The 288,358-nt window shown below is 44.7% G+C and overlaps 3 protein-coding genes across 4 annotated transcripts; 1 reads left to right on the top strand and 2 right to left on the bottom strand.

Annotated features, from left to right (window-relative positions):
* Positions 1-120,895: 120,895 nt before the first annotated feature.
* Positions 120,896-243,763, top strand: CASTOR2 (cytosolic arginine sensor for mTORC1 subunit 2). Its single transcript, XM_086475288.1, has 9 exons — positions 120,896-121,008; positions 186,703-186,773; positions 233,368-233,561; positions 234,346-234,478; positions 235,785-235,908; positions 236,505-236,615; positions 238,002-238,084; positions 239,538-239,632; positions 243,698-243,763. The coding sequence occupies exons 1-9, from the start codon at positions 120,896-120,898 to the stop codon at positions 243,761-243,763; spliced, it is 990 nt and encodes a 329-aa protein (XP_086331414.1).
* An 18,139-nt stretch (positions 243,764-261,902) lies between these two features.
* RCC1L (RCC1 like) lies at positions 261,903-278,016 on the bottom strand. The gene is made up of 11 exons (XM_086475284.1): positions 277,720-278,016; positions 276,766-276,895; positions 274,226-274,354; positions 273,281-273,347; positions 272,095-272,146; positions 270,080-270,164; positions 268,915-269,096; positions 267,408-267,492; positions 266,172-266,345; positions 264,785-264,870; positions 261,903-263,208 (listed from the first exon to the last, which is right to left on the bottom strand). The coding sequence occupies exons 1-11, from the start codon at positions 278,014-278,016 to the stop codon at positions 263,131-263,133; spliced, it is 1,365 nt and encodes a 454-aa protein (XP_086331410.1). The 3' UTR covers positions 261,903-263,130.
* Positions 278,017-279,448: 1,432 nt separating this feature from the next.
* Positions 279,449-288,079, bottom strand: NCF1 (neutrophil cytosolic factor 1). 2 transcript variants are annotated; one of them, XM_009955134.2, is made up of 11 exons: positions 287,961-288,079; positions 287,412-287,492; positions 286,985-287,060; positions 285,293-285,458; positions 285,099-285,154; positions 284,689-284,811; positions 284,046-284,153; positions 283,120-283,237; positions 282,153-282,260; positions 280,778-280,920; positions 279,449-279,918 (listed from the first exon to the last, which is right to left on the bottom strand). In XM_009955134.2, exons 1-11 carry the CDS (start codon positions 288,030-288,032, stop codon positions 279,800-279,802), a joined length of 1,170 nt encoding a protein of 389 aa, XP_009953436.2. In that variant the 5' UTR covers positions 288,033-288,079; the 3' UTR covers positions 279,449-279,799. The 2 variants fall into 2 exon arrangements, with proteins under 2 accessions (XP_009953436.2, XP_086331392.1); XM_086475266.1 differs by having other exon boundaries at positions 279,804-279,854.
* Positions 288,080-288,358: the final 279 nt, after the last annotated feature.

The raw sequence follows: 288,358 nt of genomic DNA, 5'->3' as shown, positions 1-288,358 counted from the left end.
TGCAATCCCACTATTTGCCTTGTTTCTTTCCCTCATGATCCTGAACTCCAACCACCTCAAGCTTGCCAAGGACGCCCCTCAAATTCACATGTCTAACCAGTTCTTCCTTGTTTGTAATGAGAAGTTCCAGCAGAGCACCTCCCCTTGTCAGCTCCTTGATCATCTTTGTCAGGAATTTTTCAGCAATAAACTTCAGAAACCACCACCATGGATGGCTCATGTCTTGCTGGGTTGCCCTTCCAGCAGATATTGGGGTGGCTGAAGTTCCCCACCAGGACCAGGGCCTGTAAATATGAGGCTTCCTCCAGTTGTCTGAAAAAGGCCTGACCTATTTCTTCTTCCCAATCGGGCAGTCCAGGGCAGACACCCAGCACAGTACTGCCTGTGTTGTCCACCTGCTAATCTTGATCCGCAAACTCTCCACTGGCTCATCGACTGCCTCAAGGCAGAGCTCCATGCATTCCTGCTGCTGCTCTGTCACATAAAGGGCAACTCTTGCCACCCCCCAGCTTGACCTTCCTAACAGGCTTGTATCACCCATTGCAGCAGTCCAGTTGTGTACACATTTCAGTACATCTCCATCATCCCAATGAGGCTACAGATGTGTTCCCAGAAGTGAGAGCACCTCTCCCATCATGCTGTCCTCTCAGCAATTCTTTATTTGTCTGTTAAAGTCATTTTTACAGTAATTAAATAAGACCTCTGGGGTATATCTCCCTCAATCACTTTGATCATAGGCTAAAAATGCCTCACACGCACTGCTTAATACAGCTTGTACCTGACAGGTACAAACAGAGCCATTATACTGTCACATTCAATCCTCTGAAGCCATTAATGCAGCACAACACGAGTGACTGTGTCAGAGGCTTAGCGAGGTACAAGGGACGAAACACAGGAAGGTTAAGGTGAAAAAACAAACATTTTGGGGACAGATGAGCTGAATCACTGTTTGCACAGGTCCAGACAGCAATTTTCAGAAATGCAGGTCAAGCAATCACTCCGGTTAGAGACCTAACTGGGATTTATTTCAGCGAACCTGACTCTTTCGCAGACAAAGTATTTTTACCACACCATAATTAAAAGACACCTGAGCAATCCCAGGAAAGTTTCTAGCATCATAGTTGATTCCCTCTCCTGCTGACAAAACAAGCACAAACCGTATTATCTCAGCTTTGCTATGAGAACAGGAGTTATCAAGCTAACCTGAAGGTGTACATCCCTTGGTGTTTATCCAGAGGGAATGGAACCATATGAAAGCTAAGAAATAACCTACTTAGTAATTACAATTAATAGCATTTACCTCTTACTGAGAGCCTTACATTTCTTAAATGTTTTCCAAACACTAATTAATTACTAAGGCGGGGGGAATGTCATTGCATTATGTAGAAAAAACAAGTATGCTGTGATATACTAATTAGTGTGTATGTACCACCGTCTTACGCTGTTACCTGGGCCCTTCCATACACATAGCCAGGGTGGTACATGTGGTTTGGGATTGTTCTCAGCTGTAAGGGCTGAGAGTATTTTTGGATTATTTTTTTTGTAGCCCATTTCCTTCCAACCTAAGTTGCCAAATATTCTACAATAGGAACAGTGAGCTAAAAGCCAAGCTTGTTTTTAAGATAGACTTTGACAAATACAGAGCCCCAGGAAGCTTAATTCTAAATTTACCAGAGTGTAACATACCATAATAGCCAAAAATTTTCACAAAGTTTTCAAAACAATGAGACAATACGTATCGCTTTCCACCTCAAAAGGCTATATCACAAATCAAGGACAAAATCTGCCCTGGATAATCACTACTTCCAAAAGCAGAATCCCATAGTTAAGAGTTTTCGGGGTTTTTTTTTTAAATTATTCAAACAAATGCCTTGAAATGAAGAAAGGCTGAGAATCCTAGAAATCATCAGAAATACCGAAACTAACTCTACTACTGTTCGTCAAACTATCACTGTTCTCTGACAGTGTAACAGAAAAAGAAAATTTAGTTATCAGCTCACAGGACTTCCAAGTGAAAATTTCATGGAAAGCTGCTTATTTCAGCCAAAAAACCCCTGACCCATTCTCAATGAAACAGCCTGAAGAGGACAACTTTTATCATTCCCCATCATTATTACACATATTTTTATACTTTATCACTCCTACCTCCTCCAAACACATCTCACCATTTTTCAAAGCTTTCTTTTTCATCTTTGCATTGATTAGCTCAATCTGCCTCTTGTAAAGAGTCCTATTTCCTTGTGAAGCTACTATCAGATCTTCTCAGAATCGTCTTCCTAAGAAAAGTCTGTTATGACTGTTACAACCCCAGTAACGCACCTAACACAATTTACACAAAAAATTTGAAGCCTGTTGGGGAACTTAGCCTTCCAGGTTCCCAAAGAGCTTCATGTAAATTCAGGTAGCACTTCAAAAGTTTCCATAAAAGAATTAAACTGTGATGCTTAAATAGCAAAAGGAGTTTCCACCCAGAGCTCCTCACCGCAGTCTTCTCAACAAGGTGGAAGCTCTGAAACCAAAATGCAGTCAGTGTTTTGCTTGTTATCAGTGTCTGATCTCCATTGTGATAGGTACTTCATAAATACAGTTTCCTAGTGCATCAGAACAGAACCAGGGACACACACTATCCCCCTTCCACGTAAAGTCTTCATCTTTGCCCTCGAGAATCCTTTGAAAAAAATTGTTTCCAAGCTTAATATCAGGGTACAGTTGACTGTCATAACTGTACTATAGATGATGAATTTGAAAATCCAATTAAAAATCCAATACTTCCAGCTTGGTCTCATTAGTTTTCGTCCTGCCTGACAATCTGAGGAAAATGAAACCCTTAAACTCTCATTTGAAGACAGAAAGAGAATTGGTTTAATTTAAGGAAGTCACTTTAGACAAGGACAGTTGTTTCTGAGTCATATTTTTAAGGCCTTTATGTGCTAAGCATTTCAATGCCCTATTTTGTATAGGGCTGTCCAAGCCCAAATTCTAATTTTAACCTTTAGCCCATTTTGCAAGAAAAAGTTGTGGCAAAACTGACAAGCAATGGCTACTTCTGCTCCATCTAACCTGAGGAGACAAGGGCAGACTCAACATGCCACTCCGACAATTAATCACCTGACTCACAGGCTTCTTAGGGAAGTTAAAGAAATTGCATGAATCAGTTCTCAAAGATACTTAAGGCTTAACTGAAATAGAAAGGCTTTAGCATTGCAAGATAAAGATGCAAAAAGAAATATGGAAAGAGGTTTTGCAACTTCTGAAGAATTCTCTACATCTTCTGGGGATTATCTACCTTTACAAGTCTTGCTCTGCATTCTCTGTTTGCCAACAACTTGAGGATGGGAGCATCTCCCATTCCAGATGCACTTGGGAGGATGAAGAGCAAAGCAATGAGGTATTAGAGTGATGAGGAACGTGAGTGCCCAATATATGATAAAAGCGTACTTGCTCAGCAGAGCACCCAAAACAAAATGGGCTGCTTCATACGAACAGGCACAGACTGCCCCAAAATATCTTTCTTGATCTCCAAATAGATGCATTGTTACTACAACACTGTTGCCTTTCCCGAGCCCTCTGGCAGCACACACGCAGCACAGCAGCAGTCAGCCCCATTCAGATTAAATAGCGCATAGCTTGCTGCCATCAAGGCCCGCACTTCAGCCACAGCTGGGAAGCTGGGAGACCTCTCCAGCTGAAGTCCACTCCTGTCTTTTTATAACTGAATGTCAGAGAAGCCCAAATCACTCACTGCCCCTCAGTCCTCTCCTCAGCTGTCACAGGGGCCTTGCACTCAAGTTAACAGTGACACAGTTGAACGAGGGCATGCTTGAAGCAGTTTGCATTAGCAACAGGACACTGAACTCCCATCCAAATCTACCTACAGGTCAGCAGTGTCAAAAGATGATGAGATCACTAAAAAGCAGAGTGCTATAGCTTCCAGTAGTGAGAGAGCAAATCAAATAATCATTTAGCAACAGAAATTCTTGAATGAGGGCAGCAAGAGCATCTATTTCTGTATAGCGTTATTCACCCAACCCAGCAAGGCTTCAGATCACTGACTGCTGAATCTGCCAGGGCATATCCAGGAAAGGACCACTCTCATCTCCCTCATTTCTTATACTTTTTCCCTAAGCATTTGCTACTTACCACTCCTATAAAGATTCTGGGACTTCTGTCTAACTTAACACAGATACTTGCATGTTCTAAACCAGATCAAAGACGAGAGCACTGCTCAGTTTTTCCATAGTCTCTCAAGCGCAAAGATTAAGGGCAAATTAGACAAACTGAGCCCAATACTTTTATCCTGCCTCATACGAAATCTCTTTACGCATGATCCAACAACAGAAAATGGCACTTTAAGCTGTATCACAAAGGAAACTCTCGTAAAATCTCTCTTTCAGTATCTTGTCAAAATCAGCATGCTCTGTGACTAGATGACTGTCAGGGTGATCTATAGCCCCTAGCTAGCACTATAATATAAGCTAAATTGCCTGAGTCACAAGCAATGATAGAGTCATTCTACAGGAAATTGGAAATCAATTCTTGTCATCACTGTACATAACTCCTTTATAAGAGTTCCAGTTCACCAGTGTAATGCAAGGGAAAGAAGCTGGGAACTGACAATCGTGACAAGTCAGTCACACACACACACTTAAGTGTAGAAGCTGTTTCTTTGCATATGGTATGTGACAGGTGTGAGCAGCCTGACTGGGTAAAATATCAAAGGTTAAAGGTGGCCACACACCAGTGAGCAGAAAAACCTGTAGGTGTGTTGCATCATGTTACATCAGGAGGATGTACCTAGGTAGGGTTTGAGCCTGAAAACTGAAGCCACAGCCAGCAGAGCATTCTTTGTGCAATGAGTCCTGACAGAAAAGAAGGGACAACCTTCTGCTAAATCCCACGCTGGAAGTCTTTCAGACTGGTACTGGGAGATTCCTTCATAACCATGATCACGGTGTTTCAGAAACCAGGGCAGCAATATCAGCGTTGGCAAGGTTATTCACAAGTTTTGTTATCTGGAAGGCTTTTGGTCAGGACTCAGTTGTTGGAATCAAGCGGTTAAGTCAGCTTTTGTTACCAAGAAGGAGATTTTGAAACCAACAGCTTGATTCTAAAAGCTAAGAGGAAAAAAAAATCCAACATAATATTATTCTTAGAGCATGCAATCACCCTTCTGGCAATGATGTTATTCTGCATAGATGCTCTACTATGCCTCACTTTACACAGACTCGCCATCTAAACTCCTTAAAATGAAGTACAAAGTTTGCTTCAAAGCATATGCAATTTAAGAAAATTCTCTGTGGAACAAGAGAAAACAAAACATTTATTTCACAGAATCACAGAACGTTAGGGGTTGGAAAGGCCCTTGAAAGATCATCTAGTCCAACCCCCCTGCCAGAGCAGGACCACCCAGAGCAGGTCACACATGAACGTGTCCAGGGGGGTTTTGAATGTCTCCAGGGAAGGAGACCCCACAACCTCTCTGGGCAGCCTGTGCCAGTGCTCTGCCACCCTCAGAGTGAAAAAGTTTTTCCTTCCTTCCTGCACAAAAGCAAATTCGTCGAGCTTCCAAATATATACAACAAAATGATAAAGTTTGCACAAACTCACTTTCAACTACTTCACACTAAAAATCCAGGATGCAGGAATACGATCAGCACATGGAGAGTCCAGCACAGAATGTTTTTCATGGTAATGCAGAAGTCCTAACCCAAAACAAGGACTCTTTCCAAAATACAAATTCAAATAAAGTCTAATACAAAGTGTCCTGCATAAGCATCAGAAAGTTTTCTTTCCTGCTCTCTGTCCTGTTTCGGAGAAAGTGGTTTCTTCACGTAACAAACGTTTGTTATTAGACTAACTTTAAGGATTTCTCATCACGAGAACTAAAAAGCAGAGCACAGACCGTGAAGCAAACAACCCAACCACACCAGCAAATGACCCACCCATTCACTGCAATAACCCATGGAGCCTGGAATACACTACAAAGAGTGGCTGTTCACGGTCTGAAAGCTCTGGTTCAGCACTGGCTGCAACAATGTCTGGCATTAATCAGGCAAGTGGAGAGCCAATGGGCTATCAAAAGACAACTGAAAAAATAAATGCCATCATCTTGTGTTAATTAGCTGAATTTAGTTTACATAAGCCACTGATCTTTTTATCCTTACAGCCCTACAATTCTAAGTATGATGCCGTTTATATCCTTGTAATTATGCCTGGGCAAAAAGTCGTTTATAATCAACTTTTGAAGTGTACGAATAGTTTTCAGCTCTTCTGCGCCACTATTCAGAAATATGATTCTTCTGTATTAATTTTTTTTTTTTTTCATGTAAGGAGTAGTTTGGAAATGAATGCATGTTCTGTGGTGGAATAGTTGCAAAATTTAAATAATTTGTGAAGAAAAATATACCTTTGTTTCTTTTTCTTTAAAAGCAAGTTGAAATCCACAACATCCCAGACAGACACTCACTTCCACTGACAAAGTCTTACTTGGGTTTAAATACACTATCCACTCTTCATGACATGCCATTATTTACTAAACTATTGCAGAATTAATCTGGTAGATAGAAATTTAGTCAGATGTATGTTTATTTAACATCATTACACAGTTTTGAACCCATGAACCAAAGGAAAGGGGCTTTTAATTAAGGCCTGCTGAATAAGAAGGGCATGAAAGCGTAACATTTAATTTGCAGAATACAGTTACACAATGTGTATTCCTTGGTGGCAAAGCCAGCCTGAGAAATTCCTGCTCCATTCCACTTTTCCCTTCTTGTCCCCACTAAAATGCTGCAGTTTCCTGCTCTTCCCTTCAGTTGAGCGGTTAGAACTGAATGTTGTGATATAATTTCATCACTGCAATAATCTAGGATATCATTTGCTATCCCTGCAACAGTATTTGAATTCTTTTAACTGCTTCCAGTACAGCCCCATAAACATCCACTGTGAAGGCAGAAAATGCTGACCTGAAAACAGAAGGGTCTTGATATGCATAAAACATAACTCAGTGGTCAGTGTCCATAATGTACCATTGCACTAATGTTGTTCCGGTTCATTATGGTCTGGAACATGGTCCTAACAGATTAATCCAATGTGATGCAGCTTGTTCCTAACCAGCACTGCACTAGTCACTACCTTCCTACAGTTCTCATGTGAATACACTGGCTTTGAAAGGGCCAAAACAAAAGTTCACCCTAGTCTATTACCAGGGTGACGCTCCCAGATCAGGAAATGTGGGCTGTCATCTCCTCTGATGGTTCATACCTTTTCTTTTGACAGTCTCTGAGTCAGTCTGGAGGCCCCAACAAAGATTTCAACCATCACAGAAAGATGAGCAACATTCATGCCACTGAGGAAGAGCAGCCAGCTCAAACTAGACATTTTGCACCAGCAGACACTTCATTTTTGACCTGCACTCGTACACACACAGAAAGAACAACCTTAGCTACCAAAAAGCACCAAGGTTAAAGAATCAATAAGTGGTAGCAACCACAAATGGATTCTGGAAAACCTGCAGAGGCTGCAGAGAATGAAAAATGAGATGCCAACAGCACAAGTAGATAGAACCGCGATGTTGTAAGCCCCATTACTTAGAGTGAATACTGTATTTGCAGAGTCCTTCAAAGCCCCTGTCATCCTGCAGTAAGAAGTCACTTGTGTGAATTCTAATAGGAAGCCATCAGCCTATGAACCAGTGGTACTGACTCAACTGAGAACCCAGCAAGATCAGCCTCTACCCACTGAGCAAATGTACCAGTTCTGCCAGCCAGCAGCTGCAAGCTTATAACCATCTTGCAACGAGACAAAGGCAGAATAGTCTTGATTGCTAGTGTGCATTATACATACAGACTGAAGGTATGAAGTGATCCAAAAAGCCTAACGGTGTTAGAAACAGCTCAAGCAATAGGGAGGTAGCGCTTATGAAGAACTAACTGAAGCAGCGGCCAGTGGTGTTAGCTACATTCATCACTGGATCCAGCCCTGTCCCCTCCTTTCCCTCTCCAAACTGAGGCTTACTTTACAGTATCAGTTAAAGAACCCAGGAGTGAACTATGGCCAACAGAAGTTTTGCAAGTCATGAATCTTTCTCTATAACTGCTATCATAACCATGGGAAAATATTTTATAGCTGCCATAATCCCCTTTAAAGGAGATTACCAAAGTTAACAGCCATGATTGAACAGTAACTGGTCCCAGCTTTGTTTCAGTCCTTAATTTAGACACTTTGTTAACTGCTAGTTATTGCTGAAGCACAGTGAATTTTGCTTGGTAAATCATTTTAAAGAGTGTTTCTCCATATATTAAACGGCCTGAAAGAGAGGTTAAGAAAATCAATAAACTTAAAAGTATGGAAAGCCACAGACACAGAGAGATCTTTTACCAATGCACAGCATTGTAGTGAGATACATCCTGACATGAAAAAGTAATTTGCATGTTTACTGATGCATTGTGGATATTTGTTCAAAGCCTTTAACACAAGCTGTTAGTTACGCAGCACTGATTCATTTAAGTTCTGATGATTTCTCAAAGTTTTAATTAGTTCTGAGAAACTGTTTTATGCAGAAGTCACAAGTCACCATGAAGCAGACCTTCCCCTCCCTTCTTCCTGTGATTCAAAACCTCACAGGAAAGTCCTGCATGTTAGACTTCAGCAGAGAACGATAACACTCCTTAGACAGAAAGCTGCAGCACTGCCCTGGCTGCCACACAGCACCCTGCATGTTTTAGCACCCGAAGGACTGTACAAAGACAGCACGCTTATCCACATTTTACAGATAAACCCAAGCTGCAGAGAAAGTAATTTCTTATGGACCAATAGCTATGGTAACATGAAGAAAAACAAAAAAATTAGCAGCAAAAGTTTTCTGAATGTCAGGGCAGGATGGCTGTGGCAGTGTGGAGCCCAGCGAGACGAGCAGGTGGGCTTGCAAGGCCCTTCTTCAAACCTGCGCCCCGCATTCCCATCAGCACGGGAACCCTGTCAGGCAGAAGCCAAGCAGTTCCCATTGATCCACACATGTTGGTACTAACACCTCCAGCACAGCTGGTGTGCTGCCAGCCTCCAGCTCTCTGCAGCTCCTGCTTGGAAAACAGCGTACTAAGTCTGCGTTCAGTCCTGAGGGATGAGTAAGAAAACCCCAGTCTAGTGGAAGTGGACAACTTGCTCTGAAATTCTACAGCACAGAATCATGGCTCTCTAGCTTCCTCTGGTTTTGCTGCCTTTGTTCCAGTGAAGTTCTGGGGATGATGATGAAAGCTGGCTTTGGCATGTGTGACTTGCTGAGAAGATGGACTTTATGCAAGCTTCAGTGTGTTAGTTGTTTTCTTATTCTTTTGTTTTACAAAAAAGTAATTGGAGTGCATTCTTGTGGCAATTCAAAAGATGACTTTTCTGAATATTGCACCTACTAGATGAAGTAAGTAGAGCAAACCACTCTCAAGTGTTTAAAAGCCTAATAAGGGCAATTTGTACATATGCTTTTATATAGTCTTTTTTTATATAGTCTTTTTAGTCTTCCACGAGATCTCTGACATTTGAGTAACACCTAATTCTTGTTTCTCCATTTGCTTTTTGTATTTTGAGTTTCCAATTCCAGATTGTGTTTAGGACTACAGCAGTAAAAGGGAGAAAAACAGCTCATGTCTTGCCGTCTATTGCCTGGAGAGAGGGAAGTACAGGATCATCTGGCAAGAAATTGCAATTCTGCAAAAATTCAATTTCTGTATCAAAACAACTAAAACACTGTAAATCTGTATAAGCAAGCCCCCACATTTTCAGATGCTTGTCCAAGCTGAACTAAACTTCTGTGTTCTGCCATTGCTGTTGAAAATTACTATTCCAGTAATTTGTACATTTTCACAGCTTGGATACTTAATGATGCTAGCAAGCTCTGGACAGAGGGAGAGTATATCCCATGACAGACAGAAAAAGTGAGTTAAAGGTTTCTTTAATAAGCATCTTTAATAAATAATTTTTTGCCTGAAAATGTGCATCTTATGCCAGCCACAGTAGCAACTTTTTACAAAGAAATTGCACACTAGCTGCATCACTAAATGTATTAGCGACCTCAGTACACACGACCAAGACTGAACTCCTCTTTCACCCTCTCTTTCCCACCCCAATGCAAAGTTTCTTCAGTTTTTCTTGGATCTGTCCTGACATGTCTTTCGCCTGTTACTATGAGATACTTATTACCAATACAGTTCTGGTTTTATTTAAACCACCTGCCCTGCAGTTTAATAGGTGATTCTCGGATACTGCATTTCCAATCAAATACAGATTAGAACAGGCATTTCTCTGGTCCTGTTTATTGTTATTCACATATAATATACAATTTTATTTATTTACCAATTCTTATACACCACAACAGTGGCTTATTTCTTTTATACAGTGATTTCAAGTATGCCTTTTAAATGTTCTAAGTTTTTTTTCCCCAGTGAGTGACCAACTTAATTCAAGTTGCAACACATAGAAAAATTACAGTGTGATCACAAGGTTTAGTCCATCCTACAACAATCACATCAGTTCAGTCTTTGTTTGTCACAGTACGATTTAGGAACTTGGCATCCCTCTGTCTGTCTAGAACCAGACACTGAAGTGCTCATAGCCTGTTACATTCAAGAGAAATCAGACATCTCTCAGCAAGCACCAGCTATTATTTCAAAAGTCTTCTGTGGCTTTTTACCTTAAACCAAAGCCTCTTCTCACATTTCCATAAGCAGGAAATAATTGCTATGACTTCAGTATGGTATCACATAAAATATCTATACATTGGCAATATTATTAAAAGTACTATTATTACATTCCCTAAAGATGATGTTAAGCATTACTGGTTTATCCTTTAGGCCTATTCATAAGATTGCAGACAGACTAGTTATTGTACCTGTTGTTCCTAGGGCTCCAGCAATCACAATGGACTCCAACTTCGAGGGACCTTTCAGCTTACGTTTCTGAAACTCTCCCGATTTCCACAAACATTCCACAGTCAATGCATGAACATGGCAGAACCAGCCCCCTACATGCTGATGCAGTAACATTTGTAAAATCATGCTCAGCAAATACTGTTTGACTTGCAGAGCACTTGCAGTAGAACATATCTTTTTAATGTTAAATGAAGATCACGATTATAATCCGGACTCAACAATTCTTTACAGTCCTGCTACCTTTTGGCTGAATCTATGCAAAGAGCTTGCCCCTGTGGTTGTATTTGCTAATATGTGTGCGCCATCCTATTTACCTGTTTTCAATAAGCCAAGCAACCAAAGTAGTGAAACTTCTTCAATCAAAGTGAAAGAAAGCAAAGGGATGTGATAGACCTCACCAGTTTGAAGGAAAACCAGAGAAAACTTCATGTGATGCTTCTTTATTACCATAAAACATCCAAAATTTCACACGCCTACACTGTAACTGAGGAAAACGCACCTGAAGGAAGAATCTTCTCACCAAGCCCTGAACTCATTAAGACTAGTAACAAACCACTCTTAACAGCAAGGTTGTTTGATGAACTGATAAACCAAAAAGCTAAGCGTTCAACAGCCATCCGCTCAGCAGCCTTTCCCCCAGCCATCAGAGAAAACCCAATTGGACAACACCATTTGATGGCATCACTTAACTGACTGTTACAGTGCTACTGTGCCTCAAGAGAATAAACTTCATTCCACAACAGTTAAACTATAACCTTCATAACAATGCCCTGGGTACTACTTGTTTCTTTACAGTCAACCTTGGTTGAGGTATTTTAAAAAAGCACTGATTGCTCACAGATAAACCCTAAAGACAGTTAAAGGAATTCAGTAGGGATGCAAAAGGCTTACCTGGGAAATTTTTAAGTTACCACTGAGATACTGAAGTACAGTATATAGGGAGACTGCAATATCCTTAATTATCTACATTCCTCTGTCATTGCTCTGTGCTCTGTACTTAAGAATCACCAAAAAAAAAAAGGTGAAAAGCCACACTGAGCCTCACCTGCCTGTATCTATCAAGTAAAAACAGTTACTTAGGACCTTACTCTGCTTACGTAGCTTTTCATATTGCTCTGCTAAAAGCAATATGATGGCAATTACTGAATGCCATCACGGGGCTCACAAACCACTAAAGAAAAAACTGTCTGCTACAATATAATGATACACAATGGTAGTTAAACCATTCACATTTACCAACTAGGAGTGCACAGATGGTCAATTGTTGAAGTTTGGATGATGACTTGCTTGCTAAGCCACCGTAACAGTCACCCAGGATCCTAGGAATAAATGCTAAGAGATCCCACTGAAAAAAATCCAAGAGGAGTGTGTTCCCAATTGCTTTGGATGCTTTTGATTATCAAGCCTCAGCAGGAACTGCGTTGCTCTGCGATGCTTCAAAAGAAAAGGTACCATGTCTTTTCCTAATGCTTCTACACATGCTCTTTGACACCATGTGTTGCATCCCATTGCCGTGCCATGGCCGTCTTCTGGTGGTTATTTGCTTCTGTGGTATTCAACATGGTTCTGTGGCTTGGACACAACATGCTGAGGTTTGCAGGGGCTAAAGGAAGAGTACCAAACTGGTTTATAGGACACTTTCCCTTTCCATAGACTGGGGCTGATTGTATGCTTACACCACAGCAGTACAGAGCACTCAAAAGGTTAAGATTATCCCAGGCTTCCCCTAAGAACTGATGCTGCAGCGCCAGCCATTCTTCACCGTGGTTCTTGCTCTGCGGAGCAGGAAGCAGTTTTCTTTCCACATCACTGTAAGTCATGGCCAGGAGTCCCAAGTGACACAGCACTGCAGGGCTAACATTGCTGATGTATCTCACTAGAACGAAAGCTCAATAATAGCCACGTCAAAAAATTTTATGTACTACAGCGGGGAGAATTTTTATGAAACCACAGCACCACCATCTGGTGAAATGCCTGCACTGCTTTTTGCCCTGATCAGATTATTTTGAGCACAAACATTTCAATACCTATGTCAGCATCTCACGGGGTTTTACACTATAAAATATATTTAATGTAATTATGTTTAGAATGAGAGAAGTAATATGCTCAGTATTCCTTTTACCATTTTACTACTGTTTTCCCCATTTTTCTAGTGCCAGTTCCAGTAATTCTTCCTTTTCCCTAAGTCTCACAGGAGGGGATTTTCAAAAGCAATAGATCTTCAGGTGAGTTCTGGAAAAATCCCTCATCCAGAAAAATACAAATAAATCCCTAACCAGCTCTGCTAGTACAGTGAGAGATAAGCATAAATCCAGCTATGGCTTAAATTCAGTCTTTTTACAATCTGAAAAGTCTATTGGAAACGAAGACTGATGGTTGCTTTACTGCATGTTACCTGTACTATTATTTTAAAATATTTCGTAACTGTTAAATTAGAGAAGACATTCCTGCCCAGTGAAGGTTTAATTCTGCCTCCCTTGCAAGTAGAATGCGATGACTCCATCTACTACCTCATTCTCTGAGGCGACCTATAAACCGACTGTGGGAGAACAACTGAACAGAACTCTTGCCAAAGAGAGAGCTGAAAGCAGATGTTACCTGGAAGCTGGATATCAGACAATAAAACCCCTCAGTTCCCACTGCCCTGAGCACCCTGAGGGACAGCAAACAGCACTCAGCTTCTACTGCTTGATCTGCCACCCCGGTGCCTCCACCTGCCCTCCCTCCCCTCTTTCCCATTCAAACACAGACTGTTCGCATCCATATCATGGGACAGAGAAGCAACCAGGGAATTTTCTCATCCTGCACTAATAGAACTCAGAAAAACTACTACAACCCACCCTCCTGTCCTCAGCTTCAGCATACCCCACATGCACACCGTGTTCATTGTACTCTTATGCTGGCATTGAAGAGCTAACCTAGACCAGCAGCCCATTGCAGCTGGCACAGTGCACACAGTTACTGGCAATCAGTCACTCCCCTTTGCAGTTTAGAACCCAAATAGAGAAAACAGGGAAAGAGATACACCTGGACAGCCAGCATGTCCCAGGTCTTCCACATGCAAAAGCTGCCTCCTGCTTCCATTCATGACATCTACCAGGCTGCTGAACTTTGGTCCTCTGACCCAGCCTCTCCCAGCAGAGATGAATTTAGTAGTCCAGGTCACCACCGGCTTAACCACCTCCTTACGCTCCTGTATTCCATATACACTTACTCTGCAGCACCCTCACGATTCATGTATAGCACTAGGGCCCAAAACAGGCCCATGTGAAACGGGACCACCAACAGCACTAAGTCCCCTCCACTGCTATCGATGACAATCGTGTAACACAAGCCCTTGAAACTATGCAAACCAAGAGAAACAGGAGTTTTAAAGTCATCCAAAAGATTTAGACATAAGTATCATATAAGCTAAGCTTACTAGCTACTAAATAGGTATTACTTTTAACAAGGCAAAATACAATTCCAGTGGTGAATAGCAGCAGGATTCAGACTTTAGAATGAAAAAAAAAAAAAAAAACTTTACGTTTTCAAGAGTTTGGCAGTAGCCTTTGTTTTAAGCTGCTAATCCACCTGGATGCCTCCATTCTCTATATAAGGCACATAAACTAAACTATGTGTCTTCTGTACTCACGACTTCTGTTGCCCACCCACGACCACTTGCCCTAAAAAAAAAAAAAGTCAGGTTAGCCAATACTTGAGCTTTGCATGCTACTGCTTGAAAGAGGGGGATACGCAGAGCCAGCACTGTACAGAGACAACGTGAGGGGAAGTAATTTTTATACACGTAAGACGGGCAGAAGTAGTCTGGCCTTTCAGTGGTCCAGGAAAAAGCTGCTTGCAACACACGAAATCTGAACCATGCAGTGGGCTCGTTATCTATCCGGGACAGGTTTTAAATATCAGATCATCCTCGGTCATGTCTGCTTCTAAAAGTCCTGACGAGGACTTCAAGCTGTTCAAACTTCCTTTCCTTTCCTTACTTGACATGCTACCAGAACTCCTGCAAAGTAGAGGACACAGCACAGTGCAGTATACCTCGCAGTACTGAACCACTGGAGAGCTCAGCCCAGGCATCAGAGTTTGATGAATCTTAATCACAGAGCCCTTGGACTGATGAGCAACGGACTGCACAGCTTTGAGTGACTAATGAAGTTGCAGCGGGGCATTTACAGAGTGATTTTTAAAGTAAACATCATTGATTTCCTTGCTGGAAAACGTAGCACAAATGACGAATTCAGAAGCGGCTCAGCTACCAGATCCCTGGGGAGCAGGGAGGTGCCAAGGACAGTAACCTTGTCAGTCACCGCGAGCACTGCAGTCTCTTGTCCATCCAGCTGTTGCCTCCAGCTGGATTTAAAGATCATGTCAATGAAGCAAAGCAAGGACTTGAGGATGTCCATCTTCCATACTGGGTGAGCACTCTGACAGTCAGGCTTTTGAACTGCTACAGGGGTACATCTCTCGTGTTCAGAGGACTCATACAAGGAACCCTCCTTAAAAGTTTTAACAAAGCCAATATGCTTCAAGAAACTGTTTTTCTCATTTTGAGAAGCCAGCATTTTCTAATGTAAAAAAAAAAAAAGTCACTGAAAAGTTCACAACCAGCTCCAATTATTATCCTAAATTATTATCTGATTCCTCTGGGCACCTTGAGGAAAAGTAATTTCATTGTTTTTCACAAACATGTTCAAACAAACTTGCTCTACCCTTTCCTTGGCTGCTCTGCTTTTGTGCAGTCTCCTGTGTCGGCAACAGCTCAGTTCTTCCTCAGCAAAGGAACAAGAGAACTGTCTGTATTTGCTGACTGTGGGAGGTAACACACGCTCCTCTGCCTTGGGAGACTGGGCTGCTCTCGGCAGCTGAAGACACTTTGCAGTTCCCCAGCCAGAGTAAGTCTTTGCAGCCATTTACAATCTCACTCCCTTTTCCTAAAGGAAATGAGCTACAGAACTGGTTTTCCCCACAACCCCTACATGGTTCACAGTCTCTTTTGAACTCTCATGCAAGTGGGCCAAAAGGCCAGTCTATGCAGCAGTTTTTCAGCATGGATTTCTGTTATTTATTTCTGGTCTCACCTGAAATTATGTCAAACTGGTCTCAACTGAATTATGTCAAACAGTCACAAATGGGCCTGGTGGAAACAAACAATAGCCACATGGAAATCACACCCAAACCAGACCCAGATCACAGGCTAAGGTTACAAAAGACAAATTGCTGCAGACCATTAGCTTAAAAACTAGAAGTTGCAAAATAACAAAGCCAGTTGAGCCCCTTGAGAGTAAACCCACCGATGGAGAAACCATAAAAATACAGTGCCAGAACAGAACAGCTGCATGCACTGGCATTTCCATAGATGAACACTCTACAGTATCTCAAAGATTTGTTACTGCTAGTCAGCAACCGAACCACATTTAGCAACTGAACCCAGCTAGTAACGCAGTTAGGAGCATGCACACAAGAAAACTATGCTGGCGCTGCACAGCTCATTGTTTCAGGTCACAATCGACAAGACCCCACTGGTGCAGATTAAATGCAGCTGCAGGACTCAAATGGACAAGATGGACAAAGTGCTGGGGAAAAGAAACAGAAGAATGTGAAATTCAGCAGTCATATGTTATTCATGAAAGGCTATTTAGTGAACATTTCAACATGCATCTTTGGTTATTACAGGAAAAACAGAACGTACATCTAAGATTTGAATAAAACCTCATGAAAAATAAGGAAAGTTATTTTATATATTATATAAGAATGTAAAAGAGCTACTTATCTGCACCAATGGCTACTAAGAGATTGTCTATATCAAGCACTTGTATTAACTGATAGCCAGTCATGGTACTTCAACAATAAACGAAGGATCACTGAAAACTTCTAGCGTTGCAGTGCTTCTCCTAGACAGATTTTGGAGTCTGCAGGCATTTATCTCAACTCGCTAAGGCAAGTACAACTGTCTTTTGCTATATCAAAAACTGAAAAGCTGCCAGCAATACTTATGCATACTAGAGAAAACATTCTGCATGACTTCCATCTGGTATTCATCAATCTAACTGGATGTAAGGATGGCATATGTTAGTGTTCTCCCACAACCTAGAGAAAGTAATCTTGCCCTCCTTGCTCCAAACATCACATTTTTTTCTTTAAACAGATATTTCTATTTAGTAGTTTTTAACATAGTACGAACACTTCTATCTAGGAGAAGGCCTTCTGGGCATTCCCACTGCAAGTACCAGACCACTGGATGGTGTTATGCCTAGTTTTTCCAAAGCAGAACTCTATCTACCAGTGAATGAAAGAATCAGGATACAGAGAAAGCACCAGGTGGTTTGCACCACTGAAAGACAGGTAGAGCTGTCACTTTACCCACAGAGTAGAAGTCACCCTCTATCTGAATGAAAACCAAAATTCAAACACACATTGTTTTCCATCAGTAGTATTGTTAAATTTGCTGCAAGTCTTAAAACCACACGGACAAGCTAAAGTTTTCCAAGGTTAAGGCAATAAAATCCCAAGCAGATTTTCATTTCTTTTTGTTAACTGGTATTTTCTACCATTACTGATAGTGTAGACCTTCCAGCCAGCATTGGTACAGAAGGAAAATAGCTGTGTCTATGTGAAGTTAACTGCAGAGATGTGTGTATTTGCTAAAATATGGACTGAAGTTTTAAAGAATTAACACGGTTGCATTTCTAAATGCAAAGCAAATGGATGAGCTAGCTGAACTCAAAAAAAAAATTAATCCCACAAGGGTTCAAATTTCTGACTGATAAACCACTGCTACAGAGACAGTGTGAAGTAAAGCCCAGTGAACTCATGGCAAGTCTCTCTTCCACATAAATGGACACGAGATCAGGTTCCAGGCTCAGAGCATGAACACAGAGCTTGCTCAAGTTTCCGCTAGCAGATGTGCACAGAGCTCTCCCTGCCAAGGACACACAAGCTTGGGGTTTAAGGCTTGTTTTTTCTCATTTCTTATTGATTTTGAAACTATTGCTATTAAATAAATTAAACAACGAGAAGCCCCAGACAATGCTGGGGGAATACACAAAGGAATTCATCAACTATTAAAAACCAAAACGAACAAAAAACTTCTCAGTATTTTAGATTCTATTGAAAACAGTCTCCACCCCCCCCTCCCGCCAACTGTTTTCTTTGAATCTAATGTCCCAATCCCACTCTCTGCATTCCATGGTACTGAACTCCTTGAAAAACGAATGAGAAACACACAAACCCACAAGCTGGCAGCAAAACTGTACCAACTACAGGGGAATATAATAAAGCTTTCAACATCACCAGCCAAGAACAATCCGGTAAGGATTATTTCTAGTGCTTTGCATTTCACAAGGAGGAAAAATAATTTTTTGCCAGCATGGCCAGAAAGTGTGGTGTGGAGGCAGCACCAGCGCAGAAAACCTCATCCAGATCATCTTTTCTGGCCTTTCCTGCTTTCCCAGTTAGCGGTGTGTTTGTCACTGTAGGATGTACTTCAGACATTCATTTTTGAGAAATATGGACTCCGCTGAGAGATTGGACTAGCAAGATAGAAGCCAATTTATCTAAGAGTATGCTTGCAGAGCACAAGGAAGAGCCATACAGCAGACACCTGAGCTAGCTCGTTCTGTCTCTTGTTACAAGCTATTCATTCTCCATATCACTCCTGTAGCCCTTTTCCCCACAGTCCCAGTGTGAATCCATCTTTCTTGAGTGGCAGCTCATAATTTTCCAACTACATTTTAGTGAAGGTCCTACTAAAACAATGGACAATAGTGTTATTACGACTGATCTTTGTCCAAGTTCTAAATAACACAGGGGGAAGTGTCAGATATCAGTCTTCTCAATGGGCAATGCAATTGTTTCACAGAAAGTTCTCATAACAAAAGAGGAAAGTTGCAGTCACCTCACTGCCTCATTTGGACAGAACGAGCCTGCTATTGGCTGATGAAGATGCAACACCTCCCAGGAAGGGGAAGCAGAGAAAATTACCTTCAGGCTCCCACTCTCCAATCTGCTCCCTGCTGAAAGCTTTACTGTTTTTTTTTTTTCCTGTTACAGTAGAGTGAAATTTTAAGGACATAAGAGAACATAAAGTCTTATCACACATAGCTTCACCAGTGTACTCCTGCAACAGGAGCATAACTTCTGGTTAGCGTGACTATTTCTTTTAGTGATAAAGTTACTGAAACTCCTCAGTGAAGGATGCCCCTTGTCTAGAGGGCTGTCATTCTAAGGCTTAACTACTTCCAGTGACAGAATTTTATACCAAATTCGTAGTTTCAACACAGCAAGTTTCCAATTCCATGTCCCTGAAAAACACAGGCCAAATATAACCAGATAACAGTGAAAGCTATTTTAGGAGCAGATCCATGGCCATATTAATTACCAGCACCCGTACTTCCCTAGAGGGTTTTTTTGTGGTTTGTGTTTTGTGGTGGTGTTTGCTGTTTTTTAAAAACAGCAAAATCTTCAACCATGACAAGTATTTTCAAAAGCAGTTATCAAACTGCTGGTTCAGCTCAAAGCAATGCCTCTGAGTGAAGAACACAACCATCTGCAGAGGTGGGGTTGCACTGCTCAAGTACCCCCACTCACCAGAACCCAGGTGATGCAGATCTTAGCTCACCATCCCTCTCAGGTCCCCAAGAAGTCTTCCTACACATTCTCCTTTTCTGCAATTTTAAAGGCTTACGTGTATACAGACTTGAGAGAAGGGGTCAAAAAGTAATTTTAATACAAAGGTGGGAGCCTTTCATACACAGACATCTTCTATAACCAACTTCTCTCATTATTCTGAGAGGAAATCTATACTGCCTGTGTTTAGTCTTACCATATTAATGCTTTGGAACAGAAGAAACAGTAGCTATTGATTTCAGTTATAACTGCAAGTTATTCTGTTTTCAGCAGGACACAGTTCAGTAAAATGAACAGAAACAGGAGCAATGTTTTATAGCAGTATCATATTAATGATTCTGAGACTAATCATGTCTTATCGAGCTGTGAGTATCAGCAAGCCAAAAACATAGAAATGGAAGATATGTCCTCAAGCTGCATAGTCAATCTATTTAACATGTACTTCATTTTTACATCATAGCACTGTACATGTTCAGTTGTGTACTCTCTAGAAGTAATTAAGTCTTAATAACTTGACACCTTGCCATGACTCTCTCCTGTTTTGCCATTTACATTCTACATCAAGCAACTAATATAAGAGAGAATAAAAATCTGTGAAGGTCCTTTTAACCTTGACAGTCTGTCATATTGTGAAAATCAGAGTAGATCAAGAATTGCTCTTATTTTTCCAGTCTTGCCTCTCATCCAAACACATAGATTTAAACATTTACATGCCTATTCATAATTTATTGGAGCATTTGCTGCTCATATCATAAATACAGGTCTAGCCTGCAGGAAAAACAGTGACTAATAGTTGAAAGAAAGCATTCCAATTAGTCATCATGAAGTACACCCATTCACGCTGCTTGGTCCTCAGGTGCCAATGAAGTCCAATAGGGAAGTCTGACATCAGATATGTCATCCAGAAAAATATATCACTTCCAAATAGCAATAGCAGTTAGATCAGAGACTGATTTTCTCTCCTGGTACATACCAGCAGGAAGCCTTCTCTTTAAAGAAGTTCCCAAAGATTTGAACCCCTTAAGGAGGCTGACAGGGAAAAGCTGTGCTCCGAGCCGTGTTCCCACCACTGGGACATGCTGCATTCTGCTTCAGAGGGCCTGTGCCAGCCTATATTTCCTCTTTCTAATTTCAGTGTTATGCATGGAGACAAACACCGGAGCCAGGAGATGCTGCCTCCCAGAGGAAAGTTATTGCTTACCTACCACATCTTGATCCCACTCTGGCCACGTTTGCAACTCAACAGGACATTGCAGTGAGAACACCCTGTTTCTCTCCGCTATTTATCCTGTCACAACATGACAGCCTTGCCAAATGCCATCCAAAATTTGCTTGGGTGCCATCTTTGGCATCCCTGCCACAGACTGTTGATTCTTAGATCAATGGGCTAGAAAACACAAGCATGTCCTCACTCAATCAGGAAGCATTTGCACGTCTCCAAATCATTGCCCTCCTCCCAAGACACTGTGCACCTCCAGCCTAAATCCAGACTTAGCAGATAAATAAAAGACTACAGTTTGCTTACGCTCTGTAGACTTAATGGCAACATAAAGCATTTTGCGAATAAAAAATATTCAAAGGCAAACCAAAGTGGATGTAGATTTAGTGGAGGGCTAAATGAGCCATGATGTCTTCTCTTTCCACTTCCACCACATGATTATTAATAGCTGGTTTAGCATGTGCTACATCCCATGCCCCAGCCATGGTCAGAGGCTGCGCGATCATGCTCTTCGGATGAGGACTGTGCCTGCTTCAGTTTCCAGTTGCATATGGTCACAATTTACAGCTTGCTTTGGAAAGGCACAGAGATCCTGGAAACAGTGTGTTTGAAAGGGGTTCCTCATATTAAACCATCTTTCTATTGCTTTGAATGAGTTTCATGTTAAGAGTTTTCAGTGTACTCTAGTAGTCCAGATGACATTTTTCTAGGATTTTAATACACTTTTTTTTTTTTCCCCCCTCTTCTAGAGGATCAGGAACGTATGGACTTTGAGATACAGCCTGGTCAGGTTTTATGCCAAGTCCCTTCTCTCTGGACAACTGTCTAGGAACCAGGTAAGAGCAGAGAGGTGTGATGAATACCAACAACCACCTCCATTCAAATAAAAACCATGTTGTCTTCCTGAACGCTAAATCTGCATGTAAATGAGAAATGTATAAATAGATTTGGGCATTAACTGACATTAGTTGGGTTTTTTTGATTTTTTTTTTTATGGGGAGGAGGCGGGGGATGTTGTTATTAAAGGAGTTAAATTCTAACATCTGTTTTTAATTCTACCAGCTTATTTGTCTGTTTATACCTACAGGCTTTCAAGACATCACTCAACATTGTTAATTAAAGCTGACAAGTTTTGTTCACTGCAATGCTTTGTTGTATCCCTGCAAGCCGCTTACTCATGTCAGTGCTGTCATTGCAGGTGACACTGCTTCTTGATGGAGAGATGACAAGGGGCCAGAGTGCCCCCACAAGGGATGAGAAGAGGTTCACCTTGTCCCCTGTCAGACAGAGGAAGGAAGAAGTGATGGATGGCAGTGACCATTGCTCTGTCTGCCAGTCTTTGTCTCATCTCCAGGCTGAGTCAGAATCCTCCAATTTTCTACCATGGCTGCCTTAAAACACAAATCCATGGCAATATTCTCTAGCATATTTCTAAAATGCCACAGAAATGAGACTCCAGTTTAATACTATGATACCAATTATATTTGCAGAAGACACACCATGTTATGGACGCACACAAACACACATTCTGCTTTTTCTTAGCAGTAAGAACCCCATCTGCAGTCATGCCCTAAGGAAACTTGCTATTTGTGCTTCAGTAGAAACTGCACAACGCTGATTCGAGAGAGTAGCAGTGCACATGCAAGTAGTCCGTGCCTGCGAAAGCATTTGCAAAGTGGCTGATTTGCCTCAGATAAAATGATGCACCTTATGGAAGGAGCCACAAGGACAAATGCCACCCAGACAATACTGGTGGAAAGTCAATCAAGCAAGCCAGGGACAGCCCATCATAACCCATTATAAAATCCCAGCCTCTGAACTCTTTGCATCATATATACTTTTCATTGCCCTAAGCATGCTATCACTAACGCCACAGGCATATGGGTGATTGCTGTGATCCACATCGGGCTGAACAGACTGCGCGATGTGCAAGAAGCACAAAACCTGCAGAGGTGATGACTCAATCAAGTAGCTGTGCATATTGTGACTCATTCACTTTTTGCTCCCACAGAAGAGTTTCACAGTCAGAATAGATTTCGCTCCCCCCTTTTTGGAACAACCAACATGCTTTCAAGTGTATTTTAAAAGCTGTTTCAGTCTGAAAGAGGCCTTTTGTTACATAGACATAGAGTGCTTCGTACCTGGGGGCCTGACTCCCTGGGTGAGGTGTCTAGACATCTCTGCAGTGGAAATAATAACTGCACAGCCTAGCACTGCATTAAATCCACTACTTTTAGCATTAGGAGTAATTTCATGCCCCAGGTTGCCATAATCAAACACATCTGTTGCATGAAAATTATCCACTGCCAACATGGAAAGCACAATATGCCCAAATTATCTGTGTTCTCAAGATCAACTTTACCTCCTAAAAGACATTAAATACCACACATCGTAACACCAACACCACTTCAATCACTCCAAAACTCACATGAAATTCAAACAGATCTAAAAATCTACTCTGAGGAGAGATGGACTTCAATCAGGAATGGTAGCTTAGACAAGTAATATTCCAACAACTACTGCAGCGCATGCTAGGAATACAAAAATTATGTATTCCAAATACTTCCACAAAACCAGATTAAAGCACTCTTCTCAAACCTCTAAGATGCAAAAACAGTCACAAAGAAAACAACTGTTAATTTAAGCCAGTTTTTAGCTTCATTTGTCTACAGCTACACTTTCATAGTTCAATACACAAAAACATTATGACAGATATGCAAATCTGATATTTTCAGGCAGGAAAGGTGAAATCCCTATATATGAAAGGTTGAAGTCTGATCTTTAAAAGAAGCCTGCAGCTGGTTTCTGTCATCTTTCTTGCTCTTGTTGATTCAATAAGCAGACCCACAGCTTAAGGAAAATTATTTTGTCCACACGAGGAAAAGAACAACAGACCTCTCCAGACTGAGCCAAGAATTCACCTTTTCTTTGTGCAAAAACACTCTGGTACTTCTCAAAGAAAAAAAAAAAAGGAGAGGGAGTAGAAATAAAAAGCAGACTCTTCAGGTTTTTAGATACACAATTTTGCAAGTAAATAAGAAAAAAAAAAAAGAGCAATCATATACAAGTATTTCTTGCTTTCTTTCCTCATCTAGTCTAGTCTAGTATTGGCACTGCTTTTCCATAGTTACTGAAGTGGAAGATATTTTTGCAACTGCCACTTTTGCTCTGAAGGTTAAAAGTAAATATCCTTTCTCCTTACACTTATAAGATGACTATTGTACGGTTTTTCTCCAGCCTCAGGTCTAAGAAATACCATTTATCTATTAATGCTACATTCCTCAGGGTCAACAGGCTAAAAGCACGATTCTTTAAAAACAAAAATTTTTTTTTGTATTCATAGTTATATTTTACTTTGCTGCTTTAGGATGCTGAGAGCCTCTGAATTACTCTTTCAAAGATAAAACTTTTGATGTTACAGGGTGTCACACCCTTCATTTGTAGGGTTGTTAATCATCAGCACATTTCTGTCACTGTCGCTCTGCTCTGTCACATCCCTTTCTCCCAGCCAGAGCAGCTTGAGGGTTCCAACAAAATCACCTCCTCAAGCAACACCAACCAGCAGAGCACCAACAGCCAGCAGAAGCGCGGACAAGTGCACCCACTAGCTAAAATTAAGCTCTCTAGCCACCTTGGAAACTCAAGTTATGAGGCCTGCACCACAACAAACAAAAATGAACAGGACCCAGAGAACAAAGTCTGTAACAAAAAACCTCAGGAGCATTGAGAGCTCACACCTCTGAAGGCACACAGCACATCACATACAAACCTCAGAGCAGGCTGCTACGAGTACATCCATTAAAAAGAGGCAACAGTTGCAGAAAAAATTCCTTAACATTTAAAATACAAAATTAACAGTAACCACAATCCTATCAGAAAATCCTCACAAACAAAACGTTCGGTTTAGAGGAGGCAACAGAAAACCAGCAAAGCACTTCTTCACTTTAGCAACGCTTTGAGGATGTGAATGCTCTGCGTTTTCTTTTAAATGTTGAGTTGCCTAATTGAAATGCAGCTCATATAGCACCCAGGCTTACTTCTGGATCACTAAGAAATTGGTCCGATTTGAAAATGTCAGGATCTGGTTAGCAATTCAAATGACCACAGTGGTAATTACGGCTTTTCATGTTCCAGCATGTTGCACTGCATCAAAACTGACACAAATGCCTGGTTTTATAATATCACAGCATGGAAATAAATGTCCAAAATGATATGAAAATGTACCAGTAAGAGATTAATAACTGTTCTTCTAGGAAGAAAGATGGCTCTTTTCAACCAGTATATTTTAAAAAAACCCTTCTCTGATAGCATCTCTCCTTGAGGGAAACAGAATTATATTATCACTCATAAGCTATAATCATTTCTGTCAGCACCAGTCAGAATATTTGAAGGAAAAGAGGAGGAGAAACAGGGAAGGGGTTGGGGGAAAAGTAGTGCAATCTTATAAATAAGTCCAGAGAGATACTACTTAAAGGTTCCCCTCCAGCATTTTGTTCTCTCTCCCACCAGCAGACTAGAACATATTTCAAGTGTTTTATTTTGATCATAAAGTGGAGGAACTATGTGGATAGGGAGCCATGCATCATGAGCGATGTGCTCAGCTCTACAATCTTTGGTATCAATGTGTCATTTTGAAATATGGGCCTAAAGCAATATGTGTAAGGGAAACTTTTTTCTTTTTCAGGGAAGGAGGAGGAAGAAAGGTCTTTTGAAGCCTAATGTGCCCCCAGAAGTCTGTTTATGAAATAAAATAAATAAAGCAGCAATGGCTTTAGTAGTTCTCTTGTGCAGCAGCCAAACCACACACTACAGTCACTCAACTGCCTTCTAGCTATAGAATGGTTTAAACAGAGATCAACACTTGGTACTCCTGCCTTTTGCAGAAAGTATACGGGGTGGAGATATCAGTCAGCACATCCTACAAGCAGCTTCAGTCCTGTTTTGTCACCTGATAGATCACACAAGACACTTTTTAATTGCATACATGACTGAGAGCACAATGAATAGACTGGTGCAATGTCCTCACAGGTTGACTTGAGCCTCAGAGGAAGGCCCATGCTTTCTCTGCTCTTGGATTTTCTTTCCACCTGGCTAAGAGGTTGGATGACCCCACATTTATCCACAAAGTTAAGATGGAGAGATGTTGTGGAAAACACCCTCCCCCTTCTCCCACAGAGTGTTGCTGTTTTGTGGGGTTTAGGTTTTTTGTTCTTAGCAATATATAACATTCCCTTTAATTCAGCAAGTAACAAGAGGTGCTGCTAGAGCTGAGGTCCCTCAGCATGTTACCCCATCATAACCTGGTCCTGATGCCAAAATGAACAGGTTTACATCATTCATGCCTCTGGTCTCTCTTTGCCAATCCACACTCAAGACAGATGTTCTTGAAATCACTCTGGGAAGTGGATCAGAGAGCTGACAGAGTTGACCACGCTGATCAGTTGAACCAAGAGAGGAGAGCAGAGAAGACTGCTTTGTTTGATCCACTTCATCCTATGGCTTACAAGGGCATAACATAGCTGGCCCAGGGAAAAGACACTGGTCAGAAGCCTCAACAACATACTTTAAGAGAAAAAAGTGCCAAACCTTCTCTTACAATAGAAGACTAAAGTATTTTCTCTGTTGATCATTTGTGAAGTATGGCTGCCACCAAGACAAACAGCAATAATCAAATTTAGTGAAATTTGCCACTACACAAGAAAATCACAGCTAGAGAACCCCCTGCCATGTCACTTCTACTGGGCAAACACGCCAAGAACTTGAATCCTTAGGTGAGCAGACAGTAGATGTGATTTTAAGACACCGCCAAGTGACCAACACATAGCAATCTACCAGCCTTCCTATGCCAGGCTACCGAGTTAATCCCATAACAGTTCATTTCCCTGCCTCAAGCACAAGTGCAAGTTTTCAAGGAGTTCAAAACTTTATTCTTCCAGAAACACAGCTTTTACTACTAGAGGTCCAATAATCATATAGCCTTTCCTTAATTAAAGTAATGCAGCTTAAGAAAGATTTTTCAGGAACTAGCACTTCATCTAGCTCATCATCTGGTGAAATTTATTGGGCACATCTTCACTTCTAAACATGTGTCCATATTTTATCTGTATTTTCTGTAAAATTTCACATGCACAAGGTGCAAACAATGTGCTGATGCACAACAATGACTTGATGAAAACTTACAAACCATCACTATGTGGTTTGATTGGACTTCAAAGAGCTCTACAGACATTAGTAAACTAAAGGTATTTGCATGCTGGTGGGTAGACTGCAGCACATTGTAAGCAAGCCCAGATGCCAAAGACTTCCCTGAGCTTCAAGTCGCCTGTCACTAGACACTACATAAACTCAGGTGGCATCTTTTTTCCTCAAACATATTCACTGCAAATGCCACATCTTACAGTGTTTTAAATCCAATTTCTATGTCATTGAAAAAATAACCAAATTCAAACCTCTCATTTACATTTAATGAGAGCCATTACAAGAAAAAAGAAACAAGACATTCTGAAAGCATTTAAGATTAAGTGTCATGCAAAGCATGAATCAATTTAGAGTAGCAGGAGAAATCAGCTGCCTGACTTATTTCTCCCCAACCAGAGGTGTAAATACTCACTATCACCCCAAGAATGTTTTACCACATTTTCAGAAGGGAGGTAAGTTTTGCAGAGAAGTGACTGTTAACTTTACAGCTCCTTCCAGACTTGGGAAGAAGAAAACTACAGCCAAGATGGAAAACTAAAGCTCCAGCCTAGCAAGGTACAGCATTATTGCTACGCTCAGCCAATCCTTTCAAACTGCCTCAGCGAGAAAGTAATGTCTTACTATGGTAAGACACAAACTGCCATGAAAACTTAACCTTCTCTATTGCTTAAAAAAATTAATCAAAACCACACTAACCAGTGACTACACAGGGGAATTAATGAACTACTATTTACCACAATCAAAAAAACCACCAAACCTAAGATTTTCACATCTTACACACTGCAAACATATTTCTTAGTCTGCAAAGATGCTGCTTCTGTCCTAAAATCACAGCCTTAGTCTACAGCTAGAATATCATAATATATTGATTGAAGACCAAAGCAAGGAACTCCGGTGAACCAATGGAACTATGCAGGAGGAGGCACGCTCATCTGGCACAAGATTATTTAGAGCATTTCTTGTCTTTAAAGCATCTCTACCAGGTTAACTTTTTTTCAAATTTTCAAGTAATTTTCATTTATTTGTTTCTGTTACAGTTCACTCACTATGAGTGTGCTGCTGCGGCAAAGAAAGCCAACGGGATGCTGGGTTGCATCAACAAGGGCATCACCAGCAGAGATAAAGAAGTCATTATCTCACTCAGCGCTTGCCAGGCCATACCTGGAACACGGTGTTCAGTTTAGGTCCCCACTATGCAAAAAAAAAAAAGATACGGACAGGCTGGAGTAGGTCCAGAGAAGGGCCACAAAGATGATCAAAGGACTGGGAAGCCTGCCATATGAGGAAAGGCTGAGAGAACTGGGTTTGTTCAGCCTTATGAAAAGAAGGCTTAAGGGCGACCTCATCACCATGTTCCAATATTTAAATGGTAGCTACAAAGAAGATGGAGGCTCCCTTTTTACAAGGAGTCACAGGGAAAAGATGAGGGGTAATGGGTACAAGTTACTCCTGGGGAGATTCTGACAGGACACAAAAGGAAAATTTTTCACAATGAGAACAACCAGCCATAGGAATGTTCTCCCCAGGGAAGTGGTGGGTTCCCCAATGCTGGACACTTAAGATTCAGCTGGACAGGGTGCTGGGTCACCCTGTCTAGACTGTACTTTTGCGAAAAAAGGTTGGACCAGATGATCCTTGAAGTCGCTTCCAACCTGGTATTCTATGACTTTATGATTTAAACTGTCACATTCAGAATCATCAAATTATTCCTCCAGACATCAGTTCTTGAAAAGAGTAAGAATAATATATTGTTCAATCACCTGGGAAGGCTGCTCACAGATCAGTGCCTGATGTCTTGGCAGTTTCCAAGGCTTCTGCTTGGGAAAGGAGACTGAACAGGATAGAAGCAGAAAAACCTAAGCAATGGAAACTACCTCTCAAAAGACAATTTTAAAATAGATCTCTCTGTATCAGTATTGTGAGACAAACGCCTCCCAAAGATGTTCAAGCACCAAAGCTCGAAGAGCTTGAGAGCCTCTTCAGAGCACAAATTTATAAAGGGGGGGTGACCTGGTCATGAAGGGTCTTGTTCTGATCCCTCTTCCTCCTATTTTAGGCTCATCTAGGTGCTCAAAACTCACTGAACTGCTAAAGCTTTAAAATAAAGGCCACTACTTCTACCCAAAGTTATCTTCAGTCCTTCCCTATCAAAAAATTTAAAAAAAAAAAAAACACCCCAAAAAACCAAAAAAACCTTGTCCCAGCCTAACAGTGACTTAAAAAGAAGTAACTATGGAGTTAGCAACGGATCCTTTCAGCTGTGCATGAACATACACAGTACTACATAATGTTGTCATTTAGACACACAAATATGATATTACACATTTAGGTACAAAAAAAGAAACACATAGTTTATGTGAGAGATTCTCTTTCTATTGCAAAGTGCCAAAGTCTGAGCTCCTTCATTCAAGTGAGCTGTCACACTCAAGACAGGACCTCAAAGCTGACAGCTGCGCGCAGCACCTAACTCTAGTATTCCCATTCTAATTTGTAAGAATATACTCAGATGGCTATCACCATTATTTTGTCACCAGAACAGAAAAATAAAACCCCAAAAATTGTAATTGGAAATAAAAATATCTCCTTTAAAGAAGTTAGTCTTGTGTACGACAAAACCAAGCAAGAAATTCTGAGGCTTACATTATAAGCTGTTGGAGCAGAGCTTTTTTCTATCAGGTCTCAGCCTAAAAAGAGCCTACTACATGACATAGGCTCCTAGGTGTGAGTTACAAACAGTAATAGTAGTAATTAAAAAAAAAACCAACCAGACAGATTGGATTCCCAGTAGATGAACGTAGTCTAACAATTTATAATGAACACATGTTTGAAGTCAACTTCAAGTAATATGCTAACAAGAATTATGTGCATCTGTTTCATGTTCCCTGAGAATAATGCCATCAAAACTGAATTCAAATGTTTCAAAGCTACAGAGAGCCTGAGCGTGTCTTTGACTAATTAAAATTAACCACGTTACTGAGGTTACAAGCTTACCCCTTTGGACATTAGCAAATTCTGGCTAAGGTCACTTCATCAAGCAAAATAATGAATGTCTGTGTTCAAAAGGCATGAACAATACATTTTTTAATTAACATATTACTGGACTGAGGGAGATTTATGGAGTTATTTGAATTTTGGAAGACCCACAATAGCACTCTTCAGACATAATACCATGGAGACATAACAATATGCAATAAAATTAAAAAAACAGGTCAACACTAGAACCTTAGCTGAATTATTAATAAGGCTAAAATAGCGTTTGATATAAAACTAACCTATTTTAATAAAGAGTATCAATTAGCTTTCATTTTCTTTAAAAGTCAAATAACAGGGGAAAAAAAAAGTAGATTTAACTCTGGCTTGAATGCATATTACTGAGGCTATTGCATCTTCCAAGTTCCTTATGTTAATTACAGATATTCTTTTCCCAGGTCAAATGGAAAGGGAACAGAGAATCAGAACTGGTCGCTAAACAGAAAGTTTGAAGTACTGCAAAAACTTACGAGGTTTTTTCCCAGTCTTCATTTTTCAGTAATATAAAATAAAATGGGAAAATTAAGATCATGATACTGAAAACAAAGATCGGGCTTCTCAGACTGCACTATGCAGAAAACTAGATTAGCATAGTGACAAAGGATTAAAACTCTGAATCTACCAGTAACACTGCTGTAACAGACAGGAAACACTGGGAAAGCTTAGCCAAGGTGTGCAATTATCATCAATCGTCCCCGCACCAGCAGCTCCACTTCTCAGTGCAATCGTTCCCTATTGGGAGGGGCCTCTGAGTATCACTGTAATATAAATAAATGTTTAGGTGAGAAACTGACAGTTTTAAAGACCATTATTTCCTTTGCAAAGCACGGAAATCCATGCTAAAGCAATCCCCATGGGATCCGTTCCTGTCTGAACACAGATTTACTCACTGTGTTCCAACTGTCCCACATGACTATAGGCAATTTTACTATTTTTTTTTTTTAGCATATTGGCACCAACAAACTCTAAAACCTACTAAATGAAAATAATCTTCTTATGTCACAAAACAACCCCCCCCCCATTTTACCAGACCCTGATCTGATTATTGTATGAATAAAGCTAATCAGTGTAATTACACAGTTTAGAAGTGCACGCTGTGAACCCACAGACCATCACAGACAATACTTCTCAAGGTGCAAGCTGTGTTTCAGATTTGCTAAACCAGAGTTTTCCATAAAGTTCTTTTTAAAAACTACATTTGTTTCAAATTATTCTTTCAAATTCAATTATATAAAAAGAATTGGAAGAAGTTTCCTACCATTTGCTTTCCAATCAGAACATTTCGTCGAAAGCTTACAATTTTGAAGATGAAGCACAATAATTTCATACATTGTGGTGCTACATCAAAGGCCTGGATTTAGAAATCCCGAGTCCCACTCAATTGCCCTGAGAAAGCCAACCAGCAGTTTATTAGACTACTACAACATGGACATTATCTCCACCATGTAACCTTTTAGCATTAATAGGCAAGGCTGCCAGAGGATTCTAACCACAGAAATATTGTTCAGGTTTAAAAAAAGCAACAAACAAAATTAATAACAACCCATGAGGTACCCAGCAGCTTATCTAATTAACCAGAAACAGAACAGGACATGCTACTGTCACTTCTATAGAGAGCACTTTAAGAGAGAAAAATGCAAGGGTCAGTGTGATAGCCTTGTCCCTTTTATGCCCTGTGGCAGGCAAAATTTGATTTAAGACTTTCCAGAAATTCATTGTCTATGATCTGGGAATTCCAGCTTTACCTTTACCCAGTTAATCCAGCTCTGAGCTGAAGTATCAATGACATTCTCTTGCACACAGGTTCAGCAGCTCTGGGTTGAAAACCACTTTGACATTTCTGGCTTGATATCCTGCCCTCAACAAATGCATTCGATGCTCACGTATAGCCTCTTGGCTGCCTGCTTCCACAGCCATCTGTCGGGATGGCATACTGCCTGCTTACTAGGTGATGTGCCAGTTTTACTAGGGCAGAGATGCCAGGAATAGGAGCTTTTAAATGCACAGCCAGCACATTAATTCAGTGCCATCTTGTTTTAATGCCCTTCCTCCACCATCTCAATGAAGGAAAGAGTAGCCATACAAGAAGAGGCCAGAAGCCCATCCAGAGTCCTCTCTGATTCCTGACACAGGCCATTAACACATGCCTTAAAAAGAAACAAGAGCATCAAGAGCCGAACAATTACAAAATAACCTGCTCATCAAAAGCCTGGAAACATTTCAGCTGAAAACATGCATATGCGTTTCTCTGTAGAAAGTGTTATAAACCCTGGAGTGAACCCTCTCATTTAAAAATGAAAATGCCTCGGCACTGTTTAACATGTAAATCAAATTAAAGCCACTCCAGCTCTGATGCAGTGCCTGTATAGAGGAGTTTAACACACTTAATTTAATACACAGTTGAAATTAATTTGAATCTACTTTTCTATGTGTTTTCTGTGTTTTCTTATCTCCACAATAGAGACAAGTTTTGAACTGAACAATTTTATTGCCTGAATACAATTAATAGGGATGTAAATACAACTAGTTCTTCTGTAGCTTCACTCCTGTGAAGGTTAAAATCCTGAAGAACACACTCTAGTGCTTAGTTTTCATGCTTGTCCCTGTAAGTGTTTACATGACTCCCTCGTCCTAATACGTAACACTGAACACAGAAACAGTCTACAGGACTTGAAGACTTCACTGTATGTCATGGTAGGGGGGAACCTTTTGACTGGGGAGGTCACACAGCCCATGGATAGGATGGAATACAACTCCCACGACGCCCCCAGCCCATGACAGAAGCCAATTCCACTTGGTAACGAGGTAGGTGACCTTTCACGGGATCGGGAAGGACCATAAACCACTTCCCACTCACGTTTAAGCAACCAATGAGGAAAAGAGCAGTGAAGAAGACACTGCAGACTGTAGGCACTGTACTGAGAGGACTTGCCCTTGCGCCAGGTTTCATACCACTGCTGTAGCTGAAGCAGTGAGCAACCAGGTAGAGCGCGTTATCCACTGCGCGCCTGCCTTGCCTCAAAGCCATCTGACAGACAGGCTCTATGTCGCTGGCACAGGCAGAGCACGTGTTAAAAATCAGCCTCAAGGCTAATGGCAACAACACAGGACAGATCAAATCATACAACATTAAAAAGCAAAGCTGATGCAGTTCCAATACACACACGGGGTTCCTCTGAGGAGGTGAGATCCAGCCAGCACATATAAACACAACTGACCTTTTTTGGCAGAGAATTGATTTTTGTAAATACATTTTATTTCCCCAGTTATATGGCACATAAAGGTGCCAATTTTGAAACACATTTGAACACAGAGTACAAAACAAATGCTTTCTAGCACTGAATTAAGAGTGGTATCCTATCTGGACAAAGTCCATTTGGAAAATAACAAAACACAACAAATAAACAAAGAAACACAAAAAACCCTACCTCATCCTTTTTCTGCTCAGACACTGAAAATTACTTACCTCCTCTCCACTTTTCCTCGTGACTACTTTTCCGTTTCTCTCCAGATCTTTCCTCCACCGTTCCCACTCCAAACTCCTGTCCAGCTTTCAGATAACCTAATGCCAGCTTTCCCAAGTACATCCACCGACATTTCTCAAGTCAGCTGCAGCAAGCTCCCACGCAGACCTCTGTCTGCTGCACCAGAAAGAAATGCTTTGGGCCCACAAAGTCAGAAACACCAGCTAGCATAAGTTCACTGAACTCCATGAAACTCTAAGAGGATTTACCACAAGAACAGAACAATGCTGAGACCATCCTCTTCTGACAAGAGGGGCCGACGCTTCAAATCAGAGGATTTCATGTTAAATAATATCAGGCTACTTAGCATTTGCATGACTAGGTCCATTAGCAAACTATATGCAAATTTCTTGTTTGTTCCACGCAATAGTTGCCATTTTTTATGAATGCATTTCAGCTCCTTGCTACATATAACAGCATTATTAACTAACACCACTCAATGGAAAGGCACTTCCTATTATAATTTAGTTGTGAAAGATACAAGAGCTGTGAAGAATGCCTTCATATTTGTAGTTCTAGTCATAAAAAAACCCCTCAAAACATTTAAATTCTTGACACAATTGCTTATGCTTTTGGGCAGCAGGCCAAGTATACTAACATCAGCCACTTTTAACACCCTCACACTTCCATACCATCACTTAAGACTCTCCCCTTCCCGCAGCAGGCCCTCCACAAGATCCCTTGCAAGTGGCAGAAAGGGGACATGCACGTGCCCCTACTGAGCAACTAAGTTGTTCTTTAACAGAGCAGGGGAAGGAGAAGTCCCCCACAAGGCACAGCACTAGCTCTCTTCACCAGCTCTGACTGGTGCATTACAGCAGACAGGAGAGGAAAGTCTCTGGGACTTTCCCAGATAGTTCAGTAGCTAACCAGGGCCATTAGCAGGTAGCTTAAAACCAGTGAGGCTCATCTAATGTGCAGCCAGTACTAAACTGTGCTCTTGAGCCCTAGGATAAGGAAAGCAAAAGATGGCTTTCTTCCCCCGGCCTTCCTCTCAGGTCTGCTCCCAGTTCTTGATGGAGCCACAGGATCTTCACTCACCTCTTAAAAAGAGGCTGCAAAACTCCAGTGCATTTCTTCCAGTGCTGCCTGCTCAGGAAGAGGTCAGCACACTCTCCAGGACAGGATATGTTTTTCATTCAGTGTATGTGCTGCTCAATTTGTGCATAGTTTCCTGAAATATCTGTATTTATCTCCCATTTGAAAACTCACTGCACATTAAACCAAATTCCTTCCATTCTTGCTATTTTCTACACTATAATTACATTACAGATTTCATAAGCTAAAGCTGTGAAAAGCAACAATCCACTCCATTTGAATGGGAGCAGATTATACTTGCTCAAAATTCTATAGAATTTGTTTATGTTTGCGTGATTTGCAAACCGTTGTGGGGAAAAAGGATTACTCTAACCGCCGTGTTTGTTTGGTTTGTAAAGTGCTTGTTTTTCCATCATGTAGCAGATAACATCTGTAGTCATCATGCTTTAGTACACTGAGCCTCCAAGACAGATAATTATAGCAGAGACAGACAAGATAAGGCTTGTTGGAATATCTCAGCTGATGCCTTGCCCTGCAAGCACAAGTCTCCAGTGCTACTTTTTACGGGTATCCTGCTCAACTTAGTTTCTCCAGTTCCAGAAAGACAGCCTCCCACCATCCTCCCTTGAGAGCATTTAAGTATTCAGAAAACTCCTCTCCCTGCTGCCACCCCCGCCCCCCACTAATTTAATGACACCTTCCTTCTCTTATGCCCTTATGAGAATGAAGCATCCCCATTCTGTCCCAAGTCAGAATTCTACTTTCCTGCCTGCTAAAGACTTCACAGTCTTCCTTCCACCTCCCTTCCACAAGGGAGACGCCTTTCCCAATCACCTGGGGCACACTGATCTTTAAGTGACTCTCTTACTTTTAAACAAAAGCTTCAGAAACCCTGCCTAGCATTCTCCCTTCACGGAGCCATATCCTGCCACAGAACTTGGCAAAGCTGCTGCTTGAAAGCTCCCCCTGAAAAGGAAATTACGTGTGTGTAATTAGGATGGGAAAACGTCTCAATTCAGAGCAGCAAAACCCCTTGCAAAGCACCTGTGATCACATTAGCCAAACTAGAGATTTAAATGAGCATCAACAAAAAAGCCCACAGAGAACAAACTCCAGAATACTGGATCATTTCTAGACACCTGTTTTCTTGTATGAAAATCAGACTCATTCTGTCAAGGCTAGTACCGCACACACAAAAAACAAGCAACTTTGACAAGCAGAGCTACCAGAACAAAGTCATGTTGGTGCTGCAAAGTACGCAGAGCTAAGATACAGAGCTGCCTGTCATAGCCTGATAGGATAGCAACCAAACTTAGAGAGTGCAGAAGATGGCACTATACTATACAAAACCAGACATTAATCCGGGGTAGCTATTAACCACAGAAGGGTGAGGCAAAAAAAGTCACTCAAAAGAATGTACAAAGCCTCTGTTCAACAAGTTTAATAAAGCACTTACTGAACTATGAAGCAGACCCACCGACTATCAAGAAGGCAAGCAAGCCACTTTTAATTGCACACAAGCAATTTTTAAAAGCTCTGCAAAGCAGACGCTGTGCGCAAGCAGCTTATTATTTTATCTAGATAGGCCTCTCAACGTGACACCCAGCTAAACGATGGAACAACGGATTCCTGGCAGAAGTAGAAATGTGTGTTTCACATCTCTCTCAAAAAAAATCAGAGAAAAACTGTAAAAGTGAACAGCTCCATTGCTGTTTAGAGCTGTTTGCAATGCTGTGGCAAACATGACTTGTCAAGGGGCAGCATGACTTAAGGCATTTTGCTGCAGATCCATATTTTAGGACCAAAAAGGACCCCAAACCACTTCACTGTGCTGGTATGCTGTAACATAGAGAGGGCCGTGGTTTCAGCATCACCCCCTGAATGCCTGTGGGTCCACGACTGCAGCAAACTCATGCTAACAATATCTTTTCAGTCAGGTATGGGACTTCTGTCCTCTATGCTTTTAAACACCTTTGTTCTTGTAGTCCTTAGAAATTAGAAACAATTATTTGCACCTTCCTGGATATAACTGACAACATAAAATACAATAAAAATACAGTAAAATCTAAAACTTCCACATAACATTAATAGAAGCAATCCGGGAGAAAGCTCCATTACTTAACACGATTACCTGCTATAGCTCCCACCTTTTATTCTGCTCATGTCTTACTACAATGATTTGGATTTCACAGCCTTTCCTCCAAGGAAATTCTTAATATGAAGGGTGGAAAGCTAGCGAAAATAAAGATTAATGTATGACACATAGAAAACGTTCCTTCTAAGTAATATCTCCAAGGACTAAATTTTCACTTAGACACCTCATTCTTTCCTGTAGAGAACCTGAAAACTTTGACTAAATATATCCAACCCCACTGGATACATTTGGGCTTGGAAATACCATTTCAGTAATCATAAAACCATTAATATATGAGAAGAACTGCTATTACTACAGCAATACTGTACTGCCAGAAGTAATTGCACATTAGTTAGCATACAGCCTCTGTAAGAAATGTCCACATTATTATACAAATTGCCTTTTTAAAAATAAAAATCAAGCTTTTATTCCTTCTTCTTCTAATAGCAACAGTACAGGTCCTTGGTGCATTTAAAACTGTTCAAAATCAACTCAGATTTCCCAGAGTTTTAAATTACTTCAAGCTTGACCCAGCAGCTGAGCAAGAAAGTAGGAATTCAACAGCTACAATTACAGACAACTTTGTTAAAACAAATGCATGTGCCTCGAAAAATCTAGTATCCACTTTAAGAAACATCAGCTCAGAGGAGGCATCAGTTCAGCTATTCCCAACAGCTAGCAATGCTCAAAAAGGCCAGAACAGAGAGCAATTTATTGTCCTAATGCATCTCTTAGAAAGTGTAATCCCAAACTCATTTTGCATATAAAAACATAAAAACCAGCAGCATTGAAAAACAAACAAGTAAAAAACCCCATGAATGCACAGGATGAAAACTAGCTTGTTTTCTAAAGAGAAATTAAAGGCAGTAAATGACCATTAGGATTGAAAGTAAAACTACAACCACCTCTGAATATTACCAAAGGCAGCATATTTTCAATTCATAGCTCATGTTTAAGTTATTTTTGCAAAAGCAAACAATAAAATACATACCTAGAACACATTTACTCCCAGATTCAGGGCTGTGACATCCCAGATAGCTGCTGCTGGACAGAAGTCGGCTATGAATGTTAAGTATGTTAATTTCTATCACATCCATATTCTCAACTCACTTCAAAATCACTTTTACAAACTGCCCAAATGACAATCAGTGCAACAATGAACACGCTCTTCAGTCCAACTCTGACAGCCAGTTCTGCCATAAAAATCAGAACTTTTCCTTCTTTCTGTAGAGTCACTGTTTTCAAAATTAAAATCCTGTAAGAAGGAAATGACATCTCTGGTTAACAGAACAAACTAAGGGGATGTGGGGTGGAAAAGTCATTAATAAAACAGTGCAAGGTGAAATGGGGAGAGAAGGAAAGCTGGCTGGCTGGCAGGTTGTTTTCTTAGTAGAAACAGAATGACAAAAAAAGCCACAACGTTAAGGTGAAAAAATAAATTTCAGGTGCCAGCTTACATTTTAAAACACACCTAATCTAAATCAGGGTGACATTCAAGATAGGAAAAAGTTTCAATTCTCTTATTCTTTCAGCTGAAACAATTTAAGGAAGTTGGCACAATTTGTTCTAGACTTTGGTCTAAAATTATACTATATTGGAAAATAATCTTTGTTCTGCCACTGCTACAGTTTCTTAGCTGCATAAATATCCTCCCTAATACTACCTCCATTTAAAATACATCCTTCTAACTGGCTTTGTTGCCAAAATGACAACCAAAAACTCATTAAGGATTCTGAATTAGTGACAGGGATTAACACCTACATATGAGGAAAATGAATTTGTTTATTCTGTGAGACAGGGCACCAATTTATTGCACACACTGACTTCCTAAATTTAAAGGAAATGTTCTAATTTATATGACAGAAGTAGAAAAACCTATCCAAGCAGAAATTACCAGCTGAGTATCTTAGATAAACAAAATCCCTTACTGTTTCTGCCATGGCTGCTTTCCAATTGCCCACCAGTTTGGTTTCTTGTTTTAACCAGTCCAGTTTCTGATGTTGGGTTTTGGGTTGGGTGTTTTTCCTGCCCTCATATTTACCATAAGTAAACATAATATATGCTACCATTAAACAACAGCAACCACCTCAAATGACAGTCTCATTTATCATTAGAACTCAGAGATCCTTGAATAAATCTAAACAGAATAAATCCTTAGCCTTTCCTACTCTAAAGAAGGTAAACAAAGCTATTCTCAGCTCAGCAAACAGGAGACACCCATGACCATGAGGGATACTGTGGATATTCAGAACATTGGCAGGAATAGCCCCAAAAGTTAGCAGATCTACAGGTTCCCAGGGGTCACATCGCCGGTTGGTTCTGGGGAATCAAAGCCTGTCTCATCACGGCAAGTGCTCAGTGAATCATCAAACACTGGTCCCACATGGCCATAGTCTTTTCTGCACACACAGCTCCATTCTTTATCTTCCTCATTTCTGCATCTCAGATTCTCTGCCTTCAAGGACGTTAAGCTCCTCCAGGTAGAACACAGTTTAGCTCTTCTAAAACAGAGTGAGTATTTCATACCTACGTACCCGAACACATTCCTTAATCATTCCGTACAGATGAAGGGAAGTCAAAATGCAAGAAGATAGTCGGCATTTGAAAGAAAAATTCTCATGCTACATTCAGCCTAACCCATATTGGGGTACAGGCCAGCACATAAATGGTTTTAATGTATTTTAGTTGTAAATCAAAGACTACAGCTATTGCAACAATCTTCTACCAAGTTTTCAGGGCTTCCGTGCTCAGGCTGCAAAAGTTGCAAAGGGGTAGATAAACTAAAATGATAAAGGCTTTAATCCAGCTCAAACACCACCAAACCCCACAAGCCCCATGGACTCTTCATGTCTAGCATTTCACATTAAAAATATAGAAATTTAAATATAGAACAAGAACTTTCAACATTATAAAGGTGAGAAAAGTAATTCCTCGACAAACAAAAAACAGTCCCTAACTGTAAGCTATTACAGAAAGAAAATTATTTTATACCTTTTATTGTAAGGACAGCCACACGCTCTCTTGTGAGCAGGCCCCAAGTTTGCTCTGGCCATGCTCCAAGCTAGCTGGAAAGCATGTAACTGTGTTAGCCTAGCCCAGAGCACAATCTAATAGTCCTTGTCTTTGAGTGAGGATTTATCAGCTCGGTTTCAATGTGAGCTAACTCAGTAAGACAGCTGCAAACTCAAGAGTTCATCCACCTATGGCTGGCCTAATCTCATCTGCCCCTAGTCAGAGCTCTGATCCAGATGAAGGGTAGGAATTCCTGGACAGAATCCGTTGACAGGAGCCAAACTTGCTGCTGACATACATATTGGTGATGGACAAGAACCATCTCACCACCTGCGTGTGCGCTGGGTCTTCTACTTGGTTGCTGCCAGCATCTAGAAATACTGGACAAATGCATTGTAACATAGGATACTCCTGGATGGCAAATCTCTCCTCAGCCTCTCCAGCAAAACCACGCCTGAAACACACAGCCAGAGTAGAAGGCATTAGGAACTGGCGACAGGTCTAATTCTATGGTCACTGCTGTTCTCCTTTAAATCCAAACCCCCTATCTCAACTTACACAAGAGAAATTTGTGAGCTCCAGGAAAGCACAGTTCCAGACTATTGGCTGCAGTGCCAGGAAAGGTCATTCTGCACTTCAGAGAAAAGGCTTGGAGCTTTTTGATAGAGTCTCCCACATCCTGCAGGGTGGGCAGAAATGAAGGCTGCTCCTTTTAACAGTTATTTTTTACTCTATTAGGATACTTTCTTGGCACCCTTTTTTCTTTTCACATACAGTTTTCTTTTCAGGAAGAAACAGGTACCTGAAAGACCCACAAAGGCTGCTAAGTGTAAAATACCATTCTTTTGGATCCACATTGCCACTGAGGCAAGTGGTTTCCTGTACCATAAGCCTCACACCATCAGGAAAGCAGTATCACCATAAATGTCAGCGCAAGGGAAGGCAGCTGGTCTTCAAAGCCTGGACACGATGCAATGCACTACCAGTTCAATAGTGTATCAGAACTATAGTTTAGAAAGCAGGCTCCTACATTTTGATTTAAAATCCTGTATAGTCAACCAACAGATTTCAAAAAAGAACATAGGATGGAACAACCCAAAAGGATGAACTCTTCTTCTTGCCGGAGTAGTGTATGGCCTCCATGCAATGGCTGAGGATGGGGAACTACTGCCTCCACAGACAGCAGCAGCTCAAGTTATGTAACGGGTCTGTGTGGCAAGTTTTTGGTGGCAGGGGGGTTACAGGGGTGGCTTCTGTATGAAGCGGCTAGAAGTATCCCCTATGTCAGACACAGCCAATGCCAGCCGGCTTTAAGACGGACCCACCGCTGGCCAAGGCTGAGCCCATCAGCGACAGCATTTTTCGCCTCTGGGATAAGGTATGTAAGAGTGAAAAAAGTTGTTGCGCAACAGGAATTGCGGCGAGTGAGAGGAGTGAGAATATGGGAGAGAAACATCCTGCAGACACCAAGGTCAGTGAAGGAGGGGAAGGAGATGCTCCAAGCACCAGAGCAGCGATTCCCCTGCAGCCTGTGGTGAAGACCACGGTGAGGCAGGCTGTCCCCCTGCAGCCCATGGGTGGTGAAGCAGATGACTGCCTACACCCCATGGAGGGCTCCACGCTGGAGTAGGTGGATCCCTGAAGGAAGCTGTGACCCCATGGGAAGCCTGCACCTGTGGCCTGTGGAGAGAGAGAAGCCCACGCTGGAGCAGGTTTGCTGCTGGTGACCCCATGAGGGGGCTCACACTGGAGCAGTCAGTTCCTGAAGGACTGCACCCCATGGAGGAGACCCATGTTGGAGCAGTTCATGGAGAACTGAACCCGTGGGAAGACTCACGCTGGAGAAGCCACGGAGGACTTTCTCCCGTGAGGGGGACCCCACATTGGAGCAGGGGAAACGTGTGAGGAGTCCTCCCCCTGAGGAGGAAGAAGCGGCAGAAAACAACAGTGTGATGAACTGACCCCAACCCCCATTCCCTGTTTTCCCCCCCTTGTGCCGCTGGGGGAGAAGGGAAGAAAATCGGGATCAAAGTTAAGCCCGGGAAAAGGAGGGAGGGGTGGGGGGAAGGTGTTTTAAGATTTGGTTTTATTTCTCATTACTCCTCTCTGAGTTAATTGGCAATAAATTACATTTTTCCTTTAATGGAGTCTGTTTTGCCCGTGACGGTAAATGCTGAGTGATCTTCCTGTCCTTATCTCAACCCTACAAGCCTGTTATTTTTTTTTCTCTCCTCTCTCCTGTCCAGTTAAGAAGGGGGAGTGATAGAACGGCTTTGGTGGGCACCTGGCATTTTGGCCAGGGTCAACCCACCACAAGTTATTTACACACTATAGAAAATAAAAAAAAAAATTGTGGGCTGCACATTCAAGACACCAACATGGCAACAGAGACACCACCACCTCAGATTCAAAATATGTCCAAATGCCCTGCAGAAAACCTGGCAGTTCCTAAAAGACCCCAATAGGAAACCTGCTGGGAGGACGTACACTTAACTCCTTCCACAATGCAGATTTTGTAGCCCTAAGAAAGAATAGCAGGGTTTGCAAACTTACTCCATTCAAATAACTGACCGCAGTCATTTTTGGCATAATATCGTTACTCCAACAACTGAAAGCATGAGCTTGCTAGATGTCTTTCTTTCCTGAGCTATGGAAACACCAACCAAAACTTCTTTCTCCTAACTGCAGTGAGCTCAGTTATTATCCGTGCTCAGTTATTTGTTTGCTCCTAGCAATAAAAGCCCTGTCCGTCCCTCAATCCCAGTTTCTAAGTTACACTCACGGAAGGCAATGGTTCCCATCAACTTAACAACAGGATCGACACTGCAATAGTCCCAGTCCACATGCACATATGCAGGCAAACTATAAAGAAGCCACACTCACCACTAGCACATGGTGGAGCACGGAAATAATAAATGACACATCAAAGACAGCTACGCAGCTGTAAAAGATTCTCCTTTTTAATTCATCAGCTCATTCAACTGACACGTTACTGCGTTACAGTTCATATTCAATACAAAGTAATCGCAAGTGTTTTACTGAACTAAATACGGAATAATTTGTAGCAATTTGATCCAGAAGACAATAATAAAGGCCTTAATATCACCTTTTCTGTTATTAGAAAGCACTTTTATAATAAAAACAAAATTTCTTGACTTTCATTTGGTCCTAATGTACTTAAACAGAAAAAATCCTTAGAAGTTTCAAAAAGCCTAAAATAGAGAAACATCTGCTAAAATTTAGGTGCAGCTGTTTAGTGAAGAGGTCCAGTGCTAAAAAAGCCAGTATTTAAACCTCCCTCTGCAATCAATAAAAATTGTATCCAAAATGTCATGGAAGAGGGTGAAGTACTTGCTCAAGTTCAAAGTGATTGTTTTGGTTTGGGTTTTTGTTGGGTTGTTTTTTTTTTTTTTTTTAAAGCACAGACATCGTTTTGGTCATCTAAACTTGGAGGTATTTTTTAATTTAGTGTCACACAGGTGTTTCTGCTGAAGTCCAACCAGGCCACAGCTTGTTGCTTTTCCAAAGCAGTCAGAGTTGTTTCAGTTATAAGAATAAAGATTCCCCAAAGCACTTTGATTTTTGGTACAGGAGGCCTGCTGTATTTCCTTAGTAACTGCACTTCAGCGGTGAACAAAATGACTCTGTTAAGCCTACTACAAGCTTGAGGTTCTCTTTAGAAATTTGTCTGCTAAACCTCTTGCGTGGCATTATCACGTTGTTTTCCTATTGGGGGAAAACCTGAATGACATTTACACAAAAGACACTATGACACTAGCATAATTTTGGACCAGGGAGTGCGAGTGTAGACTATTATAACCCTTAGCCACAGCTGGGGGGGGGGGGGGGGGGGGGGGGGGGTGTCACTAAGTTGTTGATTTAATTTTTTAATTAAAATTGAAGTGAAAGAGACTCAGTTTTTCAGCAGCAGCACCAATCACTAAACCTGTACCAAGCAGGTAACATTCCTGTTGAAAAGGACATGGACTGTTATAAATGAGAAAGTTCTATTTGTTACTGTACCCCAGAGCAATCTGAGCATACCAAAAAAAAAAAAAAAAAAAGATATATGAGACTCAAATATGAAGCTTACATCTGCCTGCCTAATGCTATCTAGTGCCCACGAATGCAATGCATATGATAAACTACCTTATATAAATCAGAAAATAGAGTTAAAGGGTTGATTTAACAAGGAAAAAGAGGACTAAGAGATATTACACCCTTTGCTAGTTACCCAAATCAACGACTGGAGCAAAGTTACAGGCTGTCACGTTTCAGACACTATAACCTCAATATTTCTCCTGCACTTTGTACAGCTCCAAGCACTTCATCAACATAATTTAAATCATGATAATAATGCAGTTGTGTTGGTTTTCAAGAACATGATAAAACTTGGAACAATCCTTTATGTTTCTGCTGGAATAGGAAGGATTAGAAATGAAATTCACAACCATAGTGTTGGTGTACCACAAGCTACTCAAAAGATTTAGGTGGTTCTTGATTCATGATAACTCTTGGGTTCAATATCCCAGATCACTTCCCTGCCCCCCCAGCCCCCACAAAAACACCACACATCCCCCAAAAAACAACCCAAAAACCTGAATATGCTTTCACCCTTCTCAGTTAGGAAACTAGATTTGTGCACAGCAAGACTACAAAGAGTCCTCAGCAGTAAATACAATAATGCCTGACAAAGCAAACTGCAAGGTAGCTGGACAGAAACTGCTTCTGAGCTGGCAGTGATTGCAGGTTTTCTGATCAGTCCCTGTGCCTCCCCAGACACAGCTGTATTCCCTTGTCTTTGGGTATGGGTTAGAAGCACTTGGTAATATTAAGAAATATTTATGTTGCCTTCCTGTATTTTACGAAAACATTGACCTAAAGCATTAAGTGCATTTTGGGAACTAACTTTGTAAAATACTTGTGCTTACTATCAGATCTGCTTGAAGAATAAGTCCCACATTCTGAGTTTTTATAGAACTTACTACTGTCTTTGTCAGATTACAAGCTGTGCCTTTGATCAAAATACAATTCTCTAAAAGATAAAACTTTCATCAAAGATATATAGATAGCAATACCTTTTTGCTTTACATAGTCACGGCTACTGCTGGGTATGGGGAAGAACAGTTTTTTCTTCTCAAGAGCCTCATTTTCCATGTTACAAAACTGAACCCCAGGCAGCTCTTCCCAAAAACATCCATTTTCCTTTTACCACAATAGCTTCATAAGCAGGTAGTTCAGACATGTGAACAGAACAACTTCTTTATGAGGAACAACTTAAGTAGATGAGGACTTCTCTGGTGGGAAAGGAGATAGCCGGGGAGGGAAGGAGATTTGAAATCACATGAAGCATAAAGGGAAGGATCAGCTCCTGTAAATTCCACAGTGTAAGACCTAGGGAGCATCAAGGGAAACTTGAGGGGAGGCACTAAACACAACACAGAAATGGTAATTATCTACACACGTGTAATTCACCTCTGGAACTTCTTGCTGCAAGGCACTGTGGATGCTTGTAGCTTATGTACGTTCAAAAACCAAGCAGATAAATTCTCGTGGCTCAGGAAGGCTCCAAGCCACAGAGAGGTCACAGAGACAATTCTGAAGAATGTCACTACGTGCTTGCCATGTTCCTGTACTCACCCCAGGTATCCATCACTGGCCTGCGCTGGAGACAGAGCACAACCTCAAGGGACCTTTCATCTCTTCTAGCACAGCCTCATGTTGATGGTTCTCCTTCAGGGCAAACCAGGGGAAAACAGAGAGCTGAACGTAAGATATGTATTTCTTTGCTGACTTTTCAGATTAACAGCAATGGACTGAGGCAACAATTTTATTTTTATTTTTTAATTAGTTGGGTCAAAAGAAAATGGCTTGTCACAGCTAACCTGACTGCTGCACAACGCATGTCTGAGAGCGCAAACACTACCCAGAATATCCAAGTGACTTTTAAAAGACTTTTATGGATATTCCACTCTCGAAGGATGCTGGACGAGATCAATGGACGCCAACCGAGATCATTATGTATGACTTACCTTGCCCATTTCCTTCCCTTTCTGCCTTTGAGGCTCTTTTAGTGCACTGAATGTCTTTCTGGGGAATTTCATTTAATATCTTGGCAGCATACTCAATTCCTCCTGTCAGATCCTTGAGGCAGTCCTATAAATAAAGGGCAGAATGCTTTATTACTAGAGTCAGCAAAAGAATTGTGCACAATGATGTCCTTACTCATACCACAATGTTATTAAAATGTGCATACTGTTTCTGTGGTTCAGAAGCAAAGGGAGTCAAGCAATTGTAACTAAATGGCTTCAGTTCTCTCCTCTCCTAGACATATGTGTAACTGTATTTTGAATTCTGCTCCACATGAGGTGCCATCTCTGCCTCCCCTACTTCTGTTCACTCACACACTCCTCTTGCATGAACACACACTTCATTTGTGTTTAATACTGACATGTAATTAGTATCAACTGCAAACTGTGTACTTCAAGTTTTAGCAAATAGCAGCCTGCTAGGACAGACAGGGTTATGTTGAGGTTACAGCTCAGGACTCCTAATTGACCTTTGTATTTCCAGCTGTCCCCAACATGCAAGAGACCTGGAAGAACTCACACAGGGTCCCCATTCACATCCACTGAAACTTCTGCAGCCTGTTGCTGCAGAACAGTGGCCTCAAAACTTTGATTCAAAGTGAAATAGGAAGCAGGTCATTGCTAAACGTACTAATTTAAGACTAGCCTACTTCAAACAAACTTCAAAGTGGTTGCTAGCGTTAGAGAACAATCCATTCAGGGATGACTTACAAACACACATTGCAGCCAGATCTGTGATTTTTATCATGACACTCATCCTATTTGTGTGCACTATACCCATGGGTTTACATGATAAGGAAGAATTTTAGTATTCACTTTTTTAAAAAAATAAGATATTTGTAACATGAGGAAAGCACTACAATAGGACCAAACCCTACCATTTCACCATTCGGGAGTTATAGTCCTACAAAAACTAACATCAAAACCAGTTTTGAAGCGGGAAAAGTTGCTTAACGTATTTCCAGTGTGATTCTCCCCAAGCATTAAAAGTACATTCATTTTCCTATTTTAAGTGACTAAATAGTGGTTAATAAACACTTAAAACTTGATGTTGTCTGGTAACAGATCTGCAAGAAAACAAAGTCCAAAAAGCATCAGCAGCATCTTATTCAAGGCCAGCAGTTTTAAGGCAAACACCCTATGAGCAGCTATTCACCTTTCTTTCTAAGTAGACAGTTTATATTCATCTTCTGGCAGGGAAGCTAGAAACAAGAGTATCCTCAATGCTCTGAGGAGGAGCATTACATTAAGAAATTAATTTTTAAATACTTCTATTTATTTAAGGCTTATAGCACTTTGGCAAAACATTATGTCTTGACAGTGACACCATGGAGGAAATGCCTCACGTCAATCAGCAGTAGCCTCTTCTGGGAGAGAGAGAAGGAAAGGAGACATGCTCCACTCGAATGAGATTTTGTGAAGTTAATCCTTGCTACAGGGGAATGCGCCGATTGTCAAGTTTGGTTCATTTTATGACAGAGCTACATCCGTATCACCCAAAGTGCAGCCTTCTAGAACGGGCAGAAATTCCACTAGGCCACCTCCTTACGGAAAATACCCGCAGAGGAATGAACTATCGTTACACACACGAAGTCAGCCCGCGTGCACCTCTCCCTTTCTCTCCCATTCCCGTTTCTGTTGCAAGCAAGCGGCACAGGCCAAGAAAGTTACTCTCACCCTTTCTCCTGTCCTCTTGACCTTGCCTCCTCACCAAAAGTATTAAACTGATGCCCTACAACAGAATTTTATGGAAGAAAACCAAGATTCAACTGGCAATAAGTCCCACATCACTAACTAAAATAACTGAATTTCTGAATGCAGACCTAGGGAAGACCATTTAATTAACTGCTGAGCTCATTTCTTGTCACGTGTGTGGGGCTGGATATCGATGCCTGCAACTGGGGTTGTGCAGTCACTGCCTGTTCAGCTTCTGCTCACAGTGCCTCTTAACCATGGAGCAGCGGGGAGATGTTGCAAATGTTATTCCTATCATGCATGCTGGCACAGGGGGTGGGGTGGGGATGGTGAAATGGAATAAAAATAAATAAAGGTGTTGCAGAAGATGGAGCTTTCAAAAGTCCCATAAAACATCTTTTTTTAGAGCTCCCTGCATTACAGTAGCAGCACTTCTACTTAAAAGGAAAATGAATGATCTATCCTCCATTTACACCCAGTGTCTTTCTGGATTTTAGCATAGCTGTACCTCCTAGGCTGAGATGACTTAGTTCCACACACCTTGCACACAATGAGGCCAGGAAAGACAGAATATTAGTATGACTTCCACTTTGGTCCACCTCCAGCAATACAGTTACTAGTCATCTCTTTTTGCAAATCTAATAAATAAAGCTAATTTCTCAAATCCAATATTAAAGTAGACTTTCTCTCTTATTAAAATGCTCAAGGAAGAACAAAGGTGTCAAACAGTAAAAATATTGCTGGTCTAGGGTCTTAGCTGATGCAGATCAGTATGACTCCACTAGGCCTCATTCACCGTTTACTCAATAAAACTCATTCTGTTCAGATCAGTCATTGACTTTCTCAATATACACCACACCATTCAATTCTTGAATTTTTAATAGTAGGTTTCCATGAGGACTTCAGTTTTAATAGAACTTCATTAAAGCATAGTGGCACAGTTCAAGTAGAATTCACTTATGCACATGGACAGTTTTTGTCACACAGAGCCGTGGGGAACACTAGCAGTAGTAAGGACTATGACTGGTAATACGATTCCATCCATACTAACTCCAGAATCAAAAGAATTTGTGATTATTTCAGTAATACAAATAGCAGCTGCCATCCATTAGCACAAATCAAAAGGTGGGAAAATAAAAAGCACCATTACACATGGTCTCTAACTATTACAATCCACACACTAAACCTGCATAAAGTGACATCATTATTTGAACTGCATCCAAATTAGTTTCACATCTCTTATGTAGCTCTGAGGCAAAGGAGGAGTGAACTGTATACTTCAGAGCAAAAGGAAAGACCTTTTCACTGGACATCTGTTGATGGCACATGGAAATCTGATTTCCATTTATCTTGACAACAGCTACAGAGAATATCTAAGGTCTCAAGAAACAGAAGCTGGTAAAATGACTTCTTTAGATTTGCCCGAAAAAAACCCCAAAATTAACATAGATGCATCAAAATAAATAATGCATCAGAAACAATAGAAAGATTAATTTAGCAACTGACAAATGCAAATATTAAACATGAAAAAGTAGGATGTTCACACAGTTCTAATACATATCTTTTCTTATAAACACAATTCATAGATATATGTACACACGCACACACATATACGGTTTCGTAGCAAAGAGTTAAACCAGCAGTGTGGGGCGGGCTCCCTTTCAGACACATTGAGTAACAAAGAAAACCCTTTAAAGTTGTAGGCGTGTATTTTTAAAGACAAGCATGCAATAATATTCCTTGCTGCCTTTGGAACAAGTATCAATGTCAAACTCGGGGCTGGAATGTCATCACTGCTGGCAGAGCACTACTGCGAGGACACTCATGTATGCAGTGGTCCCACTGACACCATCAGGTGTTGTTTATGCATGATCCAAGTCTAGATGTCAAGGCAAAACAGAAGGAGCCAGCAGGCAATGCACCACGGAAGAAAGTGGTGAGAAGAGAGGGATCAGCTACATAGATACCAATAAAAACAAAAACATTTTTTCCCTTCTCTTTCAAAGCAGAAGTTAAACACAAAACTGGATTATACTGTAAACAGCAATGATCCTGATAAAGAGCTGACATTTAGTCCTTAAACACACTTAAAAGAAACTTAAAATTATACACACTTTCCTACAATATTAATATTTAAAGTCTAAAAAAAAAAATCTTAACCCCTGTGTTTAAACCAAATTTTGCTATCTTCTGCTGAAACATGTGCCATTTTTGCAAGAGAAAGCCAACAGAAAAATATACATTTAAATATTTCCCATTTTTTAAAATGAGCTTACGTGCAATTACTTTTACTTTCAAAATCTGTATCCACTTTTGAATTGAACCACAGAACAGTTCTAAGGAGAAAAGTAACTCAAATGACTAGATATCTCTGAAACCATTCTCAGAAAGTATTCGAGTACTTTCCCAGAGGCTTATTATTTCACTGCACAAAGCAGACAAACCATGGTGCCGAAACACTCTGCTTTTTTTGCACTAGATGCACCAATGTGCAAAGTAGTTCCACTGCTGGGGAATCAGACTGCACCTCAGGAGATCTGGATTCCAACTTCTTTTTTCCCCTAGACTTGCTCTCCCAAGGGAGCTACAGTAAATTGCTTGATTTCTCCCAGATTTAGCTTCCCATACGTAGATAACTAAGGTATTTCTTTGCTTCCCCTCTGTACCTGCTGAGTCGGATTTCAAGGGGTGCAGATTTTAAAACTGCATTTGTGCAGCACTTTAGGATCCTGATCCTGTTTGACTCCCATTGATATATGCTAATAACAAAGCATATAAAAATACCTACCAGTTAAAAGAAAACTGTTAGACGCACATCTGGGTTTACAGCTGCGACAGTACCAGCACTGTATAGATCCGGATGCAAAACCAGAGAGAACGGGGTGCTGAGAAATAGCATAGGATAGCTACAAGAGATCATACTGCAGACAGCCTTCCTCTCTTCCAAATCCGTAGGATGTGGCACAAAGAAGCAGAGTGCTAGACCTTTATGAAGAGGTTACAAAATTGTTCAATCATAAAAGTTGTTCTACTAGATTACCCCAAACAATAACTACACATTCACTGATTTAGTGGAGTACACCACATCAAATTTCCATGAAGATTCAAGTAGGTAAAACACTGCGATACATTCAAACTTCACTAATTTCCCCTTACCAAGACCACATTAACCTTCCATAATTATGAGATGTACATTGACAAACAGAAGAGATGAAACTAGCCTCAGTGCAGGGCACACGCTCTTTGGAATCAAACTAGTACTCATTGGAATCAAAAAGTACTATCTACTGTTAAATCTGGCCAGAGAACAACTGGTTGAATGATCTGTGCAAAACCAGCGCCGTCTTGGGACACTTTGAGCACCCCCTTTGTTAAAATTCACAAGAGTCCTCATTAAAGAGATGAAGGTGCATTAAATGAAGGCAGAAATTAGAGCTAATTTTAAATATGCACCAGTTTAACAAAACCTTGTAATCTGCTCAGGTGCATTACACTTGTGATTTCCTTAATGTTTCTTTAATGATTTTGGAAGGTAATTCTCTGTTGCATTGCAAACCAGTTTTGTTCAGACACATTCAAGTTTTCCCACAGAGGAGTAAGCAAGTTATCAAGAGAACTAATTAGCTTGACCTTCTGTTTGCCCAGTAATGAGAAAGGCATCAAACAGGTCTCTCTTTTTCATGTCTGAGTCTGTCAATTAAAGCTCAGTCTTTCTATTCATTGCACAGTCCTGAGGAATATTTACCACAAGCACAGCCAATATAAGCAATGCCCTATCCACTCACCTCTTCACACTACCAGGTAATAACTTTGAATTTTCTTCAGTGGAGGAAAACAGCAGCCATACACAAAACTTCCTTTGCAGTAGTCAAATAAAATCCTTCTGAATTCAGAGTTCCTTAGGCAAATTAAAAGCTACCGACTCAGACACTAGTGGACCCTACAAGCAAGAACTGTTCTCAGAAGACTAACCATATCCTGATTTATTAGGTAATTCAGGAATTACTACATTTGAGTAAATTACAGATCCTGATTTCTCTAGCACTCTAATAGCACATTTTTGCACATACAACCTCTTAGCTCATACATCCAACCTCCTTTTACAACCGCCAAAATCAAAGGCAAAGACCTGAGGATGAACAGGAGAGGGACCCTGATGTCAGTTACCCTTCATCTTACTTCGACAAGCTCATAACAGTCAAGGTTACAGAGGAATGACAGGGGAATGAATTGAGGAAGGTTATTTTGGAGAGCAAATACGGTGTTTGCCTTTTTTCTACTATAAGATAACCCTTATATGTGAAATTCCAGCAATTTTGCAAGACCCCTATAGGATCATAGAAAATGCATTTTAAGAACTAATATACGGCCTTTGATTCCACAGCCTCAGATCTATACATTCACGGCATCTTCCAGACATACTTTTACCAAAAAAACGAACAACAGACCTTGACAGTTCCTCTGCATAAAGAAACTTCTAGGTCTGCAGGGTTCAAAACTCTCTACCCATTTCATACTGCGTAGGCAAAACGCTCCAGTTTTGCAGCCCTGTTACACTCTTCATAAGCGTGCAACTGAACTGCAGAGAAGCCAAGGACTAGCTCTCCAAAGAGATTTGTTTCTTGCAGTGAAGAGCACTACAGATACCTAATCCATTTTCACCAGTGCCATCCATAACTGTGAATGAGGCTCTTAAGCTCACCGAGTGCTCCGTGGAGAAAGTCAGCACATCCAAGTGGTGTTCACAGCAACCCTCATGCTGAGCTAAATGACACCTAAATCACTTTTTTCAGAAGGCGGTGTACCTTGCTTCTCCTGCAAGAGTCCATCTTCTTTTAAAGTTGACACACCTGACCACATCTTTGTGAGCTGTCCACTGTAACAAGAAGGTCTTGTTACTGAAAGCCAGTCAGCTATCCTTCTTCCCTCTAAAACGTGGCTGAAGAGGAACGTAGTGACATTCTTCTTTCACCCAATGCCCTAGTAATCAGAGCATGTGGCCAGGAGGTAGGAAGTTCAATTTCAGTTTCCTTCTCTGCTTGAGGGAGGTACAAACTTGCACCTTTCACTGCCTTACGAGCCAGGAAACCTCAGAGCTTGAAAACTCGCAGTCAGTCCCGGACAGAAGATGATGCAGATTTAAGCTGGAGGCAGGCAGGTCGGGAAAATGAATTTTCAGTTTTCTATATGTGAGAGACTGCCCTAAATGCTAAGCCACACAAGAAAATATCATCATCTTTTCAGTCCTCATTTTTCTTCAGTTTTGAACTGACTTTTGACTGATCTTGTAGGATGCATTAACATGTTTAAAAGATACCTTACAAGATGTCCCTTGGAAATAGAAAGGCTGCAAGCAGCTTAGTGAAGAACTCATGAGACAAAAGGCACTGCTGTTCTCAAGGCAGTCCAGAGTACGTGCGCACATGGGGCCTTGTGGAAAACTCCCTGATGACAACAGATGCCTGCAAGCTAACAGAGTGGATTTTAAGGACTGTGCTTCCAGGCTTAGATACTTGAATTCTGTCTACATCCCAGTATCAGCACCTTAAAGGTTTTGGCAACTGTTTCTCAAGCAATTCCTAAGAGATCTAAGGGACCAAACTCCAACGTTCGGAGACACAACCTTGATCCCATTCTGAAAGAGCCAGCCTGCTTCTGTAAATCTGCAGCCACATTACTTCCTGAAAGAAAAATGGTTGATCACAAGTCACTTCCACTTCCAGCAGCTTTTGACAGCAGTCAGTCTTAGCTGATTAGCTATTATTTGCTGTGCAGTAAGAATACACCAGACTTCAGACAATAGCATCAGGCACCAGAATTCAACTGGTGTTCAACCAGCTGGATTAGAAGTGAAGCCCCGTGGGTAGAGCACTGCCTGGGAACTGAGTCCCCTCCCTAATTCTGCCTTAGAACATGCTTTTAAACCTCAGGAAGGCTGTCAGTCCCTTTCTCAGATCATTTCTCTAGGTGATAAATTGAAATAAATATAATCTCTGTTATAGCATGCTTTGAGAACTACATAATAGTAAGATTATGCTAGTACTAAGGGGTACTCAGGACCTCACAGTAGAACGCTCCTTCAAAATATTGGCAAAGAACCACTGCACTTCAGTTTTAAAACAAAACAAAAACAGGTAATTAGCAAAGAAAGTAGCTGCCAGTCAGGCATCTTGTACTCTCAGTCACAGTTTTATATAACCACCATGAATTCTATTGGTCCAAATTCTCTATTCTCTTCATTTTCAAACTGAAAGCAAATTCCATCATTCACTCTCTTGGGCATCACACCATCCAAGAGCTGATGCTGACTGCTCAGGGTCACAACAGAACGTACTACCGAGTCAGAAGCAATTCTGAGCCCTTAAACTTTTTTTTTTCCCCTCATGTCAAAATATGAAAACCAGAAGTCCCTTACCTTACAAAAGAAAAAGGTCACTAGATGGGGAAAACACAACACAGAAGAATGTTCTTGTTTTATAATTATAATGTAGTATCTTACAGAAACATCTTACAAGGGCACCTGTCAACGTGATGCAGCCTTCTCCCTCATGGACGTTATCCACACCACCTAACAAGAACAGACAACCAGGATGGCTAGGTCAGCAGGCTGGTAGCTGACAAATGTTTGATGGGCAACTGCATTCACATGGCATTGGGCAACTTAACATGAGAAAGACCAAAGGGGAGTCTTCCTTTCACAGTACTCACCCACTTGAAACTAGAAACTACTTTGCAGTTTGATGTGGGAAGGAAACAAAATAGAAACTGGAAACAACTTTAAGATTATAGTACCCATAACGTTAGCTGCATAATCGAATGGCAAAACTAACTCATTTATTACATCAGTATTTCTTTCTTAGTGCCATAAATTAAGCATATTTTTTGGCAGTTCCCCCTTGCCAGGAACCATTCTTTTATTCATGAACCAGCTCATTTTAAGGGCTGAGTCTTTAAAGCCCATTAGAAAAACATCATCAACACATTTTGTTTTTTTAATGCAAGGAAAGAAACGTTAAGCAAGCTGCCATTCTCATTTTTCAAAATAAATCTGTTCTTCTCTCCCACAGCTATATACCAGTACATAAAACATTGATTTCAGCAGAGCTACTTCTGATTTACATGGCTATGGAAGCCGAGTCACAAGCCCATAGCATACATAAAGATAGTACTGTAGTATCTCCTTATGTTGCTGAGTCGGCATCCATCTAACCTAGGACAGCAGAGGAATTTAAAGTGCTATTATGCTGCAAAGAGAAAACGTGCCTCGCTTCCTAGGCTAAGGATTATTATTCATATTGCCACAGCGCCCTGAAAGCAAGGGCCTATGTGCTGGTTGCTGTACATATCTCAAGACAGAACATTTTCTGAATATTTACCACCTAAACAGATAACAGCAAAACTAGAGCTAGGCAACAGACAGAAACCTCCACCAGAGCTTCCTCGAGGTCCCCCAGAATGCCTGTGAGAGGCATAAGTGCAGCTCAGGGCCACAGCACCGCATTTCCTCTGCACTTGCACCCCCTCTGAACAGGACGGTGCTTTCTGGTACAAGTTGGTATCGTTCCTCTGAACTACAACACAGATACGCCCTTAACTTTTTAGCATTGGACATCTCATACTTTAATCTTTTCACATATTTGTGGGGAAATGGCCTTAATGGAACAAAAGTAATAATTCTTTACATTTTGAAGAGCATACGTATCAATACTTGCTGGTCTTTTAGCACGTCCTTTTTAATGACAAACATGGAAGAGACACGCATCCTATCACTTGAAGGTCTAGGTCAAAAAAAACCCAGGAGGTGGGTTTCTCCATGGTGATTTCACAATATTGGTGTATGCAGGCAGCTTTCCTCTAGACAGGAAGCATTCCTCTGCAAGTTCTTGGGTCAAACAGATTCAATGAGGCATTGCAATTATTGGGTACATTTAAAACACAATTTTCTAGGTATTCATGGAGCTCCTGCCTAAAAACACACACACTCCAGTTGGTTAGGCACACTATTAAGACATCTAGCTCCAGTACTTCAGTCAGTTACTGACTTTACACCAACCAAAATTTATTATCACTATTTGTTCATGACTTACATGTCTTTACCAAAAAAAAATGCAAATATGAATAATTCAGTTCTCATTTCACACTAACACTACATTAATTTATTCATCAATTAGTCACAGACGAAAAGCAGAAGAAAAATATTCCTTAGCATTCCCAGTGCCAGATTTCAACCTGAAATAAAACAGTTCTCAGACATCTCAGAGGCTACATATTTTAACAGATGCCATCTTGTTCACCAGCAGCCTTAGTATTAAAGGTGGCATTTGCATTCATACTACCCTTCAGTGTACCAGCACAATTCAAATTCCATATTTCTACCTCCAATAATACAGTACAATAAAGGGACATCTTCCCACCTCCTCCTCTTTTCCTCTTTATTGCGCAGGCAGAGTCTGGTTTATCTTGCATAAAGCTATGAGCAAAGAGATTGTGGAAATGCCAGCTGGCTTCGTACCTGCACCAAGAACATGGGTTGTTCTGTCTGTATGTAAAAACAGACATTCCCTTCAAGTCTAGCAGACACGTAGCATCACAGCACTGCCAACCTATCTTCTATTGCATTCTTTTTGTATGACAGATTTTTCATGGCTGTATTAAAGACAAATATTTAAATTAGGAGGTAACACATTCCAGTCCATGAGATGCTGGACTTGGAGGTCTGTGTCCAGCTGGACACCTGACCAGCTACAGGCTCCAGTCTTTTGCTTATCTTGGATGCTGGACTGCAGTTCTTCAGTGTCAGAGAGATTTCTCTGGGTATAATCTGTGCAGTGCCCAGAGCAATGAGCATCCAAGTTCCACAGGAATCTCAAAGTACCAGTGTCACACAGATACAAACTAGAGTTTAAGCTGGGAACTATGTACTAAACCATGAATTTTACGTAGCAGTTTGTAGCTCAGAGACTACCTTTCCTAATACAGTTAGCTGACACATAAAATAATTTAGCTTTGTGTTCCACAACTTTTATTCTTTAAAAAACAAAGCAGCAAACAAACAACAAAAAGAGTCAAACGTGAAGAGTTTGTAGTCGATTCACTCATATCCCCCTCCCCAAAGCAGGTATGCCATATGAACTCAGTGAGACCCAACTGACACAGTTCTCAAGGCTAGATGGCTGCAACCTCTCCTTCCATGCGTGTTAGCAGTGACATAGCTGATATCTGCCATTGTATTTTTCCCTCCAACAGGGGAAGGGTAACCAAAATGTAATTTCTGCTAGAACTGATCCTTATAAGTGCTAGCTGAACAGACACATGAGAGGAGAGTCTAAGTCACACCTCTGTCTACCTCCTGATTCAGGTCAGAGGAGGCAGGTCAGACTTTTTCCACATCTGATGCAAGAAGCTCAACAGACAAATGTGCCATAGCTCCCAAGGAGGAGACACCCAGCAAAGTCGGTGCAAAAGGCCAGCAAAGTCATTGCTGGCTAGTTCTTCTTCCTGTTTTGCTGCCAGACTTGTACAAAGAATATCTTCTCATTATCTCCTGCCTGATTTATGTTTACATATATGTACAACAGAAACCCATGTTACCCTTTTGTAATTAGACACTGTGCAGCCACCTGCCAGACTGTCTGTGCTCCAAAACTCAGCATGTGCTTGCACAGCCGAGGTACAGAAATCACTGGACTGCTGCACAGGGTGACAAACTGCAGTAAATATCTTACAGGGAGGCAGTCTGTTTGCTTACATCTAGGAGATAAAACTCTACATGCTACTCAACAAACAATAGTTCTTCTATTTGCCACTTCTCCTAGTGGCAATGAACAGATGGGCAATGTTGTTCTTCCTTGGGATTTTCTAGACTTGTTTTCTACACTATTTTACCTAGGATATAACTTTTTTTAAAATGTATTCGACATTCTGTGGGCTTTCTGAATGTATCAGCACTTTGTGAGGGAGTTTACATCCATATTTTATAAATAATAAACAGTGAAATCAAATACAAGTTTCTAAAATGATCCTTGATGTGGAAGTGCCCAACTCAAGGAGCATTAAAGAGGTCTTACTTTCAGCACACCTGGGAGGGGAGAAGTCAGGCCCATGTTCAAAAAGCCCCAGAAATCACTAGCTGTCTGTCCTGAAAGTCAGCTTGCATATTATGTCCACCAAGGCGTTACTGAAAAATCAGTGAGACCACTTTTGTGATTAACTAGCATTTTCTGATCTGGAACAAGAGCCAGAACTGGTGAAACCACCTCACTCCCACTGAAATCAATAAAACCTTAAGTAATCCAGAGGATCTGAGAACCTGAACAACATTAAAGCTTTGGCCTCAACTCCACAATTCTGCATAGAGGTAAGGTGGCAGCCTGTGCAAGTGTTTCATAATCAGAGGACCCTTGAAACCTATTTTTTAAAAGTATATTAAGTATTGTTATCATATATGCAAGCGCATATCCACTTTCTGTTTGGGAGCAGCAAGCAGAGAGCAAACAGGAGCTGAACTCACAGATTTCCAGTCCCCAACATGACACTTACATTTTCCCAACATGTTGCGTATTTGTTCCTACTAGCTCCCTAGGCCAAATGCACAGCAATTTCATCAGAAATTGGGTTAGATCCTTAATACCAGAAGTGGCCTCCAGTGAAAGGTACACATCGCTACTGACTGGCAACATCCATTTCTAAACAGCACCATTTACGAAAAACTAGAGAGAGATTCATTCTATAAGAAAGGACATTTGATTTCACTCTGCATCAGAACAAAAGCTAAAAACCAAGAAAAAGCAGAAGAGAAGCCTCTCTCTAAATCCTCCTGGATAGGACACTGACCTGGAACATGGGAAATCCATTTTCACTGGCTGTTTTCACCCACCTGAATCAGGGTCTTGAATCAGCTTTCCTCAGCACTTGACCAAGAACACCGGCCTAGCAGCTATTGCTCTAGGTTGGACATTTTTTTCAATAGGAAAAAAAACTCAAAACCAAACCAACCAAAACTCCACAACATAAGTAACGAAAAAAAACACAAACCAACCCACACCACTGTAAAGGTTAACCCCACCATCACCTATATCTTCCAGCAGACTGGAGATGATTTACCTTTAAAATTACCACCATGTTCAAGTAACAGTTACATCCCACATGCAAACACATACCCACTACACCCCTCCAACTACTGCACTTCCACATGAGGGATCTTATTAGCCCTGTAGCAAAGACTGCATTGTCCTTTGTCACATCCATTCTCATTATGCATCTGTCTATTGATCCAAAGACCGAGTTCCTCCTACAAACGAAAATAGCCTCTTTTCTGGCCAAAGAGTAGGTAGCCTATCTAGGACACTAACAGAAAAACTTCAACTCATCTATTATATGCAAGGGGTTTGTCTTCATAAAACAGTCTCAGTGCAATGGACTGCCCCAACATTCATTTTCTCTGTACTGCTAACTAGTCAAGTCAGTGGCAAGTAACAACAAAAAAAGCCCAAAAAGAAGGGGGCTAAGATAGATTGCATACTTACAGGTAAATAAAGACCAAATGGCTATTTACAATACCTCTGGTACAATAACTGCACCTACAGTGCCTTTGACTAAAAAAGTGAACCTGCAACAACTGCCAGTCACATACATATAACTGCTGTTCCCCAATGCAACTTCAACAGCTTCCAGTACTGGCTGATAAGCTCCCAGCATCTCCTTCCCCAGCTAAGGCAAACTGTAACCCAAACAGCAGTTCAGCTCTTCTGTGAATTTTGTTCACGGAAAAAATCCTTACAGAAGAGACAGGCCTGTATATCACTGACAAGTGCTTGGATCATGTATGATTTGTAAATGATGTGCCATTCCAAGGCAGTCTTTGTAATAAAATACATACATGACAAAAGCAAACGCTCTCTCCTGTGACAAGGTTCGTGAAGGCCCTCACCCACTCCTTGGAACAAAACAGCTCAACAGGTATGGAAGAAGGTCCAGCACACCTGAAGACTCTGTTTCAGCTTGTTTACAGAAACCCTAAAGGACTGCAAGTACTTGCAGAGTCACCACGGGCAACGGTAAGTTCCCAGGGTTTTAAAAGACAATCATGCAGGCAGGCCATCAGTTACAGGATACTGTTAAAACTTGAGTAATAAGCTCTAGGAAAATGACAAGCTCAAAGGTATTAAAATGACAGTTTTAGACACAGCCATTATTCAAATAGCTTTCTGCCACTGAGGGAAATTTATTAGAACTTCCACTGTGATCGTAGCAATATGTAAATTGGACTGCTCAAACGAGGATACATGGTGATGATCTGCGGTATGAGTCACCACCTAAGAACTGGAAGGTAGCGATGAAAAAACAACGCAATTACTGTGGTCAGGTGTTCTGAAGGCCTTGGTTTAACCGATTGAGCAAGATGTACTACATCAAAAAACCCTCTAGAATGTAGTTGCTCAATAATAATAATAAAGTGTCCGTCTTAAGTACTGAACTATGGTGTACCAAAACCAGGTTATTACAGAGACACAAAAAAGACAGAAAAAATAGGCGAGTCTTATGGTCAACAAAACACAGATTTTGCAAGCAGTAATTCAGATTCATGTTCCTAAATGGTCACTGTTTCATTTGTATTACTATTCAGATGTGAAGAGCCATTTAAAAAGAGCAAGTGCTTACACATTTGAGGAAAACAGGCAGGCAATGTTAGCCAGCACTACACTACCAGCCAGATCATTGGGCTCTATTCTTTTAAAACACTTATTTTTCTTTATCTTTAAGTCTTCTGTGAGGAGAAAGAGCAGAGTTCTCACAGAGCAAGTCCATTTTCACATTACTAAGGAGTTAAGATCTACAACATGAGAAAGCATGTTTAATGTCCTTGAAATTTTAATGGGGATGAAGTACATGGAGTCATACCCATCCAGGGACTATCAGATCCTCTCCTATTACTAGTCGGACAGCTTAACAAACCTCTGTTTTCACAAAATGCCAAGTATTCTCGCCTGCAGAACAGCCTTTAAATCACCTCTGATACCTTGTCCCTGTATCAGCACCCAGCCTTACACACAAGATGAGTGCTGACCACCACCGTTGTACCTGTATATGAACAGGACTCTCTCTGAACACAAGCTGCCACAAAGCTACAGGCTGAACTGGACAGACACTTAACTGCATAGGTACTTAAAGACACCCAACAGCCAGGCAACTGTAAGCACGAGGAAAAAGCACTGCAAAAATCCATGGAATCCTGGGGTGCATTAAGAAGAGTGTGACCAGCAGGTCGAGGGAGGTTCTCCTCCCCCTCTACTCTGCCCTGGTGAGGCCACATCTGGAGTGCTGTGTCCAGTTCCTGGGCCCCCCAGTTCAAGAGAGACATGGAACTACTTGAGAGAGTCCAGCGGAGGGCTACGAAAATGATGAGGGGACTGAAGCATCTCTTGTGAGGAAAAACTGAGAGACCTGGGGCTCTTTAGTCTTTAGAAGAGGAGACTGACAGGGGACCGTATCGACACTTACAAATATCTAAAGGGTGGGTGTCAAGAGGATGAGGCCAAACTCTTCAGTGGTGCCCGACAACAGGACAAGGGGCAACGGGCACAAACTGGAGCTCAGGAAGTTCCATCTGAACATGAGGAAAAACTTCTTTACTCTGAGGGTGGCAGAGCACTGGAATAGGCTGCCCAGAGAGGTTGTGGGGTCTCCTTCCCTGGAGAGATTCAAAACCCACCTGGACACGATCCTGTGCAACCTGCTGTAGGTGAACCTGCTTTAGCAGGGGGGCTGGACTAGATGATCTCCAGAGGTCCCTTCCAACCCTCACCATTCTGTGATTCTGAACTGCAAAACAGGTATTGTACACATTACAAAACACTGTTTATATCTTGCATAAACAGTCACTTTACAAGTAAGAACAAATGTTTAAGAGGTGGAAGAGGCATACTGAAGTACTATCAAGTCACCTCAGTCAACAAAAGAACCACCAGATTTTAAGTTACAGTAAGGAAATACAGACACATCTCACCAGCTACTCCATGATTATGGCCATTTCTGCGGGATACCTTCCCCATCACATATGCCATATTTCAGCTGGCCACTTTCGACCCATATATGTGTGTCAACACCACATGGATGAAGCAAAACAAATCAAGTGGAGTTTTACAGCATCCAAATACGCTGCTGTTCAGATCACTTCATAGCCTTGAACAACAGGGATGCCAACAAGGGTTTCTATCCCACCAGTTAACCCTCAAGGCAGATGAGCAATCACACAGAAACTTTCAAGTTTTCAAAGGATGAAAACCAGACACACTTAAGGGCATCTAACCTATCCTTGCCAAGGTCCAACAGACATATCACTTCCCTGTCATTGGCACTGAGATCAAGGCTGCAGGCTGAGAATCAGCATTGACACCTGGTCTGTGTCCACAGCAGACAACGGCATATGCACCACAAACCTCTCTGGCAAGTTTGGCACCCACCTGGATCCACTACAGGAAGGGAGGAGCTTGAATAATCTACCTGCAGTCCTCCTGCAGTGGCTCACTGAACAGCTATTCATGGTAACTGGAAGTGACAATGACAGTTGTGCAGCAAATAACAGGTGTCTTTCCTTAAGATGAGAGGGACTACATAACTTTTGAAGTAAAGCTGGCACTGCACTTTGAAATGCTGCATCTAAACATAGAAAGCTATTGAGACTTTTGAGTGATTGTGCCATAAAAAAAATCCTATGTAACAGGGAAGTATTCATTTCAGTCTAATATTTTAAGCTGAAAAACAGAGGATGCAGTTATAGCATGTGTAATTCTTTGAACTGCAACTAGCAAATACTGAAATCTGGTATCCAGTTATCTGGTAACTAGCTTCATCTTCCAGTAAGAGCAGAGGGTTTATTCTGGGTATGTACCAGCTTGTCTTCAATGGCTTTACACTCACATAAACATGAAGAGCAGAAATAATATGGAAGGGCTCCCTAGAAAGAACAGGCAGGATCTGGTATGGCCCAGAAAGAGAGAAACCACTGCTTTGGGAGGAAAAAAAAAAAAAAAAAAAAAAATTAAAAAAATCAACCACAGTGTCTGTTGGTGTACCTACAAAAACACAGAGACTTCAAGATGTAAATAACTACACTTTCGCAAATAGCTTTCAACCCTGTTTTCCTGCCTTAACAAAAAGGGTCCTTTTAAGGTACCTCACACAAAGCTGTCTAAAGGAAAAGAAACTTTGCAGCATCTACTACGGAAAACTGAAAGTAGACTATATGGCTTGGTGACTGGCATAAGTCAAAATAAATCAATCACAGCAGTGAACTACCTTCCAGGTCTTCTTCAGACAGACATAAGAAAATTTAATCCAGGCTAGGACATTGTGATATCATAGAATCATAGAATGTATTGAGGTGGAAGGGACCTCTAAAGGTCATCTAGTCCAACCTGCCTGCAGTGAGCAGGGATCTCTCTAATAAGGTCAGGTTTCTCAGAGCCCCATCAAGCCTGACCTTGAATGTCTCCAGGGATGGGGCTTCGACTGCCTCTCTGGGCAGCCTGTTCCAGTGATCCACCACCCTCATATTAAAGAATTTTCTTATGTCCAACCTAAATCTACCCTTTTCTAGCTTAAAACCATTACTCCTCGTCCTATCGCTACAAACCCTTGTGAATAGTTCTTCCCCAGCCACGTTATAGGCCCCTTTCAGGTATTGGAAGGTCACTGTAAGGTCCCCCTGGAGCCTTCTCTTCTCCAGGCTGAACAACCCCAACTCTCTCAGCCTGTCCTCGTAGGATAGGTGCTCCAGCCCTCTGATAATCTTTGTGGCCCTCCTCTGGACACACTCCAACAGGTCCATGCCCTTCTTGTGTTGAGGGCTCCAGAGCTGGATGCAGTACTCCAGGTTGAGTCTCACCACAGCAGAGTGGAGGGGCGGAACCACTCCTCTGGAGACAGCCGAGGATGCGATTGGCTTTCTGGGCTGCAACTGCACACTAGTGGCTCATGACGAGCTTTTCATCCACCAGCACCCCCAAGTCTTTTTCCACAGGGCTGCTCTCTAGCATGTCTTCTCCTTGATACCAGCAGTTGCTTCGGCCCAGGTACAGGACCCTGCACTTGGCCTTGTTAAACCTCATGAGGAACACATGGACCCACCTCCCCAGCCTGTCCAGGTCCCTTTGGATGGCATCCCATCCCTCAGGCATGTCAACTACACCACTGAGCTCAGTGTCATCAGCAAACTTGCTGAGGGTGCACTCAGTGCTACTGTCAATATCATCAATGAAGATATTAAACAACACTGGTCCCGGTACGGACCCCTGAGGGACACCACTTGTCACTGTTTTCCATCTGGACATGGAGCCATTGACCACTACTCTCTGGATGCGACCATCCAGCTAATTCCTTATCCACTGAACAGTCCACTCATCGAACCCATATCTCTCCAACTTAGAGAAGGATGTTGTGGGAGACTCTGTCAAAGGCCTTGCAGAAGTCCAGATAGATGACATCCGTAGCTCATTCCTTGTCCCCTGATGCAGTCACTCCATTGTAGAAAGCCACTAGGTTGGTCAGGCAGGACTTGCCCCTAGTAAAGCCACGCTTATAACTTTTAAGAAAGTTTTTCCTGGAATTGGTGTTTTATAGTGACATTTGGCATAACTAACACCAGCATGACACAGGTTGAGAGTAATTTGTTCTATGAACAGGTTCCTCCGAGGGCCATATTCACACAGCCTAAACTACGCCCAAGTCCTTATACTTTGTACTTTCTGAAAGCAGACCGTGGTTTAAGAACATATTTCAGTCCCATGAGTTGTTGGGTTTTTTTGAGTGGTTGCTCCATTGGTGGCTCTGTCACCACTGACAAAACACAAGGAATTTAAGTGATTTTAATCCACCTCTTAATGAAGTTATATGATGGTACTTCTGGGATCATCTTCTAAACGTGATGGGCAATGACTAGTACTGCACTACTGCCCACCTGCCTTTCTACAGTCTTCAACGGATGCCTTTTTTTTTTAATGATTTCTCTGAATCCCTGTCATCAAAAAGAAAGATGCATAAATCCATATTCCCTTTAGAACACAATTAAGCAGAACCTGTACCCTCTCGATGCTGAGATCTCAGCAGTGAATCTCTAGAAATATCACAGCAGAGTCTTATCTGTTGCATCCTAGGGCTGAATGGGGGAAAAATAATAATAATACTAAACAGCACCTTCAGCTTCAATCAGCAGCACATTTCAAGATCGCAAATCGCTACTACGTATGAAGAAGGATCTGAAATGCAAATGATCAAGAGAGCATTAGAGACATTAAAGATTTAGTAGACGTATGTTCATTCTGTTTTATCGGGGGGGGGGGGGGTGTGGAATAGAAGCATCAATTCCAAAGTAGTAGATAATGAAATACAGTTACCATATTCATCCTTTCACAGAATAGTTCTGTGTCTCATTAAAAGCATACTTACTGTCCAATCTTTAACATTTCATGTGGACAACAAATATTAAAAATAAATATTCTCCATTCAGCTCTAACTTTAACGACTGTTATTTACATCAATAATTTTGCTTATAGGATAGAAAGCTACCCCAGAGTTGTCTCACTGCAGACTAACCTTCATATGACTTTCCATTCAGCTTAGACTGGCCATACACTCTCCTCAGAGGGAAAAGCCTCCAAGATTCTTTTGCTGCCTACACTAGCATAGCATCACAACTGGGCAGGTTGATCTTGCAATACAGATTTTGCAATTTGAATTCTTCAAAGCAAAAAGAGGATCTAAACCTGTTCCTTTCCAAAGGGCATTCCTGACATTCACTCAGCAAAGACATAAAAATAATCCTTATTTATAAAGCCATCCAACAAATACTTATGTATATGTGAAAAAACTGGAAGAATTTTCTTGGGATTCCTTTAGTTTCATATGTAGTCAGCTTTATGATCAGTGTCATAAAGGTTAAAACCCCTAATTTTCAACTAAAATTGGACCTAGAAGCTGCTATTTTCAGTCTGCAGGCTCTGGGACTGTATTATTGTCACAGTCACATCATGTTGTTTCCACCAAAACAGCTGGAGGTTTCCAGTGTAGGAAGCAATTATTATGAAAAGTGTCAATGTGTCATTCTCCCCAAGTCAAATGTTTAACTTCACGTTACAGCATTTGACAAGTATCCAGCTCTTAGCCTCCACCAAGAAAAAAGAGGAGAGAGAGCACACATGCAAGTCACAAGAGAAAAGAACAGTTTACCCGCTGCTATGCAAGCGGATTTTGACATTGCTGACTGATGCCACCGTTGTGGTGCACTTCTAGAGTTTAATTGCTTTGGTGGAAGGCAGGCTTAGGTCCATATGCATGAATGAACACACTGTTTGCCTTGACCCAGTAATGCATATACAAAACGCGTCAGTCTGAAACAACATGCTAAATAATTACATGTTCAATAAGTGGTGTGAGCATTTTAGAAGGCAATAGTCAATTCATGGCAGGGACAAGAAAAAATGTCCTGCCTGTCAAATGCACAACAAAGAAACAGAGTTACTCTGCGATACCTTTCAGGCCTAACAGGCTCAATTTAATGACAGTGCTAGGTACAAAGGACCACACACATGCCTGAAGCTTCCTAGCACAGTGTCTTCCCAGGGTATGTCCACACAGAAAAACAAAGCAGTAAGTGTATTAGCATATAGTGTATCTACTAGCTTAACCCATGTAGTCTGAATAGTTGCATTAGAAAACAACAAAGCACAAAACTAGAGAATAGCAAGCCAGCAACCTGGCTACACGTTCCCAAGAGCAAGCAGAAGTGCCCTCCTCTACACCCTCCCTACATTTGCTGGCTAGCAGGCACATTCGGCTCGCTCCAGTACACCAGAGCACACTGCAGTCTGACCCTCCTTCGAAGGCGTAGATGTAATCTTGATGCCTTTTCCTCCAGAGAAAGTGGGCCAGCCAGCTCTATGTGACCAGAGAAGCCTTGGCTCACGCCAAAGTCAGGACATCCGTATGAATGGTTCCCCGGTTCACAGTCTCAAACTGTTGACTCAGACCGCCCGCACAGGTCCTGGCCCAAAACAAAGCTCTGTCAATGGCTTTCCTCTCAGGAACCTGCACATGTGTGACCACATACCAAAAAATGAAGTCCCCAGATAGCAAAAAACACTCCAACAGCTTAGAGTGCCAATATCTCATTCTCCCACTACACTCTGGCACCACAAGGACCATGCTATTAATTTTGAAGCTAACAATTTGTGAAAGTATTTGGAGGAGAAGCAAAAAAAAAAAAAAGAAAAAAAAAAAAGAGGTGGGGGGAACTTTACCAAAAGGCGCTTCAATACTTCTAAGCTGGAGTCAAGACAAGGAAGTGATACAAAACATATGAGATCCTGAATCCCCATTCTGCTTAGAGCGGGAACCTCCTATTAGTACAGTATATTCTCCAGCTATGCATGGTATATTAAATTAATGGAAACTCTGAGCTTTAGCATATGTTTAATAGCTACAATCTGCTTTTTTGAGCAGTGATATGACTTTGTTACTGTATACAAAAATACACATATGGATGCATTTATGTATTTCAAAAACACCCATGCAGGCTTTGATATTACTCAACAACACATACCGTCCATGGTCAAACAGTGCTTCGGGCCATATTAAGCAATGCAGAAGTAAGCTGGTAAAAAGCATCCCAGTTCTTCAGAACCAAGCAACATCTTTTTAAAAAAAAAAAAAAAGAAAAAGAAAAAATAATTAAAAATCAATCATTGGTCAGGAGAAAGATGTTCTTCCACCATCAGCTTGAGTCCAATAAGCCTTTGCTCCTCCCACAGGAGGGCCAAAACATCGTCCCATGACACGGACTTCTCACACACTCAGAGCTGTAAAAGGCCATGGGACACAGCAGGACAAGGGGCAATTTTTCAGTTGTGTTTTAGTCTACAAAGTAAGCATCACTAACTAGGCACGTTTGGCTAACCCCTGGAGACAAGGTCCAAGCCAAGAAACCCACGGTCTAACCCTCAGTATGTGCCACCCAGAAGGATGACGGTGACATCATCTGCTCATTCGGAAGGTGCTACACACGAATTCAATGTGGTTGCCAGCGCACCAAAACAACTGCAGAACTGTAACTGCTTACTCAGACAGTCAATCAGACAGAGCCGGGGATGTCACAGGCGCTTTGGAAGCTGCTGCTGCTGCCGCACGGGCGCGGGGCGGCCGCTGGCGGAACCTCCGCGAAGCGCCCCACGCGTGTCCGCCCGAGAGCCGGCAGCGTCGGGCGGTCACAGGTCACCCCCTCGGCCACCGGAACGCCGCCCCGCTGCCCGCCAGGGCTACCCGCCGCCGGGCCACAACCCGCGCCGGGACCCGCGGCAGCGCCGGCGAGGGGCGGAGGGACGGCGGGGACGCGCGCACAGCGCGGGCCCCGCGGGGCGCTCCCGCGAGCCGCCAGCGACACCTGCCGGGCCCGGCCCGCGACACAGCCACACACGCACACAGCCAGACACGCACGCAGCCACACAGCCACACACGCGCAGCCACAGCCACACACACGCAGCCACCGCCACACGCACCCCCGCACACGCAGCCACCCCCCCACGCACCCCTCCACACGCACCCACCCCCCCACGCACACACAGCCAGACACGCACACACAGCCAGACACGCACACACAGCCAGACACGCACACACAGCCAGACACGCACACACAGCCAGACACGCACACAGCCGCGCAGCCACCCCCCCACACACACAGCCGGACACACACACACCGCGCCGGACACACACACACCGCGCCGGACACACACACACCGCGCCGGACACACACACACCGCGCCGGACACACACACAGCCAGCCGCACACGCCCCGCACACGCGCGCACAGCCACAGCCCCGCACACGCACAGCCACACACACCCCCCCCCCCCAGCCGGACACGCCCACACACCGCCACGCGCGCGCACCCGCACACACCGCCACGCGCGCGCACCGCCAGACACACACACACGCACCGCCAGACACACACACACGCACCGCCAGACACACACACACGCACCGCCAGACACACACACACGCACCGCCAGACACGAACGCTGCAGAGGGATCCCTACACGCTCCGGGGCGCCCAGACAAACCGCTGGCACACCCCAAACCACACAGCTTGCGGCAGAAGGAGGGATAACCGTGTCCGCTTCAGAGTGGGGGCATGAAAGGGCAAGAGCCCCCACTGTAATCCTCTCCAACCCTGTCCCACAGGACTTACAGGGACAGCGATACCACCCTAGAAGTGGAACAGACAACATGGCCACAAGGAAAATTCCCTCAAACCATAATACCTTCAGACATCTTATCAGTACCAAGAAAGATGCCTTATATCTGAGCTTCACACCCAATATGGGATTGCTGCTCAGAAGGAAAACAATTGGCAATGTTCTTGCGCTCAGATGTATGCCACCATCCTGCCCAAATTCACCAAAAGAATATGAAATTGTGCAAAGACTGGCACTTATACCACAGTGTCTAATGGCTGACTGTGAACAACAAGTTCCATCACCCTAGTACTTCCTTCCCCTTCTGCATAGAATATGCAGGTATTTTTAAAGTAAGTCATCCCAGATCTACTCATGAGAGGACTGCAAAAGCTAACTTTCAATGAATGAACGCCTAGTTTCTGTGAAGTTATCATTTGGAACCGATATTTTACAGTATTGACAAGTTCAGGAAGTGAACCACAACGGTGTGGCAGGTGCTCCCACACGGACCTGAAAACAGGCAGGTCTTTCAGGGGACTGGACAAAGACCCGGAGATGGGGGCTTTGGAAACTTTGTTACCTGGTCTTCTCCTGCTGGCCCCAGCTTCATTAAACTGACCACAGGCCAGGCTCGACTTGGGGATACATGAGGCCCTGCTGAGAGCCGATTTGAGTCGGTCCTCCTCGGAGCTGCGGGGCTGCAGATGGGGACTCTCCCCTCAGGCTGCGACGCCACCTGAGGAAACTCCCTGGGGTTGAGCGCCCTCACCCCCCATCTTGGGTGAGTGATTTCTGCTGGATATACATTCTTGAGTGAGCCCTTGCCCTTCTGGGTGAGTGATTATAGCCTCTGTGTCCTATACCCTCGAGTGAGAGACCTTCCCCCTTTTGCGGGTGAACAAGTGCACATTTTGGATTGTTTTTGTAAGAGGCCTGTTTGAATAATTTAGGAATTCTTAAGACAGTTGTGTAATAATAAATTACCAACTGACATCCGAACTTTACTTTTGTCTATTGGAGTGCGATCTAACTTTAGTTGGAATAAATCCCCATTTTTTGGAGTCGTTGCTCTGTCTGTTCTGTGAGCACCTCTGCCTGGCACCCACGCTTGTGGCTGCTCAGGTCTGTAGGGGTGTTCGAGTGACTGTTCTGCTAGTTGTGTGGGTGCCTCCATGAGAAATGGAAATAACGAGTAGTTAGCAGGGAAGGCCAATGCAAGGCATCAGGGCAGGAGAACAACCCCACAAAGACACAGACCTGGCGTTCACACACCAAGACTAAACTTCTGCACACATCAGCTGGAAACAACGGTGTTTATGGCCAGCACAGTGCCACTCCTCAAAGGCTGTTAGAGGTCAATATCCAGAGCTGTTCTGAAGATGATCTCTGGAAAGCTCAGCAGAGAAAAACATCTCTTTGTGCAGTAAGTAACAGACAATTAGATCTATATTGTAGTGTGATTGAGCACTCCTTACACTTAGATCCCTGTCTGTGCTATCTTTAGTGTCACTCCTGTGCAGCTCTATGGGTCCTGTAGGTAGAACAGGTTTTGCAGTGTCAGTAGGGTTGGTGAGTGCATTTTAACTAATCCTAGGAACTCACTCCCAGACATTTTCCAACAACACCAACCTCAAATGGGTTCAGTTCTCCATCTTTTTGAGGTAAGAGGCTCCAGCGTGACACTCAGGTCACAAGCATTTCCCATTCTGTCCCACCTCACCCACCCCCTAACTTTGGGGAAAAATAGAACGAGCAGGGGGCCAAGAGGGAGATGAAGTCATCTCAAAGGAAAGATTAAAAGAAAACAAAAAGAAAAACCAACCTCAGCTTCTCAGCTTTGCATTCTGCAGCTCTAACTTCACGTCTGTTCAACTGCAGGAGGGTGAATGCAAAATAATAGAGCACCACTGCCACCTTGTGCCACGTGAAATCTCTACAATCAAGGAGTTTCTTTTTGCCTCCCTAATTTTTTTAAAGCACAAAACCAGAACCAATAGCTGTATGAGCACAGGGTGGGCCAAGGGCCTGCCACTGCCTTCCAGCCAAGCGCAGCCACCGCGGGGGCCGCCGCTCCTGGGGCTCTGCAGCCAAGCGCCACCGCAGGCACAACATCCCAGGGCACCGGCGCTCCCCACTCCCTTCGGCCAAGAGGCACCAACCATGTCGCACCTTTACTCAAGCGGGTAAATCACCCAGGCCCTTTATTTATTCAGTACTTAAAACGTGGCACCGCTTCCCTCGTCCTGCCCGACGGGGGCGAACAGCCTCTCTTGTCACCTCTCACGGACAGTAATCGGAGGGTTTGACTCTGGCCCAAGCCAAACCAACCGACTGAGCACCAGAGCTCACTTTACAAGGACTGCTGGTCTGGAGAGGATTCTGTTTGTTTCCGTGCTCAAGCACAGTTTGAAGAAATTAATATTCTTACGGAAGGATCTTCGCTGCATTGATTTCCCAGAAAGGTGTTTAGAGGGGGCTGCATGGTACGCTGGATCTGTGGCAGTCACATACAGCTCCTTTACAGAGCAGACCATACAATTTATTACAGATGAAATGGAATAGTTTCTTTATAAGCGACAGACAAAAGCCTATAAAATGACAATAGAAAATGATAGATATTCTACAGCATGTTTGAACAATCCCTGAAAGCTTAATAGAGGAAGATTAGAAAATTCTGAAGGAGAGAACAGGTTTTCACAAGAACACACTCCTGAAGGAAGGATATCTGAACACAACATTAATGTATTTTAACTGAACCATTTGTCTCATTGATATTTGACAGTTGTTTGTTTTTTTTTTTTAAACTTGTGCTCATCTACTTTTATCCCTCATTTCTGAGATCAATTTCAATTAAAACTAACTTGAAATACATAATTGTGATTGCATTCCCACAGCACCTTAGCATTAACACAAGAATTTTACCTTTGTCCAAAAATATTTTCACATTATCTTAAAATCTTAGTTCAAACAAATGCTATCACAGAGATAGAAAAAGGCAATTGGTGATCCAGAAAACAAAGACAACACCCTCAAGAGAGAGACAGGCCTTCATTTCTGAGCCACCCTAGAGGCCTGCCACAGGAGGGTATCCAGATTTTCTTGACTCCAAGAAGGTATTGGAAAGCATCTTCAAAAGCTAGCTTTATGGCTATCCTCGTTGGTTCTTGAATCAGAACATCTTCCTCTATCAGAAACGAAACCCTGAAGGCTCCTCTGCCCATTGCCACAGGAAGCTTCATAGAATTGGCAGTCTCATGTAAAATTCTGTTTGTTTCATCTGACCAAAGGATTGGCTTTAGCCGGATTTGTTCCTTAGCCAAAGCAGATCCTGGGCTGCTCTACTGCTGCTTCTTTCATATTACTATTAAAAAAACCAACCCCAAAAACCACCAAACAAAGCACACCCAACTCTAAACCTAGAAACTGCTACAGAAGGAACTGTTTGATGTTTTCCTTCCCTCCATTCCCCTTCCTTGTCCTGTGCTAGAACTGACATTAAGCAAGACACGGTGTAACAACCAGAGAGATTCTCATTCTAGTCCCCGCTCAGCATCATCTGAAGTGATGCAGGATGAAAAAAAGCTCCACTCAGAATCAGGGAGAACAGAAACAACACACGAAGCATCCCACACCCCAGTCAGTCATGCTGCGGCTACAAACTACAACCAAAGGGACACACACATGCACGCCTCTCCCCAGTGCAAATCCAGTTTCACAAAAATCTTTTCCAAAGCAGCACGAAAAACGTGGAGCTTCATTTGTCTCAAATGACCAAGGTACCCAAAGGCCGTTGAAGTGTTTCCAGTCACAGAAAATCTTTGTTAACAAATGTAATTCTTGGTTTTGTTCCTAACTGGGACTAGCAATAGGATAAGGTTAGAGTTCAGGCAAGCAAGTTGCGCAAGGTAAGTGTTGAGCTATCTGGCCTTTCTTTTGTCTGTACGAAGCCACATCTCTGCAGTAGAGACAGGCAGCCATTTTGCATTCACTTCAATTAAAGGCAGTCACCGGCGCGACTCTTCCACAGCATGCTCACTGACAAAGATCCCGCGGTTGTTTCCAATCCAGAAGAAGTAATTCTGACAGAGCTTACAGACAGCCTTTGTGTATGGAGAAAAACACAGCATTACTGTTCATGTCCATCCTCTACTGAACATGCAAAGCATATGTGTTGTGACAGCCACCCACGACAGGAGCTTGGCTCTTTCGCTGAAGCTGTCAGCGCTCATTGTTTTAGCTCCGGACTCCTCCAGTTCAGTCCTGGAGCGTGAGCCAAAACTGTGGCTGCAACACAGACATTGTGGAAATACCAGCAGACAGTCGATGGTCTGAGAAACTAATGCCTAACTCAGACATATCCAGGGAAGACACACCAGTTGGACCTCTCCAACATATACCACAGTACAACTTTTAAAGGGAGAAATTACAATTTTATCCTTCCTAGCTGCAGATGAGCAACTCTGACAAAGTGGTGACACCTCTGACACAGCTGCTTTCTATTCGACTCATAATTTTGCTGCATTACAACTTCAACTACTCTTTCTCAATATGGACTTCAATTTTACAATGTAACTACATAGGTCCTGCTCAGAAAAGGTCATTCCCAGCTTAAATAAAGCACTTGTCTCCTAAAACAGGATAGGAGTAATGAATATTTTAGTTATGGATTAAGTGTGTTAATAGAATACTTCACCCTAATCCTGTTTTCTGAGCAGCATGGCTACTTACAATCTTAAAATGAACTGTGTAACGAGAGCGATTTCATACAGTGTCAGGCTCCTACAGGTTTTATGCAAAAAATCACAGATGTTGCAGTTAACATCCACAACTGAGGATACGATTAAGCCTGTGCTGAGTAGTACTGGAACATACTATGAATTAATTACTATCAGAAGGGTGAAGGGTTGAAGGTGGTTAGAATCTAAATTTGCCATGTTTATACACATAAATCGGAGGCAAACGAATATATTGAAATACTTTAGAGATGAAAAATCTATTTGTTTCTGTAGAAAATAAATCAAATTCTGGATACAAAGCAGGAAGCTCTAAGATACATGGTGCAGATTTTCATTGCAAGAAAGATAACTTCCAGTTTCAGCTATTGTCAGAAATTCATAAACAACTAGAATACAATCCTTAACTCCCATTCAGTGATATCATGCAATACAGGAGCACACACTGTACCAGTTGGTGTTACTGAGTGCAACCGGGGAGAGGTGCTCAAGTCTGCACAACCTTTGTTTGTTAGAATTGCCCCAAAATGACACAGGTCATACAGTGATCCTTGTAACTATAACATACCACTCCATTTCTGTCACAGAGAAATAGTGAAAAATTGTCCATCCCAAAGCATGCAGAGAGATGAATAAACTGTAACCCCTTAAGAGATACCAGTTGACAGAGAGATTACAGGGTAGTCACATTTGCTTCTGTCAAGCTGGATTGCCTTGAGTTTCAGCCAGCAACATGGAGTTAAAGCCACCCTCCACGCAGTGAAGGGGGGGGGGGGGAGGCAGTTTAGTGTGAGGGTGGGTGTTAGCCCTAGGCACTGGAAATCCTCCGATCAGAAGAGAATCACCAACTCCAGAAGCGCAATGAATTAAGAGGCCACCATGCTTTTCTAACAATTCTACTTCCTCCTCCCACCAAACTTGGAAGTGAAAATAACATGAAGAAACTATGGCTTTCTGGAGCATGGTCTTGCATCTTGTAGTTCGGTGAGAGAATCCACCAAGGTCCCAGTAACTTACACTGGCCAGGCTGCCACTCTCTGCACAGATCAACACACACAAATGAAACTGCTCAGGGCACCTGAGGTGGCTACACTTCTGACAGTATTTCATCAGCTGCTATAAAATTCAATGGTTTTCCACGATGCTCCATCCTCAGCAGAGAAGGAAACTGCTAAACTCTGGGATACAGGAGAACCCCAAAGGTGTATTCAAATATAAACTCTTTCTAAAGCTCTGATTCCCGTCAGTCTGAGACTGCCTTAGCTCAGCTTTGTCACTGAAAAGTGTTGAGGTTAACCTACACTATCCACCACTGCCTGGAAACCCTAGGGCTAGAACAGGTACTTGGCTCAGGGCAGTCCCGCTCACCTGCCAGCTCTGCTAACGCCATTACAGCAGGACACGGCACACACGCTGCCGAGCTCTGCTTCCTGCCCTGGCACCAACGCAGATTCCACCAAGGAACAGCTCTGCACTGGCGACACACAGTGTGGTTGCTGAGAACAATGCAATCGTGCAAGAGCTTTTTAGGTGAAGTTTTTTTAAGGCACCACTCAACCCAGCCTTCCATCACCTGTGCTGTACTCCACTGCAAGTCCCCCGCTACTTAATTCGTGGCAAAGAGAACCAGCTGCAGATAGATAACAAGGAATGATTTACTGTTCCCATTTTATATCTGGCCTAAGCTAACAGCAAATACACAAACACAGCAGGATCATGCACTCAGGTGCCATTCTTCCATGGGCAACCTCTTCATTTCATAACTGGATTAACGTCCCACTGACCTCATCTAAACACGCAGAAACAGCCAGCAGGAGAGCTACGGTTTCAATGCAGTCTCCCAGCCCTACACTGAGGCTATCAAACAATCTGCTAGAAGAGGACAGAACCCGCAGAAAAATAAATTACATTCCAAAAGGAGAAAAACAAATAAAACACACTTTGGAGTGGCTCCTTGCAGCACACCAGCATGTATTTGCTTCAGCCAGAGCTTAAAAGCTTCACCTCAAAAGCTATTTTCATCTTTCAGAAAATACATTTTAAAAACCCAAACACTAATAAAGCCTACATAGCATTGTCCAGCCCTTCATTCCACAACCCCACAACTCCACACACAGGCTTTAAGCCCTGCTCTCAATCCCACACACTGTCCCACAGCCTGTTTTCCTTTAAACCCCACATTCACGGTACTTGCCAGGCAGCTTTCTGTCAGCACTTCCCCTGGGGTGATAATCCTAGCAATGGCCCAGCTCACTAAAGCTGCTCCTGAACATAAGCTGCAAACCACTACCGAAGTATCAGGACATTAAGGGGGTGTCTGCCTATCACCACCCAAATTCCTTCCAGTTTTGACTTCAGCAACAAGCACTGCTGCTGCACGTGAAGACCCCCATCCCTGCCCCAACCTGCATCACTTGCAGTCACACAGGTGGTATCTAGTGGCATCCACAAACAAAAGCTCAAAAACTTCCATTTCTGACCTACCCTAAAGTCAGACATATACAACAACAGAATTTCACTTAAGCTTTTCCTCCAGCTGCAGCTATCTGAGAAGCAAAGTAGAGCATTAATCTAGCAAGTCCAGACCTGCTTTCAAACACATTTTCCTTCACACTTCAGTCCTTACAGCCTTGGCTAATAACACTCCTACACCAGCAATTTTCATCCTGTGGTTCACATTCCTCTTGGGGGCAGGGAGAGGGACCACAAACTATTCAGGAGAGATCCACAAAAGGCATCTAAGAAAATTGGGTTTGTGCACACCAAACACCAACCTGCATATAGACCCATAAAAAAATTTCACACAAGTCCCTTGAAATCTGCAGGGGAGGCTCCAAGAGCTGAGACTGAAAACTACTGTGCACCATGATATTCCAATATCATTTGAGAAATCACTGATTTAAGACTCAAAAGTTCGAAGTTGTTTTACCAGGTCTGTTCCTCCAGCATAGTGATAGACAGGACTTGTCACTGTTTCATGCCTCGGTTTTTCCACCCTGAAGATAAGGGGGAAATTATTGCATCTGTTTTGTAAGATTTAAGACTTACCTGGGAATAAATGTTATTTAAAAGGTATATGTTGCTACTGTTCTGCCTCTTAAGTTCACCTCCACAAACCTCTGCTCAGTATAGGAGATAGTCACCTTGAATTCCGGGGTCTCCTACTATCAAACTCTGGGATTCAGCACTGGATGCCACAGATCTATAAACCATCCTTTTGACTACATATAAATAATGGTTGTTGAGTTGCTTTTGTGTTTACACACACACACGCGCGCGAGGGGGGGGAATACCACAATGTACTGTAAATATTAATGTAGCTGGTGACAGTTACACCGTTCTGAGTCATATGTTTGCAAACAATGGACACACAAATCCCAGCAAATGGGCTCGCATAAAAACAGGGCAGGAACAGAATGCAAAAACCATTGATCAAAGCAGGAGGATAAGCCATGCTACCACTATAACACCACTAACACAAAACTTCCCTAGCAGAACTACCCAGTCACAGGGACAGAAAGAGAAGATTTCATATAACCTGCATGTTAGCGGAAGTATTTCTGTGACTCCCAGCTGTTAAGCAGAGCCTGGTAATGATCTAAACCCTGCACATCTTCAGGGATGCCCTTCAAACCTTTAAGGATGTTGTTTCTTCAGCTGAACTTGCTAAATGTTATTAATCATGCATAAGGTCTTGTATGAGGACCATGAAGCCTTTGTGCGAGCTACTGTTCAAACACAAATTTGTTAATGTTACCCCTGTTCCAGCAAGCGTGCAATAACTAGTTTAATAATTATGTCTGTATTTGAGATCTCATACACAATTCTCCCATGTTACATGGCCTGGCCTTCACATGGCTTTGTTTTAAAAGTTTCTACTGCTTCCTGGAGGAATCCCACAGAAGAGCTTTTGTATATGCTTATCACTTCTAAAAATGCATGACCATCAGAAGCAGTCTCAGGTCTGCTCTGTAGAGCCATGACCCAAAACCAGTTAAAAACTAGCAGCAGCTACCCACTAGGTAGCCTGGGCCTTGAAAAGCCCTGTGCCTCCCTGATGAGTGAGTCATCTAACCTTCATTATGTTATACACTAGTTTGTACAGCAAACGAATCCTCCTGCCTCTCCATCCCTTGTATTATCTTTCTTCAATTTTTACCTTCATGGAAGCTTCTGTTGGTTTGAAAATATAAATGTAAAAATCTGTTTTCACCACATTTACCTTTACTAACATCATAGAAATGAAGGAAACTGAATAGGCTATCATCACCAACCAGGACTACGTCCTTCCTCTACCCATTGCCTCAGCTGCTGCTTCCCACAGTGCAAGCAGTTCATTCCCAGGCTTGCTCAAACACGCAGGGTTTCAACTTAGAAAGCTCTAGCTGAGCCTCTCCAAGGAAACGGGACACAGGTCCCGATTGCCTCAGCTATGAGGAGCCCAGCTAATGGGTATCACTCACTGCAGAGCTGTCGGCCTGACTCTGCTGGGTGTATCTCTACCCAGAGACAAACCCCGCAGGATTCTTTCAGACAGAAACATGCATCCTTAGCAAAACACTGAACAATGGAGGAGAAAGAGGAAGCACACCAGGAAAAAACTTTTAAAACAGTAAGACTACAACTCTCACCCTAAACATTTAGCTTAACCTTGGCATGCTGAGCTGCTGAGCAAGATCTACAGTGGTACAGTGTCCCAGCTTTAGAAATAATACAACAGAGCTGTGCCACACCTCCCACAGATGGGGCTACAAAGGTGCTTATGCTCCTCTAACTAGTCTCTTAAGGTAAACAATTAGGAAAAATTTTACTATTTGAAAAACAGCAGGCCTGCTATACTGTTCCCAGGGAATGTTTGCACTTAAGCCTCACATTTGTTTTGTCCTGCAGCAGAATGAGTACTTAAAGTTCCAAACACTCCATTCAGTACAGAAATTAGAAGCCCTTCTTTCAGATGCATAGTAGTCTGAAGGCCTTCACCTGGCTGCAGCATTGCAAAACCTACCGCATTATTCAAAACCCACTCTAGCTTTAGGCAAAAGGGGTTAGTGCCTGGGCAGCGTGCTGTTACCTCTGAACATCATTTCCCCCACAAGCGATTAGCTAGGTTTTCAGGGTTAGCGTATTTGAAACATAAGGCCTAGGAAAACCCCGTTCTGATCATGGTTTTCCCCCCTCTGCCTGAACCCGGCCCTTGAAAAGCGATGTTGATTAAAGTCAGGAGTTGACCTGCAAGCACATCTCCCTTCTCCTCAGACTACCACCTTCCTATTAATTCTGTACGTATACTTCACCAACAAATACAAACACCAAGCTAAGCTACAGCCAGATAGGTCTTCTTGCCATTAATGAGAATTGCTTTCAACTACAAATGCTTTGAGGATGAAGTCCTTATAGTAACTTGTGAGTGAAGTAACTACTATGGACTGCTTCGAACCATACATAAATCTTCAATCTAAAAAACAAATTACTAAAGTGCACAATGTTATCTTTCTGCCTCCAGACAAAAGAACGCAAGAAAGAGAAAGGCAAAATTGCTCCATACTTGCATTTTACTCATTTTGATCATTTGCACTTCATCGTAAATCAATTTATGCTGCTCCCATGAGGGTTTAGGAGTTCACATTTCCTTTCATCTAGCGACCAAATTCTTATCTAATTGTCCTGTACTGCCATCTCTCTCTGAAGCAGTGTTCCTCAGGGATGGCTTAAGGATTCTCAGGCTGTAACTACTTAGCACAAGAAGTTTGTTTGGGGGTTGATTTTTTTTTTTTTTAAAAATGTCTCTTTGAAGGATTAAAGCTGAATGTTTCATACACAACGTGAATATGAATTCTATCTTTAAAATAACCCCAATGAGTTAAACTTAGGCAGCCAAACATTCTTATTCAGCAAGCTTTCACCATGCATTGGTAGGAAGCCAGAAACAGGGAACGGATGGATATCTGTGTTAGTAGCAAAACGACAACTGAGCTCGCTAAATCAACATGAGTTCTACACAGCAATTAGCAGGATCAGCAACGCCACGCTGCTAGTAACATTTACAGGGCTGCCAGCAGAAAACTTGAGAAGAATTAAAAAAACACAGAAACTGAAAAATGCTTTTAAATATCACATTGTTTTAACTTTGTACCAAAAAATGCAAGAAAGTGATACTGCTTTGGTTTTGAATTACAGCACAAAGGTCAAAACAAATATTACGGCAACCTCAGGCTAAAAAGGTACTACCCATACACAGTGCTCCGGCCACACTGATGATCTTACAAAATATTTCTTAACTCACACATTTGCTGATTTTGCTAGCGGAAAAGGTTTTGGGTTTTTTTTGTTTTTAGAGGTTTCTCTGTTGCTCCCCATTCACTTGCTGTATAGCGTATGCTATTCCATTTATAGACACAAGAACATACTGCATCATTAATGCAGAAAAAATTCTTGATCAGGGAAAAGACCTTTAAAGAAAAAAAATCAATTCCAACCAGGAAAGCTTAATAAAGCCCTGAAAATCTGTCAGATAGGCACAGAAATAACGGGGAGCTAGGCCTTCGAAAGAATGTAGCACACACTACAAAATCCAGCACTGCTAACTCATACTGTGTGGCAAATAGCTGTATTTAGGATTTATTTTCCAAACTTTTTTTAAGTTCCACTCTCCTGCCAAAGGCTTGCTTTTTTTTTTTCCACATGCAATTTAAACATCTACTCTTACTTACATCAAGTTGAAACTTTTCTTACTTTGGCACACCAGGTTGCAGGGAAGTCTCTTAAAACACAGCAAGAAGTCAGGAAAGAGGCTCCCACGGAGACCCTCCATCACCAAACCCTCTGAAGGGGCGGCCGGCGACACCGTGGCGGTCGAGCAAGCCCCAGGCCCCGGCCTGCGCCCCGGCCTGCACACCGACCTTCCCACCGCCCAGGCTGCTGCGGCCCAGCGGCTCCAGCCCTCCTGACACAGCTGGGAGCGTGCTGGGCTGCCCAAAGGGTTTCCTGACTTCAGAAACAGCAACAACTGTAACATGATGGCGCTAAAAGCACTCGGGCCTCAACCACACAGCAGCCTGGAGGCCAGTCTCCCTCATGAGCCATTTTAGCAATAGCATTGAGCGCAGCCCTTACCACAGGAGGGCCTGTAGCTCCTCGTCCCTAGGCCTCCCTGAGGTAATTTAACGAGAAGTGACTGCAAACTCATCTCCCCTGTGTCTCATTAAGCATCTCGGCAGGGCAGGTGGGTGCCACAAGTGATTCCTGCTTAGGGCGCTGCCGAGCCAAGGCGCGCTGGAGCGAAGGAGGGGGGGAGCAGGGTAGGGTGCCTTGGAGTGGCAAGCTGAGGGACACACCTCTTCCGCTCCCCACTAATTAAGGCACCGAGTCCTTAAAAGGAGTGCTTTTATCACTTCCAGAATGTTCCTTGAAGAGGTGGGTTGTGTTGTGTGGTCTTGAGCCCTGCCAGCAGAGGCGGGAGTAGGCGCTGGAATGGCGGGACTGCCCTGCTGCAGTAGGTGAGTCAGCTTTTAGTACCAACAAGGAAACGTGAATCCCTAGCTAGAAAAGCATTGTTAGTCCAAGAGGATGCTAGACAGATAAGTGTGTTGATTTTTTTTTTTTTCTTTTTAAAGCTGTGGGTGGTTTTGTGTTAATAAACTCTTAAGTAATCCTGCCTCAATAACCCCACTAAAACAAAATGGCTGTCAGGGGAGGGAAAGGGTATAAGGCTGCTGTTGTTAGACAGGGGTTTGCAAACATTGAGACATTAAAGCCTCACTGCAGTAAAAAGCCTAAGGCAAACAAATTCCCTTGGCTTTGCCCTGCCGGTGCATAGGCCTGGTTTGTAGCAGTGGGGCTCTGGGAGCTGTAGATAGTGGAGGATGCTGAGCTTGCTGCTTGTGATCAGAGATGTTCTGTCTCTGAATCAAAGGGTCCATGGATAAAGCTAATTTGTGATAGTCTCAGGCCAAATTCTTCTAGCCCAAGGGACTTCTAATTTTCTGTTAGTAATCTTAATCAATTAAATAGCACAGGCATTTTCTAAAATAAACAGCTCAGTTGCTTGATACAGCTTAAGATGCAAGTAAGGAGGAAATGAACTGGGGCTGATACAATTTCTCTTTTTTCCTCTCTAATTTTGTTACTTGAAATCCAATTATTTATAAAATTCTCAGATTGGGGATTTAAAAAAAAAAAAATCCAGTATTACAGGCAGTGTATGAAACCAACCAGTGCTTTTGTTTCTAGTGCAACAATATTTTTTTTGCATGTGACTGCTGCTAGCCCTGATACGATTCATAAGCTGCACAGTGAGCACTAGTCTGAGGCCTAGAGCTTGCAAAGAAATCCTTGAGCACCAATTAGACTGGTTTTCCTGAGGCTAGAAGCTGAAGGTCAGCTATTCCTTTCACAACGGCCAGTAGTGCTTCTGTTGTGCACAGAGGAAGTATTCTAAATAGTGATGGCATTTTCCTGGCGTTTTTCCGTGGTAAGTACTAGGGAGAAGCAAAACTGAGCAGGGCACACTCAGATCTCCGGCGTGATTTATTCACGTGTCTTTTTTTGATCACGTTGTGCTGCTGTCTCCTGTGTTAATCACCTGATGTAATTCTATCGGGAAAACATACCTATCTATTTCTATAATCCTTTTGCCATTTGCACAGCCCTGAAAGGGATTTTTTCATTGCCCCTTAGCTGCTGTCATACCAGTAGGTATTAAACTTATTTTTCTTCTATAAAATGCAAAATTAAAGTTAAAATAAATGGTCAGTTTACACTAGTAGACACCACCAAAAAAAAGTTTGTCTAGTATTTCAGTTATTTTAGGAACACTTACATAATAGGGAAGGAGGTGCTGTGAAAATTACCTGTTTCTCCAGTTGAGAATTCTGCTCCTACATAATCTCTCTAATGTGCTAATTTTTTCCGTGCCTACCATGATTCCTACAGTCTCTAGGCAGAAAAGGCTGAAGTGGGAATGACTTTCCGTCCCTTTAGGGATTCTGGCAAGTCTGAGTAATGATCACTTCCATTCTGAAAACAGCTGCAGCAAGGAATGTATGGGATTGCTAAAAATTTTCATGACTAATAACCCTGCATTTCTTCTATGTGTGGCAGAGTGATGTTTCATTTATGTAGTATGAAATGTTCTAGAACTTGATAGCCCAGCGAAGATGCAAAGCAGGGTAGATTTTTATTGTCTGCATATGAAACACCTGTGTCTAACTTACAGAATTTAAAAAAGATAGTCCTGGGATTTCATATCAGCTATTAAAATAATAACTTTCAGTGGGGAAGCAATGTGAATCAATGCTGCTTGCATTGGTTGGACACTTGCTAATTTCTTCTGAAGCAAGCACTAATATTTCACTGTATTCACTCTGTGAAAATGTCTTTTTAAAGTTGGGAGAAGACACTGTATTAGGAGTAGAGCAATCTCCAGTGTGCTTGTCTCTATAATTACCTGTCTGTAAACCAGTTAAACTGTGCAGCTGTTTTATAAGGATGTTGGGAAAGGCTCGTACATTATTTGATCATCCTAGGAGCAGGGTGTTTAACTCCATTTTCAGGCATGCTTTAGAATGAATTTTTATAATGCTTATTGGTATGACACACACTTCAACACACAGCATGAGAACAATTCTTCTATTAAGAAAAATGGTAAAAATTCTTTAGCTTGGGGTTAAACCTAGGAAAATGTAGTGTAAGGAAATCTAATGTATACAGCTTTTAACAACACTGCTTGCTTCTCTGTAGTTCTTCTCTATCAGTTGAGAAAATTGTTTATCTTTTCCAATAAATTCTGCCAAATAACTGTCAGCATAATTCAGTTACTTGAGAATAATTCACCCTTTCTCCCATGGATGTAGTATGAACTACTGAAGTGACCTTTTATGGGCTAAGACACTATAGACCTCTGATGTTACCTAGGTAATCCTCATGGATCTAAGAGCAGCTATCACTGCGTTTGTCATAGTTTTAAGTTGTTAGACTGAGACTTCCATTCCTAGAGGCAGACAACTGAATACGGTAAATTTTTTTTGCTGGCCCAGTACAATGTTGGTCACTTCAGCATAATACATGTTTTAAAATATATCTAAATGCTTCCTCGCTGTCCTTTCCAGGGAATATTAATTCATTTCACTGATCTGATGCTTGCTTTTTTCTTCATCAATTAGCAAGGCATTCTAGGTCCTTGCCTCCATAGACATAGCAGTGCCACTCAAGAAGCTTTAAACTTGCCTTCCTTTATGAAAAGGGTTTTGCCTTGTATTATTTTGTTTTCAGAGTGCAAGTGATACTTGTATAAAGTTGCCATGAGTCATGTTTTGTCATCCTTAGACAGGTGAGGGTAATACTCTTGTTCAGGAACAGTCCTGGTGGCATCAATAACATAATTGAAATGCTGATTACCTTGATCATCCATAGAGGTATCTGAACTTTCATTTTAGTTTAGTGTTCTACTCTTCATCCATGTTGAGGAGTAAAACTTTAGCCCTCCTTCCCGTGCATTATGTAGCCATTGAAAATTAGAAATATCAGGCCATATACAGGCTAGGAAAGAGCTTGCAGGGTTATCTGATCTGTCATAGTCTTCCAGAGAAGAATCATTGCTATTCTAATCGCAAAGCATGGAACATGATCCAGGCTCTGCAAGTACCTTCTGCAGTCTGAAGATGGGTATCTATCAGAGACAGTTCTGAGATGGTTGTGGTATTTCTAGTTATGAATTTTCTATTTGTTTTACCCCAGTTTACTGTCTATTTACCATAGCAATTGCCTCGTGTATCTTAAGGTAAAAGTATCTCTGCTATTCTGAGGCAAAGCCGTGAACCCTCTGGCAAGCAGTTACCCACTGACTCAGTGAACTGGAAGTAAGGAGACTGCCTACCAGTACGAGTAGAGGGTTTGCGGTCTGGATGTTTCACAAGTTGCACTGTTTGACCTTCAGCTTGGGTGGTCTGACCAATCTGCCTGACTCCTATGTAGTGTGTGGGAGTCGTGCAGGGCAGGATTATGCATATGTTTATCCCTGAAACGGAGGGAGTACATTAGTGAAACTGCATGGACAGCACTGGCTAATAATGCCACTTCTGCTGGTGATGGAGTCAATGACTCGAAAGGGATTATGTTTGTTGACAGAGAGCACATCTGGCTGCCATACAGCCGTGCACTCCAGAGGACTAATTCTGTCCTGATTTACTCCCCATCCGGTTTGTGGCTGTAACTTTTCCAGATGTGCCACATGTTGATAAATACAATTATTTTATCAGTGACTAAATCAGGACAGAACTTGGTCTTCTGTTTGAGCCTGTAGATTTTAATTTAACTTTAGTGATACATTTGGATTTAGGAGGCTGAATGTAAGTGCTTGCTGTATGCCTAGATCCACAATGTCAGTGCTTCTTGATCAGAATATGTAAGTATTGGAATAAGGCTCTCCAAGTCTCTTGCTTTATTTAAAGGAGTGGTTTTCTTTTTTTGTCCCAGAAACAAAACTTTTTAGAAGTTGCACTGTAAAAAAGAAAAAGTGTGTATATATGTGTATGTCTATATAAAGAATGATAATAGTGATAACCTTTTGGCCACCCAAAAACTTCATGCTTTTCCCCAGTGTCGAATGTCAGGATTGCTCAGTGTTGCAGCAAGAACAGAACTGGAGTCTGGAAGTTTTTCTGGTTTGTAAATAAGGCTTTTTGGAAGGTTTTCCTTCTAAACTTGTTCTTGGGAGTGATGCTACCCATTTGAGACTTGTTTATGCATATGATAAAGGGCAGCAGCAGCATAAACTGTACTTTAAAAAAAAAGTCAGAGCAACAGCTCTTCTAAACATGCATAAGATCCCTTTTTCCACCCTCAGATGGCTCAGATGAGTATGGGCAGTTCTAGTACTAAATCTTTAATTAAATATGTAATTAATCTGTGTCATCGTTCATTCTAATTTTTTATGATTACTTAAATTGTTTCTTCTTTTTATGGGTGCTTGTCCAAGATAAAGGAGGAGAGGTATCTAGCATGTATTAAAGGAGCTACAATTAAAGTTGCATATCTACTTTTTATCACACTGTGACTGATTTCTCTGTGCTTTCTTCATCAATTTAGCATATTTATTCTCAAGAAAGTTTTTGTTACATTTTGTTCTTCATGTATGAATTCACAGCTTCCATCCTATCGCTGTTAGGCCAGAAGTCGGGTGAAAATCTGATGGACTTCTTCCAGGACAGTGGGAGTGCTTTCAGCTACGTGCAGAAGATCTAGCGGCTGTTGAATTTAGGAAAATTATTCTACTTGCTTACATGTTTTCTGTGGCAATGCTACTTTTGCACTCTTTTTGGCTGTCTAGTGAGGTAGAGAAGTGTAACTATCCTTTTTACAGATGGGAAGGTATTTTTGACAAACTGGTGAATTTAGTTAATGGAGTTTCAGGCTTCCCTGCTCATTGTTCTTTTAATCTTTCATATTGTATTTTGATAGGTTTCCTATTTGCTCCACTTCGGTAACCACAGGATGCTTTGTGTACTAACTGTACAGAGAGGTAGGTAGCTGGCATGCTCACTGCCCTTCGGGGTGCGTGTCATGAATGTAGAATAAATGTAATGGAACTGATCTAGTACGCATGATCCAAAGGAATGCTAATGAAACTTGGAGTCATACTTCTGAGTTTATATTTAGCTGATGACAATGATTAACTTTCCTACTCCTTTCCTGTCTGTAAAACAGGGGTGGCTATGTTTATACTTTTCTAACAAAAGCTTTGAGTTGCTTAATTACTACATTGAACATGACAGCTGCTAATATGGGTGCTGCATCATTGATTCTCTAACTGCAGCTTTCTTTAGAATTTCATGGGAATCCCAAATTTGATAAATCACTTTTTTATTTGTTGTAGGGAATATTCCAGTACGTCTGCAGTGTTGCTTTCTGCTTCTTTTTTGGGGGGGGGCTGTATTTTTTTAAATGTCAGCAATTTACAAGTGTGTTGTAACTAATTTCTTCTCTGTAATTTCCTTATGCTGAACAGACTCATTCTTCAAATACCAGGCTCAGCAAGCTCATAAAGTAGTTTAAAATACATAGTTTGCTACTTTGAATGAAACACAGTTTCATGGTATCTTAAAAAAAGTAATAAGGACCCATTGGAAGACTTGGAGCTTGTTCTTTTACTCATTCACTTTGTTCCAGTGGCACTTTTCTGCCCTTTGGTTTTCTGCTTTTAACCATCTTATTACAGAATCACAGAATAACTCAAATTGGAAGGGACCCGTCTTGTCATGCACACTTCCTACTTTCTGAAGTCATGTAGGGAGGGAAATGGTAGTGACACATACTAGATCAACTTTGAGCAACCAAGGAGCCTGCAAACCAGGTTCTATTGCACAAGATGCAAGGACATTTGTTGGTGGTACTTTAGATCATCCGCTTTTTGTTCAACCACACACAGGCAAACTGTGTTTAAAGAAAGCCTAGCATAAAGATCTTGGGTCAAATGAGAACCTATGCCTTCAAAGTTTTCTTGTCGATTCAATAAGTTTTAAAGGTAAATAGATGAGTGATCATATGGCTGTTCAAAATTATGAAGACAGTGAGTCTAAATTTCCTCTCCACTACTCAGAGTTCAGTTGTTTTAACTCCCCTGACCTCGCTGTGTGTGAAGTACTGTAATGCAGTAGAGAATCCCATCTACACAAATTCTGCAGAAGTCTTAAATGATGCTTAATTAAATGGTAGCTGTGGGCTTCCCTTGTAAGTGTGTCGGATATAGGGTAATACTACTTATTTTAACTCTGGTAATTAGAAATCTAACCAACCTTGTTCATTTGCAGAGTCGTATTTGTCCATAATGACCAGGAAGTCTTTCCATGCATACTGTGCTGATCTTTCAGCTGCCACCATTTCAACTTCTCCCTTTGGTTCTCCACATACTTAACCAATACCTTGTTCCCGGTCCGATTCTTAGGCATGCACTTTGCTTAAAATATTTTTAACAATCTGTTGTCTCACATAAGCTATGATGCTCTTCACAAGAGTAGATATACTCAGGGTCACCAGAAAGGATGGATCCTCTTTTAGCTTTGAGATTGATATCACCTTAATAGGACTGTTTGCAACAGCTACCTGTTGTGATAGGCTGCAGCTGTATCTCTTCAAGGACAGAAGATACTAAAGGGGTTCCTGTTCTGCTCTGGCCTGCTTGTTTCCTGCTAGGTGTTAATAGTTTCTCAGATTTGAGAACTCCTTTGGAGAATCAGACAAATAGTTTAAATACTTGATTTCTAAAGTCTTGGTTCATCTTAATCAAAACTGCAGCCCAACCCAATATTTACTTGCTAATACAAATTGTATGCTTTTTTGCAAAAGGGCAGTTAAATATACTTATGATTATCTCTGTATTTGTATTACTTATTGTATCCTCCTGAAATAATATAGACAAATATACCTGATAAACATTGGTTTGTAAAGAATTTGGTTGATGGCACTCATACTGTTCAAACAAATGATCATTTGGGCTCCTCTGTTTACAATGAAGATGAGCTAGCTTTCATGGATGCTGTCTTCATCTGATCATTTTAATCTTTGTAGGCAGCAGAGAACTGTGTAACTTTAGTTTGTGCAGGTCAAACTTATAGCCAAATTCTGGTTGCTGGATGATTTCTATCATTTTTAATAGACAAAAAGACCGTTCTACTTGGAGTAAGTGTACGCTCCCTGTAATGCATCTTTTGCCTGGGAATAGTATGTTTTCAGGTGTCCTGTGTAATGAAAGTGACAGGTTACTTTCAAGTAAGGCAGTTGGTAGGTGCTCATCAGCTGAGGGCAGTGCAGAAGGTGCTATGTTTTCTGCACAGATAACTAGAAAGGGAAATTGGCTGGGTGCACTGCAGTATGGATCTTTGCTTCCCTGCGTAGAGCAAAGATAAGTCTCCTGGCCTCTGCTGTGCCCAAATAAGCTGACAAACCTGATGAATGGAAAAGCCTTGTATCTGAGTCACGAAAAGCACAGAGGTGAACTTGGCAAATGATCTGTTCTGAATGCACTTGAGTTATCAGCTGTAGCCTAACAGCAGCTGAGCAAATGGCTCGCCCTTCAGAATATGGCCTTCTGAATTGGAGCCAATGATGTAGCCGCGGATCTGTCAGTCAGATGGGTTATCTTGCCTTGGAAAAGGGACGTCAGTGGCAGGATGTATTTGTGATACTTTAGGTTTGCACCTGGTTTTTTTAAGGAGGAATGCAGCAATTGTTTGGCTCTAGCCCTGTTCTCATGTAAAAAATTAAACAGTGATTCTCCTTAAAGTAACTATACACTCCAGAAAAGCAACCTTGCTGAGTGTCAGTGTTCCCACCAGCATTTGTGTTCTCAGAAGCACCTCTGGCTACTGCTTATGCAGACTCAGTAGTTTGGTAAGCAGATATTAATGGGAGTAGAACTTGGAGCTGCAAATGCATCCCCCCCACTTGTTCCACAGGATCCTCTAACAAGAAGCAGGAGGAGAGAGAAGCTTGTGATGAGGAGTCAGAGTTACAGAGCTGATCATCAGAGAGACACATAAGGCCTCAAGGTTAAATACCTCTGTGTGTGCGGTGTTACAGATCATATCCATGATTCTTTTCCGGAAAGCGTAGGAGAAGGAAATAAACAGTAATTCCTGAGCTTTGCTGCATGTTTGGGGCTGTAACTTGGTGTAACTCTGGAATTTTTTCAACCTGAAAGCTAAAGAGGGTGGAGGGGGTTGGCTGATTTAATGCTACCATTAAGAATAAGAAAATAATAGCTGAGCTGAAAACCTTCATAACTTCTATTAAGTCTGTGTATGGTAAAGTAGCCCTAGGCCTTTATAGAAGACCTGAAAGAAGGAGCCTTATGTGAGTTTTGCAAAGACTGACGAGGAAAGATGACAGACTGTGCACACTCAGCTCTGTGGCTTGCAGTTCTGTTACTTCAGGAGAATTGTATCCATGAAAACAGGGTATTGCATTTCTTATCCAGGTGATCAGTATGTTGCATAGAATCTCTTGCCTGCCTGTTTCTGTCCATAGGTCTTATCTTCTGAACACATGTGAATTATGCTTAAAAACATTTGGAATCATGTTAGTGTTCGCTTTCTGGCCTTCTCATCCCTTTTCCTGTCTTGAGCTTGGTATATCCCCCTTTATCCCTTCTCTGTTCACATCTCACTGAAGCATACACTGCACTGCCCTGAGTTTCGCTTAACTTTGCCCGACCTTCTGCCTGTTGCCCCTGCAATAAGCCTTGTTAGTCCTTGTAGTGATGACGATATGAGGTATTACTCCAGGTGAGAAAGTGGGAGGTGTCATGGTTTGAGGCTGGGCCGGCCACTAACGAATGACAGACACTCTCTACTAACCCCTCTCCCCTCCCAAAAGGGAAAAGAAGAGAGAACAAGGGAGAGAGACTTTACGGTTTGGAAAAGAAAACTAAAACAGCTTTAATGGAACAGTAACAATAAAAGAGAAGATAATAATAAGGAAATAATGAAATATATACAATATGTACAAATATATACAAAACCAATACTGCACCCAACTCCCCCCACCCTGATGACAATACGTCCCCACCACACCACAGGGCTGGCACTGGGGCAGTCCCAGGCTGGACTCGGCAGCAGACAGGGATGGGATACAGGAGCTGGACTCAGGCACAGGATTCAGGGATGCACGGATGGGGATCAACGACAGAAGAACAGAGAGAGTCCTCCTCAGATGTCGGCCATCGAAGAAGAGAGGAAGAGAAAGAGAGCGAGACCCTCATGATCTCTCAGCTTTATACTGAATATGACGTCTATGGGATGGAATACTCTGTTGGTCAGGTTTGGGTCACCTGTCCAGTTCGCTCCTCCCTGTAGGTGTGACCCTTTTCACTCCCGGCACCCCAACATGTAGTACAAGACTCAGCAGTGACCTTGGTCGCTATAAGAACAAGTATAAGCAAGGGCCTCTCTGCATCCCATTCCTTGGTACGAGCTATAAACATCAGGCCTTATCACTGCTAGAAGCGGTCACTGTCTGGAAAAACATGCTGCTGTTTCAGAAAATGCTGTTAGTTAGAGGAGACTTAACTGAAAAGTTAAAGCAGTAAAACAGAATTAGTTCTGATTTAGCCCAAACCAGGACAGGAGGATAAAACTGGAAGCTAGAGTTCTGCTTTGTGTTTCTGGCTGTGTTGCTAGCTGACAGGCGGACTTCAGTGTAATCATTTAACTTACAGGAATACTGAAGCAAAGAGGGGTAACCCCTCAACTGCCTTCACCTCTTTCTGCTTCATTGTTGCATTTTTAAGGGAGGTGATATTTTGCAGTTGTTCAGCCTTGTTCAAACAAACTGTGGAAGACTGGAAGTCAGTTCATTTGGACTGATTAAAACTTACAGGGGGGAGAGGTCAAGCTGTTCTCGGAGAGAGAGGTGCTTTTTTGACCTTATTGATTTCAGCTGCATTTGGCAAGAGAAGCTGGCTGGTAACACGGTGCCCAAGAGCATGCCTCTCTCAAAATGGGGATCTTCCTCTCAGTGATATTGTCTTTGTTTAGTAAATTAAAACCTGCAATCCACAACGTAGGGCATAGGATGAGACAGCCTCTTCTGTTAATGATTTTCTTGATTACAAGAACTTGTATTTCATTGCAATGTGCATGACCAGTATGTTCCAGGCAAGCAGTTTGTCATCAGAGAAATTGGGGAAAGTCAGTTGTTTGTTTTGCCAATAGGTCAGGCATTTTGTCTTCATTCCTGCCTGTGATCTGTTCTGTGTTTTCTATATGCATGCATATTGATCAATGTAGGCAGTCCTTAATTATGGACAAATGGTACTTACTGCTTCCCAAATCAATGTGTCTTCTAAAATTGGTGCTAGCGTACAAGAAAAATTCTGTGAGCAAAATGGAAAAGTTCTGCTTTGCACCAGAAGTTGTCTTCACTACCTGTCAAAGTTTCACCTGATCTTTTGAGCAATAGCCTTCAAAGGAAAGAAAAAATATTTTCCTAACTCTGTAAAACAAAGAACTGATTTGCAGCCAAATGCTTTTTTTGTTTTAATTGGAGGAGACAAGGACCAAACACATCAGAGAAGTGTCTTTCAGAGAAGAGTTTTCAATACATGTGTTCAGTGAATGCGACTACCTATATTGCACTCTGGCCAAGTTCCTTGGACATTGAATGTATGTCTGGACAGAGGCTCTGTAAGTGGAAGCTTGAAAAGTGGGGGTTCATCACTCTTTAGTTCCACTGCTGTGCTTTTGGCTGCCTTGTAGCAGCTGAATGTGGTCATCTAAAATAGGTTTGGTCTGGTGCCGTTCTCCCAACTCTACTCAAAGCTTGGTGTGTGTGGGAATGCAGAATGTTAAAGTTGTATGTGCACGAACCCTGTATGTTTTAAATGGAAAATCACACCCTAATCACCCTGAAGGGATTTGGGCTGTAACAATGTCAGCAAGCAATGTGTAGATAATGTGTGTTAACTAATACACAGCTTGCTAGTTACAAACATGGGGGGTGTTGGGGGGTGTTACTTATGGTGGTTCAGACGCTCTTTCTGAGTTCTTAGTCATTGGAATTTCTTTCCCATGAGCTGATAGCTCTTTTAAAATTCAGAGGTGACACTTCAATGACTGATACTTCAGGTGAATGTTTCCTCTGTCAATTGAAGGGGTGTGAGCCTAACAAATGAAATACTTGTTCTGAAAGCACAAATGCTTTCCAGTCTAGGTTTCCCACAGTGCTGTATATAGGATGATCTGCAACATGAGAATAAACACAATCTTAGTTTTGAATATATATAAAAATGTGTCTAAGCTGATATAATATTTTTTTCAATTAGACTTGCATACTTCAATATGAAATTTTTTTGCAAAGAGGTGGAAGGAAAAATGTCTTATCGGCATGTCTGGTTTTAAAAACTCTGAAATATGAAAAAGAAATTAAAACCAGCTCATTTAAACTCTGTATTCCTTATTTGAAATCTTAGATGATTTTTAAAACATGACTTCTGAATCAAAACCAGCTAGGTATAAAAACAAAAAAAAAAAGGGGGGGGGGGGAAGAAGGTTGGCAGCAAATCAAATCTATCTGTTTTAGCTTTATATTTGTTTTAATTTAACAATATCCAAAAAATCACTGAATTGAAACCTAGTTGGTGTCACATGTTTAGGCTCTGTGCAGCATATGGATGGCTTCTACTTAAGTTTTCTGTTCCTTTGCACGCTGGGCACTAACGTACACCTAAAGAAATCATAGGCGAGATCTTGCCTTATCAGGTCCATGGTGTCAGATCCCTCTGTGTTTCTCCTTGCACTGGGGAACTGAATATAGACCAAGGTAGAGGGTTTTGTTTGTCTTCTGGCGATAGCCAATGGAATGGCTGTATTATCTTCATTGTGCATGACTCTACAGTGTTTCCTTGTCCTATACCAGCTTCTCCAAATAATTCTAGTTTCAAAGTGTAATGTGACATTGCCCAGGTTAACGAGGGGCACAGTGCGTGGACAGAAATGCATAACCTCTTTCCAAAAATTGGTTTATCTCTGCATTTTTCCTGATGAGCACTTAGAGCATAGAGTGGCATTTGCATGTGAGGCTTTCTCTCCTCCAAGATACTCAGGCAGTTGCAAATGGTTAAATTACATGACAAAACACATATATAATAGTGTGTGTGTATGTGTGCATATATATGCATGTACATAAACAAAACGAAGATATGGGAAGAAAGGGAGAAAGTGCTGAGGCTTTTTGACTTGGACACGAGGAAGGTATTAACTGTTCTCCATTGTCCTTGGTGGCTGTGACATCCTGCCACTTTGCACTGCGCATATATTGCATGTGGTCAAGGGGTAGGTACAGCTCTACACCTTATTCCCTACTCACCATGTCTGAATCTAGCCCTGAGACTTCACTCACCAGTTGTCTTCCTTCAGAGATAAAGCTACTGAAATGGTTTACCTGGCAAAACATATAGCTGTAGTGCTGCTGTCAAAATGATGGCAAGTAAGCAGTTAAGGTAACTTGCAGTGATGTTTTGCTATGCTGACAGCTGATATGACAATCCGATGCATCATAATGCACATTTCAGAAGTGTACTTAATCCTAGCATAGGAGCAGCTCAGCTCAAGCGTTACAAATGGGTTCATGTTGTGGATTGTAGCAGTGATGTGTTTTAAGGATAGTGGTATGGTTTTAATGTGAGTAGTAAGAGGCCTCAGTGACTTAATGTATGCAAGGAATTTAGCAAGAAGGCAAAAGGTAGAGAGGTAATTAAGTTGTCCTCCCTGTAAGAAACACTAGCTGACCCCACTAATTGGATCCCAGATGCAGATTGACAGAGCTAGCTGTAAACATTAGAGATTTCAGGAAAATATTTGTCAGGTATAAATGAGAGCTGAGCATTTCTCCAATTCAGTTGTTAAATCATCTGATGCACAACCTGGGGGAGTTTGAATCAGAGCTTTGAAAACGTGCAACCTCTTCTGAACTGACCTAGTGGACAATGTTTTAGGCACCAAAACTTCAGGACTTGTCACTGAATAGACCTTCGTCTACGTGCCAAACCTCCTCTTGCTGCCCTAGAATACTGTAGAGGGATTGGGATCTCTGGTCAAACAGTTGTTTGCAACCATTCGTTCCTGCTACATTGTGTTTTAGCTCACTAGCAGGAGTTCATGATTCGTATTAATGTGAAATACATGCCTGCTAATGTAAGTCATCTAACTTGTACCAAACCAGGGGTCAATAACATGACCATTATCACTAATGCTATGAGGGGAAATGCTGCTAATGTGAATAATCTTTTAATGAATAGTCTTTTTAATAGCCTATCTCATCCACAAGTCAAGCATGTGTTCTGATAAATTAAAGGACTACTTAGCTTTTGTGAAGGACATATCACAGAAGCTTGTAGATTGCATATCCAACATTAAACAGGCTTCCTTAAATTCTAGGTTAGTAACCTTTGCTTTTGCATCTTCTAGACCTTATCTGATTGCACAGGGCATTCTTTCTTCTGCACCACTCATCTGTGATGCAGTGGTCATGATCTTTGTCACTGAAAGATCTCTAGAATTAAGAGCAAGAACCTTTATACTTTAAAATGAAACACGTTCCCTACCTAACGTGCATTCACATCATCTGTGAATCAAGCAGGGGGGGAAGAAGCAGTTGATATTGGACAGTGGGTTACATCACTGCCCTCTCTTTAAATCCTTGAGAAAGTAGAAGTTTAGGTTAAAGAAAGCATCACGTGGCTTATTGCAAGTTTTCTAGATAATGCTGTCTTTGTATTTGATGAATTTGCTTATTAGCATGCTTACAAAACTACTATATATTAATTATTCTGAGAAAGTCCCTCCATATAAACTGAGAATTAATCTGCTACAGATAATACTTAGGCCATTGCTGTCCTATGGTAATTTGTGTATAAAAGATGCTAGAAATATTTTTAATGAGTCCCATAATAATATAATAATAGTACATTACAATCACTTTCTGAATTTTCCTCTTGGCTGGGGAACAGAAGTGAACTTAAGGTTTGAGGCTGGAATTTTGCTGCTGTTTGGCATTTGCTGGGATTGGTGGGACCTCCTCATATGGAGGTTATAGGGAAGAGGAAAAAATAAAAAGATGATCAATGGCAGGAAGGATCTCATAAGTGAGACTGGCAATTTAAATGGAAGAGCTTCAGCTCTATATTTTTCTACCTTTATGAATCAACACTTTGCTTCATTAGTACCCCTGGACTTTGTCCTCCCCCTCCTCTACAGAGAATCTGCCAGGTTTGGTTCTGGAATTCATGACAAATACCAGTGTGTCATCCTCAGGCAGAGAGAAGATCTTCTCCAGGTTCCAGGAAGAAGTGAATAAAAACTTTACAGAACAAATCATTTATAGGAATTTTTCCTCATCAGGAAATGGGGCAAGTCCTGCTCTGTATTTAAGTCTAACTTAATAAACCTAAAAGCAAGCAGCCAGAATGTTGCAGACAGGAAAACACTTCTATGGCTTACCGAGAAAAAATAATCAAGAGTTATTCAATATGAGGAACCACCGTTTGTGTAGGAAGTTCCTTCAGCTGCAGGACCCTGGTGGCTGGAAAGATATAGGGGATGAACACTTTTGTTTCCTCCCTCCCTGTGTTTCCCAGGCTGCTGTCTGTGTCAAGCTACCAGGCTAGTCATACAGCTTCTCAGAAGACACATGATAGGTAGATGTAAAACTTCTGCTTAAAATATTGTCTGACTTACATTGCCTAGCTTTACCTCAACCTATGCAAACTTGTCTTTCCCTTGTTGTTAGAACATGCCAGTATGTTTTATGGGTTGAGAAACTTCTTGTCTGGGTGGATATTTTTTTTCAGTTCTTTCAGAATCTGTAAAAGATAGCCAAAGGAAACTTCAGATCTCACTGTCTGCCCCAGTAGGTCTATTGTTATGTTAGTTAGAAATGAGACTAATTGAAATTATGTCAATTTAATTCTTAATGAGATGTCCTACGTGACTGATTATTTTTAATAGCTGCTTTATGATCCTCTGGGAAAACTTAATTTCTTAATTACATTTATAGGAAAAAGTTTTCATATGAGCCTGAAGAATTTCTAGGATTTGAGTCTTAGATCTGAAAATTAATTCTTTTTAAACTGAAGTAATTTTATTATGATGGTGATCTCATAATTAATCTTAGTGGTTGTTTTCTGAACCCACAACAGTGTTTTTCTAAGATTCTGAGGTGGGTCTTGCTAAACACTAACCTTTACACAGCCTCTTTCCTTTTCACCAGTGCCAAACAAAACCTAGCCCTAAGCTGTAGAGACTCACAGAATCACCACTGCCTGGGCAGACAGGCAATAGATTTTTGCCTTCTGCTCTATATATTTCTTAATGTCTGTACAACCTTTGTCAAGCTTATTTGCCATGGGAGTTTTCATCTTAATTTACCTGAGGACCTAATTGAAGCAGACCAAAGTAGTGGGAAACAGGTGTTATAGCCAGGGGAGGAGTGCTACCAAATACACAGCCCCTCAATTCAGCAGACTGCCTGAGTCAACCAGTGCTACTGGAAAACAATTTTCCCCTCACCCATGAGAGTATGCACAGACACCATATTGCAATGGTATCAGAGGCTGCCATGGCAATCTTAATGTAAAATCAGATTGGATGTAGAACAATATCCAACTTTTTTTCCACTCAATTAAGAAGGATTATGGACTAGGTTTGGACACTTTCCAGATCCCTTGAACTCTACTTTACTTTGTCAAGAGTCTTACTGATTTGAAGGTGAAGAGATTATTCCACTTAATCCCTGTGAAATGTGTTCTTTCACCCAAGCAGCACATTCCTAGAGAAAGTTCAAGGGGGTCCTTTTCAGGGTAGTTTGCACGACACACAGGAAATGCATAAAGTCTGCATAGGTGTGTTTAATGAATCATGATTTGTTGCATGTCAGCAGTAAAATAATGGATAATACAGATAATCTTTGCACATCCTCAAAATCTCAGTGTCAGGATGGTTGTCAGGACTCTGGGATGCCAATCCAGGATTTCTTCCTGCCTACCATGGTAGTATGGCAGTAATTTACACTCTTGCATAATTGATTTAGAAGCTCAGGAAACTTACCTTCTCTGTCCTTTTCTTCCACCCAGCCTTGCAGCTTGAGACAGTGTGAAAACCTTCCCTGACACATGGATGTGGTGTGAGTTCACCCTGTCTCTTACACTAGGGGCAGTGGCTGTGTGCTTTGTACGGCTCCTCTCTGTACATGCTGTTTTGTAAGATCTATCCTCAATTCCAAGGCTTAAGACAGGCTTTAGTGCTTAGAAAAGACATACAAGAAAATACTTGCTTGATTGGCAAATGTGCAAGGATTGGGATCAGCTTCCAATGGGAGCTTTGTTGTATGGAGAAAACCGATGCCAGGTAGTTTCATGCAAGTTAGCCAAAAACATTTGTGGCTACAGCAAATGTCTGTGCAGTCAAGACACTTCGCTAAGGTAGACTTTTTTTTTCCACTGTTATCATGTATGTGGGTAGAACTCGATCTTGATTCCACTTTACCTCATCAACAGAAAATCCAATTTCTCAATAAAAAGCATATCTGTATGAAACAATTCTTTTCACACTCCTATCTTTCTGCAGCTATGGCTTTTTATTGTTGCTTTGCCTAATTAGCCATCTCTAACGTTTTTTAATTTTAAAATAAAAATCTAAATTTCGTGTAAAACTTCAGTGGTCAGCTGTTCGGCAACTGGTCTCTGTTTGTAAGTTGTGCTGACATAGCATCTATGGATCCATTGTGCTTGAACACATGGCGTTTATTTCCTGATTAAATTAAGAACGTGAACAACTGAAGGATGACTTCAGCTCTTCTGTAAGGAAAATGTCTGATTTTGGGTTTATATTTGCTAGTGCACTGGCATCCCATAAAATATAGAGTTTGTGCAACAGATTTCAGAAAAAAAAAATAGTGAAAAAGAAAATAGTGTGGGGTTAGTGGTTGATTTTTTTTACCTCCCCTGCAATCCATTGCTGTCCAGGACCATGAGATCCTTGTGAGGTTTTGTACATCATGTGTCTTGGAAGTTTATTTCTCTTTCAGACTTAGAGCTTAAATGAAGTTATCTTTCTATGCATGTTGTTTTCTGAGATTTTAAGTGGTCACAGGTTGAATGTGGTTGATGTTGCATGTGCAGATTGTGTTTTTTCGGTAACGACCACTGTGACAACCTTTCTATCTTCCCAATTGATATGAGCTCTTTTTTGACAAGCATGTTATGCACATTGGAGAAAGGGAAGCACCATCTTGGAGTTGAATATTGTTTGAAGTATTTTTGTAGCCTGTCCTTTTCGTTAAGCGAAAAGGTATTGAAGGACTAGTATTGCCCTCTTTGGAGTGGGAATTAATCAAATTTCCTGTATGTGTGTGTTCTGGCAGGAGAACAATTTAAATGTGAAGGTTTAGGCAAGTGTATTCTCAACTGGTTCTTGATTTGTTGGCCTCATACAAGCAGGTGGGGAACTGGAGCTTGGCTTGGTTGAGTTGTGTGTTTTTACACATCTGTGCTGCTTTTTGCTTTCTGATGCAGCACAAGCAGCAGCTTCCCTATCATCCTGTTGCTGTCTGTAAGCACCTGATAAGGAGGAAGCACTAGCAGATAAGAAGATGGAAGCTGCCACAGTTTTCAGCCTTGAGCATTTGAAGGGGCAGCGGAGTCTTACACTGAAAATTGAGTGCTATTTTCCTGTAATACCATTTTGGAGAGGGAGAGCCTTAGAACATGATGCTTCTCTCTTTATTCTTTAGTACAAAATACCAAAGTTAAAATCTTGAGCCCTATTATATGTTATGCTTAGTCCTCTCAGTTTATGGACTGAAAACAATATGGTTTCATATAATTTATTAAGAGATGAGACTGTCTGAGTATTTAGCTTGTTAAAATTCTTTTTCAGAATAAAAGAGCACTTGGCCAAGTGGAGAGCAAATGGGCAGTTTCCCAATAAAGTTTTGCTGTGTACAGTCAGGAATAGCAGATTTTAGTTATGAAGACCCAGTGTCTGCTTTGCTGTTAGCATTTCCTGACCACCAGAAGAAGGGTGTCAGGGCGGTCCCTGCTTAAACAAGGTACAGTGCAATGGGACACACACTGTGCTCCTGTGTTTTGAAAGACAAAGAGCAAAGCAAGCGCAGTAAGCAATCTGTCCTCTCACTTAGTTTGGCATGTTACAGGAGAAATTGTTTGCTTTCCTTTTGAATTCAGTCTGTTAAGGGATATCCAGTTCAAGTTGGTGGAGGCTACAAGGCCCAAGTTCAGTGTAACAAAATATTGAAGTATCAGTGAGGGCTATAAACCTTTTCAGAAATGTCTGCTGACGTTGTTATTTGTAAGCTTCAAAAAAATTGTTAGGTCAGCAGATGTTGGCTATGTAGCCTGTTCTTTTTACTGCCAGCAGTTACTATCAGTCTATCAATATAGATGTGGTCTACTCAGAGGCATGAGAACCTATACTAGCTCAGGGGTAATTTTTTTCCACATGCCTGAAACAGACCACCGAACAGCTTGTTATACTGCATAGCACAAATACAAGGATATCAAATAGTCTTAGTTCTTCCTTCTGTTTCCTCTGTGTTGTCTCCAAACCTCCAGGGGAGGAAGTGGAAGCGTAGGCATTTCGCAGCCTGGGCCAAGCACTGCCAGTGTCAGACAAGCATTGCAGATGGCAAAACTAGTCTCAGGCTTCTGGAACTGTGCATGAGCCCTGATAGGGCTGGACAGGCGGTGATGTGTCTGGTTGATACTTCTGGGATGGTCCCTCAGATGAATAAACTTTCATCAGTACACTGATTTCTCTACTCATGTCATGAAGAGAACATTTATTTGAGGTTCTGCTGCAGTTTGCTTAAACCAGAACAAAAGCCCGTTTTCTGTTTTTAAACTGAATAAATGGAAAACAAATTGAGGACAGGCCCATCAGAGGACATGTTTATGCTATTTGTGTCTAGAAGCTGAGATAGTAATGTTCCATTGCTTTAATACATTTGGATGTGAGAACAGGACTTTTTTTCCCTGATTTCAGAGAGGAAACACAGTTTCTGCCTCTTTAAAAATATGTTAATCAGTTTATTGGAGAATATGTTGATGAAAACTATCTCTAAAGTAGTTAAATGCCATGAAGGAGATGTCATCGCCTATTTTGAAACTTATGCATTTCTATTACATGAAAATGTAATATTACATGAAAATGCATTTCTATTACATGTTGAGGAAGAAATCAAAGACAAAAAGTATACACGAGTACCAATTAAGAGGTACCATAAATCATCTTTGCAGAGTGATAATACTGTAATCATGTTATTTTTAAAAGTCAGTCTGCCATTTTGCTTCATGGTCCTGCTCTGTAAGTACCTTATGTTCTCAGAGTTTACTTGGGGAAGAAAGGGCAACAATAACGTCATAGTCATATCTATCATACAGAAAGTAATAAAGGAATTAAGTTATCACTGTTTTGTCCCCAAAGCCAAGAGTAGTTCAACAAATTCAAGGTCAGGCATGAGTGCTGTCTAGAAGATGAGCAACTTGGTTGGTTGAGAAGAGGATGTTTACTGCAGTGCCCAAGTTCAGACCATGTAGTTGGAGTCATCTGTCATTTGGAGGCCTCATGAACAACCATCGTGAGGGCAAGGCCACTGAAAACTCCTTGGATAATAGACATTTTCTGCATAATAAAGGGCAGGGAATTGAGGAACTGGACAATGAATGGACAGTATTTGGGAGCAGGAAGATGAGAGGAAAGGGTTAGGTGAACTTTTCTCAATAAAAAGTTTTGCAATGGTCTTTCACAGCAAAAGTGATTTCAATGCTGAATGGTATAAGGCACATAAAGGGGAAAAAAGTCTTTCAAACTAAACCAACTGCATCAGACTAGTTACAATTGGCCATGTGTGCCTTATTAACATGCTACATTTTTTTTTAGCTAGCCAGGCTTGGAAACCGCAGGTTCCATTGAAGCACATACATGCTAGATGTATCTGATAGATTTTGAAAATCAAGCCAACACCTCCAAAAATAGTACAACTACTAACTTAGTTTCTGTACAATGAGAAACGAAGGATCAGGGTAGTTTCTGTGCACACTTGTAATTACTGCTATCTTTAACTTTTAATTTATTCCATTATTAAAATGTGTTATCTTGAACATCTGCTATAAAGAAATTTGGGATTTCCAAATAACAGAAACCAATGAGATCAAAGGATGAAAAACTCATTAAAAAAGAATGATCACTACTGCACTATCATGCAGTCTCATTTCTAAGAATTACTGATACACACAAACGAAACTGAGAATCCCAAATTTTCTGAGCATTGTGGAAAATATTATAGTTACTGTTTTGCTGAAAGCCTGATTCTTCAGTCCCAATATACATCTGAAGGTTCATGCAATGAAATCTGTGGAAGAGAAAGAGTGCAAAATACATTCTTGCTCTTCCCTAACATTGATTTTTTGTGGCCATTTCACAACTGCTCCCTTAAAAACTGAAGTTACAGAAATGAGCATACTTTTATGCCAGGGAAAGTTCTTTGTGGCTTAGCAGATTCAGAATTAACTGTTATAGCATAGCTATCCTGTTTTCATTCCTTAACCTAAAAGTAAAGTGACATTTATTTTGCAGCAGTATGTCTGGAGCTGTTCTGAATAACTAAACTGCACTGAAAGGAGTGTTGTGAAATAGTTATTCTGTAGGAACTATGTAGCTCAGTTTCCCCTAGGTATAGAAAGGCCTTACTGCCTTTCAGCATCCAAGCAGCTCTTTAAACAAACCAACATATTTCATTCTTGAAATTCTGCAAAACTGAATTTGAAAATACAGCTGACTTATGTATGTAGGAAGTATTTTTCATCTCTAAGAAACTTAAATTAGGAAAAAGGCATGTTAAAACACATTAAATTAGGGGAAATTACTTATAAGCGAACTTTAAACAAAAATAAAAAGCCAAAACTGTGATGAAGCGTATGATCCAGAAATATTTTGTATTAGATACCAGAAAGTACTCTTTGAGCTCTACAGACCCCTTTGCCATCTTTCCTTCCCAGCATATACACACTGATTTCTAATGAAATATGATCCCAGTGAATCCTGGGTTTATGGTGCGTTGTCAGTGACCCCAAGCAGCCTGGGTTTGAGGTTTTTATGTTAAGCCTTCTGGAAGATATTTATTGTCTTTCATTGCCACCTTCAAAAATAATTTTTCAATCTATTGAGACTGCAGTTCATCTGACAGCTTTTAAGCATGTGCTTCAGTTCATGTGTTCAACAGAGCCTTCAAGCACGTGCTAGGTCCCTTTAATATCAGGAAGACTTTCAGAAGGGGTTAATGGTAAGCATATGCTTAAGCACTCTGGTAGGTGAGTGCAGATGACCATTACTGTCACAGTTTTGGACATCATTTCTCCTTGTTGTACCGCTTCTTGGCCAGATGCTTCTGCTAATCCATTGGAGTGGCAGGAGAACCACGTCTGTACCTGAGCCATAGCTAGGAACTAAGCAGTTTGTAATACCAGTTCAAGCTAAGATGCTAAGTGGTGATGTGCAGCTGCTCTGGAGCCAGCACAGGGCTGATACCCCTGGCAAAGCTCCAGGGGTGACAGCAGGACAGTCACATCTTCCCTGGCCTTGGGCTGAGGGACAGTGCTCATCTTCCAAAGCTCTTTGGACTTCTTGGCTTCTGCCTTTTGTGCCTCCTTTCTGTTGCCAGCAAGAAAGTGTGTGATTAAGTTTGATGCCTGTGCTGTTGGTTTTGCTCGTCTTGGGGAGGCTCATCCTATGTGGAAAAAACCCTATTTGTTTAAAAGGGTCTGTAATGAAAGATGACTGCAATAATTGCAGGCTGTTAAATTTGCACATTTGAAGGTTAATTTATGTACTGCAGTCAGACACAGCCAAATATCCAGGACAGATGATTCTGTTTTTAAAAATAGACTAGTTAATAAAAAACAAACAAGTGAATAGAGATGAAACAGCAAAAGTCCACCTGATTCCAGTAGTATAAAAATGTCAATGACATACAGAAGGGAACCTCATGCCAATTTAACTATTGCTGCTCTTGTAGAAAGTGACAGAAACAAGTCTGTGCAGCATAAAGCTTAGGACTAACAGCATACTGACACTAAAACAGGGGTCCAAATCAGCTCTCTGTCTGAGCCCCCTTTTCTTTCTCTGAATGTAAATCTTGTGTGTCAAAGCTTGGTCAAGTAGAGTACGGACAAGTCAGATAATTTTATGCGTGTCCAGATGGTTGTTCCATACTATTTCCTCAAGGCTTGCAATGAGAAAACAGAGGGTTGCATGTACAAAACAACATGTAGCACACCAGGGGGAGGAAACAAGTTTCTTACAAACGTATACACGCATGTCTACATGCAGAACATATCTGTGAAATGCTGACCTTTTCATTCCCTCTACAAAGTACTGGCAGTACTAGCTTCTTCATTTCCTTTTTTGCTGTTGGCTGTGTGAGCTGTAGCAGTGTGGCCTGGCTGCTACTTTGTAGTTTGTGCTCTGAGAGCCAAATATTGGTCCCAGTGAAATTAAGTGAGCTCTGTCCTGCAAGGGAGGGGTAACCTCTGAGGAGGATTACAACTTGGCCTTGATAGTACCCAGTAGATTTAGCCAGCAACATAAATATAACACCAGATCTCTGTATTTCCTTCTAAACTTGGCTCTTGGGAAGATTAGCTGGTGGGGCATGTTTGTTTTTACATTTGTTAGATTGTATAATCTTGACAGAGGGTTTTTTAAAACCAAATACTGCATTTATGCAGATCTTGTGTACATCGCTTATAGAGGTAACATTACCCTTTGCAGCCAGCTGAAGTTGAATGCAGAGATAGGGGTATGACCTTAAACACAAAAAGGAAGCCTGAAGAGGCTGGAAACAAGGACAGGTAGCCTGGGAGGAATACAGAGAAATTGTCTGAGTATCCAGGGATTAGGTTAGAAAAGCTAAAGCCCCGATAGAATTAAATCTTCACAGGGACCAGGGTTGTCAAGGGCAATAAGAAAAGCTTCTATAGGTACACTGGTGACAAAAGGAAGACTAGGGAAAATGTGGGCCCTCTCCAGAAGGAAATGGGAGACGTGGTTACCCAGGATAGGGAGGAGGCTGGGGTACTCAGTGGTGGTTTTGCCTCAGTCTTTGCTGTCCAGTGCTCCAGCCACACCGCCCAAGTTGCAGAAGGCAAAGGTGGGGACTGGCAGAATGAAAAAGCAACTGCTGTAGAAGATCAGGTTCAAGACCGACTAAGGAACCTGAAGGTGCATGCTTTCTGCAGCAAGGAAAAGGAAGAGTATTTGGTCTTCAGCTTTCCAATTAATGGTGTTTCTTTGTGTGTGATTTTGTTGTTATTATTACCCCCATGGTCTTTTCAACAGTAGAATTCACTCCCTTTGATCTATTGCCTTTCAGTGTTTGATGAAAGAAGCCTCAGGCCCCAGGCAAATGGGACGAGAGGCAAGACTGGAAGCAATGGAATGAGTGATGGTAAATGGTTTTGGATTTATTGGGCTCCAGTCCTGCCTTATTTTCCTGTGGACTTCTTGCAAGTATTCAGCAGCTCCTGCTGGCCTTGGAGAAAACTGCAGTGACCCTCTGCAGGCAAATGCCGTCATCTGTCTTGGAAGAGGTGTTTATGCATAACTACTAATATCAAAAAGACACCAGACCTGTGGTTCTTTGTCTCACGGGAGTCCTCCATTGCTGCCAACATCTGTTAGAACAAGGCTAAGTGTTTGCCTTGTGTAGCATCTCTGCTGACCCTTCTACGTCTCTATTCACATCTTTCCAAAGTGGATCCACTTCATGGAGTAGTATGTTTAGACCCACAATAGTGATTTGCACTAGTGTTGGTAGAAAAGAACCTGCATGGTTATGTAGGAAACCACATGCTTTTAATTGCTAGCAGTATTTTGTAATGTTAGTTTGTTGCAGAAATCACCATAAAGTTGGTTTTTGTTTAGCTTTTTTGTTGTTGTTTTTTGCCCAATAAAAATTGGGGGGGGGGGGGGGGATATGACCTGAAGTTGAAGAAATTAATTTTTCTGTGGTTGAAGAAATTAAATAACTGATTTTTCCATTGCTGCTTTATAGAATGTATATTGTCTTCAAGGCCTGACCCTAAGAAATGCTGAACTTCTGCATTCAACATGAGTAGGCATGTGGCTTTTTCTTGACAGTGTATTCCTAAGGTGTTTTCTAAGACAAAACATAAGCAGATCATGGAAGCAAATGGATTCCTGCTGTTGTCTGTGGCCTTAGGTCTCTAATCTGTCCCATGCACTCATGCATGCTTGTTTTTCTTCCCTTACCTTTTTAATGAACAGTAACACAGCAGAATAGAATATGTAGCCCCTTGTTTGTTCTGAGGTATAGAGCTGAAAAGAATCTTGTTTGCAAGGTATGCTGGCTGTGGAAGAGAGGAGAAAGATGTCTCTTTCAGAGATGAATGGAGGTTATAAACACAAGGTTTGAAAGGTATACTTGATGGTACTTTTTGACTCAAATATACAAGTGAATCTTTTGAAAATGTTCAACTCGCTGTCATCTGGCCTTACAACCTTCTGTTCAACAATGAACTGCAGAAGTGACGCTTTGGAACCTATGTTAATGTTCATCCATCAAAGTCTTGGAATTCCATAATCCTATAGTGTTACCAACATGTCTGTCCTTTCCTTCTTAACTCAACTATTAATGGCATCTGTATTCTGCAAGATTTTTCAATACAATGTCGTGCTGCATAATGAGAAATGATGAAAGTCAGCAAGCCTGTATTGAGAGAGAGTTAGTTTAAGCCGTGTAGAGAGACTTCTATCCACCTGCTTGGAGAATGTGCATATGAGTGCAGAGTAATGAGCCCTACATTTGGGTGCTGGTTGTGGATCTGAAATTTGCAGGGGTGGAGAGCAAAGAAAGTAAACTGCAGTGCTGACACTTGGATGCTGCAATTAGGTCGGGCTTCTTCTCTTATACAAAATTTTACAATTTTACAAGTCATTGGCGTAAGCGTCGATAATAGACAGTATAATGTATTGTTAAATCAGCTTTAGTGGAAACTTCTCATCATGAAAATGTAATTGAAGCTATTATTTTCATGGCAGGTTAGTATTCCAATGGCAGCATACTCTACTGAGGAGTGGAATCTCAAGATTCAGAACATGTTCCCTGCTTACATCCTTGGGAAGAGAACATAACTCCAGGTACAGCCATGCTTTAAGGAATGGATTTAACTCGCTCAGCATACTTCATCAACACAGATGCAGAACAGGATAATGTGGAATGGGTAAAGCCCCTTAATGCACTCTTCTTGTCCTCCTTGTTGGAGACCATGCAAAAGGATATTGGAGTGACAAGAGAAAATAAAGCAACCTACTTTGTTCTGGCCTGATTTGTCAAGGGCATGGGGATTGCACTGTTCTGTTGTCATGTTGAGAGGAACACTTTCTCTGTACTTCCTCTGAGGTTACCAGAGAGAGTCATGAAGGAGAAGTACCCAGGTGGCTTTAAGCACATACCTGTCTCTAGCACTCTTCAGCACACCTGCACGGTAATTCCAGGCTTACAGATAGCAAAAGGATGTTCCTTCTTGAGAGGTTATTGGAAGGAATTAATCAAGGATTTCTTATTGAAATGTCTGTGTTGTAAAATGATAAGTCATTAAAATCAAACCTTTTTTTTTCAGGAGAGGGCTTGTTCTGGGACTATCCTATCACATTCTGTCTCTTAAAATCATTTTTACAGGAAAGGTTTTGACATGGTTGAAACATCTGCTTTGAACAATTTCTTTTATAAACTGTACTATCTGAAACACATAGATGGAAGCTTACATAGAAAAGGATATGACAAAATTAATAGTTGCAATGAAAAAAGTGAAGTTGAATTTTTCATTCTAATTTAAATGAGGAAAATATTTTTTAAATATCATATTCATATGGGCTGGAAGAGTGTTTCTCTTTCTATTCTAAAAAATTAAGGGATGGGAAAATATATAGCTGAAAATAAATGAACAGAGCAAAATAACAGTTAATTTCTGCTCTTTGTAGATGGATTTTAACTCCTAGTATCTTTACATTAGCGTGTGATGTTGCAGTTGGCCATTCTGAGGACCATGAGAGTCCATGCTAGTGTTTGCCCTCACTGTGTTTCTGTTCATGTACGACCTTTAAAAGTGAATTCTGCACACCTCAATCAAAACCCCATGGGCATTCCAACCTCATGAAGATTGCGGGTTCAGTACTAAGGATTGTTTGCTGCTCCTCTGCAGTAAATCTGTATTTCTCATCCAGTTTCAGATGTAGCTGTTAGCAATAGCTAGCATAGGAGGAACCAGCTCCTAGATTAGTTAAGACACCAAGAGGGTAAACTGGATTAATAAGTCATCTGTAGATTGGCAAAACGCGGTACAAGAAAGCACGGAATAACTACAGAAAGGCATCGTTCTTCCTTAAATATCTTATGATTGTTTCCACACCTCGTACTGGTGGTTGGAGCATAAGCCTGAACATCAGAGCTAGTGTAAACTAGTGCTATCCTGGGGAAGTCTGGGGGACTTGTAGTATTCCAAAGAGAGACTTGCACAAAAACGGCCATAATAGGGAAGTGACAACAATGTTATCCTGACTAAATTCGTTCCACCTGCTGCTGGAGCAGACAAAACCAGATGTAATGTATGAACTGTGCTATGTCTGGGAGGCAGCCTGCATTCTGTGTTTTCAGTGCTTTAGCAATGCCATTCTGTCCAGAAAGATTTCCTTTGAAGAGGGAAGGGAAAGGAAAGTTGTAGTAATTTCTTATAACTTACAGCAAAAGCACTTACTTGACCAGAAGTTACTTTTTTCAAGTGACAAAAAGAAAAAAAAAAAAAACAACACCTAAAACACTCTAGCTTTCAGTAGCTGTCTAAGCACGATATTTCTACTCATTATCAAGCCATTTGTGTTCAGACAATTTGAGTCTCTGGCAAGCCCACATTTCTAGCAAGATAACTTTCTGATAAAGAATCTTTGCTTCTGTGTTGGACAACAGTGTAGTAGTAATATTCTTCTTGCCTGTCAGATGAAGTCTTCTGTGATCAGCTGGTTGATGCATATCTTCTAATTTGTCATGGATATTTATGTGGTTTCAAGGAAACATTTAGGCTGAAAGTTGGGCAGAAACAGACTTAAAAAGCTATAAATATATGTCAGTGATTCTAAATACAGAGATAAGTGTGCCAGAATCTGATTGTGAAGTGTGACTGAATCAAGCCTTACAGGATTGTATTATGGATCTTTCTCCTACTGTTAGTCAAAAAGCTATACCAGGCCATAACTTCCTACAGAGCTTGTAAGTATTTAGACTGGATTATCTGAGCAAGTGGGACACTTAATTTTGCAAGAAAAAAATCTTGTGAAGCAAAAGGAAAGACTATGTCATCAGTGATTGGCATCAATCAGACATTCAACATCTGTATTTTAGGAACATAATCTTTTCATGCTATTTGGGGTGATAATTTGTTACCCCTTTTCTACATGTACCTTTTTACGTCCGTGATAGTACATAGGTGGATGTGTACAGATTGCTGATTGAATCATGGCTACCTTGGCAGTTGGATGCAGTCATGTGGATGCTGGAAGTCAGTATCTTAACAGAAGCTGTGACATGGGGGCAATCTTTGTATTGCTTACTGTTCTGGCCACAGCAGATTGCCATTGTCCCATGCTTTGGCAAATGGCCCCTCCCTCTCACTGAGTGGCTCTTGAATTTTCTTGACCTTTTCTAACACTTGAGTTCTACAGCTCAAAAACCTGATGGGCAAACACAGCCTGGGACCAAAGTATCTCTGCTAACCTTTCTTATGATAATTCCTTGGGAAGATTTGGCACAGCAGCATGCCTTAACTCTTCTTGACCTTCTGTGTATGGCTAATGCATGGGTCAGTGTTGCTTTCTCCCTCCAGTGTCTTACACATCAGCAAACCCTAAAGTGCAAGGCGTTATCACTTATTGCCACAACAGTGATTGCGTACAGCAAATGAGGGACATTAGAATGTCAGCCACTTAATACTGATCTACAAATAAAGCTTATTTTGGACCAACAAAAGGACTTAAGATGAGATAATGCCATGGTTTTTGAAATGGCTGTGGTTCAGCTTGTAATCCTAACTGCTGACTTGTGTCAAGGTGGCTGTGGGTTTGCAGCTTGTTTGTGGACTGGTCTTTACTGTTGCTTGGAACCTCAATTAATTTACAATCAACTGTATTCCAGCAAGCAGTGTCTGCAAAACCTTGTCCTCAATTCTGTTTTCATGGCTTGTGGCTTCTAAAAAAAAAAAAAAAAATCAACCAAAACCATTTTCAAGTGGCATATTTTATAGCTAGGCATATAAATACCTCCAGAAGGTAATTATTTCATTTGGTTTTGTCCAAGTTTGATAGTGACTTGAAGCTAGTTGATGCTGCTGCCTTGGAAACATAGAATCAGGAGGAGGCACAGTTCTCGTTGGACTCAGGACAACTACAGTGAAACATTCATCACCTACTTTTAGCAGAGACATCACAGAGCAGCACACCAAGCTCCTCAACCCTGAGCACATGCAGGAACAGCCCCCATACAGCCATCAGCCTGGACAAACACACACCCAGGTTGAGCTAACTAAGAATTTGCCAAGCAGTTGAGCTGTTTTGAAAGTCTTTGGCATATATGGGGCCTGAGGTGTTTGGGAAGGGAGTTAACAGTGCAGTTGCTAGTGATAGCATAGCATGAGATTCAAGAACTGGGAAGAGCCTTTCTGTTTTCCATCTGGGCGAAAAAAAGCCAACTTCCTGCAGTTAGATTCTTTCAAACAAAATCTTACTGCAGTCACATCATTTAAACAGAGCATCTGGCATCTTTAGACAGATTTTTAGGGCTCTTAAATGTCCTCAGAAAATGCCTTTCTCCTGGCCAGGGGGCCCAGCTTGCACCTTGTTCCACTGATTTAGTGAAAAGGTGCTGGCAGCCAGTATGGAAGTATGCATGCAAGGAGAGTCAGCCTCAGGCTCAAGGGTAGAGAGCAAGGCAGGATTTCTTTCATTTTAAGCCTTATTCCTAATCTTTCTAAATGTAGTGCTGTCACACAGAGTTACAAGGTTTTGTTCTTGTTTGTTTAGTTTTCTTAGCCAAAATAATTACCAAGTCCCTAGTGTGAATGCAATGATATCATTTGTGTTAAAACTAGAGAGTGGGAACAGAGTGCTGTTTCATGAAAATTTTAATGCTTTTGTCTTTTTGTTTGTTCTCTTCTTCAAAAAGAAAACCAAAGCGCCGAAGCCTATCTTTTGAACAAAGATACTGAGACAGGAACCAGCCTTCTTCCCATATGGCAGTAGCTGAGTCGGAAAGGCTAGGTTCAAACACCTCTTCTAAATCTGGCCTTCCACACTAAAGAGGCTGCCCTTTGTGGTTTGTGTTTTTAAGTCTGTCTGCTCGTCTGTCTGACCCTGCAGTGCATGGACAGTGCAGAAGAACCCCAGAAGGAATGCTGTATCTGCCTGGTCTTGCCAAGCAATAGCACTGTGAGCACAAGAACCTTTTCCCAGCTATATTTCATTGAAGCTGACATTTTTCCACAGAAAGCTTTGGTTTCAACAAATCGGCTCTTTCCAGCAGAGAAGTCTTTCTCCAAAGAAATTCCCCAAATATTTAGTTGTGGTTGTGGTAGCTCCTCAGTAGGGGGAGTTCTGGTATGCTTAGTCATAGGTTCATGTCCAAGAATGTGGAGAAGAACATAAAGTGCTTCCATGAGGGTGGTTGGTGTATGAGGAAGGACTAAAAGACTTTAGGACTTCTGCTCTTCCTTAGGTTTCATTAGCTCCTCTTTCTTTTTGAATGTTCCTAAATTAAACAGATACTGTGTACTAGTTTATTCTGTTATCATTTCCTCTTGGGACAAATTATTCCAGTGCAGATACTTTTCTGTCATTCAACCTACTACAGCAAAGGCAGTGAAATATTCTGATGAATATATTGCCTTTCCTTAACTCATCTATTTGTTCTGCAAACATGTGGACCCGTTTAGTGTTATCTCTGCCTCAACAGCTTATCCCATTTCTAGCTCTGCCCAAGAAGCAGATCATCAAAGTGCTGCCTATTCACTCCACTTAGAGTTAGAAATTAATTTGAGGTACGTGGGAAGAGAGGTAAGGAAGACTGGTTAATGCCAAGAACTGAGAAGGCTTAATCTTCAGGTAACAAGCAGATTAGGAAGCAGGCAACTGTCTGGAATCTTTCTTCTCTCCATTTTGTTTTTCTTTTCTGCTTTCTGCTAGTCATGAACAGCAATGCAAAAAAAAAAAAAAAATCAAGCTAAGAGCAATTTATTACAGGTTCTTTCTCTAGGACTACATTTCCCGCTTGTGAAAACAGGCCACTACAAAAAAAAATCAGCTGCCATTTCAAAAATGGCTTTCACTGTCCATCCACCGGATCGCCAGATCTTGCTCTGAGAGGAGACTCTGTCAGCCAGAGCTGTCCTGTTTGTTTGTCAGGCCTCGTCTATGGTAAGAAGTATTGGTTTTCTGTGCACGGTATTTATTGCATCTCCACTTCTCCCCACCCATCCCCCTCTGCACTCTACCCTCCCTCCTTGTTAGACATGATTACATGTTGTTTGGCCTCATTCCATTTAGGTTACTTTGCTGTATCATCCTGAATTTGTGTGTAACGTAACAGCTCCAAATATCTCCTAGTTTGAACCAAATGATAGAGTAGACAGAGTTCATTAAAATAAATAACAGCATAGTGTGAAACACAGCCCTGAAGTAATCAAAACTGAAATTTGAAAAACTGATTCTGAGTGTAAAGAAGTCTGTTACATGCTGTCTGATACAGGCAGAAATGGGGTCTTGAAAACAAGCAGTTTTATATGCTCTATTTAAACCTGTCAGCTCTCCAGACAAAGACATGGGTGGTTATAGCAGAGGGAGAGAAAGCGGTTGGGAGGGGGATCTGTGTGACCATATTATGGAACCTCATGCCTGAATTTCTCCCTTGATCCCCAAAGCTGGAACATTCTTCATGTTGTTGTTGTTGTTGTTTTTTACTGAAGCCAGTGACGGAGGAAAGCCACGATTTAAGCCTAGAAGTGGGAATGCTTTATATAAAGCAAACTTTCTGCGCAGTTAAATGCAGTTGACTTTGCCTCCTTCTACTTGCTCCCCTGTGTGTCTCGCTGTCCCATTTCTTTAGTCTGCTTGTTTCCAGTGTTTGTAATGTTCCATTTTAGAATATCTCAGTGGTTTTTCCCCTTCTGTCTTAAAGACTCTTTGTTCCTCAATTCAGCTTTAGTTCCTCAGGCACTCAGATTATTACTAGTAAAATTTTGCTCTTAAAATAATGACTCAAGGTCTACAGAGTCGTTTAGAAGAATGTGAGTTTTTGTACCTGTTAGATACTATACAGGGTGCAGCAGAAGAGGCTACAAAAATGTCTTATTCTTGCATTCTGCCATCAGCATTTGCTGCTGTCAGAAACAGGATTCAAGGCAAGATGGTCCAGTTCTGCAGCTCACTATGTTCATCACTGAATTTGTTTCAGCAGCTCCTCCCTTGCAGCATCTATGGATCTATAAATATGGTGTATGAACCAAGTAAAAAGTGTTCTCTGGTCACCATGGTGGAACACAAAGTCTGAAGATGTGAAAACACATTCCTAGATCTCCACAGAAGTATCCTGTTGATAATACCACATTTCCATGATTTTTGCACTTGCAAATTGGACCTGAAGCAATTACACATGACTTCAAGTGCTACAGAAGCAGACCTTGTGTAGGCAAATGTGTGTACATTTTCCTAATTGTGCAATTATTTTTATGTCTCTTTAGTACATCTCTTATTTTGGTTTTGGTCTATCTCTAGATTAAACTCCATGGAGTGCCTAAACATAGTTTTTGTACATGCTGTATGGATAACAATGGGTTAAAGAATCGTATCCTTCTATGAGAGGCAAGAGGAGAGTATTTTCAAGAATTTGTTGGAATGTGCTGTCTGGAATTAAAAGGTTTGAGATATTTGAAGGAAGGCCTCCATGTTGGAGACTATGGCAACAACTGGGCTTTGTCTTCTAAATCATTCCAGGAGGGCTCATTTGTATCAAAGTAATCATGTCAAAAAAAAAAAAAAAAAGACCCTTCCGAAGACAAGCAGGAGGGAATTGATGCTGATAATGTGCTGGAGGAAGTGGAGGCTCTTGGAGAGACCAGGCTGCTTCCCTGTTGGAGCTCCTGCCAAGAGAGACCTGGACATGCTGGCTCAGGCCCTTCACCTCTCACAGACAAATGACCAACAGGCCCTGCTTTGTCTCAGCAAAGCCGCCTTGCCTAACTGGGATTCCTGCCAGCTTGCCTCAGCTTCTCTTAAAGAGGGCAGGCATTAGAGTGGATTTAAAATATTCACTGTTTCCTTCTCTTTGCTGAATTTCTGTCACAGGAGCTCCCTGTCCGTCCTGTAGCCAGACAAAAGCTTTGACTAGCACAGCAAATGTGTAGGAATTAGTCCCTTAGGGCAGGCTGCAACTTCTAAAGCCAGCTTCAACAGCAGGAAATGCATTGCCACAGCCAAAAACTCCCTAGTGAGGAAAGAGTGTGGAGTTCACAGGCCCACAAAGTCAGAAAAGCCCCAGGAATTATACAGAGGTTATACTGACCAAGAGATTCAAGGGGTCCTCGATAGCAAATGGCAAACCCCTGTGAGCCCAGCTTAGCTACACCAGTTGTAAGAGAAGCAGTGGGGTCAGAAGTGTACTGCCTTCTGTGCGTATAAGGTTGCTTTATAAATAATGGGCAAATAAGGCAGCCTCACCGTTGAGATGTGGGATGTAATTTACTGAGAATGAGGGAGACAATGTGCAGGGAATTTTTCCATGTGGCATTTAATCTGGAGTTAAATCTTGTGAATATCTAAATCCTGTGGTCCAGCAGAGCATACAGGACTCAATCTTGTGCAATCAGAACTTTCCAGTGTGTGGAAAACCATTCTGGAAAATGTTAATAGCGTATACATTGACCTGGTCTTTCGGAGTCCCCAGATTGCTGTGGGGTGCTATCTAGCCTGCCGTGTGACTGGGTGGGATTGTGAGAGGTGTGTTACATTCTTCAGTTGGAGGTACAGCAAAGAACATTCAACAAGATGCTGATCTATGCTTTCCCATGAAATCTTGTCCCCACCAGCAGGCATCCTCTTGCAGAAAATGCACTGTCCACCGCCTCCTGCACTGCCAGGGGCTGGCCTCTTTTACTGCACTTGGTTTCTATAGAGCAGTGACAGTGCCTGTTTGATTCAGTGCAAAACGGTGAGGTTGAGAGGGAGCTGTGGATAAATTTCACACATGTTTCTAATCCTTAATTTGTGGATCATTAACTTTGCACTGTAACCCTTGGGAGACAAGGTCACCTGCTTCATGGGCTGGGAAGGTGCTTTTGCAAATAAGGGTGTTTGTTCAACATTGCTGATCCCTGCTGATCCGTTATGAAAGCCACATTAGTTATTGTATCCACACATTATGTACAGTCATGTGATGCTCGAGGCCTGAAATACATTTAGCAAGTCAGAAGAGATAAGGCAGGCTACAATCTGGCTTTCTTCCCTTAGGTTTGCAGAATGTGTTTGCAGATGTGTTGATCTTTAGGAGACCGGCAGGGGTTATTTTCTTCAATTGCCTGTTTCAGTATCAGAAGTAAATGAGAAGATGAGGTCATCTTCAACACCTCCCAGTAGCTGTGAAGACATCCTTCCCACATCCTCAGCTATGCTGTCTCTGGTTTGCATCAACAATGACTTTCAGCCTTCATGGAGTGGACATGACTTTTGCCATTTCACTTTGCTTTGTGTAGAGCTAATGGGCTGAACTGGGTCTGTTTCAATAATGCTTGTTGCAGCAAACAGGTTGAAGCAGCTCACCTGATCAGTAAACCAGTGTGCTCGGCATCTTGGCTAGGAAACCTCCAGCCAACTTCTATCTCGTGTGATGGTTTGGTTCAGCAACACATGCACTACTTTTTCTCTTTTTGTTAGTAATCATTTTACCTCCCAAACTTTGAATGTTTCCAGTAAAGTTATAGATGCAACCTATTACTGCATCGAGGTGTTACTGAGAGTGAGGGATCCATAGGAGTGGCTGTAGCCATTGAATCTCCAAGGATTGGACAAGCGTTGCCAGCTGCTAGCTAAGAGAACAAGGAATTGAAGCAAAATACCCAGACCAAATATTTATGCTTGGCTTCTCACAGGCCAAAGTTGAGCAAATTCTACTTGCCTTAAATGGGGACAGTACTAGCCTGCCACTTTGTGGTGTACTGAGTTCTGGTGAATTACTTGCAGTTGGTTGGTACTGCAGTTGGTAGTTGCTATGTCCAGCTGCACGTGACAGGTACGTGCAACTTCATCGCTTGTATCCAGAGGCTATGTGACATTGATGACAACTGCCAAAGCTTCCTCTCCCCAGCCCAACACTGGGAGTCCCGCTGTTTTCTGTACTTCTAGGAGAGCAGCTGTTAGGTGTCACCAAAGCCTAGAACATAGGTGGGGGAGCCGAGGAGCAAGGCTTTGTCCTTCCTCACCAAGGTGTTCAGTTGTACGATCTCCATTTGCAAGCTGGCTTGTGAACATTTAATTGGAGCTCTGTGCTGCTCTTCAGGTTAGATGTAACATGGCTTTGTACACAGAGTGGGAGCTGCCTCTGCACATCCTTGTACTGGTTTGGCCTCCCCCAGCTCTCCTGCAGGAATCTGGGCCTCTCTGAGGAGCTGATGCAACAGTAGAGTCCCATGTGCACCTCTGCTGCCCTGGGAGCATGAAATGTCTGACCTGCTCAGCCCACTTTGTACTTTAACAGTAAATTAAAGGTCTTCATTAGCTTATTTGATAGTTGAATAAAATGCTTTGAAACACTGGCACATTAACTGCAATCAAGTTTTGAAAGGTCTCTGGTTGCTAGAAGGAAATTAGCCTGATAAATCGCTCTTTTCAATTAAACAAATGGGTAATTTTTCACAAGCAAGCCCAGAAGCTATCATTTGGGAAGCTTTTTTTTCCTCCTTTTTTATTTTTTGATATTTTACACATGACTATTCTTAAAGAACTGATTTTTTTAAGAGACTAATTGTCACTGAAGTGTAAGATAGCAGCTTGTAAACCCATCCTATCTGCCTCAGAAAACCTTGTAGAGGTCTCCTGATCAAGCAGTGGCCTATGAATTGTACTTCCAAAATGATAATAACTAACTATGTGACCTTGGTTCGTTGCCTGCCTTTGTTTACCTGTTTGTCCCAAGAAGCATTGCCCTCCCTGGGTCAAAAAGGCCTGTTTAATTTAAGCAAGGAGTTGCAGGATAATTATAGTTACTAAGTAACTCCCATCTCAGAGTGAACTGGTTAAGGCTGTTAAGAAATGTGTTGGCTTCCCTCTTGGTCAAAACCAGCAACTGACCTGAAGATACCTCCAGTCCTCAAAGCTTTAAACACTGTCTGCATTCAACAAGTACTCTCTGAGCTTAGAAGCTGGAACAGGTTGCTGTGTCCCTTATGTACTGACTCTGAAAGGGACCCCAGAAATGCACACTGACCCTGGTTTCACACCAGAGCTAGAGATGTGCTAAGAACTTCATATGCTCTGTCTACTGTAAAAAGCAAATGCTAGTATAAACAACTGTGACACTGGATTCATCTTGCCTTGGGCATATTTATCCAGGGTATTGCCATTACATCATTCACATTAGGACTTGCATTATCTGCTATTTTAGATCTTAGAAGCTGTTATAAGCCCTAGTCCAGAGGTCAAGATGCCGTTGAACTTCAGATGTTTCTGAAAGAGCGTCATTCTGCCAACAGCAGAGAAATGTTAGATTTGCAGCAGTGCAATGTCATACAAATCACGTGAGATAATGTAATCTAAGTTATATTTTTTTAAATGGGCTTTTATTGCCAAAAATGTAGATACTGCATGTTAAAATCTATCTGTAAAAGGCTACCATAACTTCATCTTTGAGAACTAAATAGGGTAATTTGGGGCTTTTTTATGGTATCAGAAGAGACCACAAATGATTTAAGAACTTCTTCCACCATCTAAATAAAATAATACTGAAATATCCTGCTGTACTTTGCAGTAACTGCATAAAACGTGATGACTCACGTGATTGGAAATTCTCCTTTATTTTTCCTCTGTGTACAGTGCTGATCTTCATGAACTGTTTGTCACAGTGCATAATTACATTCCTTTCACCTAAACTGTTTCTCCATTTTTTAAAAATTTCTATTTCCTGAAACCCTGATTGTTGTTAAGTGTTTCAGTTCGGTTTGGAAGCAATCTGGATGCAGAGAATGGGGTGTTGGACTGCAGCGTGCTTTATGAGAAATTTCGCATTCAGACAAAATTCAGACTCACAAGACCTAGAGCCTCCCAAAGGACCGTTGGTGACCTGTACCTGGCTGTACCTTGCTTGCTGCTGAGATAAATGTTCAAGGCAAAAATACAGACCATCTTCTTGAACTCAAGTCTTTCATAAAACACTGCGTTCCAAGGACCTCACTTCCAGACAAACGGTACCCCAGGGCAAACAGGAGGTGGCTCTTGCCCTGCTCACCAGTAAGAAGGTCCTTATCATGAGCAGAAGCTGAAATACATGAAAACTGCCTATCCGTCCAGGCACAGTCTGCGTTCTTCTACCAGGGAAACCCCACCACCTCTAGCCTCAGGGCTTCAAAACCCAAGTTTTGCTTAGCATTATGGGTGGTATCTGACCTAGCGCACTTAAAAATCTCATCTACTTATGGTGGCTCATAAGTGCTCTGCTCTCCATCCAGGCAGGAGAGGACTCATGGTGCCTGGTCCTCACACTGAGATTTGTTTTGCTGCTCTCTCATCTTCCTGTTTTCTTGTCCATTCTCCCCGTTTCTTTGTTCTGTCTGCCCACCATGTGCTCTGGTAGCTGACATTGGAAGCTCTCTGGGCAGGGAATATGTTTTGGTTTTAATAAAAAAGTGTGGTTACATCATCTTGCACAACAGGTCCTTGCTCTGTGGCCGGGCCAAGTGAGTCCTTTCGAGCTGCAATAATATGGAAAATGTGGAGTTGTAATAATCGAAAGATATTATAGTGTGCTATATACAATAACGCCACATTCTAAGCTGCTCCTGGCATGGAATCTCCCAGGTATACCTGGCAACAAGGGAGAGAGAGATCTGAATACTAATGACAGCTGGAGGAGGGGGCACTTAATAGTATTTTGGCTAATTGCCAGGTTGCCTGCTCTTGAGAAATTTGCCTGTGCTAAGCTAGGCATATTTTTCACGCGTAGAAAATGAAGTTGGCTGTTGGTAGGGCTTTGTATTTTCCTGATGCCTCCTACAGTCAACTATGTGAAGGTTCACGTAGCCATGAGGTCCAGCTCAAAAAGGCCTTCAGGCCTTCTTTGAAAGACTTCGAAAACCATAGCAGCTGAACAGACTCTGGAAAGAAATTGCAATTTTGGAGAGCACCAGATGTAAACTTACAAAATAAAGTAGTTTTGTGGGTTTGGGGGGATGTTTTTTGCTTGTTTGCTTGATTCTTTTTTTTTTTTAGTAAATCCAGATGACTAACTCAGGGCCTCTTTTCTCCTTCCCTGCAGGCAGAACAAAGTCTCTGATGATTTGCTTGCTTCAAAAGTTCCCCACTGATTTTACCTTTGGGTCTGTTCTACCATCTCTCATTGTTTCATGTAAGCATTTTCTGTGGTAATTAGACTGGTAATAGCATAATCCCTGGTGGCCTTCCTGGAGTGTCTGGCCTCTCTGGGTTGAGAAAGCTCTGCTTAGGGGCAGCGTATTTTTTCTCTAAGTGGGAAGAGGAAGAGTTGATGTTGTGAATGTTGTCCTGATTATGACGGAAAATCTTTTAAAAGAGGAAAGCTTTGCAGCATTTCCTAGACGTGATTCAGGCTACATTTATCTGATTTTCTCTGGAAGCTCATTGCATGTTTTGTCCCTGGCTGCTTCCTTCTGGACTCTGTGGTCTGCATTGTCCCAGAGGAACACAGATATCTCTGTGATTTGTAGATGCAGGTGCAGGCACTTTTTGTAGCTGGGTGCAGATACATTCAGAGCTTTGAAGACGAAGACCTTGAACTGGCAGTGGAAGCAGATTAAAAATCCTCTTCAGCTTCCTAAAATGCAATGCGTGCAGTCATCTGAACTTCTGTGTGAGGCAATGAAGGAAAACAACTCCTCGGTTTTTAAAGGCTTTTAAAAAATGAAGTAGAGATTTGATATTTTATCTTTGTTGACTTTCCTCTGAATGATTTCTACTAACTGTTGATATGAATGCCTCTTAATTTCAACTTTTTCCTTTTGGGATAGAACAAAATTAAGACAGCCTTTCATATCCAGAGGAGAAATACAGCCATCCAGTGAGAACTAACAGAATAGAAAGGGTTTGAAATCCTAGTTTCAGAAGCTTGTCTTTAGAGCTGGATTAAAGGGATTTTTGCCACGAGAACACAGGCCCTAAAAGCTTAGTTTACAACTGGAGAAGAGGAATGGCCTGGAGTGGGGCTTGGCTAACTGAGCTCTGATCTTGTGCCCTTGGACACATCCTGTGCCTCGGTTTCCTCCTGTGTAGAACAGAATGGTTGCTACTGATGTTCTTTATAAAGCCTATTCGAGATCTACTAATGAAAAGCGCCACAGTGACCTTGGTGGTACTGTTAGTGTTGTTGGTGTGTTCGTGGCAGAACCAGTGTGATCCGAAGTCAGAGGGAGCCCTGCACAGAAGATAAAATCAGGTTTATGGCCCAAGTCCTGTTTTAAGAACACCCCGAGCCTGAATTCAATTCCTATTGTAGTCTGCGTGGTGTCAGTGGGGCTCTGTGCAGCGGAGCTGGTGCTCACAAACAACGCGGCTGGGGTCGGTGTTTTGGTGCCAGTCCTGTGGCACTCCTGGCGGCAGAGCTGCCCCCGTTCTGGGGTGCTGGTTTGAAGGTCTGCCCAGTCCTGCCTCCCTTCAGCCTCCTTGTTGAGGAGTGGGGCGAGGACTGGGACGAACAGGCCGTTCACTCTTCCAGCATTTCCAGCTGCCATACACCCACGAGGCTTGGGTGATTTTACTTCTGTAATACTTCTGTGCAAATCGAGGTTTGTTCCACTTTGTTTTTGCTGCACAGGGAAGCAGACGAGGACTCCCGCCTGCCGCGTGGAAGAATAACCAGGGTAAGATTTGAGAACTTCCCTATCGTTAATGAAAACTTCTGAAGTTCTCTTTCTGCTGGTTTTTGGGTCCTGAAAGGTTTTCCAGATGCCCGATAAGCCTCCCCTGCCCGAGCGGGACGATAGGTGCAATGAGAATTAAACAAACCAAACGAAAAGGCTGGTCGCTTACCACTATTTGTAATAAATTTCCTTTTTTGGGGGGTTGGTTTTTTGTTTTTTTTTTTTTTTAAGTGCCTGCCCGAAGTCGCCCCCGAAGGCCGAGGCGGGGCGGCGGGGGGCGGCCCGGGCCCCTCCCCGGGGCAGGGCAGGGGGGCCCGTCCCGCCCGGCGGACTCCAAGGCCCGGCATGCGGCGGGGCGGCGCGCAGGCGCGCTGGGCCGCGGTTGAGTGGCAAGTTGTTTGTTCCAGCGAGCACCAGCTGCTCGCGCTCGGGCTGCGCTGCCTCCCTGCCCGGCTCCGCGCCGCGCCGCGCCGCTCCGCGCCCCGCCGGCCTCCCCCGCCGCTCCAACTTTTGCACCCTCTGCTCCCTCAGGCCCCCCCACCCCGCCCGCCCCTCCCCGCACCCGGAGCCGGGAAGGGAGAGAAGGAGCCAGGGAGGGGGAGAGAGGAGGAAGAAAAAAAAAAAAAAAAAAAAAAAAAGGCACCGACAATAACAGCCCCCCTCCCCCTCCCCATTCAAAAACACAAAATAAACCCCAGGGATAGATGAACTACAAATGAGAAAGAGGAAAAGATGGAACTGCACATCCTAGAGCACAGGCTCAGAGTGGCCAGCATAGCCAAGGAGAGCATCCAGTTGTTTACCTATGGATTAATCAAACTTGCTTTCCTGTCCTCCAAGACGAGGTAGGTGCTGGGGCTGGGGGAGCGCGGGGGCTGGGGGGCGCTTCCCTGGCAAGGGGGCCGGGCGCCCTCCTTGCGAGGGGACAGGGTGTTGGGGGCTCCCTTCTTGCGAGGGGGCAGGGTGGTGGGGGGGGGGGGGGGGAGGGCTATCCTCCTTGCTACAAGGGGGCCGGGTGCTGGGACGGCAGCCTCCCTCCTGCGGAGGGGTAGGGTGCTGGAGTGGGGGGCACCCTCCATCCTTGCCAAGGGGCTGGGGTGGGGGCTACCTTCCTTGCAAGGGGGCAGGGCAGCCTTTCTGTTTGCAAGGGGGTGGGTTGATGAGGTGGGGGGCGCCCTCCTTGTAAAAAAACAGGGTCCTGGGATGGAGGACAACCATCCTTGACAAGGGGGCAGAGTCCTGGGGTGAGGGACGACTTTCTTGCCGTGGGGCACGGTGTTGGGGTGGGGGGGCACCCTTCTTGCAAAGGGGTAGGGTACCCTCCTTCCTGCAAAGGGGCAAGGTGCTGGAGGGGGGGGTCACGTCCTCCTTGTAAAGGGGCAGGGTGCTGGAGTGGGTGAGGGCACCCTCCTTGCAAGAAGTCAGGGTCCTGGGGTGAGGGGGGGACACCCTTCTCTCCAGAGGGCAGGGTTTTTTGGGGGTGAGGGAGGTTACTAGGTTCTTCCCCACACACCCCCCACCATCCCAAGCCTGGGAGATGGTGCTGGGGGTCAGCGCTGGAGTTTGGGGTCCCCCCGTAACGCTTTAGGGCAGCCCCCAGCGAGGCTCCCGCCGCCCTGCCCGGGCCACCTCGCCCGGGCGCTGCGCTCTGCGACGAGCGATGAATGAAAACAGGTGGGGGCCGGGGTCCGGCCGGGGCGGGCTGCAGGCACCGGGCCGCCGCCGGACAACAAAGGCAACAACAGCTACGGGAGGAGGAGGAGGAGGAGTGGTGGGGGTTTTTTTTCTTTCCCTCTCGCTCTTTTTTTTTTTTTTTCCCTTGGTTGTTTTTTCTTGCAGCCGTTACTGAAAGAGCAAATCGTCCACACGCGTGTTTGTTTTAAAAGGTGCTTTTTCAGTGCTGCCAAATTGGAGGAAGGCGACGGGCAATGCGTGCCTTGCACTTGGTTCTCTTTGGAAATTGTGGTATTGAGTAATAGGGATTGTGGTAGCTTTTTTGGGGGGGAAAAAAACAAAGGAAAACGTAGTGGAAGGCACTGTGAGAATTTAATTTATTTTTTAGGGGGAGGAAAAAAAATACTCTGGCCGGTTTATTGAATGTGTATAAGCTGCCTAGGCCTTTTGCAGCAAAGCAACTTGAATCGCAAATGCATATTCTTGTGTCTTCACTTAGCTTGTTGACTTTGCTCTATTCAGAAAGAGGAATGGGAATGTAAATAATGCAACTCAAACTGTTCTTGTTTTTCCAGCCTGGTAATTAGTATTTCAGTTTTCTCCCCAGATTTGTCTCGGATAGCATTCTTGTATGAAGGTGGGAAGTTTTCTTTGGCAGTAGGAAAATAATAAACAGATAATAAATTTGCTTTTTATTTCTTAAATTGTTTTATTCCAAGCTGTAATTCAATTCTCTCTCTGTGATAATGCTTACAGATGAATGGACCTATTTGTGGTGTAATTTGATTACAGTCCCTTATCTTACAGTTGAACTTCATGCATTGAAATTTCACTCTGATTTGGGGCTCATCCCGTTTGGCTCACCACTGACGTTGTTTGCAGTGTAAAGTATATCAGCACCTTGTTTACTGCTGTCCCTGAATACTCAATAGGGCATTAAAGGCTCCTGAGTCTTAAATTTCTATTTTTGATGTGTTGTTTTATTATAATGGAAAGTGGTTGCTGATTTTTTGGAGGGATTGTTGCCCTCTCTCCCATTCTTAAAATGTCAGTGTTACATCAACAGTGAAGGCTTTTAATCTGTCCCTCCTAATGCATCGACCGCATTTTGGTGGGTTTTTTCTTTCTTAATTTTTTTTTTAAGTTTAGGGACAGTCCTGTTGTCCTTCCATTTCACATCTTCAACATTAGAGAGCTCTGGAAGGGTTAGGACAGTAAGATATGCCCTTTGGGGTGTGATACTTTGTCCTGCATTTGGGTGCAGCACTTGAAGATTTGGTATTGCCTCTGGTTACTGTGGTGTCTGGCCCTTTCCGTGCACAGTATCAATAAACTTTCCCTAGCTCTCATGGAATCTCACTGGTCAGGAACAAAAAACTGCTTGTGGAAAGGTTTGTTGGCATGGGAAACTTCTATTTATTTCCCTTGTGTTTGTTTTGTTGTTTTTGCAGACAGTGGAGATGCAGGGAAGGGGAAGCTTGTTTGTGTCCTCCTTAAGACAACTGACAATATTGACACATTGCTTTCTCCTGGGTGCTTTTTACATGCCTTGAGGCAAAAAAAGGTTCCTGCCCCACAGACCTTCTGCTCTGATGAACACCATGTGTATGAGGAAGGTGAGGGTCTCTGGGAAATGTAACTCCATAAATTTATGATCCCACTGTTTCCTCCTTCTTTAAGAAGCGAATGTGCCCAGGGGACAACAACTTTTTTTATATGGGTGCAAGACAAATCTTCCCTGCCAACCACCCCATCTGAAAAGGACCATTTGGGGGATGAAAGAGGAAGGTGGCCTACATCCCTGCTAATCACTTCTGATGACATAGCAAAGCTGCCATTTACTTACACCACCTACATTTTTCCCAGTGAGACCTTAAGCAGAGTTTTTACCTGTGCTACAAGGCTGCTCATAAGAAATAACGATTTGTGGGACAGATGTGATCCAAAAAGGTGGCAATGACATCATCAGTGTTGCTATGTTAGTCATGTAAGAAACTACAATTTTTACATCGCTTCTGAGGAGCGATCTGGGAGGAGTATTGGAGTCTCTTTCGTGTTCACCTGGGAAAAGGGCTGGAACAATTTTTTAAATCTCGTACATTTTTCTTAATCCTCTTGGGTAGGAAAAGTAACAAATCTCCCTCTTTTTCTTTGGCCTTTTGCCACTTCCAGTTTGCCCTTTTTCGTGACATGAGTCTTTTAATTTAGCTTCTGTTACAATAGCAGTATTTTTTTGAACAAAGAACAGCAATTTTGGAACTATTCTCATGGCCAGAAGCAAGAAGGCAGTTAACAAGGTGAAGAGGTGCAAGACCAGTAGTAAATGAAACAGTGGGTTGAACTGAGCTGAAAGAAAACCACTATTAATCATAACTTTGTTAGGCATGAGATTATTTTATGCAAAGTTGCATTAGGACAGGTAGTCCAGAAATAAATAATAGCGAAACTCCGAAGCAGTTACACTGAGCAACGTGCTCTTGATGCTCTGCTGGTGTAAGTGCAGACCTATTGATTTCAACAGAGCTCTGCCAGGCTCCGTTGAGGTGGAGGATCAGATCTGTGTAATTTTTAGTTGCATGCTAATCTTTTTGCTGTGGCTATCATCATCACCCTGGTGTCCTACGGATTGTGTTGTGTCCGTGTTTGGCTTGAGAGTTCCTTGATGTGAAGGGTCTCCACCTATTCAGAAGGCATGCTGCCTGGTTATGCCTGTTTTTACCATTGCATCCTTTTTCCTTTGTATGTGCCTCTGTAGATGTTAGTTCTCTGGGGCAGAGAACTGTGCTCATCTGTAAACTCCCACCTTCAGCTCCTTGTGTGCTGCAAAAAGAACAGCTTCCCTCCCACCAAAATTAAGTGGCTCTGCTTCCTTGGTCAGAGTTAAACAATCTCATGCTGTTGGGTGACGTGCAAGTAACCTGCTTGAGGACTTGATAGACATACTAATGTGCTGCTACATTCCTGTCTTGATTTTTTTTTTTTTCCCTAATTGCAAAATATTTTTAACTGCCTCTCCTTTTACTGCATAAGAATTAAATCTGAATGGAGGGGGAGGAAGGACAGTCTTGGATGATGCTTGCATTGAGCCACCAGTGCATGCAATAGGGAGAAGGAAGGTGAGCCTGACCTTGTCTTTTGAGTGTATATAAAAATACATAGAGAGTTTTAAGTCCTGGAGAATAAAGTGGGGTCAGGGTTCTTCCGAGCACTGTATCTGTATAATGTAATTATCCTGATTTCTGCGTAATGCTGTGGTAGACCCTTAAACATCTGGAGTCAATGAGTTAACGAGTAGCCTTTCCTCTCACTGTTCCGGTACCTAATACAAAGATTTGGTGGTAAACAGTGAAATAAAGTAGTTGAGGGAGAAAAGTATTATTTAAATTCTAATGCTGTTAAGTTATAACCAGGATGAAATTGAGAGGTTAGTTTGTTCACAGGGCTGGGCGGTTAAAATAATCATAGGTCATGCGTCTGGCATCACAAATCTTAAAATCTCTTAACAGAGTTTTCTGATAGTGTTTAGTTTGAGATGGTTATTATTTCAGCAAGCTGAAGAGAAGCAACAAGTTCTGCATGTGTAAAGGATGAGACCTTGGTCACAGGAGTGTTTAACGCAGCCATTTCAAAAGCGTCTGTCAGTCTGGTTTCTTTTCCAGGTTGCTCAGGTGTTCCAGAGGTGCAGTTTGTGTATGCTGGTGACTTGAAGCTGAATTACAGGCCCTTTGCAAACTTGCTGATTTGTCACTAAACACAGGAGGCTGGCTGTGTGAGTGAGATGCGTCCCAGAGAAGCTGGACAGGGTGGAAGAGCCAGGCTGGACTCTGCCCCATGTTCAACACTGCTTGTCATGCAGCCTCTACCACGGGATGCTCAGAGGCAGGAGTTACTCTTAGAGTGGAGAGGTGCTTAAAAATACTAATTCTAATAAAAATGTAGCCAGAGGTAAACAATGGTAAACCGTACAGAATAAGCTGTATTTTCTTTGGTCCTTGACCAAAAAATGAAACTAGGTTTGTTACCTTCACTAAGTTTGCGGTGGTATTTTTGGTAATAGATCCATTTTGCTTAGTAATAATTGACACCTCTCCTTATGAACAGTGTGTTGTTACTATTAATATAAGTGTTTCTATTCCCTGATCACTTGTTTACTGTCTAGGTGTCCTGAAATTTGAGATACTGTACTAAAAGGTCTATTTTGGAATTTCAGAACGTAAAAGGACAAACAAGTGCTTAAAATGTATCTGTGCATCATTTGAGGACATTCAAGAGATCAGTAGTCTGTTACCTTTCATATGAACGCAGACAAACAAATGTTGTTTATGCCCTTACATGAAATAGAGATTCATCTGCAACATTGGGTGATCATCTGGCAAAAGCAAGTTACTCCTGTTGTTACAACCTTGGTTTTCTGTGAGGTTTTGCCCCTTGGCTTCTGCAGTCCTGTACGTCCTAGGAAGACCACTGAAGAAAGGCTTTTGCACGTTAAAAGACAGGTTGCTCGTGTTTTCTTTTGGCGCGGCAAATGTCTTGATTTTTTTTATTTTTTTTTTTTCTGAGGGTGTATGTGTGTGTGATATGTGAGGTTTGGGGTCGCCTTATTTAGTCTGACTTGGTGACCATCTGTTACAGGACTGAGCGCTGATGTCCAGACACCACAGGGGGCTGGAGTGATGGGAAGCCTCATGGCTAAAGTTGCCTGCCTGTCCTTCCCCAAAGCACTTTGGCTTCTTGTTTCCATCACCATGTGCATGTCTGGTGGATATCCAGGATGAGTGAATCGGTGAGAATCAGCTAAATGAGAAGGAGAGAGAGTAGAAGTTACTTGTCTGGGCTAATGAAGGATATAAGCTCTTTAACTGTGAATGCCATCAGTTTGTCTTCGGGGATGCTGGGTGTTTCAGCTGCTACTGGACTGTGAGAACATTCTGCAGTGTTTTAATACGTTGAACCTTGGAAGGAGCAGGTTTCCTTCCTGATGGTCTCTTATTGTTTATCTACAAATGTTGTTATTATTTCCCTTTTCTGCATCTGGCACAGGGGCTGACCGGTGGGGCTCTGCCTTATTTTATGTCTGTCTGCCTGGCAGTTCTGTCATGCAGTCTTCAACCTACCGTGTGGTCTCATCAGGCTAAGGCTGATGCCAAGTCAGAAGCTGACAGGAGTGCTCAGGAACTAAATGAGATTCAAAAGGTGGAACAGAAGTGCTGGATCAAACCCCCAGTGTAATGCTGGGGAGCAGTGCGTGCTGGAGAAATGTTGGTTTAGATATTGGATGCTTTAACAGGGCTGTTAATTTTTTTAAGATTGTTTTTTTTCTTCCTCTTGTCTGAACTTGGACTTTTGCCTTTTAAACAAATAAATACTGGGCTGTAGTTTGTAGTGGGCTAGTTGTTTTTCCTTAATTCCCATGCTAAACTGTTTCCATCCATTGGCAGAGCTGTTGCACAGATGTAATGCAGGTACAACATTGGTGATGTAAAGGAAACAACACTGATGCCCACTGATGTTAGGCTGAGAAATAAAAAAGAGGAAAAAATAATTGTCTTTTGTCATATAACTCATTAAAGATCCCTACAACTGAATCTTTGTTTGTTACTTTCAGATGACAGTCAATATTTAAATGAAAAATGTGGCTTTTCTTTGTTCCTAGGTGTCTGCTCCTGCAAGCTGGGTGCTCTTACGCTTCAGCAGCGGAGTAAATGTATTGCAGGTCTATTAAGGAAAAGTCTGACTATTGTGTGTTTGTCATCAAGAAGTAACAGCTGAGTTGTTCATTAACACTATAGTTTGAATCCACAGGCTATTCCTTCCACTGAGTTATAACTTAAATTCGTGTCCATTTGATGGCTGGAACTATTTGACAATGCCTTTTTTGTGCTCTCTCTTCCACTTAATTCTTCTCTTTTTTTTTTTTTTTTTTTTTAAAATCTGTTGAGCACACTACCTCTTTTATCCAATACACAACTCCTTAATCGTTCTGCATGTTTCAATGTTTTAATATATTTGGACAAGGGCTACAATTTCTTTTTTCAGAGGAAACAGTGCAGATTTGTTCTTTTGTTTACTGCCAACTCCAGAGTAAACTCCAGCTCTGATCTGCTGATAGCTGAAGGCTGGTAAAGGAAGAATTATACAACAGGAATGTGAGGAAATAACTCCATTCATTGCAGTTCAGAATCAACAGAGCAAAGCCTGTAAGTTGCAGTTATAATTTCTAATTAAAAAGATCTCTCCTCCTCCCCCCCCCAAGCTCAGCTTGATTTTGTGTAGCTGACTATAAGATATATTTGTTAAGAGAGAAGACAACAGACAAAACCATTTCATTATGGCACAAAAGAAATAAAGATCGATTAGGCCTGTTTCGTGACTCTACAGTCCCTTGTTCGCTTCAGACGTAGGGCACAAAGTTTTGCTGTGCCGACCATGGAAACAGAGAATCTGATCTCATTTTTGTGGTCTGATGTATAATAAACATTTTGTACTGGTTGATAAAGTTTTGTTTTCACATCCAAAGCAAAGCAGTGAATGCCTAAACTTCCTCACGAACCAGAACTGACTTCCTTACTTTGGTCTGTTAAATATGCTTTACTAGAGATTAAAATAAAAAGCCCACTTCTGAACTGCAGCCTGTTTTAGAAGGCTCACAGCAGTAATGCTGAGATATCAGAGTTACTATTTAGCACTAAGTTGGCACGTGAAAGAGAGAAGTAGTGAGTTTGCTTGGTGGCAGCAAACCATTTGTTGATCTTTTGAGGACTTCTGAGGTATGCTTTTGTGGGGATGTCTCAGGCAAAGTGATTTTTTTCAGACCTTTGTGGTCCAATTAAGTTTCATTAATGTGATGGATTAGATGTTTTTAAGGTATTTGTGCTATTTATTGGCCAGTAATTGCAGGGAGATGTATGCTGTTGTTGGGGATAGGCTGTACATGACCCAAATTCTTTCAGTACAAATTGTTTATAAAGTAGGAACCCAACCCTGTTGTGTGAATGTGAGTTTGATCAAGATGTAACTGTAAAGGAAAAGTTCATTGTCTTTGCCTGCAAAGTTTTAGTGTCCTTATTACAGAGGATACTAGAGATGTCATAAGGTGTTGCAAGCTACACTGCTTGAGTTTAGAGTAAAATGCAACCTTTAAGTCTTAGGTAAAGTATTCAAATAGGTGAATTTAAAACAAATTTGATACTGGGGGAATTTCTAAAGCTGGGAGGAGAAAATTTACAAGTTCTGACATGGTTAGAACAGTTAAACGTAGGTGTGACTCTCCCTGTCTTTTTCTGTTCAGGCTTTTTAGAAATGTTATGTGTCAGAGAATCTGGGTAATGATATGCACTGGTTTTAGTGATACCTGAATATTTATCCTAGTTCTGTGGTTAGAAGATCAGCGTTGAACCCTTTATTATGCCACACATATATCCTGTTTTACACGGTGAGTTGGTTGAAGTTGACAAGTCAGAGACCTTGATTGAAATGGCCCATGTTAATCTTGTTCAACATTTGTAGCTTTTATTTCTTTTCCTAAAGATTGACTGTTCTCTTTTGATAACCTCTAAGGCTTCCACTTGCGAATAAATGTAGTCTGGGCAAAAAGAAAAAAAGGTTGTTCTTAATAATGAGAAGGATATACTCTGCATGCATCTAAGCAACTGTATACATTTACATAGATTTACTCAGTCTTTATTTTTACGCTTTTTTGAAAATGATGGATGACTTATTACATGATTAATCTTTCAGTTGTAATCTTTTTCAAGCTGCTTTTGGGTGGAAATTGGTGTTTGATTGTAACATGGAAAACAAACATTTTCATTTGCTGTTTTTAAACTAATAAGCGATATTAAATATGCTGAGTATTTAGGAAAAAAATCTCAGCCTGTTTTGTGTTTGTAATGAAGCAGTGTAAAGTGACCTGCACTAAACAAATGAAACTGATGGTGACCTGAGACTATGCCTGTCAAGGCATTGCAGCTAGTGGATCTCGGCCTCCCACACCTACTTCTTGTTTGCAGACTAGAAGAAAAAAAACAAGTTTACTTGCTTTTTCAGTTCCTAATTTGTTTTTCAACCTGGGATGAACCAGTGATCATTTTGACCTGAGTAATTTGAAATGAGGAAAATATTCTCCCTTCTTGCAGAAGATGCTGTTGCTGTCAAAATCTGGCTTATTGCGTAAATGGACTAGTTCCAGTTGCTTTGTCACCAGTTTCTCCTCAATTGAGTTGTTTAATTTGCTTTGGAGTGTCAGCAGCAAACATACTTCATTTAAACTAAAATTATCAGAAGAACTTCTTTACCCAAGATGCCATCACTCCAAAAATTATTTCAGATATCTTTAAATCAGATTAGCTAATGTTAAAATAAAATTGTGCTTTTGTTTTCGCATTCGAACTACTTGGTTGCCAAAGGGAAGTGTTAGAATTAACCTGTCTCTCACCACTGTGGGGATGAAATTTGGTCAGTTTATGGTATACTGAGATGATGTGTTTTGAGTTGCATGTTATTACCCATTTGGCTTTTTCATAAGCCAAGCAGACTTTTAATGCGTGTGGCTTGTTTGCATCTGCTGAGCTAGCAAGGTGTGAAACCATACGCTTGTAGCTCATTCTCTCCTGAGCTTACCCCGTGTTTTAGATTAGTAATGGTTTTCTGTGGTGAGTGGTGGGACTGTGTGTGTTGCAATATTTCCCTTTTACAGGCTAGGGGGACACAAATTGAGATAGATTATTGGTTTTGTTCAGAGGTCTTTTTTCAGGCAAAACTCGGCAGTGTAGACAGTCTACAAAAATTTCTGTGCAAATGAAATTAATACATTATTCTGGAAAATAAAATGGATTTGGGATACCTGCATTGCAGGCAAGGCAATGGTGTTACAAATGTACAAAATGACTGTATTCCTGAAGAACAGAGCATGATTTTTGACACAGAATTTCTTTTTAAATGGTTGTTTTCTTTTCAGTATTTCTGGCATACAGGTGTAACAGTATTTTGATGACTGCCAGGAACCACTTTGCTAGACCAGTATGATTTTGGCTAAGCCCAGAAGAGGTTAGCATGAATTCAGCTTGACCAAAGCAGGCGTTACGGTTTTCTGGAGGGGAGATGAAGAGAAACAGAAGATGACAAAGCACAGGGTTGGCCTGGTGAATGAGCATGGATGTCTCATAAGTGGATAGCAGCCTTAACCCAGGACAGTTAATGCCATAGTGGAGCCTTAACCTTTTTGTGTTGTTTTCAGTCTAAGCCTGGTACCATACTGTCATCACAAAATTAGAACATAGGAAGATCTTCACAGAATGGTTGAGGTCGAGTGGGATCTCTGAAGATCATCTAGTCCAAACCCCCGGCTCAAGGCAGAGTCAACTAGAGCAGGTTGCTCAGGATTTTGTCCAGCTCGATCATACTGAAAGCTGTGCATGGAGCTTTGTGCTCTTCTGTGTTAACATGCTGTTGACCTTGTTGACGTTGTGATGCTTTGCTCTGTTTGGCGTTACTTTCTGTGTAGCATTATAATATGTGATTTAATGTCTCACTTAAACAGGACAGAGGTTTTTTGAACTTAAGAGTGAGCTGTACAACCTCTCAGTTTTGGAGAGAACTGTTGGTATAGAAGAGAAACTGCCTTCTGCAGTAATTTATTGGTCCTTTATGATTATATGTGAGCATTTCATGTGAGACTGCTTATTGGCTGTAAACTGAAAAACTAGCTGAAGTTAAAGCAGCCTCAAGGCTGCTTTAAAACTAGAAGCCAGAAAATGCCGTAGCTGGGTAGGAGCAAAACTCGCCTTGGGAAAGGGCATGTACTCGCTTCTGTACCAGTGCAGACAGCTAAATTACAATTTGTGGTGGTGTTAGATGGGTGTACAAGACTAATAAAGCTACTTCTACCCAAGCCTTCCACACAGTTCTATTTACATCCTTGACGTAAGTAAGGGCAAGTATTAGAAAGGCACAAAGTCCAAATGTTACTTGGTATGACTTTAATGTACAGTATTGTGTCGTCGATGCCCTGCAGTAAAAGTTGTGCTTTGGTTATTGTACAGTTTCTGAAATCCTACTGTAATAGTGGTCATGCGATAAAACCACACTGTATGAAAGAGTTTTCTCTGTAGTCGTCGTGTTGGTATTAAGTTACTCCAAGGCCCTGCATTTCTGAGCGGTTCTCGTAATTCCTCTATGTACAGTCATTTTATTGGCGTTATGCCTTGTCACATTACCCATCACAGTGCTGTAATCTGGGGGCAGCTGAGGCTTGACCCCAAGACAAGTGCTCTGTGTTTGTATGTAGGGAAAACCTTGTGTCTGAGGAAGGATAAAAGTCTCTAAGGGAAGAGTTTGTGCCGAATCGCTGGGCTGTCCCCTGGTAGCTCTTATGCTGTGACAGGCCAGAAATACTTTTCATTTGCGCAGGAGTGTGAAATCAGCCTGAAATGACTAATGTAAAAGGACTTTGTGTGTCCTGTACCCGTTTGAATGGCTTTGTTCATTCAGATGGTGTTTGAATTGTAGTCTTAGGCAATGATTTAAATATGAAATAGTCCCCAAACAGTACAGTTATCTATTGGCTTTTAATGATCTTGTGAAGCAGTGTATTTTGAATGGATATCTCATTGTAAAGGTGATAATGACCTAATTCTGAGGGTAAAAAAAACAGGAAGAGTCAGAAATGATAAATAGTATGTGCACATATGTATAAAATGCTTCATGTAAGATCTGTGTCATTTTTGAGATGTACATGAGCATGATGCTTTAAATTTGTTTTCTTCTATATTTATAGTATATCATTGAGACTTCAAACTGATACATCCTTGGCTGTTAATCCATGTTTGATCATCTTCCATGGCATGTCATTGCTGTTTATCTCCTATCAGGTTCCCACTGACTGGAGCATAACTATGCATTTTTCTTACGGATTTGTGGATGGCCACAGTACTTAGAACAGTTAATGGCTCTATCTTTAGGTGCAGTCTGTGTTGGCTGGGTAACTGAGGGTGTAGTTGGAGGATCGTAGCAAAGCAGTTGAAATTCCTCACTCGGAGTCAACAGTTCCCACCTCCAGTGTTGTGGAAGTTGCTGTTGACTTGCTGAATGTGAAAATGACAATTTTTCAGGGGGAAAAAACCAACCAAACAAAAAACCCAGCACCTTTGAAGCCAGATCATTTTGGTTATGTTTTTGGCACAGGCTCACAGACAGTTGCAGTAGTGCAGCTACAGGATGGTTCATTTCAGAGTTGGGGTAGAAATTGCTGACTTGTTAACCTTTCTTTACTGCCCAGAATGGTCAGATGATTAGATCTTGTTGTAGAGATAGAAATAATTTATTTGTAAAAGTGTGAGGTGTGCACATAGCAATGGCGTTAACCTTTTTTCAAAACTACAGGGCAGCCTTACCCTGTATGTATTACTAGGATCATGTTTTGAATATTACATTTGCTCATTTCGTGTTTTTAATTCCAACAGTAACGGTTTTCCTTTTTACTTGGTTTGAAAAAACTCGGTGACAGGAATAGAACAGTTCCTGGATTCAAAATAGAGTGGTACTTTTTCCTTGGGTTGTTTAAACATATTACTAATAATATATTCCATGCAGGATCAGCACAGAGAAAAGGACAATGAAAGAATTTCGTGGTGCTCCTTAAATGAGCCTTATATAAAACAAAGTTTAAAATGAATTAGGGCCTACCTTTTAAGAACTTGTCAAATGTTCTCAGTGTCAGGTTTTCTTCCCACTTAATGTTCACTTTATATCAAATCTAATGTGAGGTACATGATAATATTTTCAGAATCACCTAAGTCCCATTTAAAAAAAACACGACATAAGCACTTGGCACCCCAAGGCTCATTGGAAGCCAATGGGGCTTACACTCTGAAATGTCTTTTGCCGTTGGAGGGGAAGACGTTTAGGGATTTTAGAAATTTTGCCTCCTGGACAGACTACCTGACAACATTCAGGACAAGAGCGGGGTAGAAATGCACCAAAGGGAGGGGAGGCTTAGTGTGACTGCTCATGCAGGCACGAGTGAAGATCTATGCCCAAGAACTAGTTTAGGGAATCAAAATGGGGACCTCCTTGTTCTTCTCTCTCCACGTAACCGTGTGGGTTAGGGACTCGCTCTACTCCCTTTCTCCAGCAGTGCAGCATCAGGCCCCTGTTCTGCCCCGCTGTCAGTCCCCTGCGGTCACAGCCCCGTGCGCTCCGGGGATCCCCCGTTACTGTGCGTGCTGGCCGCACCTCCGAGCGGTGGGGAGGTGCTGCTGGCTTGCTTTGCACAGGAGGAAACTGAGGCACGTAGGAGGGCGACTGGCTTGTCCGTCTCACAAAGCAGGTCTGCAGTAGGACCCGACTGAGGTTTTTTCCAGGTCCTGCATAGTCTCCACCACTAGAACTGCCCCTTTTCGGTAGGACGGATGAAGGCCATGTTTTCAGGCCATGTTTGTATTAGCCCCTTGAAACCCTTGTTATCCCGCTACTGCCGCCTTTTGCTTTTGCCTTTTCGGTCTGTAGTTTTTGTAGGTTCGTTAGTGGGGGTGTCCTCTGTTGTCTTTACTTGTACCTTGAGAGGGAAATGTGGGTTGAAAGGTGTCCGTTTGAGCTTCCAGTAGTAACAGCAGTCTTCCTGAGAGTCATAAACAATGCAATCAGGAATGTACTTCTACGTGTGTGTGGCTTTTTAATACACATAAACACACACACATATATATTCTACACATACATACATGTATATATGTAGGTATATGTGTGTCATTTCAGAGCCAGGGCACTCTTGAAATGGAAATTGCATCAGCTAGAAATGAGAGGTAGCTCATGCTGACAAACAAAACCACATGTTTTTAGGCGCTCTAATAGCTGTGCTTCGGGACAGAGAATGTCTCTCTTCCCAGTATCTTTCAGATGACAGCTGCCACAATGAAGGCTGAATGCGGAGAATACATTTTCACGTGTCTGTATCCTGGGCACTGGGAAGACTCTAGAGCTCAGAACAATAGCAGAATACGGAGCTGCCAGCAGGGAGTCTGAGTGGACAAGTATAATCATGCACTGCTCAGCTTTCAAGGAAATTACAGTTAGTGCACTGACTTGCTCATAATAGCGATGCATTGTTTAGCTTAATAACTTACCAGCTCTCCAGGAGCCAGCTAGTGATCACTGTCATCATACACTGCTAATCATTCTGTTCTCAAATTGTCCCAAGATGAACTAAGGACCTGTCACATCACCTATTAAACTAGCAAACTGTGTGCACTATAATTTTTTTTTTTAAGCTAGAAGGAACAATGTTGCCCACCTTTTTTGTTCTCTTGTTTTGTCATTATCTTTATCATATGTAATTGTGCATGTAGGTTTTTTTAAATGTCACGTTGAAAGGACATTGTCAAATTGTGTCGGGATTTTTTTTTACATTTGTAGGGTTCTTGTTAAATTGCTGTTCTTTGTGATAACTACTAGGGAACTGAATCTGAAACCTGCTTTTTAAGGAACATTTGTTTTTCATAAAGCATTTGGGACAGAGGGGCAATTTTTTGTGGTGCTTGTCTGCAGTACCTAGGCTCCTGTCAATCGCTAGTAAATGTAGCCTGACAATGGCCCTCTGTAGTAGTGAAGAGTGATTAGCCCTCTTATACAAATGTGGAATTTAGGCACAGGAAGATTGAGTGATTTACCCACGGGCATGCAGGGAGCTGTGGAAGAACAAGAAGGAGAAGCAAGCTGCTTTGAGTCCTGATCCCGGCAGGCCGTATATCCTTGCTGAATGTGTGCTGCCTTCTTGTCAAAGGGTTATTTGTGAGCTCTGAGCTGCTAGCACTGAAGGAGCCTTGGAGCATTTCTTCTGAAGGAAAAGTGGCCACTGATACACAGATAGATTATACTAGATAATGTATCTGAATCTGTTCATTAAGAGGTAATATTTAAAACTCTTCTGACTTTTACTGTTGCCACTGCTTAATTTTTCCTTACTAGCTGGAGAACCGGGGCACCAGGCATTGGGATCTTATTTTGCACTTTGTAGGTGCCCAATTTTGTGGCTGTTGATGGAAAGCTAAAACTTCTACCTCAAGATCAATCCACCCAGCAGTAACATATCTATACCTTTAAACTAGGTAGCTTGGATAGGTCGGGTGCTGTAACCTGTAAAACACAGAACTCAGCACAGACTAAGTGCACAAGCGTTAGCTTTGGTTTTAGATGGATTTTTTTGTAGCGCATGCTGGTCTGTGCTGTTACGTACATGAGAGCCCTTTCTTCGTGCCCTGGCAGCAACCGTGGTCAGATGCGAGATAAAACCAGTTGTTGTGGAGTACTGCAAAGCAGCGTTGTTTGTGAGCATTTACATGAAAGATCCTGGAGTAGTGCAAGGTGCCAGAACTGTGGGGACACCTTTTCGTGGTCAGTAGTGCACAGACATGCAAGTCACAGTGGGGGAGAGCTCCAGCCAGTTCCGTACTTGGGGCTGAAATGATGCATCTATTAAAAGGGCAGGGGGAAGTGGATGTACCCAACTGAAACAAGCCTGCTTGCTGTTCTGACTAGTGCAGGCAGCTGCAGGATAGTATGTACTGATCTCGGGAATTGTGCAAACAGTGGGGTGGGCTATTTTTATTAGACCAGAATGAGTACACCAGGATTTAAATGAAACCCTGAGCATTTCTATGTGGGTTTTTTTTTTCAGTTGTTTGAGGTGTTAGATTCGGTTTCATCTCTCCTGTGTCTTGTCTTGAGAAAAACAATTGTATCTCTTGATCAGTGACGGCTAGAATTAAAATAGGAAGGAGTGTTCTGCTGCAAGATTTATTGCCTGGCACATCTATGTTGTCTGATGAAGTGTCATCTTTTGTTATGTTTTGAGAAGATGCTGCCTGACTGTGATATCTCTGAACTGCATGAGAAAACATTTGGCCGCACCTATTCTTGTAAATTATGGCAGTATCCTTCTAGCTCAAATTATATAGGTCTTTGTGTATAGTATTGAAAAATTGAGGTCCGGCCTCTGCTAGTTAACAGAAAAGATCAGATTGTTGTGAAATGGTGGTCTCTGCAGAGTGATAGCTTTGCGTATGCTTCAAATACATCACCTATTTCTGGCAGCAAGAAGTGTGAAAAATGCTGAGTAAGTATGTCTTGTTCCCAAGTTCAGGTTTCGTAATGAGGAAATACGTGAAGCTTACAGGTGTGGCTTTCTCTTCTCCATGGGAATGTTTACCACTTCTCCAGGAGTTTGCCGTCTTCCTTTGAAAACAATTGTTCAGGTAGTTTCCTGCTGCAAAGAAGCCCTGTTTTATTGGCTCCAGTTGCTGTAGGGCCACCAAATGGCATTCAGCCCAAACTCCAAGGTTGTACCAGTTCACTGTGTTTTGCATTGTACTAAGTTGAAAAGCATTGCCAGGTAAAAAAATAGAATGGAATAGAATCAAATTGGAACGCCTAAAACCTGGTATGAAATAATGCCAATGTGTATTTTCATACAGTATAGCCACTGCATAGTGATTTACCTTACTGCTTGTATTGAAATGTAGCTGACTTGGTAGTTAGGCTTGACCTGAGTTTTTTCTTGCAAGAAATATTTCTTTCATAGAACCGTTCTTTACCGTGCCTACAGATACGAGAGTGGGAATATTAATATTCAAGCCAGTTTGTTACAAATCTGCTTGGGATCCCCTGATAACCCAGTTCTACACCTGGCAAAGTCAACAAGTTTATCTTCATTGATGTCAGTGGGTTAGAGCCCAGCCTGAAAAATGTGAGAGGAAGTGTTTCTGCAGAATCCTGTTCGTGCAAATTTGGCATCAGTATGCTTGAGGTTTTTGGGAAATTAAGTATTTTTTGCTGGATGTAGAATGCATTAGGATCCTCTGATTAATTCATGTTATATTAAAGCCAGCCCCTGATTATCTCTGGGTGAATTCTGTAAATGGTGAAGTTCCTGTACGAAGGGAACAAAACATCCCGTCTGGATCTAGATGAGGAGAGTGAAAGCAGCATGGCATTTTGTTGTTGATTTCCCAGCTTGGGAAGCTCAGCAGGCAACAGGATTGCTGATGGTTCTTTCCCCAGCATCCTGTTCCAGACCCATTTAAATGATTTCTGCTACTCAAAGTTCTATTTTGCTGAGGCTTTCCCATCCCTTTGTTCTCCTGGATGACTGATGTTTACAGTGTTCTCATCCTGTTGCTCAGCAGTTCCACTATGGTTTGAGGCCATTGTGTGTTACAGTGAGTGTGAAGATGCTGATACTCTGTGTGATGGTTGCCTAAGCCTTGCTCTCTTACCTCTTCCTCTTTTATTGCTACCTTTGTGGCTGTGATTCTGTTCAATGCTAGTTTGTTGAAGAAAAAAATCCATAGAGCCGCTGTGCTATCATTTCAAAGAATGGCTATTCACCAGGCTTTTGATGGAGAGGTTTAAGAAGAAATTATTTTGCTCCTCGGGCATGAAAGTGCTGGTTAAGAGTGTATCTGGCACAGGACTTAGCTTTGCCTGGGAGTCTGGCCAGACAGAGATTTATTTCCGTTTAAGACAGGGGTCTGCACCCTCAGTAGTCTTTTTCGTAGGGGTTTTGTTTACAGCTGTCAGTGCCACTCAGGAGCAAGATGTGATGCCTTGCGCTGAGAATAGCCCATGATGCCTCCATGTCTCTCAAACTGCTAGGCAATAGTGGGCTGCCATGCTGTGAGAGGGAGGATGCAGGATCCTTAATCAAGGGTCTCGGAAAACTTGCGTGTACATTTTGTTTCTTTGTGTTGAGCTTTTTTGAAATGGAGGGGGACGGCTTCTCTGCACATCTGTTCTGTAGGCGTAGGCCAAGAGTTTCATCTGTTGGGTCCAGGTCACAGTGGTGCTGACCTCTTTCCACCACCTTTGTTTAGAGCAGAAAAGACTGAAGTGTGCTAGTGCTCAAATAATTGCAGTAAAAATATCCAATCACTTTATTTTCACAAGTGTTTTTCCTTATAATTTTGGAGCCTCATTTTGTCCTCTCTTCAGGTACCTTGTATGGTTGTATCACAGCTGGCAGCGATACAGGCCTATTTCAGTCAGGGCAGTACTCTCATTCCAGGAGGAAGTTAATAGGAGCATGGCTCAACATTGGTTTTCGGTAGAGAATGAGCAAACTAAGCCTGTGTAACAGAAGTCTTTATTCGATCGAAAGCAGTGGCCATATTGACATTAATGTAATTGGAAGGGACAGACTTTGTCCTTATCTGTTGATAGATTTGACTATTACTTTCTTTTTTCCAGTGCACTTACGTTCAGTTCTTTTTGGTTTTTTATGCAGGAGATGCTGCCCACTGCTCACACACCTCTAGAATGAAGCCTTATGCACCAACTAAAACTCCACAGCAGTTGTAGCTTTGGTTATTGCAGCCTTGGATCAAACTGAAGCTTATTTTACAGAAATCCAGTAAATTACGCTTCAGCTTTACTTTGGACTGGTCAGCAGTGACTGGCTTGGAAACCTTGGTACACTGTTGGATTTCTGTTGTGGATGCAAACTTGTCTGCAATTTAATCTAAAAGATTTCACCCTCTCCCTCGTTTATTCATCTGTGCACAAAATTACTGCTTCGGCATTGTGCAAGCTGATTCCCATGAAGGTAACTCCCTTCCCCGCAGAGAGTGGCCTGGCACTGTAGCTTCCCAGGAAACCTACCAAAACTGCTTCACCTTGGCCTGCATACCTTCAGTACATGTAACATGGCTGTTAAACTAGGAGCAGACTTCAGCACAGGCTTGCACGCTGACAGCTTTGAAGCAACAAGCTCTGTAAAGCCATTTTTAGCATTTTTACCTATGCATTTTTATGGCCACATGGAGCCTCCTCCTGAAATGTTGCATCTGTGGAGCAGCCTTCCCATTCTGCAGATGACAGGCTGGGAGCACGTTTCCTTCTTGATGCCATGTAGAAAATAATATAGTTACACGTTACCAAACTAGTGAATGTCATGGCTTGTCTGGAATTGGGAAGTGTTGTGGGAGACTGGCTTCAGTGGAATTATCTGATGTTCTGGTTAGCTGAGTCGTTGCTGGCTTTTACAAAACACCATAATGTCCCTTGGTTGTTTTCTTCCATAATTAACCTGTTTTTCTTGGTCTGGATTGTTGGTCCTTAAATAATGGCATCCTTCATGAGAACAGTTTATTCTGCTTAGAAAAGATGCACAGACTCTTCTTCTCTGGCGGCTCATATCAGGATTGTGCTTGTGTCTTAAGAGTCCAGAGTGCTTTGGGGTTCATGGATCATGTTTATTCATTTTCAGAAAAAGATTTTGGTCACTTTGCTGACAGTTTGCCTTCAGTTTGCCACCTTTTGAAATCATCTGCAAGCTCTGCACTGACAACCCATCAACCTGTCGTACAAGACAAGGAATGAGTGACATTACTTGTTTCAACATATCATAACTGTTATGCTTGCTCCCTCAAGCCCTGTAAAGGCTCGTTGTGGCAGGGTGTGTGGGAGAGGGTTGTATATATTTTTGTTGTTGGGGAATCTCCTTTTGAGTCCTCGGTCTTTTACATCTCAGGCCTCGGAGGTATTTGGTTCTTCCCAAAATGTGCTTTTTCGAAGAAATGCCACCTGTGCTCAGCTGGCTAAAGCCTTTGTTGCTGAAGCAATAGGATTGGTCTGATGCAGCTGAGCAAGCTTCTCGGGGCAGAGACTGTCCATGCCAGAGGCCTGAATGCAGGCTGGAAGCTGTTACAATACAGATGGTAGAATAGTGGGAAGGGTGAATTCCATACAGAAGACTTAGAAGTTATGGGTTTGGTACAGGAATTACTAAATCAGTTTTTTCAGCCTGTGTTTTGCAGAAGGTTAAACTATAATTACAAAGCCTTTCATCTCTTTCTCAATCATCTTTTCCCTTTATCTTTTTCATTTTTCAGAATTCTGCAGAAAGCAAATTCCTGCAGAATTCCTGGCGTAAAGGTGGAGACCAGTAACACTGACATGTAATGCTGAAGTAGGAGCTGAAGTTACAGCTGTTTCATAGTTTCCAGCACAGGGCTCTTGCAGTGTAGCTAATGGAAGATTCCCGAGTGAAGCCTCACAAGGGCAGTGTGTCCTCTCATTACATCAATGTCCAGTTGTGTGCCCGAGTGCCCAGTATGGGAGAAGGCAGTGGTTATAGAGGCTGAGCAGGCAGCACTTGTGTAGCAAGTACAGAACTATGAACGAGGACTCCCAGCTTCTATTCTTAGCTCAGTAACCAATTCGTTGCAAAGCCTTTTGCAAATCATTCAGGCCTAATCCTGCACATACAGCAGCCCCCAATAAAGTCCTTTCAGTTTTTCACTGGGGACATAGGAACAACTTGTTAACTGCTGTTTTTCTCTTACTCAGTAGGACTGGGGAATGAACACCTTTATGCAGAAAGTGTGATAATTTGTTAATGTTTGTGAGCAGTAACGTGGGTGTCACTGTGTGATGTGCGTGACCTGGCATCCATAGAGGGGGATTGATTGATTGCTGTTATCAGCTGGATCTTTGGAGCATGGGATTTTTGGCCTCTCATCAGAATACAATTTTACGTGATTATAGAGGATAATGCTGGAAATGCCTCTGCACTGGGCTTGCCACGTGTCCAGATGGCAAGGTCAATGTAGCGTGGACCTTGCTCAATTGCTTTGTATGCCAGGATAAGTGCTAGTGCTTCTTTCTCTCTTTGTGATACTGGCTCAGCTAGAAATTGAAGAGTTCTATGACTGTCAATAAATTCAGAGAGTTGGAAATGAATAACTACGGTGAACTCTACTTTTATTTGCCTTAAATTAATTTCTCACCCTTTTTGCAAAGCTGAATGGGAACAGTCGTTTTTGTTTGCCACTTTTGCTTTAAGGTAATCTGAGCTGCAGTCTTAAAATGAAACGAGTTAAAAACATTTGGGGCTAGGAGTTAATTTCTGGAGTATCTTGTAAGATAAAAGGGCACAACAGAAAGGATACTATAATGTGCAAACCCCTTACCTTTACATTTGACTGCTGTATTTTGTAGCATGTGCAGTTCTGGTATCTGCCGAGTGCAGCATCTTGCTCTGCTGGTTTGTGTGAGGCTTTATTTTCCTGGTGCAGGGACAGAGGTGGATTAATCTACAGAGCTGTTGTCAAAAAAATCTGTTAGCAGGCTTTTCAGTGGGGGATCAGCTTGAAAAAAAAACACAACTTGATTTTAGTCAGTTGAGGTTTTGATAAGTATTAGAGAAAGTATGGTCTCTTCATAAACTTAGTTCTGAAAACACAGGGCCCGGTGGTGAAATTTTTTGTTTGTTTTTGGTTTTTTTTTTTAGGAAATGTTTGATAGTGCAGTGTCACTACATGCTTTTGCCTGTGAAGGGGCAGGTCTCTCCCAGTGCTTATATATATTTGACTAGCAGGGCTTTAAAGTGAACAGGCCTTGCTGAATAAATTATTTAGGTAAAGTAAGAGGCAGAGGAGCAGAATTATTACTTCTCATGCCCCTCAGGCTGGGACAGCATCCTCCCTTCCTCTCTCCCCAGTGAATGAAAATACTGTCCTGACTTGTACAGCAAGCTGTTTCTCGGAGCCTGGGGGGCAGTGCTGCAACGAGCCCTGGTAGCTGATAGTTAGAACCTGAAGATGACTCAGTTTGGGAGCTACATGTCTGTACCTTTACATATATGTATATATCTATTGGTGTCTCTCCAGCTTTACACTTTAAGTGTCTCTGACTGCATATGAAGCAATGCACTGGAGCTGCCACCAGTGCTGGTGACTTTTGGTCCTCATGGTGCATCCCTGGCTGGAGCTCCTGCTGGTGCCCGTGTCTCAGCCCAGTGCTGGAGAAGCAGTCCAAGTCCACAGAGAGCCTCTGAGATTGATGCACTAGGGCCGGGTCTGTCCCCCACAAAAAATAATAATAATAATAATAATAATGATGATGTGTGTCATTCAGCTGCTGGCAATCACCTTGCGGTTCTCCTTTGGAGCCCTTGTGTGTGCAGCAGGCTCCTGTTCTTTAATGAGGTTCCCTTCATTTTATTCTAATGCTTAACTCACTCTCAAGGTGTTGGAGTCTCTTACTTTCCTGTTTGCTTTCTTTCCCTCTATCACTTGCCAGATCCCTGCCTTGAAGGCGAAGGCTCTCCGAAGGAGCCTGTTTGCTGCTGTTCTGCCTGAGGGCACCGGTAGCATGGGATGTTTTGGAGTAAGGTGGTTGGTTTTCTTGTCTCAAAAGGGCTTGGAAGTAGATGTGGGCTTCTGGTTTTCTTCCCCCCTCTTTTGTAGAGAGGGTGGCACCCCTGAGTGCTTCTCACCCCAGAAGAGCAGGAGGGTTCATCCCCAACAAAATGGGCATCAGAAAAAGGGCCAGGAAAAACTTTGCTTCTCCAAGTACTGCACTGGACAAGCACCTTAAGATGCCCCCAAATGTCGCCAATGTTGACTAAGTTGTGCACTTGAGGCTTTTAATATTTTGACTAAAGCCTGCCCAAAAACTAAGGGAGGCTCTTGGGCTCCTTTGTACACTGATAATTTTTTTCCATGATTTTTTACTGGGTTTTCAGCCAGAAAGCAAATTTTTTAATTTTTTTTTTTTTTTTTTTACATTTTATATTCATTTCCTTTTGCTGACACCAGAGCATCATATGATTTAGGGCTTTGTTTTCAAGCTTGATATGAAGGCTAATTACTTCCTTCTTGCATCCTCTGGGTAAGAAAACATGGGACTTAATCTTTCACAAGAGTGAAAAGCGGGGAAAAATTTTTCAGTGCATGGAAGTCTTTGGTAAGCCCCTAGATTTGAATTTATTTTTCATAGTGTAATGACAACAAAACATTAGGAGCTAAGCTCTGAACTCCATAGCTCTATCTGTGGGGACACGGTTTTCTGGTTGGTTGGTTGTCCTCGCCGAGTCTAATTATGCAGTTACAATTCAGCCTGTGTCTGAGTACTTTCAGTAATTAGGGGTACACTGTGGATATTTATTGTTTATATAAAAGTCAGTATATATTTGTCCTGTTTCAGCCCTGTGACTTGCTTTGATTATCCATAGTCTTCTAGGTAATTCAGCTGTGTATTTTCTCCCTTTCTCTTGCCGTAATCTGATAAGAGAGGGAGAAACTACATCAGAAAACTTGGGAGCATTAGTAAATTGTTTCAGCAGGAAAGCATGTGGCTGTTTTACAGAGATGCCAGCGTAAGGGCAACCTGCTTTCTGGGCCATTTGGGAAGAAAAAGGTTATTGCTTCCTCATCAAGTGTTACTTTAGTACAACCAAGGGAACATCAACTCTTGGGATTGCACATGTAGTGAGAAAGCTGATCAGAAGTGAAATATGATTCCGTTCAAAGTAGTTTTTAAACTTTTATCTAAAATTTCTGTTGCTGCTAGCCAGGAATGACTGAAGGCATGCGTTAGAAAATGCAGTACTCCACAGTACAGTGTAAATACCAGATAGTGAGGGGATGGCTTCCTGAAAGCGATGGCCTTAATAGGAAGGTGTGCTTTTATAAAAATTTGGTTTATGTTAGATGGGTAGTTTTTTCTCCAGGGTCAGCATGCACGGTTCCCAATATCCCTGGTTCATCAGGCTGACTTTGGGCCTGCCTAACTTCAAGTGCATGGGTCACTCCGTTAAATTTATTAGCTAAGTATGTGATTAAGTAATTTGATAAATTGGGAATGCAAATTATAAGTAGGGATTGGGGGACTGTTCAACAGCTCTCTCTTCTGACCGTAACCCCTTCTGTGGTTGTGTAATTGTAAGATTTGTTTGCTTCCAAGATTTACTAACAAACTTTGTCAAAGTTTGGCTGAAGAAAAGTCAAAGGATTCTTTTGAAGACAGGCTTGTGGGATTCAAAGGTGATAAAACCAGCAAACTTTAAAAGCGCGTAAGTTCTGTAGAGTATCATTAAGAGTGACTTTTTGTCCATGGCTGGCTGAACCATTTTAAGCATTTGATATAAAGAGATTACAATTCCTTAAATGCTTTACAGAGATACTAACTTTCTGTAAGTGCTTATGATATTCCTCAAGACTTTTTCAATAAGATACATAAAGGATATATTAAAAGATAATAAAATCAATAATACTGTCTGCCCACAAGCTTTGTAGCAAGGGAGTTTTTACAGCCCGTTCATGCATGTGGCTGTTTTCGTTGTTGAATTCTGGAGTTTAAAAAAAATGCGAGATAGATGGTTTTAAACATTTTTTACTCAGATCAAGTATACATATGTCATGAAAACAATTGAGTTAGTTTTAAAATCTTGATTTATTTACTTTTTAGTAAAAATAGAGCTGTTCTTATTTATGTTCCAGTCTGAGCCTCTTTGGTTACACATGCATCACGTTTACCTTTCTTTTTCTGTGCACGTATCCTCAAGCTTCATATGTTTTGTTTTTATAAGCTGAGGTTTAAGAAAAACTTGTATCACGGGATCAGTGGCAGTAAAACAGATCGGTAATGCTGAATTTTATTCCAAGTGGAATCCCAAATAGTGTCGCATTTGCTTGACAGTTGAAAATTAGAAAGCTAAAGAAAAGATATGGAAATTACTTTTTTTTTTTTTTTTTAAAGCTTGCTGAGTGTCTAACTGTATCTTCAGCTGAAGAGTAGGCTCAGATCTGACTGAAAGTGATTGAGCCTGTTTTGAGTCAGTGTAGGGTTTCTCAGGTGACTCTCAGGCAAGGTTTTGGGTTTGGGTTGTAGTTCTGAAGAGCAAGTCTGGACACACATTGCCAGTAAAGGGCAGCTTTGTTCAGCATTGCCTTTAGGGCCGTTCTAACAGCTGATAGTGACTTCACAAATATAATTGTATAGTGTCAATTGTGTTGGCGACAACTTTTAAATGTAAACTTGTGCTTAGGGCTCTGGATGGGAAACTTCTGGTTCGACATTTAGCCATCTTTTGCCATCAGGTGAAACATTAAGGTTGTGAAAGCCAGTTTGTTCTTTTAAGCAGAAGAAGGGTGGAATAAGTAGAAGAAAACAGCACAGCACGACGTGGACAAGTGCTGATGGCATCTGTTCAAACAGGCAGAGACTTGCCAGAGGCCAAATGGAAAGAATGTGATGTAGTGGGCTTGTTGGAGTTGCTTCTCCAGGTTGTTACGGTAAAGGATCTTTTTTTGATTATTGCTGTGTGGAATATGAGCATAGAAGATGTCCAGAAAGCTGACTGCTGGCTGGGCTCTTCTGGCTTCTGCGTGGTCGCTTCTAGCCTGGGTGTGCAAGGTGAGTGCTGCACTGTAGCCAGGCAGAATCAGAGGAGACACTGCTCAGAGACCTCTTGTAGCTGGCCAGCTGTTTTAGGAGTGGTATTACCGCAAACTGAATAGAAATAGGTGTCAAAGGACTAGCAGTATTTCATTAAGAGTGGTTAAGCCTCAGAACACCTGCGTGAGGTAGGTTTGGGCTGGACATTCCATTTTCAGCATCAGCATACCCAGATATCAAAAAAACCCAGGCTGCTGGGCCCTGAGAAATAGGAAGACTGGCTTCCTGTGGTGTGTTCTAGTTAAAGGTATTCAATCTGTGTTTCTTTCTCTGGTTAGTATCCAGGCTTTCAGTTTAGGTTTGTCTGCAAACAAGCCTGAACCTATTTATTTATTTTTTTATGTTTGGTCTTGCATAATCACGTTATTCTAGATAGAGATTTGGAGAAAAAAATAACCTGTGTTCTTAACATTTTGCAATGAATGATGGCCCAGTATTATGCAGGGGGCTGAAAGAGGGGAGGGGCTTGCTCCAAAGCTTCAGCACCTCAGCAGTTCCCAACCTCTTTAGGTTTATGGAGATCATTCATCTGAATGCGGTTGCATGCCTTTGCAGAAGAAAGTTCTCCCTTGTCTCAAGCTGCATCGCACCCCCTTCCTGACTGCCCAGAAGACGTCGATGTAAAGTCTGGGTGTAAACATGTCTCTAAGGAAAACTGGTATGGAGGCTTTGGATACCAGAGAAGGATTGATTAATTCACATTGAGATAGGAGTAATGAACACGTATCTCTCATGTGATGGAGTTTTAAACTAAATGCTCATGGCTGTATAAATGATAGTGCTCAGCAGACTTATGTGACATCCGAACATGAAGAGCTTTTATTTCTTGTCTCAAGCCAAGTTTTGGCAAAGCCTGGAATTTCCTTCATGAGAAACTGCGGGGATGTGGCTTCTTGGTATGGGATCAAAATGTTGAGCAATAGTGAGGTTCAGTGACGAAGGGTATCTATTGGAAATCCTTCCTGGAAGACCAGTGCTGGACCCTGGTTGATAAGCAGAAGGAACTAAACCAAGGAGGTAAATGCAGGAGAAAGGATGTTCCTTTTTCCTCTTTTGCCTTTGAAATAGCCATCCTTGCGAGCTTGGAGCCTGTGCAGTTGAAGGAGAGTAACTGCTCCTGTTGTATTGGCTGGTACTTCAATGGATCAATGGCTGCACAGCTTTGGATTACGAAAGATCAACAGTGCTCTCCACAAGTAACTTCCATGAAATCCCTGTTTGAAGAGCTCCCAAGCTGAGCCTTGCAGTTAAACTTTAAGCGCAGTGGACTGGGCTGCCCAGTGCTCCGCTTTTGTGAGTGCCATGTGCTGCGCTGGCTCCTTTGCTCTTATGACCAGCACCGGGATCTTGGCCAGCCAGTGGGCATGCACGCATGATACACTTGTAGGGTTTTTTCAGGGGGCCTTTGGATCTGCTGGGGGAACATTCTCCCTTCTGTAACACTTACTGTCTGCTTCCTGACCTTGATCTTCATGTTTCCTTCTTCCAGGAGGTTTCGTACTGCAGTCACAGGAGGCTTGTCCTGCCTCAGCACAGGGAGAGCCATAATTTGCATCTCTTTGTAGCAGAGTGACTGATCTTTTCACCATGTCTTCCTCCTCTGAGCTGCAGTGCTGCTGTGTTACAGTGCTACGAAGCTTGTGTTTGCCAGGGGGTGTGTGAGGAAATAGTGAGCAGGCGAAAAAATAGAACCAAAGAGCGGCAGGAGTCAGGGCAGTACTGAGATAAAATAAGCCATGTTATCTGACTTGATACTTGCGGGGTGGGGGGGGGTGGTGTGTGTGTGGAATGTGGGCCATCCGTTGTGTGCCAGTAGTGTTTGATCATTCATGAGGGTTTACTCATGGCCAAGTATTACTTGAACAGACCCCCTGTGGCCAGCTAAAGCACAGAGAGTATCTCAGCAGGAAGGCGGCTGATGGATGGCTGCGTGGCCGGGGCAGGCAGGATGGTTGGTTGATGAAGGCATTTTGTTTTTCAGTTTTCCTTGTGACAGGCGTTTATTTTAAAGTTATACTCAATCCTTCTGGCAGCTTCTGCATCACATCCCAGACTTGTTGGCTGGCCAGCACATAGGACTTGAGTCCTTTCACTTGTACCTTGGGCTTGCTTGGTTCCTGTTACAGGTGGGGAGCTCAAGACCCCGACCCAGTATGAGTATAGGTCCCACATTTTCCTTGCGAGACACCTAGCTGAAACACAGTTTGGATATCAGAATGGCTCCCTGCCACAATTTCTCACCCTGTAGGAGAGATTTAAAATGAATTTTTATTATGTTATTTGTGAGCATATAAGCCAAATATTTCTTCTTTCCCACATCCTGCACTATACAAACTTCTTGTTGGCCTGTCTGAGGCAGCTTTGTGGTGATGCCAGGGACTGAAAGTCCTTGTTTTCTGACATGAGCTATTAAAAAAAATTCTGCATAGGTACAGAGAGCAATTCCCTTTCCTCAAAAATGGACAGGTACGTTCCCTCTTAGCAGTTGAACCCTATGCAATGGAGTGGTGTCCCTGTACAAAGAACTGGGCTGTTTACTGAATTTCACAGTGTTTAATCAGCTTTCTGTTTTGATAAGTATCTCGTTGGCTTGTAAGATATCTTCTTTCCAGACACTTGCACTTGTGGTTTTTTGTTGTACTCCCCTCAAGTGTGATAAGGAGCAGACCTGTGTTGGGATGGTCCCAGCCCTAAGGTGCTTACACAGATCACAGAGACCTGTCTTAGCATGCAATTTTGATGAGGAGATCAATGTAATTTGGAAAAGCAGTTTCCAAGAAAGTCATTATTTCCCAGAAGGTGTATTTGGAATATTTTTGTGACATGGGGGGCTGGTTTTGGCTGGGATAGAGCTAATTTTCTTCATAGTAGCTAGTGTGGGGCTGTGTTTTGGATCTGTGCTGAGAACAGTGCTGATAACTCGGGGATGTCTCAGTCACTGCTCAGCAGGGCTTGCCCAGAGCCAAGGGCTTTTCTGCTCCTCACCCCACCCCACCAGCGAGTGGGCTGGGGGTGCACCAGGAGCTGGGAGGGGGCACAGCCGGGACAGCGGACCCCAGCTGACCCAAGGGGTGTCCCAGACCACACGATGTCATGCTCAGCATGTAAAGCTGGGGGAAGGAGGAGGAAGGGGGGGACGTTCACAGCGATGGCCTTTGTCTTCCCAAGCCACCGTTAGGTGTGATGGAGCCCTGCTGTCCTGGAGATGGCTGCACACCTGCCTGCCCGTGGGACGTGGGGAAGAATCCCTTGGTTTGCTTTGCTTTGCTTGGGTGTGTGGCTTTTGCTTTACCTATTAAGCTGTCTTTATGAGTTTTTTCACTTTTACCCTTCTGATTCTCTCCCCCATCCCACTGGGGAAAAGTGAGCAAGTGGCTGCATAGACCTTAATTGCTGGCTGGGGTTAAACCATGATACATGGGCAGATTTTGAGGAAAACTTGTTGTTCCTCAAGCTTGTTCTTAGTGTTTACTTGTTAGCTTATGTAAACAGGCTAGTACAGACAGAAGAATAAAATTGTCGTTGCCCTCTACCTTGCTGAACTGAGCTACAACAAGGAGTTTAAAGAGCGTTTTCATGTGCAATAATTTTCTTGTTGTTAACGACTCAAATTAAGCCCTCAGTTCCTGACAGGCACTTTTGACTTCCTGGGTTGGTTTGAAGGGCTCTGCTTTGGGCACAGGCAGGTACATGCACCCACTGAGTCAGGACAGCAGAGCTGCGTTCTGCTCTTCTGTGGCTTCCCAGGGGCTGTGCCTGCTCCTTCAGCAGCACAAGTTTGCAGTTGGAAAAAACTGCAGATAAACAGCTAGCGGTGGTTAAATACAGCAAAACTGCAGGAAATACCCTGGCAAGTGAGCTTAAACAGAGCCTAACTTCTCTTTTGTTCTTGCCACGAAAGCTATACAGTTTCCTGCCAAAACACTTCCCGGGGCACGTTGCATGCATAGATGCATCAAGCAAATCCCCTAAGCTTTCTCCATTTTCGGAGTCATGGAAGTCTGTTTTCAGCTTTCAGCAAGCTTGCTTACAGCTCAGGGTGGTGGCTCGGATGAGAAGCGAGGTCAGCATGGGAATGGCCTTCCCCATCCTGCAGCCCTGTGGTGATCGCTGTGTACTTGCAGCATTGTCCGCTCCTGCCTGGCTCCATCCCAAGTGACCTTATATTTGGGGATGAGGGTGGACTTTACAAGCAGAAGGCCCTGAGAAGTTCCCTCAAGCATCACTGCTGTAGAAGAGGGCTGGGGGAAAGGTGGCTGGCCTCCATGCCTGCCTCCAATGGGTCAGATCTCTGCTTCCTGGTGATCTGGCCTGAGACTCCACCAGAGAGTCCGCGAATGAGAGTGTTCAGCCTTTACTGTGATGCCTGTGCTGGTTTTGGGGGGGGCTGGGGGTGGGAAATTTGTCAGTTATTTTATTTTTCTCCACACTGTAAAATCGGAAGAGCTTTGACATGTGCAAACCTTTCGCAAAAGGAGAGGTTTTAATCTATAAACTTAACCATTTCTCCTCTCCAAAATATTTTTTGGCTGAGGAATTACCTGCCTGCTGTACTTTCATTGGAAGGGCTTTAAAAGGCGTGATGTTAGTGGGAGCCCGTACTCGTTGAGTCTGCAGTCAGGCAGCCTGTCCTTCCCGTCCTCCAAAACTGGAGAACCAGGCGGGAAACTCTCTTGTTACCCAGTAGAGCTAATCAATTAATTAGCAGGGGACGAAGTGCACCAAACAATCTGTTATGCCAGATGGATGCTTCACTGTTAATTTATGTTCTCAAAATAACTGGACATAGATATGCTCGGAACTGCGGCCTAGATCCTGCTTTCGTTGCATTCAGCGGTGAAAATGATGTTGGCTTTAGTGATCCAAGTGCATAATTCTTCAGGAAAAATGTATTTTGGCATCAAACAGGAACAGTAAAAATGAAATGAATAAAAGCTGTCCAGAGCAATGGACTTTACCTTCTCAAACAGGCGTACATTAGTGCAAAAACTGAAGTTTTACTTTTATCTCCCTAGAGCGTTCCTATTATCTGAATGCCAAGAAATGAGTAATTTGGGGTTTTTTGCTTTTTTGTTCTCATAAATAACTTTTGATGTATTTTCCTAAGGAAGTCTGAACTAAAGCATAGTGCTGGAAAAGTTAAGATGTATTTTGCTTTCTCTTTGAAAGCACCATGAAGGAGACTGAAAGAAAAAAGCAATTAAGTTTAAAAAGTCATGGTGGTGTCTTATTCTACCACACTTAATTTTAAATGAAGGAGGCTTGCTGCAAATTTCCTTCCATATTTGTCTTCCATTCTTTCTTTTGTATTTTTTTTCCCTCCAGCTTTTCATAGCCAAAAGTTGGTGTGCCAGACAGATCCATTTCTTATGAACTGCCTGTTGGAGAACCACAGAAATCACTGACGATCTGTGGTCAGACTTCAGTGGGAAACTGAAGGCTGTTACTGCTTACTGGAGGGAGAGCGTGGCCCACCGCCTCTGTGACCTTGGGAGGTTGCAAGTTCAGAGTTTAGAGGAACTGTGTGTCATATTCAGTAGTTCATCCATGTTTTGTAAAAGGCTTTGTTCTGTCATGCTCACTCAAGGAGGCAGGTGTCTACTTAGGATGTTATTTGTAAAGCTGGAGAAAAGACAGGCCCCGGAGGATGGAAGAAATTTGAATTTTTCTGCCTTTTTTTTTTTTTTTATTGAAAATCAAAATATTGATAATGCGTCTTACCAGATTTTAGTGCTAAAAACCCAAACCATCTTTCTATACTGACATTTACCTGTGTCCAGATGCTTTTTGATAGTTATTTACAGGATAAATTGTGCGATTAAAAAGCCAATTCAAATTACTTTTCTTTTTGCTCCATTAGTATGCTTTAAAAATAAAGCACGATTTGGTATGCACAGAGTGATCTCACAGACTTCAGTTCTGTTTTCAGTGTTTAACCAAATCATTGAATTACTTTTACCTTTGTGATACTGTTAGGATTATTTCTAATTAAGTGAAGTGTCCTAACATGCTCTAATTTGTTTTTCAGCAAATGTGTCTAACACTTGATAGAGAGGGGCTGGTTCTGGGAACAGGACATGCTCTGTCTTGCCTCGTTTACCTGAGAGCTGGGTAAATACTCCTTGAGGACCTGGGAAGGAGAGGTTATTGATGAATTACCTCCTTATTATAGCCATGTACAGACCCCAGAATACTTGTGTGTGGACTTCAGGGAGGAGGCAACATGTACAGGTTAAATGCTGTTACCAAGTTGTGCTGTAGGAGCAGCTCCTTCCCTCAATCAACAGTGCGGAAAGCAGAGGCTGAATCTGAGCAAGTCATTAGCTCAACTTGTTCTTACTCCCTGATGTACTCTCAGCCTACTTTTAAGGTTATACTCAAGCCTGAATATATATTTCCCTGAAAAAATATGCCATAAATAATAAACTAGTTCTTCACCAAAGCAACATTGCACAAGAAGTTCTGTACTTTTTAAAACAAGGCGATGGATGAACTTGTTGAGGGGCCAAACCCACTGCAGAACCACCTGTACCTGGCTCTTCCTGCCAGGCTTGTAAAGTCTGGCATCGCACAGGAGGCTTGTGTGGGCCGTGCAGTGACCGAGTACCCTCAATGGGGTGATATTCCAACGTAAGGACGTCAGACCAGAGAAATGGTACTTGGCCCTTTCATTCCGAGTCATTTTGTGTAGAATGCACGTGACCCCATAGTGTGGTGAGAAATCAGAAGTTTTCTCAGCAAAATGCAGCTTTAGGGGACTTCAAGGGATGATCCATGGCTCTTTACGTGGTCTTAGCCTGAGTATAGAAGATGGGGTAAAATTGTCCTTGGCTTAATCCAAGGAGATTTGAAGGTGCTGGAAAACAGAGGCTACACAGCAATGGACAGAAGTGTCACAAAATCTAGGAAACTGAGGCTGGACATGCTAACCTAATCTGTGCCGTTGCAATGGGATTTCCTTCCCCTGCAGAGTGAGTGTTAAGATTTGCAGAGAGCATGACGGATTGGGGCAAGAGCTGCGCCACAGCAAGGCACTGTGGTACTGACACCTTACCCTTTCTTCATGACTCCCAAAAAATGGAGTTGGCTTTAGGTTAATCCTAACTCCCTATCTCCTGCTGGCTCCAGGGTTTTCCTGTTCTTCTGTCCTTGTTCCTATTGGCTTTTAGTCTCCCAGTCTGATGGCAGTAGGGTACAGAGCTGACATGTGCCTCTTGCATCCCGTGCCTCACTGCCTACCAAGTGAGAACTGCTAAAACAGAGACGGTGTGTGATGACGGGGTTTCTCAAATGCATGATCTCAATTGTCTAGTTCACAAGCAACATTTCAGGAGAGGAGGAAGAGGGATTGGGCTCTACCTGCGAACAAGAATTTGCCATGTTGGTCTGCTCCCATTTTGGTTGCAAGTAGGAAGTTTACCCTTATTTACTTAAGCTGCGTTCAGGTACCCTGAATATGAATGACTCTTCTCCCTCCATGTCAGCCAAAGGTATTTAAGCGGAGTACACAGCTAGGTGGTATCTTAATTTCATGCTTGGTAGCTTCCAAAAACTGAAAAGGAGCTAAAGAAAGTTTGTGTTTGTTGTTTGTTTTGGAGGGCAGGGTGAAGGGTGGGTGAGAGATGTTGACCTAGATGAGAGATGTTGACCTTGTAAGTAATATTTAGAGAGGTAGGGTTAGAATTCATGTTTATAGCTACTTAATGCCAACTTGCTCAATAAAAGCCCTGTTAGGTTTCCAAGAGTATCAGGAAACCCAGGGTAGTGTTGGGAGAGGGAAGGAAAGCCAGCTGCTTTTTATAGATCAGATTGCAAGAAAACTTGGGTTACTGTGCAGTTGTGTTTGTTACTGGGGGACAGTGGGGTGGTGTTCAATGTAAGCAGACAGATGCATTGCAGATGATAGCTGGAAGTCTCTCTTGGTATGTGGACTAAATGAATGAATGGCAGCTAGGTCATTTTAAGAAATGATCGCTTCCCTTTGCTATGGCGGCATGTTCTCTGTCTTCCAGGCCAACCAGCCTATGGCAGCAAGCACTTATTTCTAGTAATGCTTAATGCACAAACCTTCAAAACAGCGTGTAGCCATCTCATCTGCTGCAGTGCAACACCTGTGGGCTGTGCAGGAGGGAAAGCTCTCTGTGCCCATAGGATTAGAGAATAGTCTGTGGTGTCCCTGTTGGGGTATATTAGAGTGCAACTTTTGGAAGTGCACCAATAAATACAAATACTGTGTTTGAGCCATAATCACTGCACTGTAGCAACATTGCTTAAATGTGTAACAGCACATCTGGGGGCGAACACAGAATTACACAGTTCATTCACGACACAGGTAGGAAAAATTGCTTTCCTTGTGTGTCTCCTCTATGGCTCAGCTGGGATTTGTTGTCATAACTAAATAATTTTGTACCAACAGGTAGCCATTTTCTCCCACTGTAACTTTAAATACTGATCTGGAGGTAGAAAGGCAGCCCCGAGATCCCTACAGCTGTGTCGTGCCTGTGTTTCCTTCCAGCACAGCAGGCAGAGTTCCCAGCATAGTCTGAAGTGCTGCATCCCCTCTGCTCCCAGCAGCAGCCCAGGGGGTGGTGGCAGCCTCCATGGCTGCTCTCCAAGACCTTCCCACCAGTATAAAGTGAGGAACTTCTAGTTTTCCCTGAGATGGGAACTCTGTCTCCTGCTATCTCCCTGTTTTCTTTATTTTTCCTTCCACAATAGTAGATGCCTTGGTGGAAACAGATCTGTGAGGGGTTGGAGGTGTCTCTGCAGCCTTCCTGGAGGGAGCAGCCACCTTGGCAGAAGGAGCATGTCAGGACTGAATGGAGACATAAGTGGTTCTGGCAGGAGCTGGATTTTGTCCTTGGGCTACAAACAGGGACTTAAAAGTGCTTCCATAGGCTGTAAAGGAAGACTTGGGTTAGTCTTTGGGCTGGGGCCTGGGCTCTGCAGTTCAGTTTCAGCACTGCCACTACAGCTGCTTCACAGATTTCAAGAGCAACAGCGGATCTTTGGGCAGCAAAAACCTTCTTGAAGCCAAGTGTTGGCATTTCTGGCCTTAATTTCCCTGTCTCCTTTCCCTATCTGCAAAGCAGGGTAAGTGTCATCTCCTATTTTGCCAGGTTGTCATCCTCCAGCACAGCCTTAGAGCATCAACAGCAAGGCAAGAATGCAGCTGACTTCGGGACAGGGTTCTTGCAGTGCCACTGCTGTTGCCTGGTCGGTTAGATTTGTTTGTGTGTTTTCCCTTTCTTTCTAATTATGCTGATATTTACTACTCAACAGCTGTAGTCTGGGAAGGAAAGTGGTGAGCGACGGCTCTGCAGCTGACAACCGCCTTGTGCCTTGGCTGCTTGTCAGCAAAGGGCCGATGCTGGCTGGGGTAGAGTTGAGCAGCCGTTGCCTTCAGTTGACCAAACGGTTGTTTGGAGTTACCCAATACGTAGCTCCCTAAAAGTATTCCTTTAAAAAAAAAAAAAAAGGTATTTTCCTGATTTCTGTGGCAGGAACTACCTGGCAAATGACTGAGAATTTGTGAGAAGAGCTTATCTGAGGAATGGGATCTGCTGTAGTGAAAAGCTCCCCTAAAATGAATGCTTTGGCAGTGTTTGGGTAGATGATACTATCCTGGCTGCTCCTCCTGGATTGCCTGTTGTGTGGCAGTCTGTGTTTCATTGTTTTCCCACATCTGTTTCTGAGGACTTCCGGATGTGCTGGTTTCATAGCACCCTTCCTGCTATGGGCCCAGTCTGGGAGAGCATCAGAAAATTGTCCTGGAAACTTTGCTTGTCCAGAGTCCTTCATCCTCTGTTCACTGAAGCCCGGCTCCAGTGTGATACTGGCACTAAAAGAGGCTTGGATTGAGTGACGAAATGGTCTTTGGGCCTTAAACTATAATTTTCAGAGTTTGCTTAATGATTTGCCACTCTCCTGATTCTGCAGTAAAGCTGTTTTATCTTTTAAAGCAGATCCATGCTCTCATGACTCAGAGGTCATGGTCCTAATGCAGGAGCTCTTAGATTTGCTTGATAGCTGCTTCCAATTTCCATTTCCAGTGGTGGGAGTGCAGAGGCATGGCAGGAGCTTTACACTCTCTGTGGAGCAGATATGGGAGTGAAGGGGTGGGATGTCTGAGCTGAGCTCAGACATGGCATCTAGATTAACGTTAAACTTGGCTCTTATCTGGGCTCTGGAAGTTGGTTTTACCTCTGCTTCCGTGTGTGAAGATGAAAGCGATGAAATTAATGACAATTTACACCTGTTTGCTTCAGGGAGATATGAAGATCTATTTGTAAAATACGTTTGCAGATGATGCATGTTCTGAATTGCTAGGTTTTGTGCAGTAATGTGAAATAGGCTGTTGAAAAACCTGGTAAGTGATGCTGGATGCTGCATCGTTCCTGTGTGTTCGAGGTGTCAGACCCCCGTTTTTCCTTGTCAGCATTAGACACAAATTATCCCCTGCTCTGGTGATTGCAGGCTATTTGCTGGCATAGAGCTTTGTACCAAAATTTTTGCGCCTGCATAGAGTAATTGATTGGGTTTTAATTTCTTCCCTTTCTTTAAACAGGACTTCAAATGCTACAGCTTTGCCATAGGTTTATAATTGCATAAGCCATAGAAATATACTTCAGTGACCAGTCAAATTGCTTTGTTTTTGCCAGTAGTTTAAGCTTGCCATTTATTAAGCTGTTGAAGGAATATAATTGAAATTCATTGGAGAGTTTAATTTTATCAAGCTGTCTATAACTGCATGCTTTTTCTGTGTGTCTGGGTGCATTGGGTTGCCTATAAATGGCTTGTTTGCTTTCATAAAAGGACTTGGCACAAAAGTGCAGCTGTGTAAGGAACCAGCCCCTGATCCCTGCCCCATGCTGGTTAGGGTGCAAAAGTGTGGTCATAAGCACGTGCGGAAATGGCCTCTAAGTATCTCAGTTGGTAGAGGAGTTTTATATTTTTATTAATTTTGCTGCAGACCTTTGTCTTATTCTATTTTTGAGCATAGAAAGACAGCGGAGGTGTAGTACAGTCAGGAAGGTTTTAATGGCTGCTCTGAGGGTGCTTCTGCAGCACTGGCTGGTGCTGGGAGCTGTCTGCTGCCCTGCAGCCCTGTGAGGCCTTACAGTCAGCGAGAAACTCTCTTCCTTTGTCTCCCTTTAGGGCTCTTCAGCTCTGTATTGCACAGTTCCCAAACGGGGAGCTTGCCCGCTGGCCGTGCAGTTGTCGGCGTGATCTGGGGTCAGCCCACAGCTTGGTGCTTGGGGCTCAGTAGAAAAACAGTGCTTGGCACTGCAGGGAGGCCTGCAAACACTGCTGGTTCCTCTGCTGTATCTCCCTTTCCTGCTCCATCCCATGTGTTTGGGTGTGCCACAAGACCCTACGCTGGGTGTGCCACAAGACCCTACGCTGGGTGTGCCACAAGACCCTACGCTGGGTGTGCCACAAGACCCTACGCTGGGTGTGCCACAAGACCCTACGCTGGGTGTGCCACAAGACCCTACGCTGGGTGTGCCACAAGACCCTACGCTGGGTGTGCCACAAGACCCTACGCTGGGTGTGCCACAAGACCCTACGCTGGGTGTGCCACAAGACCCTACGCTGGGTGTCCCCCGTCGGCCCCTGCTTTTTGCCTGTCCTTCCCACATCTAAGTTGTGAGGTCCAATGATGCTTTCTGGCACTCCGAAATCGGGAGGGAGGAGTTGTGGGACTTGCACTTCTTTAGATGTGGCAGGCCTCCTCCGCTGGGATTGCTATAACAAGCAAATCCGGGGAGGAGTTAAGGCATCACTTGTCTGATCTCAAGACATGAAATAGCAGGAACCTTCTCCACCAGCTCCTGCTCTGCAGAGAATACTCCCTCGACATTAAAGCCTGAATGGAAATCTGCCGTCTGTCATTTTGTGGCTGTCCTGGCTTTTAGGTGTTGTGGCTATTCTGCTGTCCAGGAAATTGCTGTGTTGATCATGCATGCTGCCTTATCTTACCGCCGCTAAATATGTAATCACCGCTATCCCCATGGAAACGCATGAACTTTTTTTTTCTGTGCATGGTAATGCCTAGTCTGGATTTTGATGCTTTGGCAGTGTTACTCCTTAAACCAGTGACTTTAGCTGTGAAAGGTGAGCATGTGGGCTAGTGCCTGGTTATGGAGATCTGGGCAGTAGCTCTTGCTTTGGGTTCTTTTGCTAATGGGGTTCAGGTACTCAGTTTTCACTCTGTTCCCTTGCAAGCAGGGAGGGCAGAAGGATGAATGCTGTGGAGGGGGTTCAGTTCTGCTCCACAGTCTGAGTCACAGGCTTGGGGGGAGGGTTGCTGTTTTACCACATTAGATGTTTGCTTAAGTTGGACTTTTGAGCAGTTACAAAGATTTTACTCTGGTCTGACTGAATTGATTCTTGCTGCTCCCCCACATTTGTCTGTCATCCCTGCAATTCTTCACTTTAAAAAACCAGGCTGATAGGGACTGTTAACATGGGCTAAGCCCAGCACTGCATATGTGTGTCTATGTAATGTGGTCTCCCTGACTTTTGATCAAACTTCAGTGTCTTCTAATTGCTTTCTAGTGATCGTGCTCCACTCTTTTGACTCTGTCCTTGAAAGGGCTCGGCCTACTCAGTTTGCACCAGAACTTCTGGGCTTTCTGATACAGAGTCGTAATGCCAGTCCTTCTCAAACTTTTTTTTTTCTGAGGTAGATATGAAAGGGAACTCAAAGAGCGAAGAGACTGGCCTAAGATCACACAAGAAAGCTAGAATGATAGTGCCAGGCAGCTTTGAATTCTCAAATTCGATCTGTACAACATGGCGGGGGGGGGGAATTCCTTTCCTTCAGTCTTGTAAGGGGTTAAGTGCATCAAGAACAGTTCAGAAAATAAGATATTACAGTTCTGATGATGACATAAATACGTTGAATTTTAGGCTTGAGGTTGCTACTGTAGGACAGACAGACTCCCCAGATTCTTGTCACCTCAGAAGATTCAAATTTTGTGTGTTGGCTGTAGCTGCAGTTCCAGAGAGTAAGGTTGGTTTTTGTGCGTGCATTTTGTTTGCGGGTACTGCCGTAAGCACACTAGGAAAACTGTCTTTTGAATCTGTGCAGAGCAGAGAGGAAATTTGGGGGCGTTATGCTATACCTTGAAGTCTTCTGCTTACTTAGTAAGTATGGCTTGTTTTCCACATATGAGATGTTGAAAAACACTGAATTAAATAATCTGAGGTAATTGGGGGCAGGGGAGAATGCTTGTTAAGCAGCCTTTTTTCTCTGTAAAGTGGGAGCATCCATTATGGAGGGGTCTATTGCACTGTTTGGAACAATGCTACAAGTAAATCATGCTTATAAGGAGACTTGGAAGGTCGGGAGTATGAACACAGTGAAATTGTTAATCTGTTCTGTTCTATGAACAGGGTTATTTGGGAACACTGTTAACCAAGGGGATCCCTGGCCACCCGTGGCTGGCTTTGCAATGACTGTGTGCTGTTCGCCTTTACTTACTAGCATGTTGAAAACCGGCAAGAAAATTTTCACATCTGCACTGAAACACTGAGTAGGTTGTTTCCTATGGAGGTGCTGAGCCACTGCAGCTCCAGCTGATGGCAACAGGAATTACCAGTAGTCAGCACCTTGGAAGCTGCTGAAGGACTTGCAAGCAGATGTAGGTGCCTGCTGGCCTGAGTCTGCATTGCAGAGGGACATGAATAAATAGCAAAACTAAGCAGGGCTGAGAGAGAAGTTTCTGATAGACTTGAATTTAATGGGAAATGAACTCTCTCCGTAGCTGTTCTTAGTCAGCAAGTCAGCAGGTGTGAACTCCAGTGGCGTTAAACCAGTCGTGGTGACTTGACGGTCGGGAATTAAGAGTGGGGCTGGCTCATAGCTGGGTATTGCATTGATCTTATTTGATGGGATTGTTCCGGCCTAGTGAATCACAAGCTCTTGCTTCTGATTTACCCCCATCTCCACAATGGCCTAATCCTCCTCTCATTAAAGCTTATTAAAATTCTTGTTCTTCCTGTGCACAGTAAAGTTACTAAAGATGTACCCTTTCCTACCTGTGTGTTGTTGTGCCAGAACTGTTCTGATCGAGTTTGCAATAGAGGACAGGGAGAGACTCCAGCTTTTGGTCCCGTGTCAGACAGAACTGTCCCCGTTGAATTCACCTGGAGCACAAATCCACATAAAAACTGCTGTTAGCGGGAATGAGGTGGTTACAGTCTTGCAGGAGAGTGAACCTGCATCAAATTTGATTTGTTGCATCAAATAAAACGTATGTGTAACAAGGAGCCAAGCTCCTCATACAGAGACTGCCTTGATACTGCTATGCTGGGACTGTCATGTGTGCCAGCACAGTGTCAAATACTAGCAAGATGGGGCTACTGGGAAGCCTTGAGTTGAAGAGCCCTGCCTGCACCTAGCAAGCAGCAAGGAGCTCTGAGAAAGTGTATAGGTGGGCACTTGATAGTATAATAGGCTTTGTCCTGAAGCAGCAGTATCCTCAGAAGTGCCTTAGTATATGCCTTAATTATTTTCCTTCTCCTTTGTAATCTAAGAGGTGAGCAGTTGGATGTATTGGGATCACAAGACATTGATGCTTAGTGTGGAGGCTGTCTGGCACTACACTGAAGTGCAACAGAGTGTTATTGTTATTATTTCTGTGCAAAAATATGCAATAGCTAAATTTCAAAGCTGTAAGTGAAGGTACTTGGAAAACCTTATTGCATCTTTTGTTTCTTTCTCTTCTTCTCTTCTTGTTTATTTTTTGCCAGTTGCTCTCCTTTGTGAGCACAAGTGCTTAATTCTCTCTGCAGGCTTTTTTTCAGCACACACGCAGCTACGTGTTGGTCTGGACATCAAACTTCTCTTACCTAGGGAAATACTTTGGCTCATATAGATCTGTTACTTCCATCAATATACTCTCCCTCTTCAAAGATCTTCAGGTGTTTTAAAAGGAAGAGATATCTTAAAGCACTTTTCCAAATCTGCACTGCTAGTTGAATACTCACTAAAGGAATTATTTGGTAAACAATAAAAGCAGTGCTATGGAGAGGACAGTGTTCATGGGTGGTGAGGCACAGGGAATGGGTTCGTTGTTCTTTGGGGACATGTTAGTGTTTGCTCTCTCCCCTCCTTGCACTTCGGTATGAGATGAGAATTAGGGCTGTTCAGCTACAAACTTGATTCTCGTTGAATATAAACAAGAAGCAATTTCTGATGGAAGATGAGTGTTTCCTGGATGCCAATGATAGGTTCCTCTGTAGTTGACCTCTAACTCCAGTCTGGAGTTTTGATGTTCCCTGGATATTGGTCCAGTTATATGCCTTTATAATTTTATTGATTTTTTTTTTTTTTTTTTTTTTTTGAGGGGGGTGGCTGATTATCCCAATTTCTACCTGGTAATCTCTAAATTTATGCTAATGTCAGCCTGCAGCATTCAACATGCATCAGGTCTCCACATACACACATAATCTGGCATCCTGTTTTTGAGTTGTGGGTTAATGCTTCAGGACCTTTCTCCACACCTGTGAAGCCTAGCTTAGCTGCTTCCTTTAAAAAGGGCTTTTTTTTTTTTTTTTTTCCCAAATGGCATGTGATTACACAAAAACTTAATCTGTTCTAGATATGTCAGCAACAAGGCAGTCATAAGATTTGACAGTCAAAAAACCGTGCAAATGTGGCAGCGTGGTGCAACAACAAGTAGGTGCAGTTTAATAAAAGTGTTGTGGGGAGCATTGCTTTCTCTGATACTCCCTCACTTTATGCTAGTATGTCACCAATTTCTGAGTTGTTGGTACAAGATGGAGACTGACTGGACACACAGGGGCAGTAAGGTGCCAGCAGCCTCTGTGATTAACTGGATTTCTTTGTACTTGGTTCTTGTTTAATAATACACCAAGGCTTTGCTTCTCTTGCTACCATGCTTGTTGAAGTTGTCTGATGCCTACCAGTACCTGAGGGTGGCCTACAGGAAAGCTGGGAGGGACTGTTTACAAGGGCACATAGTGACAGGACGAGGGGCAATGGTTTTAAACTAGGAACGGGTTGGATATTAGGAAGAAGTTCTTTACCATAAGGGTGGTAGATCGCTGGAAGAGTTTGCCGAGAGAGGTGGTGAAAGCCCCATCCCTTGGTGACACTCAAGATCAGGCTTGATGGGGCTCTGGGTAACCTGACCTAGTTAGGGATGTCTCTGCTCGCTGCAGGGGGGTTGGACGGGATGGCCTTTGGGGGTCCCTTCCAGCCCAATGCATTCTATGATTCTGTGGTTCTAAAATATGACCCTTTATGTGTAATTCTTGCCTTTGTTTTTGTATCAAAAGGAGTTAACTTGCTGACAGTACTTGGTCCAAACTGTGGACTTCTGACCTACGTCTCACCTTTTATTTCTTTTTCTAGCAGCACAGGCAGCTGATATTATTTAGGTTGGTAATAATATCTGAAGCATGCCTGGAAATATCTGATAAGTTGCTTCATTCTTTTGATAAGGGAGCAAAGCAGAGAAAAACAGAGCTTAGTGTAAAGTTTATTAAATGGCAGAGCACGTTTAATCTTCCCACCCCACACATTGAAGCCAGAATTCAGCATTTGTCATCAACAGTGTCCCCGGCAGCGTTCCTAAAAGCCGATTTGTCTTTGCCACAGCAGGTTGTTTTTTTCTTTCTCTGATGGACACAATGGGTTGTTTGTTCTTTCTCCTTGGGCAGCTGAATAATATGTTCACAAACCCACCTACCTCTGTGCTTCAGAATCACGAAAATCAGCAAGTTGCACAGCTACTCATTTTGACAGTATGGTAGCCTGCTGTCAGCGCTAATATTCATTAATATGCGTTGGCAACTGCTTGTGTTTAGAAATGAAGTATTCTACAATTCCCAATAAAATGACAGATGAACGTAAAGAAGTTGCATCTTGAGGGACAAGGTATACAAATGCTTAGAGCATGTACATAAGCTCTTAGGTGCCCACTGTTGAGTACTTCTCTCCTTATCTCTTCCCCATGCCTTGGCACTTCAGTGCACTTTATTTGAATGAATTTTAAGGGTGATTGCAAACTTCATGAGAGCTGAATTAAAGTTCTGAATAGATAGGTTGTCGTAAACCCCTACCTAAGTTGTTGTAGTAGTAGTAGTGGAAGCCATAATGTGTTACCCCCACTTGCACACATTTTATATTTCCTGGCTTTCCTCCATTATTGTAGTGTTTTACCACATCTACTGAACTATCATATGAAAAATAAAATAAATTGGCTCCTTTACTGATGCTGGGTAAAAGTCTTGCCTATGAAATACAGTGCTGCACCACAGCTGGTAAGCTCAGGGGATACCTGAGAGGTTGATGTGCTTTTTTTCTACTCTGATTTTCACTGGAAAAAATATGTGGAAGAGCATTTTCAGCAGCAAGCCCAAAATACTGCAGCGAATTCATGTTGAAGCCATGAGCTGCACCTAAGAGCCCTGAGTCCCAGTGCTGCCACTTCCATTAGATTTCTTCCCTGTTACTTGCAGGTAAAGATCCCCACTCATCCTGGGAATTCGAACAACCATGTGCACTCGCATACGCATTTCTGCTCATGTGGCTGTTTCAGTTTTCACCCTAGCTTTCTTGGGCATGTCCTTTTTATCTAGGCAGAAACTGAAGGTAGCAATTTGCCCGCTCCTATGCTTCAGAGAAAAAAGCCTTTTCAATCATAGACATAAAGCCAGGGAGGAATGCAGGAGCGAGTGCTGCATTCTTATTCTGCAGGACGTTTTCTTAGAGTAGAGGAGCTGGCCTTTTCCCAAGGGAACGAGGCTGCCCTTCGCATTCGCCTCTTGAGAACAAGAGCTCTCACACACTAAAGCATCTTAAAATGGAAAAGTATCTTTTTTTTTTTTGCTTTCTTTTCTTCACTAAAACCACCGTGCTCCTCCAGAGAACTCAGCACCTCTATGTTCAGTTGTTTTCCCGCACTTGAGGTTCTGCTTTGTATGCAAGTTTTGGACTGGATGTCAAAATCTGTGGTGTGTGCTAGATCAGTCGGGACAATGTTGCCTTTTGGCCTTCAAAACCTATCTTTGGAGGGCTGGCATTTGTGAAACTGTGTTTTTGTCTTTGAGGTACGTAGCATGAAAGATAAAGCTACTCTTAAGTGAAACCCAAAATAAGTCTGCTTTATTGTATTGGGTAGCAGAAGTAGATGCTGGCCTGTGTTGACGAAGCAGATTGGCTTTGTAGCACCTGTGCGGTGCATGGGGTGAAGCATGTCCGTTACTAAGCGAAAACATTTTCTGTTGTTCCTCTGAGTTTCCTTGTCTCTGGCGAGCCCTCCTTTTTTTTTTTTGTGGTGTTAAATGGCTTAGAAAGGCAACTTTATATGCTGTAAGCTGCGTAAGTTGTCTTCCCCAAATCCAGTGGAGTAACAAGATAGACTAGCAAGACTGATTTGTCTGGTTCCTCGTGATCAATTGCACAAGTAATTCCTATATGCTGGAATTTGCAATACTGCCCATGAGCAGTTCAGAGGAGAGTATTCTGGGGGTTGCTGGGTTTCACTAAAGGGGTGGTTTCATGCAAAGACTGTTAGACTAGTACAACGGGAAGATTGTAAATAATTTCTATATGCATTAGTATTGCTGGTATATTTACGTGTAGTGATGCAGATGTGAATTTATATAGGAAGATGTAGATGGTGCTTAGATAAGGTAGAAGTAACTTCTTTTCTTAGGAAGATGAGTGGAATTTCCCTTACCTCTCTTACCTGCTATGGAGTGGAATTTCTCATGACGAACATGGGTGCTGAGAGAAAACTAGCAATACTAGATTCAGTCATGTCTTTAAATAAAAGACAAGAATAAAACTGTCAGTCAGCTCCATAGCTTATATTTAGCATGTCCATTTAAAGATCTGCAGCTTGAGTATATCTGAAACCGATGCAGAGGAATGAATACGAAACCATAGCACAAATTAGTGCAGGATGACATTCTGTTCCATGTGTAGCGTGAAAGCGTTTGGCACCACAAGCTCATTTTGATCTCGCTTGTTGTGTCTTCTCCCTCCTACCAGCCTAGAAGAGAGCTGGAGCTGTTCCTTAGCCAGATGAACTCAATATGAATGATCTCTGGTTTACCGAGAGTTTATCTAACTTACTTAACTTTTGTGACAGCAAGGATTGCTTAGATGGGGTTTCCCCCAGCCTGCTGCCAGTGCTCAGTGATTCACTGGGTCTAGAAGTGATAACAGCTCCTAGTGAAGTCCCTTCTCACCTTCCTGGGAAAGAGACCCTATAGTACAGTAGCACGTTGGGTGGGAAGCAGAAGTTCCCCATGCTTACAGGGTGAGATTAGGCACCGCATGTGCAAAGGGATTTAATTAATTTTGAGATGTGGTTACTCATATGGGTTTTCAGAGGTATTGAAGTGCCTGACTCCTTTTCCATTTCTCTTGAAGGGGCGGATGCTTTGGAATCCTCGTAGTCTGCACCGTTAGCAACACTGCCTACCTTTGAAAGTCTGGCCGCTGTGTTTTAGTTTGGAAGTTGGCTGGCAAGTAACTGTGGAAACGTGCTGCTGTCAGTGAGGCAGAAGCAGCTCTAAGTTGATTTTCCCCTTATATCAATGACTAAAACGTACCTTCCCCCAGTCTAATTTCTGGGAGGTTCTCCTCAAGCCTTGTTTGCTCGGTGGCTTATAGCTAATATGCAATGCTGAAACCTAACATTAACTCAGCCGTATCAGGGTAAACAGATGGCCATTTCCAAGGAGAAGATACTAAGCACTCTGTACAGGTTTTGCAGCGTGGTGAAAATTCAGGTAATGGAAACAGGCAAAAGTGAGGGCTGAATTATATTGTATTCCTGAGTCATCAGCTATTGATGCAGAAGATCCTGCTACCTACGCTTTTGTGGTGATGCTGCTAAGTAGCATTTCCAGCCCTCTGGGCAATGACATCAAAGGATAGCGAAGATAAAAACAGACCACTGTTTACTCTGAGAGAAATGTTATATTTATATAGGCAGATGTTGAGGTAACTGAAAACTTTTAGACTGCTTTAATGGAAGTTTGCCTGTCCTCAGCCTTCAAAAACTCATACTCAGGCTTGCCTTCTCTCCTCCAAAATCTCAGAGCTGGCTGTGGGTGCCCCTGCTTCTTAGCAGAGAAGAGCTTTCTCCAAAATGAATGAGGAGCTCCAGGAGGAAAGAAGCAAGGCCTGCTGTGACCTGGCAGGGCAGGAGGGTTGGCTGAGCCTTCTCCTTTGCCAGAGATGCCCCTCAGTCATGACAATCTCCCCAGAGCAAGCACAGGAACAGAGCCTGTTTCTTACACGGCTATCCAGGTACTTGTATGTAGGCTGCTGGATTTGGGTCAGGTCTGGTTCCAATCTGGGATGGTGGTTTAATGTATCTGTGTCCCCGCTCAGGCACTGGAACAGCTCTCCTAACAGCACAGCGGTCCATGTGCTCTTCCCTCAGCTGGAGACGCTCACTACTGGGTTTTCCAGCCCCTTCAGGCAATTGATACAAAGAGACACCACAGCTTTACGTGGGATTTCTAAAACAACTAGGACTCTGCCTCGGAAAGCATGCCCAGGCTGCACTTCTCTGATGAAAATGAGCGGCCAAACTGGTAAAGCTGGTTTCCTCTCGCTTTCTCTTATAGCGAGACTTTCTGGAGACTAGCCTGGTGTGAGCTCTGAGGTTTCCTGTAGTTGGGAAATGCCACTTGTGGATTCTTTGCTGTCTAATAAGGTTTGTGCTTGCATTATAGTCTTCCCCTCAGCGCTGCTGCAGACAGGCTTTCCTCTTTTATCTAGCACACATTTGGTATCTTGGAAATCTCCAACTGTTAAATTAACTAACTAACAGAAATGAGCCAATAGGTCAAAAACAGATATGGAAGGGACAAGTGGCATAGCATGTTTGCATTAAAACTGGCCCAAAAATAGAGGATCTATCAGTACTTCTTTTCCAAATCTTCCCTGCCATGTCTTTGGGAATCTCCTCCATGCTCTTCTTGTTGCTGAGCAACTGAATAGCAAGAAAAAAAAAGCAGAACTTCTCATCTTCATAAGGTCTTAGTTCCTTCAGTATGTCGTCACTCCCCTCCCATGCAGGACAGCTTCAGTGACTCATGGCTTGGCCCTGTCTACCTGTAAGGCAGCTCCCTGGCTCACAGCCAGCTCACCGCTGTCAGTGGCTGCCACGTAACTGGAGGACGTCGAGGTGTGTGACCCTGGATCGTGCTTCATCAGCTGGAGTGCATGCGCGATTTCTTCAAACGCCTCCCGGGCATCTGAACCCTCTATTGAGGTTAAACAGGGAAATGTAGTTATAGGGAAGACAGCAGTTAAAAATTCACATTCCCAAAACATACACGTTGCTGTGCCAGATCTGCAGGAGACATTCCTACCAGCCTTCTCGAAGCTGTATCATGGACCAGACTCTTGATCCCGTACTCACAGTGAATAGCTCCTAAATCCATGGGTGAAATTGCTGTTTATGGTGCAAAAAGCTGTTTGGACTCTTTGATGTGATAGGAATGACTGCTTTGTACGTCAGAGGATCATTCTGCAATTCATGGAAGTACTCATTTTAGCAGAGGAGCAAAAGGCAAAATGGCAAAGAATTTGCTGGCAAATAAATGAATGGTAACTGCCCTCTGTTGGATTTATTCAGTTTCTTTGAGATATAAATGTATTCTTGATGGCAGAGAAATCAGTCATTCTGCATTAGGAAGCTTGATTGATGTCTTCAGCAGGCCTTTGTGAAGGGCTGTGTAAGTGGATCTGGAAATAACCTACAGGGGAAAATATGATGTGGTCTACTTTATTTAATACACAAGTACTCAATTACGGTTTTGTTAGTTTTGTTGCTACTTAAGGAAATTTTAATTGTACAGATACATGAAAATAAGTTACTTCATCCCACCAAAACACACCTTGTGTGACATTCATCACCCCCAAACTACTGTGACTTGCACCACATCTGAATTTTAATCATTGTATTGTTATGTTTCAAGTTGATACCTCTGACTGTGACACGATCAGATGTGTTTAATTATGGGACAGAATCCTGCTGAGGTTTAGAGATAGTGCTTGCCCCGAGGACACTGCATCTGAAGTGTGTGGCTGCTCATCTGCCTTAGCAGCCTCCATAGTCTGTGTAATTTCCCATCCCCACAGTGAAGGTGGTGGGGAAGGAAAGGCTGCTCGTAGCGCGTAAGCGATAGAAGGCACATCAGGGTGGGGCAGAATAGACCAGACTTGCATGTTGAGATATTCTGGATTAAGAATAATAGGAAATGCTCTAGATTTGGACTAAGATGGACATAGTGGACTCTGAGGTCTTGTCTATGGTAATGTTAGGTACGTTAATGCAGTATCTTGAACTGGAATAACAAAGACTCTCAGCTTGGCAACTGGGCACACTGTCCTAGCTGTGAAGGCTGTTTTGTTTCTAACCTTCCAGTGGGATTTAAATCTTGGCACTGAGCGAAGAAAAGCTTGTGCAATAACCATTGGGTTTCCTAGCACCTTCTCTGTTGCTCCCCCTCTTGATTTATAACAGCCTCGAAGATCAGAGGTTCATTTATGATTGTTTTCTGTTCTTTGAGCAGCTTCCACCCCCTCACTCTTTGTCTGATCAAAAACCCCATGTTGTTTACTTACTGACATAGGTCAACGACAGCAGGAAAAAAATGGTGACTAAGCCAATTAATTGCTGCCAGAACAAAGCCTTCAGGCTGTATCTCAAAGTGTGAGCTTGACAGTAAAGCCTTGGGCTCAGCAAAACAGAAGTCATCCATATTGAGAGAGAGATCTACCTTTCCCAGACTGACCTGCATGCTATGTTCCCCCCAGCAGCGAAGTCCTGGTTCCAGACAGTTTTCTTATCCTCCAAGTGCTGTCTTGGACGGGAGCACAGGCAGCGTATGCTCTCAGAAACCTCCTGAAACTGCTGCTGGAGACACCTGGTTACTGGAGGCCAGATCCTGCTGGAGACCTGTGCGCCACATCAGACCAAATTAAGTGTAGATCCCTAGTCATGCTTGAAAAATCTTATTCATATTCATCCTCTGTACAGGACTGAATTTTATTTTTCAGGTCATTGCTTTCTTCCAGCTTTTATGCCGTTGCTTGGATTGATCTGTGGATGAGGATGTCAGGGTGCTGGTGGTTTGGGTCAAACCCTGCTGTCCTGTGGGACTGTGCTGTTCTCTCATCTCCTCACTACTTTCTCACTGTGTAGAGTGTGCAGACAGCAATACCTGGTGGTTTTGCTCCTGTTTCTTTCTGTTGTGAAAAAAGCAAAGTCTTGGCTTGAAAGCAAAGTCTTGTGTATTGCCGAAGGCTGTGCTCCGTTTATCTTCAGCATAGGTTAAAAATGTTCTTTAACTGTTACAAACTGTCTGTTCTACTAGAGGACTTGCTGGAAGAGCACTAAATGTTCAGACCTGTCTGGGCTTTTTCAGGCCAGAGAGAATTACTACTTTTGTGCTTTGTCCTGTGAAGCAGAGGTGCAATAAAACCTGATTGATACTGACTTTCTTTAGAAAGTGCTTTGAGGTCTACTTGTGAAAAACAGCAAATAGGAGCCAGGTAGAACTATGCCTTTCTAAGAGTTTTTTTTCTTCTTTTGTTCCTCAACAACGGTAATTTAGCCGTTCGCTATCAGGTCCACTCCCAGCCTAGCAGTAACTTGTGTTCTCTAGTTCTTATTCCACCTGTGATTGTCTTAGTTCAACATTGTACTTGGTTTTGTATCTTCTTTGAGGATATTAAAGTGTTTTCTGTGACCTAAATGTGTTTTTGAGAGAGCTTTCTGATGATGCTAATCACAGGTCTTTGCTCCTCTGGAGGAGGGAGAGTTGTGTTATGTGAGTCAGGCTATAAACTTTCCTTGATATCTTTGCATCTTGCATTATGCTACCCAAAGTCCAGAGCTGCATCTCACCTGAAGTTTTTGTCACTTATCCTGATTGTGGTTCCTCAGGAGAACAAACTTTTCCTTGGACTCTTCAGGAAGCATTAAGCAAAATTTAAGTTATTCACCCGGATGAACCAATAAGCTTCTGTCTGGAAGCATTTTGAAATACCATTGGCAGAAGGCACTCATGCAGGCAATGAGTGAGAATCCTAATCTGTACATGTAAAGCGTGTTTTAAATCCTGATTTGAGTGGAAACGGATTGTTAACGTACCTCAAGCATATCCCATAGTTCACAAGACTCTGCTTCCCCTTAGGTCTATAGATACTTATGTTCTACACAGGTCTGTTTACCCTGGAATCTTACATTGCTGAAGTACTTAAGTTAAAAAGTAAATACAGAACTGAGGTGACAGAAGAGCCTTTTATAGTAAAGGCTTAGCTTAGTGAGATTCTGACTTGTTTCAGGTTGGACACTGTTGTTGCAGACTTGAGCTCTTGGGCGTCTGAGCTGGTTGCATTTTTCCACAGCAGGGGAACTTTCCCTTTGGAGCTTTTCAGCCCAGCCAGTGTGGTATGAGCAGGCAGGTGTCATGGGTGCATGAGATGTCATCTTCCATTTTTGAGTCATCTGATGGTTTAGACTTCTTTACTGATTAAAATTAAAGCAACATCTGACTGTATTTGTTGTGTCCACTTGACCACTTTTTGGTTGGAAGGAAGAATGACATCAGGACTATTCCCGGGCAGCTGCCTTGGATGGAGGGGTTATGACATTGCTCGGCCTTACCTTTTCAATTTTGGTGGGCCTCAACACAACAGCACACGAAAGGAAGATCCGAGATTATTGCTCATTAAGTTCTCATACTTTAGAGGTGTCTTTTGATGATGCAGGCTTGTATTTTTCTGAGAGTATTTGTTCTTCCCCAACCCCTTACAAGAGAAAGATTGTGTAGTTTTGTTATGTTTTTGTAATCCCAGCTAGTGATTTCACAATTTTAATTTTCTGTAAATCTTTGACAGCTGTTACTTTGTTGTTTTAATTTTTCGATCTATTTTAATACTTACCCTCCACAGCACTTGGTGAGGATAGGACACAAATAGATGATTGGAGCCTGTTGGGTCTTCATAAGGCCTGGCCATTTTGCAATCTTTGGCTGTTTCCAGAGAATGTGTTTATGGACTCTGTCGGTTACTGAAACATCTCTTCCCTTTTCTTTTCCTCTCCTTCTCTGTGGGGAAGCAGGGAATGAAGAATGCAGTAAGACATAAACTGAAATGGCGATTAGAATTTCATGCGAAGTGGTATTTTAAATGACTCTGCACATAATTCATCTACATTTTAAAGCAAAGAGGGTAGGGCAGGGGAAAATCTGTTAGTTAAAGTATTAAAACCTGCCAAGGGCACAGCATTTCCTTTCACTTCCAAAATGCCTATCCAATCTGAGACAATTGAAAATGGAAAGATCTTGTCTGTGCCCTCAGGCTCTCACTTAGAACTACCTTAACTTCTTGCTACCTCTGCTTGTGGAAAGGTTTTCCCAGCATGTTAAATCCATTTTATTTGTTCCCATAGACTTTAAATGCCTCTTTAAAATGTAGACAGGCTACTGCCATTTAGACGCTTCTTAATTTGACTAAGATGACATCTAAACTGATCTCCGGTAGCTGAAACCTCTAAACCATTACTAAAATGCTGACTTTTTTCCTGATACAATTCTGTCCTGTCCCCCTTCCCCAGCACAGTTCATCTTGTCTAAAAAAACTTAGAAACCTAGTAACCGTAAAAGCTATGCCAGAAGAGGGTATGCCTTGGTAACAGGCTTTACCAGGCTTGAGGCTCGCATGTCCCTTTTACCCATCCTGACAAACGGGCTCAGAAGTATGGATTTGAGCGTCATGATTTGAAACGTGGAATTCTCTGTAGCTGTATCTGAGGCAGTGGGCTCTGATTTACCTTAGCCAGACAACCAGCTCAGCTTCGTGCTGTGTCTCCCATAGCACTGATGGTGGTGCATAAGGAAGTGAAATGGGGCCTGTGTACGTACCCTGGAGCATCCTCCCAGAGCCAGAAGTGTAAGAGATGTTCTAGAGGGAAGATCTCATCAGGGGCACCATAGTCACCAGAGAACTATTCTTCCTTGAACCCGTCTCTTCCCTGCGCGTATTGGCTTTTGTGCTGTTATCTGGCCGTCCCTCTCTACTGTATGTACACAGCCATGCAGATTTTTACATGGAAAACTTTGTGCCTTAATCACCTTGGCCATAATAACTTCTCCTATAAATCTTACACTGAGCTGTTGCTTCTTGCAGTTGGATGGTTCTCATCTGGCAGCTTTCCACACCTTGGCCCCTTCTCTGTGTTTCTTCTGATTTCCAACCCATTTGGTAGCCTTGGGATGGTTTGACCATGAAGTACTTGACAGCTGGGTATGTGCTGGATTTGTGCTTTGGGGTAATGAGATGTTCTTATCTTCCCGCCCAGTTACTCCAATTCTCTCAGCTTCTGTGAAAGCCTTGACCCTTTCAGAGAACAGCCCATGACAACTCCAGAATCTCTTTCCTGAGTAGTAATAGCTCATTTAGAGCCTGTCATTCTTCATTCAGAATTTAAATTATTGTCCCCCAGTATGCATTAGTTTCCATTTATTGACTTTGTATTTCACCTGCCATCTTACTACTCAGTTGCCAGTCATTGTAAGATTTTTAGGTGGAAATTTAGTTTATGAATCCTTGGCTCTAAGCAGCTGTTTTCTCGTCACCAAGCAAACTTAGCAGTCTCACCAAACAGTATTCCTAATGCACACTTTTGGCACACACTCTCTAAAAACGGGTGAGCCGCGATGTGCTAGGTGCTGTACAGAGAGCACGAGCAAGTTCTTGTGCTGAAACTCTGAAAGGTTCAAAAGCTGACTATGAAGGCACTGCAGGTACAGGGCAGCCAGTTAAAGCAGCCAGCAAACGTATCCAAAGCCCCAGACCACAGTGAAAGAATGAGTAACTCCATTAATTTCTGGAGACATTTGCAGCATTGATTTGAGGCCCTGATTTGAGCTGCTTTTGAGCTTGTTTGACACCTTTCACACTGGTGGCCCTGCAGAGATCTGAGACAGACCCAGCAAGGCTAAGCCCTATGGAGCGGCTGTAATGTTCCTTCAGAGTGACCAAGCAACAAGAAATGTCTAAGGGATGGTGCTGGCCATGATGTTTTTCACCCAAACAGTGACCCACTCTGCGTTACCGGTGGACCTTACTTTTCCAGGAGCTCTGGGGTTTGTATTTGGTGTTGATCTGGCAGCTGGATTTCATGGGCGATATTCAGAAACTACAGAATTCGGTCTCAGCCATGTAATGCTTACTTGCTGAATAATTTCTCATGTTTTTCTTGGGTCTGGTAGGCCTGGGAAGAAGTTTGATGCTTCTACCTTTACCATGGACTCTTTTTTTGCAGCCTAAAGAGACCGATTTAGAAAGAGCATTTTGGAAGAGCATTGTTAAAAATAATACTGGCTGGCATTTTCAAGGCTGAAACTTTGTGGGTTGTCAGTATTGACTTACTTTAAAAAAAAAAAATTCTTGAAATGCGTTTTCCACTTTGCTTATGTGTATAGGGGACTTTATATAAAAAAAGAAAAGAGAGAGTTGGCACAAGAGCAGCTTCCTTTTGCTTCATTAGCAAAGGAAGCAAATGAAGCTTCCTTTCAGTCCCTCTGAGTGTGGAAGATTTGATAAACACCTTAACTACAAGTTTATGGAAGGCTGGTTACAGGCACATCTACAACGCTCTTTTGCACATAACATCAGCTAGAATATGCAGAAGTACTGATTTTCTTGTTCATGGCTAGGCTAGTTAGTACCCATGTTGGGTAGCACCCAAAAGCAGAGCCTGGGAGAATAAGAGGAGGCAAAGGTAGCTTTTCCTGTAACCATGTCCTTCATTCATACAAGAAACTAAACCCACTATTTATGCTGAAGGGAAAGTTGATGAAACTGTTTCTTTTTTTATTTTTTTGTTCAGGCTCAACAATGGCTCTTAAATTGTTAATGTGCATTAAATTTGGGTTTGACATGCAAACTCACAGACAGCATTCCCCCTCAGATGGAGTTATAATGTGGTGTTTTGGACCCACTTGCGAATGGAAGCTCTTTGAAGATGATGAGGACTGAAATGTGTTTCTCCTGCTGCTCCATTTCGATGGAGTATGGCTTGCTCTCTTCCTCCCCCTTCAATCCCCCTGCTACACATGTTCTCAATTACTGCCTGCATTGAAGCTGCAAACATTTTTTTGTGCATCTAGCTTTCTATATTGAGTACTGGAAATATATTTTAGTAATTTGTGGGAGAACTATTATGTCCCATGCTGGGAAAATTGTGTTTATGGTTCCTGCAGGGAAACAAGTTCATCAATTCCAGTCCACAACAGTTTTGCTATTTCTTCCTCCTTCTTTTGTATCTTGGAGAAATATCATAAGAACCTTTTGCCCCCTTTGGGTTGAGCCTGGGTTTCTCCCATCTTTGAAATAAAAAGCATATGCTCTGCAGTCTGTGTTTTCCAGTGCTGTCCACAAAATAATAATTGGTTTTTGGCTGAACACAATAATAGCTACTATGTACCCCAAATATTTGGGTTTGGATGTGCAGCAGCGCTGCACTTACAAAAACTCAATTGTATTTTATTGTTGGTAGGATTTCAAAGTCAATATTCTGCAGCAGAGGGCATTAAAGAGGTAATACAAAAGAGAATCAAACTTGCCAGTACTGATGTATAGTGGCTGATTTGGAAGGGGAAAGGAAACAGGGCTTACTCTTTTCTCAGCATTTGCACTGTCCTCATAGGATAATCCTTCTGGATCCAGTTGGTAAAATGTATTCGCAAGCCTTTGTTGTACATTAAGTCATGCTTTGTTTTCAACTATAAACCTTAGGTCCCACACCCACATCTGTAACGTGTTTCTCAGTTCGGTTTCTGATTTGTAGAAGATAAATTTGTGGTTAAGGAAAATTCTGTGTTGTACTCCACCTTTCTTTCTTGTGCTGAAATAAGTTCAGCTCTGACAGTGATCAGGGGATACTGTTACTGCTGTAAAGTAAAAGTTTTTAAAGCACAGTTACCTTCTGTTTCAATAAATCATGGGCTATTTCAAATTGAAAGAATTGCTTTTGCATCTCTTGTGTGGGCAAGTTGGCTCACGATAGATGGGCTTCTAAGAGTGCTGGCAGGCTGGGATAGCAAAGAGAGAAGAGGAAAAGGTGTGTCTGGATCAATTTGTTAATTGTTAGATAATAAATTAATCCTTTTCCAATGCACACAAATTAAGCTTCCTTTTCATTTGCTGTTCCAACTTCCCTCCGAGAGTTGATTATAGCATTTTCTCCCAAAGCAAAGAGCTTTTGCCATTTTGATGTAAACAGTCATGGACCCTCTATGGACATTTGAAAAATGATTTTCCTGTCATTAACAATGATAAAACTGTAAACAGTATTGTTAAAGATGCTTTGTGGAGGGGGGTGTCAAACCAAAAGAAGCAAATTAAAGGACTTGAATAAGAAGTAATGTGCACGGATTAGCTTGGAGAAGGAAATTAGGATGGGCAGAACTGCATTATGCATCAGATAGTGGTTTCATCTTTGCAAATAATTTTGGTTTTGCAAGTTTGGGGATTCAAAAATTTTTGCTGTTGCTCTGTTGCTTTGTTTCTGATATATTGGTTCAGAAAAGAAAGCTGGAGGAAGAACAGCAGTAAAACATGAGCAAAGTGATGCCTGAGATGCTCGTTTAGTTCCCGTTAGTACAATAAGTGAGAATATGATGAGATTTGGTTTTGTATCCCTGTACTTTTCATCAGGGATGGTTTTAGACCTGTATGACAAATGGAAGCTGAGTCATAGGCTGGCCCATAGGACCAGTATAGAGCGGGGTGTTAGATTAGAGTCTGGAGCTGGTAACGTAACTGGCAGTTTTGGTGTGGTTTGGTTTTTTGTTTGGTTTAGTTTTTTGAAGTGGGTAAGAGTCTTGTCTTATTTTCCTATTTGTAAATCCAAAGACATTGCAATCTAAATTAATGGACTAAAAAAATTCCTGATGTAATTTACGGGGTTACCTAAAGGGAAGAGAGCTTTCCGTGCTGCCAGGTAGGCTTAGGTCAAGAGCAGTGGCCACAACCTTCCCTGTTCACCTCCTCGCACGTGGAAATGCACCTGCAGCCTTTGGAGCTGGATCCTGTAACTCGTGAGGTGTGTTACCACCTGCCTTCACAGTGGGAAGGAGCTGCTCCCATCCCACCAGGTGTGGAGGCTGGAAATGTAACCAGTCTCAGGGTGCTTTCACTTCTAAAACAGGATCTGGCTTAGTGATTACAGCCTGTTTTGTGACTGTCCTCACGTAGCTCGTTGTAATGATTGGAGGAACGCGTTATCTAAGGCTACTTTATCTTTTGAATATTTTGTTATCGGCTGCTCTCACATCTCTTGGGTCTGAGGGCTGTGACACTTCATGCTGCTCGGGGCTTAGTCCCTTCTCATAGTTGTTCCTAATAAAAGTTTTTGAGAGGGGCAGAAGCGGGGAAAATCTGTTTAAATACGGGGTTTAGGTTAACAGAGGAGAATGTGCACAGAGGCCCTGCAGGTGGTTTTCTCTTCTCCCTAAAGTGCTCTGGGCTGAGGGGAGGCGTCCTTGCCCTTCCTGCACGTTAATAGTTCTGGCGGTTCCCACCAATGGTTATAGTACGTCAGCGTAGCGCAGACAGCACCTCTAGTGCGTAGTGCGGCCAGGGCTCGTCCGTATTCAAGGCTCTTGATGTCACTGGTGCGGGTGGCACCGTGCTGCTTTGGCTGCCGGACAGAGGTGTGGGTCTGGCATTTCACTTGTGCTGTGGCTCACCTTCTGCCTTAGCTTGACTTCTGTTCGTTTTACTTAGTGCCAAGCCTCCAAGTGTTTCACTTTGACGTGGAGAGTGGCAAGTAGTCTTTTAGCAGTCTGCTGACTTTGCAGGACTGCACAACTCCCTGGTAGTCCTCTGCAGCTCTGCGCCACCCTGGCAGGAGCTACAGAAACGTGTCCAGAGCCCACAGTGAAAAGTTGACTACAGACAGAGTGAAACGGTCCTAATTGGAGTCTTGTGTGATATAGAGACGCACTACTGCTGTTCTTTCAGATAACAGTGTTAAAGGCAGATTTCTATAAAGAAAAATATCCTCGGCTTTTGCCTGTTTTGTGTTGGGTGAAGCTAGTGTTGGGTTTGATGAAAGTCATAAGAGTAAGGAAGAGAGTCGGTGGAAACCGCTAACTGGGTTATGTTCAGTGAATTGCATGGACAAAAATGTTTCTGTGGCTTCTTTTAAACACAGAAAACCATGCTAATAAATCCTGGACACTTCTTGGTTATATTTCTGTAGCCATTACAAGTTTGTTGGGTTTTGTTTTGTTTTGTTATCCTTCCGAATTCAAATTTGAATTAGATGTCTCTCCCAGAAAGTTCACTTTCTCAAGTTGAGTTTCTGTAATATGATACAGGTCAGTCAAGAGTGATGGCTGGAGAAAGAAGATTTACTCGTCCACGTTTTCAATGTTCAGAACAAAAATCTGCTTTCTTTACGCACTTTACCTTTTGGGGAAGGTAGAGCCTTTAGTGACCCAAAGCCAACTCTACACAAGATCCATTCCTACAACTAGGTTTTGCTCATATATCCCAATAAGCAGAAAGTCATGAACTCATGAAGACAGGATTCACTAGACTTTTTGGCTTAAATTCGTTTGATTTCTTCTTATATTGCAAGTAGAACTCCTTTAAGTTGTAAGCAGGGCTGTAGTCAAGCTGAGGGAAGCTCCTTCTACTGGAAGCTCAACATCAGCCCTTACTTGCATTAACAGGTCGGGGCGAGGGGGGAAAGCGGATCCTAGGAGCACTTGTGAGCTGGCAGGATGGCCTGCTAGGTCAGGGTAGCAGTGGGTGTTGTACCTGCCTCTTGCAAACGTGCTTCAGTGCTTCTCCTGCAGTGCAAACAGATTGTCACCCTATCAGTGTTTACATAGAGCTATGTAAGACCACTTAAATCAGTAGAAACGTGTGTACCGTTTGGTAAAAAGCAGCAGCACAGGATGAATGCTGACTTGGGAAGAGTGGAGTGTCTGAGCTTGTCTGGCACCTCGTGACTCTCGCAATGTGTCTCAGTATGCACAGCGTTGCTCCACACCTGGCCTGGGTCGCAGGGCTCCTTAGCCAGGGGGGGCTCTCCAGGCACATTGGCTCCAATGACTCTGCAAGGCCTGTTTCTTAAATACTCCGCAGAGGCTTGACAGCAAGCCTTTTAAAGCTGGTTTTAACATCAAGAAATAGAGCTGTGCTCAGTTTGCCTTGAGCTCTGTAGAACCAGAGCTGCAAAAAGGCTTTTGCCATAATAACCCATACTGGCCCCAGACAGGTGCCTGGTGCTTGTCACCCAGATGCCCAACAGCTCTGAATGCACCCCGGGACAGTCCTGGGGTGAACAGCAGGCATCCCACCGAATACCCTGCAAAGTTACTGACTACAGTGGTAGCCGGGCACCCAGTTGCCACCGCTGTGTGCTGTGCACTGAGAAATCCCAAGGTGCAAGGGTAGCAGTGGCGTAACTTCGCCTGCTGCCTGCCCTTATCAGAGCAGCCTGGTGATTTTGACTTCTAGACAGGTAGGCAAAATCAGCTAATAATTATTATTCTCTCAGAACATCAAGTTTCCAAATTTGTGTTACAAGAAATACAGGAAATAACTTCAAGTGAGAAGGAGCACCTGTTAGGACTTTATGGCCATGTTTCCCTACAAACAAGCATGCTACTTTTTTCCATATAGTCAAGAGACAAGGATAGAGTCTATTCTGTTCATGTTCACCCATGTGCTGATGAATTTGGGCTCAGAATTACTGTGTGATGACAGGAAAGAAAACTAGTACCTCGCAGGCAGTATTAAGCAACAGCTCTCAAAGTTTGTGAGAATAACAGAAGATGAACAGCCTAGTAATTCTCCTCTGTTTGCTGTCTCCAACAGTTAGAGCATGGAAAGATGTCTACTTTCAAGCAGAAAAGTGGCTAGTTCCATCAGCAGTCTGGCACCTGAATTTCTTGCCCATAATGAATCTAGAAAGTTCAAATAGTATTTGGGAAAGTAAAACCTTACCGAATATATTTATTTCCTCTTATTTCTCCCCTACTCCAGCCTTCTCTCCTGCCTTACTCTGTTCCCTACTTAAGCAGATGATAACAATGAGTTTTCCAAGATGGGAAAAGGCCAGCACTGTGCTGTGCCACTCATCTGCATGGCCGCAGGAGGAAGGTGGGGTCTGTCGTGGCTCACTAAATGCGATGGGATTGCTAAACCTGCTCCAACAGCAGCAGTCACAGTGCATGCGACGTGCAGGCCAGAGAGAGAACCCTGTGGTTCCCAGGGAAGCGTAAGTGAGGCGTGTGTGGCAGTCATACACGCTGTGAAACACAGTAGAGTTTCAAAGGCTTGAGGAGAGAACGTAGGAGTGGAAGCATGAGCATGTACCTATCTCCATGCTGTGGTGTTCTAATATTTTTGTTACCTTTAAGGTTAGTGGAGAATCTTGTTCCTGTCTGCACCTCTGAGTCATGACTGCTGGATTCTTCTGTCCCCCTTGTCATTTGCTGCACCAAGATAAACAAACATTTCCCCAGCAGTAGGCATTAACCAGTGAAGATTCTTTATGGAATTAAGATATGAAGTTACGTTAAACTCACTTATGCCTTCCATGAAATGTTTATTACTGGCATGAAATTTTTTATTTCAATTAAAACTAAAAGGATGTGTTTCAACTTGAAGCTACAAGAAGTGACTTCCTAGTTTTGATTTGTCAACAATTTGTTCCTGCAACTTCTGTTGCACCTTTTGGGGAAGTAAAATGGCAGAGGAGACAAAAGAAAATGATGAATGAGAAGTAGAGGTGAGCAAATTCCCTTTTAATTTTTTTTTTAAATACGTTTTTTAGGTTGCTTCAGGAAAATTGAAATTATCTTGCTGTAACTGATGGGTTTTTAGACCAAGGGCTGCTTCCTCTCTGAGCACCAGATAGGCTTTCAGATGCATTGTATCCACCAAATCCTCATGAGCACCAATGTCCAGCAGGAATACTAAAACCTAAAGAATGATGCCCTGTGGCTGTGTGAAGTGAGGAGCAGCATGGGTGCAGATCTGCTGCAGGCTCCTGTCCTTGTACTTTGCACCCCTGAACACCCTTATCATGGAGGACACTTACATGGTGCCTTGCAGACTGGAGTCCCAAAGTGCAAGTGAGCTATTTGGAGGTAACTGGGTGACTTTTCTCAGCATGTGGATGGAAAGGACTCCTGCCAAGCACCTGGCACTTGTATCATCTGGGCACAGGCCAGATTAGAAGTTCAGATCCAGGTTTTTGGTTCAGCCTCGTTCACTAATAGAGGTGGTGAGTGGTGACATCCCAAGTAAAAATTGCACAGCAGAGCTCACTTGAAGTAATTTATGGCCCAGGAAGAAAAATCTATGCTAAGAATAACTTTTAATTACATCAGGTCAGTAAATGATTCTACAGATTCACGCCCAGGGCAAGTCTTGGGTGTAGCAGATGTGTTAACTTCACTATGTCCACACCTGAAGTCACTGATTTGTGTATTGTTCTCATCAAGTTCACAAAATCCCCTCTGTATTTAGCTCCTTCAGTGGACAAGTAACAGATGAGTGCAGTAACACTTGCATGGTCTTAAACTGCATTTATATTTCCTGTAGTACATCTCTGCTAAGCACTGCAGAGTCTGTGCCAGTCGTGCTGGGATGTGAAACCAGCATCATTCACGTTCATCAGATGGAGTGGCTTAATGAGGGAGCTGCACTGAGGTGGACCCAGACCTTTTCATCTCCCTTATATAGTTTCCTTCAGTAAGCTGAGCTTTCCACTCCATTCCAGCAATGTAACGGCCGTTATTTTCTTTATGTGCTATATTTTCTTACTACTACTTCAGTGTAGTTTTGGTTTCTACCTTCATATTTGGCAAGAACTTATTTCTACACATAAGTTGAGATAAACCAGATTTTCTTACAGAATCTTCCTGAATATGATAGTGGAAGTCTGTTGAAGGAGGAAGAATAAACCAGCCAAGTTGCATGTTGCTTTTTAATTGTTTTTTCAGGAAGTATTTAAAAAATGCTGTCATGACAAATGAAGGAAAGATAAGTTTCAGTATCCCAAGTAACAGTTTTAGAAAGCAATACAGCAAACGCTGTGCTTTGTCTAGTGAAAGCATTGTGACATAGGCTTTGCTAGTCATACAAAATAAACTCCAAGTGTGTGTTTACAGAACCAAAAAAATATCTCTTGTGGTTATGCTGCAGGGTAACTCTTGAATATTGTAGCTTTGTTTAATCTGCAGCTTGGGAAGTCTGGACTGACCAAGTCTGACTCCAGAAAAATGGAAATCATATCAGAATTGCTAGTTGGTATTATTTCAAGCTACTGCTAATCTTTCATTTGCAGCAGTAATTTGATTTGCGTGGGCTCTTACAGTCCAGACCACAGGGATCTGTTCTGATGAAGACTTGAACCACAGTTTGATACTGATTTAATGAAGGCCGATATGGTCGACACACAGCTGACATTTTTTTGAATAATCCTTGTTTATTTTTGCCCTGTATCCTGGCTTTATCAGTAAGCTGTACTTAAGATCAGTATCTTCTTCAGCACATCCACATCTATTTATTATGTATTTTCTCTGTTGCAGGTCATCATCCTTTTTGTGTTCTTTCTTGATTTCTGTTCCTTCACAGTGCCGATCATTTTTCTGTTCTGCTCCCAGTTGTTTCAAAGTCTAAATAAAGACTTAAAGAACTTCCTCAGCTACACAAAAGTAGCAAGGAGAGGGGTTGACTGAAGGTCCCCCCTTTTAATTTTACACAATGTAATCTGTAGCCTAAACTGTCATTACTATTATGGATGAGACGAGACACAAGACCATCGTGGTTATCGTGTTGGAAGTTTTAGCATAGCACAGGCTGTAGGACTTCCCTGAATTTATGTCTCTTCATGAATACTTGCTTTCCTTGGCCACAAATCTGTTAGGTTTCTTCTTTGTTGTTTTTGAAAATTATTAACTTTCTGTAATGAACCAAACTCTGCTATCACAGTGACTCTTTAGGCGTTCCCTGATTGTATTTGCTGATGTCTCCATCCCAGATCTGAGTAGAACTAACGACTGGAAGAAATATTGCCGCTGTCCTTCAGCCATTTCTAACAGTGCTGTCACATCTTTATAGTCTTTCCCTTGGTAGGGACAGTAGTGCCGAGTTCGTTTAAACAGCTCATACAAACCGTAATGCTCCTTTTAACATGGTAGCAGCCTTCTAATATCAGGCTGCAGAATTAAGTTACTGTAAGAAAGGTGAACCCACCACTTTATGATCTGAGCATTGAGTGGAAAGTCAACTGACACCTATTGCAAGGGGCTTTTTTTTTTTGCCTTTGAAGTTCGGCTAAGCTGTGTTTTATCAGTCTCAACAAAAAGATGCAAAGTGTTTTGGCTAACAAACAAATATGCTGTTTAGAAAACACCAACCATTCACTGTTTGCAATTTTCAGTGTCATTTGACTATAGTCTTGTAATTAGATGGTGTAAAGTACTTAACATGTTACACAAATATGTCAAAACGCATTAACAGCACAAGTGTTCTTTACTGCTTTCCTAAATACATTTCACAATATGTCGTACTAGAATCCACCTCTTGTCATTATTTATAAACTGCAAAGAAGTTAAGATCACCAAGAATTAGATGATTAGCATGAGACTGTCTTTCTGTACTAAGAGTATATATTATCATGATAATGTACAGAGTGAAGCATACAAATCCCTTCTCATCTAAAATGAGAAGACAGCCTGGAATAAAACCCAACAAATTATGTTTTTCATATTCAGTCAGATCAACTTTCTGCTGCTGCTTCTTAATTCCCATTCAGTTCAACTGCTTCTTTGCAAACTTTTGTGTTACCTCCAGACTTTGCATTTGAATGCCTTTTAGGCATTATGTTGCTCTTGAATGGCATTTGGCCATGGTTTCTGACGTGTGGGGAGGCCAGCCGCCCACCTGATTTTGGGAAGGATCTTTTCCATAGAACAAACAGCGTTGCAATGCTTTACCCTGCCGAGGCAACAATTAACTAAGTAGTTTCCTTATAAATGAGAAGATAGGACTTAAGGCTTCCTTAAAGACTGTTGTCTGTGCTGACCCCATAGCAGTATTCCCACAGGTGCTTTGTGTGTGACCCAGAACCAATGGAAGTCACATCCATTCCAGTATTACCACCCTTGTGATCCAGGCACACCTGGGTCTAAGTGTTTTTCTTGAGGAGACGCTTCTGGTGTGGACCTGCAAGTGAGGCCAACCACTAGGCTTTCCTGCCTGCTTTCTTCTCCTGCGGAGACTTGAGTGCTGTTTGCAAACTGAAATGATGCGGTTGCTGCATCCTACACATGCTTTCCAGCTCTGTGCGAGCTTGGGTATTACTTCCATACACAGTGTAAGCTTTGCAGTTTCAAAGATCTAATCTAATAATAGATTGGTCTACATTTGCTGCGTTGCCAGAAAAAGACATATGTTGTCAGGCAGTCGAAGTCAGCAACAGTGCTGAAGTGGAAATGTGCTGAAACATGAAGAAGGCAGAAATCCAGAAGAATCTATCCAAGGTTTGGCTATTAGGAAGCTAAAAATACTGTCTTATTACATATACGGTTTCCACACGTACTTAAGAGACATACTGTTTGCCTGATGTCTCAAAATGATTAAAGGGCAATTCTTTTACTTTCTTGGCCTCAGTGCGATAATAAAGGTGCTGTTGGCATTCAGCTTATCAATTACTGATGTAAGAAGAAAGAGAAATGGTTGGAATCACTTGAATGGAGGAGGCATGTGTAGTATAGTGCGGGAGACAAATACGACCTTGAGTTCCTTCTGTCACTGATTCAAGACACAATTTTTGAATTGCACTCATAGTGGAAGGAGATCTTCACATATCTATGCTGAGGCACAGGTTTTAGGGTGAGGCCTTGAGTCTCGGCAGTATGTAATGGTAAGAAAATTTTCTGTGCCGTATTTTATCACACAATGTTTGCAATTCCAGTTTTTCATTTTAGGATTTTGCCTGGGAAAAAGAACGTATCATTGGCTTGAATGAAGCAGATGTGTACCACAAGAACCACTCGTTTTCTCTGTGCTGGTGAAAAACCTTTGCTTTCAAGTTCAGATGGCTCTAGGCTGCTGACCTTTTATAGAATTGCGGTGAGGTGGGGACTAGGCTTTGAGGTGGTATATGAAGATGCGAGGTTTTGACATGTGTTCTGAGCCAGCAATTATGTGATTTCATAAATATCATTACTTCTAGATGTGTGCTAAGAAAGTGGCATCTGTCACAATCATACTTTGTCTGCTGGGGTCAATGTGTGCACACAGATGTGTGTTACTGTTCTGGAACAAAATTCCTCCATAAATACCATCACGGACCAAGGAAGATTTTTCTTTTTTTTTTTTTCTTTTTTAAATATTAATCCTTCCTCCTTTAAGACCACTAGCTTCTCCCTAGTCAGGCTGCATGTGGCTCGGTCAGGTAGTAGTAGCAAAGAATTTTATTTCAGTGTCTTCTCCAGGGAATTCATCCACTAAATAATAAATACTTAGACCTTCTGGGACCCACCTGGAGCAGCATCCTGAAAGTCCTTTATACCCAGCTTGGATCACTCCTCGCACAGGTAGCATCCTTGTGCGGTTAAGAAGTGAGAGTAAAAAATTTGGGCTGCTACCGTTTTCTGCTTCTCTTGGCAGTATTCCTGGAGAGAGTTGAGTTCGTAAATGTGGCTGTCACAGTAGCTATTACCAATGACACAAAATAATTAAGTTGTGGTTTCTGTTGTGGTGGGGCCACTTCTGTATTTTACAGTGATACGTCTGTGCTAGGAGGGAGAGTGTCATGCTTGATTGTCGTGACGGATGCTTCCAGGAAAACAGGACAAGTCTCTGAAGGCAGGTTGTCTAATACTTTCCATTTACATGAAATCCTGTTGGTTACATGGCAGATCACTAATAGAGCTGCATGTTGTCTCTTCCAGTTTTTCTGATGAAGTGAGGGGGAGGGCAGCAGCCGTCTCATTTTTCTCCCTGTTGTTTTTGAAGGGGATAGCTGCTATCTTTGTTCAAAGCTAGTCAAAAGAATGCTCAAGCCAGTTTTTAGTCTGGTTCTCAAGTGAATACTTCTATTTTTTGATGTCTTGAGCCACCAGTGCGGGGTTCCTGGCTTTCAGAAGTCCTGAAGACTTTGGAACACAGATGCCCAGCAGTGCTGAGGAGCCCTGGTAGTCCCTGGTTGCTGAGTCCTGCTGAGCTGTGCTCCACACAGGAATTATATGTGAATAACTTGTGAAATTTCAGGGCCTTAAGAATCTTTCTTTTTCCATATTTAAAGTATTTTCTGTAGGTTGCCTCAGATAAATCTGATAGTATTACAGTGTAACTGCGAAATCCTGCTCTTTGGTCCTTACAGATACAGGCTATTCCTGTTGTAGCAAATTTTAGCTTCCTAGAGGGAAAAATTTCTCTTATGGCTTGGGTGGCACAGTCCACATGCTCTGGGATGCTCCTGGAGGGACCAGGAGCCCTGCGTGGGTCAGGGGAACTGGCCAGCGCTGTGCTCATGCTTCACAAGTGCGTGGTCTGCTGAAGGTGAATGTGAGTTTGCAAAATGTTGTGTAGACCTTCCTGCCCTTGCTGGGGACCAACTAGATAGAAGCTGGAGAAAGTTTTGGGTGTGGTTTTTTATTAGTAGATGTTGCTGTATATATGTTGGTGTGTCAGGGAAAAAAACTTTTCAACTGTATGTGGTGTTAAACCTTAAGGCTGAGGCTTTTTTTGTTTGTGTGTCTACAGCGGAAGAATCCCATGTCACATTTGTTTTGTATCTGATGTTAGAGGTGACATTGTGCTCAGTGCTGAATTAGATGGAGAGGCTGTGCTGCATGTGGCCTGCGGTATCAAAAGATGAGTATGGCACAGAACAGAGGCAATAGGAGATTGTTGGGGGGGGAAAGCTCAGTTTTGTGTTCATGTGCTTGATGGCCAGCACCACTTGTCTCTTCACCTGGAGCTCCCCGTGGAAGGGAGGCATCTACTGAGGGAAGGGGCAAGGAACAGCAAAGAGAATTGGGGTGCTGTCTGCTGGGGGGAAAAGCCTCTGAAGCATCAAGAAGAGATACTGGGGCTTGATTGAGAGATGAGATGTCAAACCTTGACAAGGCAAGAAACTTCAGTGGGCAAACAGGGAAGATGGGTGCACGTGTGAAACATGGGAAGGCTTCCAGAGGGCAATGGAGTGATCAGTCAGTGAGCAAAGCCTTTTGGTCTGTGTCAGTGCCATAGAGCAGGTCCTGGGCTGTGACGGGAAGCCTTGAGGGATGTGGTAATGAAGAAAAGTAGCTAAGAACTAAGTCATAAAAATCATAAGTGTTTAACCAGATCCATTGTGCATAGGCAGGCAGCAGGGAATGTGGGTCATGCAGCGTGAGTGGCTGAGCCAGGAATAAAATCCAGGTCTGTTAATGCCTCAGGCCTCTCCATAAACATCAGACAGTGACTCTTTCCTCCGGCACAGCTTGGGTGGGAAGGGACCTCTGCTTTAGGTGGAAGACCAGGCTCCGCTCAGTCCAGTGGCTGATCGTGTTCTCCTGCTGTTTGCCTTTGCCAGGTGCAAGTTCTTCAGCCTCACAGAAACCCCAGAGGACTACACCATCATAGTGGATGAAGAGGGCTTCCTAGGTAAGTGTCATGTGCCACTTCGGTATCCAACCTGGGGGTGGAGGAGGAAAAGATGTCATCTCTCACTGAAATTATAAACCAAAGCATTTGTAAAACAGGTCTGTTTGTCAGTGCCAGTAGTACAGCTGTGAAAAGTGCTTTGATCACTTAAGCACACTGTCTCTGCCGCTGTGCTATACAAGGCATTTCACACATGGAATATGAATGTATTTTAATGCTGGGAGAAGAGCACACACAAGCCTTGAAGAGCAGCTTCAGCGTATTTGAAAAAGCAAAACCATCTGTATATCATTGTATTAAAATGAGCTGGTCATTGTCCTCAAACCTCCACAAGCACACCACATCTTGTGTCTCCAGCTTGTTCATCCCACTCCTCTCTTTAAAAGGAGAACTTGAAGATGAGTCGTTCGTATCATCGCCGCAACCATCACAATGGTGTGGAGCTGCGAATCAGCTCCTTTGGCTCATTACTGTGATTTATCCGCCTGTTTTACACCCAGCTCTCTCTGCACTAAATGTGCCACTTTTGCCCATGGTGGCTGAGGGTCTGTCTCAGCCTGTGTCAAAGGTGGAGTCGTCTGTGTGTCAAAGAAGGCGGCTGGCATGTGCTTGGGAGCTGCGGATGCTTGGCATTGGGCGAGTGCTGATGGAGAGAATGGTTTGGCGTTGTGGATGGAAATAGTTTGTAATAACGTTTATCATGTGGGGAGATTTAGTTTGTAGCCGTGTTATTGAGGTGGTGGAATGAGGAAGTGTTGTGTAGCTATTATTATTTTTGCTCAGTTGCTGCTTTCTGTGGCTGGAATTAAAAGTCTACGCGTTTTACAGGTTTGGAGAAAATTCATTAAAATACGAAAAAAGAGGATTTCATTCCTGAATAGGAATTAACTGTCGAGTAGCTGCTTGTGACACTAATATTCAATGGGTTCATAATATCCAAACCCTAAGGAGAAAACTTAGAAGCTACACCGCATCTATTTAGTACAGAGTCAAAGTTTTATAATCAGTAGCATTGCTGAATTATTCCCCTTTCTGTTTCAGGAATACTCATAAACATACAGTAGAATAAATTATTGCATCTTAGAACACTACAACAGGCTAAACAATTTCATAAAATAATTACTAGGTTGAGAATAGGTGAATGGATCTTTACGGCTATTGCTGTTTGTAATTTGGGAGTTGTGGGGTTTGATTGAAAGTGCGTGTTACATGTTCTGCTTTTGCTCCCAAAAGAGGAGGTGAATATGATTCTGCTGCCAGAACGTCCCTTGTTGCCTTTGCTCAAGGGGCGTATGCACAAAAATTTTTTTACTACTATCAGTATCAGCTTTTTTATTGTTGGTGGCAGCTGGGTAAAATCAATTCAAATTTGGTTTTGTCACAATAGTAGGATGCAAAGACTCCCTCTAAGAGCTTCATTTTGAGAGAGAAGTCACCAAAGGAGGAAAAGGCGTTTTTTTTCCAAGGGCCACAGCCATGGCAGAGCAAAAAACCTGGAGATCCCATTCTCAGGAGGGAGTCTGCATCACTGAACTGTGCTGTCCCTGCAGATTTGCCATGCTAGGGGCATGCTCATCTCCAGCATCACATCTGTGTCTGTGGTGTCCATGGCACTCATTTTTCTGCCCAGCTGGCACAAGCCAGGTTCCTCAATTCTGTCACTGGTGGCAAGTTTGGATTGCAACCACCCCCATACAGCCCCTAGCAGCCATGCTGCTACTTACCTCCCTGGAAGTTGTTCCAGCTCAAAAGAAAGGGAAGCTCAAGCAGTGGTTTTGCTCATCAGTAGCGGGGGATTGCGTTGCACTCTGTGTGCTGCTGGTTATACTTGGAGCGTATCCCAGGTCTCACCAGACCAGCGTTGTCCTCGAGGAGCTGCATGTCCCACTAGTGCCCCGGGTTATCTCTGTGAACCAGGCAGTGCTGCTGCACTTCAAAGCAGCAGTCCTCTCTGCTTGGACCCTTTTGACTTTGTTACCTTGGCTCTCATAGGCACATGAATTTATTGCTGGTAGTTATAATACCCATGTAGCTTCCGTCGGGCCATGGTTTTGGCAGCACATAATATGCCTTTTTTAAAAAAAAAAAGTGCTCTGCATGCAGCTGAGGTGTTAAAGCAGGACTTCGCAGGAGACAAGATGATCTTCCAGGCAATGCAGGGGAAGGAAGGAGCGTGTGAAGGCCATCGTCTACTACGGCATGGCATAGGAGCCAGGTGCAAAACCCAGCATGGGTAGTAGTGTCATGGAGCTGGCAGCTTCATCACCTTTCCTTTGCTTTTTGCTAGTAAGTGATGAACTGCTGGCAAGACTTGCATGCTCTGCATGTTGCTAACTCTCCTAACAGAATGCCCATGCCCTTTGGGTTTGTGTCCGTGCTCTTCTTTCTGAATTGTGAACACTACAACCAAAGCTTCATCTCAGGGTTAGCCCTGACCACAGTCTGCACTGTTGCTCCATCCCTGTTCCTCGTTTCCATGTGCCGTAAGCTTTTCAGGGTCTAGAGGAATTCAGGATCTACCATCTAGGATGGCTTGTAACAGTGAAAGGGCTCTGCTTCACTCCCTGCTTCCCCTCACAGTCTGGCTATAAATGTTTCAAGAGGAGAAATCTCAGTTGGCCTTTGTATGGCATGTAATCAGCCCATGGGCTTGAACAGGGTCAAAATCTGTAAGAATTGCAGAATCCCACCTTCTCACAAAACAGCAGCAATCATGTCTGCCTCGAGTGCATCAGCGGCATCTTTACGTGACTAGCAAAATGCCAGGTTGCTCATGAATTACAGGGTAGATCTTGACCTTTGGTGAGCAGTTTAGGTAGCAAGTCCAGTTATTTTTTTTTTCCTTTCCAGGTAACTTTTGTTCTTGCACTGCTTAACAAACAATGCAGGTCTCTGAGGGGCAGGCTTTTCTGTGTGGAAAGTTGGGACTTTTCTTTCTCGGGCACCTGTGCGAATTTTTGCTGCAGCAGCAGTGAGAAGATTGTCCTGTTAGCTGGTGTCTCTTAGCCAGGCCCCCTCTCCTGCATATCAGAAACAGCACTGAAGGGAAAAGAATATACTGGAGAAATACTGGCACTTTCAGCAATCCTTGAGGTTAACACTTCGAGCATACTGACGTGCAGTAATCATTCTTAACTGGTTCGTCAAAAAATAATCCTCAGGCTTGTTTCCCTGAAAGTAGCAAGTGAATTGGGCTGGTAAAGAAGTCATTATTTCTTCTCTCCAGAAAACGTCTGCAGTGCAAAGCTGTAACCTGCTTAAGCATTCATCATGCTGGAAGGGAACGGCTACAGCCTAATTCTTTGCCTTAATTCCCCAGTGGTGAGGTAGGGATTATATCTGCACAGAACCTTGTTTGTTCCAGTGTCCGTTTCTCGGGCTTTGGCCTGTTAATGAGGAAGAATTTTATTCAGCAAATAACACAGGGATACAGCACGCAGAAAGCTCTTTTCCTGGCTGATACTGAGATGAATTAGCAGAAGGAGTTTGGCCATGGGCCCTCCTGTGTGAAGACAAGTGTCTTGGCTATGGGGTGCTTGGGCAGCCACGTAAAATCCTTGCATTTATCACCTGCTGTGCAGCTAGCACGTGGCAGAAAAGTTGAGTGGCTGCTGCTCCCTGAAATATAGGAACATTTGTTTGAGTTTGGTTTGCTTTTTTCCCGAGGTTTGGCTGAAAGCAGAGCTGCCTGCACACGGTACAGATATGCCATAGCCCCTGTGCCCTCTGCATAGTCTGTCACTTTTTTCAAAGGGCAGCAAGGACAGACACCCTCCATCTCTGGGCAGCTGCACCAGCAGAGCCTTTAGCCTGTGGTCTCACTGGTCCCAGTAGTCTCCGTTCATCAAAGGTTTTAGCTTTCACACCCTGAATGGAAAGCATATGCCAGCATACCTGGAGATAGCCGTGCGCTCAGCAACGCTGTTTATGTGCACCAGGGAGCAGTTGCTGACATTGCAATCCTGTCCTGGAGATGCCATCTGACTAAAATAATGGATTTTGGGGGTAACAATGTTCCTCCAGTGGCAGTCCCCCAGCTGTCACAACAGAGCTTCTGTACCATATGTTCAGAGAGCCTTTTATGGGAGGTAAAGGGGCAGTTTGGGTGTTTTGTTTGTTTTGATTGTCCCTTGTCTATTCCTGGTTTCTCCGGCTGGTTTGTCTGCTGCCCTATTCATCCTTTTTTGTCTTGGAAGTCCACTACTAGGTTTAGCGATAGCTCTGCTTGGGTAGCTTTCAATGAAATGCTATCCATCGAACCTCCCATTGTGCAGCACCTCTCTAACTCAGCACAGTGTGAAATGAAGAGCTAACACTCTCCCTCGGCCACCATTATTCTCTACAAGCCTAATGAAGGAAGAGCCCATCCAGTGTCATCCATATACGTTTGTCCATTTGCATGGAGGTGAGAGATGGCTACAGTTTACCCTCAGGTATTTCTTTGTTTCAGTATCTCTTGCATCAAAGCTGAACTGTTTGATAACGGCATTCCTGGAATCACCATCACTGGGACCTGGCTGTGTGCTGAGGGAAAAGGAGCTCCTCTGTACTATCATTCCTATGGCAAGATAGTCTCTTTGCACCTAGAAGGCAACAAGTCCTACTTTTTGAGTTTCCGCCCTATTTATGATGGAATGAGAGTCTCCCTTTTTGAGACCTCTTACAGGGCAGCAAATGGGTTTGAAGGCTTCTTTCTCCCTTGGGAGGACACCCCCTAGCCTGTTGCTACCCCGACCTAGCCTCCTCTGTGACCTTGGCAGCCATTGAGTTGCTCCATGAACATCTGCATAAGTGGGGTCTGTGACAGTCTGTCACCCAGGTGAAGCTGTCCTGAAGATGGAAGATTGTAAAGCAGCATGTTGCTACCATTTTCAAGGGGGATCACTGCCTTCCCAGCCTTGGCTCTCGCTGGTGTCCCTCTATAGGCAGTGAACGTAAAAGGTGTGAAAGAAGGGGAAAAGAAATCAAATGCTGGGGTCAAGGCAGGAGTGAATCCTTGTGATTTCCAGGTTGCTAAACACACATATTCTAGTTTCAGGGAAATTGGAGGTGAGTAAGGGGAACACATCACCTTCACGTTACTCTGGTTTTCTTTCTCCTAGAACTGGCAAACCCATTTCATTTAGGTCCCTGCAGTCAGCAGACCTTAGGTCCTAACTGATCTCTTCGAGACTGGAAGCAGAGAGGAGAGGCAATTTGATTTCAGTACTGAAGCAGCAGTGGGAAACATCTCCTTCTCTGGTGCAGATCCCCTGTGTGAATATAGAGCAAGATTCTGCAACCACACTGCAAAATGGTTCATCTGCAAGATGGAGGTGACAGTCCTTCCTTTAACGTTCTTTGGCTGCCTGATATGGCTAGTGACTTCTCTAAGGCCAGAAATCCATGCATTTACACAGTTTCCAGAATGAGGAGGCTCCTAATCTCAGTTCGTACCTCACAATAAATTGCCTGGTACATTAAGAATAATGGTACTATTTGAAAAATCTCAAGTAGTTAGAGTGGCAAAGAGATTTTGTCAGAATTCATAAAATGTTGACCTCGTTCTGATAGAAAGGATAAAAAGGAAAAAAGCCCTCTTCCTGGCAGTGCTGTGTTTTGATAACCATCATCCTCAGACAGCCTCTTCCCTATCTGACCTTGGATTCAGGACCATCATATGCTTTAGTACCACATTGAGTCCCTTTTTCAATAACATCAAAATGGTAAATTGCTTTCGGTGTCCTCTCTCTCATCTTGTATATAAAATGGGCAAGAAATCAGCTTATAAATAAGTGCAAACCCGTCTAGCTGGGAGCAATCTGTAACTTTATTTAAAGACACAGAGGGAAGCAACCTAATAGATGTATCTGTTTTTTGAGCATTTCTTTTATAACTATTTCTCCTTTAATTTTTTTTTATTGCCCAGTGACTAGGCCTTTGTATCTCAGGCACAGTGGCTTAATTTGCTTGCTGACATTTATAGCGCTGAATTCCTTCCCCTGGACCGCCAGGAGAGCCTGCTGGTTGCTAGGCAGAAGATGTTTTTCTCTATTAAACACGTGCACAGTCGCTCTCTTTTGGATCTCTGTCTTGGCCAGACTACACTGTGTCTGTGGGTTTTAGGTTTTTTAAGTAATGTGGTATTAATGACCTAAATTCAAATTAAAAATATGGGGATTTGACTGCTGGCTCATTAGAAATATGTGCTTGGTTGGGAAGGTTTTTCCTGCCATGCATATATGCTTATATAGATCAATGAACATGTTGGGGGTCTGTGGTTACATGGGATATCTGCCCTCTCCTGAGAGGCAGTAGGGTTTGGTAGTTAAAGCTTTTGAGGGGAAGGAAGGGTGAGAAAGATCTAATATTCCAAGGTCTAGTTTGTGTCACCTGGGGAAAGGAGCACTTCAGCTTCTCCTTAGAGCTCATATATTAGTGGGTTTGCAAATCTTGATAGAACATATTATTCCTGATGTTTGTAACCTGCCATGTAAAGTCTTTTAGTCCTGTTTCTCTGCTTGCTCCTATTTAAAGAAATGCTGTATAAATAATACATATTTTTCACTGTTTCCTCCAGCAGATGGGTGTGTATTGATACCTATTTTTGTTTCGTAGCCTGTGGTGAGAAAGCCCAGACATCTCTTCCTGAACCACTTGACTGGCCATGATTTCCTCCTTTAAATTTATTATGTCTTGGCTGCTTCCTAGTGCTTTCCAAAGTCTGAGATAGATGAGCAGATAGATGCCGTGGCTTACTTTATCAACCCACTCTCATAAATGCAGGACCTAAAAAAGCTTTTCTGGCTGAAATGATGGAACGATTCGCTGAAATTTTAGGTTGGTCTCTAACAGCAAGCTGCAGCTCAGCAGAGAAGTAGCAGCCCTGCTTATTTGTTTCACTAGAGAGCATTTGACCATCTGCTTGCTGTTCCACCAGTGCATTTCTGTTTGGGTTTTTTTTTTCTTCTTAAGGTCAGGCTTAAGGGGATTTGGTGGCTTTCATTGTTTGCCTGTATCTGGAGCTAACCACAGTCTGCCAGCTTGGTGGAGGGGCACCAGGGTAGCTAACTGTGCCCCCCATGGCAAGGAAGGGACAAGGCTGAATACATTCTGTAAGACCTTTTGAAGCATTTGTATATTGTAAGTGCTGTCATTTGTGATCTTTCACTGCTTGTTAAGTGAATTTTAGATGGAGCATCCTGTGAGAGATGAGGAAGTGCTGTTGCCCCCCCGTCACAGGTTGAGAACTGAAGCACAGGGAGAGCTGAGAGATCGGTGATACAGTGGAGAAATGAACCCCTTTTCCCAAGGCTGAAAGCATTCAACCCTCAGTTCCAAAACTTTTGCTAGTTGTGAACCCACTGTAAGTTTCAAGCCATACTTTGCTCAAGTTCGTGACCTGATGAGGAGGTGGATTTCCTGCACCTTGGCATCTCGTAAATGCTGTGACCTTAGTCTAGAAATGGTGAGCCTACAATAACCTTCTAAAAAACAGTCTGTCATCACCTGCAAACACAGAAAACATTTATTTTGTTGTGTTCCCTTGCAAAATGCCAGCAGCGTGGCACTCCCCAGGGTTTGTCTGTGAGCAGATTAGCCAGATTTTTCTTTGCTGCGGGAGATGGAGGCCTCCATGCCTCAGGTTTCCCAAGGATCTGCAGTCATTTGTCAAGGTGAGACAATTTCTGTTCCTGGCAGGCTTGGAGGATCCTTACGGTCGAGTGAGGAGGGAAAACCAAATAAATTTACATCATTTCTGTACCTAGACAGGCTCTCGGAGAGAGGTGGCGAGTTTTGTGTGCAGAAACTTCAACTTTATTTCTGGTGCAATGATTAGTCTTTTCCAGCTTTCTGCCAGTCTTGGTACAAAGTCTCCAGAGCTAACGATGGATCAAAGGTAGCTCTCATAGGCCCAGTGCAACATGTGTGGTGGTTTGGTTTTCATTAGAATCAGTGGAATTCCTTCTATCTAGCTCTGCAGATGCAGTGATGCATGTCTTTGAGTCCAAACTAACAGCTCTCTTGAGGGGAATGAGGGGAGGCTTGATGCTTTGAGCCAATTCTTGTGTAGTTAAAACAAAGAGGGGATGTTCTTCCCTTTGTGTGCGGTATTAAGGTGATGGTGGCACACTGGCCAACCATCATCTTCAGGCTTTTGGCCTGACAGTCACAGAAAGTCTCTTTTGGGTTTGTGGAAGGGCTGGCTGTTGCATAAATGAGCCTTTCTCAAGTGAGCAGCTTTGCTGCTGCGACTGCAAGGTGAAGGGACAGGGAGTCAGAGCAGCATGATAAAGTTCCCAGGTCTGCTGCAGGCTTTTCTGTTTGACCTTGGACAAGTCTCTCATTGTGTCTCAGTTTCCTCATCTGAAAAATAGGGATAATCCTATTAAATCACCTCATAACAGGCCTTATAAAGATTAATTAGTAAACATGTGGAAATGCTTTGATAATGTAACAGGCAAGGGCCATGATAAATAATAATTGAGGTAGCTTCTGTCCCACAGGGCTCACTTCTACAATGGGTACACTTGCAGACCTACTGAATAAATCATCTCTACAGTGGAACAGACTGGAGATTATGGTGGAAAAAAAGATAGCCTTTTATAAAAAAATAATTGCATAATCTTTTTGGAATCTCATATCTTAGTTTTTAATCTTGTACAGGATTAAGTCTCACAACATCAAGGTTACAGTCATATAATGGTTAGGAATTTAGTGACTCCATCTTCAAGTCTTGTTTGAAATGTAACTATTGCTCTGTCAGTCTGGTGAAATACTGTCTGAAAGGAGATTTTCAGAAAAAAAAATTATTCCTTGTACTATTTAGTTTGAAAATACAGAAGGAATTGGAAATGTGAGTCCCACTGCATCGGTTTCTTTTTTTTTATCTTCTTTGATTTCCGTGTTTTTCGTTTTTCAGTGAAACAATCTGTCTGTGTCCCCTTGCCGGCAATAACTTGAGCTGTCAACGTTGCCTTCAACTGTCTAGGCTAGGTCCTCCCCACCCCCAGCTTGCAGATTCTGCGAGCAAAGCCTCTGCCAACAGTTTTTGAAACACAGGGAAAGTTTTGTCAGGAAGTGAGAAATCTGCTGATTTCTGCAGTTCCTGTCCTCTGATTACCAGAGACAAAATCCTCAGTTCTTTTGGACTGTGGAGCCCATTTGGTCATGAAGCAGCAAGTGGGCGAGGAGAGACTAGCCATGAGCAATGCGTTCCTGGCTGGGAGCACAAAGCCGTGGCCGACAGGTTGGGAAGGACCCAGCTGTGGCACAGAGAGGCCATCAGAGTCAGTACACTCAGGAGGCAATCCTGTGCAGGACAGATACACCCATATCCATGCTCTGAACACATCCTGAGCCAAACTTTTAATCTTCATTGCTTATCACTAAAGAAAAAAGGCAATTTCTGCTCCCTCCTTCCTTCTCATGAGCAAACACCAACTTTTGGAGCTTGGATCTGCTTTTGATTTTCCAGGTTTGCTCATTATTAGTGGTGCGTTATCCCATGAAGAGGAAGGAAGAGAACAGCCTGATTTCCTGAGAGCAGACTGGAGCCTAACCTGGATTTGTCTTCCTAACCCTGTTCTCCAGTGAGAGTGCACATAATGATTATTTTTGGAATCTACCTTACCATGTTCCACATTTTTAGCCAAACATAATAACGATGCTTTGTTTTTGGAGTATATTCATACTTCCTGTCTTATGATACCCCAGTGAGGTAAGAATTAATTTTTTTTTTCTCCCACATATGAGGAAACTGATAAAAAGGTGACCAAATGACTTGTTTCAAGTCACATAAGCGCTTTGTGGGATGGATCAGGTTTTGCCTTAACTACAAGCCCAAATTTCCATCTACTTATCTGCCCCTCAAAATCGGACTTTATTTACCATTGTGTTCCAAAGGCTTGAACATTTGTTCTAAGACACTACTGTGACCCACAGTTTTCTGGTGATACTCCAGATAGTCTGTAGTGAGTCACTTACCCCTCTGTGCTCGTAGCCAGGTGGGAAGTGTGCTACCATATTGTAACAACTTCTGCATTACGACTTGACTTTCTTGTGCAGTGCCATTTATTGCTAAGTCAGTGTCTGGCCTGTCAAGAACTCGCCTCCTTGCTCTTAGACTGAGACTATTGCTATTAGTCTGAATTTTTTGTTTCTCACAGCAGAAATCACAAGTAGGAAGCTAAGAAAGGAGGCCACCATAAACATGTTTTCTAAATGGACATTTTTGTGCACTTCACATGACTGCGCCAATCTCATTGGAAATGCACTCCTCCTTTTTATTTAATTTTTTTTAAGTCCCTGTAGAAGCATAACCAGCTTAGTTTTTAGATTGCTGTCAAAGTTTAAAGTTGCAAGGATTGCAAGAGGAGAAGTAATTGATTAAAAATGAGATGAAAGCAGGGGTTTCTGTATAAGCATTTCCTTTTATCAGTCCTTGATTGGTCTCTTAGTGGACACTTGTACTTGAAGGTCTTTCCTCAGGAGGTGCTGATTATTTAAGTGGAGAGAAGGCAGTGCCTGTGCCATGTGGATTTGCAAGTTTCCAGTCTCTAAAGGACTCGCACATCAGCCATTCAAGAAGGACCAGCATTGTGTTATCCTATGGCTTGATAGAAAAGGATAGTTGCAGGCCCTAGCTAGATGTTTAGTCCCTTGGAAAGCAGAGGAGCTACTTGTCAAGAGTCAGGATTTCAGAGCTGGGCTATGTGTTTGTACAGCTTCATTTAATTCCAAGTTACCCTTGGGTTATTTAATTTCCTGACAGCTGCAAAAACAGTGTTCTCAGATAACAATGGCCTCTAATTAGGCAATGTGCCTAAAATGGTAGAATGTTTTATTTGACCATGGCACTAATATTTTGTATGCAGCTTACAGATGAGAAAGTCGAGTGAGCTGCATTTCCAGTTTCCTTGGCAGAGATGTGTCTATCTTGTGATACTCGGCGCATAATGCTAAAGGCATGCCCGCTCTTCTGCCCCTGTGGTTAAAACGCTTCTCATCTTTTTGGACTGTGTCATCAGTAAATCTGTCTTTCAGCTGTAACCACCTTCCAGAAATATGTTTTATCAGCACAGCCAGACTAACAAGCCTTGCACAGCTGAGGCTGCAGAGCATTTTAGAGACATGCAGGCCACAAGAAAGCATATGAGATTTACCTGTAGTTGAGTGTTGCAGCTTCTTGGGGGTTGTATTACACTGCTGAGTTGCCCATATGTTGCTTTTATGGCTCATGCACTTAGTACGCTATCAGGCAGTGATAGAAGTAAACATACAAGTCAACTTTTCTTCCAAATCATTTATTCAATTTGGAAAGGATGTTAGCATCAGGTTATGTTAATTAGATCCTGACTCATGATTTGTGCTTATGGAAGCTTTATGCATTGGGCTGTACAAATCGATGATTTCTGAATTCCCCCCTGTGACAGCAGGAAGTGGTTGTTCAGGAGTCCTTCCCCTCCTTTAATTCTTAGACTTCCCTTGAAGTCTTGAATCTAAAAGGAAATAGGTTCTTTTTTTCTTTTTCACAGTTTTACTTCCTATTTTAATTCCTTTCCAGAGCTCACGATTCTGATTCTCACCCTCATCATTTCAGAGCTTTAAGCTCTTTCTTTAAGGTCCTGTTTACCACAATGCCAAACTGCCGTTCTGATATATACGATGCCTACTTAAAAGTCTTGCAAGCTTAATTAGATGCTTGCTAATCTGCAGTCTGAGTTTACCACTGCCTTTCAATAGAGCAGTCTTTGCATGCGTGTCCTGTACCGCTGACTAGAGGGCTCTTTTGAAGGTTTCTCGTATGGATCCTGTATATCCATTGCTTCTAGGTGACTGATAGCCTGCTCACACACAGTGATACGATGAAAGAGAGATTACTGCATCAATTGCAGTGTATGATAACAGTGAAAACTTGCCCAGTTCTGTTGAGACACTGATCCGTTTGAAAAAAAAATGTGGATGTCAGCTCAGATCGGCTTGTGGCTACATGAGCAATGCCCATGGGGTTTTCCTCTGTGCAAGATCTGCAAGCATGGAAGATCAGCAAGAAAGTTCGTTTTCTTCCTTCCCCACTACAGTTCCCCACCAGTCAACAACCGAGGGATTGCTAAATTACAGGTTGAATCCCCGTTAATGTATCGGATACCTATCACTATACCAATCTACCGCAAAGTTGTCTGAACCCCTTTTGAAGCCTCTTCATTCTTTCAGTCTCCATGATGTCCTCTGTCAGCACGTGCAGCAGTGTGTGCGCTGTATGGATTGGTGCTTCAGATCCTCTAAACCTGCTCCCAGATAATTTCACTGGGTTTTGGGTGTTGTTCGTTTGCACTGTAGCATAATGATGCCTTTTGTCTTATTCACGGTTCCCTTCCCAAGAGTTCTTAAAGATCTTTGAACATCGACTTGATGTTTCTCAAAGAACTATCCACAGTGTCTCAAAGACTCTTAGGAAAGGGGATGAACAGGGCCTTAATAAAAATGTAAAATAACACAGGTCCTGCCTATTGGTTCATCTTCCAAAAGTCCCTCCATTGAGAACTGACTGTTTATTGCTATTTTTCTTAAAAGGCCATCAGAGGATCTTCGCTTTCTTTCCATTTTACCAGGGAAGTAGTGAGAAAGTGTGTAAGACAAATTCTGCCCTTTGATAAGCTGTTTCACTTAAAATCCCATCTCTGAGAACTGTATTACTGCTCTAGTAATTTTTTTTTAAACAGAAAAAAAATAAGTTGATTTTCTCATGATAGAGAAGAATAGAATTCTAAAATATGAACAGTTCATCCCCAGAAGACAAATGGAAAGAATCATAGTATAAACCTTCCTCTGTCTCCCCCCCCCGAATATACATATCAGTTTAAGTCACATAATTTTTAAATCCTAAATCCTGACTCTAGGAACCTAGTTTAGGTGTAAGATATGATTTACAGTGGTTAACTTCCTTCAGAGTAGTGTAAAAACGCAAGTTTATTTTCTTCCATAATCCCTCTCCAAGCTTTCTGCATACCATCTAGGCAGAAAGTGGTAAACATGTCCCCAGTTTTGCTTTGCATGAGTTTTGTCCATTTTCTTTTGGGTTTGCTCTTCTGGGATTTCCATTGCCATGTTCTACTGAAACATTCTCATGTTTATTTTATAAGAATTACTGATCCCTCTTCAGTTCCAACTTCCCTGCTTCCACATTTATTGAATTTTTGAAGTCAGAATGAACCGTATCTCCACAGTCGCAGTCTGCATTTATTGTTTGAATTGTTTTTGAGTACATGAAATTGAAGAGTTTCATAAGATGTGAGAGGCGACTTCTCAAGGGCTGGAGGTGTCAGCAGCACTGGGCTTGTGGCTGGCGTGCCCTTGGAGGGTCCCCAACAACCTGATTGCTTTATCTTTGTATCTTGCACATTGCTGAGCAGGTTGTAAGCGCTAAATAAATGGTGGTCTCTGGAGTCCTGCTGAAGTAACTGTGTCTGCGAGGTATTTGTTTCACAGTTGTTTTTCTCTTCTGCTTCCCTGGGCTTGGGTAAGATATTTATTTACTGAAACACTCTGAGCTGAACTTGTGTAATTAAGAGTTGCTGATTTTTATATATCTGTGTCTATATATATCTATATCTATCTCCATCCATCCTGTGTGTACATAGATGTATATACCTATATTTGTATATATTTATTAAGGGATGTAGAAGGGGGGATTAAGTGAAAGCATTTTTAGCTGTTCTTTTTCAGAAACTTGCCCTTAAACTCTAGCTTAAAACTGAAGAGTATATTGGATTTTCAAGCTTTAATATATCTAGTGAGAGCATCTGCTAGGTGTCAGCTGTCCCGGACCAAATCAAGGTTTTCTTTAGTTGGTGAATTAAATACGCAGCTCACACACAGACATCAACATCTGTAACTGAGGGCAGTCCAACAGAGGAGGGTATCCTCAGGAGCTACATGGCAGGTTGTGTCCTGATTTCTGAGTACTGCTGTCATGCAGCTGAAATCCTCAGTGATACCAGGTTTTAGGTTTGGTGAAAAAGATTTTTTTTTTTTCAAGTTAGAACTGAACCTTTGGAGATGTGGGATGAAGATTTATGTGGGTCATCGTGTGGATGAGCCTCTGGTGGATGTCTCTTTTGGCATTTCAAACAGTGAACAAAAAATAAAACAGCCTCTTGAACAAGCTCTCTGCTGTTTGCAGCAGACAGGAGTGCCTGCTCTGATGGATGTTTACCATGTCTCTTCATGCTCTAAACAGAGAAGAGATCATTTTCCCCCCAGAAAAATTCATTTTTAGAATTTGTATAAACAAATTCTTGACCTAGATGAATACTCCCAACATGCCACAAAGTGCCTGATTTTAGTGGCTTGTATGTTACCTTTACAAGGAAATGTATTTATGTGTCCAAGAATCAAGGACAATCCATGCCAGCTTCTCAGGTTGCCTCCCAGTTGGATGAAAGGAAACCACAAACTGAAACCAGTTTGCTTTCAAAAGTACAACCTGTGTCTCATAAACATGAAGTTCAAAGGAACTGCAGAGTACACTTCACCAAGCCCAAAGCAAAACACTCTTGAGAGCAGGAGGTTTAAGAGCAATGCTCTTTGTGGAGCAATGGCTGAACCTTTAAGGCATATGCACCTGCTTAATTTTGACCATTTTAATCTGGGGCTGAGAGAGCCACTCGCATGCCGAACATGGCTTAAATATCCAAAAGTTCAGGACCCCTCCGTGTACCATCCCATAGAAGAAGTGGGGGAAGGCAGGGCAGTTGGAGGGACCCTGGCTCTTTAGTGGGAAGGAAAAGGGCATCAGCAAAGGTTTCACTTGCCTAAAACTCTGGTTATGCGGATGGACCTGACTTGGGTTGTGTGACAAGGTGAGCTGATGGTCTGTTGGCAGTGCAAAACACAGGATTTTGAGCAGGGCTCTTTAGTACAGCAGGCAAGGTGCATGCTGGAGTGCTTGCTGCAGGGAGCTCTAACGGGCACCGCAGTGTTTCAGATGGTGTTTGTCACTGATTCTCAGTCCTTCCCCAGCTGCTTAAAAAATTCTCTCCCATTGAAAAGTTTCCGGAGGGAAATGTAGTATGAAAAAAAGAGCCTATTCTATAGAGATTCCTGTGGTTGACTTTGTTATGTTTTTGATGGGTTCTTCTAGGTGGGGACACTTCTGTTTGTCTGTTTTCATTAGCTGGGCGACTGACGTAGGGTGCAGCCTGCTGCCTTGTTTGAAAATGGAAAGATGATGCTTAAAAAGCACTTGGTGGAAAATTGGGAAAAGGAAAAGAACTAGATACTGCTTTTCATCTGCTGCTTTTCATGCTTTTGAAATTTTCTGGTTTTTTTTAATCTCCAGTGAGCTGGGCTCTGGTCCATGACCAGATCTCCTAGCCTCTGCTATGGCATAAATAATAATAGTGACGTGGTCCTGGAAGCAAAACACTGACAGACACTTGTGTGTTTGGCAAGTACTTTTTTTTTCCAAGCAGCCATTGCAGCTAGAAGGTCTAGGTGCCAAGAAGGGTTTTAGATAAAGCACAAGAAGGTACTTATTTCCAAGGAAAGCAGAAGGCAAAGAGGCTTAATGTGAACAATTTCCCATATAGAAAAGGGCTCTATTAATGAACTGTATGGTAATAAGTGGATGGAGTCTCTGTTGCTGGATAGTGACAATATATATAATTTCTACAGTGCGTAGACGTGCAATAATCTATTTTTTTTCTCCTAGCTTCTTTCTTCAATTCTTTAACAATTTGGCTACCAAGAGGGACTCATGGATTAGGGAGTAAAATTGATTTGGCCTTTTCCCATTGAGGCGAGTGAAACAAGGCAGCTCCTTGTCAATATAAGTCTAATTTGACCTGATCTTCTCTGGTTTGGTGAAGTAGTAAAATAAGAGCTGGAGTCGCTGATGCACGTTGGGTGGGTGGCTGGCGTGACTACTGAAAACGCATAGCGCTTAGCAGGGTGGGGAGCACTTGATAAAGAGAAGGCCCTTGTACTCAGAAATGCCAGAGAGAAATTGTGTGGAAAATTCTTTCAACTAATGGTCTGAAAAATATTCTGCAAAGGCTATTTTCTACCCTTCCTTCTAATTACATCTTAAACATTAATAGCCTGAGCAACTGCAGAATCACACACACTAATGTCACAGTTCACTTGGAGCAATTTGTTTTGTAAGATAATGAACTGTGTCAGCAAAAGTTTAAAACTTATCATAGGTGGGGCTGATAGTACAGCCTTCTGTTAACTTGACCCAGAGTTTTCCATTAAAATGTCCTAGGCCTTTGCCCGATTCTCCGCTAGATTTGGTAATTGGGAGTGAGATTCTCTATGCCAGTGGACCTGACTTTTTCAGTTTTTTAAAATTTTATTCAAGCCATTCTCAGGAGGAGCCTGGAAGGAAATACGGCAAAATATTTACAACTTTTTCTTTGAAGAGCTCTAGTGCTCACGTGCTTTGGCAAGGCAGGTACCTTTGCCTTACTAAAACCATTCAGCCCAGGTGTAGGTTTGTTGCACCCTTGAGTTTTTCAGCTGAAGTGTCAGAAGTGACATCGAGTCTGTTGTGGTTTATCACAGCCAGTAGTGCAGCTCATGCTGGCAGAGCATGCGGTACCCCCAGGCTGCAGGTAAGGCATAAGAAAAAACAGCTTCCTAACAACTGCCTCAGTGCTGCCGTGGGGGGCAGGGACCCTTAGGGGTGCGCAGGAGCAAGGGAGCTTTCTGGCCTTGCTGTTACCAACATAATGCAGAGGAGGAAACAGAATAAAGGTATAAATAGTGAGGCTGAGATTGGAGGGCAGAAATCTGAGTGAGGACACCAGTGGTGGACATGAGGACAGGCCGATGGGTGATGGACCTGGTGTCAGGAGGCAGATGCCAGGGAGAAGATAGGGTACAGGACCAGTGGGGAGGACAAGGAGACGAAAAAGAGTAAAGATGGATGTTTGAACAAGGAGAATGGGAGGAGATGATGAGAATCAAGCTCTGTTGGTGAAAGGGTTACTGGGGTGGAGAGGTGGGAGGAGGGAAGACAAAAAAGAGGAACAGGCTGGTGGGTGTTTGGTTTGTGGATGAGCAGAAATTGGCCACCCAGAGCACCCTTTCCTCCCACCGCCTGTGAGGATGCCCATGACAAGCAGGTACCTGTCTCACCAGCAGAAGGCATTTTTCATTCCACACCAGCTCTGGGCAGTGGAAAAGGCCAGCTACAGTTGCAGTGCATGCGGCAGCAGGTCTGAATGAGCTGGCTCTAAAACAGGACCTTGTGCACAACGTGGTGAAGCTCTGATGCAATTGCAGTTCTTCAGCTGTTTTCAGTGCCCAAGCTGGTAGTTGTACTGGTCTTGTTTCTGAGCATTTTGTTTTAACTATTACTAAAAGTGGGGTTATTAGAAAGGCTGATGCCAAAACTCAGGTTGTCTGTGATGATTTACCTCCTCTTGTGTCTACTTCATGATGCGGGCGTTCAGTTGCATCATTTCAGGCTACTGCTTTGAGATGCATTACCTGAGTGCGCAAAGCTCCCGCGTTGGGGTGGCATCTGGCTCAGGTGGTGAATGCAGCTGCTGGCTGCAGGCAACTGCATCCTTCCCACTGCTGGAAGATGAAGACTAAATAAAGCACATAGCAGGAAAAGAAAGATTGGTTTCTTGGTAAATAGGATTGTGTCCCTGTTAGTCTGTCAGTGACCACCTCAGTTTGGCAGCCTTCAGAGCACTCAGTATTGCACCACTTGAAACAACATTTATATGTGTAAGATAAATCCTCAGTAACTGTGCTGGAGTGGTTGGTGTAAAGCAGACTCCAGGATGACAGTTTGTGAGAAGTTGTCTGCAAGGAGCCGCTGCTTCCAGCTCCGGGTGCTGAAGGGTGTTTAATGTCCCCTCAGATCAGTGGGACTTGGGTGCATGCATTAGTGCTGTACTTGAATTGCAGCTTCGTTGCAGGATGAACTGCCCTACAAGAGGCTGACCAGCACTGTGGGGCATCATCCCTGACCATTGATAAATGTATTGCTTTCCAGGCATAGGTAATAGCCCTCAAAATCCAGGCCATCATGGGATCTGGAGTAAACTGTCCCTATGGAGAAACTCTGCAGATAATGTCTGGCTACATTGAGAAGAAGGATCACCCTTTTCATTAAGAGTACATGTATAGGGAAGCTATAAAAGGTTAATAAATGATAAATAAGTAGTTAATCAATGATTAACTTGAGTCCAGCAGGTCAAGAAATTGCTTCTACCTGTTTGAAGGGCCATCTGTGCCACACATGGGAGAGATGGGGCTGCAGCAACCCAGCATTTAGCATTTTGTTGCTGTCTTTCATCTTCAGGATCAGTTGGGAGTCCTGGGAGTGGAGAGTCATCTCCAACTGTGTCTGGTTCAGAAGAAATCCAGATTTGTTTACTCTAAGGAGGAGGTCATGCGAGTCCAACACAGACACAACGGCTTTGTTCTGTAGGGCGCTTCGCCTCTGTGCTTTCTTTCATACCATGCTGTCCCATGGCATTTCACAACAACAACAACAGGGCTCAGTAGAGCTGAAAAAGTTAGCTGTCCTTCTATTTATATTTTTAGGACCCAAGATTGGTAGGTCCAGTTCAAATTCTTACAAATTAGAGTTTAGCTGTGTCAGGGTAGCACTTTGGAAATAGAGTTGGGGAGGACAGCCCGAAGGCAAGAGTATTAAGCCGAAGAGCATGCTGAGCAGTGAGGTTGCTGGTAGGGCTGTAAGCCCGTCTCCCCACAGGCTGACTAGCTCAGGAGGAGGGGGTAAAGCTGTGGAGCAGTGTTTTAGTGTGCATCACTTTGTAAGCCTCCTTCTCTGGGACATCCATCATCTCTCTCAATCAGTTCTTTCAGAACTTGTGTTTATAAGAAGATGCCTGGTTTATTTCTTTGCTCAAGAGCTTGTGCTGAGCTTCTGCTAAGCCCTGTCATGGGACTTTCTTTTGCTTTTGATTCCCTGCAATGTACAGAGAAGTTCCACTTCACACTTCTCGGATTATGTCTGCAGAAATGAATTTAAACTATTCTTGTCTATACTTATCTTCTTTATTCTCCTAATGTTTCTCATGCTGCTTTCAAGCAGCTAGAATGCATTTTTGCTTACGTCCGTTGTCTCTCTGTATTAGGTTGAAATGTAAACTCATGGGGGCAAGAAACATCTTTTTGAAACAAGTGCGGGGCCCTTCAGAGTACCGCTGTCTCTGATCCGTTTGTTGCAAGTAAAGTGATAGTAAAAACTTCTATTAGAAACTTGGGTGGTACAAGCATTTAAAACAAAACTGCATGTTAAATCAAATCACTCCCAGCTGGTGAGGCACGCTGAAGATACTGATGTCTGCTTTTCTGCTTTTTTGCTTGCTCTGTTCTTTTTTTTTAAAATAAAATTAGCACTTCACCTTCCTAACGCAGGGTTTCCCTTTCCCCCAGCAGTTGTGTCCTGCAGGGTTAGCAGGTAGAAGCCAAGCCGCAGCGGTGCTGCCTGCTCAGGAATCTGCCCTCGTAGCCACCCTTTAGGTCTGTGCGTTGTTTTGCTTCTCCAGAAGCTACAAAAGTGACTGTGAGTTTGAACCCCCCCATCGCTTTCGGAGAGGGAAGCCGGGCTCTGACTGGAATGGCAGAGTGAACTTGCTGAGTGCTTGCAGTGGAACAGTGGTTCGCTGTGCTACAGCAGGATTCAGGTACTGCAGTGGGACTAACGCTGGGCAGCCTGCTCGCCCAAGGTCCCTGTGCCGACCACCACTCTGCAGGCTTTTTTGCATCCTTTAAATGGTTATTCCTTTGGCAGAGTTTAGATGAGCACTGTTCACCTGTTTTCTTTCATGCTAACCACTCTGAAAACTGGCATTATTTTCCAAACTCTTATGGTTTTCTCCCTTTTTTTAAACACTTGCTTTTCTGTTGATGAGGATTTGCAGTAATGCAAATATCTCTTGCTGTATCTCAGGAGAGAGTAAACACTTTGTGGGGGAAGTTCTCTTTTTTTTTCCCCTATAATTTGAATGAAAAACAACACTTTACTAATCTTTTTTAACTATCAGCTTAATTCTGTGTTTGTTACCAGTGTAACCTCTTGTTTCTGTAGCATTCTGGGCGATTTGCAAACTCTGAGACGTTAACAGATATTTTGCTCAGCACGAGTTGGCAGGGGCCACTAGCTTGATGAAACGTCAGCTCTCCTGACCCAGCCCAGACACGTTTCTGCATACCTGGAGTTGAAGGGGATGTTAATGTAGTCTGAGATGCTTCTGGTAGTTTGTGTCATGGGCTGTGGCAATACATTTGATCAATAGGCTATTAAAGAGGCAGCAGGCTCTCTATCGCTGGGCGGTTTCAAATAATGCATTAAATAGAATTGGGAATGATCTAGGGCTAACTGGCCCTGCTGTAGACTCTGTTGTGCCTGAAAATCTTTCAGCTCTGGGTTTTTTTTTTATTGTCTCTATGGTGTATATTACACATGCATACAGGTCTCATCCCCAAACAGGGACAGAGTTGCATTACGTACTACAGAAATGTAGGAAGAGGTGGTCTGTGCCCTGCAGATTTACTTGCAAAAGCTAGGCAGGAATTAGGAGCAGGGCTTCTATTATCCCAGTCTTAGAGATGGAGAACTGAGGTAGAGAGAGATGCTCTGCAAGGTAATGTGTGGCAGGGACTGGTCCCAGCCCCCAAAGCTGGTATTCTGTGCCCCAAATGGCCTCCTCTTCGCTGGAGCTAGTTTAAAAATACATGTCAGTGAAACAGAGCTTGCAGGCCTCTTTGGCTGAGTGCCCATAGCTAATCACTAGAGATTTCACAGTGAAGTCTTTCAGAGTGTCGATTTGATTAATGGTTCATGTTTTGCAGATCTGAGGGGTTTTATTTTATTCTTAAATTTATTACATGTCACTTATATGAGTTAAATATGTTTTAATTCCATCTTAAATACAGTGGAACAATCTTTGCAGTGAAGTTAGCTTTTTTTTTTTACGCAGCAGCATGTTTGCAGAGGCTCGCACTTGGATGTGCAGCTGCTTAGTTAGGATTCTTCGCAGTCCTGTTGCGTGCGCTTCCCCAGAACTCCTGTAAAAGTAAGAAACCAAGGAGCTCTGAAATGCCATCGAACTCAACCTCAGTGCGCTGTGCCTCAAGGTTATGGGGGATAACTGTGCTGCTTTCACAGGAGAGAGGTTTGATATGTCAGGCTGTTGCAAAAGCATGAGCAGGGAGGCTGGGTGGGAATGGGAATGCAGGTTTGGGTCCACTGGGATGTGGAGATCAAGTGGCGCAAGGCAGAGAGTGAGCTAATCGGCTGTGTCACCTCCTGGACCTTGGTCTGGTAGGGTAAGTGGTTTGGGCTCAGAGGTGAGCACACACCTGTGGCAGAGAGGGGTACAATCCAGGAGTCCTTTCTGCAGCATTTGCTGCTGTCCCTGCTGCCAGGCCGTTGGCAGCGTCACAAGCACGTCACAGGAGGGCCACTTTGGGCTTTGCCCCAGTCTGGTCCTTGAGCACAGGAGGTGCATATGGAGCCCTTTTTTAGCAGCTCTTCCCCCACCCTGCTGGCTGGGACTAATGGGAAGCTGGGCAAAGGAAGCTCCTGATGGAGGACTGTGCTGTTCTGTCCTCATAGAGTTCAGCTGGTTTTCTTTGGCCAAACTTTGAGTAGGTCAGAGTGAAACCTGATTTTTACAAGTTCACACAGTCTGTACGCTGCTCCCTTCCTTTTAAATTAAACATCCTTTTCTTTCCCCCCGGCGAGTCCCCCCAGCAGGAAGACCCCCAAGCGTGCTCCCATTGTGGCTGCGCTGTTTGCGGACAGGCTGTTTGCTGCCGGCTCCAACAGAAGTGCTGCAACAGCAACTGCAACCGCCTGTTTGATAAACAGTGCCTGACCGTATGTTCAGCTGTTGATTCCTGAGGACGTCTTTCCCCCCCTCCCCATTTGCATACATGCACGAACAAGCCATCAATATATGTAGAGCCATGAAGAAGGGTTCATTAACAAGGGATTTAGCAGTTGTGCCGTGTCTGCCTGCAGAGCTTTGATCTTGAGAAGGGCACTCAACAGCAGAAACAACGCTGTGTCCGAACCCGTATCAAATGCCTTTATCCTGAGCACCTGGGGCTGGAGGCTCAGCAGGGCAGAAGTAGCTTTGAAATGAATTAGGAGCATTTCTCCTGAGAACCATGAACGTTTGTCTCAGTTAAGCTTGTTTTTGCTATTTCCCGGTGCTGCAAGTGATCAGTTATTGTAAAATCCCTTAATGGCTGGTATAGAGGAGAAAACCATGACAAATGCAAGTAAACTTACTGCTTTTGCTTGTTTTGACACTTGTTTCTCTAATCTTTTCAGCCCTGAATGACAAATGGCTGTATTCTTTGTGGTTAGCATGGACCACTTGCAGAGCAGTGCGGAGCAGGTCTCATGCATTCACATCTTCACAGCTCAAGCCACTTCTCAAGCCAGCTTTTCCAGCAAATTACTTTTTTCTCAGTTATTGAAGTTCATAATAGCTGGGTGTCAGAAGCCCACAAAACAGAGCAAGGCTGCATTCCCCATGTAATAATGCACCTCAGTACATTTGATAAGTTTTTGTACACTATTCCTTCTCTCCCCAGCCGCACTACTTTAGCCCAAACCTAGCACTGTCATGCCAGCTAACTCATTTTTAACCCTCCTGCTCCCTCTTTGTCCTGTTTTCTGTTTTTTGTTTTTTGTTTTTTTTTTTCACATGACCAGCCCTGCTAGGCTGTCCTCCTGCACTGGGCTGCGATTGCTGCCTTCAGAGTGGCTATCAGTAGTGGGGTCTGCTGTGTGCTGTGACAGCTTTTAAAAGTAAAAAGCCTCTGTCTGAATTGACTTAGTGCTCTCCAAGCAGCTGCATTTGTATTTTTTCTTTCTCCACTCTCTCAGGGTTGTTTTTGTTCCTGTATGTGACACCCAGCGATGTGCTCAGCACGATGCCTTCCCATCTAGGTAGCCCAGGGTTTGGTTTATTTATAAACCTAGCGCAAGTCAGGAGAGCATCAGTGGCATTACTGGGTTTGGGGAGGTGGGAGAGGGAAACAGCAGAAAGGAGCAGCTTGCTAGCAAAGAAGCGATTGTTGGTCAGATGATATCTTCTGCTCTTTCTGGATTCAGCTCATTTGTTTTAGAGGACCAGCCCGAAAAAGGCAGAATTACTGAGACTGCTGTTGTTTGTCAGAGAGACTCTGTGCTGGGATAACAAAAGCAAAGTGAGCCCTTGCTGAAGCCCGTAGGGCGGTGTGATGTGGGAGCTCGTGGTGTGCCACTAAACTGATTTTTATTTTTACATTCAGAGGCAGAGCGCCTGCTTCAGCTCTCTTTAGGTTCAGAGATATAAAATAAAGGAAAGGCAGTATTTCTAGCTTTTGGAAACATTCTTCCTTTTTTCATGTAGCAACTAGTTTGGAACCAAAAGTCACTGTTGCTCTGCCAGTAGGGCTGTTAAGAAGAAAAGATAAAACATATGCCGGGGGAGATTTTAAAGGAGCACCAATGGGCAATGATCTTGCCGGCAGATAAAGAAAATCTCCTTCAGTTTTTCCTCAGCATCTCTTACAGAGTGCTCCCCCCCTTTATTTTTGTCTTCTGAGCTATCATCACTACAAGATAAAAAACTCTCCAGTATTGAGAGATTTAGTGTCTGCACAGAATCACAGCCTGTCCCTTTAAACTACAGATAAGCCTTGGTGGAATTTCTATTCTGGGAATAGTTAATTCTGTTTGAGGTTGGGCAAGAGAGAAGCGCTCACAGGCTTAGTAACAATATTTTTACTCCATTTGATTTTTTTCTCCTAAGGATTTGCCTCCCTCATTTGATGGAAAGTGCAATTATTGATCAATCCCCCACTAAGTAGAAGATTGGGGGGGGTGGGGGGGAAGAGAGAGAAAGAAAGAAAGGAAAAACAAACAAAAAGCCCCAAAGAGAGTATTTGTAGCTGTAGTGCTGTTATATAATAGCCATTATGTAATGCCTGTTGGTGCCAACTAAAAATATACTGGAAGATAACTTCCAATTCATTGAAGCATTTAACTAGCATGGTCCCAGGGTTTCTGGTTCTGGATTCAAACCTTCTACAGATGCTGAGAAGAGCTTACAAGGGCCCTAGACTGCACAGCAACCTGTTCTGTCCCTTATCACTCTCCTTCCCTTATCTTGTTTTCCTCTTCTACCCAGAGTTTTAGAAATGGTAAATGCCTCCTCAAGTCGCCTCTTTGCACACCCCACTGACCCCGCCATTGGTCCACTCAGCCCCTTTTCTAATGCTTTGTTCAGCTGAGGTTTAAATGTCCGTGGTAGACATTACCAGGAGGTGAGCATAAAGCGTAGCAGGGAGTAGGTTTTGCAATTGCTCATGCAGCAGCCATCAAAACCTCGACAGCTTCATAGGCAGTGTTTTATAGGGAGCTCTTCTCCTGTAGCTGAGCTGCAGCTAAAAGTATGTTGCCTTTTCCATCCTTAAGCGCCTTGGACTGCCAGCAGGACCTGACATCCATGCCCAAATGCTCAGCCCAGCTGCAACTGCAGAAATGGAGTAAATCCCCAGCGTGCCCTTACCCCGTACTGGAGAGGTGCGATGCAGACCGTGTTTTCCCCTTATTTTGTAGCAAAATGTTGATGTGGCTGTGCAGGGCCTGGAGCACCATTCCCAGAGGCAGGGCGGGCAGCCCAGGCTGAGCAGCACTGCGAGGTGGAAGTGCCTCGGCCATGGCTCGAGGGCAGTGGCAGTCCCTCTGGGGCGGGGGAGTAAGCATCGGCTGTGGTCCCCTGGACAGGGTAGGGGGACAAGGGGATGTGACAGGCTGCTGGAGGTGACCCAAGGAGGAGCTGCAGGGAGGTGACACAGGCAGCAACCGTGGGCTGCACCACTGATGGGGACCCTGGAAGGTTCATTATTGTGACAAGAGAAGCTCAATTAGTCCTGGCTGAAAAAGCCATGAGCAAAAACCTCTTTACTATCCACATACCCAGGGTTTCAGTCTGCATAGAGCTTACAACTCTGTAAATAACATTACATATCGCAAAGTTGTACGAGTGCTTTAATTAAAGCCTTACGGTAGTACCAGGAGAGGTAAACTAGACCTGTTGTCACCAGTGGTGAAACTGAGCGGTGGTTGAAGCAAGTTCAGCTGGATCACATATTCACACATAGGGATTCAGAAAGCGGGGTTTGCACTCCCATCTTTTGTTGCAATTGGTGTATGGCATTGCCATTTCTGTTCCTAATCATTGAAAACAGTCATTGTGCTGTTCTGTACCCAAGCACTAAGACCTTAATGTCACTGTCAATGGCATAAATCTATATTCAGGTTTCTTACTGTAGTAGATGCATCCTCTTGGTGAGCTATGGCATCTCTGTGGTCAAGGAGACTAATGCTTCCATTGCAGGAGTCACAGGTACTATTTCAGGTGACCAGAGATCACTTTAACTGTCTGAGGCCTCCGTGATCATTGGTTCAGTCCCCAGTGGGATCAGCTTTCAAAAGAGCAAAGGTTGAGTCTATCTTCAAGGCTTTCAGAGCATTTGCTTTGCATGAATTTACTCGAGAAGCATCTTGATTGCATTCAAGCAAGCATTGCATACATCATGTGGCACATTGTGCTCTTGAAGGTGCAGTAGAAGTTATTAGTACCCATAGTAATTATTGTTGTTGCTATTGCTTTATTACAGCAATATAATGAAGTATGAGTGCAGATAACTCCTGGTTAAGATCAATTTCCTCTGCGGGAACAGAAACGTTGACAAACTAATGAAGGGAACCAACGGTGCTTTGTGCTCGAGTTGGCTCTGTGTCAGCCGCAATGGCAAGCGCAGTTATGTTGCATCCAGTTTTAAGGAGGGGAAAATCCTGCTAAGTGAGTAGAACTAGAGTTTTAGCAAACAAGTGTTTTTGTCTGCTTGCTTTTAACTAAAGCTGCCTACTTTCTGCCACATGAGTGTGCTTCATGTCCCAGCTCCTCATCAGATGCAGAAAGTCTTTCTTCTGGAAGATGCCTTTGTAGGAAGGGCAGCGGGTTAAGGCAGTGGATCAGGACATGGAAATCGTATCACTGTGTGATCAAACAGCTTAACCTGGTTGTGTGGTGATGCTTGTCTCTGGTAGTTGCTGACTAGAGCGATGTGAATGCTTACTCAAAACCACTACAAATTAGGTGAGTGATAATTGTTTAGCACTATGGGATAAAGATTTAGGACTCTGCAGCCTCAGGCCAGTGTGACTTGCTTTCTGCGGCGTAAAATATCGTCTGCAGTGCTTATTGCTTTATTCGTGTAAAGCAGGAGAGAGCCTGTGCAAAGGGGGGTTTGCTGATGTGTGTGTTAGCAAAGCCCATTTCATTGTGCCTCTGTGTGTTAAATGCCAGGTGGCAGACAGAAAAACGCAAAAGCTGTGGAAAAAAGAGCCAATGGCTTTAACGCTGCCTCATTGGCCCAGCCGAGCGCAGTTACAGCGATATACTTACTTTGGCGCTCTTCCCTCGGTGACGTCATCAGCGTATTAACTGAAGATGTGGCCATGAATTTTTTAGTGCCAGCAAAGAGCTGAAAGTCTGAAACACTGAATAGGTAACGAGAGCTGCTGTCCTGTGTACGCTCGCCCGTGGGAGATTCACAGGGGAAGGCGTCATGGGGCAGATGCTCGGCCCATTGGCCGTTCTGGTGAAGCTGGAAACCATTGCACTGGAAGGCCCTTGGTCTGCACCCTCGGTGCGCCTTCAGTGGGGCCCATTGGGGGAGCTGGCTGTGCTGCACCGTGGTTTTGCACGCTCATGGGCAAGATGTGTTGAGAAGAGCATTCATTACGTTCTGAATAGGCACAAATAAACCAGGCAATACTGTATCAGCGATATTGTTGTGTGGGATTGTTATTTAAAACAGCGCTTCATCTGGAAGCTTTGACCAGCTTTTTGACTGGAAATCAGCTGGGTTTGTTATTGTGCCGATGTTTAAATTGTGCTTTCCTTTTAATCTTGTTAGTCTACATCTTGCATTAAAAATCCACTTAATTTTATGACCAGAAGATGCCCTGGCTGCTACTCCTGTAACAACTGCTTCACCACCAGATATGCCGTAGCCATTAAATTGACCCCTGTGGTGACCTGCATATCTTTAAGCATTTAAATGAGTTCTACAAATTAGGCTTTTAGGATTAGTCATCGTAGATTTGCAGCATCATTGGTGTGTTGCCAAGGACCCCAGTTTTGTCACCATGGCTACTACCGCAGGGTTACCAAGGAACACAAACTGCAGGAAAGTTTATTAAACAGAATATCCACGTGCCAGAACGTGAGTGGGTGAATGCTGATGATGCATCTGCCGTGGCCGGGGATGTGCCTGGTTGCTGATACCCAGCACAGCCCAGAGGTGGGCCTCCGGAGCAGAGAAGATGCTATTATCCACCCAGGGAAATTCACCATCGTACGTATTTCTTGTATTGTCGCTTGTGCCTGTTCAATAAATAGTGCATTTTGAGAAGGTGGGGAGGCAGTGGGAGTGTGTGCTTAGTCCACAAAATGCTCTGATCCTGTGGGGACTGTGCCTTCCCAGGAAAGGCTGTCGCCACTATGGCATGTGAAGCTGCAGGAATGTGATCCTGTGATGAAGCATTTGTAATGATAAAATCCTCTGGTGCTGTCTTGTGAGATCAATAGGCAGGAACTGTCAAGTTTGGGGGATTTTTTTTTTAACCTGAGCACTGGAAAACAGGATGTTGTGGTTTGTCTCCAGCAGGGAATATGCAACCAAACTTTTATCTGAGGTCTCTTCTTTAAATATATGCCTGCCTTGTGCAAGGGGAAGTTCCTGGCCCCCATATTCACCTTCTTTTCTAGACCTTCTTCAGACATGTGAGAATTAGGGCTTTAGAAACAAGACTTCTGGAAACACCATCCTTTCAAGATTTGTGCTCTTCTATAATCTCAAAACCCAGCCCCATAGCTCTCCCAGCTCCCCAATGGCTTCTCCTAGGACATCTGATACATATACACATGCGTTTGCTTGGGAACTCCTGAAGAGAACATGTGTGTTTGGTAGCCTCACCCTGGCGTGTGTTTCCCCACACTGTTGATATACATGGCTCTTTCTCTTGTAGTCATCTCCTGTTCCTCAGCTTCACCTGACAGTTTCACAGCGGCTCAGGACCAAAGTTGTTGTCCTGGCTGAACCTCTTGTCTTCTCTGGCACGTCCTGGAGTCTTCTTATCCGATCCTTCAACAAAACAGTGTCAGAAATCATCAGGGGATGTTCCCTGGCACCTGATGGGAGTAGGGTTAAAGTTATGAAGTTTTCTAGTCCTTGGAGGAAGAAGGAAATCCGGGGAATGGTTCTTAGCTCCCCATCAGCCCTGCAGGCACTTTCTCCTGCCATAGGCAATGCTGGTAAACTGTATGCTCAACACTGTGCTTAGTGCTGGGCAGGACTAGAGCCTGTTCTCAGAGGGCATTTCTCCTCCCGCGTGAATTTCCCTTTTCCATCTCACCCCATCCCTTCCCTCTCCCCAGGACCTTCTCACAGGTCTCATGGCCGAACGTCTCTGTAAGGTTGGCTGTCCCATCTGAACGTGGGATGCTCCCTGTGCTATTCCACCACCTCTGGGCAGCCAGTTTACCATCCTGACATGGAGGCCTGAGTGGGTTTTTTGTTTTTGAAAGAGATTCTTTGAATTCAAAACACAGCAAATTCCTGGCGGAGGCAGCTGACAGATCATGCTCTGCAAGGGCTCCGTGCCTAGGACTGGCTCTTCTGTGGTCCCTCCCTGACCTTCCAGCAGCAGTGCCAAAAACCTCTGTCGTGGGTTACAGATCAAAAATACGTAAATAGAATGAACCAACACACTGGGGTCAAAAAGGGGACAAATGCTCCTGATGCCAGCTCACATGTGTTGCCTGAAGACAAATTGCCTGTCCTGCAAGCCTGATACTCACTGAAAATGGGTCTGGTTGGGAGGGGAGAGCCTTGCTGTGTGTGCAGAAGCTGGCGTACTTATGTGTTATATATAGGAGCACGTATATAGATGCACACAAGCACATTATATGTTTACGTGCTAGCAGGCCACCACAGCCCAACTGCTTCCTCAGTTTGGAGGTTTCCCACTTAAACCATTCTGGTTTCCCGTGTATGTTTTGATTTTACCTCTAATTTCCCACAAATGAGCGGTCAGGGAGTTCTCCTACCACTCTCCTAAAGGTTTCCTTCCCCTGAACTAAACTGCTTTTGCAGGGGATTTTCACTTACGCAGTAAAGTGCTTGTTAGAGGTCTGTGTAGGTGACTAAATGCTATTTGCTTTCCAGCATCAGTCCTGTCCCATATTGGTATTTGTCTTGAATGTTCGGGAGAAATAGAGGAAAAACACATTTTCACTTCAGACCCATCTCAGTGTAAGTGAATTTTGTGCCTATTTCTTCCAAAGCTGGCTGCATTGATCTCATGGTTAAGGGAGTAGAAATAAGGAAGTAAAATCCTGAGCTATCGTAATCCTGTTTAGGTGAACTGGCTGCCTCCAAAGTATACAGTCTGGTGTGGAAAGCATCTCATTTTTAATTACTACTAATGCTGCTGTTTCAGTGGCACTTAGCTCTGGATTACCCAAAAGCCTGTCTGTCTCAGGAACACCAGTGTTCTCCACAGGACGGTGAGATATGCACACGTGGCAGAGAACAAGTCTCTGCTTGGCTGGTTTCATCCAAAGATGCTAGAGGCAGAGGAATAGCTCTCAAGGATCTCAGATTCCTGAAATTAATTGTGTAAATGGCTGAGTGGGAAATGGGAGAGGTATTGTGTCCCTGTTCATCCTTTCCTGCTCCAGGGAAGAGTCTTCAAGGGGAACAAGCTTCCTCGCGTGCATTGCTCCCATTGCATCGTGCTTCAGCAGATGCCGAGGAGAGGGGAGCCAGCGGTGGGAGAGCGACTATCCCTACCTCATCCCATCAGTGTGAGTCCCTCCTGGAGCCTGTCTTCCCCTTCTCCTTACCCTGTTAATCTGTCTTTTTTTTTTTTTTTTTTCCCCCTCTGGCAATTACCGTAATAATAACAGAAGCGAATGCTGAGGAAGAGGGGAAAATGCCATCACATCTCTTGGAATGTATAGCATTGGACCTGGTCCCTCGATCAGGAATTGCTGGGCGATTTTGGGTGCTGCTTTATAGTACTATGTTGTAATCTATGAGTGTGTACTCTTGAACTGTCTCGTTCTTTGTTGCTCAGGGTAATAATTACCCAGACCATTTTTACCTTCTAAATGGCTTTGCAGCTATTAATCACTCAGCAGCATTCCTGGAACAACAGGATTCGTATCCCCATTACATAAATAAGGAAAGTGAGACGAAGAAGGTAGCAACAAAACTTCATGGGAAGTGTCTGCTGCTCTGGGGTGGGTCTGTTTTGGGGGGTTGATTTGCAGCCTGATATTTCTGAGGTGCTGAGTCCCAGAGCAGTGCCAGCAGCACCAGGCTGAGAGCAGCGCTTGCGCAAAGTCAGGCTCTGCGTGTCCCAGGGTGGGGAGAGGCTTTTGAAAAATTGCCTCTAAATTAGAAAGTAGATTTAGGAGTTAGGGCTTAGGTCAGCTTTCCTCCAACTGTGAGGCTTGTTTTGCTGGAGGTCTCTGCAGGGAGACAGGAGGTGCGTTCCCAGCAAAGTCAGCATGGCGGGAGGACAGGCAGCGGTTTGCAGCCTTCCTGCATCACTTTCACAAAGCATGAGGCTAAAGTGTTACCAGCACCCTGGAATGCAGAGAAGACTCGCCACCAACCATGTAGAGGCAAGAAAAAAATCCCTGCTGTCTCCCATTTGCTTTGTTTGCAGCTAATCCTTATATCCTGGCCATTTTTATTTGTGGTTTCTCGCCTGTCCTCCTCCTGCATCTCTCTATATCCTGGCAAAGGAAGTGCTGTGATCAAATGTTAACGCGCAGGAAAATCTAGCTATGAGCAGCAGCGCTCGCATCCTGCTGTTTAATTTTCCTTGTCGTGGGCTACAGCCATCAGGGGTTGGGGCAGGCTGACTTTCCTCCCGGTGCCGTCCGCTGTGCAGGCCCTGCTGCAGCTTCTCCTGCACCGGGCTGTGGGGAACTGTGCTAGCCACTGCTGCCTCCCGCCCTCCGAGTGCTAAATATGCCATGTGCCCTATCTCTAATATTCCTTATCAGGGCCCAGCTTTGTTTACTTGCATAATTCCCTCAGTGCCTTATCAGATTAGCATGATTTCAAAGTGTTACGAGCATCAGTGCCTGAAAGAGTTTTGCACTCCGCTTGCCTTGGCTTCCCCTGTTCAGATTAGATGCAAACACATTCATGATAATAGAAAAACTGTTTGGACAGAGGTGGTTTGCTTTTCATCCTAGATTAATAATAGAAGTGTGGAGACCTGTTAGAAAGGAGTAAGGCTTACTCATGTAGTTGCTTTAATCTTTGTTATGGCTTTGGTCTCTGGCTTTTTTGTGGGTTGGTGTTCAGGGCTCCTGGAGAAAGCCCTCGCCTTCCACAGGAAAGGCCACATGTGCTTCCCTGGGTTACAGGCGGAGGGAGTGTTGGTCCTGGTGGGCTGGGGAACAAGGCCCATCTGAGCAAATGTCTCATTTCTCCTGGGTGAGTTTGGATTTGTTTAAAGAAGGGCCATAAAAGAGGTTACACTGGAGCCAGCCACAGTCATCCCTTCTTCCCTCCCTCCTCCTCCTCTGATAGCAACAGTCAAGCATGTTATGTATTTGTAAGCATTATGTCAGCACATAGGAAATAATGAGATTTTCCTGTTCCTCACAGTGGCAGGAATAATCAGACCAATGTCTTTGTAACATCCAGAGCAACACAGGGTTTTGGTGCGTGTGCTGCCGAGAAGGGCTGGAGGGCGCTGCTCAGCCCCTGCGAGGGTGCTCGCTCCTCTAGAAGAGGCTGGTCCTGAGCCTCTCGCCGACCTGGGCAGAGCCCGCACTGAGCTGATACCCGCTTCAAGCGTTTGCCTTGTGGCCAATTTGCACCTCGTGCCCATCTGCACACCTAGCACGCAGAATGACAGAACATTAGGGGTCGGAAGGGACCTCAAAAGATCATCTGGTCCAACCCCCTGCCAGAGCAGGACCACCCAGAGCAGGTCACACAGGAGCGCACAGCTAGGATCTGTTTACAGAGTAGTTTTGTCTTGCTTGGAGTGCTGGGTACAGCAGAAAATAGTCTTGTGGTATAACTGGGCAGATACCTTTAGTCCCAGCCAGAAAAAAATTTGCTCTGCTTTCCCTGTTCATACCTTACCTCCATCCCCAGATGCAGTCTCAGCAGCCTCTCCAGATCCCTCCTGTCCCCCTTTTGCCTGGTTGCAAAAGCATCTAGCAGCCACAGCCAAGCATTGACTGTTTTATCCAGAAAGATCTATTTGTTATTCCTGCTTGCTCTCACCCTTTCCTTGCCACCCTCCCCTAAAATTCCCACCCCTTGCCTCGCTGAATAATTTCAAGGTGCTAATTGCCCCGCGCAGCAGTTGATCCATTGATCTGGAACATAAACAGTCTCGAGGTAATTTTCTGTCTGAGCCAGTCTGGGGCTTACGCAAGTGCTGGTGTTTGTTTCCTTGTTTTTAATTTCCTGCAAAGAAAAGCTTTTGTGTTGCTTTCGACAAGATGCCAGTGCCTCTGTCTCAGTCGCGGCTGCTCCATCAGGCCACGTGGGTCTCGAGGAAAATTGACACTGACAATACCCACTTCTTGTGTCATTGAAGGCCGTGGGTGGGAGCTGAAAGTCCTGCTCAGTCATGTCCCTCTGTCAAAACTCTTAGTCTGTTCCTTGAGGTATCAGGAGGCTTCTCTTGCCCATCTCTAGTCCTGCGTTTGGGACAGACTGGGAGCAACTCAGACTCTTTGTTCTGTTAGAAAAATACTTGTTCTGTTAGATAAATACTTGGAGGCAGAGGTTGCTGGCTTGCTTGTGTCTGAGGATTCAGACATCCCTTTCTGTAAGAGCTAACCACAAAAAAACCAGTGCTGGGTAACTGCTGGCCACTGGAGAGTGCAGCATGCATCCTGCAGAGCAAAGAGTTAATTTTCCTATGGCTATTGCTTCCAGCAGCCGTCAGCAGAAGCGTTGTGCCTTTGCAGGGTTTGATCCTTCGAGGGGGCGGGGGTGTGCGGATGATGTAATGGTAGCAACTCCCGGTGCTCTGGTAGTAGGAGGCTGTGCAAAAATAAACTCATCTGCATTCATTTCTCTCCCCAGCCTGCACGCTGGTTTGGTTTACCTGGATGACTTGCTCTCGTCCCTTTTAAATAACTCGTCATTTTACTAACGAGGGAAGAGGGGAAGGTTGGTGCAGCAGCAATGGGCAGGGGGGCAAAAGGGAGCACCCAGCCTGGTGCCAGCAGGACTGCCCACAGGGAGGTGCACCCCTCCGGGACAGCAGCATTGGTGCGTAAAGCACGGAATGAGCTTTGTGTCACATTTCTGGGAGCAGTCTTGTCTCCAGGTGGTGTGTGTGTATAACTAGAAATGAGTAGCAGTTGTCTACCCCTGAATTAGAACCAGATTTTGAAAAGTGAAATACAGCGTAACACCTATCTCCCTCCAGAAAAGTAGCCCCTTTTTTACGGGGTCAGATAATGAAATGCTGCAGCCCAGCTGCGTCCGAGGTGGAGGACAGCTCTGGGGTGTACACATAACCAGGTAGGAGGGGGAGAGATGTTTGCACCATTTGCAGTCCTGGCTTCATTCTGGGCTGGCTGGTAAATCCCGTCCCTCTGGCAGATCTGTTGCTTTGGCAGGAGGGGAAGGTTTGCTCCCCGCCAGTGCCTCGCACCACACCTTTGTGCGCTTGATGCTGCCTCGTGTGCGCCAGGCCGCAGCTTTAAGGACTTCATCTGTAGAAAAGGTAGCGTTTCTCCTGCTGCTGTTTCAAAAGGATCTGTCTGAGCGAGTGTGTACAGCCCTCGCACCTGCGTACTTGGCTTTCCAGAAATGGCAGGGATTGATGACATCTCTGGAATAATTTGGCACTTCCCAGCCAAGGAAAGATTTTCCCAGTTCAAAGTGCTGAAATATCCCCTCTGTCTATCCACAGGTTCACAGATAGTGTAGGAAAGGGGAGGTAGAAAGAAAGAAACATCTCACAAACTGAGCTGCTGTGAATCCTTTTCCCAGCACCAACCTGTGTCACCTGCATGTCTGGCACTGGCAGGAGATGGGGACAGAGCAGAGCTCAGTGGGTCTCCGTAGCTGGCAGCCAGGAAGGGTCTTTGGTTTTTGTGACGATGGGTTCAGATGACAAGTGGCAAACAGGTATCATCCTCACGATGATGGGTTGGGTAGCCAGCGCTCCCAGGTTTCTCTCTCGTTCGCGTGCAGATATCTCTGCACTGCCCTAAAAGTCCCTTTTAAACTGATATAATTGTTTGGGCAGTGCTTTGGATACATTTTGTAGTCTCAGAGTGAGATGGGAACACCCAAAAAATGGACCTGTGTGATCATCTTTCATTGAACACTGTTGAAACTGCCTCTGGTCTGACCCAGTCTGGTCATTGGTGTGTGTACATCTTTTAAGTGGAACAAGGGGAGGGGGGCATTTAGAAAAACGACTTCAAAAGTTGGAGAGCTTCATGTTCTCATGTAAAGGTATTTGCCTTACAGAGCCCCACTCTAGTGCTGTACATCAGAGACCCATTCGGATGTTAAAAATGGCCTTTCTCCTTCATTTCACTGCCTTAGCCTTTGACTGTGGCTCTGGACATGACCCAGGGTGCACACAACACTCTCACTGTGGCAGAACACGGGATCGCAGCAGCACTTCCAGGAAGAGGGATCTCATTACCTGCAGGGAGCACAGCTTCACTGGGCTTTTCTTCTTGCCACAACCTTCATTTCAGGCTCAAGTGAAGGACCACAGTCAGTCTCAGGGCTTCCACAAGGCCAGGAAAAATGATTGTAGTGGCAAAATCCCTGCAAAGCCCAGTGCATACACTCATCGAATACTGAATACAGAAGGGAGAGGGACAGGCACAGGCAGAGGCACATGAGCTCACGCGTGTCTTCAGAGGTTTGGGCTGGGTGCCTCTGGTGGAGCAGCTTGGGCTGCAGCAGGTCTGGTAGATGTGCAGCAGAACACGTCCTGTTAGGGTACGTCGTTAGTGTGGGACACGCAGACTCCAGGTAGTATTTCTGGCCTCTGCCTGCAGTGCCTGGAAGGCTGCAGGGCAGCACTTAGCTGTTGTTGAGTTCAGCTCTGTGTCGGTTCAACACAGGGATGCCAATTCTTTGCTTGATGGCAAAGCTGGGATTGGGAGGAATATTTACTGATTTTAAAGAAAATATATTGTGCTTCACATGGCTGAAGATCTCTTCTGCAAAGGGAACTTGCATTGCAAACACAGTCTTTTTCCCCCTGGGAAATCCTGGGCTTTCATTAATGCAAGAGGATCCAGCTGCTCTCCAGATGTAGACCAAAGGAATCACTTGTTTGGGTTGTAGGTTGGAGCCTAATGGAGGGAGAAAAGAGCAACAGCTTGGATTACTGCAACTGTTGCTGGTTTTCCTACTTCAGAGGGAAAGAGGAGGCATGGAGACCCTTCACCTTAGTGGCACAGGCACTGCTGGGGATGGCTCTGAGTGCCACAGTGCTGTGGACATAGGTGGCTTTGGGAAAACTGTGCAAAAATAAACTCATCTGCATTCATTTCTCTCCCCAGCCTGCATGCTGGCATGAATTGAAAATACCAGGAGACAAATAAAGGGGAGTTGCTTCCTTTAAGTGCACCAGGACGGGTGGCCAAGTCACATCTCATGAGCTTACTTTTGGTGCTATTACTGTAACACCCAGGAACCACAATGCACTGTGGTGCCAATATTTCACATACGTATTGCAAGAGAGAAGGTCTTTGGCAACCAAATACTTAAATGTGGAAGGGAAACACATGTAAGGGAGAGGATGTGATGTGCTCAAGACCACCTCACAAGCTGGTGTCGGAGTAAGGCAGGTAAGCCACATCTGCTGGGGCCAGACCACTGTGATGGGCATACAGCATCCATTTGCTACGCCACAACCCTTGCCACTGCCCCAGCCCCAGCATCCCTGCATGCACTGCCTCTGTCTGGCAGGGACGGGGCACCTGGGAAACAGCCTGCAGCTCTACTTACCCCTAAGACAGCAGCCAGCTGACCAAGGAATATAAAAGTCTGGAAGAAAGAGAGATGCTGTTGCTGCAGCCGGAAGAGTATTCATCGTGAGAACTAGCTGCTCCAGGAAACACAGTGCTAAAATGCTGTGGAAGATCAGCAGTTTTATGTTTTCCAGCGTGTAATTGATATGTACTCTAATTCCTCCATATTTAAAATAGAAACAAGCAGTGAAATAAGAAGGAACAAGAAGGAGCGTATTTCATTTATTTTTCTGACTATTGATGACAGTTAGCATTACATGGGCTCCTCAGCACATTCAATTACAAAAATCTTCCTACCTGCAGCATGCTGTATCCATCTTTTAAATATCATTGCTCCTTGCTTCCATAAAAAGCTTCCATGAACTTGTGCAAATATTTGCTTGCTATTCAGTGGCAATTTGGATAGTCACCAAATCCAGGAGCACAGTTGTACAAGTGAGCTGTGTTCTGCTGGAGGGATCCCTGCTGTAGGCAGCTCCAACTATAACCGAGTGCAAACACCTCGTCCACAGGCCTTGGAGCACTGGAGGAAGGAAGGGACCCGCATATCCAACTTGGAAGGGTGTCTGTCAACATCTAGATACTTTAAGGCCAAAACCAGCAAGGCAGAGTGCGGTGGGAGAGCTTCATTCCTTGTGCTGCTGCTTCACAACCTCAGAGGTCAGCTGCTCTTTAATTCTGAGTCTGCTTTCTAGATCTGTATGCTGAGTACGTGCCAGAGATGTAGCTCATGCCAACAGTGGCCTGGGGTGTAGAGACACAGCCCCATCCCTGCAAGAAAAGAGCAAAGTGTTAAAATCATTCTTGCAGCCACTGGTGTTTCAGTGACCAGGACCAACTGGAGAGCTAGCAAAAGCCCTGAGGTGCTGATAGCAAAGACACGTCTTCTAGACGCTTTCCTTTCCCTACCTGCAGTGCCATGATTATCTTTGAATCAGATCAATCACGAGCTCTCAGCTACGCCTTCTCTTTTAACAGGTACAGGAGACGTCTTTGCAAATAAAATGGTACCTACCTTATGGTGGGGGGACTTGGGCTCGCAGCTGGCCGGGGCCGTGCGGAGACCGTGAGCATTGCTGGGCTTTGGAGCACTCCAGTTCTGGCCAAGCCTCAACTAAGCAGCAGTGCTGGGTTGGACCTGATGCGTGCTCGGGTGCATGTAGACCGCGGGCTGTCCGCCCTATTGCTTCCAGCAACATGTAGCATGCCTGGGCCAGAGACCCAGAGGCTGCACAGGGACAGAGGCATTTCCAAACACAGCACGCTTCTTGCCTCTGCTTCTTAAAGTCAGAAAAAGCAGCAGACAGTTTTAACCTGGCTTTTTGCATTCACAACAGGCTCCAGCAACAGTATTCGTTTTATTTTAGCTCTTCCACGGGAATGGGCTTTTCAAGTTCCTCTGCTTGCCTGTTTTCAGGCACCAGAGAGATCCTGAACAGCTTATGTTGGGTAAAAGTCACTGGTTTGTCTCTTCGGTCCCAGTGGTGTGCCAGGCATATTTGATTGCTGGAACTAGCCCAAATTTCTATCTGCACCCTTAATTGGGAAACAGGGATGGGGATGAGCAGGGGACTCCAGAGGTGTAAATAGATCAGTCAGCCACATGGCGTCATCTCTGCTCTGTACAAACGCAGTTGAAGACGTGCTGAGCAGAAAGAATAATCTTAATTAGCACATACTGCTTCCCAAGCTCTGGAACTAGTGTAAATACATTGCCACTTCTGCTGATTTCAACTCGCTAATAAACTTTCCAGGACGGTGCCACCCCTCAGCATCTACCTCATCTCGTGCCACAAAATCCACGTAGGCTGTGTCCATGTCAGCAGAGGTGGGGATCCCTTTGGCATCTGCTGAGAAAGGGATGCACATGTTCCCGGATAGGCAGAGAAGCAGCAACAAACTGCCCTCTTCCATCATCCTGGGGCACGGACAGTGTGCCTGGGATGTCTTCCTGTAACTACTGTAAATGGCAGAAAATACACTGACTTCATCTTTGAGTGTGACATCTCCAGCACTGTCAGAAAGACTCCTACTTCGTGCAGATACGTGGGCAGACATGTAGCAGTGGAGAAGCTGCACAGCAGTGTACCCTCCCTTCCCTACAAAAGGCCCCTTATAAAGGCCTTGCCAGAGAGCGGCTTGATTGTAGTGCCTGCAGAAGTGGTTGTGTTGTATGGGATGGTGGATGGGGCTGGTTAGAAAAAGTAGGTGCTTTACATAAGAAGTTCCCAGCTGTTTTGAAAATTCAAAATACTACATGCTCCTTAAATTGTTTATGGGGCCGATGAAGCTTCGGTGGAGATGGCTGAGCTGACACAGTCCCTCCAGTAGCTCCCGAGGTGGCTGGAAGTACTCAGTAATAAATCACTTGGTGTCTCTAGATAGGAGCTATTTCTCTTCGAGAATGGGGCTTGAAGAAATGCCCCAGGTGACCTCAGTGCTCTTGGAAGCAGCTTTTTCAGTCTCCCAATATTTATAAAATAAAGGTGGGATGAATGTGTTTATAATTTCCCTTCAGCAAAGGGCTTGGAGATCTTCATTGCTTGTGAGTAGTAACAGTAGTTTCCGTCAGATGGACATGAGATCTGGGGTCACCATGTGTAATTCCCTATGCTTATAATTTGTCCTATTCACATGAATAGTTTGAAATTCGAACTGGTTATCGTGCTGGATAGGATTTGAATTGAATTGTCAGGAAAACACGAGAAAATGGCGCTGGATATGTTCTCCCATTCTAACGTAAACCCATAAATAGCTTTTAGATTTAGTTAATCCATAATTGAAAGAAATCTTAACAGCAGACAAGGATCAGCATAAGACAAATTTTGTGTGAGAGAGGAGGAAAGATGGCTGCATTGCTCGATGTTACTTTGGGAGCACTCCTAGGAGGTGTGGATTTGGGGAGAGCTGGTCTGTACTGGGTGATGTACGAGCACCAGCTGCTCAGAGCTCAGGGGTTGAGACTTTGACAGGCTCTGGGTGCTTGTTTTTCCCTAGAGTGCTTTCTTGTTTGCTTCCTTCTTGTTTTCTCTCTTTCTTTTTGTCTTACATGTTGGTCTTTTTACGGTCTTGATAGTGGAAAGTGAGAGACCTTTGCCTCTCAAACCCACCTTAATATCCATAGAACAGCACTAGCACCAACAGCTTCCTTCCTCAATGCTGAAGGAAAGATGCTCAAAGAGGCCAGAGCAAAACTTCCCAGTTCCTTTGATTCCCACCCTGTTTTCGGACACTTAAATCTTTGCCGCACTCCCTCTTGGGGCAGAACTTTTCCATGCTATTTGTCTGCCTAGTGCTGATTTTTGCATTAATTGTGAAATGGTTCAATTGTGAGATGTATATAAACTTCAGCGAAACAGGTCAGCTGTTTCTTGAGGGCAAGATTTAGAAGAAATAATGGGGTTTTGTACCCACTTTATAGATAGGAAACTGAGGCACAGGAACATTTGAGGTTAAATATATAAAATGTCAAGCTGTCATTTCCTCACTGCAGAGCCTTTGAGTTTATGAACCTAACAGTGTTCTTTTGACAGTTTTGTGAGTGGGATAATACCTAAATAGGAAAATGAGATAACAGGTTTCACAGTTTCCCTGTTGAGGGAGTTCGGAATTTTAAAAAAAAAAAAAAAAAATCCGTTTTGCATCTGCTGTTAGGAGAAAATGTCAAAAACACAGAAGCATGCAGTTAGAGCTGGTGAGGTTCCCCGGCCGTGGATCCAGCCCTGCAGAGGTGTGCAGGCATCCCCTGAGGAGCAGATGTGGGACGCACAAAGAAGACCAATAAAGGAGACAAAAATTGAAGTTTGGTGATCCACTGTGATCCTGGAGGAGCCTGCCGTCCTGCTTGCTGGTAGCGCTTGGTATCTAATGAACATTTGGAGCTACCAGCACTTTAAAAAATCCTGATGTGCTGCTGGGTGAGATGTCTCGCTGGCTCGTGCCTCTGAGACTGAGCCAGAGCGCGTGCTGCGGGGCAGAGATACTATGCTGGAGGCATTGTGCTCCTCGTGTCACAACTCGTGCTTGCAAGGCTGTCTTCTGTGCCTGGCTCTGGCACCCATCGCTGGCCCAGGCTGCCCAGAGAGGTGGTAGAAGCCTCATCTCTGGAAACACTTGAGGTCAGCCTGGAGAGGGCTCTGAGCAACCTGATCTAATTAAAAATGTCCCTGCTCGCTGCAGTGGGGTTGGACTGGGTGACCATTAAAGCTCCCGTCCAACCCAAACTGTTCTATGATTCTGTGATCACCTCTGGTACTGCCCTCTGAAGGGGGTGGCAGCTGACCAAACCGTTAGCATAAATGGAAAAAATTGCAAAAGCTGCTTGGTTGCGAGCACGCCGACCTCTTCCCAGGACAAGCTCGCGCTCGTTGGCCTGTGAGATGATTTCAGCTGAATCAGAGCTGTGGGATTTTCTTCCTTCTCTTGCACAAAAGCATTAAGTTTTTGGACCTAATCATCATGTTTCCCAACACAAAGCCAAGCGGTGTGCTTTCATCTTGCCTGGCTATTGTGCTTAGATAAGTCCCTTGATGTGGGAGTGCTTTGTGGCACTCAAATCAAACGGACACCGAGGACTTTCTGCCTGGCAGCCATCTCACACGGTGCTGCAAACTGCCTGTGCAGCTTGTTTGGAATTTGTGCGGCAGCAAAAGTCTTTGCTCCCAGTTATTAAGTGTGAAGCTGGCAGCATGTGTGTTTTGAGGCGAAAAGAAAGGATATTTGCATCCTCTGAAAGGTTATGATTTGCATTGTAACATCCCCAAGACATTTTTGCTGCCCTGGTGGGGTCCCCGTTGGGGAAGCACAGCACTGGATCACTTTGGCTTGTCCTTGCAGCAGAGCAAAGCAAGAAACGGGGTATCTTGCAGGAATAACCCTCATGCTTCCAGGTTAGTTGGGACTGGGACACACAAAGCAGGGCGTTGGACCATCTTCAGAGCTCTTTCTGGGTTTTAACACACTATAGAAACTGATAAATGACATTTTACCCTGCTTTAGCCCCTTTCACGTGGCTTTTTGGAAGCAAGAGAAACAGGGTACTCCATTTCCTAACATTAAAGGAATGTTTACTTAGCCTAATTTCTCAAAAGAAATGTGGATCAGGTGGTTATCTTCCTCCCACTCTCCCCTCAAGATGTTGAGCTCACGGGACCAGTATCCACAGTGCCCTCAAGGACGAAAAGTTCCTAAGATGTTTTACGAGCAGAGACATCCAGTTCAAACACAAGCACCTTATTAGATGTCAGGAAAACCATGCCAGTAGGTGCTGGAAAACTGCTTTAAGCATCCCAGCTCCCTGTGGGCCCGTTGAGGCTTGGGCCATCACATGCTCTTTTGGGCAGCACCCAGTGTCCTCTCCAGCCCCTCCTCAGTGACTGCCTGATAAAGCTGACAGAGAAGTCAGAAAGATGCCCAGGCTTTGGATCAGGCTTTACAACCTGAAATAATCCCTCACTTCATTATAAGATGGGATTTTAAAACTGCAGTGCAATGAAAAACATCCACTGGGCAGTGCGAATAAACATAAAAATCCTATTAAAAATATATGTACATAAACTGTGCTGCCACATAGAGGCTTTGGTGACAGCTCTCCCAATTTATCATGAATTTTGCAGTTGGCAGCGCTTTTATTTTTAATGCCTTGCCATTGGAGTCCTGCTATTGCAGGAGCCTTTTTCTCTATCTTTTTAATACAAGCAAGAATGTAGCTGCCATTTTTGCAGAGGGAGGCTGTAAAAGGTGAAATAAGCACAGTGTAAGGGATCTAAGGCCAGAAGACTGGTCAAAAAATCCACAGTGTTTATTAATTTCTTTATTTTTTAACATTTGGAGTTAGCGGTGGCTGCAAACATTAAGTCATATCATGATGAACTGAATGAGCAATTGGTTCATTCAGGGTACCAGGACATCACGCAGAGTACTCTGCTATAATGCAAAAAATTGTGTACTGAGTGAAAATAAGCGCTTAGGAGATGGTCCAACACATGACACCAAAGAAACAAACCAGCTGAGTGCCTTCATTTCTCTCCAAGCACTACAATAAATCCATCATGTATCTACAGTTTCACCTGAAAGCTAGTAGGTGTCCTCAAGTGGGTGTCTGATGGCCGCTAAGTTGGAACGAGGTCCACAGAACACAGCTCACGGGGTATCCTTTTGGAGGAAGGGAATAAGTCCCTGGTTGGCAGTGCTTTGCACAGCACCGATCGAGATGTCAGTGTGAGTAGGCAAGATGCATTTCTGCTATGGAATGGTGCATTTCCTGGTTATCCCCCCCTTAACTGTAACCCTTTTATGAGAAATTTGAACCCATTTAAATTACATACAGAAAGGGGAAAAAAAGTTCTGTTGGTGTTGCACTTTCTCAGAGCATTTTGCACATTTTCCAGTGCTCTTCTGGAGCGGGAGGACTCTCTCCCCATGCTTTGCCTCCTGCTGTACAGGATCCGTGAGACTGGGGGGTCCCCAGGGTGGAAAACCAAGTCAGAAAATTGTTGCTGTTTTCCCACCGTTGTGCAGACTCACACCGTCGAGCTGACTCCTTCGGTCAGGGCTATAAACCAGATTTTTCCTCCCTGCTTTCTGTGACCACCTTGGCTGCTTGCAAAGACCCATGAGCTGGAAGCTCATCATCTGGCCAGCATCCTCCCAAAGGTATTTTAAGAGCAGCATGTGGAGCACCAGCTCGTAGTGCTTACAACACTTTGTAGCGTTCCAGCAGCAGCAATTCAATCCTTATTTGGGTTTCAGCCAACGTTTGTTGTCCTCACTGGAAATGGTATTGATTATTTGAGCTCAGGAGCCACTTACGGCCAGTACGGTACTCACCACCTCGCATCCCAGGATGACGTGTGCCATGGAGGCTGCTTTACCTCAACTGTACCTGCCAAATGGGCCAGTGAGGCTCTGGACAAACCTCTGACCTTTTAAATCACCCATGGTGTGAATAAGCAGTTAAACTCTCACCCTAAACCTTTCTTGACACGTTTGTTGGGTTTGGTTTGAGCAGCGTTGGCATTTGTTGTGACACAGCAACAACCCTTGGGTGTTGCTGTGTCCCACACGGCATCTGTCAGTCTGCCTGGTGGCACTGCAGATGCCATGCAGTGGGGAGAATTTTGGATGACAGAAAGCTACTGTGCCAATGGAGGGCGGTGCCATGGGCTATTGGAGCCCCCCAGCAATTGGTACCTAGCGCTGCACTGCCATGCAGAGTCATACGTGAGACGAGTGCTGTGCTTGGGCTGTCAGGGTGATCGCATCTTGCATAGGTTGGTGGGGTTCCATGCCAGTCACCGTGAAATGCCAGCTGGAGTCTGTGAGCCTCCTCTGCTTGCCAGTGATGGTTGTGATGATGGGCAGCAAACGATGGGTATGGACCAGGTCTGCGAAGTGTTACACAGCAAAACCACAAAAACGTAAAGGCTTGGCCTCAATGTAAATTCAAAGGACCCTGATTATAACAAACAAAGCCCAAGTCTTTGACCTCTTAGAGGTCCTTCTCAGCCAAAGGTGAGAAGTCCCCTGTGATCAGAAGCGCGAGTGACCTGCACTCTGATAAATCAGTTGCAAGAGGATCTTGAGAGCCCAACAGAGAGATTTCTGTGCTGATCTCGCAGTGAGGACAGGACACGCTGTGACGCTGAAGCTGTGGTGTTAGGAGCTCTGCCCTCCTTTGGGGGACATGGTGGAGGTGGTGGGTTTGGGGGGTTGGTGCTGAAACATGGACAATTCCTTATTTTGCTCTTTATTTATTACCTTATTCTGCCTCACTGAGTCTGCGTTAATGTTGCGTCCGATGTTTTCAGCTCTCCTTGGGTTTGCTGCATTTAACAGCTTCCCGGGCAAAGCGCCTTCCCACGTGGCCTATTTGATGCTATTTAGATGAATTTGTTGAGCCTCTAGCCTGGGTTTGTTTCATTAAAATTTGGGCTGTACTTTTCCATCTGGCTGCCTAGTAGAAACTGTGTCCAAAATTGGTATTTCAGTCAGTTTCTGTATATTTTTTGCAAAGTTAATTGAATTATGAGAAACAGGTTACTGAAGCAAATGCAGTGGTCTCTGTCACACTTCGTAGGGCCTGTTGAACACATAAAGCCAAACATGATCAACACTTTCCAGTAATTACAGATGCAACGATCAGCCTTCCTGCCCCCTGAGGAAGAGGTTGGTGAGGTCTTCTTGGGGCAGCTCCTCCAGCACCACTGAGCCAGAGCGAAATGTGATAATACCTCTGTGAAGTATTGCGTCTTCCATCACATCCCTGACCCGAAATAGTATTTAAACTGGTATTTAATGAACTGTAGCCAGGCCCGCGTCACCCGTACGAAGCAGGAATATCGTGTACTCTGTTTATAGAGAGGAAGACTCGTGATCTCGCTCCTGGTAACGAGTCATTAGGGGACTTGGGCACATCTGGGACGTGCCCACCGTGGCTGGGACAGGTCGGTGAGCACAGGACCCCGAGCGCGTGGAGCTCCCTACGCATCCTGCACAGCTGCCGGAGTTGCTGGGCAGCCGCGCTGCCGGAGGCTTTTGGGGATGAGTTTGCAGAGAGGAAAGGTGTCACTTGACCTTTCTGTGATGTAGTTGCCCGGCTGCTTTCATGGCTTCGGGCTGCAGGAAAGGGAAGTGTAAATACCGAGGACGTGCAGGTGGCCTCGCCTGCGCCTGCCTGCTCCGCGCTGCCAGGGAGCAAATACATGTCCAAAGAAGGAACACATCTTGGTTTTTTTTTTTTCCTTCTTCTTATTTATTTCACAGGCAAGGAGCAGAGGTGGGAATGAAGGAAAAAAAGACGTCAGCTGCTTATTAGATCAGCAGCAGTTGTTTTGAGCCCTAGCTTCTCTATGCCAATTGGTGTAGTAAGCTTTGTTTTGGAGGTGCTTTTCTGATGCAGAGGGGTGTCTGATCAGAAAATGGTGTTTTGCTGCAATAATTTTCTGCAAGCAACTTGCACTGGTCTCTCTGAGGTAACATGCTGTTGATTAATGCACAAACTTACTCACTCTCCCTGGTGTCTAGTTTTCATTCCATGTAAGCTCTGATTATTCAGTAAAAAAGAAACATTGGCCTGTGAAGCTAAACATCAAAGTGCAGAAGCAGAACCCTCAGTGTCCCCACTGTTTGCAGTGTGTTTGCTCAGGGTTATTTTTATACCACACACAATTGAGGTTATTGAGGAGAGCAAAACGAACAGTATTTGTTATTCAGTTCATTTTGGGTTTTCAGCGCTGTCGTTGTCTCACAGCAGTGGTGCCTGGGGATTCAGGGGGTGTGGGGTTATGAATTTATTACATGGTGTCTGGAGCTGTACAGAAAGCTCCCAAAGGTCTCGCTGAAGGAGAAGGGAAGGATACCGTATGGAGGAGCCAGGAGTGGGTGGACAGAGTAGGAAACATGGGTGTGGAGACATGAAGTGGCTTGTCTACAGTGCCAGGGCTGACTGCGAGAGCAGCAATACTGGGATTTATGCTTTTGGACTGCTGTATCTAAGCAAAGTGTGTAGGTTTCCGCTGGGACCTCTGCTATGTCTTTGATGGCTGGATCTGTATCTGAGGTCAGGTTCCTTGTGCCAAGTAGATTTAACTGGGATTATGCATTTCTAAGTCCGGATCGGAACTGTTTGCCGTATAGTTTGCCAACCAAAATCCAAAGTCCGGAGAATCTTAGAGAAATTTATGCCTTCGTTCCAGAGTCCGTGTTTGGTTTTACGGGCTGTTAATACATCAATGTTTCTTTAAAATAGTTAATAATTTGTATCATTTACAGTGATTTAGCTGCAGATTTTTAACTACTTAATGACAATAGACTAGAAGGCAATGGAATGGAACTGGGGTTATTCTTAAAAAGATTTCCGTTGTATTAGTATGTGATCACCTTGTAGTCTCTAGTGTATATGTTACACCACCCATCTCTTACAGAGCGGTGCAGCTCTCGTCTTCTGCTTTAGCAATGGAGGCAGCAGCTTGCAGATGTGTAGGGTACCTGCTCTGCATCTCCAAAGTCTTGGGCTAGTGCCCAGGCTGCTCTGTCAGTCTCCATCTCAAGTCCAGAAGAAGAAAATTTGGGTTTAGAGCAGGAAAAAGGAAACAAAAGAGACCAGAAAACCTCAAGTAAAGTATTTGGAGAAATCGTGTGATAGAAGAGATTCGAATTAAGTCAAAGACCTCAGGCTGTTTCCACGTGGGGAAGTAAGCAGTGCTGGTCGCTGGCATCCAAGCGAATCACTGAGGCTCATGGAGTTCCCTGTGTTGTCCTTGAAAATCTGTATGAATCCTGCAGTGGAAATTGATGCAACTGGTATATGTAAAAAGTGGCATGGTGCCAGCCTGCGGAGCAGCATGGGGAGCTGGATAAGTGGGCTCATCTTATTCCTTGCACTGAGGTCTGTGCTAACCACATACGGACCAGATGGTGGAACTGACTCTCTCTGCCTCTGAAATAAACCTCTGTCCTCCCCCTCTGTCTCTTTGCAGAGCTCCCTTCCTCGGAACACTTGAGCGTGGCTGATGCGACATGGCTTGCCCTCAATGTGGTGTCTGGTGGAGGTGGCTTCTCCGGCTCCCAGCCCATCGGAGTGACCAAAATTGCCAAGTCAGTAATAGCACCGCTAGCTGACCAAAACATCTCAGTGTTCATGCTCTCCACCTATCAGACGGACTTCATCCTGGTAAGAGGCCATGAGAGGACCAGAGTTACCTGCCACCAGATGAAAGTTCAGTTGGGCAGTTTTAATGACATTTCTGGGAACAAGTTGTTCGAGGAGCAGCAGAAGTACCAAAGTCTGCTTTCCCCGGAGCTCTGTGCCTTGTAGTTAGGCTCTCTGACATCTCAGGAGCTTTTCCCATGGGATGAGGCATTTGTTGTTATGGTTTATCTGGTGTCTAATGAGAGTGCTGAGCCCACGCTGCAGTCTCTCCCTTAATGGAGGCACTGGCAGCTCTTTCCACCATCACTCAGACATTGGTTTTCTGAGTGTTAGAGGAACATAGTATCTGCTGTTAGGTTGGCTGATGATGGCCAAGAGGCTTCAAAGTTGTTTTGGGGATAGACAGACAGACTGTCTTTTTATCTCATGTGCATGTGTCTGCACACATAGAGGGCACGACCACATAAGCTTTATTTCCTTAGGAAGCCAGGCTGAAGAACAGGTAGTGCTGAGTTCTTGAAGGGATGCTGGAAAAGAGGTGAAACATCTCCCTCTTAGAAGTCTCCACACTCTTTCTACAGTCTTAAAAGCACTGTGATACTTAATCCTATTGATATTTGCAGTGATACCACCCAATGTGCTTCTCTAGACACACATCCAGATGGTAATTGTCCTTACGCACCTGCTGGCTCAAGCAGGAGTGATGTGTCCACTTTTCTGTGCCCTGAGAGTATGTAACCGCTACTGCAAGGTATTCTCACTTCTGGTGCCTACCATCACGAGCTGATCCTGTTGTCAACTTCAGGTACGTGAGCGAGACCTGCCCTTCGTGATGCACACGCTGGCTGCTGAGTTCACCATCCTCAGAGTAGTGAATGGGGAGACAGTGGCTGCCGATGACCTTGGGATAACGAATGGATTTGTCAAACCAAAACTAGGTAAGGACCAGCATGGGCTCAGCTTGCCAGGGAGTTGATCTCCGTGACACATGGGGGTGAAAGTCTGCCTCCTACCTTTATTCAACATTTTGGTGAATGTTTATCCTGTTGTAAGATGATAAACTGTCTTAGCACGTGCCTGAGTCTATCTTAGTTCGACCAGGGATTTGAGTAGGTGCTTAACTTTCTAAGCAGTGCTGATGAGCTTTGCCGAATTTGAGCCTTTTAATGCTAGTTTCACACCTCTAGAGGAGACACGCCTTTTGTAGGACAGAAGGTACAATTCGTTTCAGTTGCAAAAATAACATTGTCTCTAGCCCATATTTCCATGTTTCGGCATTTCAAAGGAAAGTGGCTTATATAAAAGCTTGTTTAAGTGTTGCAGTGGCTGCTGCACAGAGAATGCTGTTGTTCAACTTGCACACTTCCAGTACCAGTCAGGATCAAGGCCACAATGAGCCCAGGGCTGTATGGAACCCTAGGATGTTTCCAGTCTAGAGGAACAAGCATCAATCAGAGGGCATAATCAGGAAAAGGAACTACTTAAACACCTATGTTTGCATTACACACCTCTGTGTAATTTTGTGCCCATAACCAAACAAAGCAGGGGTCGGTTACTATGAAGTGCCACTCAGCCTTGTCACTTGATAGCTATAGATAATCTTGTTTAAGAAAATGAGCCTTAAACACACGCTGATTATGCTCAGGTATCCTGTTTGCTGTGTTGCTCTGTTTAATAGTTGCATGCCTAAATACCGGCTGCGTCTCAACCACTGGCTGCAATGTGTTTGCCAAGCTGCTGCGTGGCAGCTAGTTTGGTTTTTTTTGTAGCTGTTATGGCAAAATAGGCCCGCAGAAAGCAGGGGAAAGAGGATGTACTGCCAGCAAGCACAGCCAGAGAAATGCCTTCTATAGCCCTGTCTTTTAAATGGTGGAAGCCTGAATTTATTTCTGCTTTTCAGTTTGTGTTGGCACCTCCTTTAGCTTGCCCCCTATCTCTTGTGGATGCACCTGATGGCCTGAAAGCCCCTACGAGCCGAGAGCTGACCCATGCCTCGTACAAGGCAGGGTGCTCGGGATGGTCTCACCCTGTACCCTGGGGAGAACACCGCAAGAGCTGGTTGTCCCCAGGCTCCTCGGTGCCTGTCCAAGAGCCAGCAGGGCTTCAGCAATGAGGAACTTCCTTACAAACCCTGTCAGTTTTCTCTGTGGCCGCTGCCAGTGCACGAATAACACGTCTGGTGGGACATGAACCTGCTGCAGACATGGCTTCATAGTTGTGTGTGTCTGTGTGTCTCTCTTTCAGTTCAGAGGCCTGTCATTCATCCCCTTTCCAGTCCGAGTAATATGTTCTGCGTCACCAGCCTGGATCCAGATACCCTTCCCACTGTTGCTACACTCCTAATGGATGTCATGTTTTACTCCAATGGGTAGGTCCTGGCAGGGAGACAGGGTCCCGGAGGAGGTGTGGCTGGCATGTGGAGGCTTCAGAAGCCTTCACATTGCTTCTCCAGGATGCCCAGGGATCTGCTGTGGCCTTGCGCTGCTGCAGTGCTCTGCACTTAGGGAAGGAGGTTTCACAGGCTCAAGAGGGTTGTCCTGACAGGTGGAAGCCAACTAGGAGGTTGAGGGAGCCCAAAGATATCTGCTGGCTTTGGAAAGCTGAGCCTTTTCAGATTTAAGCTAAGCGTAGCAATATGATCAATGTGCTGCATATCCATACGTGACCAGAGGATGTACGGCTGGCTGTGCTGCTGCCCATTGGCGCCTGTGGCTCCTGGCCCACAGCTTCCTGCAAGAGGGCCTTGGGGCAGGGATGGGAGAGTGTTGTCAGTTGTGCAGACTGGCATTTTTTCCCCCTGCGAAATCAAAAAAATGAAAAGCCATATGATGTGACAGGGCTCAGTGTCACTTCCTTAAGTCAGTGTACGGACGTTTCTGGTTTCACTGGCTATATCTGCTTTAAAAGCCTTCCTTTGCCCTTCTAGCCACAGTTAATGAATGCTGTTCTCTTCTGTTTCATCAGAGTAAAAGACTCGGTGGTGGGCAACGAAGACTCGGGACATATTCGCTTTTTCTCCTTTTCTCTCATTGAGGGTTACATCTCCTTGGTCATGGATGTCCAGACACAGCAGAGGTGAGCTTTGGTCTTAGGGTATCCTGGACCCCAAAAAAGCACCTGAGATGTTCTCAAAGGAGCAGGAAGCTGCTTAAGTTCCTCCATGTTAATTCTTGGGCGTCTCATTGCGTAGGTGTCGTGTGTCTGTACACCCTGTCTCTTTTCTGAGTGAAGTCTGGCATGTTAGTTCCAGCTCCTGAATTTTGGGCTTGTCTGTCCAAGCCACCAGTGAAATCACAAGCCAATGTAATGTAGGGTTATCTTGAATTATTTTGAAAGAGGAACACTGGCACAAAGAGATTTTGACATTTTTATTCCGTTGTTCATCAGTTGCGCTTTTAAGAGCAAAACCCAAAAAAATACGGTGTACGTTGTTGAAGTTTTACTGCTAAAGGCCAAATGTAGGGTGGGGACATCAGTGATGGTGTCCTCCCGCTTTGCTTTTTCACATGGCTGGGCTTGGTGCAGAGTCTCGTTGTGATGATAATGTACTGAGTCATCCCTGTGCAGCAGGAGCCCATGACTCGTTTGTCTGGCAAGGAGAAAGTCATCCAGGGAGCAAATATCAGCCTGTTTATGTGTGCGTACTTCTGCAGCTTCACATCACAGAAGTCTCTGAGGTCTGGAGGCTAGACAGGATGCTGCACTGAGATGCAATGTATAGGTTTGCTTTTGACGTACAGTGCAGTGTTTGGTTTTGATTCTTACCTGCCCTAGGGACTTGTTGTGCAAACTATTAATTGCCCTCTTGAAAGCTCCTTTGACCTTAATTGGAGCAAACCTCTGTCTGCCTTCAAGAGAGGCTAGAGGGCTGGAGCGGCAGCCTGGTGCTTGAGGAGCCTGGGCAACCAATTCTTTCTCTGTCACAGACTGCCTGCTTGACCTTGGGCAAGTCTCTTAGCCACTGGTGTTCTTTTCCCTGCTAAGAAATGGGGATCTGTGCAGGGATCCCAGGGACCTTCCAGGGATGGTATGGAAAAAAGCACTGATGGTGCCTAGACACAAAAACACGGTCACTGTTCACATTCCCGAGAGAGTAGGTGTGGAAACCTATTCTGTCCCTAGGCATTTCTAAATGCAGCTCCAGTCAAGCCCTCAGATGAACAGTCTCAACGTTTGTAAAGCTGGGACATGGCCTGTTCCTTAGAAATCTTTCTACGTGCCTCTCTGGGTGCCTGTGCACACTTCCAGCATCAGATGCTGATTTACTGTAGGACATCTGGAGGGGCAGGTAGGTGTATCTGTCGTACTTGCCTCGAGTTGTCTCCGTTTCAACGATCTGCTGCTGCCACTATTGTTGTCTTCAAGCAGCACAGGGCTGCAGAAGCAGCAGCATGCCCCCAGGCAGAATCTGACACACTGCTGTGCTTTAATTGCCACGTTTGTGTTCTTTGTCTTTTACAGATTTCCTAATAATTTGTTGTTTACAAGTGCATCTGGCGAACTCTGGAAGATGGTGCGGATTGGTGGGCAGCCTCTTGGCTTCGGTAGGTAAACATTTGGGGATCAGTTGGAGCACAGGTAGTCAGTCGCCTCAGGGCCTTCAAGGATGATGGAAAAATCCATCTGAGGCTGAGGCTTTTAAAGAGCTAGCAGCTTAACGTGACTTTGCAAGCTGAGATTTTCAAGCAGGAGGAGTCTTAACTCCTACCTAATAAGTCAGACTTCTAAATATACTTTTGAAAGCGCTACATGCTTGACAGCTCCGTCTAAATTGCATTCATCTGCTGGACTTTGGAGGTAGCTACAGCTGGGTCTCCATTTAAAGAGAAAAAGTGGACAAAAAGATGGCCTGGGAATGCATCGTGGGTTACTGAAATCAGTGGTCAGAAGGCACTGTTGTACTCCAGTGCCGTCCTTGAGCAACTGTGTGGCTTTAGTAGATTTATAGCAGTCCAAGTGGGAGTCCTATTCATAGACCTGTTTCACGTCCAGTGCTGCCAACATTTTCTCTGCTCAAAAGAATATTGGACCTAAGTAGCACATAGCAAATGCTTCATGTCTGCAGAAGTGTTCTTGTTACTTTTATGTCACCTGTGATTTTCAGGTGTCCTATCTGAATACTGCAACAAAGGCCTGATCTTCAGAAAACACTGGGGTTCCTTCCCATGGTCTCTGAAACAGTTACAAAATACAGGCTTCAAGAATATTTCTGAAAATTATTTGGCTACTTTTTATATTTGTTTGCAACTTCTACACCAGACAACCAAAAGTAGCAAGAAGGAAGTTTTTGTGCACCTTCTCTTTATGCATCTTGGAGGCAAAATCTGTAGAAATCGCGTGGTATATATCGTTGATGGGACATCAGGCGACCTACCAGTCCCATAAGTATGTGATGTTTCAATATGTTAACTTACAATCAGTTTGAAATGTTCAGTTTGGGTCAGTGAAACTCAGATCTCATCTGGAAACAATGTACCATTGATGTGTGATGAACAGGACAGAGGAACCATTTAAACTGGTGTGAAATCCTCTCAGGGCTGTGGTGGTCTGTGGTCTAGGAACCATGTGTCCAGGCCAACCAGCAGGTCAACATCTCCTCTCTCAGAGATGCACAGCAAACAACAAAGCAACAACTAAAGAGAAAAATGGAAGTCAAGTGTATATGAGACTGGGTTTGGTGCTTCCTTGCTGAACGTCATCAATTGCCTTTCTTTGGACCTCTGGAAATCATTCCAGTTCTAGTGTTTGGTGCCTTTGGGGATTTACATTTCTCTGTAACAAAAAGAAGGCAATAAAATCAAATGTGCAATATATAGTGGTGGCCCGATGAGCCTGATTCTGTGAGAAAGAAGACATTTTACTACAGTGATCCCTTCTGATTGCAGTTTGTGAAGACAAACTCCTCCCTGTATAGGCGTGGACCTTGCAAGACCCAGGAGTTCTGTGAGACTGACAGGTGCTGTGGAGATAATGATCAATTTTTTGTCTCCCCCGCAGATGAATGTGGAATTGTTGCTCAGATTTCTGAGCCTTTGGCTGCAGCCGACATCCCAGCCTACTACATCAGTACTTTTAAGTTTGATCACGCATTGGTGAGTATCAGGACAGCTTCTTTGGCATAGGGGAGATCTTTTCCCTGGGACAAAACTCACGGTGAGAACATCATTTCCCATCTGGGGAGCTTGTGGGAGTGCCTTTGCTCTGATGTAGCCCAGCAGATACTGGACTCTCCAGCCTCCTGGCTGTCACTGCCCTGTATCAGAGGCTCCTGAACCCAGCCCAGCCCTACCCCAAGGCAAAGACGTGTTAGGCAGTGTTGTTCCTGCAAAAGGCTGGTCTGGGTCCTTAAAGGCCTGCAGCAATGGAGACTTCATGACCTCTTACACTGCATCACTGTCTTTTATTAGAAACAGATACAGACCGTCTCCATTTTCCTGCAAATGTAGTTGGAGACTTCAGACTCTCAGGAGGGTGCCTTGGTGTGTGGGGAACTTTTTGGAGTGTCTTCCAATAGCAGACCCCTGCCTTCATCTCTTGGTACCTGCATGGCCATAACTTTTGCTTTTTGAGACCCTTTTGTGTCCTGATCAGCTCTGCTGTCCCTGCATCGTCCTCCTCGTGGTGAAGGCCTTTGATAAAATAGCAATAATTGGCAGCACAGCAATGGAAGGTGATTTTGAAGCAGAGAAGGTGTTGCCATGTTTGTTCTCTTGAGTGCCCATTAGCAGTTGCAGCACAGTCATCAGCACGAGGGTCTTGCCATTCGGGCAGGGTTCTCTTCTCTTTTATACTGGTGAATATTTTGTCTTCCAGGCCTACCTCTGCTCTTCCTTTGGCTGTATAGGACACCCTCAAAAATGAGAAATTCCCCTGAAAAGGGAAAACTGCTGTGCCCGTAGCCACAAACAAGATGCCATTTGACATGGAGCCCATTCCCCAAGTCCTGAGGGAGGGAGTCAGTAGCCCATGCGCTAACAAAGCTAGCAGAACTCAGCTGCTTTGTGCATTTTGGGTTTTTTTCTTGAACATGCCCTTTATTGCATTATACGTCTCCTTTCATCACTGGTAAGTTCATTACTCAGGCCCTACTTTTGACCTGTAAAAGTCCCAGTGATTTCAAGGCAGGGTCTTTTTCAGCTAATTGCTTCGGTTTTTCACAGTTGGTGTGAACCATTTGCAGCCTATAGGTCATGTGTGTAAAGGGTAAAAGTAAATATTATTCCAGATAGCAAAGGTCAAAGTGTTATATATGTTTGTCTTATTTTCTTGAATATTAACTGCGCTGATAAGATAAGCTAATAAACCACCATTTTAAAATCAATACTGTTAGCTTTGCCTCACATTCCTACCTGTTGTTGTGGCCCCAGGTGCATGCTTTCTGTGCGGAGCACAAGGTGCAGAGTGCTTCTAGTTGTCAAGCAATATCTGGAGAGCTAAGCCCTAACGGTTAAAATAGATATTTCACTTAAAATTTGTGCCATACAATTGTGATGACTCTGCAGGCAGCTCCGCCTTTTAAAAGTGTCTCATCCTGCTGCATTTGAGCCCAGCAGATCCCTGCCTCCGAGCAGCTGGCAGGGTATTATTTGGGCCATGCACTAAGGTCTGCAGATCTTCCTTACTCAGATCGGTATTTTAGCATTTTCCTTGTTACTTTCTGTTTTCTTTTTGTACGGTTTTAAAAGCCTTTTCACCTGGACAGTGCTATTCTAGCTGTCAAATACTTCCACCATGTGGAAGGGGCCTTTCAAGCCCTCCTTTGCTTGACTTTGCTCCAGGCATGGTGGCTGGGCTGTGTGCTTGCTGGCTCTAAGTTGGTTTTGTGGGCCAAGAACCTGACCTAGATTTTGTTACGTTTCCCTAACTTCGCTGCCCAGACACACCTTGACTTCTAGTGACACTTCTCAAGGTCTAAGTGCATCTTGAATCCTTTCCCTACATCCTCCCTTTCTTTGTTTAAGATTGTTCAGTGCTTGTTGTCAGCAATTTTGAGTGCTTTATAAAAGCCTGTGGTTCCCTTTAACATCTCTTTTTTTTCTCGTGTGCATCTTAAGGTGTTTTTTTGTTGCTTAATTTATTTCACCCGGGTGTTAATACTCAAGTCTTCCTGCAGTGCTGTAGCTGTAGAAGTTTGCCCTGGAAATCAGGATCTGTGCTTGAGAAGAAATCCCTTTGGGAGACAGTGCTGAGATGGGAACCTCCAGGTCCCTGGTGTGTCCCCTGGGTGACATAAGGTCGGGCTGGAGAGAGCTATGGTTTCCAGCTCCCTCTAGAGAGAGCAAGTGAGAAGAGTCCTTTTTCCAGGTGGTCTGCTCTCACTGCCTCATGCTCAGAGGTGTCTTGTTCTTCTTCACCAGCATTTTGCATCTAATGAGGCTGAAGCTATGTCTGGGATGTAGGTCAGAGCTTTACTTTCCCCTCCATGGTAGGAGTGAACATCTTGCACCAGCTGCCCTGGGATGGGGATCTTTTCTAAGGGGCAGAGAGGGGTAGGACTTCCCCACTGGTGGCAAACCAGGATGTGTCCTACAAATAAAAAGTTTGTGCATCTGTCCTGGAGAATATCCAGCCCAAACATTTGCGGTATGGTTGATACCATTTCCTTGACGTTAGGAGACTCAAGCATTTTGCTGTGATCGAAGGTTCAGCTTGTTGTGCTTAAGTGAGGAGGGGGGTCCGTGCAGGTCAAAGCCAGTTGGCCAGAACTGGCCAGTTCTGCTTCCTCCTGCTTCTGTAGTGCACTGAAGGAGCACAGGGAGAGACCAGACCCACTGATCAGCCGCTGGGGCCAGCGAAGAAAATGTGTTTTGCAAAATTGATTCCTACGTCTTTTCTCATTGTCTTCTGGAGAGGCAGAGCGTCATACAGCTTCTTCCACTGCGGTGTTCAGTGTCCTGGGAAAAATGGTGGAGGGGAAGCAGTGGAGGGTCCTGTCTCAGAGTCCTGTTCCCTACGGTGGAGGTTTGCTGGAGGTTGCTTCCCAACTCAGAAGAATTTGCTGGTTTAAGATTATTTTCTTCCTTTCCCAGCTGACTTTTATTCACACATCATCAGAGTTAGCCACTCCTATTCCATCTTCCCATTGGAAAGTCGAACATTTTTCTTGTTATTTCTCATGGGTTTTTTTCCTCAGTTTTCTTAAAAGCCTTGCAGAAAATCACAGTCCAGTTGTATTTCCACTGTCTGAGCTCGGGAGGGTGTCCAGTGAATCCAGGTATTATACTCCTGGCCAAGGACTCAAATACCTCACAGAGGAGACAGTCCCTTCTTCAACTTACTTAATGTGAAATATTTTGGCTTCTTGCAGCGTCTCACAGATAATTTATTTTTCCCTCAGTCCCCTTTCTACTTTCCAAGAGCTGTTAGCTGCCTGTCCCCTGAGTGTCGTCTTTGAGTTTATGTAATGGTCAGATGCCTCCTTTCTGTCTGATGTAACTTGACTTGTGATATTCTTTCCTAACGATGACAGTCACTCTGAGATCTTCTGCATCTTCTGTTACAAGAGTTTTTTCTTGCAGTAAGTGTGAAAAGACACCCACTAATAATTTTGTATATGGACTTCTGTGGTTAAGTCTCATCACAAGACTGGATAAGAAAACTCAGGTGCTATGCTGCACCATCTGGGACCCCCCAGCACAAGCAGACTGGCAGTTCTCTTCTTCTTTTGATGGACATGTTCCCCTGTCACCCAGCATGGTCTCCGCACCCACACCTACAAGTCCCAGACCTGTAGTAGGACACCCTGAAGAGCCTTATGGAGCCTTTAGGCAGCCACATAAATCCATCAGCACGGACACCTGGCGTGAGTGAGCTCCTGGTGTACAAGTGCTTTACCAACAAAAAGAGAGGCAAGGAGGGGAGAGGAAGAGGAGAAGGAAAGGAAAACCCCAAAACAGTTGCCTCCCCCCCAGCACCCACTATACCAAACCAGCCAGATCCCACCTCCCGTGTTTGCTCCTAGCCATGCCAGGAGTTAACGCTTTTGAAGCGGACGGTGTCTCTTGTGGCTGGAGTCCTTTCTCAGTGGTGATCAGGTGTCCAGCTGCAAAGTGCCTGGCTCCTTGGGACTGTCTGGCTTTGTCTCCTGCCTTTTCTTTCCTTGTTGTCCCTGCCTGGCTTTTGCTAGAGCATGACCTTTCTTTTTTGTTTCCTTGCAGGTACCTGAAGAAAATATAAATGGTGTGGTCAATGCACTCCAAGTCAGTCAAGCTGAAAAGCATTAGAAATCTTCTGAGCTGGTTCCAGATGCTTTTTATTATTATAATTATTATTATTATTATAATTATTATTATTATTATTATTATTCTTTTTTTCTCACAGTATTTCTTGAAAAATCTTGATTCCAGAGAGTGACATGAAAAGAGACTGTGGAAAGTTGAGCAGAAACAGCTCCAATAAGCCTTTGTTTTAATTATTATTATTATTGTTATTTTATTAAATTTATGAATGAGGGGCAGGAGGAAAGGGTGTTCAGACAGTTTCCTGACGTTCAGCTCCAAGGCGAAGCGTAACCTGCCCACGTTCTCGGTGTGGAAGGAGCTGCCCGGGGACACCCGTGTCTCCCTGGAGCGCGGCGGCGCGGACGGCCGCTTGCACGGGCGCTCTGCCGAGAGCTTCGCGGCACGGCTGGGATGGACGGGCCGCTTGGTCAGAGAGAGCCCTGAAAGCGTAAACAAAATGAAATGTGGAATTAAACAGAAAAGACGTCGCATAGTGCTGGCTTGTCTCCTCGTATCAGACTTTCTGAGGACCGTCCGTCATTGCCCGTGCTGAGCTAGGATGGGATTTGGGTTCTGTTTCCCCTGACAACTGTTTGGCGTTGGAAAAGGGCAGAATATCCATTGTTTGAATTTTCCCTTCTCCCTTTCTCCCTGCAGTCAAAGCCTGGCTGCTCCGAGAACACCTGGGCAGGGGGAGCATTGCTCGGGCCCACCTCCTGGCAGGTGGTGTCACCAAGAGTTCTGTCTGCTTTGAAACTTGGCTGTTTCAGCTCAGTTTTCCCCAGTCGCCCCCCCACTGCCCCCAGTGTCCTCCTGCCACGTCCCCTGCTCCAGAGCAGCTGCTCTCCCCTTGCCCCCACATCAGAGCCGTCCCCAAGCCCTTGTCCCCCAGAGCCAGCAAGAGGAGGGAGGCGTCTTCTCTCCTGTCCCCTCAGGCTTTTTCCCATCCACTTTGTACACCTTCACGGGGACAGGAAGGATTGCCCAGGATCCCTGGGTAGCTGCTCCTGCACATCCTCAGCACCTTGGCCAAGAGCTGCTGCAGGTTGTCCCCACCAGGGCCAGGAGGGTGCCCAAGCCCTGCTGGGACCCTCCTGCAGCTTTTCATCAGCTCCTTCATCACCAGGGTAGAAGTCACTGCCAGTTGCAGTCTTGGCTCCCAGGGCTTTTCCACTGGGTTCAGTGGGAAGCCCTTTGAAAGCAGAACAGGGCTGAAAATGCATAAACCCCAAGGCATTTCCTTCTGGTCCTGTCACGGGAAGGTGTTGTGGGCTTTTCCCATGGGGCAGCAGGAGTGTGTTTGCTCCTGGCTTGCACCAAAGCTGCAGGCCAGCAGGAGCCAGGTGTTGAGGCCCATGGTGGCACCCACCTCCGAATCGCATCCACAGCCTCTGCCAGCACCGTGGAGGACAGCGGGGACTGGTCCCAGGAGAACAAACATCACCCAAGACGTGGGTACCAGCGGTCTGCACCGTGCTGTGGCCATGCAGTGAGGGGTGGTGAAGAGGAGAAGCCATCTGCAGAGGACGCTGCTGTTACGGTTGGGAGCCCCAGTACGTCGTGCATTTCTAGACTCCTTCCCATTTCATTTTTGACATGAAGACATTGCAGGTCTTACAGTTTTAATGAGGGCTTTCCAGCTTTGCTTGAGAGGCAGCCTCTAGCATGATTTTCCTGAGGCTGTGTCCTGCAGGGTTTTGCATTAATCTGGAGGCAATAAGCAGGGACCTGAGATCATGCTACAGGCATAGTTTATACTGGTGTGTAGGACATGCAATGGGTTTATACTGGCGTATAGGACCTGCAAACAGACTGGCTTACAGCTCGCTGTTTAGTTCCCCATTCACGATGCTGGAGGGCTGAGCTTAACATTTGTGGTTGCTGGTGCTGCTGGACCCAGACACTGAGTTTCAGATCTTTCTGATTTTGGGTGGTGGGATGTGTGGCAGCTAGATGGGGAATCGGAGCATCTGCAGGAGGCAGCGTGGGTCGCTTTCCTTTGTAAGCCCTAGCTGAGGTAAAGCATCCCTGCTGAAGAACACTTGGTCACACGTTTAATACTTTACCAAACAGTTTGCTGTTTCTGTTGCTGTTCCTTTACGTGGGTTTTCAGAATTGCCCCATGATACGTTATATTCGCTCCAGATTTCGGGAATAAAGGGTTATTCCAGGGGTGGCACCGTGCGTCTCTGGACGTTTGCTTGGAAAGATGCTTTGGTCTCCTGCCGTGTGCCGTAAGGATGCGAGCACAGGCTGTGCGGTGCCGTCGTTAAAAGCACTCGGGATGATTTATGTGGATCTGCACAGCGCCGTCAGCGGGGAGCTGAGCTGAGGGAGGCGGCAGGGCGGTCAGTAGCTTTTCACCACTCAAGTTGTTGGAGGGTCTCTCCTTGGGATGGCAGAAAGGGGTGTTCGTAGGGCTGTGCAGGGTGTTTTTGGAGAGGGACACCAGCCCGTGAGTTGCTGTACAGCTGCTGAGCTGCCAGCCAGGCTTTCTGGTCGGCCGAGTTGAGCCTGAGCTTTCGCTGTGTGTGCGGACAGCGTCACTGGGACAGGGTCTTTGTGCGCCTGGCTTTTCTCACCCGTTGGAAAAGGATCATTTAGCCACTTCCCGCATCGGAGAGCAACGTGTGTTGAACTCCACGTGTGCTCGTGCTGCTTTCTAGGGACCGCGACACGTACGGCAAGGGACTACTTGAAACAAGAACAACTCTACTGAGCCTTAAGAGAAAGTGAAAAAAAACTTTTTGATTTTTAATTTTTTTTTAAACTTTGCACTCAGGCTATTTTAGAGGCTGATTTTTTAATTTAAACTTTTCACTTTTTTTTTCCTGAGGGAGTCAGCCTTAAATTTGTGAAATCTGTGGAAGTCTTTGAGGCGTTTCAAAACTTCACAAAGCAGATTGATGTCCCAGCATGAGAAGTTAGCCTGAAAAATTCACAAGGTGTAAAATGCCATTGAGGGACTCTCTGTGTCCACCATCATCCTCAGCTTCACCTTTTTATTTCCTCTCTTGTTTTGTACCAAGAACCCAGAAGGTTGTTTCAGACAACTTGGGGTAGTTTGATGCTTTCCCTCTAGTGTTCCCCACATCGCTTTGCTGGGGGGGAACCCTGAGATACTCCGAATTTAGCTAGAATTGGTTGAACCTTGAACCAGCGCTGTGGGGAAGGGCAGTCCAGTCTGCCGTCAGGGTCAGTGCAAACTTGTGCAGTGGTGTTGCTTGTGAGACCTTCGCTGGATAAGGCAGGAAGGGGTCTGAGGGGCTTTGTTAAAAAAAAGTAATAGTAATAATAATAATAATGATAATAGTAATATAACACTACAGTGCTCAGTGAGCCCAAAGCAGCGGCTCTTGAAGCTGCTCAACAGCTCCTGCTCTCCCGGCACCTGGCCTTTAGGGTGGGGAAAAATTGAAGGGTCTTGTCTTTTTTTTTTTTTTTTAAATGCCTTATGATGATAATGTCTCTGAGCATCCCTGGCATTGTGCTGTTTAACACTGTGTGGATAAAAGGAGGAACGTGTCTTGGCGGGATGCCCTTCGGCTGGGCGCCCGCATCGCCGACAGCCCCGGTTACCTGTTGGGCACCCGCGCTGCCCCCGGCCCCCCGCTCGGCTCTCTGGAGAGTTGTCCCTGGCCGCGGCTGCTGCTAATCAGGGATCACCTTAATGCTGCGGGACCCTCCCCGTGCCCCCTCGGTTCCTCTCGTTGCACAAAAATTCACCAAACAGCAAAATGCAAAAAATTATTTCCAGCTCTGCAAGGAGGGGTGGGCAGGGAGGGAGAACATAGCCCTCCCGCCCCCTCCTTGTTTCTCTGAGGCCTTTGTTTTCTTAGAAATCTCAACCTTTCTTGTGTTGTGTGTGTTACTACGTAGGTTTTTGTCTTTTTTCCCCTGCCCCAATTAGATTTTGGCTGCAAATTCTTTTCTACTGTGCAAGCGTGTGCGTATGTTCATATAATTGTAGAGTGTTTACATAGAAATACTTAGGATGTCTCTCTTGTACACATATATAAATACCTGTGTTTTCTGTTCGTATGGCTGTATACTGTACATAGCATATATACTTGGAGCAATATAGTTTAATATATAGTGTGAGTACCTGTGTGTATACTCCAGCACACGCTCTGTGTGTATATATATGTGTAGTAAGTGCTGTATACACACATTTATTCACTATATATTTTTAATTCAAGTATATAGGCAATATGAATACTTAGTTATGCTCTCGGGATTTCTCGACACGTTTTTAGCGAAGAGCAGCAGCGAAGCTGACCTGGAGCAAAGCTGGGGCTCCTCTGCTTGCGGAGCAGGCAGAGACCCCGCGCCAGTTCGCAGCATCGGGTTTGCCTGCCTGCCTGGGGAACACCCTGCTCCTCTCCAGTTGGGCGCCTCAAGCACAGGGACTGTAGGGAAGTTGCTCCTTTTTCTTTATTGGGGTTGCGGCCCTGAATTGCTTCAGCCTGTAAGTGGTGGTGGTTCGTTTGCGAAGTGCCTGCCCAGACCCTGGCTGCGGGGTCTGCAGTGCGGCTTCCAGTTCCCGCCAGCACCAAGCCGGTGCCCGTGGCGCCCGCCTTCCCCCGGCCAAGGCGCTGGCCGCGGGGAGCAGCCCCGAACCCCCTGCCCGTGGGGTCTTCGGGACGGCCGGGCTTGTCGCCGCGTTTGCTCCGGAGCCGGTTCGTGGTGGCCTTCCCCACCAGCTCCACGCGAGGCTGTGGGCGCTTTCTGCGGCACGTGGAGTCCTGGTAGATGTGTCTGCTGGCGGCTGGGTGGCCAGAAGGCGGAGCTCTGGAATTCATTGGGAAACTCGCATTTGTTGGCCTGTGAGGAGCTTAGATCAGTGGGTTGGTTTTGAGTAGGTGGAAGCGTTGGCAGGTCTTTTCCTGTTCAAAGTAGGAGAGGCTGTTGGAACCCATCATTGGAAGTGTGCGGTCTTTGCATCCCATCGTCAAGTTTCCTGCTGACCAGGAGTGCTGTTCGGGTCCAGGTGGGGGAAGGTTTTTAACCGAAACATTCCCTGTTTTGATATTTCGGTTACGCTTCACCAAATGCAGTGGGGGTGCTGCCTTGCAGTTGAACTTCCAGCAGTTTCAGGTTGCTGATTTTCTGCCCACCCATAAAAATGCATCCTTGCATAGGTTTGTGCGGCTCTCTGTTGGAAGTCAGTTTGGTTGGGCAGTCGATAAGAGTTTCTGAAATACCGGGCTGTAAGTGGCATGGATTAATCTCTCTTGCGTAGGGAGGCCTTGATGGAAGTGTTTGGGTTTGCTGGAGCACAAAGATCGTGGCACCTCCAGCAGGTGACATTAGTCTTAAGACTTACTTAATGGCAATGCCATTTATAAAGGGCATTCATCATACAAACATCATGCTGCTGCTGCTTCCAAGTGTATTTTTAACTCCAAGGGCAGTGTTACCATTCCCAGGGCACAGGTAGGAATGCTGTTGGTCAGAGAGGAATAAACCCTCGTCTCTTAACAAAAACCTCGTTGGTGTCAGACCCTGCTTGTGGGGTTGCAGAAGGCGCCGAGCAGTGATTTAGTCTTTTAAGACGTGCCATGCAGAGCAGGCGTGGGGATTTTCAGGGCTGATACTTGAAAGAAAATGTTACTGGAAGGTCATGATTGCTTTTACCCAAGAAAAGAATCCAACAGAAGTTGATGAGGTTTAATTTTTCTGAAGCATCAAGTCTTGTTCTTTTTGCAGATACTGGGAGGGAAACAAGGCAGTGCAACGTGGGGGGCACGTAGCAGAGGTCGCTCAGGCTCCAGCGTATCTCTGTGAGCACCCGGTCGTTTTCCTGACCCACTTGGTGCTCTCAGCAGCGTGCAGACACCCGAGAGAGGCAAGGCAGAAAGCAGCTGCGCGCAGAAGCAGCGCTGCCGTGTGCGATGCATTTGCAGGGGCTGGAATCACCAACCCCAGGCACGAGCTCCTGTCACGTTCCCCCACCAGCTGCCCTGCATGGGGACCTGTTGTCTCACAGTGTGTCCCTGGGATGAGGTTTTAATAGTGTGACTGTGACATCCCGCGAAGGCAGGGAAACGGGGACGTTACAGGCGAAATGCCACGTGTTTGATCGGGGTCTGGCTCTGAAAGAAGCCATTTCCCATCTCTGCTTAGCTTTGCTGCGCAGTGTTGGAATTTTCTGGTGTTGCAAAGGGGGCAGCCTCCCTGGGGTAAGCTGGTGCAGCCTCCCTGGGGTAAGCTGGTGCAGCCTCCCTGGGGTAAGCTGGTGCAGCCTCCCTGGGGTAAGCTGGTGCAGCCGTTACTGCCCCGGCTGCAGAAGGGCCAGGGCTTCAGTCCGTGCCCACCTGCAGCAGCTGCGGTGTCAGCCCCGGCTTCTCTCGGCAGCGAGGTCTGCGGAGGTCCCTGTCCAAGGCCAGGCACGCGGCAGCCAGGGGAGAGGAGGGGATGGCTGGGTACCGGGGGGTGCGACGGAATGGTTTTCTTCTTTTCAGTTGTGCAAATGGGAGTGTCTGCAGTTCTGCTCGTTGTTGTGAACACAAAAGCATTTTCATTCTTTTCCCTCTTTGAATCAAACAGACCTCCTCTCCCTGCCCAGCCTCCCCGCTCAACCAGTGACCGCCTGGGGATGCATTTGCCCCCAGTAGCACCATCCCAGCAAGGGTGGAACGAGCCCTCCCGAGCCCCAGGTATTCAGAAAATCTTCCGATGCTCAGCCTCTCCTGGGGGCAAACCTCCCGAGTGCCCCTGTGTGCTTTGAGGTGACGGTGGTGTCGGGCACTGTGGCTGGAGGGGTTAGTCGCATCCTTGTGGCTTCTCCCATCCGTGTACCCACACGTGCTGTTGGAGAGCACCGGGGCGTTGAGACTCCCCACCTTACTGGTCAGAGACTTGAGTAGAAGGTGCCTCCTGTGTTGGCACAGTGAGTGCTCACCGAGAGCAAATGTTCCTGTCGTGGCACGGGGTAATTGGTATTTTCTGATGATGACAAGGGAGAAGTTCTTGGTTCAGCCCAAGGCTGAGAATCAGCTGCTGGCTCCTGAACGAAGGTGTCTCACAGAAGCGTTTGGTGATGGACAAGAAATCATTTTCTGCTGAGGATTTCTTTTCTCTCTGTTACTGTGACTGTTGTGGACATCTCCAGTAAGCAGCTTACGGCATCTCACTTACCTGTTCCGGTCTCCCTGCAAACATTGGACTGGATTAAACTTCTGTTACCTGCTAGAGAATAAACCCCAGCAATCCTGTGCCAAATAGTGTTTACATTTTATAGCATGTGCTGGGGTGTGTTTACATTGGCCGAGATGTGCAGATCTGCCTCCAGATTGAGTTACCTTCTCCCCACGAGCACGACTGTCTGTCTGCCTGTCTGTCCGTACCCTGTGTGGGCCGTACGTGTCAGGGGCCAGCAATATCCCGAGGGCGTCCTGGCAGCGCTGAGCCAGTACAGAAACGCTGTGCGCATCCCCAGTGAGGGTTGTGGGACCTTCCCGGGACCCCTGGGAGGGAAATGCTCGATTGTGAGTCTTGAGTTTTGTTCTGCTGTATTCAATGCCCTGTTTCCCATCCCTTGGTCTCCTTCCTTGTTTAATCTTCATGAAGCACAGTTGAAATACCAGCTCTAGTTAGTGCAGGTGAGGAAAAGGACTGGCTTGCAACGCGGGGCGTGCACTGGAGGCTGATCAGCAAGTCCCGGCTGTAGCAGCAATAGCCCCTGCAGAAGGTCTGGTGAGCGTGGAGCAAGGCACAGACCCCGTTTTAAGCGGGAGAAATAAGTGAAGTGTGTGTCAAACAAAGTATATTCTAATTTTAGTGTATGAATGTGCAGAGAAACATACCTCTTTGGAACATACATAGCCAAGATGTCCCTTTCTTGGTCTCTCCAGCCGTTTCTCCTTCAGGTAGGGAAGATAATCTGTGTACCGAAGCCTAAGACTTAACGTTACCTTGGAATTGGCAGATTACATGTTGTAGCTTCTCCCCGCTCTGTCATTCCCTTGTGGAGATTCCCTGTGCCACTGCCTGCCCTGGGTTTGGCGAGGGCCCGACCGTGGGGGTCCACAAACCCCAGACATCTGGGCCCAGCTGGAAGCGGCGGAGGGACGGCAGCCGAAACCTCCTGCCCTGGCTGCCCGGCTCAAGCGCGGCCACGGCCAGCCCAGCTCGGCACTGCCCCGGGCCTGCGAGCGGTGGAGTCCCTGCGAAGCAGCTGCTGAATTCCCAGGGCTCCCTTGGCTTTTGTTTTTAAAGCTTTTTTTAGCTTTCTGCAGAATTTTGTAAATGAAGTGTGGGTGGATTTTGGATCGGAGCTGCTGGACAGAGTTGCCCAGCAGGAAACTGGCAGGATTGACATTTTGAAATATCTCCGAGAGCGGAGCGGGAGCGCTTTGCTTCCCTCTGTCTTAGCTCTGGCCTCTGCCCGTGCCAGAGGAGAGCTGACCAGCTGCCGAATGTCCCTCTCTAGGCAGACCCAGCAGTTTTACTGGCGTCCTCCCAACCCTAAAAGGTGGTGCCAAAAAAAGGGCTCCTTTCATCCTTCATTTTGGGGAGCTGGTTGCTTTTTTCCTCCCTGCGTGGATGTGGCAGAGGCAGTGTCTGTCTTGCACGGCACGTTTGGGAAGATGCCGACGGAGGCTGGCTGTAGTTTGGGGTCCCCCTGCTCCGCCCAGCCTTCTGCTGCTGTCTCAGCACCTTGAGGATCTGAAACCAGCGTTCTGCAGTTACAGTGATAAGCCTTTTTCCCAAAGGATTCCTACCAGCTCCTTTGTAACTTGAAAAACAGCTTTCCAGGTACCTGATTCCCTGGCCCTTGTGGGAATGCTGCTGGAAGCACACTGCTTGCCAGGATGGCTGCTGTGAGCATTACTGTGAGCATTAATGCTCCTTCAGGCCCCGACAGAGGGGTTCAGCCCCCTTTGCCTGCTGAAACTCACTGGAGCAGCCGCCGGGCTGGGGCTGGCGGGAAGCTGCTCTGGGGAGCGGGTCACACAGGAGATACAGCCCCGGCAAACGGAGGCGCCTCACCCTCCGTGTGCTCGCTGCCACGCAGGGTCAGTCCCACCGGCTGGAAGGGGGCGTGGAGGGAATTTCCCTGTTGCTGAAGAAAACCAGCAGTCTCCTCTTCGGGTTTGCGGTCAGTGGGAAGAGCGAAAGAGCATTTGAGGTGCGGGAAGCTGAAGGAAGGGGCAAGGGCGTTGTAGGCATACGGCAAAGGAGAAGAATCCCTCGGCTTTCTGTTGTAGTTGTTGCTTGTAACAATTTTTAAGGGCAGCCTTGTGATTTTTTTGAATATTTGAGGTCGCTGAAATTACCTAAAGAGCTGGCTCTGCTGCTACAACTGCGGGAACCGCAGACCTTCCTCGGGCAGCACTGTCTCCGGGCAGGTCTGGCCTGCACAGGGTGCAGGGACCCGTCCCCCCCCAGGCACAGGGTGTTCAGGGCTCTCCCACCCGGCCGCGCCGTTCCTCTGCAGCCCTACGCGTAGGCAGTGTTTACCTGCCCCTGTTCCTGAAGGAATCCCTGAACTTTGAATGTCTCCTTGCTGGGAGCAAACCTCCAGGTTTTCCCTCGCGGTGTGCGTCGGAGGGTCGGTGCTGCTGGCTTGGATTTGGGGTTCATGAGGCATGAAGTTGAGTGAGTGGGCTGTTCGTTTTAGCACCATGGCAGTCGTCTTCTCTGCTAGAGCATCCTCCTCCTCCTCTGCACTGACACTGCGGCAGCCGGGGATGGCAGTGACAGTGAGGGGACACTCATCCTGCCAACCCGAGTGGTCGGACAGCCACTGCTTTTGGGACAGGCAGGAGAGAAGGAGGCTGCCAGGCAGTGACTCGGGGCAGGATCCAGCTTTGGATGCTCCAGTTCAGACTTTGGAAGAGGCTGTCTCACTCCCTCTACATTAACTCCCCAGGTAGCCCACTTTCCCCGTGTTTTCACTAAAATTAGGGGAGGGGAATGACCTCGGTTTGGTGAACATGCTCACCCACTCTCACCACCAAGCCATGCCAGCAGCTCCTGCTGGTGCTGGGATTGGGGGTCTCCTCGGTGCCACAGTGCCCAGGGAACACACTCTGGATCTGCAGCCCCACCTCACAGATGTGTCCGGCTGCGGCTGCGCAGCCAGCACGTCCGCTGGCTCCTGCTCTTCGGGCACCGTCAGGCGCCCGGGAAGGTTAACTTGGAGGGAGCGTTGCACGGAGGGAGCCTCATCGTCCTGTCAGTGCTTAGGGACAGATTGTAGTTTGGTTCCTCTGAGCTAAAGCGCAGCGAGCTGCCGCCTGCAGGGTCATGGAGCAGCTTTACAACTCCACTGCGCTGGGCACGTTCAGAGCTGGGCGGGTGGGCTCAGCCCTTCGCAGCCAGAGTGCATCGCCACTTTATTAAGGGTCTCAACTGGCTGGAACGGGACTAAGCATTGCTCTCCTTCTCCCCTTTTTTTGGACTTCAGAAGGAGCCCAGGTTTTCCCCAGATGCCCAGGATGGCCGTAGCATTATCCCAAATGTCTAGAACTGCCAAGCAAGCAGAGAGGCCCTTGGTGCAGCAGCTGCCCAGCGTAGACCAGGGTCTGCCCCTCTGCTCCCTGGCTGCTTGGAACGGCCGTGTGGGCAGCCTGGGGAAGAAACACAAATCTTTAGGACCTTCTTAAAAACCGTTATTTATGTATCAATGTCTCTGTAAGTGAAATACCACTTCTGGCCTCAGACACCCACCAAACTGGCTGAAGTCGGGCTGGGGAACGTGGGCAGCCCTGGGCACCCCGACCTCCTGCAGCCTCTGCTCCCTGCTCACCTCTCTCAAACCCCACGGGAGCCTTTCCTTTGCGGGGGAGCAAAAAATGGGTACTATTTCCCTTTAATTACCAGCCTAATGCGAACTGACTGGGGGTCCGTCCTGTGCAGGGGCCCGTACTGGGCTCCCCGCTCTGGGCTGCGGCCGTGGGAAGGCTGCTCGTGCGGGTCGTGTGGGCGCGGGGGCACGAGGCGCAGGGGAGACCGACAGCGCCGGTGACCTTCTGCCGGCCTCGGTGCGAGGGGGTGTTACAGCACGGGGCAGAGGGAGGGGTGGCAGCAGCTGAGGATCGTGCTCTGGGCACGAAGTGTGGAGATGAGAAGTGGATGCTTTGCTTTCCCAGCGAGTGCACACGCTTCTTTTGTTTGCTGGTCTTACGCTGAAAAGCTGAGATTTATGTACTGTATGGAAAAAAAAAAAAAAACCACAAACCACAAACAGAAAAAAATCCTAATGTTCCAAAATAAATGACAGTATATTTTGTACTTTGTAAAGTGTTAATTAAAATGAAAAAGAATAAAAAGTGAAACATACGCTGTCTGCTTTTGTACTGATCAAACTGATGAAAATAAAGCAGAGCTTGGCATTGTCTATAAGATGTGGCTCTCATTTTTGTGACCTATGGCCATGGTGGGCCTTACTCCCACCAGTGCCCTTTGCATAGACCATTTAGGAAGGTCAGCAGGCGTCCCCCGAGGCTCTCCGGTGTCCCGGACCTGTCACTGGGTGTATTTTACCCCCTAGGGTTAGTACCCGCCACCATTTTCTCCATCCTGCAGCTGGTCTCCGGGAGCCACCAACCCTGCCCCATCCTGTTCCCCCCAGACAAGAAGTGAGTGGGATAATGCTGGGGTGTGCGCGCGGCTTAATGGTTCCCCGCTCACAGGAGGGTGCCCAGGAGCGTGGCGAGCCCCAGCAGGGACCCCAGCGGGGCACCACCCGCACCCTGCACCCCGACAGGGTAGGGGACGTATGCCACCCCTCGCGGGCAGTGGCTGCTGGGTGCCGGCCGAGCCTCGGTCAGTGACGCGATGCCACTGCCACGTGCTTCCCGGCAAGGAGGAGCTGAAGAACCTGGCTGAAGTGTCAAGAAAAACCCAGTGACATCACCTGTATCATCACCGCTAACACAGTTATAACCGTTTATACTGGCTGTTTAAAGCGAAGTAGCTCGTCTACATGAACAGTGGTCAAGAAAAGTAGCTTCTTTTCAGCACAGTGTAACCCATTTGTGACTCGTCTCACCAAGTGTAAGAGTGTGTATGTAAGCATTTGTGCGGGATCGCTGGTCTGGAAGGCAGCCGTAAGGCAGAGCATCGCCTTGAGAGTTTAATCCGTTAAAAAAAAAAAAAAAAAAAAAAAAATCAACACACACACACAGAGACACAGACACAGAGACACACACAGACACACACACACACAATCACACAATCTCAGCACAGCCTGCAGCTACCCGCAAAAGTAAGTGGCGTCTTAGGGTAAATATGCAGGATTTAGGCTGTTAAACTGGTGCCTAGACACCCCACCCTCCCTTAAGACTCTGCACACTCTGAGTAGTTTTTAGCATCAGTGGTTTTCTTACATTCCCTGCCCAGGCTCATACCCTGGTGCAGGGGGTGGGGGGACACGGGACGGGGACACGGACAATGGACACGACGACGACACAGGGACACAGACTCCAGGCCCTTGCAAAAAAAAAGAAAAAAAAAAAAAAAAAGCTACAAAAATAGATTCTGATGAGCCGTGACAAAGTAATATTGTTTCAGGAGTATTTTGAATGCTTCAGGCTAATTATTAGTTCTCTGAGTCATTTGTTTTTGAAGGATCCTGTAGAGAAATCGGTTGCTGTAATGTAGCGGGTGCCTAAAACAATCCTTGTCTTACAGGCTCTCATGTGTTTTATTCCCAGCCGGCCGCTTGCCGACACACCGGCCCAGCCTCGCTGTGGGGGGGGGCTCAGGGGGCGGCTGAGGAGCCACGGGAGCCATGGCGGGGCCAGGTCCCTGCGGGGAAGTGAGTGCTGGCCGGGGCGTTTGGGCATGACTCTCTCACCCCATCCCTCCTGCAGCCCCCTCAGCCCCCAGTGCCGAGGTGCTCGGAGCTGTACGCGCACACGGCGCTGCCGAGGGCCTCATCCTGAAGCACTTCCAGGCTATTTTAAGCCAAACCTGCCAGCACGGTGGTGTTTGGAGGGCGAATTACTCTTGCTAATCAATGCAAAATCAAGTAGGTTATTTTAGTTCTAATTTCAGCTGCTCCTCGTGTGCGTCCCTGGCCTGTACACCCCTCCCCCCGCCCCCCGCTGCAGGTATATTTAGGGATGTGGTGTATTTTGGGCTGGCTAATTTGCTGTACTTTGAAGGACAAAATGATGCGAAGTTGCCTTCCAGTGCGTACCTGCGCTGGCCCGGGGTGATGACACCACGGCAGGGCTCCTGCATGGCCCTGCCTCATCGCTCACGGGGCAGGGAGCATAAACCTTTCTGGTTCTGGCTGCCTTTAATCAGCAAGGGATGGCAGGTGGGGGAAGAGTGCATTTAGTTTTCTATTTTCTGAGCCTGTTGTTCTTAAGTAAAACATTTGTCTTGGTTATTTCCTAGATACAGAGCAGGATGGGAAGGGTGCTGCTGCAGGAATGCTGTTAGTCAGGGCCTGGCACGGACATTTTCATCCACATTCTCAGATTTTCCTCTATCCAAAAACCCCACCTCCAGTCACCAAATACATTTAGACCCAGGTCATCCTGGCTCTGTGTTCCCCAATTTGCAACCTGCTGTTGGGGACCTGTGAGGGACCCACAGGGAGCAGGAGGTGCTGCCCCACAGGGAGGGAAGGGGCTGCAGTGGGGGGGGGGGGGGGGGGGGGGGGGGGGGGGGGTGACTCCATCACATGGGGATAAACCACGCTGAGCTGCTGCTCTCAGCACAGCAACTGGAGTAGCACAGCCCTCAAGGGGAGCTGAGAAGGCCAAGAGATCGAGGATGGGAAAGGGCCATTAAAAATAAACTCTTTTCTCAGGGTGGGGTTATTTCCCTGCTGTTCTGTGTGGTCATGTGGCCCAGAGCCTCTGGCTGAAGGCACATCTGGCTCCTCTTCAGCTCGAGGACTGTGAACCTATTTTGTAGTTGTAAGAGTTTAGGTGGGGCAGGAGCCTTCCTCTTTGTGCCAGAAGTCACCAGTGTCCATCCTCCACCTTCCCCAGAGGTGGCACTCACCTGGAGGGCACGGCCTGCTTCTCTGCTGCAGCTGGGGACTCTCCAAGATGCTCCAGCTCAGAGTCTCTTCCATCTATCTCCGGTTCATCGCTGCCGATGCTGCGCAGCCTGCACACAACCTCTCAATCACAGCGCTGGGAGACAGCCCAGATTTACCCACGAAGGTCCCCTCCTTTAGCACGAGACGAAGGCATTTTTACAAGTGATAAGCAAGTCTTGTTTAAAACCCGGGCACCAGAGCAGCTCCCCAGGGCCCCGGGAGCGACAGCTCCAGCCTACGGCCGCTCGGGCTCCTGCCCAGCCAGGCTCCTGCTCCTTACAGGCGGTACCAGGCGGTTTCTCTGGGAAGAGCCGTTCCCAGAGCAGCACAGTCCTGGTGGGCACCAGACCAGCGGCTCCACCAGCCCGATGGCCAGCGGGGTCGGGCAGGCTGGCAGCAGCCGTCTGCCAGCGTGTGCTTTGAAACTGGACCCACAGCTGAACTGGGAGGAGCAAGGCCAGACTTGAAAGACAGACACAAAAAAAAAAATTGGGAAGCGACAGTCTCCCGTCTCTTTCCGCTGCTGGTAGTGAGACACAGCACGGCACTGAGAGGGCGCCTTTCAGTGGGGGCATTCCTGCCCTCCCCCCCCAAGGGAACCCCAGTTGTAGGATCGCATTCTGTGGCCACTGCCGGGCACCATCTGGCCTGGCAGCCGGAGCCGAGGAAGGTGCTGGCTCTGCCCAGCCACCCTTTCCTCCTCCATAGCACGAGCTGCTGGTCCCAGGCTTCCCACGGGCACCGAGCTGTGCTCGTGGCGACGCCAGGTGACTACCGGCTCTGGCGGGTCCTGGCCAACAGCTGAGCTTGGACACCAAAACCATGGCCTGGCCTTAGGGGTGGTGCAGTGGGGGCTGTTCTGCTGGCGGGCACTCGGTGGGGGTCCAGTGTCAAAGACTTTATTTTAACAAATGAACAAAACAAAAAAAAAAACCAAAAAAAACCCCACCTCAAACAAACAAAACAATACAAATTTGTTGTAATGAGAGTGGAAACCACAAAACAGTGAAGGGATTGTACATATTAAAAGTTATGTTAATATATTTAAGACTAGAATGTAAAAAAAAACAAAACAAACCACAAAGCAAACCCCAGGAGAGACGTGTTGGACGTGGGTGACCTGTGCTGACACACGGGCACGGACGCCAGCGTGGCAGCTCCTGGCAAAGGTGCAGCTGCCGGGGGACAGGCCCCACAGACACGCCGTCGCCGATGGCGGGCTGGCTGCGGCAGGGCAGTGCCACGGAGGCGGCCGCAGGGCTGGTGCCATAAACACCCCAGCTGAAGGACAGGCTCCTGCCTCTGCTCCTGGCCAGAGCCGCGGGGCTTTAGCGTTTACTGCGCGTTGCAGGCTGAAGGCTCGCAGGGAGCAGAGGATTTCCCGACGCGCGCTGGGACTGCAGGGCTGCGGGGCAGGACGGCAGCTCAGCCCAGCTGGCGCTGAAGCCAGCACCCCCCTACCCCTGCCCTTTGCTGCAGAGCTGGCGCTGCGACCACCACCCTTCTCCCTCCGGCACTTCACCCTTCCCAGCACGATGCCAGCCATCAGAAAACACGGCATCGCGGACGTTCTGCTCTCTTACTACTCAAGGAACCCTCTGCCACTCAGACCTCTTGCCCCAGCGCCCAGCGGAAAGGGCAGCCCAGCACAGCCGTCCCTGCACTTCCAACATCCTGCTGGTGCAAGAGCAGAGCGTGCCGAGCAACCTGGGACCGGCAGCTCCAGCCCAGGTGACCATGAGCTCAGGGGGTCCCGCCAGCACTTCAGCTGCGACACAAGACTTGCTGGAGGCAGGAGAGCAACGAACCCACCCACGGTTCGGATCGCTGCTTCGCACAGACCTGCTGCACGGAGAGCGCACAGGCCGTCCCTGCTCGCGGCCAGGAGGGTGATGTGGTTGGTTTGGGGTACGTAGGAAGAGAAAGTACAGCCTGCTTGTTGCCTGAGGGGAGTACAACCAGCTGACAGGCAGGGAACACAGAGCTGGGTTCTGATGTCAAAGGAGGCAGCGGTGGTTGTGAGTGAGGGTTACACAAGGCACTTTTCGTTAGCGAGGGTCTGCTGGGCTCCTGCAGCCTGGCCACAGCTCTGCCCTGGCAGGGACGGAGGGGACACAACCACGCAGCCGCAGATGTTTGCCTCATTGGGGTTACAGTTAGGCGTGTTAAAAAAAAAAGAGAGAGAGAATGTATTTTACATCCAGCTATGCTGCCTCTTCGGGCTTCTGCTGACCCATCCTACCCACCCAGCCACCCCACGAGCAGGACAACCTGTGCTGCCCGCCCAGGCAGGTCTCTGCCCAGCCAAGGACACGCGGTGCAGTGCCCCACTACGTCTGTCACCACCCTGGCGGCTCTGCCTGTCCCTGTGCGTGCTGAGCCCTCTGTACAGAACCGCTGAGCAAACGCAAACACGCTGCGAGGCGGTGCTGGGCCTGCAGGTCTCGGGCTGTATCTGCCTTTGCAAGTCGCGCACGTCGCTGTGAGTAACGGAATGACGCTGCCGCGGCCTCGCTAACGGCTCTGGACCCACGCCAGCCTGAGCTGGTGGATCAGGTCCTGTCAGCAATGCCCGCTTGCACCGAGTGGCAAGGTTTTGGTAGCAGGGGCCTGCAGGGTGGCTTCTGGGAGCAGACACGAGGAGCTGCTGCCCTGTCAGGCAGAGACAGTTCCACCCAGCTCCAGGACAGACCTGCCCCTGGCCAAGGCCAAGCCCATCAGCGACAGCGACTCTGTGAGAACACATTTAAGGGGTAAAAACTGCTGCACAACAGCAGCTGGGAGAGAGGAGCGAGAGTATGTGAGAAACAACCAGGCAGACACCAAGGTCAGTGAACAAGGAGAGGGAGGAGGCAGAAAAGTCAGGAGTGAGGTTGAGCCTGGGAAGAAGGGAAGGGTGGGGGAGAGGCGTTTTTAGATTTGTTCTTATTCCACATTATCCTGCTCCCTTTCGTCGGCAATAAATTAATTTCCCCAAGTCGATTCTGTTTTGCCCGTGACGGTAACCAGCAAGCGACCTCCCTGACCTATCTCAACACACAAGCTTTCCATCGTATTTTCTCCCCCTGTCCTGTTGAGGGAGGGAGAGTGACAGAGCAGCTTGGTGGGCACCTGGCCCAGGTCACCCCCTACCCCCACTTTAACCAAAACAGGGGTCAGTGCTGGTGCTGCAGCCCGTGGGCTCTCTGCTGCTAACCTCATCCCCACCAAGCAGCACGTTGGAGAATGCCCCCAGCCGCTGTAATGAAAGTGCCAACACTCCCACTGCACTGAGGCACACAACACTTCTATTTAGGGCTTAAAGACCTTGCTGGCATCTAATTAACACACAGATTTTGCAATTTATTGCACAGCAAGACTGCAACACAACCAGGTACGACACGGCCTTAATTCCCATCCCAGCTCTCCAACAGCCCCAGCCCCGAGCGCCTCAGGCAGGAGGGGTGAACCAGAGCAGCTGCAAGCCCGCAGCGCCCCCCAGCACTAACCCCCCACCCCCTGCAGCCCTCCTGCAACAGCAACACCCGCACAGGGAATCGGTTGTAGCAGCTTTTTACCGGCGGGGTTTGTATTTCCAATGCTTTAATAAGCCTCCTCCTGTTAAAAGGGCACAGCTACCCCCATGAGGCCAACAAGACACGTTCGGGCAGCTCGAGTCGCCCCCGTGGCATGTCCAGTGAGGTACAAATGAAAGCTGCTTTACTGGGAATTCACGGCGCTGAAGGGCTGCTGTGATTTAACAGCAGCTTTCTGCTTGCTCTGCCTCCACGCACCACAGCGATACCAGTTACACAGTAACTGGAGTAACAACCAGTATGTGCCTATTTCTGCTGGTTTCACCTTGCCTGTGTTCTGTACAAAGTCCTTCAAGATTCATTTCAGCAAGGCAGACTTCAACCCCTGAGTTTTGGTAATTACACAACAGATTTGATACAGAATTCCAGCTAACGGAGCCAAACTGGGAGTGGGTCTGTGGATACAGTGCCTGCCTCCAACAGCAGTGGTCCTGCAGGGGTGTCCCAGCTGACAGAAGACGGTTCCTGTGAACCCCAATGCTTACATTTAAATGTTGAGTGCAAGACAGAGCAGCATGTCTGAAGTCAAGCTCAAGAATATTCCCATTACTACTGATAAAGACTTTATAATCACTTTATTAAAAACGTACTAGCTTGGATTTTGCCAAAATAATTTACACAGTAGAAGCATCCCACACAGAGAGAAACGATACAACCCCTGTTTCAAGGAGATGGTTTCCCACACTTCAGGGTGAGATTGGGTAAGCACCTGCTACAGTACCTGCAGCTGGTGCATCCCACCTCCGTCAGCTCCCTGCGTCCTCCACAACTCCTCTGCCAAGAGACAAGGCCCTGCTGCTTGTCCATTAAGACTCCTTCCCCCGCTAGGCACTACCCAAAAGCCTGGCTAATGTAAAAGGGCTCTTCGCAACGATAGCCACCACGCCCCCAAAGGCAGAAAGGGCACAGGGACTTCCCAAAAAAACCCCGAAGGCAGGAGCTTGTATCAGCACACAGGGCCGAAGTACTTGATGAGCAGCGAGCGCTGGTCACGTCCACGGCTGCAGCACCGACCCCGCAGGGACCGCTGGCTCCAACCCTCCTCTGCAAGCAGGTCCAGCCTGGGGGTGTCTTTCCGTGCTGCCCTGTTTAACGGTGCTTCCCCCCACCAGCAAGTTCCCACTCATCCAGTTTAACCAGCACGTTCCAGCCTTTAGAGCCCATACGCAAAGCCTGGGGTCAGAGCACGCCGCTGTCTCCAGGCCAGGCCGGCATCCAGCTTCTGCACGCAACAGCGGCCCAGGCAGAGCGCAACTGGTGGCGGACAGGGAGGACAGGACAGCTGCGCTGGACTCTGACAGCCAGCATGATTTTTCTTCCATGTAAAAAAGTAGTTATAAAAAAACCCTTTCCCCTGAGAAATAGTTTGGCTCAGCCCAACACTGACAGGCCAGCGCTGGTGACAGGGAAAGTGTCCATAAATGAACGTCCTGTGCTACAGATTTCATCTTGTGCCAGCCGTCCCCGCGGGAGATGCTCTTCATCCTCAGACATGGCAGGACTCACCAGCTGTGGGCCGGGCCTCAGACTCTTTGGGAGCTCACCAGGAACCAGCCAGAGCACTCCCTGCATTTCCACTCTCCTCAGGAAACGTTCCTTCCTTCCCACAGCCAGGCTGGAGCGTTCCAACGACGCAGAGATGACAACACACCCTGGCGCTGCCACGGCTGTCTCTGCTCACAGTCACTTCTTGCATGGCTTCACAGGATGGGTCTTCCTTTCCAAGAAGCTTGTCACCAAGTGCCCCCATCTTCTTAGCACAGTGCTGAGGCCCAGCAACAGGACTAGGTAAAAGACTTAACCATGCTTACCATATGATCAACTCCGCACGCAACATCCACCACCTCACCGGGCACAGTCACCTGGATCAGACACACAAGAGGGGATTATCGCTCAAGCTGGTACTTTGCACCTGATACTTTCTATTTCTCATCCTCCTTCTGCTCGACATGCCTGTTGGTTTTACAGGGACTTGTACCAATCAAAGTGCCACCTTGAAAACCCAGAGAAACCAAGATTCAGCAGCAGACATGCCTGTGCAGCGAGCTGCGAAATACTCCCCTTCTGCCTTCACAGGAGCACGTAGCCCTTTGGAAGGACACAAAGGGACAGCTCACCAGCAGACAGCGAGGAGGCCGTAGCCTCAGCCCATCTGTTCAGCAGCAGAAACAGCATGACCAAACAGAGCATAATCCAGACAGCAGGAAGAGGATCTGCCCAGGAACCACAAGGATTTGCCTCTTCTCTCATCCGCAAGGACTGGAACGAGGCAAAAGCTCAACTCAGCCTAAGGCAGTTTTTGCCTTGATGCTAAGCAGACCCAGCTCACTCGCTGGTGTAGTTACAGCTCTCTCACTTCAAGCTGACTTTAGCCTCTGCTTTCCTTGAGTTTAAACACACAAGTTTTGCCTTGGAGCTAAGGGAGAGAAGAGATGGCAAGTTCTAGGGCAGGAGGTCACAGGCAAGTCTCCTGGAAACTGCCGTTGGTTTGGTACATTGCCATAGCAGTGTCAGACAGGAGCTGGCTGTTTGAGGGAGCATCAGCCTCGATGTCCACACTTGGGGAAACCTGGACATACCACGCTTGGTGAATTCAGAAACTCCAGTCAGCCACAGCAGTGTGATTTTAGGCAAATGCTCTAGAGGTGGTCTTTTTTAATCCATTTTTAAAAGAGAAGAAAGCATGCTAAGGAAACGCATCCCCTGCAAGTTCAGACACATGGGAAGGGACTCCAGGGTGGTCCAACTGCCTCCCTCCTCTCCCACTTGGCCTTCATGGAGACTGGGAACATCTGTTAGGCTGAGTGCTGAACTCGCAGAGCCATCTGAGAAGAGGGAGTGGAACTGGAAGCATTGCGAAACAGCTCTGGAAACAGCCCAGTGGCTAAGGATCTCCTACTGTAACTACACAGCCAGCCCAGCAACCCATCACCCCAGCTGCCTGACTGGAAGAGGAGCAGGGGAAGGAAGCCCACTGCTGTGCGGACCTGCTGCCACTACAGCCTGACCACCACGGCCAAACGTTCACCCGATCTAGATGTGTAATGCAAGATGACCAATACTGGTGGTTTGCTTTGCAGCACGTACCAAAGTGAAGCGCAGGTTAGAAGGGGAGGGAAGAGGCAGTAAGGGGTAGCAGGTAGAAGACTGAACAGGAGTGAAATAAGAACTATTCAGATGTGATGGCACAGCACCAGATGTGCCTTTGGCATCTGAAATTGATCCTGAAATACCAGACTAAATATTTACTGAATACCTCCACCCCTAAGCAGGCTGCACAAGGACCTCTGGAAAACAAAGCAGTTCTACAGCCACCTTAGGCTTCCACTTCTTTCAAAATTACTCAACAAAACTACACCACAAATGATGTTTCCTGCCCTCAGGATAACAAAGACTAGCTAAGGAATATACTCTTGGCCTTAATACTACCATCCTTACCCTCCACGGGAAATACTGGTCTTCCAGTCTTCCAGTTCCCAGGCACCCTCTTAGATTCTTGCCCCACACAAACAGTTCTCCTCTGTCTATACAAGGAAAAAAAAGAATTAAAAAAGGGCAGAATCATTAAAAAAGAAGAATTCTATTTGTGGTGCTGGCAAGTATGGCTACAGTGCTTCTGGGAGTATAAAGGGTTATACATGCAGGATGAAACCACTTGAGTTTAGTTCCGAGTACAACAAATGAACTTGTGCTTAGGGAAAAGGATGCCTAATGAGCAGTACAAGCAGCAAATTCTGGGCACAAGGCTTCGCTTGCCCCTCTTACAGCTCTTGCTTTGGAATTCTATTCAAAGAAAGAGGGCAGCAGAAGAGATTCCAGAGAATCATCTGTGGTGAAGTGAATCATTTGTGCTGGAAGTTAGACAGCTAACCCGCATCAGCTATCAGCGCAGCAAATGGGGTAAGCAAGGCAGTGAAATCTGTCCCAAGCCATCACCTGGGGACTGGTTATTCAGCTGCCTGACAGAAGTGACCTTCTAATGACAACTGGGGAAAAGAAAATACTTGTGTTGAACAGAATCGGAGCGTTTTAAGCTCCTCAGCAAAACATGCAGATCTCAGAAGTGCTCAGATCAGCCCCACAGCAGAGACAACCAAACCACAATTTAATCGGAACGCAGCTTCTAACTCTTCCTCAATACGAGGGGAGACCAGCTACAAGCACCCTGTCACTGGACGGACAGCATCACGCCTACCCCCTCCCCAAGAAGGGCCACACAAGTCGGCACCTGGCACTTTTCATTAGTAAACTATTACTTTCACTACCAAGCGCACGGGGTTCCTGTGCTGCTGCCCTCTGCTGCCCATTCTTAAACGACTTTCAAATTCAAAACTTCCTCTGAAGGCCGATCCCAAGTCCAGGGTGTACATACCAGAGTATCACACCCTTGGCACGTTAGATGTGTGGGTCTTCCCACCTCAGCTTGCTAACTCAGTGGGTCAGAAGAGCCAAGACCCTGACATCTAGCTCTGATTTAGACTTGGGTTTAGTTTCTTCATTTATCACATAAATTCCTACTGCTTCTGAAGTGCAACTGACTGACTTATTCTGTACAAGAAAATGAAAAAAACCTTCCCAGGTTTCCTCTTTGAGAGGATTTTTTTTGTTTGCTTTAGAAGGATAACATTTCCTTAATTAAAGCATAACTGAGTGCAGTACCTATATTGGAAAGAAACCATGCTGACACCTGCAAACTATGCTGCCTGCCCCTCCTGCTGCATTCCAGCATGCTTTAAGTCTAAAGAAAGACAAGTGCCCTTTTTGTTTTTAACTGCCAGTAATACGGCAGCGTGAATTCTCCATGACAGGGGGGCTAGAAACTTACTTGTAAGTGCCGCAAATTGGCTGAGTCCACAGCGAACGTGAGCAACACGGATGTCCGGATTCAAGTCTGACCAGCCAAAAAGGCTGGGTGGGATCATCTCTGGCACTGCTGTCTCTATTAGGTTTGGTCCTTTCCCAAGAATTCCATATCCCCAGACAAAAACATTTCCTTCTTCTGTATCACAGTAAGAACACATTCTGTAAGTAAGTCTGTGCTTGTGAAATTCATGCCATAACCAGGAGTTAATCAGATCCAAAGGGACATTTTCCTTTCTCCCAGAGCAGTCTAGCACCTTTTGATTATTTAAAACTTGCAAACAACGCATTCCTATCCAAACATCTTAAGTTTTCCCTAAGCTGTGCGAGCAGATCAAGCTTCACAGGCAAAACTTTCATGGGGAAATAATGCCAACGCAGTGTGAGCTGGATAAAATACTGGAGCTGACTGACTGATGGGACAAAGGTTGAGCGTTTTTATTATTATTGCTTTTTCCTTTGAGGCATGGCCAAACCAGCAGCAGGCCAGTCGCTCCACCTGGCATTCTGCCTTAAACTGGGTGCCTCAGAAAGGCAGCGGTTGGACAGCGTAAGACAGAGTAAGTTGGTAAGCCTGCTGGCTCTGCTCCCTTCGCGCTGGAAGCTCAAATGTCTTGTCATCACAGCTGCACCCTATATACGAACATCTTCCTTGAGATGATCCTTCATAACAGTACCGTCCTCTCCCTCATTCCTTCACTCAGCACTTCCAAGCTGTGCTCCCCCGGCCCCTGACAACCCAAAGCAGCATTCACCATGACGTCTGCTGCAGAGCTTCACCGTTCTCAGAACTCTCTACTTCGCAGCCTGGTTTATCAAGGTTTGTTTACACATCAGATTTACATTGAGTCTGAAGGGCTCTTCTTCCTCTCAAGTGTTGCCTTACTTCCTCCCTACATACATCTTCCTTATAGGCCACACACGGCCCGTGTGATCAGCAAACAAGACCAGAACTGCAAGCAGCTACCATGCTCCCATTCCAGTTTGCATAAGCCCTCACAACAGCACGTACTGGATGCTCGGCTAGTGAAAACAACTCCCCTAGCCCATCCTTAAGCCTGTGGGTTTCTCAGTCTCCCATCTTTCCTCATAATAGACAGTACTTTCCTGTTTCCAGTAAATAAGATCTTGCCCCATGATGTTACAACCCACCTACTGCACGGCCTTGCACTGAAGAGGATGACTGTAAAAGCGAACTCACCCGTTAGCACAATATTGCCAGTCCCTCCACACGCAGCCTCCTTTATCTTCCCAATCTTGAATGGCAAATGCCTGGGAACATTCACCTGTATGGGGTTGCAAGAGCGTTGTTTCAGACAAGGTAAACTGCAAACTAGACACACACCTTTCACTAGTTCTCTAGTTCTGGTCAGAGCTTACAGACACTGAATTCCTGATGCTGACAACTTTACTGCTTGGATAACAGAACGAATGCAAAAAGCCAAGAAATTCATTAAGGCTGAGAGTGTGGACAAAGTTACCCACAGGAAAGCCTACACGCATGGCAACAAAGCTGGAAACACTTAACATCTGCTTATATTCCTGGCTCTGCAAGTCAGACACAACGGGAAAGCCAGCACGCGAGCACGTTCACAATGGATAAGATCTCCACAGTTTGGTCTGCGGTGGCATTTTTGAACATACCAGGGAAAAACCACTCAAAGAAAATCACTCCTATTCGGTACAGTTCAACAACAGAAACCTACAGAGCTTGACACACGTAAACAACGACCTCGGATTTCACAGATAATATCCAGCTCTGCTACTCCCCAATTTGGACTTCATCTATATTGTACCTAAAACTCCCACTTTAGTAAGCATTCATTCATCCATTTCATCTGACCTCCATTGAGCACCCAGCCAGGAAACTCCTACACTATTTAACCTGGTCACTGTCTTCACGCCTTACGGGTCTCGGTGATTAGCCCTGCATCAGGAGAGCCATGGGGAACAAAGGTACATATTTTACTAACACCACACTAATGCAATTGTTTGCTCTTAGCCTTCTGTCAAGAATAGCCAGAGTATTAATTAACTCCCTGACTCCATTTCCTACACTAACAGTAACAGGATCCCACCTGCCCAATTACCTCAGTATTACAACACTTCGTGTCCAGTCATGGACTGTATTTTTGTCCCGCACAAGTTTGCTCCAAAAAGCTTTTATCTGTGAGACACTGGGACTTTTTTAGGATTCAGCTAGAAACCTGCTCGGGTTGTTCACAAAAAATTCACCAACATACGGGTTGATTGGAAGGGACTTACAAGGGTCATCTGGACTAGCACCATGCTCAACGCAGGACCAGATGAAAGTTCTAGATTAACCAGCCAAAAGATTAATTCCTGTCCCGAACCCAGCACAAGCCCTTGAGCTAGATCTCAGTTTGGTGCAAAGTCTCAATTTGGTGCAAAGTCCATGGGATGGGGAAAGGAGAACATGGGGTGTGCTCTTCCTTTATAACAGACTAACAAACTGGGCTGAGGGGACAATAGCCTTTGCCTATCAACAGCTGGGAAACAAGCTACACAAACATTCCAGACAGACTGGTTTTGTAAGCATAGGTAAAACCAGCCTGCTAGTGGTGTTAGTTTATATTGATTTACACTGCTGTCAGAAGAACCCAAAGCAGGGAGAAGTGTGTAATTTTTAACTCTGTGTGCAGCAGCTGAACTGAAACACGTAAAAACACACCCCAAGGCCAACTGACCTGTGTGGTTTCTGTGACAGATGCCAACTGCCAGTATTCTGAGTTTCCCCAACCAAAGACGTCTCCTTCATCCGAAACAGCCAGACAACAGTCCCCGTAAGAAGAGACCTGGATAATGTTTACTCCGGCAATGTCACCACGTAGCTTAGTCGGAACGCTGGTGATGTTGTAGTGTCCAAGACCTGAAAGGAAAAAAAAGTAGGGAGATAAAGAAGAATTTTTTTTCCAGACATACTTGTAACTCCTACACAGGACCATTTTGCCATGTTATAGCCCAATCGCCCTTCCCCCAGAAGAAATCTTTCCGTCCGTATCTCTTAACTACCAGCTTCAATGGACAAGCAGCCACAAACACCAGTTCTACCAGCCAAAGCTGCCTCTCTGGAGTGCAAAACAAAAAAGCAACCTCATCTCTCTTTCCTGCATGGATCAAAGCGTTTAAGAGCGCAGTAACCAAGTCTGGCAGGTATCCCGACAGGAGTGAAGCTGCGTCCTGTCTCCTGCAAGGAAAGCCATGAGTGACAGCACACTGCGATCGGTTTGGACCACAGCAGGTGAAGTGGCAGAAGAGGCTGGGAAGCAAACACTTTACATGAAAAAGAGCTGCCTGGAAAAGAGGCCAGAATGTAGATGACAGAAACCAGATGGGCTCCAGTATGTCCACACAAGAGAACTGTGGGAAGAACCCAGCTTCAGGAGCAGCAGGAGGACTAAACAGTAGGAAGAACTGTGAGGAAGTTCTTTGACAGCAGAAGCCAAGGGCCTGCCCAAAGATCCCACACTAAGACAACGGTAGCTGCCAAAGGTCTCTGTTCAAAAGGAGCAAGAAGCAAAACAGACCCCAAAACGAGAATCGGGAAGGCAAAGCCTGCACAGAACCAGGGAGGCTCTTCCCGTGCCACCTCCACATCCCTCAGGAGCTTTAAGCAGCGGACACATTCTCCTCAGATTGCCAGCACGGCATGCTAAAGCTCCTCTAAAATTGAACTGGTTTGTCCCCATTTGGTTACACAAGAGTATTGAGAACATCTGCACACAGCTGGAAACACACCAGCCCCTTTCTGCCCACACGTGCCCGACAGACAAACAGCATAAGCTCCGAATGACAACAGCTTGCTGCTACGTCCATCCACGCACTGGAACGCAAGCTGAGCTGAGCTCCTACCTGTCTGTCCATCAGCTCCCCAGCCGCACGCATAGACTGCCCCTTTCTTGGTTCTGAACAGACTGTGGTCCTGCCCACACACAACCTGCACACAAACACAGTCAGAGCTGGTCAGGAGAGGTCACGTGTTCAGAATCAATTTAACGAAGCATTACTGGCAGACAAATTGAGCAATCAACCTCCACAATGCCCATCAGCTCACATTTTGACTTTTCTCTCCCGATCAAACAGCTCTACAGACAGGGAAGGCTAAGAACAGCACGACTCAGCAGAAAAGAGCAGAATTTTCTTCGTGGAAAGTGATGCTGCAGTTGATTTATCCTGAGATCCAAAACAAGGCCTAGTCACAGACAGCTTGATTCAGCAGTACAGCACAATAAAACAGCAAAGGGTAAACAAGAGATCTCCCTTCCCAGAGCGCTACCACATGGCTCTCAATGCCAGTTACAAACTGCTATTGACTCCTGGCCATGCAAGTGCTCTAGGAACTCATCTGTTCTCAAACTGACATTTATGTTGAACTAGCAATCATGTCTGCCAGAGGCTTGGCATGAATTAAAGCCAAGATCTTCAAAAGCAGACATCAAAAATTAGCCAAAGATTAAAGGGATTAATCCACAAGAGAGCGACTACCAAGAATATTAGGCACGTAACTGCTCTCATCGAAGTACAAACAGGTACCAATTATTCAACCCCCTTAAAACAAAACCAATGAAAAATCCAAAGGTTTACAAGCCTAATTCAAAACATCATTAGGATGTACCACAGCACACTCTCGTCATGCGGACCTAAATGAATGACCCTTGCTTTCTAGGATGCTGCATGGAACAGGAGCAGTGTTTGCCCACAGAGTACTGCTACAGTGGCACAGACATACCAGTGAACTGCTCCTGTGCCTGGAAATACTGCAGCCATCAGAAGAAACCAGGACAGGAGGAGACGTGGCCGCAGAACAGCCTCGCTGCCGTGCAGGCCTTACCCAGAAGTCAGCAAGCAAACGCCGTGCTGGCATTCCCCTCGCATTCGTCAGTAAGCTCAGACCCTGCACTGCCAGTCACAAGTGCTCTGCAGAGGCACCGAGCAAAACGCCTCCTTGTGCTTTTTGTAATCAACCATAGAGCAGATCACCTCGTCATTTCAGACTGATCTGCATACTGATTTTTCTGTTTTTTCTCACTACAGAATCACAGACTGGCCAAATTTAAAAGGAACCTCTGAAAGCCATCTGGTCCAACGCCCTGCTCAAGCAGGGCCACCTACAGCCAGTTGTCCAGGACCACGTCCAGAGGCCTTTTGAGTATCTCAAAGGAAGGAGACTCCACAACATCTCTAGGCAGCCTGTATCAGTGCTCAGTCACAGCAAAAAAGTGTTTCCTGATGTTCACCGGGAACCTTCTGTGTCTCTGTGCCCACTGCCTCTTGTCCCAAGAGAGCCTGGCTCTGTCCTCTGTGCACCCTCCCTTCACACACTGATACACACTGCCAAGACACAACCCCAGCCTTCACTTTTCCAGGCTCAACAGTCCCAGCTCTCTCAGCATTTCCTCACAGGAGGGATGCTCCAGTCCCTTCATCACCTTAACAGCCCTTCATTGGACTCTTTCCAGTATGTCCGCATCTCTCTTGTACTGGGGAGCCCAGAAATGGACACAGTACCCCGAGTGCAGCCTCACTACGGTGTGCTGTGTAGAAGGGAGGGGACCACCTCCCTTCACCTGCTGGCAACACCCCTCCTAATGCAGCCCACGGTACCCCCCGCTGGATGGCAGCACCCCCTCTGGTGTATCCACTCCTCCTCGTTTTATCTGCAAACTCACCGAGCGTACACTCCGCCCCATCATCCAGATCATTTGTGAAAATGTTAAACAGGATCAGACCCAGCACTGACCCCTGGGATACAGCACTGGTTACTGGCACTCAACTAGTCTTCGTGACAATGACTACCACCCTCTGAGCTCGGCTCTTCAGCCAGTTTTCAGTCCACCTTCAGAATTCAGTTCAGATGATCCCCTTACCTGGACGACTCTGCTGTCAAACTCCTTCAGCTGATGAATTAGATGGCTTTCACTGGACACCACCAAACCGCCACCGAGAAGAGAAAAGGTGACACAGAGGATTTCAGAGGACTGCAACTGAAAAATGTGAAGGCAGACGTGCCTGTACTGAAAGCCACTTTGCCGTTACAAAAAGAGAGATTCTTTCACATGTTCTCTTATATATTCAAAGAGCATAGTTCCACTGTAAAATTACTGCATAAAGAAGGAAAGTAATTTTGCATTCTCTTATTTAAGAATTCAACAACTGCCACTTTTTAAATATAACCTCTCATGGGAATTGGGGGTGGGAGCATTCCTCAAACATGTTCCCTAGTCTAGAATGCGCACAGACACTAGGTAATACTGCAGCACCTACACAAACACTACACTTAACGAGAGATTAACCAGGCGTCCCAGAGCACAAACAGCGTTGTGTTAACACCCATGCCGTTCTTTCACAAAAAGAGGAATTCTGAACAATCCAATGACTAACTTCCAGTATCAAGATGAAAAAAAGCTAACTAAATAACAGCTATTTTCTTAAACTCTACAGGCCAAGTCTTGTGGATCACAGAGTGTGCAACAAGCAAAACCTCTTCTAGGCCCTGCCAGGGAATCAGTAACTTGCGGCATGTTCCCACTATCCACTCACATCACTACTGTCTTACAGATCATTTTGAGAATATGCTTTGGTGTGGCTCACAAAAAGCCTATAAAAGAAAAGCACTACAGATTCAAAGGCAGTTACAGCAAAGAGATTCAACAAAAGGACGTGTCTTTCATCATTAAATGGCATTTCTAACACCCTCAGAACTAGCACTTGCACTCTGAAAGGCTAAAGGGAGAATGACTGACTACTAACACCAATTACCTCAAGCAATTTATGAAGGTTGGGTTTTCTCATTCTGCCCTGTGACAACTGTCACATGCTGACATCTTTCTGTCTTCTGTGAACGTGGTCAGAACAGCGCCAGTGCCCAGCCTGGGTTCAAAGCCAGGCTGCTTACATGACGCCTGCAGCATGAAAGCCTGTTCTCAGACTCCTTAATCTTAAACGGCATCCTTATACTACCAGATCTGTCCTACCTCCAGGCTTTTCTACTGGGTTGTTTTCATGCAATTATGGTTTTAACATTAAGGAAGTTCAGGATCTTTGGACTCTCACCTGTAAGTTTCATCTTCAACAATCTTCCGGCCACACTGTCCGTAAGAATTGTTCCCCATTGTGAAAACTGAAAAACAATGACAAAATGCACTGGTTTTATTACTGCTCAATCCCCTGACAGCCTCTTTTCAGGTAGACAAAATACTTTCCTGCTGTTCTCAGTATGAAAGGTGGAACACCGTACTGTAAAAATGGACATAAGCTTTCTTCAAACCAAATCCGCTGAAATTTAAGTGACTGAATCCATTTTCACCCACAACGGCCCGGCGACAGCGTTGCAGGCACAGCAGTGCTGTCACAGCAGCGGTACCTGGAGCCCCCTGGCTGTTTTTCAGCTGTTGCCTCGTTCAGCCCGCGTTGCCAAGGAGACTCGGAAAGAGATCAGCACTCCCGCAGGAGCGTTACATCAACAGCCAAGCAGCTCACCCACGGATAAGCAGCACTGGATCGCTCAGCACAGCACTGAAGCCACAGCACCAGGAACTCCCAGAGACGTGGAGAGCCAATTCACCTCCAGGAACTTCTGTATAAAGGCCTATTCATTTATCACTCCTAAGTGTAGCACTCCGGGGCTTCAAGGGGAAAGTACCACAGGAGTATGGGCATAGCCATCCACAACCAAATTCCAAAACACGTCTGACTGAACCAGACAAACAGGCTACACTTGAGCGAGGCCCAAGGCCAGATGAACAAACCACACTGTGCAACGCTGGCAGTGAACACATTTACAGCTTGAGCCGAGCAGAGCTCAGCACGTGGTTACCAGCTCAGGGCTCCCCCTCCCGGGAGCAATCCCAAAAAAGGCCAGCAGCTCCCTGCATCACATTGACAACGCAGCCAGCCCGTCTGGGGTCTAGTTCTAAAGGACAGCAGACAATCTTTTTCAGGGCCTTTAATAAAAGCACAGTCAGGCGTCCCTTGTCACCAGCCCAAGCAATACTATACCTCCTTCACTGTCTGTCAGGATCAGGGAATGGGCTCTCCCACAGGACACCTGCAAGACTCGAGTCTGCTGCGGCTTCTCCAGGGGTAATGGAATTGGAGATGGTTCCAAGACATATTCATAGCCCTTAGCTTAAGGAAGGGAGAGAAAATTAAAAAGTCAGTAGCTTCCACAAAGCAAATTCGTCATCTACTTGTCGATCATGCTGTAAATACACACAGTCATTTCTATTTTGTTATAAAAGCAGATGTATTTTAGAAAGCCAAGAGACCAAAGTAAAAGAGGCTGACCGGGATCCATTGTGGGATGGGGAAGCAGTTAAAAGCCCTAGGGATGGTTGAAGCCAGTAATCACTGCCTAATCAAAAGCCCACCATACCTGGAGGCTGAATGCCATTAGGATTTCAGGTGGCCAGAATTGAGAAATCGAGGCTTCAGCCACGTTCAACTACCTTGGTGAATAAGGCTGGATTACCAGAGAGCTTAACACCAAGTACAAACTAAGCACCCCGTGCAACTGGGGACAGTGCAAACAAGGTAAAATAGCTGCAATCACAAAAAGACAGCTTGAAAGGTGAACAAAAATATCTTAGGGTATCACATTTAAAGAACAGTAGATTAAAGGCCCCTTCAGAAGAAAGGAATGCAAGAAACATTAGCTAGCCTGGCTCCGGAGGGGATAAGAGATCTAACGTCGACGAAGAAAAATGACAAGCTGTACTAGAAAAAGAAGACTTAGTAACTTGAAGAATATGTAATCAGCACAGTCAACTGGGAAAAAAAAAAGCAACAAAAAACCAGCAAAACATAAATCAGTACTAGGGAAAAGGTTAAGGGGAGATAAAAAGCTTTGATATCAAGGAAAGCCACTGCACCAAGTGAAATCAAATCCCAGAGGACCCAAAGCAGTATTCTGCTCACACACTGCAGTGCTGTAACTAGTTCTCACTGCTGTCAATTAAAAAATCCCAGAATTGCAAATGGTGGGAGCCCGCCACGCGATACAGCAGGAACTGAAAGGCCGTGAAGTCTAGATCTGTCTAAAGAGACGTGGAAGTCACAGCGCAAAAAACCTTTTTCTCTCTCTCTGTTCCTTCCAGCAGAGCAACAGAAGCTACTGGGATCTGTGGTAATCATCGCTGAGATCTGAGGGATTTTGGAGAAGAGAGGCAACAGGATAACTAAAGAAGAGGAGGGTGAGAGTAAAGTATTAGCAGTTTAGCTTAGAAATAGCTGAAGCATGAAATACAACCATCTGAAAGTCAGAAGGTTGCAATTACACTGGAAAAGAAGCATCTACAGGGACACAGTGCTGGAACTAGCAGGTACCAAAGTCAGTCTGTAAAACTAAGTAACAAGCAGCACATCCCACAGGAAGCTTGTCTATGGGAAGGTAAATACGGAGCAGCAGCAATCCCCGACCTGCACCGCACCTCCGACAGATCCTACCAAATGCTGAAAACCCTCTTACTTAAAAGGGCTTGAACTGCAAAACTGTTTAATTAATTTCTGGATTCTCTGGCAATAACAACCTGCAGGTCTTATGAAAAACAAGACAACGACAAGACAGTCCTGAGACATCAGCGCGCACAGCAGTAAGAGCTGAGACCTTCAAAAGCAGCAGCGAGTGGAGGCTCCTGCAGGCCCGTCACCCACAGCTGCTGCTGAAGCACGGACGCCGGGAAGGCTGCACAGTGTGCCTGCAGCCATGCAGGACAGCAGCACCGCTGGAACTGCAGCATTCTGCACAGCTGCAACTGTCTTTTGCTTCTCCACAAAGTTCAATCTCTTGATCCTATCAGGTGTGCCATACCTTGAGGGATTATGCTCTCACACATTATAAAGAGAAAAACTGCTTTTAACGTGGTTTTCCCAGTTGTTTACGGAGGAAAGTTTTCAAACCATTAGAGACAGCCATTCTATAAGGGAAGTAAGTTTCCACATCTGTCTTAGGTGGAAGGTGGCAATGTTCCGCACAAAATCATCCCCTTATACCAGGCTTTCAAACACATTTAAGACAAAATGACTGAATAACATGTTTTTCCTTCAAAATGCAACTTGCCACTAAAGTAAAAAACTGCTACAGCTTCACAAAAGATTCCACTGACTGTATAAGAAGATCTGTTGAAAAAGAAACTAGTTTGTAAGTGCAAAGGCAACAGAAGCGAGCAAATCATCTTGCCAAAACCATTTTGTTAACTAGTCCATTACATTGTCTGCTACCAAACCACAGAGATTCAAAGCAAGACCTTAACCAACACGCACACACTTCTGCAGAATATCACTTAGATTTTAGTTAAATCCAGGAAAGAATGGAAGCGCAGTGCTTAGAACGGATGCATACCTTGACCAGTTACAAAGCACACGAAACCACTGCCAAGTTCCAAAAAAAGACCTCTTAAACCCCAAAACAACAAAAAGCTCAGCCCCACACTCCGCATCAAAGCCTCCTGGGCATTTCCCATGCCTCCTAACGCAGGTTCCCACATCACATGCATCCTGCAGTCCCACCCTGTAAGCCTTTAGAAAATTTCAAGTCTTACTTCGATCTCTTCTGCTTCTCTGGAATCCAAGCTGGGAATCCTTGTTCAGCCCCATGCCCCACACTTTGGTGATGTCTGTGGTTTTAGAGGACAGCAGTGTGAAGCCGTAACCACAGGCAGCAGAGGATATCTTTGAAGACAAACAAAAGCCACACCATTCAGTTACAAGCTACAGCTTAGAAAAACAAGTTCCAGCCCATGCTATTTGTTCATCAGCATCCATCCTTCATTAAGTGGTATCCAAATACGGCCCAAATTCATGGTATGTATGGTCTTTGCAAAAACGCTCAGAAACACTCTTCAGGGATAAGCACAATGGTGCACACTGAAGCCCAACATGACTGCCAGAGAGTTTTGCTTTCATGTGCATCCACCTTTATTTTTGCATTATTTTGTACCCATTCAAACACAACAGGAAGACCTATTTGCTGACCTGCAGCAGCAGCAGATTAAAAAAATCCAAACACAAAGAAATATTAAGGGAATGACACCCCCCTATTTTACTCCTTTTGCCAAAAGAAGCCCAGTGTAAAAGCTCTGACCTCCTTTGAATTGCACAGAGCATAATGACCAAAACACGCAGACAAAAGAGTAACATGACTTCCAACACAAGCTTCCAATTTCATCAAGATGAAAGAAGCCACAGAAGCCACTGAAAACGAGGCCCCATTTCTCTGATAAATGCTGTTCACACTCTTGCTTGCTTATGCCTCTGACAAAGGAATACAGACCGGCATTTTCCCAATCGCATGCCACTGCAGAAACCATCCCGATTAACGCCGCTGTATCAATTTAAAAAATTAATCACAGCAAAGCCTTTAAACCAGATCACTTAACGCTTTTCCAAGCCGAGAGAAGAAACCCGCCGGGATCAGCTGGCACGGACGGCCTTGCCGCGCGGGAGCCCGAGCCGCCCCGCCACCGGCACCAACCGAGCCGCCGCCACCGGCCCACCTTCTCCTCCGTCTCCAGCCGGTACGGCGTGGCTTGGATCCGCCGCGGCTTCTTCCAGCCCGCGTCCGGCTTCACGAAGCTGGGGACGCCCAGGGCGCCCGAGTAGCTGAAGCCCCACACGAAGACGCGGTCCTTGCGCTCGGCCGCCTTCCCCGCGTACTGGAACATCGGGGCGGCCTCCTCCGCCTCCCGAAGCTGGCGGACGCTCCGCGGGCCCGCCGGCTTCACCAGGCCCCTGCGCGGGCCCGGCGGCGGCCGCCGCGCTGCCCCCGGCGCTGCCCTCAGCGCCCCCCACATCGCCGCCGCCCGCCCGCCCGCCCGCGCCCCTCAGGCCGCTGCCGCCGCCATCTTGCCGACCTCTCACCTGCCTGCCGCCCCCTGCGCGCATGCGCCCGGCCGCGACGCCGCGGTCACGTGCGGCGCGAGGAGCGGGCGGCTCGGGCCCAAGAAGCTCTTGTCTTAAAGGGGCTATGCCGCCCATGCAGCGGGTGGGCCCCAGCGCATCGCAGAGCCAGACCCAGGTCTAAATCTACACCTAGACCCAGACCCAGACCCAGACCTAGATTTAGGTTGGACTTTAGGAAAAAGTTCTTTGATATGAGGGTGGTGGATCACTGGAACAGTTTTCCCAGAGAGGCAGGGAAAGCCCCATCCCTGGAGACATTCAAGGTCAGGCTTGATGGGGCTCTGAGCATCCTGACCTAGTTAGAGATGTCTCTGCTCACTGCAGGCGGGTTGGACTAGGTGACCTTTGGGGGTCCCTTCCAGCCCAATACATTCTATGATTCCATGATCTAGACCCAGACCTACACCCAGGTTCGAATCTAAACCTAGACCCAGAATCAGAGCTACACCCAGACCCAAATCCAAACCGGGACTCAGACCCAGACCCTACACCTAGACCTAAACCTACACCCAGACCCAAAGCCAAACCTGGACCCAAACCTAACCCCAGACCCGGAACAAGACCCAAACCCAGAATCAAACTTAGTCTCAGACCCAAATCCAGACCCCAATCTGGACCTAGAACCAGTACCGACCCAGACCCAAATCAAGACCAAAACCCAAACCCAGACCCAAAACTACACCTAGACCCAGACCCAGACCCAGAATCCATCCCAAACCCAGACCCAACCTATCCCTAGACCCAAACCCAGACCCCATACCCATGGCCAGACCCAAACCCAAGCCCGCCTTGGCTGGCCGTGGTGGCACCCAACCATGCCCCTTGTGCCGTGCTCCCTGCTGCGAAGCAGCCCTGTCCCAGAGGCGCTCCCCATGCTGTGCTGGCCGCCGGCCTCCCAACATGGCAGCTCTCCATGAGGCGGCAGAAGGGACCAGCACCCACAGCCTTGGGAAGCTGCTCACCCCTCACGCCCTGGCAGCCCCACGGGCCCTGGGCCGCCCACCCCGCACCGCTCACACCCCACTGCCGTTCGGGATGGCCACCTTGCCTCAGAGCTCCTACCCCACCCAGAGAACACCATGCCCCCACATCCCAGCCCTCGCTTTCCATTAAAGGGAGCGAAGCAGCTGCCTTTCAAGAGGAAGCCGACATCCTTTTGTTCCCCCAACCAAATTTCCTCCCTGCCGGCATCTTTCACAAGACACTCTTGCCCAATCCCCCGCCGGACACACTGGGGAGAAACGCCTTTCCTGCTGCCATGCTGCCGGCTGCCGGACTGCTCCCCGTGTCTGCCTTGACCAGCTGTCCAGGCGGATGCTGAAATACGTCTATAAAGTGTCTCTCCTTTATTGATGAAACCCACAAAATCATTCAAAATACAAATAGGGAATAAAAGGGGGTCTAGTGGCGAGTGATCCCCAGTGACGGTGGAGTCCTCAGCCCCCCAGGAGCCGGCAGAGCGGGGCTGGGTCCCTCCTTGTGGTGTTGTTAGGACATCTTCTTGCCATGCTGGTGGATGAAGGTGGGCACTGGGCTGCACTGATCTGGCCATAAGCCCCCTGGGGCCTGCAGCAGCTGCCAGAGCCACCTGGACCCCCTGGTCTGGCTCTGAGCCCCAGCTGCGCAGGAGCTGGCAGAGATGCAGCATTGGCTGGCTGGTGTGGGGCTGGGGGCTCACAGGACCTTTCTCCGGGTGCTCTCGGTACAGCGGTTCAGGATGAGGTCTTTGCTGGGACGGGGAGGAACAGCAGGTTGAGCCTTGGGCTTGTTCCCCTCTTGCTGGTTTTTCTCAACTGTGGGTAAAGCAGACGTACAGATGGGCGAGAGCTCTTCACCACCCAACACCTCCATGTGAACATTCAAAAGCTTCCTATGCAATGGCCACCAAAGCTCCTCCTGCCTCTCCTCCTGTCTCAGCCACGTGTGATGGTCTTCCCAGAGGTCAGAGTGGTGAGATGAGCCCACAGGTTCCTGGCTGGGAGCTCTGCTCAGGTGGGAGCCCAGCTCTAGGTCTGTGCAAAGAGCTGCTCTCCCTTGGGAAGGTCATGGATCCCACATGGGGATTACCAGATCTAAAGCGACTACCTCAATAGCAGCCTCTTTCTTCATACACCACCTCCCTCTAGGTGTTCTGCTGACAGCTAACGTACACGATAATGGTAATGGTAACAGCAGCCCAGGTGAGGTTAGGTGCACAGAGGAAAGCACAGGTCCTAAAGGGAGGCCAACCTTCACCAGGACTTACTGAGGGCAGAAATGCCACCATGTACCGCTCCTTCTCTGTCAGACCAGAAGTAAGAAACCTCACTGGAAACAAACACCTCTCTGCATAGGCTTTCCCCATAGGAGAAGGGTGGACAGGCAAGGGGTGACCTGCATGTTGCCCTACTGCATCCTCTCCCACCCGCGATGGGGCAGAGCTGGAGGCTGTGCTGCCCTGTAGGGACAGCCCAGCCTTGGGGCATGAAGTGCAGAGGGTTTGGGAGAAAATACGACTCATTTCCTCTTCCTCACCCAGATCTTTCAGAGTGGCACAGGGATTCCCAGGCTCGTTTGCTCATGCCACAGCTCCAGCAAGCAGCACTGGAGGGCACAGGCTGTTCCTGCAAGACTTCAGCCCATATCCAGGGCAAAGGCCCTATGGAGACTTACTGATGACGTTGGCTTTCTTCTGGAAGTTTTCCCTCACGTTCCTCCGGCTCTGAATGTACTTCTTGCTGTTCCTCCTGTAGGTCTCTTGGCTGATCTGCTTCCGCCTCTGCTTGTGGATGCTCTTCACATTTCGGATGGTGGATCTGCAGGGAGTGAGAAACAAAACTTTCAGTTTCCGTGCTGGCAGCTCTCTTCCCACACACTTCCTCACTGAGGATTTCCCCTCCCGCACTTCCCCCTCTGCCCTACCCAAACCCCAAGATCTGCTTTTTGGTTTTGCCTGGTGGAAGGCAGCAAGTGGAGGCCAGCCCTCGAGGGCAGCTGTAGGTGAGATGTGATGTACACCGTGTTGGGAAGCAGCTGGAGTGGTGCTTTGGAAGCAAATACTGAAGGGTGCAGCCTGAGCACAAGTCTGGAAAGTAGTGATGGGAATGGCAAAGTAGATCAGATGAGATAGGCATGAGGTTTTCTCCAGAGCTCAAGAAAGCACTGGAAGTGATCTATAGCTTTGCTTTTGGATGGCTGGGCACACAAATACGGCATCTACACTCTTGCCCACAACACCAGGTCACCACTTTTGCAGCAGGACTCAGCCTAGCTGCCCTCACCTGCACCACAGGGGCAGCATTCACCATGGTGGGGCAAGTCAGTCCTTGAAACAAGCCACCTCACCTCCCCTGAAGGTATCAGTCATCATCACTGCACTCACATAGGTGAATTTGGGCCATTTCACACTGTCTCACACTCAATCCGTGCTCCAGCAGAGATGGATTTTGAGAGATTTTATAGCAAGGCTACTGTGTTTTCTTGTAGGGAAGAAAAGATAGTAGCAAGCTCTGCCCTTCCTAGCAGTTTTCTTTGCATCAGAATTAATGAGTTATTATAGCTTTTTATCTTTTTAATCAAAATAAAATCCCTTTCATTAGCTTAAATCCTTCCATCAGATTAGGCCATTTGGCAGCTCTGATTAGTCAAATCTCTCCTCGCTTCTGAAAGATTCAGTGGATGCACTTAGGAAATAAGAAAAAGGCCAATTTGAAAATTAAACGAGATTAGCCCAGAAAAGAATCTTGGCAGAAGGACAAGGAGAAATATACCCATCTGGGGGACCTGCTGGTGCAAGGATCATGCAGCCCTGCATCAGGAATGCCAGGGTGCCTTTCCACCTGTGGAAGTCGGGGAGCACAGAGCTATTTTTGCTGCAGCCCTCCAGGATCTGCCTTCTGGTCTTGTCTCTGCCCTGCTCACATCTCTCCTGGGCAGTTCCTTATTGCCAGGGCAAACAAGGGACACCATAAGTCACTGTCTGGTTTCGTTTTACCCCCCAGGAAGAAGAGCTTTAGTCCTCCTCCCTGCCACCCAGGGCTTCTCCTACCTCCGTGGAGGAGCGCTCCAGTTCCTCATCCCACTCTTCACAGCGGTGTTCGCCTCCCCGGCTTTCTGCAGGTACATGGAGGGGTAATAACCCGTGGTTTCATCCTTCCTGCAGTGCAACACAAAGCAACACCACTTCAGTCGTGGCTCTGCAACCACCGCCTCCTCATGCCTGGCCCCAGCTGGTGCACGGTGGGTTATTTCTCGTGCAGTTTGCAGCAAGGGGGGACGCTTTAACTGTCCCCTCGCTTTTTGTGCCTGTAACTCTCTCTGAAAGTGCCACTTGAGTCCCAAAGGCAAGCAGGTAGCAGAGTAATGGCTCACAGCTTTCAGGGTCTCACCAGCTCATGTTATCACCCCTTGGAGTTTCACTGGGCTCCTGAAGCATCGCTCAGGGCCTCCTGCCAGACACCCTGCTGCTGTGTGCTCAAGCAGCACCCCCCGGTCCCTGGCCCATGTTCCCCTCCAGCCCTGCCCACCTGCAAACACCAGGAGATCTCCCGGTGCCACTCGCCTGGGCGCAGGCTGGGGCGGGAGGATGCCCAGGGTTTGCAGCCATGCCATGTCCTGCTGCGAATGTGCAATCCGTGACTCTCCAGAGCACAAATGCAGCTGGGATTCCCCTTGGGAAAGCCCGAGTTTGCAGGGCAGGCCAGGGCGGGGATGAAAGCTGAGGTTTTGCAAAGCAAAATGTGCCAGAATACTTAGAGGTAAAATATGAGATACTTTTTTTTCCCCATCTGCCTCCTTCTTGGCTATTTCTGAAGCCCCCAGCAGAGGAAGCCCCAGCTGCAATGTTTAACATTTGGTGAAGCCACGGGCTACTAGAAGCAGCCCTGCAAAAGGAAGTGCTGGGCAGCGGCCCCGAACAGTCCATGGCTTTCACAGCCCCGATGCAGAGAACGACTGGTTCATCCCTTCTCTCTGCCCGAGTCCTGCTTGCCTGATTTGTTCTTGGCATCTCTCACCTGATGACCCACCAGCCATCAAGGAGCTTGTGGATGACTTCGATGGTATCACCCTCCTCGAGGGTCAGCTCGTCCTCCTCCACGGCTGTGTAGCTTTTCTGGACGATGTACTGCTCACCTGCGCACAAAATGGGGACAGTAGGTCGTGTGCTGCCACCCCAGGGATGGGGCTCAGCCTCTGCAGCCACTGAGGAGAGGAGGCACCAGAGCATCTACCCAATGTTTTAGGCAAGACTCAGGGTGCTGCAAGTCTCCAAGTTTGGATTCAGGCTTCCCCCATCCTTGTCAGTGCCTGTGGCTCATCCCAGTCCCTCCAGCACCTTTCCAGGAGAAAGCTGGTGCATGCAAGCAGTGGAAGCACACCTATCTCTGCTGAAGAGCGTGTTTGTAATTCGAGTGATAAAATGAGGAAGAAGGAAGCGTTGTACCAATAAAGTCTGTTGCAGTGTTTTGAAAACCACGAAGACAAAGCCCGGGGAGCAATCAGCATGAGTCTGCAGGATCCTCCCTCTGCTCCATGCAATATGTCCCTGCTTCACGGTGGGGCGATGCAGAGGGCTGATAGGGAGAGCATGGACGTCAAGTGCCTGCATCCCAGTTCAGGTACTGCGCCGTGCTCTTTTGCTAACCCAGCAACTTGGCATTCACCCAGCTAGCTCAGCGTGGCCACTGGATGAAGATGTGCATCTCTGATCAGCCAAAACTATCATCTAATGCTTCCCAGGTGATGGGAAGCTCTAGAGGTTGACACTGAGGCACCAAATCATGAGATTTATCCCTCCTGGCAGCTCCAACAGCAACACCTCCCTGCCCAGCGGTCCTGCTCAGCATGGACTGCCTGACTGGGGCCTTGCAATGAACCACCCCAGCAGGGAGCTGCAGCAGGCTGTGCTCTGGTGCACACCCTGGTGACCCAAACATTTTACCTGCGTAGTTGGGCTCCTGCTCTTCAGACTCATCGGGACCATCCATCGGCTCCAGATAGGCAGCTGGCACCCAGCCCCGTTTATTCTTCAACTGGCAGAACCACCAGCCTGCAAGGAAAGCAGCCATGGACAGGAGCAGAGGGTGTTGTGGGGCCACCAGCACCAGGGCAGTCCTGGCTGGGGTAGGGGTAGGCATCCACAGGGCATGGACGAAAGGGACAGTGCCGGGACCAGTCTCTGTTTACATGGTGCAACCAGGGAGCTTGGCCAGTTCCTCCTGTTTCCTCCTGGGCCTGAAACCTCACAGGCTGAGGCATGTGAGGAAGTTGCACAGTTTTCTAGGATTGTCCCACACCCTCCCCAGTCAAAACTGACTGTCATGTGGCTCCATGTGAATGTGAAACACGTCCCAAGGGGGCGGGAGGTGCCAAGAGGTTTGGTGCTGCCGGTTGCACTTGCGCTGAGCCTCTCCTCTCCATCAGGAAACCCTGACACAATCACCCACTCTCTAACCCATGCACTGGCGTAACTAACTCTCACGCTGCGTTTGGATGCCAGCTGGAAGGGCAGTCCCTGTACCTGCTGAAATGGTGGCCAGGAGGGGGCTAGCCCTCAGGGGCTCTCCGGAGGGACAGATACATACCGCTCTCACTCTTCTCCACGACATCCACCATGTCCCCAGCTGCTAGAGCCATCTCAGACGTGGAGCTCTTCTCATAGTCGGCGATGGCTCGGTACGTTTGCAGGACAATGGGGCCTGTGATGTCTGTGTACGGGAAGTGAGAGATGTTCCCTCTCCCAGCCCCCAGAGCAGAAATATCCATCTCAGCCAGGCCAAAAGCAGCCCTAAGACAGCCTGAAGTGCTCTCCCAGGCTCTTCTGGTCCCAAACCAGCCAGATCCCAACACAGAGACTCATTCCCCCAGAGGCTATGATTTCCTCCCAGCTAACCGTGCTCTCAGACAAGGCATCTGCCATGGGATGGCTGCCCCTCTCCCCACCAGGCTTTGCTGCCACGGGGGCAGCCGCTTGCACCCCTCCGAGACCTCTTACCGCTGGGGTTTTTCTTGGCATCCTTCGGCAGGAGGAAGACCTCGGGTTTCTTGATCCTAGACGGGTCAGAGCAGAGGCAGCTCAATGCCAACCACCCCTCACCACTGGCAGTGGAGCCCTCCCTGTGGGCTGCTGCCAGCATCCAGGGCTGGGGACGTAGAATTTCCCCCCAAATGGCAGGCAGCTGGACTCACTGGCTGTCTGTGACAGGGTTCATGTCGTCGTGACGGACCTTGAAGAAGTTGACCACGTGTAGGCACCGGGAGATCTTGTGGGGCAGGTTGACCAGTGCGTAGCAGTACTCGGCCAGTGTGCCCTGCCTGTTCTGGGTTGAGCGCTGCCCATCAAACCACTTCGGGGCTGGGGGAGAGGGGAAAGGACTCAGAAAAAGCAGACAGAGAGCCCTGGGTTTATGACTTCCCCAAGCAGGCTGTTGTGAATCATTAGTTTTGCCCTGAAAACAAGTGCATTTAGCCCCAGGGTGCTGCATGGCTGCATGGTGCCCATAAGGCGAAGCTCTGCGGGGAGCGTGGCCCCATCTTCTCCCTCGCTGCTCTGGCCCCAGCCTTGGCAGGCACACGGGGGACCGTGTACGGTGCCAAAAAAGCTCAGAGGAAGCTGACTGTGGGCCGTGGCTATTTTGCAGAAGCGCTACAGCTGCGGGTCCCTCGTTCTGGCAGCACGGCCGGGGAGGTGAGCGTGGTGCAGCGCCCAGCCCAGGTGCTATGGCCAGTGCGGAGGAGGGCTCTGTGCAGCCAGACTCGTCCCCTGAAGCCCATGGACCCTTGCACAGCTTGTGCAAGCCTAGAAAAGACCCTATTTGACCCCATTTCTGTGCAGGGTAACTCCCACATCTGTGCTCAGAGTAAGTCCAGCTGGGCCACCAATACAGCAGCTGCACCGGGGCACAAGGAGGGGCTCAGGGGACCAGCCTGCGGCCAGGGGACATGGCACATGTCCTTCCATCCCGCTGGCCGTGGCACATGTCCTGCAGCAGCCGCTCTTGACCCCAGGGCTCCAAAATGCCGCTGGCAACTCCAGCCCACAGCGGTGTTGAACCCCACGTTGGGGTTCATGTGCGTGGCTGGTGGCATGTCTGCACACCCCCTCCCCGCAGCAGTCTCATGCCTGTCTCGTCCCCAGTGCTTTCAGTTCCCCAAATGGGACAAGGACACTCCGAACAGCCCCAGCATAGGGCGGCGGCAGTACGTGGGAAGGGGCCCTGCATGGTGGTGTTAGTCTGGCACCGAGGGGGGCCCCCCCTCGACCTGGCTCTCACACTGCTGCGTCGTGCACGTTTATTCCTCCTCGAGAGGTGTCGACCACAACCTGCAGCTATTTCTCATGCTCCTTCCTGCCTCCTTTAAAGCAGGAGATTAAATAAAAGGGGGAATTTTGCTGACCCGCACCTTGCTCGGGGACAAACCATCAGCTCTTTGGATCAGGAGTTCATTCCCTGTCACTGAAGACATATTGCATCATTTCCTCTTACAAAATATCTGTGTTGCCATAACAGCACTAAAACCAATCGCAGTGATGGTGTCGCCAAAGGAGGGCTCAGCTCAGCTTGGCTCAGCTCAGCTCAGGGTCCCCAAAGCCAGATGCTTTGTACCAGCCAGGGGATGCAGCCGATGCTGTGGGATGTGTCTCAGGGGTGCCCAGCCTTTGGGGAGGAAGGATGGGGTCTGTGGGGCTGGTGAGTGCTGGAAGAAAACGCCACTGCTGCTCAGACCTGTCTGGGGTTTTGGTTTCAAGCCCAGTGGGCGGGAACAGAAATCTACCAAGCACCTGCGCAGGAGGCGGCCGGCAGAGCTCAGCCCACTGGGTATTTCCCAACCAGCTGCAATTTCTATTTCACTCCCCAGCCCCTGCTTCTGCCCCCTCACCTGGCAAGTGTGGGATGATCCGTTTCTCCATGTTGATGTCCCCGGATTCAATGGGGAACATCTCCTTCAGCGCTTTCTGCAGAGCAGAGCCAGGCACAGGCGTGAGGATGGCACTGGGGGATCCCCCTCTGCCGCCCATACCCCTGCCCGCAGCTTGCCCCCCTGCCCAGCACTCACCCCGCTGCCACTGGCATGTATTGGCTGGACCCCACAACCCAACACTGTGAGAAATCTGCCAGGGGAGCACAGAGCTGACGGCTCCCCCTTCAAGGGGTGAAGGAGATTGAAGCACAGAGAACCAGCAGCCTCTTTTCAGCCAGGTTTGTTCTGGGGCCAGTTCAGTGGGATTCGGCCTGCTCTGTTTCCCCACCCCTAGTCCTGGTGCACTGGGCTTTGGGGAGCCGATGCTCGCTGCTGGATGACTCACGTGGAACTCGTATATCTCGGTAAACCGGCGGTAGACGAGCTTTTCAGAGAGGTCGTTCCACTTCACCAGGAACATGTAGACCTGAAGGGCAAAGGAGAGGTGCTGCAGCTCTGTGGGCGAGCAGGACCCTGCACCTCGCTGCGGCTGAAGCCCCCAGGCAGCCCCACAAATGTTTCAGTTTCAGATAAACTGCATGTTTTTCTTCCACCACCCCAAAGCGAGTAGCTCTGCCCAGGCAGTGAGCAAGCTGGGCGCTGGAGAAGCTCGGCAGGGATAGAGAGGGGACAGAAATACACAGAGATGGGAACAAAAGAAGGAAAAGCCCTTTTCCAAGCCTGCGAAGTAACCAACGGCTTGCAAAGGAGGTGCCAAAAATCTTGTGTGTTCAGGGCATTTCAGCCTCTGCCTGCCTCCAGCTCATGCCATCAGCCACGACCTTCCCTAAAAAACGGTGCTCGGTTGCATTTATCTGAAGAAATTTGCTGGCCAGGCTTTTTACCCCAGCCAGTCCTTGCTGCTCAGCTTGCTGGAAGGTTGCTGCGTACTCACGTAGTGCTGGCTGGGGAAAAACCTTTTCTCGTAGCCCAGCAGCTCGATGTGCCGGATGAAGGCATCCCCCATAGCTGCTCCTAGCTGCGGCGTCCCGCTCCAGCCCCTGCTCCTGCCTCCCTGGGCGTCTCGGCGTCCTCTCCTCCTCTCTGCTTTCGTACAGCTCCGCTTCGCTGTTAAAGCCCCGGGAGAGCGGAAGTCCCGCTGCAATCGCACCCGTAATTGTTTACCCGTTGTGGTTTGTATTGAGTCGGAGTTTCCCGCGGGGAGTCTCCAGCCCAGCCCTCCAGCAGCACCAGAGCTGGGGAGGAGGTGGGCAGCGGGGAGGTTTTGGGGATATCCCAGAGGCACCTCTGAATTCAGAGGGCAGTGAAGGGCCAGGGCCAGGCCAGCTGCCC

The sequence above is a fragment of the Leptosomus discolor genome, chromosome 18 (assembly GCF_034619465.1).
Source record: "Leptosomus discolor isolate bLepDis1 chromosome 18, bLepDis1.hap2, whole genome shotgun sequence".
Classification (NCBI taxonomy): Eukaryota; Metazoa; Chordata; class Aves; order Leptosomiformes; family Leptosomidae; genus Leptosomus; species Leptosomus discolor.
Note: the sequence above shows the minus strand (reverse complement) of the source record. Positions and strands in the feature narration are given on the sequence as shown.

What these genes read in the sequence shown, in the direction of transcription:
- CASTOR2 (XM_086475288.1), top strand. Translation starts at nt 120,896, where the DNA reads ATGGAACTGCACATCCTAGAGCACAGGCTCAGAGTGGCCAGCATAGCC. An exon ending in ATCAGACGGACTTCATCCTG is followed by an intron (nt 233,562 to 234,345) that starts GTAAGAGGCCAT and finishes TGTCAACTTCAG; the next exon opens with GTACGTGAGCGAGACCTGCC. An exon ending in GATGTCCAGACACAGCAGAG is followed by an intron (nt 236,616 to 238,001) that starts GTGAGCTTTGGT and finishes TGTCTTTTACAG; the next exon opens with ATTTCCTAATAATTTGTTGT.
- RCC1L (XM_086475284.1), bottom strand. Translation starts at nt 278,016, where the DNA reads ATGTGGGGGGCGCTGAGGGCAGCGCCGGGGGCAGCGCGGCGGCCGCCG. An exon ending in GGCTGGAGACGGAGGAGAAG is followed by an intron (nt 276,896 to 277,719) that starts GTGGGCCGGTGG and finishes TTGTCTTCAAAG; the next exon opens with ATATCCTCTGCTGCCTGTGG. An exon ending in CCAATTTGCGGCACTTACAA is followed by an intron (nt 264,871 to 266,171) that starts GTAAGTTTCTAG and finishes TTCCTTGTATAG; the next exon opens with ACAGAGGAGAACTGTTTGTG.
- NCF1 (XM_009955134.2), bottom strand. Translation starts at nt 288,032, where the DNA reads ATGGGGGATGCCTTCATCCGGCACATCGAGCTGCTGGGCTACGAGAAA. An exon ending in CCGAGATATACGAGTTCCAC is followed by an intron (nt 287,061 to 287,411) that starts GTGAGTCATCCA and finishes TCTGCTCTGCAG; the next exon opens with AAAGCGCTGAAGGAGATGTT. An exon ending in GATGGCTGGTGGGTCATCAG is followed by an intron (nt 282,261 to 283,119) that starts GTGAGAGATGCC and finishes GTTGCACTGCAG; the next exon opens with GAAGGATGAAACCACGGGTT.